Source organism: Vicugna pacos, chromosome 27, assembly GCF_048564905.1.
Source record: "Vicugna pacos chromosome 27, VicPac4, whole genome shotgun sequence".
Taxonomy (NCBI): Eukaryota; Metazoa; Chordata; class Mammalia; order Artiodactyla; family Camelidae; genus Vicugna; species Vicugna pacos.
The window spans coordinates 7,815,724-8,072,326 of record NC_133013.1 but is presented as its reverse complement, the minus strand read 5'-3'; the positions used below and the strand labels follow the sequence as shown (position 1 = coordinate 8,072,326).

The 256,603-nt window shown below is 47.7% G+C and overlaps 2 protein-coding genes and 1 pseudogene across 3 annotated transcripts; 2 read left to right on the top strand and 1 right to left on the bottom strand.

Annotated features, from left to right (window-relative positions):
• The first annotated feature begins 17,855 nt into the window (after nt 1-17,855).
• Nucleotides 17,856-59,255, top strand: ALDH1A3 (aldehyde dehydrogenase 1 family member A3). The gene is made up of 13 exons (XM_031691610.2): nt 17,856-18,086; nt 23,020-23,124; nt 25,108-25,248; nt 29,661-29,790; nt 30,115-30,176; nt 32,526-32,654; nt 34,367-34,480; nt 41,533-41,635; nt 44,191-44,375; nt 48,825-48,989; nt 50,391-50,548; nt 51,284-51,358; nt 57,359-59,255. The coding sequence occupies exons 1-13, from the start codon at nt 17,988-17,990 to the stop codon at nt 57,429-57,431; spliced, it is 1,539 nt and encodes a 512-aa protein (XP_031547470.2). The 5' UTR covers nt 17,856-17,987; the 3' UTR covers nt 57,432-59,255.
• Nucleotides 59,256-61,618: 2,363 nt separating this feature from the next.
• On the top strand, nt 61,619-180,944 carry LRRK1 (leucine rich repeat kinase 1). Of its 2 annotated transcripts, none has more exons than XM_072950682.1 (34): nt 61,619-61,745; nt 66,526-66,779; nt 102,686-102,849; nt 112,355-112,526; nt 114,887-115,066; nt 115,485-115,633; nt 132,264-132,490; nt 133,148-133,275; nt 133,382-133,545; nt 134,393-134,530; nt 136,164-136,276; nt 137,340-137,416; nt 143,315-143,444; nt 144,067-144,179; nt 144,596-144,810; nt 146,921-147,085; nt 147,764-147,936; nt 148,975-149,095; nt 149,363-149,522; nt 149,928-150,204; nt 153,386-153,557; nt 155,997-156,160; nt 157,125-157,264; nt 159,074-159,323; nt 161,846-162,012; nt 164,163-164,360; nt 165,499-165,776; nt 167,383-167,577; nt 168,325-168,476; nt 172,845-172,962; nt 174,069-174,185; nt 176,569-177,419; nt 177,795-177,896; nt 179,497-180,944. In XM_072950682.1, exons 2-34 carry the CDS (start codon nt 66,680-66,682, stop codon nt 179,672-179,674), a joined length of 6,048 nt encoding a protein of 2,015 aa, XP_072806783.1. In that variant the 5' UTR covers nt 61,619-61,745; nt 66,526-66,679; the 3' UTR covers nt 179,675-180,944. The 2 variants fall into 2 exon arrangements, with proteins under 2 accessions (XP_072806783.1, XP_072806782.1); XM_072950681.1 differs by lacking the exon at nt 61,619-61,745 and adding an exon at nt 61,889-62,062.
• Nucleotides 99,431-100,004, bottom strand: LOC116285853 (large ribosomal subunit protein uL11-like; annotated as a pseudogene).
• Nucleotides 180,945-256,603: the final 75,659 nt, after the last annotated feature.

Genomic DNA, 256,603 nt, shown 5'->3' with positions numbered 1-256,603 from the left:
GCAAGGATACACAGGGCTCCTCCGTCCCTCCAGCACCAGCTCATCCCACCCTTTGGGCAGGTGGAAGCCGACATCCCCACCAAGGTCAGCAGGATTGCACCCTTAACATGGGATCCCCAGCATCTACCCAAGGAGCAACACTTCCTCACGTCTGAGTCTGGTTCAGGAGGGGGTTGGGAGGCTGGGTACTGTCACCATGGCTCTTGTCATTTAGAACCCAGGGGATGGGAAATGCGTGCATGTGAGTTAGAGGCGTTGAAGGTGTTAACGGCCCGGGTGATCTGGTTCTGAAAGTCACAAAGTCAACACTGATTGATCCTTTGCTTTCTTTTCTGGAACCATAAAGAATTTGGGGGAAATGACTATCTGGCCACCCAGAAAACAAAGGCCTGCTAGGATTTGTTTTCTTTTCTGTTCTTCCCAGATCAATCCCCAGTTCCCCAAGGATCCGGTGTGGTTTTGAGCTTCCTCTGCGCCTGGTCTGCTCCTCTCCACACCCCCTGCCCGGCCCCTCCCAGCCCCTCAACGGTCCTCCTCTCCTTCCTTACAGCCCCCTCTCCTGCGCTTGTCTTCAGGCTCCAGCCTCCTCGTTAGGAAGTGTTAGAAAGTTGCTGGAGTGAGAAATGAGCCTGTGAAAGCTCGTTGTCCTAATTAAACCTCCACAAGGAGAGTGACAAGAGGCGACGGGGAGGAAACGGGTGCCACTGGGGTCTCAGCCTGGGCCCAGGTCGGGGAGGCCTTTGTCCTGGAGAACAAAAGCCGCTGTTTGCATGTGTTAAACCCCATCAAACTTCATCAGACCCAGGTGCAAAAACCCACATCCCCCATGCCATCCCGGCTTATGCCACCTTCCCGAGCGCTGACGGGGCCCCAGCCATCAGCCCTAATCAGGACAGGGCCCCACATCAAAGCCGCACTCCCTCCACAGACAGCTTCTGCTCTAAGATGCATTGTTGTTACGACTTCCTACGTTCGGCCCCTGCCTGACGAATTAGGGCACCCAGCCCTCCATGGCATGGCTGGTCCCCGCTGGCGTTGCTGTTAATGAGGTAGGAAAGGCGGGTTTGTCCTAGCCTGGGACTAACATAATCACATAAAGCTGCTGCTTTGGAACAGACTGAGCTGCCCCAGAGTCAATTTCCCTGAAAGCAATGCAGAGCAGAGCTTCCTGGGAGAAGACACAATGCTGCCCATTGTCTCTGTCACTTCCTCTCCACCCTCCCAGCACTGAAGCATCTCCTCCAGCCGAGCCACAGCCTTGTGCAAAAGCTGTTTGCCGAGGCCCCGCCGCGGTTTCCAAAACCCCCATGAGAAGCAGTTTCTCGCCACAGTCATTGTTTCCAGACTGGCCAAGCCGGCTGGGGAGGAGAAGCTGGGCCCGGGGAGACTGTCTTCCCGGTATGGGGGAGAGACTGGGCTTGCGACACTGGACCCTGGCATCTCAGGGGGAGCTAGACGCGCCCCCGTATGTGCTCAGAGGCCAGGGTGGTGCAAGGCCAGGGAAGAGGCTCGCAAGAGGCTGGGACCCTGGACGAGGACAGAGCCTGGATCACCCAGAAAGTCCTCCGAACCCTGCTGGGTCCCTGAGGATGAGCGTCCGCCAGGACTCGGGGCAGCCATCTGGCCTCTGCTGATCTCAGCATCTCTTCCGAACCATCGCCTGGTCCCAAGGGCCAAGGCCATTCCCCAGAAGTGGCCGAGACTGGGAGGAAGTTCCCTTCACACTCACCCGCTGTCCTGTGTTTACCTCTCCCACGGGCTGCTTTTTCTGAAGAAGCGGAGGGGAGAAGTGGGCCGGGAGCCCCGAGGTGGGTGGGCCTGAAACAAGAAGCAACCGAGACAGTGTCAGGGGGCCTGGGCCCCGTGTGCGCAGTGTGCTGAGCCCTGGGGTTGGGTGGTGGGGGAGGCTGGAGGTCACAACAGAAGCTACGGCTCCACACCTTTCTGGCTGTGTCTCTGGGAGGAGGTCCTGCTGCCTTCACTGGGTCACTAAAGGACTCTGGAAGGCCACCAAGATTCTAGAGTGGCCAAGACATAGCCTCTCTCTTACTAACCAGGGAGATCAACATGTGAACCATCAAATAAAACCCAGGGTGATGTTTACAGAGGGCTGTATCAAAGGTTCAAAAATTTTCCTGAAGGAGGAGGAAACAGGAAGGTTTGGAGCAGGAGGAAGGAAGCTCCTAGAGGGGCTGCCCTCCCTTGGCCAAGGTGTAGGAGTGGGAGTTTGCGGAGGGCATGGAGCAGGGCGAGGGGACAGCTTCACAAAAGCATTGCTTACAAATGGGGCAAAAGCACTTGCTCTCCTCTCAGCCCTGGGTTAGCATATCTCTCCAACCAAGTCCTTGGCATCCTTGGAAAACTGCATCTTTTAAAATCTGCAGCCGTCCCACCACGTGCTCCCACCTCCTGCTTTGCCGCCTGGGGCGCAGGGTGGGCACTGGAGGACATGCGCTGGACCTGACGAGATGAAGCCACAGAGCGGGGCCCCTGCAGACCCGGAGGGCCTGCTTACACAGATCACTCTTGGACGCTGGCAAGAGTGAAATCACTCCATAGGTATTTTGTCGTGTGTTTCTTTTTAACTATATAAGAAAAGGGTGGCGGTGCACAACCCAGCCCAAGAATACCTTGGCTCGGGCTCAGCTAGATGAAACTTTAAAAAATGATTTAATGTTATGCTAGACTGTTGCATATTAAAGCAATGTAATGCCTTCTAAGAGATGAGAATCAGATCTTGGTAGTGATGACTCGGGCACGTTTAAAGAATTACAGCTCACTTTTCAAAGGAGCAATGATAAACATTTCACCCAATGGGTGCAGCGGCATGGATCTCTCGTCAAAGTATGTAAATACCCTTTTATTCCCAGATGACGATGCTCCCACCTCCTCGGTCCCTTTTTGAGCTGCATATTTCCAAACGGCAACTATGTGGAGAAAAGGAGACTGCGTGAGGGTCTCTTTAAATGTAGAGGAAGTTCAAAAGAGAAACCTGTGTACATTTTGAGATTAAAAAATTCTTCCACTCTTGAAATAAGTTGATTTGCAGATAAGTCACAGATTCTTAAGCTAAATGTCAAATTTCATTTTTCTCCATCTCCATCTCCATCTCCATCTCTTCCTGATTTAATCCTGAGAGGGACGGGAAGCTCCCCAGAGAAGGGAATCTTTGGGGCTGTGTTGGCTGAGGAGCTGAGCTGTGTGATCACAAAATCAAATCGCTTCCCAGTGAACGCCAGTTTCCAGTGGCTCTCTGGCCAGAGTCGGCGGGGGGTTCTGTGCTGGGTACCGAGCATGGCGAGCTGTGCAGCTGTGGAAGCCTCTCCGTACCGAGGCCTTCATGGAAAATTGCTGGGCACTCATCCCACAGCAGATGTGATGGGAATTCAAGCCCAAGGAGCTGGGATGCCACCAGAGAGGGGACACAGAGGAACTGGGAATCCTCACAAGGTAACCACAGGCGGAAACCCCAGAAATGAAGACATTCCCACCAGCTCCAGAAAAGGGGGCTAACTTAAAATGCAGCTTCTTTCCTTGAAGTGGGCTTGGCAGGCCCAGTTGTTGAAAGGCAAAAAAAAAAAAAAAAAAAAAGAAAAAAGAAAAAAGAAAAAGAAAAAAAATCAACATGTTTTACATTTGTCTGGCCTGCGTATCTAGCTGCGTTCTCTCCAGACCCCCTCACATGCTGAACTGATGTGTGGGATCAGAACAAAAGAAATTTAGAGTAGCCCTTTGCTCTAGGGCCCAGAGCTCAGGAAGTTGTCATTTTAAAATATTGCTTCGTGCCTGCATGATACAAAATCAGCAAACAGGTAGCAGGGCGCCAAGTCCTCTCAGAAGTAACCGGAAGTCTTACGGCTATAACCTCTCCAGCTGCTGCTTTAGGGGGCCACCTGTGCCCCTCGTCCTCAGAGGCCACCACAGCCCAGAAGATGGAGGCAAAGGTCCACCCTCCCTAACTTGGAGCATTCCTCTCTCTGCATCACGTTCCAGGGCCCAAATTCCTCACATCCTCTCAGCCTGCAAGTCTGTTCTGCAGACTGGAAACTCGCTCACGGCCAAGTATGAAGGGCAGTGACCCCAGCTTTTTCCCAGGATGGAGGGGAAGGCTCAGGTGTTCACAGGTCTTCAGCTAAAGTAACGTCCTGCTAAACAGAGAGGGAGTTATATTTAAGGGCTCACGGTCTACGTTGGACTCCTGTAAGTTCCTGGGAGTCTCTGTGAGATTTCTTACCTCCCAGCTTTCTGCAAAGGTTGATTCTCTGCTTCTGCAAAGCTTTTTGCCTAATTGATGTATCCTTTCTCTCAGCTTAAAATGTCACTTCCCCAGGATGGTCTTCTGTGATCAGGAAACGGACCCTGTGGCAGAGGCTGCTAGTTGTTGACCAATACCTGTTCCTTTTTATTCTGGACTAGCAGACCCTTATATTGTTGGAGGCAGCACAGGGCCCAGGTAAAAAAGTTACATTTCTCAAGTTACAGACATCTGTGGCCAAAGAGCTGTAAAGATCTTTTGGAGAGGGGCAGTGCTTCAGAGAAAGGTCTTCAGAAGGGGGATAATTAAACCTGGAGGAGGCTGTCTTCTTTGCCATTTTCCTTGAAATGTAGCCGTGATGGTTGGAGCTTCAGCAGCCGTCTTGGGACCAGCTTAAGGATGGAACAGGCCAGCTAAAATGGCTGAGCAGAAGGAAAGACAGAAGATGTCTGGCTCTCCAGTGTTTGAGCGTAGAGCTGCCTCCTCAGCTCTCTTGACTTCGCATCTGTGCATTTCACTGGAAAGTAAACCTCTGTTCTTTTTAAGTCACCATGGTTTCCAGTCTCCATCCCCAGCAGCTGAACTAAACCTAACTAAGCCCTGCTCTTTCTGCACTTCTCCGTCCCACGAGTCTCACTTGCAGTTTGTCATTCTGAGTCTTCTCCCTGGTCTGTAAGAGCTATGAGATCAGCAGTGTATCTGTTCTTTTCACCTCTGGAACCTCCGTGCCTGGCTTGGAGTCTGGCACATTGTAGCAGCCCTATAAATATTTATTGAATGAAAGACCCCTGAAATATGCCTCTGCCTGTGGGTGGGCACACTTGGAACCCCTTTCCACAGAGTTAATCAAGCTCCCAGGATGTCAGGAGCCCATGAGAAGTCAGTGTTTAGACTAATTAGGGCTCAGAGAGGGAAAATCACCGATTTATATTTATTTATAACAATAAAATGGCTATTTCTGGGTACCTGCTATGTGCTAGGCACTGCATTGGCGTTTATCAGAAAATCTTCCCATCTTCATAGTGGATACTGTGCGGAGAGCTAGCATTTCTTACTTTACTGTATGCCTCAAGTCTTCTGATCTATTGCTACATAAGAAACTGCCCCAAAACTCAGTGACTTAAAATAATAGGCATTTTGTTATTTCTCATGATTCTAAGTGCTGTCAGGGGCTCAGCTAGAAGGTCCTTCTGCTGGTCTCTCGTGTAGCTACAGTCAGAAGATGGTTGGGGCTGGTCATCCAAGATGGCTCTGGGGTTAAATGTCCAAGATGACAATGGGGCTAAATGTCCCAGATGGCACTGGGGCTAAATGTCCAAGATGGCACTAGGGTTAAATGTCCCAGATGGCACTGGGGCTAAATGTCCAAGGTGGCACTGGGACTAAATGTCCAAGTTGGCACTGGGGCTAAATGTCCAAGATGACAATGGGGCTAAACATCCCAGATGGCACTGGGGCTAAATGTCCAAGATGGCACTAGGGTTAAATGTCCCAGATGGCACTGGGGCTAAATGTCCAAGGTGACACTGGGACTAAATGTCCAAGTTGGCACTGGGGCTAAATGTCCAAGATGACAATGGGGCTAAACATCCCAGATGGCACTGGGGCTAAATGTCCAAGATGACAATGGGGCTAAACATCCCAGATGGCACTGGGGCTAAATGTCCAAGATGGCACTAGGGTTAAATGTCCAAGATGGCTCTGGAGCTAAATGTCCAAGATGACAATGGGGCTAAATGTCCCAGATGGCACTGGGGCTGAATGTTAAAGATGGCAGCTGGGGCTGGTCATCCAAGATGGCACAGGGGGTGGTTGTCCAAGATGGCACAGGGGGTGGTTGTCCAAGATGGTGCCAGGACTGGATGTCCAAGATGGCTTCACTTACTTGCCTGGAGCCTTAGCAGGGGTATGTGGGAGGCAGTTGGGACATTAGGATGACTGGTCTTGTCTCTCTCTGGGGTCTCAGGGCCTCTCCTTCTCCCTACAGTCTCTCCACATGGTCTCTGTGATGGATCAATATCTGGACTTCTTACGTGGTAGCTCAGGCCCCCAAAAATACACAGGCAGAAGCTTCCAGACCTTAGTTAAGACCGAAGTTAAGGCAGAGGCGGGGCCGGCCCAGAGTTAGCATGGGAGGGACTGCACAAGGACGCGAACCCCAGGAGGCGCCATTCATGGGCACCATCTTTGGGACCGGCTGCCACTGCCGCACCCACACCGTGAGTAGGTGTGACGATCTGTAGGTCATGGTTGAGGTGGCCTAGGTTGAGTGGGGCAGGGTGGCTGACCCAGGTCCCCCACCACTGGGAGAGGGAATGGAACCCAGGGCAACCCGCCTCCACAGCCTGCCCTGTCTCCTCTTTGCTTGGCCTCTCACACGAAGGGGTGTTCCTGAGGTGCCTGCAAGGTCAGATCTCTGCCCAAAGCACACAGTGTCAAGGGTGGCATGCATGGGACGGAGGATGACACTCTCAGCCGTATTTCCTATCTGTCATTTACAGCAGTGAGAGGCCCTGGGGAAAGGTCACCAAGATGAAAGGTGACTTGATGGGAGGCTGGCACCCAGAGGATTAGGGTTCCCCACCCTCCCCTCCCCCACAGCCATTGGCTCCCTGCCTCTACTCCATCCCATTCTTTTCTAAAAAAAAATATATTTTATTTATTTACTAATGTATTATTTTATTTTAGTGGAGGGAGAGTTAATTAAGTTCGTTTATTTTTAGAGGAGACACTGGGGATTGAACCCAGGATCTCGTGCAGGGTAAGACACACTCTATCACTGAGCTATACCCTCCCCTCCTCCACTCCATTCTATTCTTCTAAGATTTCTGCCTGTGCATCATTATCGCAGATTAAAATCTATTTCCACATGCACCTTACCTACCACACCCTGTCCCTCCTCAGCCAGGAATGTCCCAGTGGGATCTCTGCAGGTGCAACAGGAACCGGGGCCTCGAGGGGGGAGGTGCTCAGGCAGGGGGTGATGGAAGCAGAACTCTAAGGACCGGAAGGAGCCCCTGAAGTAACGTCCCCATGGAGCTTGAGAGTTTCCTTTGTCCCGCCTGCATCAATTTCACACAAATGTGTTTTTTGACGCTCAGTTCCCAGGGAAGAGTCATCCAGGCCCCCTGGCCTCAGAGCTCAGCCCTCAGGGTAGGGCAGGAGAAAGAATGCAATCAGAGTTATGGCTTAAGGAAGTGAACCGTGATGACCATAAACAGACAGTTTGGGATTTGGTTTGTTATTTTGTACAAGGCAGTACCTTTCAACGGTGACTGGCGTTAGGGTCGACATTTTCACGTCACCAACAAAAAGACAGCAATGCCATTGTTACACCGCACTTTTCTGCCTGCAAATGGGATTGGCTTTGTGGGTTGGGAAAGCTACCAAAAATAAGTTCCTTCAGTCACAAAGGTTAACACAAAGGAAGTTGCTAGATCATTTGAAAGATGAGAGAGGACCATAGGTAAGAAAGAGTTGTTACAGACAGTGGGTTGCCAGACCACCTATGTTCCAGCTTTTGTTGTATGAATGCATATGTGAGACACTAAATTCAGCATGACTGGAGGAGGAAAAGGTTATCTGTTGGTCCTTATATATGGGGTAGAGCCGAAACAGCAATATATGACAGCTGCCTGCTATGTTTTAAGTAAAGCAGTTAACTAAGGAGGAGATACAGCTTAAGTGGTAGAGCGCATGCTTAGCACACACAAGGTCCTAGGATCAATTCCCAGTACCTCTTCTAAAAATAAATAAATAAATAAACTTAATTACTCTCCACCCACCAAAAAAGAAACCAAAAAATTTAAAAGATCTTAAAAAAATTTTTTTCAGAAAAATAAAGAAAAGCCATAACTGAAAAGTGATTTCCCTCTTGAGAACCAGCACCCCAAACACTGGGCCCAGCATGGGTGTGTGAAACAACCTGACCACGCAGCTTCCTGAGAGCCAGTTCCGGGTGGAGGAGACAGATTGGCAGTCTGGGGAGCTCTGTCTTTCTTTCCTTTGGAAGAGGGCTCTGCTCCAAGTTGGTGTCCACACATGTAGGCGAGACACCACCCAGTAATGCCCAAGTCATGCTTCTTTTCAGCCCTTCTGCGCTCTGCAGCCATTTGGGGGCCTCCATGAGGAGTTTGTTATTCTTAAAGCACACGCCAGAATGCCTTGTGAGGGAGAGTCTGGGGGCCAGGCAGAGACGGCAGGCCCAACAGGTGACAGTGCCAGGCAATACACTGGGTCAAGGCTCACCAGCCCCTTGGCCCCAGTGTAGTGCACACAAGATTCATATAAATGTGACATTGGGTCTCTCTGGTACCTTCAGCAGAGTTGAGCCAATGCTGCCTGCTCCTATTTTATCCCAGTGGGGTGACAACAGAAAGGTCCCAGTGTATGGCCTTTTGGAGATTTCTTGCCTTAAAAAAAAATCTTCCCTGTACCCAAGAGTACCATTGCTTGCCTCTCCAGGATGGCATACTGTCTTGAATTGATAAACCATTACTCTGCCTGGACATATTTCCCCAACTAAATCACAAACTTCTTGAGAGCAAAAACTATATCCTATTTTTCTGTAGTCATGAAGACCAGCTCATAAAATGCTTTAATAAAGTGTAAAGCCTTTTTGGCTCAGGACTGACCTGCTTACTTCTTATAAGCTACAAACCAAGAGGGTGCTTGGGCATACATCCCTGGGGGTCATGGATTTCCACATGGTATAGCAGCAAATATTCGACTGGGAATCAGCCAACTATGCCTGTGGACAAACATTGCCCCTCCAAGTCCAGAGTTTATTTGCCTGTGGGAAAAAAATAAAAAGTTTTGGAGATCTGTATGTTCTCCACCAGGTCTACAACATAGGCTAACCATAGGAAATGTTATGTCGTCAATTAGCATCCCAAAAATGGAAGGGAAGAGAAGTAAAATTTGTTCTTATTACTCCAACACAAGGCTTCATTTTAATTTGCTCTAGAAAAAGAATTAGTCCTGATGCATTCACTGCAGACCTACTAATAAACTACCCACCTCACAGCTGATGCCAAATACATAAATGGCCATTTGCATTTTCAGTATTTTGGGACCCCTGGTGCTAGCTGGTACCAAGCTGTCCTGGGTCAACAATGCCACCTGGTGGCTGGTGGGGGGAGCTCTATAGTTATGCACTTAGGTTCTCCAAGCAGGGCTCCCGGCAATAAACCAACAACGTGGAAAGGCATGAGAAGTGCGCTAGAGACAGTAGAACAGGATGCTGTAAGGGAAGGATGGGGACACTGTTTTAGGCGGGTTATTTGGGGGAAATCTTTCCTTCTTTATCTTGTACAGTTTTTCTTCCTAGCCCAGCCTTTGTTCAGGTATCTCCAAAAAACTTCTCGTCCCTTAATCAACCTTCCATTCCATCCCACTGGGAACAGAACAACCCTGGCCTTGACCGGTGAACGTCCTGTGGCGTTGGAGAACCCCTCCTTGAGGAGATGAAGGGTGACCACACACTCAGCCTGACCACCCACCCCCACCTGGAGAAGGCCCGTTTCCAGAACAGCCCAGCATCTTAGCACCAGGCCATCCATGCAGCCGTGTGCTATTAAACTGTCCCATTGCACAGAGTAGGAAGCTGAAGGTCAGAGCCCTGCCCCAGGTCACACAGCCAGCAACCGCCAGAGCCAGGACGCCCAAGAGTAGTTATTTCTCTTCACTAAGTCCCTAACAAAACCTGGAAGCAATGTGTCGACTCAACATACAGTGATACTTTTTGGCACCTCCACTGTGTTGGCCACTTGCCTAGGTGATAGCAGAGTTACTAGATGGTGTCTCTTCCTTCACAGAGCTCAGTTTAGTAAAGGAGACCAATATCAAATCAAGGACTACACAAATAGATGCTTAGTTAGAATTTTGTATACACAAAATCATATGTTTATCATAACATAGCTACCCCGAGTTGGAATATGTCCCATGCTTTGAACTGACGTTCTCACAAAGAAGCCCAAGGTTCAATGTCATCTCCCTACTGTGACCTCCCACTGCCCACTTCGACTGTCCACTGGCCACAATTGCCCCTTGGATGTTGCCACTTCAGCCATTCTGGGCAAACACCTTGTTGTGCCCCATTGCCCCCAGGGGAGGGGAGTCTCATGTCCCAATATGGGCCTCTTGGCTCATATCCAACCCAGCCCCTCCAACAGACACAGGACCTAACCCTCAAGGTGCCCCTAAAAGTCCCCCTACCTTCCCCAAGTCTGATTTCTTCCTGTTAAACCTGCCTTCCTCCAAGCCCTGAATTCAAGATGTGTATAAAGAGCAATTTGTACTCCATGTAGTGAAAATGCAATCTCTTCATAGTATTGCCCTGGTGCTTCTGGGCTTTGATCTTGTAAAACTGTATTGATTAAAATTCTGCAAAGCCATTCCCTTGGGGGCAGCTGTGGAAGCCTCTGAAGAGTGTGGGCAGATGGCTCTTGGCTGGGACGGGTATTGGAATTTCCTTGGGCTGATGATGAAATGTGAAGTCATCTCCAGAGAAAGAGAAAAAGAGAAAAGAGAAAGAGAACTAGAAAGAGAGGAAGGACTCATATCAGCCACCCTGAGAAAGTAAGCTTCAGGTTGGGGCCACGGGGTGGGGGCACTTTTCACAAGAGGCCACATATTGATCAACCAGAGACCAGAGCCTGGCAGCCCTTCTTCTGCCACCATGTGCACCTGAAACTCCTGGGGCTCTGGCTAACGTGCAGATTCTGTCTCTGTGGGTGCAGGGCGGGGCCTGAGAGTCTGCGTTTCTAAAAAGCTCCCAGGAGAATCTGATGCTGCCAGTCTAAAGAGGGCACTTCTGAGATACCTGTCGGCAGCTGTTAGTGGTGCAGGACCCCAAGCCCCACCCCGAACTCAGACCAGCCCTGCCATGTCAGGGACCTCAGTTCGGTTTCTGAAGCTGTGAGGGAGGTCCCACCATCCCCTTCTAACATATAAGGAAACAGGCCCAGAAGGTTTCCATAAGGAGGCTAGAAAACACCTTAGCAGGAATCCTACTGATTGCAAGGCCCATCTCCCAGGCTCATGCATATTTATCCTTTAACATTAAAAGAAAATCTATTTCCCGCAGTCTTTTGGCAAATTTCCATTAAAGGGTCCTTGGCTGTCTTGCCTGGGAGAGGGGCAGGAAGCAATGAGGACTAGGGGGCACCCAGATGGGCGTGATGGCTGGGAGCTGAGGGCAGGCAGCTCAGGGCTCTGACTGTCAGATCAGTGATGAGCTGGACGGCAGTGATGGCTTCCTGTCTGTTTCACTGCAAGTGTGCCTGGCATGTCACACTTGCTCTCTCCCATTACCCCTGCCACCCCCTTTCTGGGCAGGAATTGTGACTCCCATTTTCAGAAGAGGAAATGGATGCTTGAAAAGTTCAGGTGCCAGGTCCACGTGCTCCCTGGGCAGAAAGTCATACCCTCATGTGTCTGGTCTCAAAGCTTTTAAGCTCACAGAGAAGTGAACGGGCTTTTGTGGGCCAGTCTAGGCACTAATCTCAGTTCTAGCACTGTGTCTATGATACAGTTGAAGTTTGGGGCAGTCTAGCATCAATAAGCTTTTGCAACATCATTTCTTTGTAAGTTGGGGAATTCCTGTTTCTCACAGTGGGAAAAACTTTAGTGGCAACTTCCTACTTAACTTGGTCCCATCTAGTGGCCAATTGGAAGAGTGCAATGAAGTCACTGAATATTGCTAGCAGGTGCAAAGGCTGGCACTTTCTGGGGTAAAAGAGGGGCTGAAATTCATAATAATTGAAGTGCCCGTGGAATTTATAAGATGCACCCTGAAACCATGGAAAATCTACAATTCCAGATTTTTTTCCTAATATTTATGCTTTTTGACTGTTGCTGGTGGAAAGTATCTTACCCAATCCATCGTGCTTTAACTGATAAGCAGTATTTGAGGATAATATGATATGATATAAAATTTATACAAATGATATAACCAATATAAATAATATAATCAATACAATATAACGAATACATATAATATAATACAAGCTCAATGCTTGCACACATGCTTAATAATGAAAAGCATTATGAATTTGAAAATGCTACTAATTAATTAATCTAATCTCCTGGGCTGGGCTGGGTGGATGTTTTCTGATCACTGTAATGCCATATCAAAAAAAAAAGCTAGATAAAAATATATAAATAGGCTTCCCATCTGTTATACCTAAACATACACTAAGATACTATGTGCTTTCTAGAGGCTTTCTGTTTACAGGGGAACCTCAAGAGAATTGCGTGCTTGAGTGACTTTTGCACCCTAAACACAAATACAAGAGGATCGCTGGGCCATCTCATGACAACACAGATTTTAATGACCAACCTCTCCCACCATGTCTCCACCCCAAGATTCAAGTAATGGCAAAAATCCAAAGGAAGACTCTTGGGTTACTGATGCTCCTTTCCAGGGAGTCCCAGCTGAAAGATAGGAGGACAGTCTTGTCACTGTGGGGCTAGGATGGAGCAGCCCAGGAGTGATGCGCCAAACTAACACACTCAAACTCGTTTTCAAATGTTTTGGGTTTGGCAAACTGTAGCTTACTAAGCCCCCTTTCCCGACATTTTTATACCCATGTGGATTTCAAGGGAAATTTAATATGTGTGTTTCTGATTCAATTCAGCTTAACTCAGCACAATTGTTTAGTGAGAACCACTTTGTGTCCAAGAATCTTCCAGAACCCTTTTATAAGCCCCTTAAATGACTTTCTTTCTAACCAGGAAGTGTGTTTTGTCAGAGAAAATTGAACTCAAACCTCCAAATAATTCAAATTTGACTCAAAACTCAGAATCCCCAAATTCTAAAGCGAGTTGGAAAGTTTACAAACAAGGCTTTATGTCCCTGAGAAAGTCCAGTGGTGGTCTCAAGAAGTTAGAATGAGTTAGCAAGTGAGATGCAGTGATTTCAGGAAGTGCCACTTTGTGTACTTTAAAACCCAAAGTCTGACTACTTGCTCCCTGGATGCAGGGCTGGCCTGGCCAAGAAGCTTCCAGGTCTGGGTGGCCCAGGACCTGAGCAGTCCCATCAGCTTTCTGAGTGTTGGTACCTTCCTCAGCAGGCTAGAGGTTGAAGCCCCAACAGCTAACACCATAGAACCTCACCATCCAGTTTAGGCTAATGAAAGCTATAGCTGAAATCAATGGGCTGGCTTCGTTTATTTCCTCCCAGGATTAGTTTTGTCTTTTAAAAACTTTTTATGATAAACCTAAGCACAGACTGTTCAGAGCATTTGATTAAAGCCAAAAAAGTACAGATGGTGATAAGAAGATTTTTTAAAAATGTGCTACTCTTTCTATGCAAATATGACATAATTATTCCACTCAAGTTTAGAAATTTGTTTTTCTGATGGGGCATGGTTTAAATAGCCAGCTGTATCATTTAGTCAGTATGGGATTCAGCCACATGTAACAGAAAGCCCAAATAGCAGGCTTAAACAAGACGAGGTTTGCTCACATGAAAGAAATCCAAGAAAGGAAATCCAAGGCATAAAGCCTGGTACCAGGGTCATCAAGGAATTAGGTTCGTCCTGTGTGCCCGTTCCAACCTCCTTATCACACAGCTTCCATTCTCAGCATTGCTTTATGGTCACAAGATGGCTACTGGAGTCCCAGCCCTCGTGTCTTATGTTCCAGGCAGCAGGAAGAAAGAAGAGCCTCTCAGCTGATTCAGCCCCATGTAACAAGCTTCTTTGGAAGCCCAACCCAAGGGTTTTGGTCTATATCTCACTTCTATCTGCCAGAGAGGCTAGAAAAATAGATTTTACCAAAGCCCACTGTCCTCAATAATGTGAAGTCCCAGCAGCAAGAGAGAAGAGACGGACTCGGTGGTCAACCAGCTGTCTCTACCTCACCTGCCCTAGTCCCTCGTGCCTTGTCACAACTCTTAATCACAGCCCTCCCTGGTGGGAGATGGGCAGGGGAGAAGGTTCTGCCAGCCATGAACTGTCAGGTTGCGGGTGTGAGGACTCACCAAGGCCTGATCCATAAAGATTCTGAAGTGTCTTCTTTGCTTTTATGTACTTAATTCTCTGCCTCTGCCTGGTCTAAAACTGATTCACCCCAGACCGATATTGTGTTTGGAAGATCTTCTCTCAGGGCCAGAAAGGACTAGAAGGGCTGAAGGGACTGGGTGTCTGTTGGCTTACCCTCCTCAGGCCTGGACACTCTTGCCTCTGGTGTCATCACTGGACACCAGAACTGGCAGGAAAACAGATTTGTTTGTGTGTTCCTTGAGGACAGAATGATGTAGTGGCACGAGGCAGGCTTGACCGATCTTAAGTTACAGGGAGGCTGAAAGGCAAGTAGTTCCCTACTCAAGTCCAGTTTGGGCAACGCTGAACGACCCACATGAAATGTGGTGTCTACTTCATGGACACCATCAGGGAGGTGCTCGCCGTAAGGTCAGTCTTCCCTCACCTTAGGGGCACCTGTCACCCCATTTCACAGCCAAGAAAAACCAAGGTGAGGTCATCTGCCCTGAGTCACTGAAGAGCCACACTGCTTCCCTCCTTCAGAGAATTGCCTTTAGCCAAGGAGCGTGGCTATCTATGACAGACTTCCACACACCCAAGTCCTGGAACCTGATCTTGACTCCCTGGTACTGGATGAGGTAAGTGGCCTGTGGGAGACAGCTTTGCAGCTGGCCAGCAGTTTTGGGGGTGCTGGGGGCTTCCGAAGGTCTCTGGGAATCCCCAGTGAGGCTAAGGTACCAGACCTGAAATGAAAAAAGATTTCATTATTATCATTATCATTATTAACTACGTTTGCTACAGACCCCAACATCTCCCACAAGGTTTAGGCTTTTGAAAATGAAATTAGCTTGAGCTTTCAGAGGGGGTGGGATTTCTAACTTCAATTTTATCTTAGTCTTTTATTCAAGCTTATTTTTTCTGAATGTCCATCAAACAAACAAGCCCTCGGCATGAGCTGTCTTGCACTCAGATAATCCGAAATGCCAAGAAGCCAAGCAACAGACAAAAAGCAGCACCACAGAGCTGAATATGACATACAAATATTATTTTCACAATGAAATTAGCTGAGTGACTGTGGACCAGGGAAGTTTCCACAAGCCAGAGAGAAGCCAGGGGAACTTGCTAACTTCCCAACAGAAAAGCCTACAGAGAGGAATCAATCTTCAAGAAGAACAAAAAAATGAGGAACTGCCATGGACACCGCACTTTACAGTTTATAAAGGACCATTTTCCTGCCTAAGCTTCCCTAAACACTGTCAAATAAGAAGGAGATTATTTTACAGAAAAAAGAAACTGAAGCTCAGAGTGCAGTGTGCAGCCCAAGAGCACACAGCTGCAATCCAGGTCAGGGATGTGGTCAGAGGGACCGCGACGTTCAGGCAATCCCCCTGCCACCCAGATAGCCAGCGGCTGACTGGGAGAAAACGGTCCTTCTCCCTTCCCTAGCACCTGTGGCCCTTCTCCCTTCCCTAGCACCTGTGGTTACCACCTCTGAGGCCAGGGCCTCGGGGTTCAAGGCCTACGAAAGGCACAGCCTGGAGGAATGCTGCTCTTATTTTGCACCTGTTTCTTCACTGTGCTCTCTGCTGCCCTGGTGACATGGGCCCACAAGATACATGTGTTCCCCCTGTTGAAAGAAGGGTGCAGGGAACAATAAGAGAGATCCCTCCTCCACACCCTGCACCATCCACCCACACAGTCTGGCCTTGGTTCTTCCATTGCAGGTGATGTCTGGGGCAAGTATCTGCATGCCTCTGTTTACTCACCTGTAAAATGGGGAGAAGAGCATCTTGCCTTCATCCCTCCCACTGAGTGGCAAGACAGGCGAACAGGGGGAGCTTGCTGGTCTGGACAAGTCTGAAGCCAGGCCCATCTTTCTGACCTGCTCTCTAGGAGCCGCCTGCTACGGCTGAGGGCCCCACTCCCATCTCAGGCTCCCAGGATCATGTGGGGATGGGGTGGGGTTGTCAGCAGGAGGAGCTGCAGGTGAGGTGGTTGGTATCATTGCAAATGGCCCCCAAGGCAAAGTTGCTGCCAGTCAGGAGGGTCTGCCTCCAGACCCTGCAGGCCCTTTCTGGGCCCAGGCACCCAGACGCTGGGGCTCCGCATCCAGGCAGGGGCCCTGACCTGAGACCTCTGCCCACATGTTAACAAGAGACCTGAGTGGTGGCCGCAGGACCAGTCAGGCAGGCCAGGGAACCCAGGGACTGCAGGAGCAGCTAAGGAAAGAGGCAACATTGCTCTGGGCCTCATCAGTGTCAGAGAGCCTGGCATCAAGGACAGAGCTCACTGATGTCAGTCAGCCCTAACTCATTCAGGGGACCCACTAGCCCCTTTCCCTGCCTCACCTGTGCATTCTAAGCCACAACAGCATAGGACTCTTCCACCCCACGAAGGCAAGGGGTCTGATGAGGGGTTTGCAAAAGTTTAAAAGCTTATTCCACTATCTAGGGCACCCAGCAGCACTGCAGTGAGGAAGGAGAGAGGGGACAGAGATGGACACTGAGAGCCCCAAAACAAACAGAAGGAGCCTCAGGACAGTAAGGAGTGTCCCCATTGCTTGTCACTTGAGATCACTCACAGAAGTAAATGGACTGAGGGGCCGAGGCTTCTGGTGTTTAGACCACTGCTTTTGTCCTACAGTTCATCCCCCTGCATCATTGTTCCAGAAACCTGAGGGATGACACGCATGAGAAGCTGCTTCCATGTCTCAGGTGGGGCCTGGGGCAAGTCCCGGGGGGTTGGTGGAGCGTTTGCGAAGAGCTGAATGTGCCTCTTCGTCCCTGGGAGGATACGAATGACCTATGGGACCAATGCTTCAACTCTTAAAACTGCAAAGATCTCACGTGCTTTCTCTCTCTCTTTTATTTAAAAAAAATTAGGCATAATTTATCCATTTTAAAAATCAGAACAATTGTATCCCAGGGCCCCGAACTGGAGGCCCGCTGCGCGCCTAGTGAAGATCAGAGGCCCAGCCGTGCGGGCACCGCACAGCGCGGGGCAGGAAGGGCCGGGCGCTTTTGCTTCGCTTTCTGCCCTGGGCCTGTGACGCCCAGGGCCGGGGAGATTCCGCGCCCGCCTGCCCGTTGTCCCAGCTCGGACTGAGTGGGGCGCAGCGGGCGTCTGTCCTGCGAGCGGGGACCGTGCGGCCAGACCCCAGGCCGAGGCACGTGGGCAGCGTCGCGGGGCCGGCCCGCGGGGTCCCTGAGGCGGGACGCGGCGCAGGGCCGGCGGCAGGCAGGCGGGCGCACCTTCCCCGAGCGCGGCGCGCCGACCAAAGTTGGGCGAGTGCGCGGAGCTGCGGCGGGCAGGGGGCGGCAGGTGCGGCGGGCGGACTGGCCCGACCTCCTCCGGGAGAGAGCCGGCGCTGCGGCCCCGCGCCCCCGCTCCCTGCCCCGGCCGGCTGCCCGAGCCCTGGGACTTCCGGGGCCCGGCGGCGCTTCGGAGAGCTCCTCCAAGGGCAGCCTCCGGGGCGGGGGAGCGCGCGGCTTGGTGGCCGGGCCGGGGGTGGCCGGGCTCCCGCAGGGGCGGCGGGCGGGGTGGGGTGAGGCAGGCCGGCCCCCTCCCCTCCCGCCCGCCCTCCCTTCCTCCGGTCCTGCAGCCAATTAGACGGCCCCCTCGGGCGGGAGGCGTGGGGCGCTCCATAAAGCGGCGCGGAGCTGTCACCCCGCGAGCAGGCTGCGCAGCCCAGGCCTGAGCGGGCGCCGCAGACTCGGGCGCTTCGGGCCGGGAAGCGTGGAGGAGCCATGGCCACCACCAACGGGGCCTTGGAGAACGGGCAGCCGGACAGGAAGTCGCCCGCCCTACCGCGCCCGGTTCGCAACCTGGAGGTCAAGTTCACCAAGGTGAGGCAGTCGCCCGTCCCACCCACCCGACGGCCGCCTTGCTCCGCGCTGGGCTGCTCCTCCCGGGTGGCGGCGGGGACGAGAGGCCAGCAGGCCGGGAGCCCGGCTGCTCAGCTCGCAGGGTGCGGGGCACTGGGGGAGGCACGCCCTCAGCTGAGTTTGCCTCTCCGCCGGGCCGGGCCCTCCCGAAGCAGCGTCCAGGACAGGGCATCCCCGGCGGGAGACCGCCCAGTGCGCGTCCACCGCGGAGACTCCGGGACTCGCACCCCCAGACGGTCTCTCGGGTGCCAGGACTCAGCGCTTTAAGGCTCAAAGCCAGGCGAGGGATCCTCTGCAGCACCCGCGCGGTGCCAAGCTGCAGCCCTATGCGGCCCCGACGTGCCCCTGCAGGGCGCGCTGTGAAAGCGAGCGTGGTGCGCGGCCGCAGTGACTTGGGCGCGGTGGTCTCCCCGCAGACCCTCCAGCATGGTTTCCGGGGCTGAAGGGGTCGGGCTTCGGGAGTGTCAGAGGGGGACCGAGAACGCCAAGAGCCAGTCTGAGAGTTTGGGCTGCCCGGGTCTGCAACTGGAAGCCCCCGAAAACGTAATCCCGAGCAACCAGGGAAAAGTCGGGCACCTCCTGTGTTTAGCTGGTCCCCGCTCACCAGTAGAGCCAGGGCAAGTAGGAAGGTGCTCACTGACGAAACTGTCCTGGAGCCCAGAGGCCTGGGTCTTGGCAGGTCATGGTCTCAGATCTGGGCCTGGGAAACCGCGGGTGGCAGGGCCGCGGAGTCCCGAGGCTCTCGTCTTTTTTGCGCTGCGGCCTGGGAGGATGGAGCGTCGGCAAAGCGGTGAGATCACCTGCCTAGGGCAGGAAGGAAGATGGCGAGGCCTGGAGCCGGGGCTGAGCAGGGCTGGGAGCCCCGTGGCCGGCCAGGGGTGCGTGGGGTCCCGTCCCGTGGGAGGACACCGCAGGCCGTTTGGAGGCTGTTGGGCTGGTGCTGGGGGACAGTTTAGGGGCACAAGAGCCTCGGTAGGCTTCACTTCCCCCAATTTTGTCTCCTTTTATCTTTGCATCGTATCCATTGCCCCCAGCTGACACAGCACTTAGAAAATTCCATCAATTTTACTTTCAAAAGTAGCAATTACATCTCTCAAACAGTTTTAATCAACCAGAGAAATTTGCAGGCCACTATGTGTGGCCTTTAGATTTTAGTCTCTTGGCACTTACTGTCGGCTGGACTTCTGATCACATGACATTTAAATTAACTCTTTTCAGAGGGCTGTGTAATCAACAGAGACACTTCGATGCAGATTATTCTTAATGTAGTTTCCTAAGTAGTATCAGCTTCAGAGTGCAAATTCCAGCGCAAAATTCTGAAACAGTGAAAATAGCACCTAAATGTTTTTAGCGCCTGACACTGTTGGTGCTCACCTGTTATTGCTGGTGGTGGCTTTTTGTTTTATTTTTGCTTTATGAGGTTTGTTTGTTTTTTTTAACGCTGTAGAAATCAGAAATTACGCGTATTATTTTCCTTTTCCTTTTGTTCTGAGTGTCGTCAGAGCAATGCAGCCACATACGGAAAATCACCTCTTTCTCTGCAATTCTTTATGACCCTTTGCTAGTGTAAATGCAGCCCTTACTCTGAGAGGTAGATCTTAGCACATTCACAGAGTGGCTGGTGTCTGTTGTCTTGCTGGGTCTCCCCTCTCTTCTTCCTGGAACAGAACCTGGTGTGTAACTAAGGATAAGGGAAGGACATGAGATGGAGGAGCAAACATGGCTGTGATAGCCTGACACCAGGTCACACTGCATGCTCCTTTCTTCTGGAGGGCAAGGCCTCTGCCTCTCACTCCTTGCCCCAGGCTCACCTCAGCAAAGGCCTCCGCCCAGCACTTGAGGGGCCCAGACAGCTCGTATAGTTGTGGTTGAGGGTGGGCGACCCAGGCAAGCAATGCTGAGCAAGCCTCTGGCTGGAGAGGCAGCACAGAGGGCCGAGGAAAGAAGCTGGAGAAACAGAACGACAGGGCCGGGTGGTGGAGTGTGTGAACGGCAATGGTCTGTTATGTTTCAAACCTGACTCATGGTGCTTCTTGCTAATGGAGGACACACTGGAAATGGTGGATCTGAGCCCCGGCCTTGGGGCTGCCACTTCCCAGGGTAAGTCCAGCCTCCGGAAGGATGAAGCTCCTTTGTCTGTTCTCCTGTTTTTAACACTGGGCTCTACTCTGTGATTCCGGTGAGGGGAGGGTCCTTCCAAAACCTCCACATAGATCACAGAGAGCGCCTTCACTTCAGAGGGCCCCTTCCTTGCCTTCACATTTCGTCCAGTAGCAGAGATTATCTTTAAGATTTTCTGGTGCATTCGAACACTGGTTTTTATGATCTCTTTTATGAAAAATAAAATTCCCTCAAATCTCCTTTTCTGAAAACATGCTCCTTTTGAGTTTAGCGGAGGGCCAGCGGAAGTTACTCTAAATGGCGAAAGTAGAACCCACTTGGGTGCCCACCATCTTCACCTCTGTGGGCACCCAACACAACAGCTGTGGTTTTCCAGCTCAGACCCAGGATAACACGCCATTCTGTTCCTTCCATAAATTGCGAATTCCATCCACAGCTCAACGTGACATAATTCTATTCTGGTAGGAGTTTTGTTTCATACCAATTCACAAGTCAAGGGGAACACTTTTTTTCTAGACCCATTATCCTGATTTGAAGTTCAAAATAATACAGCCAGCATAATTAACCTCATTCTCTGACCCCTTCCTTATCTGTGTTTTTGTTTTGTTTTATTGGAGAGAAAATTCAACAGTAGAAACCAGTTACAAGATGACTCACTAATGTAGTATAAAGAGAAAAAAATTCTGCAAAATTAGAAACATGGTGATGGGAAAATATAGGTAGAGTTGGAAAGTCTGAATTTTTCTTTTAAGTTGCTGGACGATAGATCAGTGTCATAAATGACCAAGTAAATTTTTTTGAGCAGGAGGAACATGCTTGGGGATGAAGTATAACAGACATCTGATCGTTGCAATCTGTTTCCATCCCCTTATTTATATTCTCTTTTACCACCTTCTCATTTTCCCTCCCCCTTGGAATTGATACCAGGAAGGACCCAGAATCAGCAGTTTCACTGGTAGTCTCTATTACCTAACCCACGAAATTTCATCTTCCGCCAAATGGGCCCCTCTTCCAGGCTGCACTTTCCTCCCCACGCTAACTTAACTCCTCTTCTCTACTTATTAATTTCTCACTGTTACCGAGTGATTGCTTGCTGGATGGCAAAAGTGAACTCTTGGATTTGGTTTCAGCTGGAAGAATAAACCTGTAATTGTAGCCTGGCCTTTTCCGCGCGCTTCCCTGGGGGCCTGGCCTCACGTGGAAGGCGCTGAGCTTCCAGAAGTTGAATGGGCACAGCCCACGGGTGAGGGCTGCTCTTAGCTGGCCTTCTGTGCTTTGTCACCACTGCACTTACAAGCCCTGTTTTCCGTGGAGAGTTATCCAAACTGTGCACCAGCGGCTTCCCAGAGCAGGCTTCATTCCCAGTGAGTTTTTACAAGACAGCCCAGGACAGAGACACTGGATAAGTTGACTCCCCTCTCATCCATCCTCACTGGGGAGTCAAGTGTTCCAAATAAATAAATTCACGATCATTGAAATTAGCCCTTGCAGGGACACAATTCTTCCTTGAAATGATTTGAAGAAAAGCAAAAGCTATGCATGTAGATAGAGAGATGGAATCTGATGAGCTAGTCTGTACTTAGAAATTCTCAACTGCGTTTTATTTGATGGAAATGCATCTAACGCATCTTATCCATGTTCGAGACTGGGGTCTCTCTGACGCCATGATGGGCTGTGACGACGAGATTGTCGCATGCTGGTTTGGCAGGTGATTGTCTGTCCTCTGGGTGCCCGACTGGGTAGCCAGGACCTCCGTGCAGTCAGAGCATGGTTTGTGTATTATGTCACCTTGGTTCCTGGCTCTTTCCCCAAAGCCCTCTCTTTTAATGTGGTTCTTTTTGATACAGTTAGAACTTAGGGTAAATTAAGAGTAAATAGTACACATCTTTCAGTGCATGGACTTCATAAATTCTTTTTAGTTTGCTCATGATGTCTTTTTCTTCATAATATCTCTATTGTTGGCTATGTTCTAGATAACTGAGTCTCCAAACTAAGTGATTTTTTTGTGGGTTAATTCTTTGTTCTGGGTGTAAACGGTTGTTTGCTACATCTGTTAATATAACCAGAACATTTCCTAAGACAGAAATTTATCTCTGTATTCCAGCACTGGCTTTTATTCAACCCAACATGAAAATAAACGTTTTAAAGACAATGGGGGAGGGGATGCTAATGTGCATGAATGACGTCTAAAGGCTTAGAGTAAGATTCTTATATAAAACCGGTTTCTCGGTGGTCTAGCTGGAGATTGCAGCAGGAAGGAGGGAGACGAGGGGCCTCACTGCTGATAAATCCTTTAGGGTCAGACAGATTGCTTGGCATAAATATATAAAATATGTATATGTGTATATATGCATATATAAAACATATTTAATCTTCCCCCAAACTTGATAAGGGTGTAAAATTTAACTTACACCCTTTATTTAACTATCTAACTCAGCTATTCCTCTGTGAATCTATCTTGTTATTTTAAGAAAGAGACCATTTTAGAAAAAAATTTTTTAATTGCTTTAGTTTTATTATGACAAAATGTAATTCTCTGAAAATGTCTTAAAAGTCAAGAGACTTGGATTCTAATTCTGAGCATGCTCCTGGCTGGACATGTGACTCTGTCCCCTCTCCAGGCCCCATCTGTAAAAAAAAAAAAAAAAAAAAAAAAGGCAGGCGGGTGGGTTGGTGGGAGGGAAGGAAAAGACGTTACCTAAGGTTCTCAGCATGTTGGAATTATATGATTCTGATTTAAGCCTAATGCATTACAACTTCCTTTCCTGGTTAGATATTCATCAACAATGAATGGAACGAATCCAAGAGTGGAAAAAAGTTTGCCACATATAACCCTTCAACTCTAGAAAAAATATGTGAAGTGGAAGAAGGTGATAAGGTGGGTCCCCCCCTCCCCCAACCCCCACCGGCCGGTAATTCAATTACAGATAACTAAGGGATGAGGAAGCGCTTTGGCTGAGCTGTGAGACAGAACTGGCCCACACCGGGTCGGACCTGAGCGAGCTGCTTCTCAGACACACGGCCCAGAATGGGATCAATTAGGGACGATCCACTGCAGAGATCACTGTCCTTTGATAGATGTTTCTCTGTCCAGGAGGATGACTTCAGCTGTCATCATCAAGTAGCGAAAGGCAAGGTTTTTATCAATTATTTGAACCTGAAGGCATTAAAGGATCTCTCCAGAAAGCATTTCCGGCTGGTGTGTTTCACCAAATGGCAGGAGACACTTAAAAAGAAACAAAAAAACTTGAAGGAAAAAAACTTGCTGACTAAGTCATGCAGAGTTAATGATGCCAGGGAATTGCCAGATTTCTTTTCTACCAGAAACTTAAATGATTTAAAAAAATAAATAAAAGCTATAGCCTTTATAATGCTATTTGATGGCACAAGGTATATTTTATAAGCTCTATTATATATATATATATTATTATATATTATATGTTATTTTATTTCAGCTATGTTGCATAGAGATTCCTGGATGTGAACGTGATACATTTCAAAGCCATAAAGTATCTTTTGAATATAAATGTCACTGGGGGAAGAATTATAGGAACAGCTTTTGTAAGGGGGGAAAGACAACCTCTCCTCAACCTCTAGAGTACTCACCTGACATTCTTAAGTGTGTAGGTCATGTTGGACATGAACAGGGTGAAGGACACATGTATAAAATAGGCTTGACCTTGGTTCCACCAGCCATAGGTTTGGAAGGCAGCTATGCTCACCAGCTATAGTTTTGTGACGGGTGTGCACAGAGGTTCCTGCGATGCAGACCCTCTCGTGTGCAGCGTCCCATGTGAAGCTCTGTTTACAAAGACTCTAGCACTGAGGAGGGGCTCAGGAGGAGATGTGAGGCCGTGGGGAGGGGTGGTGTGATGCTGAGTAGGATTCATTCCCAAGAATCAGGGAGGAGAGCTAGGTCCCTGCCCTTGGCTCCGGCTTTTCCTGTGGTCTGGGTGACGGCTCCGAGCAGCAGAAGGCAGAGGCTGCCCTGTCCCTGCAGCTGGAGAGGTCATGGCCTCCACTTCAGAGCCTGGGACAAGGAGTTCAAAGTCCTAATATCTCCTTTGCAAAAGCTTTTACTCGCCTCCAAGCATGCTTCAGAAATGCAGAATCTTGGTAGGGTGTCCCTCTTGACTGGTTTCAGGTGTCCACTGCTGGCTGTACACCGCTAAGGAAGAGAGGCTCAGAGGAGCCTGGGGGGTGAGCTGCCGTCCATCAGCCACCAGAGCCTCAAACCCCATTTTCCTGCACATAAAAATGGGTGTCATCACTCTTAATGGCTCTCACTTCTTTCCTAGTACGAAGGTTTGATGGTAATTCTACCAGGGCACAGAAGATCCAGTTCCTTGTCTGTAAAAATGTGCCACAGTTCTGCCCCCAGTGGGGAGGGGAGGTGAAGCTGAAGGCACGAAAAAGTTCCTAATTTTCCCCATCTCTGAACTTTCCATTTATTTTTTATTTCTTTTTCTTTTTTTTCTTTCATTTGGGGTAAAGGTAATTAAGTTTATTTATTTTTTAATGGAGGTCCTGGGGGTCAAACCCAAGACTTCATTCATGTTAACCACCCACTGTCCCACTGAGCTATATACCCTGCCCGCCCCACCCCATGACTATTTTAAAATGCTTGTATAATCAGAAGGAAATGTAATCCTTGGCCATTGAGAAAACTTGAAAAAGACTTCAGATATAAAGAAAAAACTCACGTGAAAGCCCCCAGCCATTCAGGTGCGTTGAACCCTGCTGCCGCTCTCAGCCCACCCGCCACCCCTCCTTCCTCTGCGGCAGGACTCCGCTCTCTCTGTAACTGACAGCGAGCCCTTGGCAAAGGGTGATGCGCTCTCTGCTGTTTTTGGTGGTACAGCCCGACGTGGACAAGGCCGTGGAGGCCGCGCAGGCCGCCTTCCAGAGGGGCTCGGCCTGGCGCCGGCTGGATGCCCTGAGCCGGGGCCGGCTGCTGCACCAGCTGGCGGACCTCATGGAGCGGGACCGCGCCATCCTGGCCGTAAGTACATGCACTCGGGACAGGTGTGGGACCGGCTGGCCTCGCTGAGGGCCTGTTCCCCTCAGGATGTGGGTGAAAGGATCTAGGATGCTGGTTTTGGGTGGCGATGGGTCTGCCTGGTCCTTTGAGGTGTGGCTCTCTGGCGGTAGGCAGATGTCCACAGCCCTGGATTCATCCTTTTGATTTTGAAGTCAGACTTTTGCCACCTGCAACTCAGCTTCTTGGCCAGGAAGTTGCCTGGAGAAAATTCAGCTACATTAGTGGTTCCCAGACTTGAGACACTCCCAAATAACCGGGCTGGGCTAGGGTCCCACCTTCACAGTTACGAACTTAACTTTTTTTCATCCATGAACTCCCTTTAAATTTAAATTTAACCTCATCCTAAAGGACAGTATCTATGAAATCACAGGTTTAATATGCTGATGCCTTTTTAAGACTTATTAAAATAAATGTCACGACTTATCATAGAAAAAGTTTCCCCATATACCTTAAAAATCTCCTGTTTCACCCTTGAAATGCACAGTGATGATTGTGTGTGAAGTAATGGTGAGGGCGAGGTAACCCAGTTATAGGAAATCTCAAAGTATCAAAGACCTTGATTCAAATCCCAGCTTTGCCACTTAACTAGCTGTGTGACTTTGGAGAAGTTGCTTACCCTCTCTTAGCGTATGTTTCTTCATGGAATGTTACTAATAATGATATCTAAGTGTTGTAAGAATGATTCACTTAAAATCCTTAGCTGTCCCTGGCATGCAGTAAGCACTAAATCCATGATACTATTATTAGTAATAGCAGTCCTCATAATAATGCTATCTGAAGAGCCAGGTTCTAACATCAGCTACATGTTCTCCTGGCCGACAAATTTCAGGGTACCTTACTTAGTTCCTCAGCTGCAAAGTGAGGATTTTTATTGAGCCCACTGCGTGTGGTTGGGCTGCTCCCATGAGATGGGCTGTGAAGACATTTAGGAGTTGTACGTGCAGGATTTAAAGGAATCCTCAGACCTTCCTTTGGTCTTGCGGTGTGTGACTGAAGGAAACCTCGGGGCCCCCTTGTGCCTTGAGGTCCTTGGCAGCCTACACATGCAGCCCTCACATGGCCAGGCTCCCGAGTAAAACTTACCCCAGACCTTGAATCCCAGTTGGCAGGGGAGGAAATCTCCTTTTTGGCCTCCAATTTGGAAAATGGTTCTTTTCTTTCTTGATCTGATGTCTGGAATGAGTAGTCCAGGGGAGGGACACCCTTGTGGAGGACAGTGCCAGCCAGGACTCTGAAATTGCTCTGGTCTGTCTTGGGGTGGAGGGTGGAGAAACTCTGCATTTCAGGTGCTGCTTTCTGGTGCATTTCCCTGAAGGCGGGTCCGCGCAGAGAGACCTGCGCCCTCCCTCCTTCCTCTCCAGTTGGCCAGTCCGAAGCTGGCTGAGGGGGCACTCCCTCCCAGGGTCACTGTTTCTCTCCGTGGAGTCTCTGGATTCTTCCCGCAACGAAAGCCAGCCTCAACTCTCAAGCTGCCAAACTGGCTTCTTCAAAAACATTTCTGTTTTCACCCAGCATGAGCTCATCGGTCTGCAATGTCCATGTGGACTAATAGCAGGCGGGAGAGGATGTGCCCTGGGCACCCTCCCCACCCTGTCCTCCAGCGTCAGTACCATCCCGGGGAGCAGCGGCTGCGGGGCCACCTGCCCCTTCCGCCTGCTGGGCTGTCCTGGCGGGACTGTGTACCAAAGCGCACGAGCAAGTCGCCTCTGCCATCGGGACCTCGCTGCCCACAAGAAATAAGACCCAGCTCTTGGCCACATCGTGAAAGGGACGAGAGCATGTCTGGCCAATGCAGTGTTTAAAACCCAGACCACGCCAGAGGGAAGCACACCTCCCTCTCCAGCCTGATAGGCTTTTTCCTGCATTTTCACGCAGCCAAGTGCCTCTTTCCGTCACATTCTCCTCCCAGCGTGGTGGCTCTGATGGAACTGGACATTTACTTCGTGTTCAGTGTTTGGAGATGTGGGGGATCCAGCAGCCCCGGCTTTCTCTCCCTAAATCACCTGGATCAGACGCTGGATCTTTGGGTGCTCATCTGGGGAGCTCCCTGATAGGGGTTGTCCCTCTTTACTCTCTTCTCAAGCTGAGCCCCCACTTCTGGGTCCCGCATTTAAGCCTTGGCACTGGGTGTCCAAGATCACGAACCTACAGCACTTTCCCTTCATTCTTTAGTATCTGAGGGTTACCATGTGTTAATTTTTCGGAAAGCATATTTCCAAAAATGTTAAAGGAAGTAAACTTAGAAACAGCTGTGGTTCACTCATGGTCCAGCCATAGTAATGGTTTAAAAGTTCCAATAAGTGGCCACCATTTGATTTCTCACATTCAGGTCTTTGTCCTCACCTGCGAATCTTTTTTTATCTTTATTTTTTTTAAGAACTTCCTTTCTAAACCTATCGTGACCTGGTTTTGCTTGGCCAGATTCCATGAAACCGACCTGGTGACTTCCTGTTGTCATTCCGGTGAATAAACGGGCCTAAGTTAATAATTAAGATAGTTAGTGCTTGTTGAATGCTCACCAGGAATCAGCCTTGGTGTAGTTACTTGACCTGTAGAATTTATTATCCCATTTCTGTGGCCCAGAGAGGTTAGGTAATCTGTCCTAGGTTACCCAGCCAGAGAAGGTAAGCCAGGACTGGAGGTGGGCAGTGGCTCCAGTGGCTCCTGCACGTCCCCACAATGTCCTGCCCCAGTCCTCTGCCTTTCTCTCCCTGTCCCATCCCTGAAGAGGGTCAAGGATAAACTCCTGGTTCCACCAACAGACATGCAGATGCTTTGTGGAACAGCTGGGCCCTGAAGAATGGTGGCATTATTTGCAAATGCTGGGTTTCCCCTGAGAAACTAAAAGTTCCAATTTGGAAAGTAAGTCAGTAGGAGCCAAAGGTACAGTGTACTGAATGTCATGTTGGCCTGACTTGGCCCCTGAGTAGCACCTGCCGGGGTTGAGGCACACCCCAGACCCAGACCAACTCTATCGTGTTCAGCAACACACAGCCCTGTCTCCTCACTGTCCCCAGATGAGGATTGCCAAGCACCTGTCTGACCCCAAAAGGGAAAATGGTGACAATCATCAGAGCTGTTACTGTCATCATCTGAACAGCGGACGTGGCTCTTACCGTGGGTAGGCACTGCTTTATGTATGTAACTCCTCTAGCCCACACACTAGCCCGATGAGGTAGGCACCATTTATTATTACTATTTTTCACAGATGAGGAAACTGAGGCAGGGAGAGATTCAGGGACTTGCCAAGGCCACCCAGCTAGGAAAGTGATCGCCTCTTGTTCAGAGCATGCCTGGTTCATCCCCAAAGCAAAGATAAAGTAGCCTCAGCTTTTCTCATGGCCGTCCTACAATCCTTCCAGACGCAAACGTCCAGGGGCAGCAGCCTAAAGAGCTGTCCTTCTCTTTAATTCAGTGCCAGCTGTGCCACTGACCCTCTGGGTAACACAGACGAGCCCCTCGGCTCCATGAGCCTCTGCGTCTGCACCTTGAAGTGGGAACAGGGCCGGCCAGCTTGGAGACGAGGCACATGCGGGTGCCCATGGAGGGGCCTCTCTTCCTCTGTAAATTATCATCTCACTCCAGCAACTCTAAAATGAGAATCCTGCCCTGGGCGATGTGTCAGGGTGGCCACTTCCTGCAGAGATGGATGACAGGCGGTTTCAGCACTGGGCTCCACTGGAGCCGCTTGTCTGAGGGACAAAGGGGTTCTCTTAAGCCTGGCTGGAAACAGAAAAGAATCCCTGCCATTGAGCGGCTGCACACTCGCCCTGGGGAATCGCTCGCTGTCAAGGGCAAGCCTGCTCCCTTCCCACTGCGCATCCGGCCAGCAGCCCCTTGCAGGAGGAGCATGCCTTTGTGCTGGTGGCACGACCCTCTGGGGGCTCCGTCACTCTTACCACAGCCACACTGGTCAGTGGGGCCAAGAAGAAAGAACCCGAGTCCCCCTGTCTCTTTTGTTAGAGGAGCCTTCCCCAGCCACCCCAAAGCCAGCTAACCCTGAGACCTTCCCAGGAGCACAGAAACCTACGTGGCCAGGTCCCACAGCCCAGGCAACTGTGCTCCGGAGGATGGAAAACCAAACGCTAAGGCATATCCTTTCCAGCGAGGCTCCACATTAGCCTTGCACCCTCAGTCCCTCCTGGGGACACATGCGCATACTCTGGCAGACCCCCAGATTGAGGTGTTTTGGCCGAAAATCAGCCCTTGACAGGTCGGGGACAGGTCTTTAAATGCTTTCTGAAGAGACCCACGGCTGTGAGGTCCCGAGAGCAATGTCTGAAGGCTCTCTCCTTCTCCCTGCCCATGTCTTTAACAGCCTGATAGTTAAAAGGGAAACTGCGTTTAAAACAGATCTCATCTTGTTATTGCAGACCCTGGAAACAATGGACACGGGGAAGCCATTCCTTCATGCCTTTTTCATCGACCTGGAGGGCTGTATCAAAACCCTCCGATACTTTGCAGGGTGGGCGGACAAAATACAGGGCAGGACCATCCCCACAGGTGAGCCAATGCAGGACTCCCAGCCTTGTCCGGGGTCTCTGGGGGGCTCTGTCTTCTCACTGCTCCAGGTAGCCTCTTCAGAGCGTCCTGAAGCGGTCTTCCCCCCAGAGCATCTTTCCCCGCTCCCGGAAAGAAGCGGCACCGTGCTGATGCTTCCTCTAAAGACCTGTACTTGCAATCAAGTTAAAAATTGCTTCTTTTGGAACAGATAGGACTTAGGGCTGACACCTGGTGGGATTCTGGGTTTCTTTGTCTTTTTTACTACTTAAAATTCTTAACCTAGATCAATGCAAGTGTGTTCTCTCCTTGTAACCTCTCTTCCAGATGACAATGTTGTGTGTTTCACCAGGCATGAGCCCATAGGTGTATGTGGGGCCATCACTCCTGTAAGTATGGTGACTTTTCTAGCTAGAACAGTGTCGATCCCACCCCACTCCCCTGTGGACTTTTGAACCAGTTTCTAGTGTGTTTTGATTTGATGACACCAGCATTAATTGAACATTTGCTCTCTGGCATGGAGTTTGGTGCTTGAAGGTCACCAAGATGGGTTAGACCCCATTCCTGCTCTCAAGGGGCCGACTGCTCCAGGAGTGCAACAGACGACACTGTGGACTCCAACCAGAAGCGTCAGAAATGGCCAGCTCCCCTCGGGCAGTAGCCTCTCAGTTGGGTCTTGAAGGATAAGAAAGAGTTGCTCAACAGGAAAAAGGGTTTTCTGAGCAGTAGGAGTGGCCTGAGTGAGGGTGTGGAAGTGCCTGGGCTACTTGGAAGGACAGCTGGTGAGGTGGGACCTTAGGAGGGGACAAAGTCAGGAAGAGGATGGGCACACATCAGGCGTGCAGGCCCAGCGTCCAGTGCACCGTGGCCACCAAGGGCCCAGGACTTTATTCACTGGGTAGTGGAAGGCTGGCAGGAACATAAGGATGCTGCTGTCAGTTGGAGGACGCCCTGGGCCACTGCAGCAGCTGGGAAGGAGCTGGGGAGGCAGGCGGCAGCGTGGATGGAGGACTGGAAAAGTGCTCTGTGGGAGCATCCAGTTTTGAGAGCCCACTGTGTGCCAGGCGTGGTGCTAGGGTGCTAGGTACTGAAGATGTGAAATGAGAGGGTGGTATCGCCGATAGGTGAGATGGGGAGACTGGGGGAGAAGTAGGTGGGGGTGGAGGACCAAGAAAGGTGAAGGTCATTCCGGGCGGGCAAGGTGGAGGGGTCAACGGAACAGCCAAGCAGCTGGTCTTGTTAGACGCTTGTCTCTTTGAGCCTGGGGCTCAAGAGAGCGGTCAGGGCTAGAGCCACTCATGAGCAATGGTCAGGCCAGAGGAGCTCCTGACCACCAGGCTGGGAGGAGTCACCCAAAGACGGGTGTAGAGTGAGAAAAGAAGAGGGCCTGGGACCGGCCCCATAGACCACCAGGGGGTCCCACTGAGAAGTCTGGGCAGCAAGGGTCAGGGGCCTCCCAGAGACGCAATACGTTTCCAGAAAGAGACTGGTCAGTGGGGTCATCTCCTATCTAGAAATTCAAAAAGACAGAACTGCAGCTGTGAGATGAGCTCCCCAAGAGGAGTGCCAGGGGAATTTGGGTACAGCTGGGGCTGACGGAAGGGGAGCTGGGCACGCGGGCACGGCCCTGCTGGAAGCTGTGAGGGAGAAGAGGTGGAGGCCGGGAGAAGGCGTGGGCTTGTGGGGTAAGAGAGCTGATGGCATTGATGTGGTAAGGAGCGTGGGTCCGGAGGATGGGAGGACCCTCATCACTAGCTGGGGACCCAAAGACAATGCCTACTGTCATTAGCCAAGCACACAGGTCCCCGGGAATGGGGATCTTGTGTTTGTTGTCCAGGGGCAGGAATTCCAGACAGAGCTGGAAGTAGAAATCCAGCTGGCTGTTGGTCAGCCCAGCAGGGGTGGGGCGTCCTTGGAGTTTAAGGAGCCAAACAGACTCTTTGGGGGTGGGTGAGGGGCAGCTGGAATCAGGCTACCTGCACTCTTGGAGAAGCTCGGTGTCATCTCGTCTCATCAAAGATGACAACCGAAGCAGCAGTGTAGCAGAGGACACAAGTCTGGCTGTGAATCCTGGCCGTCGCCTGCTCGTTATGACCTTGGGCCAGTGACTGCACCCCTGTGTGCCTCAGTTCCCCCATTTGTAGATGGGAGGGGTAACCTGACTGCCCCACATGGGTGTGCGGGGATCACTGGAGTTCACTGTTTGGAACGGCGCCTGACACAGTGGACGCCTAGTGGGTGCTAGCGCTTGCTGGGTATAATGTCCCAGCGGTTTCAGTATCCCTGCCTCTGCAGTTGAAGGACCACAAGAAAGTACTTCCCAAGATGAAGGTTATCAAAAGCCATTTGGGGTGGGGTAGGGGGTGGGGGGTTAGTATGTGTCCTATAAGGAAAGAAAGAGACACTGTGGCATCTGAATTAAGGAGCGGTGAGCCTCGTTCCTGCAGAACTTTTCAGAGATGTTAACATGCTGATGGCATTGTGAACCTCCAAGATGAGAAGGTCGTGCATGTACAGCAAAATCCTCTTTGCAATGACCACCTAGTAGCATTGCCCAGAGTGCAGTTTAGGAAGCGCCAGGCAGGAATGCAGTTCTGATTGTTGCACACTCCTATGTTACCTGCTATACCCCACATTGAAATCGTGCAAAAGAAGCGCTTCACCGAGGCACTGCTGGGCCTCTGGGACAGCATAGTGGGTGGACCTGGGCCCCTCAACCCCTCTGTGTTCTGTTGCAGTGGAACTTCCCTCTGCTGATGCTGGTGTGGAAACTGGCACCGGCTCTCTGCTGTGGGAACACTGTGGTCGTGAAGCCAGCAGAGCAGACGCCCCTCACCGCCCTCTATCTGGGCTCTCTGATCAAAGAGGTGAGACGTCCAAACAGCAAATACTATGTGTTCTTGATAACATTCCCACTCCCAGGAGCCAGGCAAGATAAGCTATCACCATCAGCATCGCCATCACCACATAAGCTGCCAGGTCGAGCTGTGCTGTGCGTGACAGTGCCAGCTGGCTCCCGGCTGTGTGGGAGGGGAATGACTCCTGTGTTTCACTTGGCAGCTGCGCTCTCCCTCTCCTGCTTGTGGTCACTGAGCTAGAAGAGACTCCGTTCCTCCCTAATGAGAATACTGAACTCTTATTCTGGGCTCAGACCTGTGGCTTAGGACCAAATGTTTTGTGTAGAGAATTTGCAGGAGGGTCACTTGAGAGCAAGATCCCTGGGGTCCTGTGTGTGTGGTATGCGAAATGGTCCATTCGTCTCGTGGAGGGGGTATCCTGCCAGCCCCTGCTGGAGTGGCTGCCACCAAGCCCTGAGCCTCCTCGCTAATGCTCTGCTCTTGGGTGACTGCCCCACCCCTGGCAGCCACCACTTAGGGAAACAAGCAGCCCAAAGGGACACCTCCTTCCGGACGCACCTGGCAACATGCTTCAGTCTTCTTGTCCCCAACTTATATGTTGCAGAGTTTAACAAAGAAAGAGGAAGAGGGATGGGAGGAAAGATCCGTTCATTTCACTTCTCAGCGGGGCTAATACAACCGGGAAGAAGACCTTTGTTGCTTAGATGTAAAGCCGCAGCAGCCAGTCGGCCAGTTTCCCGCTGTCCTTGCCTTTGGTGGTGGCTGGTCTTTTCTTCTCTGTGATGGAGAGCCTGATGACGTCAGAGTAATGAGACCACCGATTCTAAAGTCACAACTGTTAAAACAGTGTCTAGAAAAACTAAAGACTCAAGCCTCATGGGCTAAAATCTTGCCTTTCTAAAATAATGTGTTTTAAGGAAGACACTGTCGTGTGGGGACCAGCATCGCCCATGTGGTTCATTTGAGGTGTTCTTGGTTAATAACAAAGACCCAGCTTATGCAGAGCACCGGGCGTGGGTGTGAAAGGAATGGCCATCCTGCCTTCGGGATGTGCTGGCTCTGTGCAGCAAGCAGGGAGTTTGAAGGAGTGAGACCGTGCTGCCTTTCGGAACATTAATGGGGCAGATTTAAAAAATGAAAGTTGAAGCTGGAGAAGGGTATTCTGCAGGTGTCTTTGAGCCTTGGAGGCTGTGACCAAGGTGGCCCTTCTCCCCCAATACACAGACAGACATACACTCACACACACACATACACGCACACACACACACAGACCCATACAGACAAATATGCATACACAGAGATACAGACACACAGACACAGATACATGCACACGGACACACACAGACACACAGAGACACACACACAGACACACACACAGACACACACACAGACACACACACAGACACACAGACACAGACACACAAAGACACACACACACACACACACACACACACACACAGGATGGCGCTCTGCTACGAAGGGCCACTGCCATCTGACTCAGAAGTCCCTTGGGGTGGAGGTGCCGTCTGGAAGGAGAGTACACACCTCACCCAATCTGCAACTGGCCACCTGAGTCTGGGTCCTGGGTGGATGGAGGACCCAGGCCCAGGCTTCCTGGGGCTCGGGGACATCACACAGCCACAGCACTCCTGGCCCAAGCCTGGGTCTGCCGTGGTCGCTGGTCCTTTCTTCTCTGAGATGCCATCTCGGCTTCCTCGTAGGTGGGATTCCCTCCGGGCGTGGTGAACATCGTGCCTGGATTTGGGCCCACGGTGGGAGCTGCAATTTCTTCTCACCCTCAGATCAACAAGATAGCCTTCACTGGGTCCACAGAGGTAACTCTCCTCACCAGCCATGGACAAAAGTGACCATCGCTGGGAACTTTCCCTTTGAAAGGCTAAACTGTGGTGTATTACCCATCTGAGTATGTAACAATCAGTTACAAAAAAAAGTCACTGGCCCAGTTTCCAAACTAAGTAAATACCGAATTTATTTATTCAGAAGCCTCAGAAGAAAAGATGGGTAGATGAGATAAAATTAAAATGTCAAACATCCGCAGGACAAATAATACAATCAAGGTTAAAGATAAACCTAAGGCAATGAGCTGTATTACAGAGCCGACCACAAATTCAAAGTGCAACACCTTCCATTCAGCAATTCCACTTTGAAGCAACTACTTAGAGAAATGTTCTCACAAGCGTTCTAGAACATATTTTCCAGTGTGTTATATTTGTCCTGTGTGATGTTTTACAGTCTATACAGTAAGGAAAGCAAGCCATAATCTTTTGGGGGTTTTTTGAGTGGTTTTCCTTTTATTTTGCATCTATGAGACCATTCAACTTGTGTTTCTAAGACTCATCATTTTCATTCTAAGATTCAATATGTTGCATAGATATTTCTGTTAGGACATCCTTCTCACCAATGGCTAGGTTATATTCCACTCCATACTGCTGTGAATGTAGCAGCAGTTACACCGATCAGCTTTTTCTCTAAAAACATTGTTTGTTTGTTTTGGGGGGGTATAAGTTCTTTTAATTTTTTTTATTTTTTACTGACGTATAGTTAATTTATTTATTTTTGTTGTTTTTTATTGACTTATAGTTAATGTTGTGTTAGTTACAGGTATACAGCAAAGGAAGTCCGTTATACACATAAATAGATATTCTTTTTCATATTCTTTCCCATTATAGGTTATTACAAGATATTGGATATAGTTCCCTGTGCTGTACAGTAGATCTTTATTGTTTATCTGTTTAATATATTGTAGTGTGAATATGTAAATCTCAGATTCCTAATTTATCTCCCCTGCCACTAGCCACTTTGGTAACCATAAGTTTGTTTTCTATGTCTGCGAATCTGTTTCTGTTTTGTAAATAAGCTCATTTGTATAATTCTTTTAGATTCTACATGGAAGTGATATCATATGATATTTGTCTTTCTCTGTCTGACTTACTTCACTCAGTATGATCATCTCTAGGTCCATCCATGTTGCTGCAAATGGCATTATTTCATTCTTTTTAAAGGTTGAGTAATATTCCTGTGTGTGTGTGTATGTGTGTGTACACACATACCACATCTTCTTTATCCATTCATCTGTTAATATTTAGGTTGCGTCCATGTCTCGGCTATTGTAAATAGTGCTACTATGAACATTGGGGTGCATGTGTCTTTTCAAATTAGAGTTTTCTCTGGACATATGCCCAGGAGTGGGATTGCTGGATCATATGGTATGTCTATTTTTCATTTTTTAAGGAGCCTCAGTATTGTTCACTATAGTGGCTGCACCAACTTACTGTTCCCACCCACAGTGTAGGAGCGTTCCTTTTTCTCCACACCTTCTCTAGCATTTATTATTTGTAGACTTTTTAATGATGGCTATTCTGACTGGTGTGATGTGATACCTCATTGTATTGTAGTTTTGGTTTGCATTTCTCTAATAATTAGCAGTACTGAGCATCTTTTCATGTGCCTGTTGGCCATCTGCATGTCTTCTTTGGAGAAATGTCTATTTAGGTCTTCTGCCCATTTTCTGATTGGTTGTTTGGGTATATGTATATGTATGAGATGTTTATATAGTTTGGAAATTAGTCCCTTGTCAGTCATATCATTTGCAAATATTTTCTCCCAGTCCATAGTTTGTCTTTTCATTTTGTTTATAGTTTCCTTTGCTATGCAAAAGCTTTTAAGCTTAACTAGATCCTATTTGTTTACTTTTGTTTTTATTCCCATTACTCTAGAAGATGGGTCAAAAAAAATATTGCTGTGATTTACATCAAAGAGTGTTCTGCCTATGTTTTCCTCTAGGAGTTTTAGAGTATCTGGTCTTACATTAGATCTTTAATCCATTTTGAGTTTATTTTTGTATATGGTGTTAGTGAATATTCTAATTTTATTCTTTTACATATAGCTCTCCAGTTTTCCCAGCACCACTTATTGAAGAGATTTTCTTTTCTCCATTGTGTATTCTTGCCTCCTTTGTCATAGACTAATTGACCATAAGTGTGTGGGTTTATTTCTGGGCTTTCTATCCTGTTCCATTGATCTATGTGTCTGTTTTTGTGCCAGTACCATACTGTTTGGACTACTGTAGCTTTGTAGTATAGTCCGAAGTCAGGGAGCATGATTCCTCTAGCTCTGTTCTTCTTTCTCAAGATTGCTTTGGCTATTCAGGGTCTTTCGTGTTTCCATACAAATTTAAAATTTTTTTGTTCTAGTTTTGTGAAAAATGTCATTGGTAATTTGATAGAGATTGCATCGAATCTGTAGATTGCCTTAGATAGTATGGCCATTTTAACAATATTGATTCTTCCAATCCAAGAACACAGTATATCTTTCCATCTGTGTCATCTTCAGTTTCTTTCATCAGTGTCATAGTTTTTGCAATACAAATCTTTTGCCTCCCTAGGTAGGCTTATTCTTAGATATTTTATTCTTTTTGATGTGACAGTAAATGGGATTGTTTCTGTAATTTCTCTTTCTGATATTTCTTTGTTAGTGAATAGAAATGCAGCAGATTTCTGTATGTTAATTTTGAATCCTGCAACTTTATAAAATTCATTGATGAGCTCTAGTCGTTCTCTGGTAGCGTCTTTGGATTTTCTATGTATAATATCATGTTGTCTGCAAATAGTGACAGTTTTACCTGTTTGTTTCCAATTTGGATTTTTAAAATTTGTTTTTCTTCTCTGATTGCTGTGGCTAGGACTTCCAAAACTATATTGAATAAAAGTGGTGAGAGTGGGCATCCTTGACTCGTTCTGATCTTAGAGGAAATACTTTCAGCTTTTCACCATCAAGTATGAGGTTAGCTGTGGGTTTGTCATATATGGCCTTTACTGTGTTGAGGTATGTTCCCTGTATGCCCACTTTTTGAAGATTTTTATCATAATGGATGTTGAATTTTATCAAAAGCTTTTTCTACATCTATGAGATGATCATATGACTGAAAGTGAGGGGATGGAGAAAGGTATTCCACGCAAACTGAAATTTTAAAAAGACAGAATAACAATACTTTATCAGACAAAATAGACATTAAAATAAAAACTGTTGTAAGAGACAAAGGACAGTACATAAGGATCAAAGGATTAATCCAAGAAGATAGAACAATTGTAAATATATATGCACCCAACATAGGAGCACCTCAACATATAAGGCAAATGGAAACAGACATAAAAAGAGAAATTGACAGTGACACAGTAATAGTGGGGGACTTTAACACCCCACTTACACGATGGGCAGATTATCCAGACAGAAAATCAATAAGGAAACACAGGCCTTAAATGACACATTAGACCAGATGGACTTAGTTGATATTTATAGAGCATTCCATCTGAAAGCTGGAGAATACATATTATTTTCAAATGCACATGGAATATTCTCCAGGATAGATCACATACAGGATCACAAAGCAAGCCTCAGTAACTTTAAGAAAACTTTTTTAAAAAAACATCTTTTCTGACCACAAGGCTATGAGGCTAGAAATCAACTACAAGAAGAAAAAAATTTTTTGAAAAAACCCACAAACACATGGAGGCTGAACAACCAATGGGTCATTGAGTAAATTAAGGAAATCAAAAAATACCTAGAAACAAATCAGAACAAGAACATGGCAGTCTAAAACCTATGGAATGCAGCGAAAACAGTTCTAAGAGGAAGTTTATAGCAATACAAGCCTACCTCAGGAAACAAGAGCAATCTCAAATAAACTACCAAACCTTATGCCTAAAGCATAAGTTCCTGGGGCCTAAAGCAACTAGAGAAAGAAGAACAGACAAAACCCAAAGTTAATATAAGGAAACCAGAAATAAATGAAATAGAGACTCAAAAAACAATAGAAAAAGTCAATGAAACTAAAAGCTGGTTCTCTGAAAAAATAAACAAAATTGACAAACCTTTCGCCAAATTCATCAAGCAAAAAAGGAAGAGGGCCCAAATCAATAAAATCAGAAATGAAAAAGGAGACATTACTACCAACACCACAGAAATACAAAGGATCATAAGAGACCACTACAAGGAACTATATGCCAATAAAATGGACAACCTGAAGAAATGAACAAATTCTTAGAAAGGTATAATATCCCAAGACTGAACCAGAATGAAATAGAAAACATGAACAGACCGATTACCAATACTGAAATTGTATCAGTTATTTAAAAACTCCCCCAAAACAAAAGTCTAGAACCAGATGGCTTCACAGGTGAATTCTACCAAATGTTTAGAGAACAGTTAACACTTATCCTTCTGAAACTATTCCAAAAAAATTGCAGAGGAAGAAACACTTCCAAATGCATTCTATGAGTCCACCATCACCCTGAAACCACAACCAAAGATATGACAAAAAGAAAAAGAAAAAAGAAAATCACATGATCTATTGTTGAAGCACAAAAAAGCAAACTATAGGAAGGCAACAAGAATATTGCCTCACAGCTTTGTAGTTAAAAGTTCACAGGAGAATTCAAACTGTTTAAAAAATAATCTATTTGTTAGTGGACAAATAGACTATACCTTTGAAGTTCCAAACTCCTACTTGGGTATCTTTGTAGCTTCAGAGTTTGAAGCAATAAGGGGAGGCAAGAGAGAGAAGAATAGTAAAATATGGTTACAGCAGTGGACCTCTCAAAGCTGGTGAGAAACATAATTTCCTCACTTTTCTTTTCCTTGCTGTTAAAAAAAACTTTTAAACATAACAATCTAAAAGATATTGACTGGATAAAGAAGTTGTGGTATATTTATACAATGGAATACAACTCAGCCATCAAAAATAATAAAACAATGCCATTTGCAGCAACATGGATGGCCCTGGAAATTGTCATTCTAAGTGAAGTAAGCCAGAAAGAGAAAGAAAAATATATGATATCACTCATAGGTGGAATCTAAAAAAAAAAGACAAATGAACTTATTTATAAAACAGAAACAGACTCACAGACATAGAAAACAAACTTATGGTTACCAGAGGGGAAGGGCGTGGGAAATTCAAATTGGGAGTTCAAGATTTGCAGATACTGACTGGTATATATAAAATAGATAAACAAGTTTATACTGTATAGCACAGGGAACTATATTTGGTATCTTGTGGTAGCTTACAGTGAAAAAGAATATGAAAACGAATATATGTATTCATGTGTGACTGAAGCACTGTGCTGTACACCAGAAATTGACATAACATTGTAAACTGACATTCCTAAATTTTAAAAAAAAAGTAAAAGATTTTTTTTTTAAAAAAGTATATACAATAAGATCCCATTGGTAAAAATGTGTGTTTAGAGAAATAGAAATTGCCTGGAAGGACTCACAAGAAATTCTTACTGTGGCCACCTCTGCGGCAGGTCCTGGGGCACAAATGGGGTGAGGGGAGGTGAAAACTTTCTTCTTTAATTTAAACATATCTGTGTATAATTATTTTAGAAATATTTCTATGAGACAGTATTTCTTCTGTACTTAAAAAAGAAATGAATCAGGCTCCCCTGGCAGTAAGTGTCCCCATCTCCTCCCTAGCTTAGTCCAGCTGGGAGCCTAAGCCCACCTGCGGCGGCTGCTGGACAGCATCACCACCACCCTCCTTTGCCCACCAGGATGAGCGTTGTCAGCGAAATGTAGTCAGAACCAGATTGGCTGGCAGTTCTCTGCTCACCGAATGGAGCAGCAGCAGCTCCACGCCTGGCTCGGTGGCCAGGAGACGAGGGATGGAGAGGCAGAGAGGCAGCAGGTGTGGCTCCTACCCTCCAGCGTCTCCCACATCTTCCCAGTCTTCTCACCCAACAGCAAAAGCATCCCTGCCCCTGCCCTGCCCGGCTTCCCTCTCTAGGCCAACATAGGGCTGCCCGGGGGTCCAGCTGGGTAGGGTTCCCACCGGGCAGCCAGCCTCCTGCACAAGAAGTGGCTTTTGTGACCCAGGGATTGCTCACCAGGCAGGCATCTCCATAACGGGTACTTCCCATTGAGGGCCTCCGGCTGTGCCGGCTGTCAGAGCCGCACCTCAAGCCCACCAGTGATGGCTGGCCCCTGGCAGGGCGGTCTGCCTCTGCTGCTCCCCCAGGGAAGGTTCTTGTCACAGGGGTCTACCCCACACCTCGTTCAGGCCATCCCCTAAGAGCTGGCTGTGTTTTCAAATGCACTTTCACCTTAGTTTTGGACAAACAGCTTCAGTCCTGGATGAGCCCAGCTCTGCCTCCTGCTGGCCGTCTGGCTCTAGGCCCCCTGTATGCACTGGGCTCTGAGAGTCTTCCAGCTCTAAACTGGTGGCGCCAGCCCAAGACAAGTGCCTGCCTTGTGCTGGGCCAAGCCCGCCTCTGGCTGTGTGGCGGATGACAGGACAGACCCTTCAGGTACATGCGGGAGGTGTGGTAAATGGTCCTTCGGTTGCTTTACAGCAAAGCTGTGGTCTCCCTACCCCCTGGGGGCCTCAGGCTTAGGGTGTGTTTCCCGAGAACTGGTTCCCTCCCACCCTGAAGGTCAGCTTCGCTATTTCCCTAATTCTCCGAGGTTCCCTCAGATTATATCAAAGGGTCACACAGAAACCACCTTCCCTTGGTCCCCTGAGCTGGACCAGCCTGCTGCTGGGAGGGACAGGTGAGGAGCCAGCTCCACCACTAGTCAGCTGTGTGGCCGTGGGCAAACTACTGGGCCTTCGAAGGCTCCATTCCACTCCTGTGTGAGGAGCGGCTCAGGCTAGGAATCCAGCTGTGTCAAGGTCTGATCTGAGAGGGGATGCTGGAGAGGCCAGGGGAGTGAGGAGGCGGCATCCAGGCACAGATGCCTGGGCAGAGAGGCAGGGGCCCAGGTCATGGCAGCACTCTTGCCGCCCCGGTTTGCCCAGAACATTTGGGCCACTTTGGAGCCACATCTTGCCACATCTGAGGTTTAATCTGGTCTGGTTTTTATCCTGAAGGTTGGAAAGCTGGTTAAAGAAGCCGCCTCCCGGAGCAACCTGAAGAGGGTGACACTGGAGCTTGGGGGTAAAAACCCCTGTATCGTGTGTGCTGATGCCGACCGTGAGTCTCTCCCCTTCTGGGCGTTCACTGGGGCTTTAGGTGATCCAAAAATCTTTCCTTACCCAGATCAGAACCAACTGAGAAAGACATACACACATATACGCAGATACACACATACACTCAGACACACACACACACACACACACACACACAATGGGGATGTTTTCCACCTTGGGTCATCCTGCCATAAATAACTGGCAGATAGAGACCCTCACTCCAGCATCATCTGCTGGCAGACAGCTGTGGTGGAAGAGGACATGTTTTACACGGGAGCCAGAGAGGCTGCCTGTTTCTGCCATTCAAGTTTAAGTTTACCTTCCCCGTCCTTGCACAGCTAGGGACATGACAAGCAGTCTGGAGTCTTCTCCAGGGCCCCCTATGCAGAGGGAAGGCCAAGAGAAGGAGGAGCAGGGCAGTGCCCCCGCTCATAGGCATTCAGCGCTCTCCCCTCTGAGTCAGTACTTCCTATGGGACTTGCAGAATTGAGGTGTTTCTTCCTTCTTCATCTCAGACCTGGTAAATCAGAGGCCAGCATTGGCTGACCCTTAAAAATATCCCACTGGCCTGAGTACTGTCTCTCGTTCCATCACCTCTTCCCTGGGAAAGCAACCATGCCCAGCAGCTTGTGGGTGGTCTGTGTCTTGCTAGAGCCTTAGGACACAATATTAAAATAGATGCTATTCTGTGTCCAGGAGAGAGAAGAAAGGGTCACACTGAGTATTCATTGGCCTGCTAACAGGTCAGCTGTCAAAAGGTATGGCTTCCCAAGTTCTCTGAAGCACCTGTGCCTTAAAGAACAGAACACCCCCACCTGCCCACTGGTGCCAGGAATCACTTTCATGGGGTACAAAGTCTTCCATTCTACACTCAGATAAGGTTGGAATTGCAAATATCCCTGGGAAAAACGACCCTTGCACAATTTCTCGCTAAGGTGTAAATGACTGATAGCAGTTCTTCTCCTTGAAGCTGGCATTCAATGGGAGAGAGGACTGGATGAGAAAACAAGTGCCAGGGAAGGAAAGGGAGGCTGGGTGGGAAAATGGACCGCTCATTTTTTGCTTAAGTTGGTGTTCCCTAATAGAAGCGTCATCAGTGTTGCTAATGGTCTCTGGAGCCACATGGAGCAGTTCTGGGTGTGGCCCCTCTGTCACCCACATCTGGAGTTCCAAACCCCAACCCCAAAGAGCCAGGATTCCGGTTTTGCATTCTTATGCCTCCGTATGTGGGTGCCCCTTCTACACCTCAGCTCTTTCCCTCCCAGCGAGGGAAACTGCAGCTAAAATACAGGACTCCTGTCCGAGGGTCAGTTTGACAAGGATCATAAACACCCTCTGTAGCCGTCTCCTACTCCTCAGCCGGGCAGGGCCAGCCCACAAAATTAAATCCTGACATAAACTGGCATCTCAGGCATGATATCAACAGTAACACGCCACCATCCCTCGACACCGCAGCTGCCACCCCGGGCTCCAGTCAGGGTGCAGGAAATGAATTAGTTACTTTGGAGGAGGGGCAGTTTGAAGTTGGCACAGAGAGGATGGGGGTTGCAGGGAAGGGCAAGTCGCTGTGTCATAGCGACTTACACAGAAGACCTTGCCGGGTAACAACGGCCTGGTTCGCAAAGCCAACGGCAGTGTTCCTCGGAGCCACCCGCGGAGCAGGGCTGGCTGTTGGTGGATCACCTGTGCACATGCAAAGGGCCCGTGCTCTTGTTCTTGGTGAAGGAAAGCTGCATTTCTTAAGCTAGCAGTGGCGTTAGGGGACAGGCGGGGCTGAGAAGCCCCTCAATGAATGCAAATGACACCCCACTTAGTGTTCGTATCCCTCAAGCACGTCCCCAACCATCTCTCTTCCTAAGCACCCTTCTAGTTCAGTTTGTGTAACTGGTTTTAACTCCGTGTCAGCTCTACAAGGCAGATTCAGCCTTTGTCAGGCAGAATCTGCATCTTTTTTTTAACCCTTATAAGTCATACATAGTGTTGCTACTTAATGAGATCCGATCTTCTTTCACTCAAGGTGGACAGTTTTGGCCCCTTTAAGAATTCTCGGTGGGGAGGGTATAGCTCAAGTGGTGGAGCGCCTGCTTAGCATGCATGAAGTCCTGCATTCAATCCCCAGTACCTCCTCTAAAAATAAATAAATCTAGTTACCTCTCCCCCACCAAAATAAAAATACTTAAATAATACAGTAATAAAAAAAATTTCTCACCAACTGGCCGCCATCAGTACTTATCAAAGGTTATTCTATAGAATATTAGTTTCCAGAAATGGGAGGGGAGGGATCCATGGACAAGTGAGGTGGGGAATGTGACAAGTCTCTGTGCTCGTTAATGCAGTAAGGACACTGAGAAGTCCTGCAGTCAGGGGACCCACTTAACCCCAGAGTCGGTGGACCCAAAAATCCGCTCTCTGTTTGGGAAATGCTGAGCGAAATTAATTTCTGAAATGCAGCCATCCCAGGGCCTGTTTTCTCGTGTGGGCAATTAGAGTTGCAGCTGTCGCCAGTCCGGCCCTAACGACTTAATCGCTTCCTCTCCCCCCACCGTCCCCTCCCTCCAGTGGACTTGGCAGTGGAGTGCGCCCATCAGGGAGTGTTCTTCAACCAAGGCCAGTGCTGCACGGCCGCCTCCAGGGTGTTCGTGGAGGAGCAGGTCTACGGCGAGTTTGTCAGGCGGAGTGTGGAGTACGCCAAGAAACGGCCCGTCGGAGACCCCTTCGACGTCAGGACCGAACAGGGGCCCCAGGTAACCTACTGAGGTGTCAGAACCACGGTGCACGTCGCAGGGCTGGACCTGGCAGGCCGCTGACCTGGCCCTGTACAGCTCTGGTGCTCTGTGATTCCAGGGTCCCGCTCGAAGCAAGGACCCCCTTGCTGACTTGCCTGGCCACTGGAGGCTTTTTTTCATACGCTGATCAACAGTCCAGTCCTATCAGGTCTTGACAGGGTTATGAAATGGCGATGGTCACACAGAGGCTCTGCTCCTTGCAGCAGATAATGCTGGGCCTTGGCAGAAAGGAGGCATTCCTTGTTCATAAGCCAATGTACCTGTCTGCATCCAGCCCGAGGACTGTCCCTCCTCTGAGCCACCAAGGTCCCCAGGAGAGCACCTCGGGCAGAGGCTGTCCTCTCTGGCCGGCCGCCCCGCAGAAGCGGGTTGTAACCCTGGTTGGAAGGTATCAGCATGTAGGTGGTCTCAACCTGGAGGCCCTCGAGCCCACATGTGTTATAGGACAAGGTGACAGTCAGAAACCAAATAATCTCCATGGAAAGGGCTCGGAGGATGGGGCAGTGGGAACACATCTCTGGAGGCCTGGTTTTCAAAGCTAACGTCAGGATGAAAATGCTCATAACCACGAGGTTTAATAACCTCTTTAAAAGGGCACATCCTGTATCACTTTCTTACTAATTATGCACTGCGGCAGATGGATAAATATTTAAAAGACGGCAGCCTGGCCATCCCATGCATTATTGAAATGGAGCTCGACAGCAACCCACTTTGCTTGTAGCCAAAGTCCTGTTCCAGCCAGGAAGTTTCAAATCACATGTCAGGACTCACCCACTGGTGTCTGTCCCAGGAGCTGGCGGCTTCCCCACTGAGTTGGCACCATGTGTTTACTCGGGAAACCATGGATTCTGAGAGCAGGTTTGGCTCTGTGATTTTGTGAAAGCCACAAGCTCCTTCCAAACCTCAGTTTCCTCATCTGGAAAAGAGTAACTGTGAATATTATGAAAATTGCACTGCACCTAATTTATTTAAGAGGGGGGAGCATGAAATGGCAGGCTCCCCGATCTGGATGGCCGCGTCGATTGGGTCTTACTTGACCATACTCTGGAAACACCCTGGCTGGGGAGGAGGGAGGACCACGTGGAAAAGGTGTGTTTCTGGCCACGGTGCCCACCCTTGCCTTGGCCCAGCCCACATGCTCTACGGCTCTGATGCCATGTGACCCTGGTGGAGAGAAACATTTCCGCTTGTGGCCAACACTCCCCATCCCGCCAGGACTCAGCTCCAAACCCAGCGGCCAGTGACAAAAAGTTGTCTAGTGGCCTTGGTTGGAGTTCAGGTTTGCATACAAACACGACCACAAGTCATTATCATATCTGCTGTGATTGTAAAACTAATCTGGAATCTGTGGGAAATATGTGAGCTGATCCCGTACGAAGGAATCTCTTCTGCTCCATCAGTCATTTGTAAGTCTCTTTCCAAGGCGTCAGGCTTGACTTCTGAGGCCAGATATAGGAATCTCTTCCAAGAGAGCAGATCCAGGCAGAATGGTGTTGATTTCATCAGTGCTTTTGATGCCGCTGCCGAACGTCCTTTTGAAAATTCACTTAAGCCTTCTAACCTCAGCATGTTATTCTAGGATTCTGTTGGGTTTTTTTTTCCCCCTCTCAAAGTGCTTTGTCATCTACGTTAATAAGATTCTACTCTGAGAGGATTTACAGCTGTCTAAATAGTCCTGTCTGTCTCATGCCTGTAAAACAGCGAGCTGACCTAGATCTGAGTCCACTACAGGCAGTTGATGATCAGAATGCCCCAAAATCATTCAGGTTTATTTGGCAACGGAGCAAAGAGGCGCTCAGACCTCGTGCAGGCCACCTGGCAGGGGGCCGAGTCCCGCATCCTCTTGGGCAGAGCCACGCGCAGCCTTTGGCCATCCTCGGGCTGTGTTTCTCTGGCTCTAGTGCCCCTCGGCCGTCACTTTCCAGCAGGTTCTTCTCTTGCACTGTGAGGCACCAGCTGACATTCATGGAGGATTATTAGATTTAAACAATGTGTTCACAGGGACTTGCCAGGGAGAGTTGAGTCTGGGCGGGTAGCGTTTCCATGGGGACCCAGCACGGCCTGCGGGGCAGAGCATGGTCAGCGGTCACTCAGAGCCTGTAGTTAGATAAAGCCTCACTAGCCTCACTAGAGGAGGAAAGAATAATCCTGGCACTTTTAACCCAGGACTTGGTTCACCCGGAGGGAAGTTGAGGGAACCCTGAGATATTACTGGATCAGTTGCAGTTGGAATTGCTTTTTTAGGTGGGAGCACGTACATATGGTCAAAACCCAAAACACATATAAAGGGTCAATAGTGAAAAATTCCCTTCCATTCATTCACAGGCATGGTTACCCATCCCTCTATGGGAACCTTAGGTTCTTAGTTCTTAGAAGAAATTTCTCCAGCATTTCTTTAAGTAGATACAAGCAAGAATGAAGATGTATTCTGATTTCCCTTGTTTTTACCCAAAATGTCTATACACAGAGCTGTTGTGCACCTTGATTTTTGTCCACTAACAAGAAACTTTTGAAGAGCTTTCCATAGCAAACCATAGGAACCTGCCTTGTTCTTTTTTTAATACGTACCTAGAATTCCACCGTATGAATCCACTAGAATCCCAGTAACACGTTCTGATGAGGGCGTGTGTGGTTGTGCACGGTGCCGCAGAGTATGTCATTCCACACACTTGCGAGGAAATCCATGGGTCAGACTCCCCAAGTGCGTTTGCTGAGTGGGAGCACCTTCGTAATTTCTGTAAGTGTTGCCAGATTACCTTCCAAGAGGATGAACCACGATATGTTCCTACAAGCCTCCAACCTTACTAATGGAATATGGAGTGTTGCCCATCTGATAGTTCAAAATGGTATCTCATTTGTTTTTAACATGTGTGTATCTCTTATAAGGCAAAACATCTTATCATATGTTTAAAGGCCATTTGTATTTCCTTTTCTATCAACTGTACAGGTACTTTGCATATTTTTCTCTTATATAACAGGTCATTTTTTTCAGTTTTCAATATTTTTAATAATTTATTGATCATTTTTAAAACCACTTCTAAGCACTTTTTACATACTAGAGATTAGCTCTATTTCTGTGGTATGACTTGTCAGTTTTTTCCCATTTGTTGTTTTGCCCTTTGCCTTTGCATATGATGTTTTTGCCTTTTTTTTTTTTACATACTCACATTTATCATTCTTTCCTTTTTGGCTTCGGGATTTTAAGCCATAAAAAGGCCCTCAGCGCTCTAAATTCATGGAGGGGTTCTCTCAGATGAGAGAATTTGGAAGCTTTTATGCTTTCATTTCTCATGGTTAAGTCTTTGATCTGTTTGGATTCTATCCTGATAAAAGATGTGAAGAATGGATCCAACAGTTATATTTTAACACTGGATCCACATTTTATGAGATGAAGGTCAAGGGGCGTACTTGGTTTGCGCCAGCTCTTCTGAGAAAGCCAGCCTGCTCCTCTGGGACAGTCATCCAAATGTGGCACTGAAGTTAAATCTGCTTTTAAAAAAGTTTTCCTGTCTGAAAATCTCAGCTACAGCAAACCTATCAAAGAATAGGCCTCCTATGGACTTGGGGAGAAGGACCATTTCAGGTGGAGAGAGCGCTTCCCGCCTAGAGCACAGTCTCCCAGAGAGGTGCCCTTTGACAGCTGGTTGAGTACCATGTCCACAAGCTGGGTGTTGGACTGGTGGCACCGGGCACAATCCAGCCCGGGAGACCCCTGGACAATGTGGCAGAAGGTGGAGCCCTTCTGATGAGCTGGCTCCCCACCAACCAGGGGACGGCCCCTCCACCCCACCTCGAGCCTCACTCTCTTCTGTTTCCAGAAGGGCTTCTCACTTCTCCTCTGCACCATGGACAGAGAATTCTAGTAACTGTCACCCTGGTGCCCTGTGAGCATGGTACAGTCTTGCCAGATAAAATACATGACACCTGGTTGGAGTTGAAGTTCAAATAAACATGAATATGTTTTTAGCATAAGTGTCTCCCAAGCATTGTTTGGGATGTGCTTATGCTTTGAAAAAAACCACTTTTTAAAAAAAATTTAAATTTAACTGGGCTTGCTGTAGTTTTATTTGCTAAATCTGGCAAGCCTAGCAGGATGCAAGAGTTAAGAGAGCAAAGAATGGGACTACTTCAGATCTCCCATGCATTTGCTTGACAGCTTGGAATGGGTCAGACGTGTGATTAAACCCCACACCTGGAGAGGGTGAGAAAAGCCCGTCTCTCCTGCTCCAAAGAGCCCAGATTTGTGCATCAGAGGAATGTTTGCATACAAGGCACATCTGTTCTGTGAATTATGTCTTGGCCAGAACATCGGGGGTAGGACAGCTGATCACACAGGTGGCCGTTGGACACAAAAGCTGATGGCCATGGCCCCGAAGGAAACCAGGCTTACCTCTCGCTGTTTTGCAGATTGACCAAAAGCAGTTCGACAAAATCCTGGATCTGATCGAGAGTGGGAAGAAGGAGGGAGCCAGGCTGGAATGCGGGGGCTCGGCCCTGGAAGACGGGGGGCTCTTCATCAAACCGACTGTCTTCTCAGAAGTGACCGACAGCATGCGGATTGCCAAAGAGGAGGTACTGGGGCTGCAGGAAAAATTATGTCCCGTGGGGCCTTGGACCAAGCTAGGAGCCCGAGGGCTGAGGGAAAGAATGGTGGGGTCTTTCAAACACGAATCTTCTCCAGCACCCGGGGACCCCAGAAGTCTCTGTGAGGGGAGCGTTTTCCTTTTTCCGGGGACTTTGCCCCTCTCCTGAGGGGTCCTTTGGGAAGCCGTCCTGCGCCTGGGTACCTCAAGCACCGTTAAACGGTGCAGAGTTTGTCCTAACCCCCATTTTCACACGTTACTCACCGCCTCCGGGGAGCAACAGTCTCTTTTCTGTCTTCTAACACTTCCTTGGGTTAGCCGAGGGTGGAGGGCTGTTGCCACTTGGGGCTTTTGCCAGGAATCAAGCCACAAATTCGGGGCCCAAAGCTACCTTCAGTCCCCCCAAGACTGAACTCAAATGACACGCGTTCATTCCAAAAACTTGTCAGGGCTAGAAGTCTCTCAGAGGTTTTCCATTATGGGCACCCTTGAAAATAGTGGAAATTAAGGAGACACCCCCCCCCTTAGGAGTGTAATTCTAACCGTGTCTTTCGGGGCCACTGGTAAGCTGGACGGTCCCAGGTGCTTGGACCCTAGGATATGGTCTTTTGGGGCACATGAAGAAGTGAATCACTGCCAAAGGCTTCCTGGTTCAGGCCTTTTACAGACTTTCTCCTTGAGATTTTTATGGGTTACTAACTGTTCCATGATGGCATGAGACTCAGCTCTTTAAACCTCCCTATGCAAGCTCTCTGGGAACCAGGGAAGGTGTTTCAGCAGACTGACACCATCTCCCTGGGTTACTGTGCCAAACATTGAATCATTTATCAGCTCCTCTCAAAATTACCTTTAAATGTTCAGCCTGTAGCTCTTTCTTTTCCTTTCCTTCCCTTTCTTTTCCTTTGCTGTGCTGTAGACTGGGAGGAACACTGTCTCATTATTAGGAAAACATTTTAGGTGACCTTCATTGATAGAAAATGCAGCACCAAGAGATCGGGGCACACAGCCCTACAGCTGCAAACATCCTTCGCAATAGCTTTTCAAGAAAAACTTCCAAGATTTTGTCTTCTGTGTGTCCCGGTGTGGAGGGAGCTCCTTTAAGGCTCACGGCTGGGGCTTCTCAGAAGCCCTGATGCCAGTGAGAGGGCTTAGACCCAACATATCTTTTGGTTGTTATTTTTAATTTTTGTTTAATTTAATCTTTCCCTTTGGATTTCAGCCATCACACAGCTCAAAAACCTCTGGACTTTCTCTCTCTTCCATCACCCTTTCCGTGTGTGTGAGCAATTTGGGTGTACAAAAAAGGCACAGCACAGAGGAAAATGCCTGCCCAGAGCACACATGTTTCATTTGAATAGCCTCTCACTGCCATTCTTGCCATCAATCATAGATTTTTGGACCCGTGCAGCCAATCCTGAAGTTCAAAAATATCGAAGAAGTGATAAAAAGAGCAAATAGCCTTGAATACGGACTCACAGCAGCTGTGTTCACGAAAAACCTCGACAAAGCACTGAAGCTGGCTTCCGCATTGGAGTCCGGAACCGTCTGGTGAGTAGAACGTGTGTGCTCGGCTCTCCCGAGAGCCTGTTTCCTTATCCTTCTGTTAACGGAGAGCTTTCAGTCGTGTATCACATGCCAAGCACTGTCTAAGCACTTTGTCCATTCTCGTGACCACCTTCTGATGTGGGGACTGTTGTCACCTCCATTGTACAGAGAAGGAACTCAAGACAGAGAGGCTGAGTGATTTGCCCGGGGTCACACAGCTAGCCCGCGGCAGAGCAGAGCCAGCCGTCCAGCCCTGCTGCCCGTGCTTCTGATCACCGTGTTGCGTGCGGCGCCTTCCCTCTGGCTTTATTTCTTATTCTGTTCTTGGGCAAAATATGGATGAAAGGTCCTGCTTCCCCAAGAATTCTGCCTATCGCATTTTAAAGACATTAGAAGATAAAGATGAGTTGGGCTCAGAGAGGCGGAGTAACAAGCCTGGAAGCGGAAGAACTTTGAGGCCAGGAGGGTCTCATTTCAGAGCTAATTCATATTCCCTTCACCGTAATTTTGCTCCTTTTTCTCCCCTTATCATTCCCTTCCTACCCCACTGAGAAACTTTATGCTGAAATATATTCAAATTTTAGTTTCTGATGGGAAGAATGAGACGGCAGAGTTAAAACCTCGACAAAAAGTCATGCGTTGGGCGACGCTCTGCACCAAGCGCCCAGTGGTTGGAACGCCCGAGGTCTACTGGGTCCTCTCCAGGTGACCCTGGGCTTCTCTTTATTCTCTCTCCAGGATCAACTGCTACAACGCCATCTATGCACAGGCTCCATTTGGTGGCTTTAAAATGTCGGGAAACGGCAGAGAACTGTAAGTGTTGCTGTCACTCCACACGGTCAGCGGGCAGATAAAAGATGCACAAGATGCGCATGCGCAGGGGGTGGCCTGGCTCCAGCCCCCTGAGCCCTCCCCTGCGCTCCTGTGTGTGGGCGGCCCTCTCCCTGTGGGCTGGCCTGCATCCCTCTCCTCCTGCTTTTCCCCACCTTCATCCTCCCACCACGCCCCTTCCGACCCCAGGACCAACCACGGGACCAACCCCTAGGCTCGCCTTACATGTCCTCCCCCGAACCCGTCCACGTGGATACTTGACATCTGCGTGCTCGCTGCATGAGGACAGGGCAGAGCTGGAAAGTGCACTTTCTGCCAGACAGGGGATGTCATCACTCAGCTCAAACCCTGGCCCTCAGCAAGGAAGATGGGCTCTTTCCCAGGTCGGGCTGTGTCCCTTCTGACCACCAGTGGAGGTCCCAGGGACAGACCGTGGTGACTTGGCTCCTTCTCGGTGCCTCTTTGGAGGCGTGTTTTAACACATGCTCCTTCCAACCCGCCACGGACTCCTTTATTGTGCCCTCTGGGAGGATGAGCTCTGTATGCCTAGACGAATGGGTGGGCCCTCTGTGTCTGGCCCAAGATAAAAGGTCCAGGCCCAGAGCTGGACGGAGTGTCCCAGGGGGTGGGCACGCTGTGGTTTCCAGCCGGATGCAGCCTTCTCTCCCACGTCCTTTTTGGTGGTGCCTGGGGTTTTATTAGCCTTTCTGGACAAACAGCTTATAGGATCCATCTTCCCAGGGGAACCATCTGTGACGAGACACAGGGTCGTTACTGGGACATCTCAAAGGACTCTGAACTCTTTCTTTTCTTTAAACAGTTTATGTTATTTATATACAAATGCATCCTCGTACTTATTTGTACATCTTCCAGTGGGAGCACTCAAGTGCTTCCCCTCGGCGTGGGCCTTCGTGGGGCCTTGGGCAGCTCCCCTTCCAGATTCTTAATAAAGATATTATGGAGGAGCCGGGCTGGCTTTCATCCATAAGCAAATGCCCTTGACTACTCCCCAGGGAACTGGGTCCCTCCCCCATTTTGGTCCTTCTTTCTGGTCCAGCCCTGGCTCATGGCAGATAGGCCAGAGCCACCTGGATGTCTGAGCAGAGTGTGTCCTCTGGTGTCCCCCAAATTCCAAAGACTGGTATCCCCCTCAAGGAACCTCAGTAAATTCTTGGCCATGAAGACCTTTTCCAGAAAACTCATTTCCTCTACCAAGTGGCTTGTTTGTGTTGTGTTCTATGAGCCTCTTCACACCCACCTGCCCTGCCGAGAGGGACATGAGACCCGGACTGGGTCACCTGGGTTGCCTCCAGGGCCTCCCAGTAGCACTGGCCACACCTGGCATTTGCTGAGCATGGACTCTGTCTGAGCGCCCTGCGCGTGTTAAGGCACATCCTCCTTGTAATAGTCCGTGAGATGGTCTGAGTCCCTTCAGGCTGCTGGTACAGGATACCATGGACTGAACTAGAGTCTGGAAGTCTGAGATCAAGGTATCTGGTGAGGACCCTTTTTCTGGTTCACAGGTGGCTGTGTTCTCTGTGTTCGCATGCAGTGGAAGGGACGTGGGTGCTCTCTGAGGTTTCCTTTATAAGGACACTAATCCCGGTCATGAGGGCTTCTTGCCCTGATCACCTCCTGGAGGCCCCATCTCCTGATTTCTTCACATAAAGGGTTAGGGCTTCAACATGTGAATTTCAGGGGGACACACGCGTTTGGTCCGTTGCCAGTGGGCACTGCTCCTTTATTCTTAGGCTCTGTCTAGCAAAAGCCAGAGCTGAAATTTGGATATTTGTATTATGCTTTTACTGTGTCAAATGAGTGCTTTGGTTTTAAAGTGATCTTTAAAAGAAAGTTGAGGACATTCTAGAGCCCTAACCACCAATGAAGAGTTAAGTTATCAAGCCTGTCTGTTATTTCTGTTTGTAAGGGAAAGAAAGAGGTAGATTGCAGATTAAGGCTAATTGAAGCTGATATTCTTAGCCTCAGATTAAAATGAGGATTTTCCCCCCTAGACTTTCTCATGTTATGTCTTACATTTATATATCTAACCATTTCATTCTAAGGACGAGTGTGTAAATAAAAGGAGCAAGAAAAAAAGCAAAAAACCCCTCTTTTCCTATGAGGAAACCCAGGGATACCCAGGGAGGTGCCGTGCTGTGCTTTCCCCAGGTCACCCCACCAGTAAGTGACAAAGCTGGGATTGAACCCTTGAACCCACCACGCCACAGGGCCTTGCTCAGCAAGGGTCACGTCTCTGAGCCACCTGGGATGAAGCCAGCCAGAACACGCATGGTCATTTGTCTCCTCTGTTCTGCTGCTTCAACCAGTCAGGTTGTGACAGCTGGGGGACCCAGAATTCTGCATGGCCCTCCTCCCAGAAGCCAGACACAGTCTTCTCCTGCAGCAAGAACTTCAGTTCCCAAAGCTGATGTCCTTGGACGTCGAAGCTGCAGGAAGGATGCGTGGGGCCCGCCTGACTTCTAGGCTACTGCCTCACACCCAGTATCCCTCACTGCTTTCCTTGCCTGCATTACCTCCGTCTCCCTCCCAACCTCCCCTACCACCCCAGTGCTTTGGCTCCATGGCACCCCCTGCCCGCAGCAGAACAGGACAGGGAATGTTTGCTGCACGCAGTCCAAGTATCATCCTGCTGGTGAGCCACCATCGGGACTTTTTTTGGATGTCTGTTTTTTTGACCCTTGGCACATATTTTCCAAAAGCTTTTGATAAAGTACTTAAACAGAATTCACAAGGAGCCTGGAAACTGGCTTGAAAACCCATTTCCGCTGTCAGTGGTCTCTAGTTAATGTCTTCATGTTGCAGTAAGTTCCCTTTTTTGATGCTGGAGCCCTGCGCGGTGGATTCCATGGTTATTCCCATCCCCGGCCTCCCAGGCCGGCTGGCTCTCTGCCGCCCACCCACGGGCCCCTCCGGGGATCTGTTCCTGTGCACATCTTGGGATGAAGCCTGCAATTTCTCTTCCTTCTAGGTGCTTTTCTTCATTCTTTGTTTCGCTTTGCAATAAAAGTAACACAGTCACAAAAAAATCCAGACGGTGGAGACACGTGGAAAGTCAAGGCCCTCCATCCCATTTGGTAGCGGTAACCAGTATTCTGTCATTGATTTTGTTCACTTGCTCATGCGCTCACTGGCATGTGTTTAGTGAGCACCTTTGATGCACCAGGCACGCGCTAGGCTCTGAGCACACAGCAGTGAACGCTATTATCAGCAGTGCCAACGCCCCGACATTCTGGTGAAGTCCAGTGGGAGAAAAGCTGAGCTCATGGATGGCCTTGAACACCAAGGCAGTCATGACTGGGTGGGAAAAAAAAATTAGGTTGAATAAGAGCGACAAGAACTTGAACTAGGGCAGTGACTGCAAGAATAGAGAGAATGAGGTGAGTCATGCACTTAATCTTACAGGAATGATTTAATACTGGACTTATTAGTTAGGTACTAATTCAGCATGATTTCATCACTTGGTTTGCTTTGCTTTGCTAAGTTGATAAATCATTAACCAGTTTGACTTTTTACAATGCAACACTATGTGCTCACTTTTCAAGGTTATTGGACATTTCCTATACATACAATGGATAGAAACGGGTATGGGGTTTGTTTTTTTTTTCCTGTTTTCAGATGAAATGGGAACAAAGTACTTTTTGCTCTTAAGAATGGGCTTTGGATATCCTATCCTTTTCATTGGTGGTTTCCTGTGATGGGATTTTGTTGTTTCTAAGGGGGTTTGCTATTACAAACCAAGCTGATGTGGGAGATTGTTTTCAGAAGAAATTCCCCACATTGAGTAATCCACCACATGAAAAGCGGGCTCCCCACTCTTTTGGTTTGCATTTCTTTAATTGTAAGGGATTGAGCATCTCTGTAACACTTACTGGTAGTCTTTTTTTTTTTTTTTCCTGCAAACTGACTATTCATTTCTTTTGTTGATTTTTCCATTTGGTGTTTGTGGGTTTTTTAATTGGTTTTTAAGAGCTCTTTGTATATATTAAGGAAGACAGCACACTGTTTCTCACACAAGGTTACAAATGCATTTTTTTTCTAATTTGTCATTTGTCTTCGAATTTTTTAAATTGGAGTTTCTGTTCACAAAAGCTGAATTTAGCATTCTGTGTATGGCTTTTATATTTCGTTATATTTAGAAAAGATTACAGAGTAATCACCCATTATCATGGGTTCTTGAACTTTATTTTAGAAAACTATCAAAGAATCTCAATGACATATTAATAATACAATAATAATATGACTTTCTACCATTCAGTTTTTATCTAGTGCATAGTAGATGCTCTATTGAATTAACTCTAATCATGATATCTATAAGGAGGTGATGATATTCCCATTTTACAGATGATTATATTAAGGCTCAGGGAAGGCAAAAATCTTGCCTAAGCTGCATTGATCTAAGCCGTGGTTCTCCAGTTTGAGCCACATCAGAATCCCCTGGCTTGTTAGTCCCCTGGCTGCTAAAACACAAATTTCTGAGCCCCACTCGTAGACTCAGTAGGTATATGAATTTTCTATTACTGCTATGATAAATTACCTCAGAATTACTGGCTTTAAAACATGAATTTATCATTTTAGAGTTCTGTAGGATAAATATCTGACATGGCCTCCCTGGGCTAAAGTCAAGGTGTCTGCCAGGCTGCATCCCTTTCTGGAGACTCTAAGGAGAGGCTCTGTTTCCTTGCCTTTTCCGGCTTCTAGAGCTTCACCCGCTCCCTGGCTGGTGGCCCCTTCCTCCATCTTCAAGGCCAACAGTGTTGCATCTCTCGGAACCTGTTTCTGTAGTTTCATTTCCCTCCGACTCTCTTCTCTGGCCTTCCTCTTCCACTTTTAAGGATCCTTGGGGTGACATTGGGCCCAACTAGATAAATTCAGGGTGATCTCTCTATTTTCAGGACAGCTTATTAGCAATTTTAATTCTACCTGCAACTATAATTCCCCTATGCTGAGTATCCATAGGTTCAGAAGATGAGAATGTGGACACCTTAAGGAGTGGAGGGCATTATTCTGCCTCCCACAGTAAGTCTGGGGGCTGAGAATCTGCATTTCCATCAAGTTGTGCAGTGAGGCTGCTGCCGCTGGTCTGAGAACCCTGCTTTGAGAAACACTGATCTAAAGGATGAGATGGGACTCTGTCTCAAGTCTTGCTAACCACAGAGCCTCGGCGGCCACCGCTGCTTCCACCTCTTTTCCTAAATTCATACACATTCTTATTCACATCAGTGTTGAGGAGGCATTTAAATCTATCCAAAGCTGCCTCTCAGTTCTGGGAAGGGCAGCTGCCCTGCAGATGACTCGCAAAGCCCGAGCAGGGTCCCTGGGCTCTGCAAGATGGAAAGAAAGGACATACACAGAGACACTAACGCAAACACTGTGGACCCCCTGCGTCCGCTCTGTGCTGCTCCACGCTGGCCTCACTCTTCTTACAGCTGATCTCCAGCTGTGCTCTCCCAGGTCAGCTTCAGGTCCTCCACGTCCCTGTCCCTCAGGGACCCTCTGGCCACATCCCCAGTCTATATAGCTTTGGGTCTCTGCCTCTTTTGTCTCTTCAAGTGGCTCCAAATGGCCAGCAAAACGTACAAACCCAGTGTTCTCTGTGCTCACCCCAGCTCACCCCACTCCTTCACCATGCAGCCCTCTCTATTCTCCACCACCCAGGGAATTCACCTCTTTTTTTTTTAATCACCTTCATTCTTTACAGGCAAACTCAGTCCTTCTGAATATTTCAAAAGCATCACACACACACAACTTGATATTTCGCCTTAAATTACATATCCATGTACTTAAACTTCCTAATGGTCTTAGAGTCCTGGTTATTACTCTATTAAGTCCTCGCTCTTTGGCCCTTTACACAGACCCCAAACTGCCCAGTGGAGTACTAGCCAATCAAGCATTAGAACTGAGTTCCCACAGCACGGCTAAGTGTCTACCCATCTTAAACCTCCCTCTTTTCTGTAATCACAGAGGTGAATATGCGCTGGCTGAATACACAGAAGTGAAAACTGTCACCATCAAACTTGATGACAAGAACCCCTGAAGGAAAGACAGGCTCCTTCCACAAGCATCTGACGGCTGAATGTGGCAGATCAAACTGCAGAGGAAAAACATACGTTTATGCCCTTCCCGGGATACTTTCTTCTGGAGACTTTAAATCTACTGGATCTGAGCAACTTTTATTTTCCTCTCACATTCCTGTTTTATTGACCAATATGTTGTGTGTGAAATTGCAGTCCTGCCTGAGGATGGGACTAGTGGCCATTTCCGTGTCCCTTGTCCACCAGATCCCAGGGGACAGTGAGGAGGCTCGGGACATCGCCAGCAGGACGTGATATTTGAAGTATCGCGCAGTCTCTTAAAAATGCTTTGCTGACTCTGACTCCAGTAAGAATTTGGGGGGAAAAATATCCCTGCATGTTCTGCAAACGGGGCCCTGTCCCTGTGAGTTCCCCAGGGTTACCTGTCCAGAGAACAAGCCCCTCCTACCATTCAGTGGGAAGGAATCGCACTAAGTTAAAAACAAAAAAACAGACAAAAGAACAAGATCAGGAGGATCTGACGTGGTGAGCTTTGGGGAAGCCAGTAAGTACCTCGGAGGGGTTTTGAAGGCCTTTGGGTGTGAACAGGTGTGGGTCTTCGAGGCCCACATCTTGACATTGACCACAGGACCAGCTTAAAATCAATACTGCCTTTGGAATGTGACTGAATCAATCTCCCAAAGAGCTTATCTAACACTATGTCATGTTCTACCTTAAACAAGGCACTTTCTTAGGCAGGAAATGTCACTAGCGTCACCATCGCTGTTAAAGACCCAGACACTTCCTAGGATCATTAAGTCCCACATTTTACAAATCAGAGCCATAATTTGCTTTGCCCAACTAGGCACGCCTACCATTTGCATTAATGGTTTTATGATAAACCTGTGTAGTTTTGCTTTTCTCCAGTTTGATTCTCAAAATTTTAGACGAGTAAAACATACGCAACTGGAAAGACTGTTGTTATTGATATAGCCCTGGTTTTTCAAAGTCCTATTTTGAACTTAAGTAGTGATTAATTAACAAAGAACATCTGGACTCCGTGGAGGAACTGGGTCCCCTGCTACAGTGGCCTGAGTATTGCACAAACGAGTTGTGAACTTTTCTTTTTCTCTTTGTGTAGCTGAAGGATGTGCAATTCCGAGTTGTGACTTGGAAAACTGAAAGCCTTCCCATATAGCTTTAAAAAACAAAACCAAACCAAACTTCAGTTGTGTTATTCAGATACTTTTACAGTTACTAACTGGTACTTTTCTCATGGTGCTTATGTCTGAGGATGAAGTCGAGGGGCAGCAAGAAAGCAGAGGTCTATGTTAAAACCAGTGTATGTATAAAGAAAGTCATATGTGAAAGGAGGTTCTCATTCTTGTTGGAAATATGCAATATGCAATCCACCTTCTTCTCTAAATCAGTTAACACTTAACACTTAGACAATCAGTAACTTGTTCAGTCAGGATTTGACTTCATACACTGAATTTTCAGGATTTTTTCTCAAGTAACTATAGACACTAACCTTGATAGTAATACATTAGAGGGTTCTTTATTCTTTCATTGTACAATAATGCCTTTAATATGAAATGCTACATTATTTATAATTGGTATAGTTAATGTATCTTTTTATAGCTGTAAGTAAACAGAGGTGGTGTATTTAACCTTCTGTAATATACTGTATTTAGAAATGGAAATCTATATAGTATTAGATTTCACTTCTTTTAAGGTTGACTCCTGTGGTATGGTTTAAAAATCTATTGGCCTGGGAATTCTGATCCTAACTGCAGATTGTGTTCAACAATGCAACAACCATAAAATAAAACTGGATATTTGAGAAACGTTATGTTTTTTTATTTAAAGACCAGACCCCTTTTAATTCTGTGGCTGAACTTCTTTTTCTTAGACCTTTGGTACAAAAGGCTTAGAATAAAGGAGTTATCAATCACTTAAGGATAAAATTACATTTGCTCCATTCATGACTTAGCCTGAGTGTGAAACTCCCTTCTGTGGTTTTGGGGGTGGACCAGGCAGCCAGCTCAGCCTCAGAGGCTGTGGTCTTGGTGAAGTTAAAGCTGTCATCTGAACTGAGTCTCTTCTCATCATAAAGTGATGAGGATGTGAGTGTGGAAAATGGTGGGGAGGATTTCCTGGGGGATTAGGGAAAACACTGCATCCTGTGACTATGTGCACAGCATCCATTTTTGTCACTTTTCTCCCTGAGGATCCCGGGGTTTGGGTTTAACTTACCTAAAGTTTCTAAGGCTTGAAACCAATAAGCCTCAATCACCAAGTCATACGCTGACACTGATGTTGGCTCCAGTACATTCCTGTCCACCAAGTTCAACCATGCATCTCATGTTGAGAAACCAGATCACTTTGGCCATGCAGAGGCAAAGCTCCACCATTTCAGAGAAAACTTAAGGGTGGCTTGGATCCTATCTTTTTTAATATACGCATTTTTGTATACGTTAATGCATTTAGAAAGCCATTTGCCTGACGAAATGTGAGCAGAAAATTCAAGGAAAATGACGTTTCCTTCATTTGGTTTACCATGAAGGGAACCATCCTGGGGACCTACACCAGCTGCGGTGTGTGTGTGCACATGTGCACTTGTGTGCCTGCCGGGGTAGGGTACAGTACGTGGGCACATTCTCTAAAAGTGGACCTTCTGGAATGCACTGGCTTCTCCTGATGGGGAACCAAGCCCTTTTAATATCCTTGCTTCTAGCATATAGCTGACTTGAGCTTAAAGGTGGATAATGAGGAACATTTTAAAAAAGTATCCAAGGAGAAATGTCGGAGGAAACTGAGTACCCAGCTTAAGGAAGGTGACTGGAAGAACCAAGGGAGCAATTACTATACCTTCCAGAGGTTAGAAAGGGTAGGTCAGGGAGGTGGTTTCGAGCTGACCTCACCTTAGGAGGGGTCATTTCAACATGAGATGATGAGAATCTGAATACAGGACAAAGCTAGGGAGTCCGCGGGGGTCAAGAAGAAGGAGAAAGAAATCTTAACTGACTGGTAACAGTCACCTCATGCCAACCTGTAATAACGCATGACTAGCAGAGGTAAATGCTGGGATCTAACCAGCCTGAGACTGGCCACCGTGTACCTAGTATCCGGGCTGTTTTTCTACAGTGGAGACATTTCCAAGTCCATTCCCAAGCTCATTTAAAAGGGAAATTTAATCTCCCCGTTCCTGGTTGGCCATATCCGCTCCCCTGTCAGCCCGGGAACTGGGCGTGCGCTTCCTCATGGTGCCGCTAGATGGCAGGGCCGCGCGCCCTGGAGGGGCCGCCCGAAGATCGCGGCGCTCACTCAGCACAGCGGACGCCACGCCCTGCAAATTATTAGGGACTTTTCGATAGCAACCATACTGCCGCTTTTTGCATACTGGAATTTTCTAATTCTGCAGTGGTAAGGGCAGGATCGCAAAACTGCAGCCAGCCTTTTGGAAGGGCGTCGGGTCCAGGAGAGCTAGAGGGGCAGCCTCTTGGGGGCAACGAAAAGCTGCCCTGTGGTTCCCTCGCCAACCAGGAGCCCAAGGAGCCGCTCCAAGTGGCCACTGCCTGGAGTGTCCGCGAGGTCGTGTGGGGACCCTGCGGCTGCCCAGCTTTTGTGAAATAGCAGAGATGGTGCTGGTGATTAGTTTCTGTGCTTTGGGGTAAATCCTGAGAATGTTCCACATACAACATTACATGAGAGGAGCCTAGGTTGAGGTTCCTGCCAGGTGCAGAACCATCCGCTTTCTCCAAGCGGGTTTCTCTTTCCCCGGTGGGCACGGGGAGCTGAATCTGATGCCTGTCTGCGGCATGGACGTGCATCTTTATGATCTGCGTTCGGATAATGGCCTCAGTGGCAGGAACATACTTACATTAGGTTGAAACGTAATAAACTGCTAACATTCTACCATGATTATCTACTCTCCCTTCCCCCCCCCCCCCAAAAGCCCAGACAGTTTAATGATTCACCAGTGACATCTTTGTATACATTCATACTTAAATTTAGCAAATTCATGTGGTGGAAGGGGTACAGTTTGCAAAATATTTTTAAAATTTTAAAATACATATTTGTAGTCCGCCCTATTAAGAGTTGTACACAAATGAATAGTCCCATCTTTTTCATATTTACTTCCAGAGTATACGGGATACGAGTCAGAAGTTCTTCGGCGGATTTTGCCGCTGAGCGGAACAGAGGGGCAGGGAAAGCTGAGAGAACCGACCATCTGAGGGCTACGTCTGCCCCGCGTGGAGAGCAGGGTACCCAATCCTGGAGGAGACCTCGCGCTAGAATGGCCCCGGGACCCTGTGGTCTCCCGGGCAGGCGCGGTGAGTGTGATCATCAGGGGTTTACGGCTGGAGAAACTGAGGCGGGCCGCCGCCCGGGCTCCGCGCGCGCGTTCCGGGGAGGCCCGCAGCCGCCGACCCCTCGCCCTGTGCGCTCTTCGCGCCGCCCGCCGCCCGCCCTCCTCAGGATTGAGGAAGTGCGTCTGGCCCGGCCTGGCCCCGGCGCGGGGCCCGAGGCGCAGGGGCGGAGGGCGGTGGGACCGCCCAGTCCCGATCCGCTGGTGGCCGCCGGGCCCGGCCCGCGCGCAGCCCCGCGACCCGAGCGCCCACGGCCGTAACTGCCGCCGCCGCCGCCGCAGGTAAGCGCTGCCCCGGCCCGCGCCCCGCCGGGGGCCCCGCCGCCTCCCACCGCGGCTCCGCGTGGAGCCCTGGGCCCCGCAGCCCAGGCCCCGGGCGCGAGGCCACCCCGGGCTCACTCCCCCGCTGCCTCCCGCCGCGCTCGCGGGGTGCGGGCTGTGGGGGCCCAGGCCGGGATCCCGAAACCCCGCGGGACGGTGCCGGGGCCGAGGGAGCAGACGCGAGCGGCAGAAGCAGGAAAACACACCAGGATGTCTACAGGTTTCCTCCGTCTTTGGAGAAAGAAAACCTCTGCCTTCAAGTTGCAGCGGGCCTCGCGCGCGCGCGCGTGTGCGTGAGCGTGAGTGTGAGCGCGCGAGTGTGAGTGCAAGGGCGTGAGTGTGAGTGCGTGCGCGGTGGGAAGGGACTGCCCAGGGCGGCCTGGTGACACGGGATGGCCGAGCGCGCCGTCGCTCTCCTCCAAGTCTCGGGCGTGCTTCTCGCCGGCCCCAGGGCTGTGTCTGTCGCCGCGTCCTGGTAAAACCCGCCATCCCCTGGGCGCAGAGCTTCCCTGCGGGGGCGCGGGACACAAGTGCTGCCCGGGTGGGGAAAGGGAGCCTGGGGAGGCAGGGGGTGGGAGGGAGATGTGAGGGAGAAGTGGGGGACCGCTGCGGCCGGCTCAGCCAGTCCTTTCAGTTTGAGGCCATGAAGTTTTTCTCCCACAAGCAAATCCCCCTGCAGGGGTCTGAGAAGTAGAGACAGGAGCATTGCACTTACGTTTTTTTAGCGGGCCTCTCACCAAATTACTATTTTTAGAGTTTGCCACTCACTCCCATTAGATCAAAATTCCCTGAGCATTAAACGGACACATAAATGGAAATATGCACAATTTTGGAAAATGTTCACATTCATTTCTTTTTGTAGTTTGACTTAGTTCTCTTTGTTCATGTCCTGGAGGAATAAAAAATTAAGCTAAAAATATACAAACTTCACACCTAGTTTGTCCCAACAGGAGGTTTGGGGGTCCACCAACCCTTACCCTCCCCCAGGTTTCCACATCTCAGGGAGTGGCCCCACAGTAGATATAATTGCTCAGATCTAAACCTGGGAGTTAGCCCCCATCTCATTCCCTCATCCCTTGAATTCAGTTGTTAGCAAGTCGTGTTGGGTCTACCTCTCTAATGCGTCTGGGTCCATTCCCATCTTTCTCACCCTAGTCCAAGGTCCCAGCATCTCTTTCCAGTACAGTTGCAGAACTCCCCCACCCCTATTCTCTATTTGGCAGCCACAGTGATCTTTAAAAAAAAAAAACAAACCCTAAATTAGAGAATATCATCCCTCTCCTTGGAAGCCTTCAGCAGCTTCTCCTTGTACTTGTCGTGAAGTCCGGGGGACTTCCTTCCTCCCACACCCTCCCAGCTGATCTGACCTCTGCCATCTCAGGCTGCCTGGCCATTGCCTCTCCACCCAGCCACCCTCTCCAAAGCCAGCCTCACTCTCACATCCCTTTCTCTGTGTCCCTCTTGCAGTCTCCACTGTCTGTGTGTTCCTACTTTATCTGTTTAATTACTCCTTTAACTAACCTGGAAGTCTCCACCAGAGCTCCCGCTGTCGAAGACCCTTCCTATGTGCCTGCCTTGCTCGCTGCCGCCTCTTCACCCCCAGAACAGTCCCGGAGGCACCAAACGCATACAGGTAGAGAGACTGCCTGGTGAATGGCCAGGCTTGACTTGTTTGTGGCTTTAGACCTCTGAAGAACTTCTGTTCTCATCTGAGATTGAAAACTATACATGTCTCCGGTTGGCAGCTCTCAAGCATTTTGATGTCCACAAATTCATTAAACACATTTTGTAAGCAAACTAGTTGGTCACAGGATGCTAAGAGTGCCAAAGGGATGTCCAGGACCATGAGCCAACCATCTCGTCCAGGCTTTCGATTCAAAAAAAGAGCTGGATGAGATGAGTATTTCTAACACGCTCCACTTGCAAGTGTCTTCCAGCTCTTTGGTACAGGCAGTCCTTTCCAAACCTCCTGAAAAGGCAGGTGAATAGGTTCAGGCTCTCCTGTTTCTTGCCTGTCAGAAGGTTTATAGCAAGTACTTAACTGTACTCTCCCCACCAGCTGTAAGTTTCATGATCTCATGAAGCTCATTCCCCATGGAAAGGGCCCAATAAAAATATTTGTAGAATGAATGTCCGGTTCCTTTTCTAATTTTTCATCATGCATTTGGGTTTATTCATTACTACAGTTATAAAGAGTTGGCAGAAGGAAATTGCTGAGGTTTTAGAAATTATTAAAGTAATTATTATTGCAGAACACTTCTTGAAGCCCTCTTTAGGGTACATAGACTATAATGAAAAGAAAACACGTGACTTGCAACCATGATTTGCTGCATTGGTCTGAACCCAAAAAAAGCAGGAAGAAGCAAAGATCCGTTTGAGGGCATAGATTGAGCAAAACTTGAGTTACTTCATCTTAAAACTTCTACGTTAGAATCTAAGCCAAAATACAGTGTTACATAAATGAAATGTTATAATTGAAAAACTGCTCCAGTGGCAAAGTCCTCCATTGGTAAAATGATTCTCAAAAGGAAACTGAAAATAAAAAGGGGAACAAAACATGCTGGGTGATTCTTAGGATTTTTTTTTAAGCTAAAAACATTGTATGGTAAGACACTTCTGTTTTCAGCAGGGACATCTACTAGCATTAGGGTTTTTGAAATATTGTAGGGTGTACTTGCTAGCCAATTGTGAGAGGCATTTGAAAGCAGAGAGCAACTGTGCGCCTTGGTTTCTGAATGTTACCCTGAGATTTGGAGCCTTTGTTTTGAAACAGAGATGCTGTTTTGTTGCTTCTTTCTGTCCCCTCTCAAGTTGATTTTCCTAATCAGGTTTTGCAATTTACAAAGCTTTGATCATCTCCTGAATTTTGTCCAGATTGATCATTTGTACTTTCCGGCTTGGACTTTTCAGGCTCCCAAACTTCAAACACGATTTTCCCTCACATGGTTTCTCTACATCTCTGGCTCTTTAGTTGGGAAGGTGCGGGCTCATAATGAGCAGGGTTTTCCCCGCCCCACCTCCCCCTGCCTGTAAGAGTGCAGTGCAGCCCACCTGGGCCAGGGGCCCGATGGCCAGGCTCTGAGATGAGAAAACTTCAGTGCACTCACAGCTTTGTTCCGCAGCTTGCTCAGTGCCCACCCTATTCAGGACACCTTCTGGAACCTGCTCACTGGGGAGACAGTGGGTCTGCCCTCCAGCATGGATATTCCGATCTTATTTATCAGAGGATGAGTGGGGAGACCCTGCTGGCTTCTCAGTCCTCCCATGACAATTTCAACTAATAACCACCTCTGGTGCCGTTGTAGAAAGTGACTGCAGAAACTGGTCCCTTACTGGAAATCTCACAGTAACCCTGCCAGGTGGCCTGGGCAGGAGGGCGTGCCTATTTTTATGATATTGTCTTGGGCATTATTTACATGACCTTGACTTTGTATTTTGGACTGCACTGTCACCCTCCATTTCAGAGTTGCCTGTCTCAGAGAACAGTTGCTAATTTTACCATACTGTATTCCTCAAGGTGCTTCTGGTCGTTTAATTAATCAGCATAGCCTGCTGGACCCCCATGTTGGGGACCTCCAAGCTCAGTGGGACCTCGGCATGGGAGACAGCAGCTCCTCACCTCATCCCAGCCTTTTTAGTCTTAGGAGATGAGATGCATCTTAATCCAACTCAAAATTTCTCTGGATAATTGGAGCTCTTTGAGCGAGGTAAATCTTGGCTGTGGGCAGCTGCCCTGAGCATTGTAGGATGTTCAACAGTGACCCTGGCTGATTAGGTGATTACAAGCACCTTCACCCCCAGTTGTGATGACCAAAAATGCCAAATGTACCCTGGGGTAGTAGGGGGCAGGCAGAATGTGGGGGGCTCCTTTCTGTCATTCCCCCAGGTCTCAAACTGACTTGACTTCATAACCAGTGCCCATGCCTTCCAGACCCTTCTGTTTGGGATTGTTGCCTGATTGCCTCTTTGTCATTACGTGCCCACCTCCAGGCTTCCAGAAGAGTCTGTCCTGGGCAAAAGGAAGCCTTGTTTTGTGTACGTGTGTCTGCCCCACCCCGACTGGAGCGGGTCTGGAGCCTCATTTCGCTGTCTTGGTGTCACTCTGACAATGACCATGATTGAACAGGGATGGAGCCCTTTACCTGTAGGCGTTCTGCAATTGTTTGGGATCTCTGAGCTCTTCTCAGGCAGACACTAGCGGAGCGCACCTGCGAGGTGGGGTGGAGGGAGCTCTGTCTTTTCACTGCCCCCACCTGACTGGGTGTGGCTGGATAGATGGAATGTGAAGAGAAATGTCGGGAAAAAAAAAAAAAGGAGGGGGGAATGCCAATGCACCAATGTAAATAGTAAGATGTGGAAGGATGCGGGAAGGGACGTGGCAGTTAAAACAGCTTTCTGACTCAGTGATGCTTTTTCACAACCAGGACCAGACAGCTTTCCACTCAGCCATGACCGCATGTCCGTGACTTGATCCACCATGGACTGTAAGCCATGACTTAGTCCGCCCCTCGGAAAGCGACAGCGGCCGTGACCACAGCTGGTTCTGACTTGGGAGAGCGGCAGCCCCAAGGAGGGTTGATGGCTGGCATGTCTCGGCGACCACCCAGCATGTATTGGTGTGTGGGGCCAGAAGGGTCAGCCGTGTGTCCAGGACGCGCCATGGAGACCCATAGCAACGGTAAGGGCAGGGCTGGCCAAGCCCGCTTTGAATATTGCATGTATGAGCAAGGGGTTTTCAACCAAAGGATATAAAATGCCAGTTATTTGGTGAATTGTGTGATTTTTTTCATTATAAAACACATCATGGGATTCTCACTTAAATTCAAACATTGAAGGGGCCATGGGACAAAATTTATGTGGATCTGAAGATCTTAAGAGTCAGGGCATTATTTCCTGTTGGTTAAAAAGATTTTTTTTTAATGGGGATTGAGTTCTGCTTTCTTATTAAAAAAATAATGCATGCTCATTAAAGAAAAACTGAAAAGAGAAAAAAAGAAGTAGGAAAAAAAATCACCCAGGGTCCCACTGCCCTCAACACAGTGAACATTTTGCACGTTGTCTTCTGGGTGGCCTCTCTGAGCGTCTGGACTTTGGTTTAACTTTATCTACTTATAACAGGGTATATGCTTTAGCATCCTAATTACCCCCTGCTTTTGTGTCAGCCACGAGCTCGGTGTGATCCCATGAAACAGCCTCTGACTTGGGAGAAGTGTGCAAAATGACGGACCTGGTCCTTACTCTCCTGCTGGATGTTTTGGGACATCTGGGTTGCCTCTAGTTGCTGACTCTGACCAAAAGCATTCCACGCCCATCTTTTTGTACACGATTCTGAGATTTTCCCCTTAAGATGCATTTGCAGAAGTGGGACTGTTGGGTTTGAACATTTTTAAGCCTCTTTCCACATAGTGCCGGGTTGTTCACCAGAGCTGCACCACCTTTATCCCTGTAGGGTCTCACTGATATTATTAACAATAAATATCTGTTCAGCCCTTAGAACTTACTGGGCACTGGGTTCGGTGCCTTAGGAAGTAGCCTCATTTAATCTTCACAACAACCTGAAAATGATACTTTCATCCCCATTTTACAGCTAGGGAACACGAGAATTAAGAGAGGTGTAGAAATCTGGTCAACATTAACAACGTGTAACGGGCAGAACTGCCTTTTGAACGCTGTCTTCACCGACTCTGCCCCTGACTGTCGTCCTCAAAGCCTGGGCCATCCTGTGGGGTTTGAGAGGACCCATGTGTCGGTACCTCCGTTAATTGAGTTAGTGATTCAGTGTTGTACCTGGCTTGGCGGGCCTTTTGTTCATTCCGTGAGTGTTTTCCCTCTTTCAAAAATGCCCAAAGGCTAACTCAAGTGCTGTTTCTGGAAGACTTCTTTGCACATAAATCAAATTATGAAATGAGAAAAGAATTTGCTTCTTAACATTGCCCAGTACTCAGTGTTCCCAGAGTGTAGGACTTGCATCTTTTGAAAAGTTATTTATTTATTTACTTTTTTGGATGTGTGTCTTTTTTCAGTTGCTTGTTAGAAAGGCCGTGCCTTATGAGCATGAGATCAAGATGATGTGTGTGGTGGAAATGCTCTTCCTGATTTCGGGTAGCACCACTGACTTTCCAGGGCACCCTCAGCTCCGCTGCCCCACCTGCCTGTCCTCAGCCATCCCCAGGAGTGAGAGTGGGGCAGGGACGTGGGGTCCTTTTGGGGCTCACTGAAGGGATGATTGTATCATCTGAGAAAACCCCAGAGGGGACTCTGCCTAGTCCTAGACCGACTGGAGCGGGATGCTGAGGGTGGGGTGCCCGGGCCCTGTTGAGCAGCATTGCTCAAATTACAATGGAAACTCGAGTCCCCTGGGGACCTGGCACAATGCAGGTTCTCCTTCTGTGAGTCTGGGGGCACCCAGAGTCTGAGGTTTTAATAGGACCCCAGGTCATGCTGCTGTTTTGCCAATGAAGTAACAAGGCTGAGATGAGGGCTTTCCAAGGTGCCCCGAGGGGATCCCCGTTGATTCTTACAGGTCTGAAGGACCTGGGCCAAAGGACCCTGGACAGGCCTGGACCAGCCGTGCCCCCGGGCCTGAGGTAGGACGGGTGAGCCAGAGGATGTTGGAGTGAGTGTACCGAAAGGCCAAAGCGTTGACACTCCCAGCCCCCGTTTTTTTTCCTTCACGGTCTGGCTCTGAACCTTACACTACTCCTGTTCTAGCAGGTTCCCTCCTCCCCGACAGCTGTGATCGCCCGGTTGGAGGGAGCAGGCTCAGAAAAGTCTTTCCTGCCTCAGGGGCCTCTTTCCCCAGTGGAATCCCAGGACTCCACAGCTCCCTGTCCGGAATGAACCTCAGGACAGGCATGAAGTTAGGGGAGCCCGTGCAAATCCCGCAGCCCCCACTGGTGCTGTTCTAGATGCTCCACAGACGGGGGTGTCGACAGGAGAAGTGATGTCTTGTGAACCCTGATGCTGAGGGAGGTGTTTGTGAGAAGGAAGACACATAAACCACTGAGCTGAGGGAGATGAGAGCAAAGTGACCGGAAGTACATTGGAAAATTCTGCCCTATGACTCAGCGTTACAAACATTATCTTCTCTACTAAGAAATTATCATTGTAATCAAATTCTCAGAAGGACTCCAATGAAGAAAGTAGAAATATATGCCCATAGGTGGGAGTCCAGGAGCTGAGGATGGGGGTCCCGGTCCTGGGACCCCCAGGGATGGACCCTTACAACCCTCCCTTCCTGCTGGCGATGGTCTGGTTCCTTGGCTTGGCAGTTGGCATCAGGCCCCTCCTGGCCTCCTCAGCTACCATTCCACCCTCCTGAGAACAGTGGAAGGATGAGGTGGGAGGAGGACCCTATCCAGGGGAGGACAGTGTCACCATGGGGACCTTCAGGGGTGCCAAATCCATTACGGTGGCTCTGAGCTAAGGAGCCACTCCTAACCGCATATGAGCTGGAGTGATGGGCACTTCTGTCACTGCCTTGTTTAGAACCCTGCAGATGGTTTCTGACTGTGTTTCCTCTCTCTGAGTGAGAAGGGGTGGGGAGATGCTTCTCAGACTCACACTGTATCGTCAGGGCTCAAGAGCCTGCCTGTGGGGTTGATCAGGCCTGCCTGCAATTCTTAGTTCTGAGCAACCTCAGCTGAGTGGCCCAACCTCTCTGAACCCTGATCCAGACAGACAGAGTTTCTCAGTGGGATGCTCTAATCTGCATTTATTTCTGGGAGCTGGGGGCTCCGCTGTAGTCTGCAGCCCTCTCCCCCTGAGACCAGCAGGCTGGCTGGGGGCCTTCTTCCTGGCAGAAGTGCCAGCGAGGAAAAGCAAAAACATGTCATGTCTCTTAAGACTAAGGCTTAGAGGGGCATGCGGTCACCTCCGCATCCATGCCCTTGGCTAAAGCTAGTCACGTGGAGGAGCCCACGTGAAGACTTCCTCCACGAGGAGGCCACGGCTGGGGTGTGGGCGCAGGCCGAGGGCAAGGATTGGTGCCTGTCATTCTATGTGCCATGATGGGAGTTGGTGGGCTTCAGTGCTTTTAAAAAAAAATGTATCTTATTTATGTATTGAAGCAGCTAGCAGAGCCCTTTTCTCCCAGATACCATCCAGCCCACGTAACAGCTAACAGTGGAGTTGCTTTGATGGGGTGGGGGATGTGGGGGGGGGTGAGTCCCACTGCTGATCTTCACCTTGATCCCAGAGCTCTGCAGGTCCAATTTTAAAAACGTCACATGTTGGATTTCATTTTCACTCGATAGAAATATATGCACCAAGACCACAGCTTGGGGGCGGGTGGCAGACTTGCTGTCACCGGGGATTGTAGCCACTGCTCTCGCTTATCTGTAGGGTGTATGTTTCCTACCAGGAGCAGGTGTTCCTTTTGGTGGTAGTTGCTGCTTTATATTACTTTTGCAGCCAGAAGAAGAATATTGCAATTTGTTTTATTTTATTTTGTTTGTTTGTTTTTGTTTGTTTGTTTTTTACTTTTTTAACTTTTTTTTATTGAGTTATAGTCATTTTACAATGTTGTGTCAAATTCCAGTGTAGAGCACAATTTTTCCGTTACACATGAACATACATACATTCATTGTCACGTCTCTCACTGTGAGCCACCACAAGATCCTGTATATATTTCCCTGTGCTACATAGTACAATCTTGTTTATCTATTCTACATTTTGAAATCGTAGCCTGTCCCTTCCCACCCCCCCGTCCCCCTGGCAACCACAAATTTGTATTCTATGTCTATGAGTCTGTTTCTGTTTTGTATTTATGTGTTTGTTTTTTTCTTCAAGATTCTGCATATGAGCGATCTCATATGGTATTTTTCTTTCTCTTTCTGGCTTACTTCACTTAGAATGACATTCTCCAGGAGCATCCATGTTGCTGTAAACGGCGTTATGTTGTCAGTTTTTAATGGCTGAATAGTATTCCATTGTATAAATATACCACATCTTCTTTATCCAGTCATCTGTTGATGGACATTTAGGCTGTTTCCATGTCTTGGCTACTGTAAATAGTGCTGCTATGAACATTGGGGTGCAGGTGTCATTTTGAAGTAGGGTTCCTTCTGGATATAAGCCCAGGAGTGGGAGTCCTGGGTCATACTGTAAGCCTATTCCTAGTCTTTTGACGAATCTCCATACTGTATTCCACAGTGGCTGCACCAAACTGCATTCCCACCAGGAGTGAAGGAGGGTTCCCTTTTCTCCACAGCCTCTCCAGCACTTGTCATTTGTGGATTTTTGAATGATGGCCATTCTGACTGGTGTGAGATGATACCTCATTGTAGTTTTGATTTGCATTTCTCTGATAATTAGTGATACTGAGCATTTTTTCATGTGCCTATTGATCATTTGTATTTCTTCCTTGGAGAATTGCTTGTTTAGCTCTTTTGCCCATTTTTGGATGGGGTTGTTTGTTTTTTTCTTATTAAGTCATATGAGCTGCTTATATATTCTGGAGATCAAGCCTTTGTCGGTTTCATTTGCAAAAATTTTCTCCCACTCCGTAGGTTGTCATTTTGTTTTACTTATGGTTTCCTTTGCTGTGTAGAAGCTTGTAAATTTAATTAGGTCCCATTTGTTTATTTTTGCTTTTATTTCTATTGCTTGGGTAGACTGCTCTAGGAGAACATTTTTGAGATGTATGTCAGATAATGTTTTGCCTATATTTTCCTCTAGGAGGTTTATTGCATCTTGTCTTATGTTTAAGTCTTTGATCCGTTTTGAGTTTATTTCTGTGTGTGGTGTGAGGGAGTGTTTTAAACATTGTTGTCTTGTTAAGTGAGGACGTTTTGGGATTAGTATCTAACCAGCACACCGCCCTTGGTGGGCGCTCATCTCCAAGGTCAAATTTGCCTCAACTGGCCTCTTTCCCCTTAATTTCTTTCTGGAATAATTGGGGGAATATTTGACTCCATGAACCTGCAGCTCTGTCTCCCACAGGGCCCACCCTCTGAGTTGTGTCACCATCAAATAAGATGGATTTTTTTCGGCCCCACTTCTCCCCAGGGGAGCCCCACCTCTCCTCTTCCTACCCCCAATCCACCAGCCTCACCCCAGGGAGGATCACTGCAGACCTAATTCCCAGCACTGACCGATGAAAGCTGACAGCCAGAAAGTGAAACAGTGATACTCAAATTGTGCTCAGTGCGAGAGCAGTTCACACTCACTTTTTAAAAAAAATCCTTGCAAGATAACCTGCTTTGGAAATAACATCACTCTTATCCGTCCAAATAGAGTTCGGAAAAAGATCCAGACTTTAATTAAAAATTAGCTTAAAAAAACCCAAATATTTTACTTTGGGGTTTGGGGTAATGGTCTTGTGTGTGTGTGTGTGTGTGTGTGTGTGTGCGCGCGCGCGCGCACTTGTGTGTGTGTGTATACTGGGCATGTTTGTTCATGCCTCTACCTGTCTTTGACATGCTCAGTTCACCTTGTCCTTATTTGGAGTGTTAACCCTTTCAGGGCCCAGGATCATGTGAGTGCCTCTCCGGCTGCCCTGTGGTACCCAGTGGACTGCGCACAGCTGTCCTGTGCTTGTGCAGCACAGCTGGGCCCCAGGAAGGCGTGTCTCAGCCTTGCTGACCCCATCTCCTTAGCACTGTCAGCATTCAGCTGGCCTGCGGGGCAGGCGGCACTTTGAGAAGGGAAGTTTAGAGAGTGCGTGAGGTGAAGCTAGGGTCAGTGAGATACTGGGCCAGGACATTCCAGTTTGAAAACATGTCATTAGACATTCTTCCACGACAATCTCACACAAGTCAGAGTGGGGAAACCTGTCCTGTCAGCCAGGATAAGGCTCCAAGAAAGGAGAAAAGTGAGGGAACTTCTAGGTAATTCAGGCCCAGAGCACTCGGCGAGCCTCTCCTGGATCCTGAGGGTGAGGGGCCCCGGGACAGACATCACCAGAGGGGGTCCGCATCCCCCAGGTCTCTGTAAGCGGTCCTGACTCCCGCTGCCTGCCCTGCAGAGCGCTGTTCTCCACAGGACCAGCATGGACCCAAGGAGGAAAAGGAACATTCTGGAGGCCCGTCAAGTCCCAGGTTACTTCCAATGTCCTTTTCGTCTTCCTTTGGCTTTTTCAAATCTGTCTTAAAAATAACTTCTTAATTTCAGAGCCAAGTGGATTTGCTCAAGGGGAGGGAGGGGTTCTTCCTGCCTTCTAGAAATAGAAATAGGAAACAGCATGAATGGTAAGTGCCCTGGGGTGGCAGAGTGCTTTCTCAGTGAGCTGCTGCGAGAGGTCCTACCGGGGACAGATCCGTGGTGATGAGGGCCTGTCAGAGCGGAGCCACCAGCCCACATCTTTCACCTGCTCCTGGAGTGGGTGTCCTGCTCATGACTGCTGGGCTGTGTTTACATCGCGAGAGGAGGAGGGGAAGACAGGGCTCTGTGAGGAATGAGACCATGGTCAGCCTGGCTACAGGAGCAGCACTGGGTCCCCAGGGACCGTAGCCAGTGTCCAGTACTGAATCCCTTATTGAATGAGGAGGGAGGCTGAGCGGTGGCCCGCGTGGTGGGAGAGTCAGCTGTGGGCATCCAGCCACGTGGGCAGCAGTTAACACAGCTGTGCTTCGTGCCTGCAAAGCCAGCCCAACTACACAAGCTCTGGTTGTGATGGGGCTTTTAGCATTAACCTGCATCTGAGGCTGAGATCTCCTGTTTATTTGTCCAGAATAGGCTTGCTTACTTCTAGCAACAGAGTGCTGAGTCCCTCTCCAGTACACCTGCCCTTCTGTGGACTGCTCTGTCAGGAAGGATGTGTGCAGGGACCAGTCCTGTCTCATTGCCTCCAGCTGCATCAGTCTAAGCTGGTCGGAATCCCTCAACCCTTTTCTTTAAATAACTAAAGCAGACACCTTGCCCTGCCTGTGGATTCCTTTCCAGGCTGAGCAAACCATCCCACTCCCTTCAAGGGCAGGCAGCCCGCAACATCACGCATTTCCCTCGGATCTCACCGAGCTTCTGGCTGCGGACTAAGCATTAGGCCATGGCTGCCTTGACCTATGGGGAGAGGGGCCTCCCACTCTGACCCTCCACCTTGCCATAGGCAAGCTCTTGGGAGCACCCCATCCCCCCACCCATTCTAGGTGGCCAGAGCCTGAATCTCACCCAGGGCTTCAGCCCTCCCTTCCCCACATTTGCCCAACTCCCTTTACCAAGGTGGGCAGGCCCTGTGTCTAATGGCCTTTGTGCCCACCTGGGAGCCATTCTATGGCCAAGAGAGATTTTCTTCCCAGCCCTGTGCCTTGGCCTCCATAAAGAGGTCAGTGGCCTGTGAGTAGGGAGGCACCTGCATGGACATCCCCAGGTCCTGGTGCAAGGGACAAAGACTTTTCTCCCACCTGCCTGGATTCCTGGTCCCTGTGAGCCAGACCTTGAAGAAACCATAATTGGAGATTTTTATGAAATTCTAATTTTCTGGGAATTGAGAGAACTAAATAACATTTAAGTTATCCCACTCAATGACATTTAAGTCCAAACTCTAGTGTGTGAATTTCATACACATTTTCAGGAACCCTGATGAATGAAAACAGGGGCTTCCAATATTCCTTAGGAATCCCAGTTCTGAGTCCCTTCACCATCCTGGCCGCCTCAGTGTTCAGTTCGTTCAGATTCTACCTAACCATCTTGTTCTTTACTGAGTGACATTTGTCATAAAGCAGAAAAGAGGAAAAAAACCCAAAAAACAGAAACATGTATCTCAAGCAGTAGAGGCCTTCCTGAGCCCTGATGCTACGGAAGAAATCACATGTTAGTTAGAAATGATGTTTCCAATTGTAAGTAACTTTTTAGGATGCACTACATCTTGCTAATACAGGATGGTGCCTCACACCTTTTACGTCCTCTCCTGTCATCAGCATCCAGTGGCCGAGCGTGTCTCCAGGTGCTGGTTTTAAAATGAATCGCCTCCCTGTTCATTTCAGGAGAACCAAAACCAAAAGTAACTTCATTTGGGCCCTTTGAATTTATCAGCGATTTAGAGAGAGTTAAAGGCATTGAAAACCTTAGTCCATTCTTTTGAGTATAGAACTATGGGCAAATTGGGGGTTAGGATATGAATACAAAAGGACAAGAGTGACACTCTTAAAGTTCCTTTCTGTAGTTCATTTTGGCCTTCAGGTGGCCCTGTGGGTTCTTAGACAGGCAGATGGTCACAGGTGGAGTTAGAGGTGAAGGAGGCCGGGGGAGGCCCATCTGGTGGTTCTCGCCCCTCCCCTCAGCTGTCAGCATCAAACATCTCCAATGGGTGGTTCCCCCACGCAAACATCACCAAGCCCTCTGGGCTCAAAAGCAAAAAGCAAGCAGAGAACCCCTGCCTGACAGTGGGCAGGGAGCTCCCCAAAGTTAAAAATTTACTTGTGTGTAATTACACACGTTCTAGTAGAACATAAAGTTATACTGATAAAGCCACAGTCCTCTTTGGCCCCTGCCCAGGGGACCACAGCTAGCTGAATTTGTTTCCTTCCATCCCCCTCCTGCACTCGTGTACACGCGCACACACACACACACACACACACACACACAATCATTTTTGTATATGTTTCTGGTTTTACACTCATGACATTCAATTCTGCATATATTGTGCAACTTGGTATGGAGTCTTTTTCATGTGCACCAAGTTCCATGCTGTGAATACAAGATTTATTTACTCAGTCCCCTATTAAAGTGTCTTTAGATTCTTTCTTCATTTTGCTTATTGCCATATGAGTTGAACATGCCCCCAGCAGACTTGCAGGATCGAAGAATAAACACATTAAAAATGATCAGGCTAATACCCGCCCCTGGTTAAGGAAGCAAGTGATACAGAGCTGACTTCAAGGCAGAGCCCCAGTGGCAGTTCCCCAAAGGATCTCTATTTCCTGTTTCTAGTTCTGGCTCAGAAACAAACTCATATGAGGCTGAGGCTTGGAACTGTCTCTTCATCGTTTCTGCTGTCCCCTGTTGTTCAAAAACGGGTTGCAGGGTCCATCCGGATTCCATGCAGGATGAGAAATAGATTCCAGCTCCCAAAGGAAGGAATGGCAAAACGTGTGTGGCTGTCTTTGAAACGCCATGCCACAGAGCTGGATAATGGATCAGATGTGAGGCGTAAGAGAAAAACGAATCAAGGATGTACCCACCATGCAGATTTAACTGGGGTTAATATTTTTCCATTGTCACTTCAATAATTTTAAGGAATAAAACCTGACAAATACAGTTAGAGCCCCCTTTAGACCTTTCCGTATTAACTGCTCTCCATCAACCCCTAAAGGTAGCCATTATTCAGATGTTAGTGTGGACCCTTTACCATGTTTTATACCATTGCTGAACATATGAGTGCCCATAAATACGTAGGATTGTTTCTGTCCTGCCAGGCAGTCCTCTCTGGGCTGCTCTCTGGTGCACAAGGGGTCAGCATAAATCACACAGCATTGCCTGCCAGGGTTAGGAAGAGGCTTAACTGAGGGAGAGGAAATCACAAAGCCTGGATCTGCAGGATGGGTCGCCTGTGGTCCCCAGTCTCTCGTCCTCTCGCAGGGAGGCTTGCTAGGGAACCTGCCACAAGGGAGTAGGTTCCAGTCCAGCAGAGGGTCCAGCATGGGCCTCCCCTCCCAGAAGGGTAGCCTGTCAATGATGTGCCAGTGTGGGTGCTGCTTGTATATCAGGGACCACTGGGGCTGGGGGATGTTACAGCCTGCAGCCACTAGACCCACGGAAACCGAGCTGGGGTGCCATCCCTTCCCCTAGGAGGAAGGGGCACCACTCAGCTGGCTCACTGGCCATGTTTGTGGAGTGGCAACCTGAATCACATTAGGGCAATCCTGCTCGTTTCAGAATAGTTTCCATATTTAAGATTTTTCTTTCTTTCTTTCTTTCTTTCTTTCTTGTTTTTATATTTTTTAGACAGAAACAATAAATTTGTGAGGAATTGACAGGACAAAGAAATTTAGGTTTTGGGTGGTTAATTAGTGAAGAGTCGACACAGAGTTTGGATGTGGGGTAATAAATTAAAAGAAATAACAAGGAAAAAAGGAGGGGGAAGGTATAGCTCAGTAGAAGCGTGTGTGCTTAGCATGCACATGGTCCTGGGTTCAATCCCCAGAACCTCCATTAAAATGAATAAACCTAATTACCTTCCCAAAACAAACAAAAAATTTGAAAAAACAAAAAAATTTTTAAAAACAACACAACTGGTTGCAAATATAAAAAACCTAATTACCTCCCCCTGCAAAAAAAAAAAAAAATTAACGAGGTTTGTTTATACGGGTTTCCTGGCTCTGAGTTCCCCATCTCTGGTGATAAAAGTGTTCTTCTACCTTCGGATGCAAAGACTGCACTTTTCATAGGAGACCCGTATTTAAGATTTTTAAATAAATATTTTCATATTGGGCCAATCTTTTTGTAATCTAATTTTTCAATCAGCATTAAGTTTGTATAGCATAAGAGCTTTATTTTCCAAGGGGCTTTATTTTCCTTTTACCTAAAGAATCTTCTAGGTCTTGGTGCTTTTTTATGGGTAGTTTTTTTTTTGGTTTTTTTTTTTTTTGCTGTTGATTCTATTTCGTTGAAGACTCCAGATTTATTTAAACTTTCCATTTCTTCTTTTTTAAACTGAGTTATAGTCAGTTTACAATGTCGTGTCAATTTCTGGCGTATAGCACAATTTTTCAGTCACACATGAACCTACATCCATCCATCCCATTTCTTCTTGAGTTAGTTTTGTCAATACATTTTTCTAGATCATCGTTCATTTAATCTAGATGTTCAGATGTATTAGTATAAAGTTCGTAGTGACTTCAGGATTTAAAATATGTTTTTAGATGATTTTATTTCTTTTTCCTAGATAAATTTTTATATTTAGGTAAGCATAAATATAAAATTAAAGCCTCAATACAAAATTCAAAACTACAAAGGGGAACACACTGAAAAGTATTCTCTCCTACCCTGGTCCCTGGTCTTCCTGTTCCCCTTTCTTCTTACAAAGAATCAGAGAAAATAGTTCCCACTCTCTTTTTGTTTTCTCAGAAGCCAGTTTCTTACGCCTAAATTCAAATGGCTTTTTTTCTTTTCATAAATCTTTAGCTTAGGCAGAATTTTGAAATGTTATGTTTTTATCTTAGTTCTTTTTCCTATGTTTTATATTATGGAAAAGTCTGAACTTGTCACAGAAGTAGAATACTGTAATGGACCTCTCTGTATCCATTGTCCCAGCTTCAGCATTACCACACAGAGCCAATCTTTTTTTAAATTCTATTTTTTAATTGAAGTATAGTCAATTTACAATGTTGCATTAGTTTCTGGTATACAGCATAGTGATTCAGTTATACACATATATATTCCTTTTCATATTCTTTTTCATTATAGGTTATTACGAGATACTGAATATAATTCCTTGTGCTATACAGTAAGACCTTGTTGTGTGCTACTTTATATATAGTAGTTGGTATCTGCAATTTCGAACTCCCAGTTTATCCCTCCCCATCCCCTTCCCCCTCACCCTGTAACCATAAGTTTGTATTCTGTCTGTGATTCTGTTTCTGTTTTGTAAGTAAGTTTATTTGTATATTTTTTTGTAAGATTCCACATATAAGTGATATCATATGGTATTTTTCTTCATCTTTCTGGCTTACTTCACTTAGCATGATAATCTCTAGGTTGATCCATGCTGCTGCAAATGCATTATTTCATTCTTTTTATGGCTGAGTAGTATTCCATTGTACATATAAACACAACTTCTTTATCCAGTCATCTTCAATGGACTTGTAGGTTGTTTCCATGTCTTGGCTGTTGTAAATAGTGCTGCTGTGAACATTGAGGTGTATGTATCTTTTCAAATTAGAGTTTCCTCTGGATATATGCCCAGGAGTGGGATTGCTGGATCATAGATAAACTCTTTTTAGTTTTTTAAGGACCCTCCATACTGTTCTCCATAATGGCTACACCAAGCTACATTCCCACCAATGGTGTAGGAGGGTTCCCTTTTCTCCACACCGTCTCCAGCATTTGTGAACTAGTTAGAGATGGTTATTCTAACTGGTGTGAGGTGATACCTCCTTGTAGTTTTGGTTTGCATTTCTCTAACAATTAGCAATGTTAAGCATTTTTTCATGTGCCTATTTGACCATCTGTATGTCTTCACTGGAGAAATGTCTGTAGGTTTTCTGCCCATTTTTGGATTGGGTTGTTTTTGTTATTGAGTCATACGAACATACATAGCCAGTCTTGATCTATTCATATCCCTTTCCCTCCTCTCTAGATTATTTAGAACCCAATTCCAGACTTCATTTGTTAAGAAGTGTTAAAAAAAATCTGACCACAATACGTTTTATTACTAATAAAAATATTTCCTTAATAAATCAGGTATGTAGTCAATATTCAAATGGCCTTGATTGTCTCATAATTTGTTTTCATCGATGTTTGCTTGAATCAGATTTGTTGAATCAAAGTCCCTGTATTCTGTTGAGTCAATGAGGTTTTGAAGTCTCTTAATTTCTATCTTTCTCCCTCCCTTCCTTTTTCCTTGCAATTTAATTGTTGGCATAAGCACATTGCTTGTCCTTTGCAGCTTCACACAGTCTGGATTCTGGTGATTGTGTCCGGTGTGGTGCTGTCCCTCTCTTCTCTGTGCTTCCGTGGATCCAGAGGCTTGATTTCCTTCAGTAAGACATTTGGCAGGAACACTAGATAGCCAGTGCTGTGCATTTCCCGTTGCTTCACTGCAGGAGTCAAACGACGTCTTTGCAATGTTTAAATTTTTCAATGATTTTGGATGTTGTCAGCGTGATATTTCATCTTAAAGACCCTAATGGTTTCTCAGCTGTTCACCTAGTGGTTTTATCAGTCATCAATCGTTGCTTTAGATCAGTTATTTCATTAGGGTTGTGAAGTGGTGCTATTTTAAGTCTACCATTTTTTCTTCTTCCAGCTGAAATCTATCTCAAAAGAAGGACTTTCTCCCATCAACTCTGTAGTACCTTGAGATACAGTCTGTATGGGAAAGTCAGAATAAATCGCTTATTTTAATTATTTCTCTTTATGAAAATGATAGGTTCCCTGCATCTTTCAAAGGTGACCAATGAAAGGTTTCTCTTAGTATTATTACTCACTCATGGATTTTAGCTTTTTAAACTTTTGATGCTAAAATGATTCATCTTTGGTCAGCAGAGGCCCCTTTGGGTTGGTTGCTTTATCTTTTGATGTGGCCCCACGATCTTTGATGGCATCCTTTCTTTCTGATGTGACAAGGTATCCCAGGCCCCTGTGGTCTGCTTCCTGTCCCAGACCTGCCATCTACCACTTCTCCTGATTTAATTCTCTACCGTGTATTTTTGTCTCTTTTCTCATTCCAGGTATTGTCTGCACTTTTGCTACCCACGCACCCCCATCTCTTATTTTTCTCATCAATCTTTCAATAAGATTGTTTCATGAATCCTTTGAAAAAAAGTAGCTTTGAGTTTTGCTGTTGCTCTTTTTAATTTCTTTGGTTTCTAATTATTTCTTCCAACAAAAGCTCTCACATACTTATTACGGAGCCAGTCTACTAGTGCAGAAACACTGAAACAAAAAGAATTATTTTCCCAATAAGACACATCCAGCTGTCCAGGGGATAATGGTTTTCAGAGTGATGCGGTAAGATGCACGTGACCTTGATAACAGCATAGAAACGTGTGCCATCTCACATGCCATTCCTTGTAGACCGAGATTGGTTCTTCTCCAATGTCTCCTCTTGGAGTTGTACCTGATTTCATTACTAGTTTTCATCGAACCCATTGGGGAATGGGACGATTCTGCTTTTTGTTTCTTGGCCAGGAATCGCTTGATCCTGAAAGTCTTGTGATGAGACATGGCGGGGAGGAGAGTCAGCCCATACTGCCAGGATGACGGAGGAAAACTCTCTGGTTTCTATGTAATTGATTTTTGCTTTTCTGCTTATTTTCTTCTTTTTTTCTAAATCCACTTCTCCCCTTTTCAGCTTCTTTATTTTTGAAGAGTAACTCTAACTCCTGAGAACTCATCTTTTTTCTATTTGAGAATTTTTTTTTAATTTAGGTGTATTGTTCTGGAATCCTGATTAGACACATTTTGAAAAAGCTTCAAGCATCATCTTCCATGTCTCTTAATTTTTTGTCTGCCCTTGAACCTCTTGGTGCTGCGCTCCCTGCTCAGTCTTCCAGATTGCTGATTTGTCCTCCAGCTGTATCCATCGTGCTCTGCCACCCACATACTGTGTTTTACAGCTCAACTCTTCCGTTTTAACTTCCGAAATTTTCAGTCAGTTCTTGCTCATGGATGCCCCGTCCTCCTGTCTCTCTCCAAGACGTCAGTCCTATTTATCCTGAGGTCTTGTTCTTGCTTTACTAACACTGTACTAGATGGAAATGGGCCCCTGAGATGCTGGAAAGCCAGAGCCCAAGGTTCTGCTCAGGAAACCTCAGACGCTGACTCAGTCTTCTCCTCCCAGATGAGGGTAGTGGTTGCTGATAGCAAGTTTAGTCATCAACCAAGAGTCCAGAGTTTGCCCGTACTCTGTTACCTCGGTGACTGGTTATCTGTGTAGGCTCCCCTCTGAGCAGTGCAGTAAGCGTACAGCAAGAAATGAGGCTCCCAGATCTGGCAAGACCCTGCCTGGCCCAAGCACTGTCACTGTCAGCTGCTCACTTCCTCCTGGGGACGCTGAGGCTCCAGGGCAAACCGTGGTGGGATGGTAGGCTGCGTCCTCTCCTGCCTTGGGTGGTCAGCATGGTTCCCAGGGCCCTGTGTCCTTGGCTGCATGAGCAGGGACTTAATTTGGCTTTACTTTGTGTCGGGGTGGGAGATGAGGAGGGATCCCCGGCCTGCCCGTCTGCAGCCTGCCCTGCTCACAGGCGTGCTTGGTAGAGGTGGGTGCTTCTCCTTTACGGCGCTCATCCTCCTCAGATGTTGGTGGGTACCTGCTTGGGTGTTGATCATGGTGTTTGGAATTCCCAGAGCTGCCTGTGAATGCAGCTTTGATCACCGCAGTCTGCAGAGAGGAGGGCAGGGAGCCTGCAGTGGGCTGCCCTGGGGGGTGCACTCAGAGCATGTCTTCTGGGTGGGGGGTGCTCCATGTGCTGCCTTGGTGTCACCCACTGCCTGAGATTCCATACTCCCTCTCTAGTGCACAAGGGGCAGAGCCCTCTGCCCTCTGCCCTCTACTGCCAGGCTGGAGAGGGGCTCACTGTGGATTTTCCCTTCCCGCAGTCCCTCTGCTGGTGGCTTTGGGGGCCCTCCTGCTTCCTCAATGCACTCCAGGCAGCCTCAGAGCACTCCTGAACCTTGCCACTTTGTGCCCTGTGGTTTCTGGCCCGATCAGGTCTCCTTCTTGTTTTCTCTGCTAATATGGATTTTTTTTAAATGCTTTTAATAGTTTCTAAGAATCTGGGGCAGGATGTGGTGGCTACATCCAGGGCTCAGTTTTCTGCCTGGATCCTGTCTCCCAGCAACTCCTGGGCATCCCTGAGTTGTGCCATTTGCAGGAGAAACTGAGAGACAGTGCCAAGAACGTGGACTCTTCAGTCCAAAGGAGCTGGGTTCACATCCCGGTTCCTTGGCACCTCAGTCATCATCTGTAACACAGGCATGGTCAGAATCTGTTTGCAGAAGGCTTAGCACCACGCCAAGGGTGTGTGCTCGGTAGCCCCTCAGTAAATGTTCATTTCTTTCTCTTTCCTTGTTGGACAAGATATGTAGCCTGTCCTGGACTCTATTTCTGTTAGTGAAAATGATAATAATGTCACACTGATAAAAATGGGCAGGCCCTTAAAAATGAGGGGGTCTTTGATTTTATTGAGTTTGAAGCCAATAAAAAGCACTGAATTTAAAACGTGGCCAGTTCTCATTTTCATATATGCATATAGCTGAAATGTGATGGCCCCATCATCAAAATTATTTTAATTAAAACGGCTTAATTAAAGTTCTAATTAAAAATATTCTCATTAAAGTCAAAATCTTCCTTTGCTGTATCTTTGAATTGCATTTTCTTTTTTCCAAGTTAGCAAAATCTGTGTGTCTCATGGAAGATAACTCTGTCAAGCTTGAAGTTCTAATATTCATGAGTAGCTTTCAAATGCTCAGCCGCAAGCTGTCCATAGGGAGTGCCTGGAACACGGGTCACAGAGACATAGTGTGGGCTGAGTCAGGTTTCAGTGGGCAAAGGGCCATGGCAGCAGGGCCCAGGCATTCTTGGGATGTTTGTGGTTACTGAGGAACCATGGAGTGTCTCGATTTAATAATCAGAATATCACTCATAAAAACAAAGAGCCGTACTGTTGTCTGGCCAGGGTTTGTATTAACTGAAGAAGTTTGTACTCAAGTGAGCATTTCCATAGAGGAATGTTTTCAGCTGTGACAGTGACACTCACAGAGCACTTTAGTCCAACTCTGCCACACACTCCAGACCCGGCCATAGAGGGTGCAGTGCCTAGGAATGTAAACTCTCACTCAGACTGAAGATCTCAGAGTTTCTGTCTCCCGGCAAAAGGGCGAGGCTGCGGGCTTCTGTTAAGCATTATCTTTTACACAGATGCATTTGGGGCGCTTGCTTTTACCCTTTGGGAGGCTACACTGTAATCACCCATCGCGTTCCCCACAAACCGACAGGTTCAAAACGTCAGCTTACGACCCTGGGAGCTACAAAGGACCCCTGATCCTGGCTTTTTTGCTTTTTGTGTGTGTGCCCGCTTTGGGATTTGGAAGGCAGCTGGCCGTCTCAGGATGGAGACGAATCAGCTGGAGTCAATTTTTGTTGTTTGAACTTGAGGTTGTGTGTCTGTGCCTGAAGATGTGCAGGCGAAAAGAAAGGACGATGACTTCATGTATTTTTCCTTGCTGAGACTTTTAAACTGTAGTTGTTTGAATATAGTCACACGGCTCAAACGCTACATGTATGAATTCACAAGTCTTTGATTTTTACATCCTTCCAGAATGTCTGGGTACCTATACGAGCAAAACAAATGTAGATTCTTATTTTTCCCTCTTTTACACAGTGTGTTGCTGATTACACACACTGTTCTGTAAATTGCCTGTTTCTTTCACACGTTCGTACGTAAAGGCTGTCATCATAACCATCATCATTCTTCTGACAATTGCATAGCATTTTATTGTTCAGATGTAGCTCAGTTTACTTAAGTGATCTCCTCTTAATGGGCATTTGGGCTGTTGCTCATTTTTTGTTATAACAAATAATGCTCTGATGTCTTTCCACATGTATACAAGCATGTCCACACAATAAATTCTCAAAATCAAGGGTCAAAGGACGCGTGCTTCTGGAAATCTACCAGGTATTGTCAAGTCAGGCTCCACAGGAGTTCTTCCTGCTCACCCCTATTTTCCACAAGGTGTGGGCTTCCTGTTTCCCCAGAGTCCTGACGGAAGTGGTTATCACATTTGGGGGTTTTCCTTATCTGATGTGTGAAAAATGGTGTCTCAGTATAGTTTTAATATGCATTTCTGTTATGATAAGTGAGGATTAGCATGTTTTAGTGTGGGCAAGAGCTGGTTATATTTACTTTTTTGGAGCCCTGTCCTCGTATCTTTTGCTTATCCGTCTCTCAGAGCTCTTTGATCTTTCCTTATTGATTTCAAGGAGGACTTCAAACTGACGTGTCTAATGGGTGTTAACACATAATTAGAAGCCCTAGCGGGGTCCACCTATGAGCCCAGAAGAACTGAAATGAGAACTTTGAACGAACAAGGGGCTATAAATAGAAATGTTCTGCTTTTTTCCCCTTAATTATTAAATTAATATAAATTAAATATACACTGTCTAGGGGAAATAATGAAAAATATACAAGGCCCATGTGAAGGGAAGTTTAAACCTTGGACATTAAGAATTTAAGTAAATCTGATAAAGGGTTAATATCCACATATTGATATCAAAATATATAAAGAACTCATAAAACTCAATATCAGAAAAAACCAAACAACCCAATTTAAGAATGGGCAGAAGACCTGAATAGATATTTTTTTCCCAAAGAAGACATACAGATGGCCAACAGACACTTGAATAGAAAAGGTGTTCAGCACCGCTAGTCATCAGGGAGATGCAAATCAAAGCCACACGGAGGTATCACCACACCTGGCAGAATCGCTAGCATCAGAAAGACAAAAAATAACAAGTGTTGGCAAGGATGTGAAGAAAAGGGAACCCTAGTGCACTGTTGGTGGCATTGTAAATCAGTGCAGCCATTGTGAAAAAGAGTGTGGAGGTTCCTCAAATAATTAAAAATAGCACTGCCATATGATCCAGCAATTCCACTCCTGGGTATATATCCAAAGAAAATGAAAACACGAATTCAAAAAACAGATGCACATTAGTGTCCATAGTACTATTATTTATAATAGCCAAAGATATAGAAGCAACTTAAGTGTCCATCAATAGTTGAATGGATAAAGATGTGATACACACACACACACACACACACACACACACACACACACACACACACTGGAATACTACTCGGCCATAAAAAAGAATGAAATTTTGCCATTTGCAACAACATGGATGGACCTGGAGGGTATTATGCTCAGTAAAATAAGTCAGACGGAAAAAGACAAATGCTGTATGTTTTCACTTATATGTGGAATCTAAAAATAAAACAAATGAATATAACAAAACAGAAAAAGATTGACAGAAATAGAGTACAAACTAGTGGTTACCAGAGGAGAGGCATGGGGGAGAAACCAGATCAGGTAAGGGGAATAAGAGGTACAAACTACCAAGTATAAAATAAATGAGATACAAGGATATAATGTACAGCACAGGGAATATAACCAATATTTTATAATCACTGTAAATAGAGCATAATCTATAAAAATATTGAGTCACTCTGTTGTACAGCTGAGACTAATATAATATTGTAAGTCAATTCTTCTTCAATTGAGAAAATGACATATTGTCCTCTTGTATCAGAAGACGACATTGTAAATATGTTAATTCTCCACATGTTGCACATGTTGATTCTATAATTCAGGGCAATAGCAACAAAAATACAAGCAGGATTTCTTTTTGGAAGATGAACAAAGAATAATCAATTCTACCTCAAAAAATAAACATAGGAGAATAGCCAGGAAAATTCAGATGAGGAAGAGGTCAGTTGAGAGAAGGAGGGGAGGTTAGTTCCATCATGTGTTAGGATTTATTACGACGCTGTGGTAATGAAATGTGTCAGATGCTGGGGAGGGAAAGGGCAGGGAAAGCGATGGAACAGAGTAGCAACTCGAAAACTGACCTGAAGTCATGCTGATTTTGCTTTACTACTTAGAATTTCAAATTAGTCCAGAAAAGAACATTGACTTGATAACAGGATAAAAATAACATTTTGCTTCCTTCCTTCCACACCGAAGTCCATTTCAGATGAGTCAGATATGTAAACATAAAAATGAACACCACTAAAAGTCAAGAAAAATGACAAAATAATTTGGGAGGGAGAAAGGACTTTTGCCTAAGTACAAGACCCAGATAACAAAGGATGAGATTAATAAACGTGATTACATAACAATTAGAACTATTCAGCAGGGAAGCCTCTCAGGTGACAACCAACAAACAGGTAAAAACTATTCTCAACATAAACCACAAAGAGCACTGGCACATGAATGATAAAAATAAAGAATATTGCAACCTTCAAATGCACCAGAAAATAGAATGAGAGAGTTTAGTTCATTGCAAAAGGTAGACATGATGGCTAAACATGCAAATATGCTGAATGGAATTCATATGGAAAGAAATGAAGAGCAAAAGCAATTGTGAGATGTCTCAGTTTGCTTTTCAGATTGAAAACAATCAGATAGCATAATGTTCTTGAATACAGCAAAGATAGAATTTTTTCCCTATTATTGATATTTTATCTTAAACTAATGTTGAGTTGATAGTTAAGTCAGAGTATAATTGGTGTAATTTTTGGAAAAGCAAATTGGCAATCTTTACAAAAAATCAAGGCTGAATATATCCTCTCCTTCTCCCAGTGCTAGGAACATCACCTGGAGCTACAGTTCCCAGGTGAGAAATGCACACACAGGGATGTCCAGGACAGCACTGAAGGGAAATACAAAGAACTAGAAATGCCCTGAATTTCCATCAACAAGGGCAAAGGATGTGCTGGATCTCCATGTGCCAAGCCAGAAGAAGTTTTAGGTGGGGAAAGCCAGTTGCAGCACATATCCTAGTATAAGTGGTTTGTCAAAAAGGAAGAGGAGGAAAAAGGAATCTTTATGTGAGATCCAGAGAAATCTGAACCACTTCATGGCCTCTGTCAGCACAGTGATGTATTCCAAGGAAACTCCAGCCCAGAATCTTAAAACAGAATCAAAAAGCAGGTGAAATCTTTACTAAAATTTCTTGACAAGGCATCCACGGGGAATTCCATTTAAAGCATACAGCCAAGCCTCTGAACTCCTTTGCCCAGATCTTCCCCAGAAGTTCACAAATGCAGTCTCTGTCCTCGGTCTCTAATCTCGGACTCTCAAGAGATTCCCAGATAATTCCCCCAAAGCCAGCCAGCCAGTCTTGGTGTCTGTCTGCCCTCCTCAGCACCCCTGCTTGGCCCACCTTGCACTGGGAAAGTGCACCCAGACTCTGCCTGGGAGGAAGGGGAGGTGGAGGCAGGATACCTCCTTGCAGGTTCCCCCTCCACCATCAGTACTTATGGTTGCATGGAGATTATGGATGGGCATGGGGGGAATCCTTGGCAGTGACCATGGGCACAGTGGCAGGGAGGAAGGGAGCCGACCTCTCCCTCTTCCATGAACCAGTGTCACTTTCTAGTCAGAGCCAAGCCAAGCACAGAGGCTGCAGTCCCTCCACTGTACTGCACCAGAGGTGCCACTTGGGGGCGGAGTTCAGGCTCCTCATTTGCCCTCAACTAAGCCTCTGTCTTCCGAGCTCTAGGATGGAGTGAGAAGACCCATCACACAGGGCCACTGGGGCCTGGGATGTTGTGTGCACCACCCTGGGGGGAGGTAATGGGAGCTGCCCTGAGAATCACAGAACAGTAGAGGATGATTCCCAAGTATATAGAATTCTTTCTCTTTCTATCTTACCACTGCCTAGGACTCTTTTGTATGGACATCTTATAGTTTAAGTTCTCTATAGATGGACATCTGAATCGTTTCCCCTGCAATAATGCTGCAGGGAGTAGTCTTGTGTAGATACCGTTTTGCATTTTTGCTGCTGTGTCTTTGGTGTAAATTTCTAAAAGACAGAGTGTTGGGCTAAGAGGGAAAATGCAGATGTAATTTTGCTAGGTCTTAATAAATTCCCGTCCATGGGGGTTGTGCCATTTTGCATTCACTCCAGCAGTGTAAGAGCACACCTGTTCCATCATATTAACTCCGTGATGTAAGCTGCAGTTTTCTTGTCTCATTTGTCAGTTATGTTTTTAATCTAGTTTGTGTGTGTTGGGACACATAGAGTTTTGTGAAGTTTTTTCCTTATGTGTTTAAATTTTATGTTTGGTAAATTTAAAATGATTGAAATAGAACAAAATATGTTCTCTGACCACAGTGGTCTAAAATTAGAAATCAATAATAGAAGGAGATTTGGGAAAGTCACAAATATGTGGAAACAAAACAACATGCTCTGAAATAACCAGCGAGTTCAAGAAGAAGTCACAAGGGAAATTAGAACACGCTCTGAGATGAACAAAAACAAAAACACAACACACTAAAACTTAGGGGATGCAGCTAAAGCAGTGCTTAGAAGGAGATTTATAGCTATACCCACCAATACTAAAAAGGGGAAAGATCTTAAATCAATAACCTAACCTTCCATCTTAGGAAACTAGAAAAAAAAAAAAAAGAACAAATTAAACCCAAAGCAAGCAGAGGAAAGAAAAAAGATTAGGACAGAAATAAATGAAATAGAGACTAGAAAAACAATAGAGGAAAATCAGAGAAACCAAAAGTTGGTTCTTTGAAAAAATTAACAATATTGACAAGAATGACCAAGAAAAATAAGAGATAAGACTCAAAGTACCAAGATCAGGAATAAAAGGGGGACATCACTATCAACTGTACAGAAATAAAAAGAATTATAAGAGAATACTATGAAAAATTGTACATCAACAAATTCAACACTTTAGATGAAGTGGATAAATTCTTAGAAAGAAAATTACCCACTGAGAATTACCTGTGCTGACTCAGGAAAGAATAAAAAATCTGAACAGAATTGTAATATAACAGAGAGACTGAATTAGTAATCAAAACATGCCCACAAAGAAAAGCCAGGCTCAGTTTATGACTGAATTGGTGAATTTTATCAAATGTTTAAAGCAAATTTAACCTTCACCACAAACTTTTCCAAAAAGTAGGAGATAATGGAACACTTCCTAACTCAATCTATGAGTCCAGTATCGGCCTGACTTAAACCAGTCAATGACAGCACAAGAGAACTGCAGACTAGTATCTCTTATGGATATATATGCAAAAATCCTCATCAAAATACTGGCAAACCAAATCCAGTAATGTATAAAAAGGATTATATACCACAGTCAAGTGGGATTTATCCCAGGACTGCAAGCTTGGTTTAACATCGATGAACATAATACATCATATTAACAGAATAAAGGAGAAAAAAATCACGTGATCATCTCAACAGGCACAGAAAAAGTGTCTGACAATATTCAACACCTTTTGATGATAAAAAAAAACTCAATAAACTAGTAATAGAAGAGAAGTTCCTCAACCTGATAAAGGACATCTCTTAAAAATCCACAACTAGCAGTGTATTTATTTATGAAAAACTGAATTCTATCTTCTTCACATCAGGAACAAATCAAGGATCTCCACTCTCACCACTTCTATTCAGCATTATACTGGAAGGTCTCACCAGGGTAATAAGACAAGAAAAAGAAATAAAAGGCATCCAGATTGTAAAGGAAAAAGTGAAAATTTCTCCATGTATAGATGACATAATATTGTGTATAGAATATCATAAGGAATCCACAAACCAAAAAATTAGAAATAGTAAAATCAGCTCAGCAACTTCAGCACACAAGATCAAAATGTAAAAATCAACTGTAGCTATATATATATTCTCAACAATCTGAAAATGAAATTAAGAAAATAATTACATTTATAATAGCATCAAAAAGAATAAAACAAATGAGAATAAATGTAATAAAAGAAGTGCAAGATTTATACATGGAAAACTACAAAACACTGTTCAAAAAAGTTAAAGAAGACCTACATAAATGGGAAAACAGCCCGTGTTCATGAGTTGGAAGACTTAGTAACGTTAATATGATAATAATCCCAAAATTGATCTGCAGATACAGTTCCTATCATAATCCCAACTGAAATTTTCAGATATTGACAAGCTGATCCTAAAATTCATATGGAAATTCTAGAGACCCAGAATAGCCAACACAATCTTGAAAAAAAGAACAAAGTTGGAGGATTCGCACTGCCCGATTTCAAAGTGTACTACAAGCTACAGTAATAAAGACAGTGTAATAGGGCATAAGCAAAGGGCATGTAGATCAATGGAACAGAATAATCTAGAAAGAAACCCATACAGTTATGGTCAGATGATTTTTAGAAGGATGCTAATACAATTCAATGGGAAAATAATAATCTTTTCAACAAATGGTGCTGGGACAACTGAAGAATGATGTTGGATCCCTACGTACACAATATACAAAAAATAACTCAAAATGGACCATAGACCTACGTGTAAGCTAAAATTCAAAAACTCTCAGAAGTAAACATAGGATTAAATCTCTGTGACCTTGGATCAGGCGATGGTTTCTTAGGTGTGACACCAAAAGCACAAGTGACAAAAGAAAAATTTTTTTTTAATTTTGTACTAGAAGGATATAATCAAGAAAGTGAAAAGACAATTGCAAAAAGACAAATAAATGAGTAGAGGATCTGGATAGACATCTATCAAAGAAGTTATAAAAATGGCCAATGGCCAGGAAAAGGTGCTCAACACCATTAGTCATGAGGGAAATGCAAATCAAAACCACAATGAGATACTACTTCACACCCACTAGAAAAGATAACTTAAAAAACATGGACGATAACAAGTGACGAGTCTGACTGTCTCTCTCCCCCGTGGCTGCCCAGTTATACACACTCCATTTATTGACATGCTCTTCTTTTGGGTGTGCTGTTGATGAGCCTGGCTCCTAACGAGAATGCTTTCTCCTCTGAGAGGAAGCAGTTAGCATTCGGTCCCAGCACCTTGGAGAAAGTACCAAGTTGCTTGTCAGGCTTTTGATTACAGCCATTTTTTTTATCACAGTAATCATTGCCACCAAGGATTTTATAGTGATTAACCAGACAATTCGTTCTGAACACTGCCCCGAGGATTTAAAACTACATTAATTATAAGCTTATCTCTTACTTGGGAACATTAGTGGGCATGTCCCATGATTTTAAGCAAGATCTTTGCCATGGTCTGAATGTTTGTATCCCATCAAAATTCATACGTTGAAACCTAATCCCTAAGGTGATGGCATTAGGAGGTAGAGCATTTAGTAGGTGATTAGGTCAAAAGGATGGAGCCTTCAGGAATAGGACTGTGCTCTTATAGAAAAGGTCCCACAGAGCTCTCTGGCCCCTTTATCACCCGAGGATATAATGAGAAGTCAACCATGTCCAGAAAACCATGCTGACATCCTGATCTCAGACTTCCAACCTCCAATCTGTGACATTTTGTTATAGCAGCCTTAATGGACTAAGACTGTTTCCAGAAGCTCTGTTAACCAAAATGAACTCTAAGGCCGCTCATTTGAAGCTTGGCTGATCTCACTCAGCAGCACCTTTAGATAAGGGCACTTCCTTTTGGCTGATAGTGTTCATACTAACTGTTTTTTGAGCTTCGGCTGTGTGCTGGGCAGTGTGCAGGGACCTAGCTATGTCTGGTGGCATATGCTGTCCTGTCTGGAGTTGATACCCGGGCATTTTGGGTGTGTCTGTACCTCTGCACCCCTGCGAGCCCAGTGAGGGTGCTAGAGGCAAGCCCTTTGTCTTCCACTATTTGGACTGCACTCACATCTGACACGGAGCTCAGTAAATAAAATTCAGAAAATCACCAACTTGTCACTTTGAACTGACCTGGGGAGTAAGATGAGAACCCTAGACTTGACAGTTTTTAGACACGGTCCCAATTTCTAACTGAATTTCAAATAGCAATAATAAGAGCTAGTGTTTATCCAGAGCCCACTGAGGGTCAGGTGGTGTTCTAATCACTTCCCTTACTTTGACTCGTTGAACAACCACCCCTCTCAGGTAGGCACTGCCATCATCTCTGTGCTGAAGGAATTAAGAGAGGCTATGGATAGAAATGCAGATTACTGTAAACAGGAACTAGTAACTATAAAGAGGAGCCAATTGAAATCAGAAAACTCAATCGCTGAGACGAAAGCCAAGCTAAAGGCAATAAATTGCAGACTAAATAATGCAGCAGAGTAAATAAGTGATCTAGAAGACAGAATAATGGGAATCATCCAATCAGAACAGCAGACAGAAAAACAAGTGAAAAAAAGTCAAAGCAATGTATTAGACCTATGGGATAATACAAAACGCGTGTTTGAACCTATATGATTACCAGCCAGTCTAAAGCAAGTAGATAAGGTAATGGATTCACATACTTGAAAAACAGGGTAACCACAAATCAGAAACATAGGACAGAGTCACAGAAACCAAAGCAGAACAGAACTCAAGTATAATGCAAAAGAAAATCATCACACCACAAAAGGAAAAACAGAAAGAAAAAGAAAGAAGCAAAGAAGAAATACAAAAATCAACTGAAAACCAAGGCTTCAAATAGCAGTAAACACGTATCTTTCAATAATTACCTTAAATGTCAGTGGACTAAATGCTCCAATCAAAAGACATAAGGTGGCAGATTGTTTCATAAAACAAGAGCCTGCAACATGCTGCCTACAAGAGACCCACTTTTGGGCGAAGGACACACATAGTTTGAAAGTGAGCAGTGGGAAAGGTATTTCATGCAAACGGAAATGACAAGAATGTAGGGGTAGCAATACTCGTATGAGACAAAATAGGCTTTAAAACAAAGGCCGTGAAGAAACAAAGAAGGACACCCTATAATGATAAAAGGAGCAATACAAGAAGAGGATCTTACACTCATTAACATATATGCACCCAGCATAGGAGCACATAGACACAGAAAACGCATACTAATGGGCATAAGGGAGAAATTGATGGGAAGACGGTAACAGTAGGAGATTTTAACACATTTTCTTATTCTCTGTCCTTTTTTCCCCCCAAAACAACGGAGTCAAGACTTGGTATGCCCAAGAGCAAAGAGTTGCTTTCATTTAAATAATACCATCGAAGAACTAGTTCATTAATTCAAGTTGAAAGTAGTCACCTTTGTGCTGGATACACTTCATCTTTTAAGTTTTCTTTTTCTTAATTGTGAAATTAATACAAACTTGATGAGAAAAAGAAAAAGATAGCTGAAAACCCAGAACACAAATAGAAAAAACCTCAGTCATTTCACCTGCTGCTGTGATTTTTCTTGGGCCCCTCAGGTCTTCTTTCTTAACAGGAAGTGAGAGAAAGAGACTAAATTTTTATAAACAAAAAATAATAGATTATACTCATTAGAAACCTTCTTTTTCCCCCCTCCAAATCATTTTAATCACACATCATCTACCAACCTGGAATAAAGTCTTTCTCTTTCTGTATTTTCAAATGATGTCAGCCATTGTTCTGTGTTACGTATTTTTTCCGTGTTTCACTGTGCCCCACATTTTACTCTTTCAGTTTAATATCATCTATTTTTCGTATTTCTTCTGCGTCTCCATTATTATTGGTTTTAATGGCTGCATAGCAGTTCCTCATTTTGAAGCATCCTGAGGTTCAGTGGTTGGCTCAGGCAGCTAGAAAAAAATCTGCCCAGACTAGGTGCCTTAAACAACAGGCGTTTATTTCTCACAGTCTGGAGGCTGGGACGTGCAGGAGGAAAGTGCTGGCAGGTTCTGTTCAGGGTGAGGCCCCACCTCCTCACTGCAGGCGGCATCCTCCCCTTGTGTCCTCACGGGACAGAGAGCAGAGAGAAGGAGGTTCTCTGTGTCTCTTCGGGAAGGTCGCTAATCCCACCATTGGGAAGGCTCCACCTTCATGACCCAGGCACCTCCCAGAGGCCCACGTCCTAGTATCACAGTGGGGATTAGGGTTAAATCGTGCATTTTGGTGCGAGGTGGGGACACAAACATGCAGTGTCTCACAAGGATCGAACTGGAAAGCAGAGCAGTGGAGTTTTCACAGCCTCTGGGGTCACAAAGGCCCACTGCTGTCACTCTTGCCCCGGCTACTTGCCAGCCTGTCCCCGTGAACAGCGTCCTCATCGTAACCTGCCTCATCTGTGAAGCGGCAGCCGTGACACTTGCTTCTGGTGTTGCTGTGAGCGTTATGTTAGCAATGCCGGCCACCCAGCCCTCCCCTCTGGTACCACCCACGTTCCCTGACATTGGCCGTTTACGTGGCTGGCGGGCTCTTCCTTCGACTGCTGTAGGTGACTCTGCAGGGCACAGTGTCCCAGCTCAGGAGGCTTTCTTTTCGTTTGTGCCATGTGTTTTTGCAGGTGAATTCCTAGGAGGGAAAAACATGAGTGAACGGCAGAAACTCCCCCTGGGTCTTATTATTACCATATCGCCCTGTCACTTTCTGAAACAGTCATACCATCCGCAAGGCTTCCGACAATGACAAATGTACCAATCTCACCACACTCGGGCCAGCAGTGAATATTAGAACTCATTAAATTTGTCACTGTGTCAGGTGGACATAACATGGCATCTCATGATTCATTGTATTTTTTATTTCTAAAGAAAATCTCACTAGAATGTGCGATTTCCCTCTGCCCAACCTGCTTGTATATCTAACCACCTATGCCCCGTTTATTAACAAAAACCCATCTCCAGGGATTTGGTGAGAATATCCACAGAGAAGTTTTGCATCTGCGCTGAGAGGCCTTGCTAGGAGAAGGCTCGGCCCCCGTGGCTGGAGCTCTGCTCCGCGTGAGCTGTCAGCCTGGCCCCTGGTGAATGCCCTGCTGTCTTTGCTTTCTTTTCTGATGCCGATGGGTCCAAATGGCCCAGCTTGATGGGGCTGAGCCACAGCCATCTGGAATCGGTGAGGAATTACCGCCGAGGGTCACCCTGGGGGTCATGTCACCCTCCACACCCCCCAACCTCTGCATCTCCTCCGAAGAAATAAAGGGTTGGATTTCACCGTAATGCGACCCACAGATGAAAACTGCTGCTGAGGCTAAAACCATAGAGTGACATCTGGCAAAGAAAGAAGCATCCTTCTTGCTGAAGGCCGGTAAACCCAGGGTGACAGTGGGTGAGCCCCTGCAGTGCCAGGAGGATGTCACCTCCGGGGAGGGACGGCCCCTGTCCCCAGGGTTTGGCCGCATGGGGACTCAATGGAGGATGGCACAGGAAAGTCGTTAAACAATTATGACCAGGTCAGTAGCATCCTAAAGTTTACTCTTGTTTATTCTGCAGTGAACTCTGGGTCGAGTGATAGATTTTTACTTTTTGCTACTCTGTTGGTGGAGGTGAATGTGATAAATAAAAATGTCATGGATGTTCACAAAAAATGTTAGTGTCTCTTCTAGGATGTACAGTGGATGCCACAGACACTGAATCAACAGAGAGCATTTGCCTTCTGTCACGCGTGTTTCTTTGATGGCGATGATAGAATTAAGTATACAAGATGTATACACGAGAGACCAAAATTTAGAACTGATACAAATAACGTCACTTTCATATTACCTCTCCATTGTCCTAGATTCATAGACAAAAGCAGTGGAGAGAGAATTTTATTCTGATTATTAGATCGGAAGGGATGATTTAACAAATACTGTTCTAGAAGAAAAGGTAAGAATGTCTCCTTAGGCTGTAAGGACAGAACAGACTCAGAACTGACAAAGAAGGACTGTCTTTAAGGTGGTGAAGGTCATGGTGAACTATTGGTATAAGCGACATGGCTTTTACAGCCAGACATCACTCTGTCATATTCATGAAACTGTTTCATTACTTTCCCAGAATAAAGGAGGAAAATAATCTCTGTTAGTTTTTCTGTAGTCAGAATAATCTGTTTTGCCAAAACCTGAATTACAGAAATAACATTTAGAGATGGAGTTGTTGGCAATAAAAACAGTTCTCCTACAAATGGCTGAATATGTGAAACAGTGTTCCTGAAAGTGTTTCTTTATAAATAGAATATTAAGTTGAAAGTGATTATCAAGGACTAAATGATGTTCTGGTTCTATGGGTTTTCAGATGTTTTTAAATTATATACTTCTTCATGTAATGAACTTTTCATTTCTTCATGTAACGTCCAGGTCCAGCATTTTAAAATACTAGGCTGTGTAGATATTAACATTAATCACCCACCAACCAGGAATATGTTCACTTACCATCTCACGGCTTATTGTCAATATTTCTTGGATTCTTGAGTAAGCCTACACATGCCGAATCTGCAAACCTCGCCATCCATTAATTACTAGTTCTAATTGACTCTCTTTTAAAAGCAAATAAGCAACACCAGCAAAACCTTAAAAAAAAAAAAAAAAGGAATTGGTTTCCCCTTGTCCTCTATTTAGTTACATTTTTTGTTACACATACTAACTTTGCATTAAAAGCAGGGAAGATGTCTGCTTGTTGTGTATATATATATATGGATTTTTCATTGCTATTTAGGAAAATAATGACATTGTAATAGAGAACAGATTATTTTTTATTTGACACTGACTCATTCTAATGTTCTATTATTTTCCTATTAGTACTAGTTACTTATTTGCCACATTAATATAACATTGAAATAGATCAAGTTTGGGGACTTATTTTTCAATGTGAATTTTTAATCTGTATGAGCAAAATATAGAACTGTGATGTTTTACTATATAAAAGAATATAATTATGGAGAATGATTGATTAATAGACAAAAATGACTGAAAAATCTCAAATAGTATAAATAAATTACCCCATTTTAAGTCAGAGATCACCAACTCTCAAATATAAAACTGTATTATTTTTTGCAAAAAAAAATTACTATAAAAGTAAATATTTACCTCTAAGAAAAGGTGTCTGATGGTGGAGAGAATGGGCCTTTTACATGATGTGTTTCTGTATTTAATTTTTTTCAGTGAAAATCTGTTCTTTTATTACTTGTGTAATTTAATTAAAGTTTTAAATAAAGCAGTCATGTAATTCCATTACAGGGAATTTAGGAAATAAAGGAGGAAAAAATCTTTTCAGATCCTATCACTTATTCTCCCAAGCCCATCCTTAATACTCACCATTAGCATTTTGGTCCTTTTTTTCCCTTCAATTTAAATACATGTTATTCATTCTCTTTATGATTTCAAGAAATTAAATGAAGTTGGCAGATCAAATTAAATGCATCTGCATTGATCGATGTTTTCCCCTAATGTCCTTCCAACAGCTTGATTGGGCCAGCACCCCTCAACTCTTGGGTCAGTGAGAGCGAATGTGTGTTGTCCATGCAACTTAAGAAAATCAGATTCAAAATGAAAACACCACAACATTAAAAATATATGTGTCTATAAATAGAACTGAGCAGAATCTTGTTTCTAGTTACATCATTTACTCCACGTACGTTCCATCATTTAAAAATCAAGTTAAAGAAAACCACCCGTGCGGTTTCACATGCCCCCTGTGTCCTAGGTTCCACCTTCTCAGTGCTGCTTAACTGGGGTGTAAAGCTGAACTGTTTTTATTTGTGTTATTAACGTGAACAGAAGCGGTTACCTTATGCCTCCTCGTGCGCACGCGTGCACACACACACATGCTTGTCTTTCACGGAGATAAGGGAGAGATTTATTTAACCCTGAAAGATGAGCAGTGACATAATTAAGTGTCCCTTCTGATGGATGACAGGGCCATTGTTTCACCTTCTTCTAGTCCCTGCCAGTGGCCTTTCTCCCTTCAGCCAGCTCTCAAATGTCTCAGGGTCTCTGACTGTAAATAATTCATGCGAACCGTTAGTGTGTGATGGGAAGTGAAGCTGCCTTATTCACATGTATAACCACTTACACACTGAGCTCTTTTTTGATTCCTCTTTCCAAAAATACATAGCCTAAAAATAAAAACCCAATAAACTCCATTCAGACACAGCGATGTCACACTGTTGTTTCCAAAAGGATGCAGATTGTGTGTGACTCTCATGAAATCCACTTAACGTGGATTTTCAGGATGTTTGCCTTTGAAACAGTCATGGCTTAGCGTGAGCTGCAAAGACCCTGGGTGGTGTCAAGGGCCTTGACTGTAAGTAACATGTCTTTCTCTTTCTCCGGAGCAGGATGTTTTCTGTGCTGCTGATGGAGCCCATTCTTTGTGCCGTGTGGTGGTCCCTGCATTTAGGGCATGACGCTCTGATTCACTTCTCCCAACATTTTGTTATGAAAAATTTCAAACGTACAGTAAATTTGAAAGAATTGAACCACTACACATCCATATACCCACTCCTCTTAACAGTTTCTAAAATTGCTCTCATTTCTGTCTGTCCATTCTTCTATCCATCCATCAATCCATTAATTTTAATGCATTTCAAAGTAAATTGGAAATACCTGTATTTTTCACCCTCAAATACTTTAACATTCATATTATTGACAGTAGTTCAATATTATTTATAATTTTTAGGTAAAATTTATATGAAATAAAATGCATATATCTTCACTGGAGTATTTGATACATTTTGACAGATACTAACACCTGTGTACTGAAAACACCATCCAGATATAGAACCATCCCCCAGGCAATTTCCCCCTGTCCCTCCTCTGGTAAACGTCATGCCTGTCCCCACCCCCAGGAACCAATGTTCTGATTTTTTTTTTCCTCCCACCATAGATTAGAACAGCATGTAAATGGGATGATTTCATGCAATCATTCTTTCACTCAGGATTATGTTCTGAGGTTCCCACCAGGCATCCCATGGATTAGCAGTTTATCCCTTTTGATCGCTGAGTGGTTACTAGACCACGTTTGTTTATTGTTGATGGACACCGTTGCTATTTAGTTTGGAAGCACCATGCATAAAGTTGCTGTGAACATTCTTGGATACATTTTTTTAGACATACTTCTCTTGGGTAGATATTGAAGAGTAGAATAAGTGAGTCGTGGGGCATGTGTGTGCTTAGTTTCATAAGAAACTCCCAGACTTGTTTCCAGAGTAGTTGTACCATTGTAGGTGCAACTGATAAGGTGTGAGTGTTCTGGTTGCTCCATATCCTCACCAAGTATTGTCATTCTTTTTTTTTCCCCTTTTTTTTTCTTTGTCTTTTTTTGGGGTCAAATAACCCTTTATTAAGTCATTTTTTCTTTGTAGTTCTTAACTCACTGGGAAGTCCACGGCACCACTGCTGATGTCCTCTGTGATGCTGTGAGGGTGGTGGCCGCCAGCATTGCAGCCTACAGGCTGGGCAGTCCCTGGGATCTCTGTCATGGTTCCAGAGAGCTCTCTAGCTAAAGATCGGTGCCGTATCTGTCGGGCGATGCTGACAATCTCTCATCAAAAGTGATGTTTCCACTGTGCTTGATGTTTTTCTGCTTCTTTCTGTCTCTTGGTGCTTCCTTGAGGGCTTTGATGATCAGGGCAGAGGCAGACGGTACCAGCTCAATCTGGGTCTGTTCTGAAAGGTCAGTTTCACTGTACTCTTCAGACCCTTCCAATCACCAGGTGCCTTAGCGATGTCATCACCAACCTTTTTTGGAGACAGACCCAAGGGACCGATCTTGGGGGCCAGGGCAGATGTGGCACCAGTTTCCTCACTGGTGCACATCAGGTACACGACTTTGATCTCGTTGGGGTCGAACTTAGGCAGCATGATGGAGGCGGCTGGTGTCGGATGAACACGGATTTGGGATGACCAAAGAAAGTTGCACCTTGGCCTCCTCCAAGCCAAAAGTCGAAAGTTATTGTCATTCTTTTTAAATTTTAGTGACACTGGTGGGAGTGTAGTGGTGTCTCCTTGTGGTTTTAATTTGCATTTCCCTGATGGCTAATGAAACTGACCTTTTTGAATATCTTCTACTGTCCAGATCTTTGCTCATTTTTAACTGGGTTATTTGTCCTTTATTCTTGAGTTATAGGAATTCTTTCTGTTTTCTGGATATCACTTCTTTTTTGGATATATGTTTTGCAAATAATTTCTTCCAGTATATGACTTGCCTCTTCATTTTTAAATGGTTTTTAAATGGTGGGTCAGTGTTCTGATAAGCAGAAGTTTTACATTTTGGTGAAAGTCTAATTTATTAATTTTTTTTCCTTTCATAGTTATTTCTTTCTGTGTCCCGTTTAAGAAAGCTTTGCCTACTCTCATCATGAAGATATTCTCCTGCGATTTTTTTTTCCTAAAAGCTCTACAGGTTTTTGTTTTGTTTGGTTTTGTTTTTCCTTTTTCAGTTTTATTAGGTAGAATTACTACAGTCCAACTGCACATTCACATATTGCATGTAAATACATATATACAGTATACTACACTTTTTTTAGTTTACATATATGTACTGTTCATTGTTTTAAGAACAGATTAAAGCTTTATCTTTTTAAACTTACATAGTTATCAAAGGAATAAAACCAACTGCAAAATAAGAATCAGCAGAATGTGGTAATCTAATCAAAAGGGGAAGTCAAATGTGCTTACACATATGCAAGAAATCAATCATCTAAGTTATAAATAATAAGTAGTTCATTTGTGTCTTTTTTTTTTTTAAGATACCACATGTAAGTGATCTCATATGGTATTTTTCTTTCTCTTTCTGGCCCACTTCACTTAGAATGACGATCTCCAGGTCCACCCATGTTGCTGCAAAGAAGCCCTACAGTTTTAACCTTTATGTTAAAATCCGTGATCCATCTCTATGTAGTTTTTGTGTGTGGTGGGAAGTAGGAGTCAGACTCTGTTTATTCAATGGATGTCCAGCAGTTCCAGCACCATTTATTATAGAGACTTTTGCTTTTCTCACTGCGTTGCTTTGGCATCCTTGTCAAAAATTAATTGAATTTAGAGGTGTGGGTCTGTTTCTCCACTCTGTTCTGTTCCATGGATCTGTCTGTATAAACTAGTACCATCCTGTCTTGATTGTTGTAGTTTTATAGTAAGACTTGAATTCAGGTAGTGTACACCCTCCAACTCCTCTTTTTTAAGATTGCTTGGGATATTGTATGTCCTTTGAATTCCCATACAAATTGAGGATCAGATTGTCAATTTCTACCCCCCAAAAAAGCTTATTGGAATTATGGTTGAGATTACATTGAATGTATGGATAAAACTGGAGAGAACTGACATCTTAACAATATTGATTATCCTAATCCATGAACATAAGATGTCTTTCCATTTGTGTAGGTAGATCTTGTTTAACTTATCTCAGGAGTGTTTGTAGTTTTCAGGGTATAGATCTTGTTCATCTTTTTAAAAATTTATTTCTAAGCATGTAATTTTTATGCTATTGTAAATAAATTAAAGGGTTCTTTTTTCAAATGTTAGCTGCAATAATGTGATTTGCTTTTATGATGTGACTGTTTGGAAGCCAACCTTCCTCAGAATTTATATTTTTATATGAAAAAAATATGTATGTTGCATCCCTTGAAAAAGTGTTTTTTGCCCTTGGAAGAGGCAGCAAAATATGGGTCTGTTTTGGGAGTGGGTTTAGCCCCAGCCTGAGAGCTGGGGGATCAAGCTTCAGTCCCAGTTTGCCTCTTACTGACTGTGTAAACTTGGCCAATGATGACAGAATCCTGTCCCTTTCTCTGCAGTCACTCCACATAATCAAAATTTAATTCCGCATTCATTGCCATCTTTTCTGTGATATCTGTAGGGATAGAACTTTTAACTCTGGTTCACCACCATGTGTGCAAACCTGCTAGAAGCCTTGAATTTTCTCCCCAGAAAAATGTACACACACACACACACACACTTCTGTTTGCAATTTTAGAATGTGCAGGAAGTCTCTGAAGCCTTTGGAACCCACAGACCTCCTAATTATGAACCCGTTCTAGACTGGGAGCTCCAGGGGATGACCATTTTCACTTCTGGATCTGCAGACCCAGCACAGTATGGAAAGAGGGCTGCCATTCTAATTTCCGTGCCCTTTGTGGGGTTTTCTAGGCAGAGAGGGTCTAGATTTCCACACCCACCAAGATCTGACCTGCCTTTCTTCCTCCACTAGACACCATATCTGTCTGAGGGAGACAGCAGTGGGACAGTTTGGCTGGGCCACCAGCTCTCCCACCAAAGCCCCTGCTTCTTCCTTGCTGGAGAAGGTCAGCCTGGCAGTCCCCCACCAGGCAGCTGGCCTGGGTGCCCTGGACCCGCTCCAGGCGACAGTCTTGCTGCAGAAACTTCCTGAGCTGTGTTCAGCTGCGCCGTGCCTTCCAGACAGCCACACACAGGAAGTCCCTCCAGCAGGGTGCAGGTCCCGGGGTCTGGTGTGTGTGGTGACATTGGCCACATTTCAGGGAAACCCTTTCCTCTTGCTAACGCCCCCAGATTTATGTCTCGGACAGCACATCTTGCTCTGTCTCTGGTGATTCCCATGAGCAGCACTGGCAGTGATGGTGACCTCGTATGTGCTTCTGTTCACCCAGGTGCCAGGGACATGGGCGGCAAACTGTCCATGCCAGGCGGTGCCCCGCCAGCACAGAGCCCCGGGACGGAAGGCATTCATGCTGCATACAAGCGGGGAGACCCCAGCAGGGCCCGGCACCTGCTCATAGAAGCTTGTGACGAGAGCACGTCCCAGCTGGAAAAGGTAGGGTCTGCGCCAGCATCTCTGGACAGAACTGGGGACCTGGGTTGGACAAAGGTTACCGCTCAGATAATTTTCTTGTTATCATTATAATCAGAATGGGGATTTTTTTTTACTGTGTTCTGAATACCTCGTTTTACATGTAAACTTTTGTGTGCCAGTCCTTTCGAATTGACACCTCAGCCTGTCTGCCGCCTAAGCACACGGCTCTCACCTTCCCAGGGGACAGGGAGGAGGTCACAGAAACGTAAAGGACAAAATGCCCATCTGAAGGTTTAACCTACTATATTCTTTCACACTTTTTTTCACTACAAAACTAGCCCATGCTCAAAAGAAAAAATTTAGAAAATATATAAAAGTAGAGGGAAAAAAGACCAAAAAAGTAATCATTTTCCTAAAACCTCCAAACAGTCCCCCTGAACAGTTTTGGTTTACTTTCTTGGCTGCTGATCTGAGCATACATTTTGTTGTTGTTTATTTCTAATGTAGGTACAGACATACTGTATGTAGGATTTTGCATACAGCTTTATCTCACATAATATTTTATCAACCATTTTCACAATGACTATCAACTCCTCTTGTGTTTCCCCTTCAACGGCTACGTGACATTCCATATGGTAGAGACAGAGTCACTTACCCGGCTATTTCTTTTGGTTAGATATTTGGATTGTTTCTAGTTTTTTTCCTACTGTAGATAAAGCTGTATTGAATATTTTTTGCCTAATCTTTTTCTTTCTTATTTTCTTAGCCTAGGTGCACAGGAATGGAGAATGTGGGTATGAAATTTTTAGTTTTGAAACACATGTCAGACTTTTCTGAAAAGCTCATATATATCAACCTTCTTACCCAGGAACTGTTTGAGGAGTCCATTGCTACATTCCAGTCCTTATGGGGCATTCTTATTGACCGTTACCATGGAGACACTTTATTGATGTTTTGTGTACAGTGCTTTGGTTAGCACAGATTTAACAGGTCTTCATTTGACTGATAGTTAGAAATAATTCAATTCCTGAACCTCCAGTTCATTCTCAATGTTGTAAGGGTTTTTTGGGGGGTAGGGGTGGGCAAATACAATGTGCTTATGAATTATTGAAGGAAGGACATTTTAGAGTCCTCTGATTATGAATTCTTAGCTGATATGGCCAAGGGCCACTCTTCCAAATGGGGAGAGATGGGCTGGACACACGAGCAGATCGGAGTCGTGGGCCCCTTGGCTTGGTACTGGGTGGCCTCCCACAGGGAGAGCCTGTGCTCAGCAGACAGAGCCTGGAGTCTGTGCCCTACTCTGCCTGTGTTGGTAGAGGCCGCCCTGGCCCTGATCTCATGCCTGGGCATTCAGGGGTTTGCCTACTCACAAACTCGTTAGCATGGCTAGGGTCCTTTTAACCATCACCTCCCTCAGTGCCTACTGTGAAGGAGATTAGGGAGAGTCGTAATGATCTCCATTCTATTATGAGGGAATTGGAGGACAGTGCTGTCCAGGCACTTGTCCAGAGACACAGGGTAGTAAGTGGCAGAGCCAGGACTCACAAAAACATCAGTGTCCTGTGGCTGACTCTTCTTTGGAGAGGCAGCCTGTCACTGGCCCTAGCAGCCCACAGTCTAGGAGAGGAGCCAGAAACACGGGGGTGGGAATGTACAAATACAAGATAGCTTTGGTGTTGATAGTGGTGCTTGTGATTGAGTTATACCTTGTTGAAACTCATCAAAGGGCACCTAAAAGGGGTGCCTTTACTGTATATAAATTATATCTTAAGAAACCTGACTTTAAAAAAATATAAGAATGCATGTGTTCAGGCCTAAATGTGTGGCAGGGTGAGGGTGTGTCCATTCACGGAGCCAGGACTGCAGCCTGGGTGAGAGAGCAGGGAAGGCTTTAGCTGCACAGAGAGGGTGACAGAGGCCTCCCCGTGCAGGGAAACACTGTGAGCGGGGAGGCAGGACACGTGCTGACCTTCGACTGGGAAAAAGACCAGGCCTCCTGGGAACTGCCCACCGTGTGGGCTCAGAGGCACGTGTCAGGCAAACCTAAGGCACCGGATGGCATCCCCGGCTTGCATGTTCAAATAACATGAAGAATTTTGATCCCTGCCTGAAACATCATTCATGAAGTCCCTCAGCTGACCTTTAAGAGAGGGTCAGCACTGTACTCGTTGCTGGGGAGACGATGCTGAAATCAGACAGCCCAAAACCTCTGTGTGGAGGCGGTGCCTGAACCCTGGAGCTCAGGGAGGCATTGGCCACCAGGTGGCTTGGGAAATGGTGAGGGGACAAGATGCCAGAGATGGAGGCTCATTTCAGGGCGGTGAGCTGCTCCATCTGGCCTGGAGCAAAGGATTCAGGCTTGTGGGTGGCAGTAGTGGAAGATGCTGGAAAGGGGAAGAGAGGTGGTCACCTGAAGAGCTTAGGGGCATCTGGAGGCCGGGAGAGCCATTTGAAGGAGTGAGATGACATTTTAAGAAAAGGAGTGAGATGACATTTTAAGAAACTGCGCATGTATTTAAATAACGGAGACCAGAGCCAAGTCTGTTCTGCCTGGCACTGTGGCCAGTGGCAGCTCAAAACTGGGAAGGCCTTTAGTAGACTGCTTCTCCCTCGGATCCAGGGCTGTTGAAATCCCAGCTGGCTGGACTTTCAGAAGATGTTGAAGAAAATGGTGGATAACTTGGTGTTTTCATAAAAATATAAAACTTTGGTTCCGAAAGTGATCAGCCATAAATAAAGAGTCAAGCAAGGATCAATGGCAAACGGAGAAGGAATAAGACAAAGAAATTGCACAAATCCGTATGAAATAACAGTGTGATGTTTTAAATGGACAACAGCAAAGTACACCTAAAGAGAACAGCAGGAATGGAATTACTTTAAAAAGGAACAGAAAAGGATGAGATAGAAAGCAAAACATGGAAGTAGAGCAGACAGACAAAATCAGTAGTTGGTTCTTTGAAAAGGCTAATAAAATTTTTAAAAATTTCTGGTGAGAATGACTAAGATAAAAAGAGAAGAAATAACTAAATCTATCAGAAATATAAAGGAAGCATTCAGTAATGATTATTCAGACATTAAAGAGATGATGTGAAAAAGTCTTACAACAACTCTATGCCAAAATACTTGAAAATTTAGATGAAATGGACAAATACAAGGGAAAAATCAACTTGTCAAAACTAAAAAAAAAAAAGGAAGCAGAAAGCAGGAGTAGTTTTATAACAATGAAGGAAATAAATCCATAAGTAAAAACTTTTGACAAAATAAGTCCTAGGTTCATATGGCTTCACTAATGTGTTGTTGTTCTACGAAATAACATACTTATTTGTCCAGAGAATGGAGAAAGAGTGTACACTCTCTGGTTCCTTTGATGAGGCTTGCACAACCTCAGTACCGAGAGTAGGTGAGAACAAAAATAAACAAATGGGACCTAATTAAACTTCAAAGCTTTTGCACAGCAAAGAAAACCATCAACAAAATGAAAAGCCAACCTACTGAATGGAAGAAAAGATTTGCAAATGATATGACCAATAAGGGGCTAATATCCAACATATATAAACAGCTCATACAACTCAATATCAAAATGTCAAACACCCCAATTTAAAAAATGGGCAGAAGACCTGAATAAACATTTCAGATGGCCAACAGACACATGAAAAGATACTCAAGATCACTAATCATCAGGGAGATGCAAATCAAAACCAAAATGAGACAGCAGCTCACACCTGTCAGAATGGCCATCATCAAAAAGACAACAAATAATAAATGCTGGCAAAGATGCAGAGAAAAGGGAGCCCTCCTACACTGTTGGTGGGAATGGAAATGGATGCAGCCACTGTGGAAAACAGTATGGAGGTTCCTCAAAAAACTAAAAGTAGAACTACCATAGGGTTCAGCAGTTCCACTTCTGGGTATATATCTGAAGAAAATGAAAACATTAATTCAAAAAGGTACATGCACCCCAGCATTCATAGCAGCATTACTTAGAATAGCCAAGATACAGAAGCAACCTAAGGGCCCATTAACAGATGAATGGATAAAGAAGATGTAGTATACGTATATACAATGGAATACTACTCAGCCCCAAAAAGAATGACATGTTACCATTTGTGACGACTTGGATATGGAGGATATTATGCTCAGTGAAATAAGTCAGACAGAGAAAGACAAATACTGATATAATCACTTGTAAGTGGAATCTAAAAAATAAAGCAAATGAAAATAACAAAACAGATACAGAAAACAAACTAGTGCCTACCAGAGGAGAAGGAAGGGGGCAGGGGCAAGATAGGAGTATGGGACTGAGAGATATGAGCTACTATGTATAACATAAATAAACTACAAGGTGCAATATATTCTTCAGCACAGGGAATAAAGCCAATATTTTATAACAACTTTAAATGAACTATAATCTATAAAAGAATTTTGAATCACTATGTTGCGCACCTGAAACTAATATAATACTGTAAATCAACTATACTTTAATAAAAAAATCTTAAAAATTTTAAAAATAACACAAAAAATATATTATGAATATAAAAAAGTAGGTGAGAACAGTACCAGAAATGACAAAGGATATGATTGGACAAAGGTGCACACGCACAAGGAAATACAAATAGACCATGAGAAACTATGAAACACTATTCAACTTTATCATAGAAAAGCAAAGCAAACAAAACAAAAATGAAACAGCACTGTTAGCTTATTCAATTGACATCTTAAAGTTCTATAATGAACTTTATTTAGCAGAGCTGTGGGAAATCACACATCCTTGTTCAGTACTGGTGGGAAGATGAATTTGTGCAGCTTTTTTGGAAGGCAGTCTGCCACTGTTTATCAGAATTTAAAACTCCATCATCTTTGATCCAGCAAAACTACTATTAGGGACTTACCCTTACAGATTTATTTGAAAAAAAAATTGCCAAGGTGTATGCACAAGCGTACTGACTGCATTTGTGTTTACAATAGCAGAACCCTGGAAACTGCCTGCTTGCCTGCCTGCCTGTTCGTCAGCAGGAGGACACCGCTATATAAACTGTCTGTCCAGGCCATGCAATACCATACAGCACTCCAAAAGAACAAAATAATCCCCAGGAGCTATTTTGGAAGGATTACAATGTAATTTAAATTAATATATGCAGAATTTCTGCCTCCAGTAAAATGGAGAGAAGATGCTATAGGTATGCTTTTTTCCTATTCCTCTTTACAAACCCTGGACATTACCTATAAAATAAGCATAAGATTCTTAAAGATGGAGAGAGATCTTGGGATTCAAGGAAAGCACAGTGGTGAGTTTGGGGGTTTTCTTTTTTGCCTCAAAAATCCCTGACTGGATGCTGAAGAAGCTGGCAACCCGAAATCACCAACTAATGCAGACAAAAAAGCCCCAAGACCATCCTACTCTCTCTAACCAGAGTACCAGCAACAGAGCAACCTAGCCAGATAACTTAGAGACAATAAGCAGTCTGCTTCAGCCATGCACCACGGAAACACCCGCAGCCCCAGCCCTACTCCTTGCCAGCAGAGGTCACATGGACAACTTAGATTCCATCCTTGCCGGGCTGTAGCAAAGTGCCCCAATCCCCTCTTGCCCCAACAGAGAAGGTCATGGCGAGCTGGGATGTAATCTCCAGTGGTGGTAATGAGCTTTCTCCTGCCCCCATCAGTGGAGACCATGTGAGAAGCCTGGGCTGCCAAACCGGCCTAGTGTACCTGTCCAGTAATGAGACACTGCTACCCCTCCCAGCCAGAGCTTCTGGAATCGACATGGACTGAATAAGAAAAAAATCACTTATATCAATTGATGCAGAAAAAGCATTTGACGAAATTTAATACTCATTCACAATAAAAAAATACTCTTGGAAAATTAGGAATAGAGGAGAAATTCCTCGACTTGATAAAGAACACCTACAAAATCTACAGCTAACGTCAGAGTTGACAGTGAAAAGACTGCTTTTCCCCCTAATATAAGGAACAAGGCAAGAATGTTCACTCTCTTTATAATACTGGAAGTTCAATTCAAGCATAATTATAATTATATTCAATATGTTACTGTTCAATATATTACTAGTTTTGAGACAATGCAATAAGGCAAAGAAATGAAATAAAAGGCATATAGATCTGTCTCTATTTGCAGGTGACATGGCAGCATACATAGAAAATCCTTAAAAGAAATGATCGATAAAAGAAAAAAAATTGATGAATTGGACCTCATCAATTTAAAAGCTTCGCTCTGAGAAAGACATTGTTAAGAGGATGAAATGACAAACTACGAACTTGGAGAAAATATTTGCAAACCACACATCTGACAAAGGACTCCCGTCTAGTTCACGTATACAGAGCTCTCAAAACGCAACATTAAAAAGCAAACAATCCAATTAGAAAATGTGTGAAATAGGTGAGGAAACATTTTGCTGAAACGTATATAAAAATAAGCCTATGAAGAAAGATGTCTGATTAAAAACACAATGAGATATCACTGCACAACTATTAGGACAGCTTAAATTAAAATATAGTGACAATACCAAATTCTATCTCTCATACATTACTAATGAGAATATAGAATGGTTCAGCCATTCTGGGAAACAGTTTGACAGTTTCTTAAATAACTAAAAATACATTATGTCCCAGCAATTGGACTCCTGAACATTCATCCTAGAGAAATGAAAATATATGTACACATAAAAATCTGTGCGTGATTGTTCATAGCAGTTTTATTTGTGATAGCCAGAAACTGGATACAACCAGGAACGCGGAGCAGGTGAATGTTTAAACATACCGTGGAACAACTAATAGGCAACATAAAGAAATGCTATTGAAATACGCAGTGGCTCAGGGCATTTTCCTGAATGGAAAATAAAAAGGCCAATCTCAAAATATGATTCCATTCATATAACATCTGCAAAATGACAGAACTATAGAGATGGAAGAGAAATGGGGTTGCCACAGGTTGGGATGTGGAAGGGAGAAGGGTGGGTGGGATGAGGAAACAGAGACTCAAGGAAGATGCTCATTCTCATTGTGATGTAAGGGTTCTGCATCTTGATACACAGATCTGCACATGTGACAAAATGACAGAACTGTCTGCACGTACTGTACTAACGGCAAATGACCGGTTTTGATCTTGAACTACAGTTGTGTAAAATGTTACCATTAGGGGGAACCAAGTCAAAGAAACATGGGTCCTCTCAATACTGTCTTTGCAACTTCTTGTGAACCTGTTATTTCAAAGCCAAGAGTTTTTAAAAGTTAAGTGAAGTATAATTCCGAGCTTATGATGTTTAGAAACTGGCAAAAACGAATATGTGGTGTCAGAAGTCAGGATGGTGGTTACTCCAGGTAGGACAGCGACTAGAAGGAGCAGTAGGGGACTTGTGGATATCAGTCATCTCCTGTCCCTTGGTCTCAGTGCCCCTTACACGGATCTGTTCACTTAGTGGCGGTTCATGAAACTGGACACATACATTTGTACTTTTCTGTAGGTGCCAGTACATAGTTACAATGAATAAAGTGAAAAGGCATTTGGTTTCATTTGGATTATCCGTGTGTATGGGTGGGTAGACATGTTTTGGAAGGGTGACAGCGGCTTCCTTTGCAAGAGCTGGCTGGGAGGTAGACGCATAGAAGGGGGCCTCCTTTTATTTCATGCTTGTCTAGGATGTTTGAATTAAAATAAACACATACTATAGAGCCTCCCGAGCTGTCCCTAGCCAGAGAACCAGCCCTGACCTTTCTGGCCCTCTGGTTCCCTCTTGGTGTTGGGCTGGTTCCTGTGACATCACTTACTACCTTGAAAGGATAGTGCTTAGAAACCTCTTACTAACTGGGATCTAGACGGCTGTGTGCGGTAAATCACTTAATCAATCCCTGTGGCTTTTCTCCCTAATGTAAGTGCTTTCCTGGAATGGCCGGGCTGGTGCGCCCCGCTCTGGGCAGAATATTGAACACGAGACTCTCTGCCAGTCCATTAGACTGTCCCTTACCTTACCCATCGGCACACCTCAAGTGTCAGCCCATTCTCTACTGGCAGAACCCAAGCTCCCCTCCCAAACCCCTGTTTCCCAGGACATCTTGGATGGAATGGAGAGAACTTGGGCTCTGAAGCCAGACAGACTCCAGTTCAAATCCTGGGTAGTTCTGCTGATCCTAAACTCCCTACGCACGGGCAAGGGAGTTTCCACACCCACGTGATGGAAATACAGATACATTCCTGTTATCAGAATTAAACGCAATCATGTAAATAAAATAGCCAGTACAGCTTCTGGCATCTGATGAGGCCGTGGTAAATATCAGTTTCCATCTCTGGGAGTCCGTTGACCCATCCCTGCCCATCCCACCCTAAAGTGATCTCCAGAGACACTTGTTTTCTAAACTACTCAGCAAGCAAAATATGGTCGTTGGTGGCTGTGTGTGTAAATTCCTGATTTAATTGTAAACTCGTGGAGGTCAGAAATCACCCTGGCATCCTCAGTGTTCTGTCCAGCTTCTTACACACAGCAGGTCCTCGGTAAATGTCGGCAGTGGTACCGGCTGCCTTATTCCAGCTTGGTTTCTGCATCTGCTTCCTTGAACAAGGCTGATGCCCGAGTCCATGGGAAGCAGCCAAGTTCCGGGAGGACTTCAAGTTTCAGTCATGCAGTCAAACCACCTCACACGCCAATCCAGCGTTCATCTGAGCACACTTTCAGCAGACTCATGGAGCTCGTGAAAAGACAGGGCCATTTTTACAATCAGTCTACAACAGCCACTTACCAGCTGTGTGATCTTGGACAAGTGATGAAACCTCTCTGAACCCTCCTGTCCTTGTCTATGGTTTTATATACTGCCCACCTCATAGAGCCCTTAAATGTCAGAATGGCTGGAATGTGCAAAACTCAGGCTTAGGTCCAATTCCCACCCTAAGCTTTTCCTCCGGGCTACCAAGTCGAGAATCCTGTGTCATGTTGCTTGAAGATCTTTACCTCTGGTTTCAGCTCTGTGGAATCTCCTCGCCTGTCACATCCATTTATGGATAACTTGTAGGGTGGTCCTTCAGAGAGCCTGGCTACCTTCTCTTCGTGAGGGTACTGGGCGCCAGCTGTGTGCCAGGTGGGGCTACGACACTGTCCCCATCCTCATGAAGCTTATGGCCGAGTGCAGTGTGGTTCCAAAGAAACAGAATGAGCCATTTACAATCTCAAATGTCCTAGTAGTCACACTAAAAAAGGAAACAGAAAGATGAAATTTTCATCTTCTGTTTTATTTCAACAGAATATATGAAAGATGATCATTTCCACATGTAACAAGTAGAAAAGTTACTGACAAGCTAGTAGACCCTTTTTGTACTAAAAGTCTTTGCAACCACGTGTGATTTTATGCAGCACCTCTCACCCTGCACGAGTTATGTTCCAAGACTCCACAGCCACGTGTGGACAGTACACCTGTGGTCTTGCCCCAGGACGTGGTGAAGCATTTAGAGTTGATTATGGGGGCAGTTCCCAGCAGTGCTCGACTTGCTGAAGTCCTGTCCCTGTTCTGTTTTGACCAGGGCCAGCTCCTGAGCATCTCAGCGGCCTATGGGGATCTGGAGACCGTCCGGTATCTTCTCACCCAGAGGCTGGTGGAGCTGCCGACGGAGCCCACGGACGACAACCCAGCCGTGGTGGCAGCACAGTTTGGGCACACGGACGTCGTGCATGAATTACTCGAGTCCTTGTCAGGTAAATCCCAGGGCACGGGCTCTTCACCACCTCTTGGGGACCCTCTTCGTAGAAACCAGACAGACATTTGAGGGGGCTGTACTTCAGAATGTTCATTTCTTTACACCATTACCAATCGTGGGATCCAGAAATCTGAGGATAAAGCAGTTTTAGGTTTACAGAAGAACTGATGGGAAAGTACCAAGAATTCTCACATGCCACGCCTCCCACAACAGTTTCCTTCTCATTATTTACATTTTTGTGTGCATGTAGTACAACTGTTACAATTGATGAACCAATATTGATGTGTTATTACTAACTGAAGTCTGTAGTTTACATTCGGGTTGTGTATTTATGGGTGTGGACAAATGTGTGACGACATAGAGCCACCATGACAGTGTCATGCAGAATCATTTCACTGCCCTAAAAATCCCGCGTTCTACCTTCTCCTCCCTCTCTCCTCCATTCCCTAGGAACCACTGATCTCTTTACTGTCTCTGTAGCTTTGCCTTTTCCAGAAGATCATATTGTTGGATTCATACAATGTGTAGCCTGTTTTTAGATTGACTTCTTTCACTTAGCAATATGCATTCAAGTTTCCTCTATGTCTTTTCATGGCTTGAGAGTTCATATATATATATGTGAATATATATATGTATATATATAAAATATATATATGTATATATATATAAAAATATATATATATATATTTTTTTTTTAATCACTGAGTAATGTGACATTGTCTGGTTGTACCAGACTATGTTGCTTTTTGAGTAGGAAGTAATTTTTTCTCTGGTAGACTCAGGGTGTCCTGGTCTCCTTTGATTTCCCACTGTAGCCTCAGATTGGTGACACTGTGCAAATCCAGGCTCGGTGAGTGTTGCTGGATTCAGGCCTCAGAGAATATGGTGAAGAGAGCACCCTTTGGTTTTAGACAAAGCAGGGTTGAAGGCTTGACTTTGCCGTTTACCAACTGTGGGACCTTTGGCAAGTTTCCAGATCTCTCTGAGATTCAGTTTCCTCCTTTGGAAATCATGACTGTGAAATATAGGGCCTGCTTCCTAAGCCTGCCACTCTTCCATCCTCAGCAAAAGTCACCAGCATGACGACTGGACTTCTCATACCCACATATCCTGGCAGTAACTGAGTTAGGGACCAATTTGTCTTCTGTTCATGCACCGCCCACTTCCTTTGAATTGTTCGTTTTAGTTATCAGTCGAAGGCGAAGAAGTGACACTTATTCAGCACCTGCTCCAGCCCAGGCAGGATGCCAGATGCTTTGTGTGTTGGGTTTTAATTGCTGCCATTCTGACCTCACCCCTATTTCCTGGTCAATTTCCTACCACAGAGGGGAGGGTCACTCTCTCCAGGCTTCGGAGCACTTTGGCTCCCGAGGACTTTCCGCTTCTGAAAATGAGACAGTGTGGTGATGCAATTGGGATGTGTCCATGTGGTGAATGAGGTCATTTTTCCATGGCAGCAAGATCCCAGAGACATCGCACTGCTTTGAACTTGAAGATATTGTCACAGTTCAGCCCACGCTAACCCTGTTCATTCAGTGGGTTAAATGTTATTTCATCCTGTAATTAAGTAGGCGGTTCTTTCAGGGAGTAATTCTCTAAGTTTTAGGCTAATCGTTTTCTTTCATCAAAGTTTTTTTTTTTACTTATGAAAGTAATATATGTATATCACAGACAATTCGGAAATGCAGAAAGGTGTTCTTACTCTAAGCACATAATGACATCACATAATGAGTTATGTCAGGCACTGGACAGACGTGATGACAGTTTATCAAGTCAGGCACTTGACGTGTACTTTGTCATGTAATCCTCACATTACACTTGGGAAGGACAGGTGTTATTATTCCCATTTCACTGGTGAGTAAACTGAGTCACAGAGAGGCTAAGAATTTGCCCAAGATGATGCAGCTGAAATATTCTACTCTAAGCTGCCTGTCTCCAAAGCCCGTACTTCTGTGTGTAACGCTGCTCTAGGATGAGGTCAGGGCTGAGGATGAAGAAGCCAGTAAGGGGATGTTCACTGCCAGACCACCCGGGGATAATTCTGCAATACTGTGTTGATTCTTTCTAGTCTTATTTCCACACATAGATTTTTTACTGGGCCGATCACACTGCACAGGCTGTTCTGAATGCGCCTTTTCCTCACTTGGCATTATTTGCCAAGCAGGTGGGCTTGTAATCATGTGGGGAACTGTCATATGCAATTCAGAGGGACTTTTCCAAAAACAGTGTCAACTGGACCAAAGTGACTGGCCACTGGAAACAGGACAGCATGATTTTGCTCAGGTCAAAGGGGATTTCAGAGCAGGAACAGCCTGTCCCTCCAGTGGCACTTTCCCTTCGTCCTGTCATCCCTGCCAGGTCCCTGCAGCCACCAGCGGCTGCTGAACTGGATGCTGGCCCTGGCCTGCCAGCGGGGGCACCTGGCGCTGGTGAAGCTCCTGGTCCTGACGCACGGGGCCGACCCAGAGAGCTACGCGGTCAGGAAGAACGAGTTCCCTGTCATCGTGCGCCTGCCGCTGTACGCGGCCATCAAGTCCGGTGGGTCCCCAGTCGGCCCCGCCCACAAGAACCACCACGCTTCAGAGATGCGGGACCTTCCATCCTTCACACTCACCTCCAGCTCTCAAATCGCCCATGGGGAGGTTTCTGCAACTCCTGTCCTTTGCCTCTTTTTTGAAATGTCTGCCTGCTTCCACCTTCCTCCTTCCCCCACCCACTCCTGCAAGGGGATTTCAGTGGCCAGGCCAGATATGGCAAGTGGGAGCATCCTAGGAGGCACTCTAAAGGGCAGAGTCCCTCGCTAACGGGAACCTCGCACGTCAAGGGAGGTAACAGAGAAGTTCAACCAGCACCAGTGCCCTTTTTGTTTCCAATTCCCCCATGGGCGTCTGCCGTTTTGGACCCCTGTGACGCGCCTGTGTCCAATGCCCTGAGCTGTCCGCTTTCTGTCCTGTAGGGAATGAGGACATTGCCATCTTCCTGCTTCGGCATGGGGCCTTTTTCTGTTCCTACATCTTGCTGGACAGCCCTGACCCCAGCAAGCATCTCCTTAGGAAGTATTTCATTGAAGCGAGTGCCTTGCCCAGCAGTTGTCCGGGGAAAATGGTGAGTAGTCATGTGGATGAACAGATAAAGAACAGGTGGTGTCTGTATACAGTGGGACATTTTTTTCAGCCACAAGAAAGAAGGACATCCTGCCATTTGCAAGACCATGGATGGACTTCAAGGGCATTGTGCTAAGTGAAAGAAATCAGACAGGGAAAGACTAATACTGTATGTTTTCACTTATTTGTAGAATCTAAAAAAGCTGAACCATAGAAACAGAGTGGATGGTTTTCCAAGACCTGAGTGGGTGGAGCAAATAGGGAGCTGCTGGTCATAGTGTACAAACTTCAGCTATAAGCTGAGTAAGTTCTGGAGATTTAATGTACAGCATGGTGATTATAGTTAATAATATTGTATTATATGCCTGAAAATTTCCAAGAGGATAAATCTTAAATGTTCTCACCACGAAATAGAAATGGTAATTAGGTGACACGGTGCAGGGATTAGCTAACACTCAGGTGGTAATCATTTTACAGTATATAAATGTTTGCAATCTGTAATTGCAATATGTAATTGACAGGTTGTACACCTTAAAGTACACAATGTTAATGTCAGTTATATCTCAGTAAAACTGGGGGGGGGTATAGGAATTAGTTCTAGTTAGTTTACATTTTAATAACAAAAATAGTATTGCATTATTGGCATTATTTTCAACTTGGCTTTTTAAATTTAGTCTTTTGTCACTGAGTCCCTCTAGATCAATGTGGCTACAACTCATTCTTTTAAATACAGGCCTTAAATCTATAGAGTGAATGTAGTTTAGTTGACTCAGCCCTTCTCCCGTCAGTGGACACATGGATTATTTCTGGGTTTTGCCCTTGTAACAGAGCGTGATTTTCTAGGGCACTGCTTATGTAGATCGGAGTTCTAAAAGTCAACTGCTTTGGAATCACTTCCCCAAAAAGCTGTGATGATTCACACCTTCACCAGAATTACAGGGGGATTTCTGTTCCCACACCTTGGCTGGCAGTAGCTACTCAGGAGCTTTTTAATTTTCATCAGTCTGATGGGTAAAAATGGTATCTCCTTGTTTTACTGTCCACATTTCTCTCTACTATTCAGCCATAAAAAATAATAATGCCATTCACAGCAACATGGCTGGACCTGGAGATTGTCATTCTAAGTAAAGTAAGCCAGAAAGAGAAAGAAAAATACCATATGAGATCGCTCATATGTGGAATCTAAAAAAAAAAAAAAAAGACAGACAAACTTATTTACAAAACAGAAACAGACTCACAGACATAGAAAACAAACTTATCATGACTGAAGGGGAAGGGGATTGGAAAGGATAAATTGGGGTTCTAAATTTACAGATACTAACTAATATATATAAAATAGATAAATAACAAGTTTCTACCGTAGAGCAAAGGGAACTATAGTCAATATCTTATAGTAACTTATGATGAAAAAGAATATGAAAATGAATATATGTAAAAAACACATTTCTGTCATTAATAATATTGAATATCTTTTCACAGTGTCATGAATTATTTGCATCAGCCCTTGTGTGAGTTGCTTGTTACCGTTTGTTGATTAGCTTTCTAAAGGATTACTCAGCTTTTCCTTCTTATTTTGGAGAGCCTTTCTGTACATTATAGACATTAAGCCTTTGTTTATCATATATGTTCCCAATACTTTCCCCAACCCACTATTTTTCTTTTTTCTGTTATCTTTTGCTGTAACAAAAATATCAGAATATATAATCAAAATATGTCTGTATTTTCCTTGATGACGCTTGGATTATACAAGAAGGTTATTTCCGTCTCAGTTTTATGTAAACTTTCTCCTAGAGTTTCTTACACTGTTTTTATTATTTCTTTTTACACTTTAAGCTTTCATTTTTCTGGTATTTATTTGATATGTAGCATGAGGGAGGGAGTCTAGCTTTAAGCCCTTCTAGATAGATGATCAGTTATTCCAGCACAATTTATAAAACAAAGCTTCCTTTTCCCTCTGAATTGAAATGCCTCTGTTGCCATTTACCCCTACTGTATACCTGTGTACATTTTGGGATTCTCTGCTCTGGTCCACTTGCCTACTCATCTGTTTCTGTTCCAATGCCATACTGCTTTGATTGTGGGCGTTTCGTGTCAACCTTACAGTCTGTGAATGCAAGTTTTCTACTCCTTATTTGCTTTTTTTCCAAAAACATCTCGACTGTTACTAGACGTCTGTTCCTCTGTGTTGTGCATTCCCCATGGCAACTCTATTTTGTTTGTACAGCATTTGTGTTCTTTGATGGGATCTTACCGTTTTCCTCCTAAAGGTTTCCTGGACCTATTTTGTTTCCCTGTGATTATTTTGCCCCTGCTTGGTTGGAATATATGTAGTTCTTTCCCGTTTCCAGCCTATTGTTACAGGTATGGAGGAAAGCTCTTCTGTTTAGGTGTTTATTCGGTCCCCTTACCAACTTCTGTTATTACTTCTAGTGGTTTTTAGAGGAGTTCCTTGAGACTCTTAGATATATTATCAAGTCCTTGGCAAATTCAAAGCACGTTTGTCTCCTCTTTTCTAATATTTATATAACTTGCTTTATTTCATGGGTTTTGTGTGTATCACCAGAAATGTCAAAAGTTGGATCATCAGCAAAAGGGCAGATGTATCTCTCTTGTTCCTGGTTTTCAAGGTCTTGGCATCAGCAGTTTATGGGCATTTGTTGTAGAATTTTGGTAGATAGACAGTTGTAATACTTAGGTGGTTTCCATGTATTTCTTTTTGCTTAGAGTTTTTATTAGGAAAGATTGCTGAATATTGTCCTATCCCTTTTTGGCAGCAATGGATATATTCACATAGTTGTTCTAATTTTATTTGTTGATAATAGATGTTGATCCAACTTTGAAGTCCTGTAGTAAATGCTAATTGGAGCTTTTACCACTGGATTTGATCTATTGATATTTTACCTTATAACTTTGCATCTATATTTATAGGTGAATTGATCTATAATTTCCTATTTTTATTGTCTTTATGAGATTTTGGTATAAACACTACATTAGCTTTTCAGAGTGACTTGGGGGAACTTTCCATCTTATTATGATCTGGAGAAGTTTCATAGGAATGATTCATTGTTAAAGGTTAATTAGATAAAGCAGGTCTTTATTTTTGGACTTCTTTTGGAGTCATTGGTCAATTCAGGTTGTCTGCTTTTGCTTATGTGCAGTTCAGGAGGTTATATTTGGTAGAAAATCATCCATTTCCTTTAGATTTTTGAATTTGCCATCATGGTGTATCATGTTTACATTTTTTGATAATTCTTTTTTCTATATCTGTAGTTATATTTCCATTTATGGTGCCGATTTATGAGGGTAAACAGTTTGACTTTTCTCTTCTGAATTTAATTAGACCTGTCGGGGATTTGTACCCATCAGGTCCTATCAATGGACCAGTAGATTTTATGTTTTTACAATTGATTGTGTTTGTTCCTTCACTTATTTTGGCTTTTATCTGCTCTAAAACGTTCGCGACATCTTCGCTAAGTGTTTTGCTGATATGATGTGGTTAAGGCAAAGCTCTGGCCTGAGACCTCCTGGCTCTCGTCCGGGCTCCAGGCCTCACTGCTGTAGGGCCTCCACCTGCTTATTGAACATCTCTGGGTCTTGGTTGCCCTATGTATTGATTTTTATCTCGTTCTTCATGTAGTTCTAGAAGTTTTTGCTTTGTGTACCTGGATCATTGCCTTGCGACCCATTTGGACCTATTTCATGATATCAAATATCCGCTTTAATCCTGCTGATGCTTCTGCCCTCCAGAGTTTGCTCTCCCCTTGTGGCACTGCTTTTTCTTTGCCTCAACCTCGTATGAGTTCTCCCAGCCTTTTAGTTTTTTTTTTTTTTTCTTTGTCTTGGGCGTATATCTTGTAAACAGCATTCAGTTTTCTTTCCCATCTGACAGCGTCTCTTTTGAGAGAGGACTCTACCCAATAATTCACATTTGTGTGAGACCTGCCGTGTCAGTTTACTGCCCCCATCTTTTTTTATTATATTTGCTGCTATTTCCTTTTTATTTTTTTCTTAGCTTTGCTGGTTTCCTAGTTTCTAGAGAACACTGATATTCTGTTTTCCTTATCATGTTACTTTTCTGAGCCTTGGCTGGTCTCAGTTATAAACAGGGGTAATTACAGTATCCACCTTGGAGGCCAGCTGTGCACTTAGCCTGGGGCCTGGCACGTAATAAGTGCTTGATAAACGTTAATCATTAAATCAGCCTCACATCGTGAGAGGAAATCATGATCACCTACTCCTTACGTGTAACAGTGTTTGGTGTCTGGTGTTTTCCCCCAGCACTTTCTTATCATATTTGATCTGTATAACATCTCAGAAAGAAATGGGAGGAATATAATCTGTTTAACAAAAGAAAATATTGAGGTTTCGAGACATTCTGTTACTTGTCCAAGAACAGAAGATACTCAGCAGTGACGCTCAGACCAGAACCTGAGTCTCTTTAACCTGGGGGATTTTCTCATTTCATGATTCCTAAGCTGTGCCTCCCCGATCTTTCATGTAGAGCAGTGGTTCTCACACTTTTGTGTAATTGGAATCCCTGGGGGCTTTTTAAAATCCCAAAGCCCAGGTCACACCGTATACTAGCTAAATCTGAATCTCTGGGATGGGGACCCAAATCAGTAGTTTTCAAAACTCCCCTGGTGATTCCAGTGCGCACCTGAGGTTGAAAGCCGGTGACTTTCGTTTTCTTGGCTTAAGGGTAAAAGCAGAAGTGGTTGACATCTGTGTCTGTGACCTTCTCCACGGGTAACTCCTGCTACCCTCACCAAGATAAGGAAGGAGCTTGGAAGTTACTATTGTGTTCCACGAATGAGAAGACAAAGAAAAGACAACGTTGCTTTTCTTCTCTGTGGCCCTTTTGGATAGAGAAAGTGAAATTACATATAGTGCAGCCTGAGTCATAAGGACTCCTTGAGCTTCCCCAAAGCAGATGGTATTTTTTTTATTATTATTATCCAAGTGAATTTCAAAGTCAAGGTTGCAGTGGGTGTGTCTAGCTCCCGTGATCTCTAACCTGCGACAGCACTGTCCTTCTGTGCTGCGGGCAGAAGAGAGAGGGTTAGCCCAGAGGGGTCCAGCAGTCAGGAACGATGACCCAGGAACCAGAGGTAAGTGCTCCTACCTTTCCAGATGTGCAGTGGGACCGAATTGGCATTTTTGATTCAGAATATCAGACAAAGGTAGATGTAAAAAGGGCGTGTTGCTGCCATGTGTACCCAGCCCGACAACTCCCTTGACTGCTGGCATCCGTGGCAGTGACCTTGCTGAAGTGGTCATCTTGTTTTTTTGGTGTTTTTTTGGCTCTGCTTCCCCCATCAGCTGGTTGGTATTTTTTAATGTAATTGCTGCTTCCGTGGGAGCCACGGCTGGTGCAGGTTCACCATGCCTCTGTGTCAGGCACCGCCTAGTTCCCAGGCTGCCAGAACCTGTCCATGCCTGCAGATAGGAAACCGCTGAGAAGCCCACGCTGATTTTCCACTGGCAGCGGCCAGCTGCTCAGTTAGGTTTTGCTGGCGTTTGGCAAGGAAGGTCTGAGAGCCCGCACCGTGTGGGCTGGACACACTTTGGAAAGAGCCGCAGGCGAAGCCAGATCAGACCTGGCCAAAGCCACTCCTGGCTCTGGCTCGTGGGTGCCCCTCTGGAAAGCCACCAAACCCTCGCCTGAATGTTCAGTGAGGCAGCCGGTGTGCGTGGTGACGGTGCTGTCAGTGTTTGCTCTGTTGCCGTGAGAAATAACACTTTGATGTTGGCACACCCAGGAAGGAGCAGGAAGACAGAAGTGGCAGGAGAAGCCTAAGCAGGTCCTGGACTAACTATGGTGTTCGTCCCCATCCAGCAGTGAGAGGGCTGTTTGCAGTGTGGGAGGAGACAAGAGCTGAAATTGATTTTGAAACAGCTCAATTGGGAAATCATTAATGTCCTTGTAAAAGTCCCTCATGATTTCAAATCTCGCAGCTAATGTAGAGAAGATCATTTATTTCTACTACTACTACTACTACTACTACTACTACTACTACTACTACTACTACTACTACTACTATTATTATTATTTTATTACTATCACTTTTGGGATCAGCTCTGACTTATGATATACCTTAAAAATTCCGGGAGGCCGGCCATTCAGGTGCCTTTGCCTGTGCCCAAGCACAGACTTCCTGGCTGCACATTTTGGGAGCTGAAGCAGCCCTTCTTCCCTGTGATCTGGTGGGTCTGATGATTTGCACATGTGGGATGCTCAGAAGGGGGAGGATGCAGCACGTACCACTCAGTCTTTGCCGGGGCCTTCGGGAGCCACTGAGGAGGGGCTGCGTGCTCCCCAGGACACCTGGTGCAGTGTGGGTCGACAGTCTTTCCCAAGGGGCCCTGAGACCTGTGGGAAGCATCCTGTCCCCGGTTAAGACCAACACTTAGCACAAGGGTCTAATTCAAGAATTTTACGCTTTCCAGAGCATTTCTACACACGCACCTTGCACCTTCTCGGTTCCTCTCTCCCCCTCCTCACTGCGGGGTGCTGTCTCATAGCAGATGGAGGAACTGGACTCCTCAGAATTAAGTCTCTGGGGCAGCAAGGCCCCGGCCGGTAAGAGGCAGCGCTAGAAGCAGACTGAATGCCCGTGGTCCAGCCTTTTCACCACTCACTTGTGTGACGGGAAGAGAAGGCTTCAGCTGCCCTCTGAGAGTCGTGAGACCAGACTCAGGACTGTCCCGGGCCTCTTCCATCAGCTCCACTCTTCCCGTGCCCACGAATGTAGCCGATTATTCTTCAGGTGTCTGTTTTCTCAAGTTCCCAAGTACCAAGTCTTTCCCCGCCCCCATGCCCTGTTCACATGCTTTCCCTGCGGAACAGAATCACCTCTGTGATGCTTCCCATACGGTCAGTGCTTCTTAGAACCTGAGAACGGTCAGGGAGGGTCCCAAGGTGGAGCAGGTGAGCGACTGCCCTGTATCATCTTTCAGGTCCGTGTTCACGGCCGACGGTCCCCCTGGACCACAGCAAAATGTAATAGGAAGGCACAATTCTGTAAACCAGTTGTATTTAGTTCAAAATGGAGAGAATGATTAATAGAGATGCAGAAATAACGAAACTATTATTTGAACTTGTGTGACAAACTAGAAAACACAAGAAAAAAACAAGAGGAGAAGAAACATCAGCATTTGTTGTTGGAACTGTTGGCTGTCAGCATGGACAAGAATATTCAGAGGGATGCAGATAAATTCCCGCCATGTAAAAGTTAATCCCTGGAAACTCATGAGAATATATTTTTAAAAAGCACATTCATGCCAGTTATAAAAGAAAGTGATGGCATTTCAAAATTTTAAAGATATGTAAAGACATATAAAGACACATAACCACAAATAAGACAAATATTAAAGTTATTTAGGGTAAAATATTGTAATGTAATAGAATACAGTTTTACTATCCTACACTAATACAGTAAAACACAATTTTAAAAAGAAATGTAAACAAGAAATAGTAGAAGAGACTTGAGGAGAAAAGAACTGACAGAGACTGAAATCCCAAAGAGATCACTGAGGCAATTATATGTCAGCTGATCATTGAATTGAACTCAGTCCGTGTTTATAGATTATGTTCAGATGCTCGGACTCAGCAGCGCCCAAGCCAGAGCCACAGGAGTAAGGAGTTAAGAGACATGAACAGTTAATTTACATATGAGAAAACACAGACAGTAAATCATGGCCTGGAAACATGTATGACCTTATTGGCAATTTACAGAAATACAAATTAAAATGACTTGAAAGTAGTGTCACATACCTGTTAAACTAGCAAAAATAAATATAAATGCTGAGTAAGACACTTGGCAGGGTCAAAGAGAGAGAGGCACCAAGGCCTTGCTGCTGGCACTATAAATTGGTTCCATATGTGTGGAAAGTAATTGGCATCATGTGACAAAAGCTGTAAAACTCTTTTCTCCCAGAGAACAGTTCTGAATCTGGTATTTCCTTCCTGAAAGATACCTCTAGGACATAATTCAAAAGAAGGGAAAAAAAAAGTAATTGCCACCATTGCACTGCTCAAAGCACTGCTATTTACAATAAGAAACTAGGGGCAAGAAACCCAAGTGTCCCTGCTGCCCATGTGGTCCCTGCAGGCTGGACATCCTGCGGCCAGAAGAGAGCATGCCTGTCTCCTCAGCCCTCAGGACATTGCTTCTCCTTGATGCCAGTGCTGCCTCTGCATCTCAGCCCCGCACAGCATCCTCGGGAAGGCCTGGTCAGACACCCCCGTCCATCTTTTAGAGGCTCCTGCCATTTTATTCATAGCACTTAACATTAAGTGTGGGGTTGTTGGTTTGGGGGACATTCTTGTTTAATGTCAATTCCCCCATTTAACTGGAAGCTTCTCCAGGGCAGGGATTTGTCCAAATTTGCTCATTTTGTGTTTGCCCCTCAGTCTAGAGCCTGGAACAGGAGGAGTAGATGGTTGCTTGGATGGATGGATGGATGGATAAAGTCTTAAATATGCAGTAAACTTCCGTTTACATAGAACTTCATGGCTAACAAAGTACTTTGCCAAACATTCCACTTTAATCTTCTATGCAATCCTGGGAGGCAGAAATTTTTGTTTTCATTTAACAGTTGAGGAAACAAAGTTCTCTCAGCATTAAGTTCAGTAGCTTAGTAACTGCAAAGACAGTATTTTTATTTCTTGCTTTTCTCTCCTTCTCTCAAATAGCTATTGGCACAATTCTTACGTTGGAACTAGTGAAGGGAGATTTCTTGTAAACTTCCTATTTTTAAAAGGAATGATGGGGGGGTGGGGGAAGACCAGTGTTGATTTTAAACCCCACGTACCTATTTTTAAGAATTTTAGTGAAGAAAAAGTGATACATTTTATTAATGTTTTGGCATCCAGATAATAAAAGGAAGGCCACTTTGCTTTAACAGAATGTGCTAATTGATGGTTTTCCATAAGCCACCACGGCGCTGTTTTCTTGGTATAGATCCTACTTGGTTGCAAAACTTGAATTTTTGAGTTTAGTTGTTGGTTTCTATTCAAGAAGATTTTGTTATGGTTTTTCACAGCCCTGTATATACATATAAGTGGCCTAGAATTTTCATGGCTCTTGCAAAGTAACTGGTTTTGACTCATAAAATGAAGTGAGTCCTCTGTTAAGGAATCATGTATGTAATACAGAAACTATTTTCCTTTGAAAATTTGGTTGAAAAAATTATATTGAATTAGGAGCCTTTGGGGAAGTGATTCTTATGTTATTTCCCTTGTTTGTTTGTCTTTTATACATTATTTTGGTTTTTCTCTTCTTGTGTGACTTGGAGACTTCTTTATTTTGGAAGTCGTTCTTTCATTTCCGCGTCATTGTTTGGCGGGTGAGCTCTGGCTGAGGACCTCTCCCACAACTTAAACGTTGTTTTGGAAGCAGCTGTTAGATTGTCATTTTCATTCTTAGGTTATTAAAGTACATTTTCTTTGATTTTTAATTCAGTCAACTGATGATCAATTTTATTATTTTCCCGAAGACTCTAGAATTGGTTTGATTCACCAGCCTCCTTGGTTTTTTTGCTTCCTTTTGGTTTTTCTATTTTTAGTCTAATTTTGTTTTCATTTTCTTGCTTTCTTTTAGGTTTCCATTCTAAGCAGGGTGTGGCTGCTTTATTATGCTTCATTTTTTTTTTCTTTTTGTCACTATGGTAAGAGTTGGGTGGGTTTTTTTCCCATTACTTGTGATGCTTTCGTTGTTCTAAAAATATATTCTGCTGCCGTGAACCGGTGTTTCTCTCCTACCCAAGCATTACTTGAAAGGGTATTTTTAATTCCAAATAATTGGACACCTTTTAATTCTGCTCCCATCATTGGTTTCTCCCTTCACTTTGCCTTAGTCCAGGGAGAAGATACGTAGGAGGCTTGCCTTTTTTTCCTTCTTGTTTTCCTTTCTCTTTTGCTTCTTACCCAGAATCTAATCAATCTATGTGCAAGTTCATACTGATTTGAAAACAAAACTCATTCTCCTGCCCCCTTCTATTTGGTGATCTCCCATGCTTATTGTACTCTGGAGCTTTTTCATTCCTTCATTCTTTTTTTTCTTTTTTTTTTTTTTTTTGTCTATCTGATCTGTCATATGGTGCTAATATTTTTCTTGAATTTTCATGAATTTGTTTATTACATATTTTTGTCCTGGGCTGGAACAACAAAGATGAACATGGTTGTATTGGGGGGTTATGGTTGTTTAAGTGTCTTTATCACTGTCGAGGTGGCTTGGTCATCTCTTGTCATGCCTTTGAAATCATGTCAGCTATTCCACGGCCATGTGAGCATGGTGCCGGGTAGGAAGGGACCAGACGGAGCATGAGGCTCCTGAATCATGAGCCTGATTCTGTAACCTTCAAACAGGTCATCTCGCTGAGGCTTTTCATGTGCAAATAGTGCCCAACCTTACACAGTTGCTGTGAGCGTCCATTGAAAAAGTTCTGTGCAAGCTTCACAGAGTCACCAGGAAGGTGTTATCGTGTGATCACAGCTCAACTTCCAGAAAGTTCTTCTGCAGAGCTCAGGCTTGAGTGTGCCCTGGAAGGCAGCAGGCTGTTCCGGGTTGACTGTTTAAAATACCATCGTGGGGAGGGAAGGGTATATAGCTCAAGTGGTAGAGCATATGCTCAGCATGCATGGGGTCCTGGGTTCAAGTCCCAGTACCTCCATTAAGAAAACTAATTAAGTAAATAAACTTAATTACCTCCCCCACTGAAAAAGAATTAAAATAAAATGCCGTCATGGGTTTGCTTGTAAGTTATTTCTGTACTTACATTCCTCATTGATCTGGTTTCCTTGGTAATAGCTTCCCTTTTCTGGGTGTGTTTAAGTTATACTGACAGCTAACTGCTACTAACGCTGGCATTTACAGTATTTTTAGCAGGCATGCGTTTGTCAGAGCTCGTTTCATTGTCTTCCTCTTGGTCATTTAGTTTAATAATTGAGTCATGTCATTAATCCCCCTTCTGAGTTCAGAAGGAAGCTGTCCTCCCCTTTCTCTTTTTCCTCTCTTCTCTTACTCCCTTAAGTATTCTCGGGTCTTTTCTGAAATTCTCCTTTTACACCATCGAGTCCTCCCAGGCTTTTCCCTAATTTAATGACTGGCTTTACTGCCCTTCTCCTTGCTTCTTTATTAGATTTCTAACCTACTTATCTCAAGAGACATCCTTCTGGCTTTCTTTCTTTTCCTTTCTTCATCCATGGGTTTCTTATTTTTTAATTTTTTTCAACTTTACTTTTTGATTTTGGGGAGGGGGTGATAATTGGGTTATTTATTCATTTATTTTAATAGAGGTGCTGGGGATTGAACCCAGGACCTCATGCATGCTAAGCCCGTGCTCTACCACTGAGCTCTACCCTCCCCCAATCTGTGGGTTTCTGTGATGCAATGTTCTCAGGTTTTGACTCTCCCTTCTTCACTTGACTTGTTACCATTTGTCTCAGTGCTACGGTAACAAAGTACCAAACACTGGTTGGCTTAAAATAACAGAAATGTATCGTCTGGAGTTCTGGAGGCTGGCAGCCTGACATCCGGGTGTTGGCAGGGCCACACTTCCTGTCACAGCTCCAGGGCAGGACCTTGTGGCCCCTTCCTAGCATGTGATGGTTGCTGGCAGTCCTCGTTGCTTCCCAGCTTGTACCTCTCTTTTGCAGGGACATGGTTCAGTCTGTCACACCATCCTGGTGGGCCGTTGCTCCATTGCCTTTGGCCTGGTCCACCCACCAGGCCACCTCACATCACAGGCAGATGGCCAGTCGAGGACCAGGCTCCTTCTCATCCTCTTTCAATGCCGCTTCCCTCCTTGAGAGCCAGTCCCTGCCGGGGTGCAGGGTCTCAAGCAGTAGGCATCTGGAAGCCTCGCATGGGGAATTTTTCCGAGTTGGGGATGTCGGGCATATCAGTTCTTACGTGCCGTAGCCCCCCCTGCACGAGGAGCTGGGCCAGAGGCTGCCTCCAGTGTGCTGATCCCCTGTCCAGCTGAATCCCCGTCCCCAAGAGTGTCCCTCTGGCAGTCCGGGCTCCTGCAGAATATTTGCAGGCTTGAAATCCACCCCCAACTTGTTGGCATCCATGCAAAGACCCCCTTCTGCAGTGACATCACTCAAGTGACCTGGGATGTGTCTTCAGATTCTGCGACTGGCTCAGCTGCTCCGAGCATCTTTGTTTTTAGGGTTTCTTAGGGCTTGCTCTTCAGACCTTTTAGTGAGTTGGTTTCTTTCAGATGAGCCCCGTTGGTTTTTCCCTCCTCCAGCTGCCTGGTGCCCGGACTGCTCCTTCACATCTCAGAAGGTGGCCCTTGTCTTCCTGGCTGGTTCAACAAGAAGACAACCCTCTGCCACCAAGCAGGAATCTTTGCTTACCCACAAAAAAAAAGGCTTGGGTTTTATGTGGGCCAAGGATTCGTGAATACACGTTAGAACATCCTATATGTTTCTCCCCCATTTTGACACATGTTCTCGACTGAAGAGACTAATCCTGTTGCACTGGTGGGCACTCCACGTCCAGCTGTCTTTGATTTCGCAGCTCAGTGTGCATGGATTTAATTCTACGATGGCTGGCTTCTCCCACTCAGAACCAGGTCTGTTGTGGTGCTGTCAGGACTACACACAAATAAACACTGAGGGCCCCAGGGCTTGCCCGGCCAAGTTTCAGTGTCAAGTGTGCTGTGCATACACCCTCCTTCCTTCTTCGCCACCGCTTTGGAAACACCTGGGCACCCTCTATGTTTGTGCACCAAAAGGAAAATGACTTTTGTAAATGAAAGTTTTCAAACTGACCCAAGGCCAAATAGAAATCTTCCCTGTTTTTCCAACCACCATCCAGCCCAGAAATCTTCTCACAAGCATGTCTCTATTCCGCGCGTATCCTCATGTTTGCAGACTTCTGCTTTTTACAACTTCTCCCAGGGCTTGACTTTCACAGACTTCAACTCTGTAGAAGCTCGGGTGGGTGTAAGACCTAGAAAGAGCTCGATTTTAGGAACTGGTGGGTGATATTTGCTTCCTCCTTGTCCTCATGTCTGGGGAACTCAGTGGCACACACAGCCACTCACTTCTCATTGATGATTTACTTCTGATCAACAGCGCCCCCCAAAGATGTCCAGGAGGCTTCCCTACACGTGTTCTTTCCTTGCTTTGTGGTCAACATCACATGCTCTTAGTCCATGCAAACCAAGAAACCCTTGAGGTTAGGAAGATCCGATGCATGTTCAATTCACACGGCTCTTCCTTCCAGCCATGAGCTCCCTGAACGTTGGTTCCCTCTGCAGCGTCCGCATCTTCCACCCGCCCCAGTGCCTGACAGGCTGGCCTGCACATGGCAGTGCTCAAGTCACCACTGCTGAACGTGCAGGCGCGGGTTAAGCAAGATGATGTCCCTGTTACGTAACTGGGGGCCGTAAGGCAGACCCTTGTTGGAGGTGAAGACGGTGGTCCTTGCACCAGGGCTTACAGGATTAGTAGGATTTCAACAGGAGGGAGGAGGGCCGTGGACTCCAGCGGGGAGAAAGCAGAGCAGGGAGCGCCCCTCCCCCTTTGTCGTGGTGGCAGGAGAGTGTGAAGGCAGAGGCCAGCCCGCCTGCAGAATCTGGGGTCCTTGACGGACCTCATGACACCCACCATCAAAAGGAGGCCGGCTCTCAGGCGTAAGATTTATAGAGCTCTCTGAGCTCCAGGCCCACCAACCTTGTGTCTCCCGCAGTCCCACAGCCCCCTGGCTGCCCTTCAGTACACTGGTCAGTCACTTACTGAAGGTGAGGCGACACCTCCTGATCCCCACGTCCTTCCTGTGAATTTCAGCATTGGGTCCACTTTCTGAGTCCTGTGCTTCATTTCTGAACAGGCAGTTTCTGTGCTTTAATTGGCAATTTCCCCTTGGTCTTGAATCCTCTGCTCTGGGAGTATGCCCATTCCCCAGTTTCTTCCGCCTCGAACAAATTATTAACCCCACAAGATATCCACCAACAGGAATGCAGTGGGCAGGCAGAGGTCACGGAAGAGACGGTGAGAAGTGAGACAGAAAGTTAAAAAGTACTGGGGGCAAGTGTTCATAGCAGCACTATTTACAACAGCCAAGACATGGGAATAGCCTAAATGTCCATCAACAGGTGACTGGACAAAAAAGCTGTGGTGTATACAACAGAATACTACTCAGCCATAAAAAAGAATAAACTAATGCCATTTGTAGCAACATCGATGGACCTAGAGATTGTCATTCTAAGTGAAGTAAGACAGAAAGAGAAAGAAAAATACCATATGAGATCACTTATATGTAGAATCTAAAAAGAAAGAAAAAAGAAAAAAGAGGACACTAATGAACTCATCTCCAAAACAGAAACAGACTTGCAGACCTAGTGAACAATCTTATTGGGGAAAGGGGGTGGGAAGGGATAAATTAGAGAGTTTGAGATTTGCAAATGTTAACCACTGTATATAAAAATAGATTAAAAAACAAATTTCTAAATCTAAAAAAAGAAAAAAAGAGGACACTAATGAACTCATCGAGAAAATAGAAGACAGCTAGAATGACTTGAAAACTTGCAGTGCCAGCGTTGAAAAAGACATGAAAAGGCATGAGGACACTCTTCCAGATTAAAGGAAAGTAGAAAACATGACAACTAAATACAACATGTGATTCTTGATGGGATCCTGGATCAGGACACAAAATAGTTATAAAAGACATTTCTAGCATATTTGGGAATTTTTGAACATAGACTGTGGATTTGATAATACTGTATTGATTTCATTTCTTGAAAATGATAAATATATGGTTCTCAAATATTTGGAATGGTAGGAAAATAATCTTGTTCTTTGGAGATACATGTTGAAATATTGGGGGAGTGAAGTGCCACCGATGGCTGTAATTTACTTTCAAATGACTCAGCAAAAAAAAATGAAAAGTGTGTACATGTTTGTATTTTGTGTCAAGCAAAAAGAGAGAAAGCAGATGTGGCAACGTATTAACAATTGGCAGATCTGGGTGAAGGGTGTATGAATGGGTATGCATTGTGCCCTAGTTCAACATTTCTGTAGTTTTGAAATTTTTCAAAATGAAAAATTGTTGAGGGGAAGTAATAATGTAAAAACAAGCCTACAGCAATAGCATGACTGGTCTAAGGGGAAAAAAATCAACTGAAACTAAAACTCCTTTCTCTTGACCCAAAATCCAGTATACCATCACCTGTCCATCTTAATCCAGGAGAATGGAGAGAGGGACAGACAGACAGAGACACAGTGCCTCATCTCCTTGGTTCAAAGATCAGAGCTTTGAGAAAGTGTCATAGACTCAGTCTGGTGCATCCCAGCCAAGTTAGTTGAGAAGATAAAGACCAGGCACACATCGCCATCTCGTGGCCAGATAAGGAAGTCAGCCTGTTGCTGCCAATTTTGAAAGCAGATTTACCCCCATGTTATTGGTGTCTTTCCCAGTCTGTCTGGTTGTTACAGTTTTTCATTAGTGAAGCATTTATTTTTGTTTCTCTAATTTTCTGACATGGATTTCCAGATGCTTCAGAGAAACAAGCCAAATAAGCCAGTTTCCTTTCCCCAGACACCTACTTGAGCCCCAGATTCTTCAATAATCAAGAAGAAAAGAGAAGAGCCCTGCTCTTGCACAGATCTCTTTTACCACCGTATGCCAGCAAACTGCTGGCTTTTCTGACCCAGTCAAATGAGAAAAGCAAAGGAGATTTTTTTTCCAGAACTTGCCGTAGCAAATGAGTCATCCACTGTCACTTGCATTTTGGCAGGAGAATGGGATAGCTTTACTGCCAAAGAGGGGGGCCCCCGACTGGAGGCTGTTGATGGCAAGGCTGGAGGTAGCTAACTAGAAGGGTTGGGGGTGTCCTCTGTGCTTGGTTGGGAGAGCACATTTGGCTTTCTTCTAGTTAGTCTAAGTTGGAAGCAGGGACAGAATTAGGGAAGCTGTCACTTATCAGCCAAGTACTGGCCATTTGTGGCCAGTTGTTATAGAAGTCATTGTTTAGCTTCCTGGGTTGGTACTAGATATTGCAGTACGGCTTCTGGTGAGGCTGGCTTCCTGGACTGTTTATTATAGATAAGGGGGTTAGATTCCTGGCAGGTCGCTGCAGATATAGATTAAAGTTCTCTTTTTGATATATGATCTGGCCATTGTCTGTAGATTGATCCTCTCACTCTGGGAGCAGCGGATGCACAAAGCACCCAGTGTGGTGGAAGCGGCTGCAGGTGGCAACTGCTCTAATCACAGGGAAGACAGCCCTGAAGGGAGGTGAGAAGGCCCACGTCAGGCTTCTTCTCCAGTCTCAGCCTTCTTCTCCAGTCTAAGGAGGCTCCTCCAAGCTTGGGTGGTCTCCTCTGTACAGAGCCGGGGCCATTCCTGATGTGTTGCCTACCTGACAGCGATCAGCCCTGCAAGAGGTGACATGAACCCACGTGCTCCCTCTAGAGGCTGGAGAGTGCGTAGCAGGAGCCCTGCAGAGATGACCTTCCCGGGTGCAGGCGCAGGAGGGAGTAGGTACCTCCTCCTGGGACTCCGCTGAGATGAGCGGGCAGACTAACACTTGAATAAACCATTGCTTCATTCCACGCCTGCACGGGCCCTGTGCTCACTGCCAGTGTGCGTTTTTCTCCTTTCTCCCACACCCAGGCTCTTCGAGTGAAATGGTCCCACCTCAAGCTGCCCTGGGTGGATCTGGACTGGCTCATAGACATCTCCTGCCAGATCACGGAGCTGGACCTGTCTGCCAACTGCCTGGCATCCCTCCCCTCGGTCATCCCCTGGGGACTCATCAACCTCCGGAAGCTGAACCTCTCGGACAACCACCTGGGGGAGCTGCCCGGCGTGCAGTCATCAGATGAAATCATCTGCTCCAGGTGGGCTCCTGCCCCTCGGCCCCCAGAACTGAACCCTGGCTGCCACCACCATCCCCTCCTGCACAGTCCTCCTCCTGTAGTTGTGCTCTCTGATTGTAGCTGGTGCTTTTGAAAACAGTTTTTTAGCTAAAATAAGAGAAGGAAGATGCACCTGCCCTTGTGCAAGCCCTTGGACATGAGATCTCTGCCTCCTTTCCAGGTGAATGCAGAGAGGTCTAGCGGGGTGGTTTGTCTGGCCCACGTTTCTGTGGCTCGCTGGCAGCCATACAGCCAAGATGCCCAGACTTGGTCCAGCACGCAGGCATCAGAGGTGGGGGCTGGTGGAAGCACTGGGGCCCCAGAGACACCAGCTTTAGGTCCCCCTGCCAGGGAAAGTGGGCAGGGCCTCAGAGAAAATTAACTCCTCAGGACCCTGGCCATGGGCAGATGGTGTAAGCAGTGAGACCAGGATCTATCAAAGAGAAACTTGATTTTCTTGGTCTACGCAGGACCTGGTGATGGTTAAGGCAAGGAGTAAAAATCATACTGCTGCATTTTCAGTGCACACTCTTTCTCCTTGTGCAAGGAGAAAAAGAAACACGTTTATGGGGAAATATGTAACCGTGATGCTTTACCTCTTTCTTCTGATGCCTTGGCTTCCTGCTTCCTCAACCACAGGCTCCTTGAAATTGACATTTCCAGCAACAAGTTGTCCCATCTGCCTCCGGGATTCCTGCACCTCTCAAAACTTCAAAAACTGACAGCTGCCAAAAATTATTTAGAAAAACTGTTCGAAGAAGAAAATGGTAGGTTTGCTCACCTCACCAGTAACCTGCCTTCCTTTGTCATTTCTTTCTTGATTCGGGGTTTTTTTTTTCTTTTTTAACCAATTCCTCCTCCTTTTTTCCCTAGCCACAAACTGGATTGGTTTGCGGAAGCTACAGGAGCTTGATATCTCTGACAATAAATTGACAGAGCTCCCCGCGATTTTCCTTCATTCTTTCAAGTCACTCAGCTGTCTGAATGTCTCCAGAAATAACCTGAAGGTGTTTCCAGATGCCTGGGCTTGCCCTTTGGTGAGTATCTTATCGGAAATCATGAAAGAAGTGTTCAGTTCCGCATCCGCGTTCACCTCATAAAGCTGCTGGCGCTCTGGCCACACGTCCTCCTATCGGCGGCCACGCTGGGGAGCAGAGTGGTCCCTGTGTTATGGACGAGCAGTGTCTCTCAGCATCCAGCAGCTGAGGGTCTCAGGTGGTAACTCACCTGAGAGCCCACCTGGCTCTGGGTCTGAGATTCGCACTGTGGTACCCACAGGGCTTCCCACAGCTGCGGCCGGCACATCTGGCACAGGATGGATTCTGTGCAGAAAGGCGAGTCAATTCCTTTAGGACAGATTTAAATAAGAATAAAGAAGAAAAGAAGATACAGTCTGCACCCATAGCACTGACAATTACATGGTGGTTTTACTTCTTGGGAAGTTGGCTTATTAAAATAGATGGAACAGCGTAAAGAGCATTTGTGTTTTGTTGCTGTTGGGTTTAACAACGAACATGGAAATTCTCCACCCCTCGCATTAACATTTCTAGTTTAACCTTATGTGTGTGGGGAACCAGCTCTTCTCCAGAGCCTGGTCCTGAATTGTCCTATTTTTTTCAAGGACAATGGGCCAAATGTACCTGAGCGAAGAGAAAGGACCGTGAGCCACCCTGGCAACCGTTCCTGTCCCTTCCTTAGAGCAGGGACAGGAAAACAGGACAAAGAGTTTGTAAACCCTTAATTAACTGAATTGTATTTATTACACAGAGCTTTGTTGGAATGGCTTTATTTTTGACATCAAACTTGGAAACAGTCTTTCTTGGAGACACACCCACATTTAAAAAGCTAATTCATGTCTCATTCTCTTTCTCATCAAACTCCTAGAAATGTTGCAAAGCATCCAAAAATGCCCTGGAGTCTCTACCGGACAAAATGGCTGTGTTTTGGAAGAACCACCTTAAGGACGTGGACTTCTCGGAAAATGCACTCAAAGAAGTTCCCCTGGGACTTTTTCAGCTGGATGTAAGTCTGACAGCACTCTCTTTCTCATTTTCAGCTTTTATAAGAAAATCACTCCACGTCCCAGGAAAAATCTGTTGTCCTTCTCCTGGGCTCCTGAGACAAAAAAAAAAAAAAGTTAAGAAAGCTAACTGTCAAAAACGGGCAGGGTGGGGCACAAAGATTGGGAGGAAATGTGGAGAATGGAAACTCTGGGATGATGACTTTTTTATTCTCCAGAACTTTCTTTTTTTTTTTTATTGTTCCAATTTCTTTGGTGGGGAGATAGTTGTACTTATTTATTTATTTTTAGAGGAGGCACTGGGGTTTCAACCCAGGACCTTGTGCATGCTAAGCATGTGCTCTGCCACTGAGCTATACCCTCCCCACCAAAACTTGCTTTAATGTTGACATTTATAAGCACAGCCCAGCAGCCCCTCAGCCTGACCTTCACGGGCCCTGTCCCTCCCCAGCTCTGAAGCCCTGGCAGCTCTGCAGGGCCGGACCTTCACATCCCTGCCGTCCTCCCCGGAGGTGGCAGAACTGGGCTTCCTGGGCGTGCATTCAAGAAAGTGCCTTTTTTCGAGAACCTTCTATGTGTGTGTCCCAGCCTGGGGCTGCCTTCTTGCTTTAGGTCGTTTGCAGGTCTGTCTGTTTTCCCCACTCCACTGGGAACCTTTGAAAGCACAGCATGGATCCTATTCACCACCTGGTGCCCAAGACCAGCCCCAGAATGGGCAGTTCTCACTCACCCCAAAGGCATCCGGGTAGCCCCCGGCAGAGAGCAGAGGCCTGGCCCCCCACTTCTGCCATGCCGGCCGCCAGCTCTCCTCCAAGGCCTGGTGCAATGTCCTGCCACGTTCAGGGATCCCTAAAAGGCAGTGGAGGCCCCTTCCACATGCACGTTCTCAGGAAGGAGGACCATCAAGTCCTGGGTGCCGGGACAGACACACAGGGATTTAAAGTGGGGCAGGCTGTTCGCCCTTCTGAGCCACCCCCAAGGTGGACAGGATAGTTGGTGTTCCTGGTGACACCCTCAAGAGAAGGTTATAATCGTCCCCCTGTACTCTTATTAAGGTAAAAAACACATTACAAGGTGAAGGGTAGAGACTGGTCCCCTCAGTGACTGGGTTTTCCCGCAGGGCCTGTGTGTGGGTGGCAGCCGTCGGGGCCAGGGGCCAAGGCGGTCAGCGAGGGCACCTCGGACACACACTGCTGGTCCCAGATGCCCGGCCGGCAGAGGACGCACGACTGGGGCCGATCACCCTGGGTGTCGCTGCTGCCACCTTGCCCCTGTTCAGGGAGCCACCTGGGCCGGCCCAGCGTCATCCTGTCCCCTCCTCCTGTGGTGACACCATGGCCCCCAGGTGCTCCCAGGACAGGCCCATCAGTAATTCTTACTCTTAATAAGCCTCAGTTCTGAGAAAGTACTTGCAGTCCTTTCATTCTGGAATAACTGCCTCCCATTGATCTAGAGGGAAAGATCTTCAGACTGTCCCATCTGCTCTGCTGGGTGTAAGTTCATGAATTTTAAGGCACTGGAATCTTGGTTATAATCGTTTGCCTGCCCTTTGCCAGGGAACTGGCCTTTCGCTTCAGCTCCTCCTCTGCTGTTGGACTTTGACATCGTCTGCCTCTCTCTCTCTCTCTGTCCTAGGCCCTCATGTTCTTGAAGTTACAAGGGAACCAGCTGGTGACACTGCCACCTCAAGAGAAGTGGACCTGCAGACAGCTCAAAACCCTGGATCTCTCCAGGAACCAATTAGGCAGGTAAGCAGGGGTCTCAGTCCCTGGCAGGTTCTAAAATGTGTGTGTGACCACCGGCGGCAGACCCGTGGCACAGTGCCTCTCTAAGCCCGCTGGGCGGCCGCTACCAAGGGCCCAGGCCGGGCGGCTTATAAACAGGCATTATTCCTCCGCCTTATGGAGGCTGGAATTCTGAGATGGAAGTGACGGCAGGGTTGGTTTCTCCTGTGGCCTCTCCCGTGGCTGGCAGATGGCCACCTTCTCCCTGTGTCCTCACCTGGTCGTCCCTGCGTGTGTCTGTGTCCTAATCGCCTCCTCTTATACGGACACCAGTCAGATTGGATCAGGGCCCACCCTCCGACCTCATTTTAACTTGATTACCTCTCTCTTTGGCCTGTCTCCAAATACAGTCCCATTCTGAGCTACTGGGGCTAGGATTTGAACATTTGAATCTAGAGGGCAGAGGACACAACTCAGCCCATGACAGTGTCCTCCAATTTCTAATTTTTAAGGGCTCCTAGAGAATCTGATGTTAGCCTAACCTGTCATTCTGTTTAAGGGTTTTTGCCAATCACTAACCAATATATATACAGATTGAATTAAAAGTACCCTCCAAGATATCGTCATAAAAGGTAAAAGTCCAGGGATGAGCCCAGCAGACCCTCGGGGCCCTGGAGACCCCTGGCTCACTTGCTGAAGGCCGTTTCTGCGGTATCTCAGCGGAACTGACACCCCTGCAAGAACTTCCCAGGAGCCTAACAGCCACGGGAATGGGCATTCTTCCCAGAAATGCTTGCACCTGCCTGAAATGGAAAAGCTGAGGAATGGAAACCACCAGTCATGCCAGGGTTTAGGACACCTTCTCTGCATGTTTCGTTCCCAAAAGACTCTGAGCCTAACTGGTGCAATTAGCAAGCAGTGGCTGTTCACACTTACACGTCCGCTGTGGGCTCCAGGGGTCCATGGGTCCAGATGCCCAGCTGAAGAGATGTTCTCCCTTCTCTCTGAGTGGTATTGTATAGTCACAGCCAAAATGGTCGTGTCTTTGCCATGCTTCCCTCAAATTTTGACTTTTTCCCCTCTACAGAAATGAAGATGGACTTAAAACAAAGCGTATTTCCTTTTTCACCACCAGAGGCCGCCAGCGCTCAGGGACAGAGACAGGTGTGTGTGGGTGGCGGCCCCTGTTCCTACTCCCCTGCAGGGAGGTGGCCTTCTTGTTGGGCTTTTCCCTGCCATGCCCCATGGGAATGCCAGAGATGTCCATGCTTGACTCAAAACCCTGGAAATAGTGAGCCCATGACCCGCGTCACACGTATGACCTGCAGGTGTCCTGAAAGCCCCTCTCCTGTTTGCAGTCCAGTAAGACTAGTAAGTAAGGTGGATAGATGTGTGCTGCCCTGGATAACTTAGGTATGTCAGTCTCCCCTTAACCATCACAGCGTGAGGTATAGACTGCGGTCCCCCATTTTGCAGATGAGGAAACTAAGTCTCCCAGAGGGTCTCCAGCTCAGGCTTCCATCACAAGTTACCACTGGCCAGACAAGACTACTGAAACAAAACTACACTTCTGTGCTTCTTACAGTATATTAACAGGCATAAAAATCAGTCAACGTTTCTAAATAATTTTCACTCACAACTTACACCATATTATTTTATGGGACTTTATAGTAAATCTTTTTACAACAATATAACATTTCTTTGTACAACAGGCCAGTAGTTCAACACCTTCCATCAAGGCATTTCAGAGCTTCTGGCGTTTAGAAATAAAGTCAAAAAGTCTCTTTCAAATGCAATCATTAGTTTGTATTAAACTCAAATGCCAGATGTCAAGTCTCAAGTTCCTAAAAAGAGTGTTCTAAAAAACAGATTTGCATCCAAATTAAGTCTTATAAACCTCAATGGTAGGTCCTATCATTTCTAAACACTAAAACTCTTTGTGGATAAAAATCTGCATTCAATTGTGTGATATTTTTTTCTAGATCTGAATTAGGTGGTTAAACAACAGAAATACACTTTATTGCTGTTCTATGGCTGGAAGTCTGAGATCAGGGTGCCGGCTTGGTCAGTTTCTGCAGGGGGCTGTCTTCCTGGCTTGCAGATGACTGTCTTCTTGCTGTGTTCTCATATGATGGGGCCCAGCAAGTGGGGTGGGGGGAAGGAGAGAGAGAGAGCTAGCTCTCTGGCGTCTCTTCTTATATGGTCACTAACCCCATCATGGGGGCCCCATCCTCATAACCTCATCTAAACATAGCACCTCCCAAAGACCCCATCTCTGAATACCATCACACTGGGGGTCAGGGTTTTGACATGTGGATTTGGGGAGACACAACTTAGTCTGCAGCACAGGGGTCGACTGATGTGGTCTCGGGCTGCTCAGAAGAGCCAGACTTATTTCAGCCACACTGTGGGATCCAGCACTGGAGCCCCGGGGGCAGTGTTCTCAAGTCCTTCCTGCCACACTATGGTACCTTGTGAGGTCCACGTGGAAACACAGCCACCCTTGGTCCTGCAGGCTGTCCCAGCTGGGCTGAGATTCCTCAGGGGCGTGGGGTCTTCCTCTAAACTCACTAGAAACAACCTTTTTTAGAGTCTTTGTACTGGTCACAAAACCAGGCCAGTTCAGCGGAGAACATTTCTAGAAAATAGTTCTGTTTGTTCATTATCTTCCGTAGGATCCAGGGGGAGGTGCCAAGCTGTCCCTCAAGTTCAACCGCCAGCCCTCCTTTTGAACCTGAAAGCCAGGAGTTCTAAAGTCAGTATCACTCACAGAGGTGTCCCCCAGGACACTGTCTCAGAGAACAGGGACCAATATTTGGGTCACTTGAAGTGTAATATGGCTTTTTTCTGCAGCTTGATTCATCTGTGTTGGCAAGTGCTCTTTCAGTCTAGATGGTGGGAGGTGAGAATAAGAAATGGCACAGAGGCCAAGACACGTTTGCAGGAAGTGAGCTTGATCGTCTGCTCACCTGTTGCCCTTTTCTGATGAGCTGGTGTGTTTACATAGAATATATTTTTATGTATTAGTCATATATGAATGTGTTTACATATGATTGAAAAAGCAACACACCATCAGTGGAACAGAGAAGTGTCCCAAAATAGACCTAAGGAAGTCAAGGAATTTAGCTTATGACAGAGGTGGCATTTCAACCTAGTGGGACAAGAACATTTTATTGTTTTAATAAATAGTGTTGGTATAACTGCTTGTCCAGCTGGAAGGGAAAAAAGGAACACCAGATGCTCTACCTTATATCAGTTACAAACGTTTCCATGTGGATGGCAGCTGGAAACGTAAAAGAAAAAGTAAAGAACATTTAAGAGAATAGATGTATAATTTGGGACCTTTAAAAGCTAGGTGAGAAATCCAGAAGTCATTAAAAAAAAAAAGATGAAACTCTTGGGGCTTTTTAAAAATGGAAAAGCTTTGTTCAGTAAAAGCATCACAGACAAAGTCATGGTGCAAACAGACCAAGAAGGAATATTTGCAACACAAATCATTACAACACAAATTGGCTTAAGTCCCTAATATACAAAGATGGCTTACAGATTGATTTTTTGTTTTAAAGTCAACCCAATAGGCAAAAAAGTGGACTATGGATACAAACAGTTCACAGGAAAGGCAGTCCAGATGGCCCAGAAAAAAACAGAAAGGCCCTGAATCTCGCTACGAGTGAAATGCAATTTGGAATTTCATAACTGATCCTTTTTGAAAACAAAGGGCCTTAAGACTTTGGAAATTGAGTCCAGACATAGGGATTTCACTTGGAAGGAAGGCGAAACAAACACTTCTTTCTCACTGATGCTCAAATGGGATGATGGGTGTGAAAAAGTTGCTTCTAGAGATCTGGCTGCACTGCCGTCACTGTGGGTTTGGGGACTAGAAAGGTGTCTCCAGTCTAGAAGGAGGTGAACCCAACACCCCACGGAACCAGCCACTTTCTTGTGAAACCACCGGAGTGCAAGGCCAAAGGCACACAGTGAAAAGCGTGATCAGAACACGTGTCCATGTTCTGCAAAATGGCTTTGCTGGTGGCCCACAGGCGCGTGTCTGGACCTAGTGGGAGCCGCGCCTCTGTGAGTTTCCCTGGCAGAGGTGGGGTGTGCTGTTGGCACTTGACAGAAGCCTCTTGATTTTTCAATTTCGTCTAGAAAGCTGAGGCCACACCCGGTGAAAAGGAGGAAGCCCGCTGTGAACGCTTTTTCTCAGTGGGGTTACTCTCTCAGGCTGTTGACCCTCGGGCAAAGGATTATCTATAAAAGATAACTTGTTTGCAGACGGGTAGTAAAATGCCAAGTGGATTTATGTACATTCAAGTAGTCGTGTTGGGGCAGTGGCCTTGTCCAAAAATAATTTGGACGGCCGTTTTTACGGTAAAATTCAGGCCAGCCCAGTCGTAAATAGCTTATGAATAAATAATTACAGCTCATAAATACTTCGAGCTGTGCTCTGCCCAGCCCAGTTTCCAGAGTTTCCATTCTGGGCCAGGAGGTCTGTGACAGGTGTCGCCTCTGTTTGCAGTGTGAGTGCCTTAGTCCACCCATCTGTTACTTAAGGAGCTTCATAAACACCGAGGTGAAATGCAAAAACTGGAAAGCACAGAGCCCACGTGTTCCGAACAGGTCCTCTGGGAAGAAAGCTGAAGGTGATCATTCATTCTTTTCCATTAAAAAAAAAAAAAAGAAACAGCCTTTCTGGTGCACAGCATCGCGCCCCAGTCATACATATAGAAACATATATTTGTTTTCATATTCTTTTTCATTAAAGGTTATTACAAGATATTGAATATAGTTCCCTGTGCTGTACAGAGGAAATTTGATTTTTATCTATTTCTATATATAATGGTTATCATTTGCAAATCCCAAGCTCCCAAATTTATCCCTTTTCACCCCCTTTCCCCCGGTAACCATAAGATTGTTTACTACATCTGGGTGTCTGTTTCTGTTTTGTAGATGAGTTCATTAGAGTCCTCTTTTTTCTCTTTCTTTTTTTTAGGTTCCACATATGAGTGATATCATATGGTATTTTTCTTTCTCTTTCTGGCTGACTTCCCTTAAAATGATGATCTCCAGGTCCATGACTGGGACGTTATGCTGTACACCAGAAATTGACACACTGTAACTGACTATACTTCAATTAAAATTTTTTAAAAATTAAAAATTAAAATTTTTTAAAAATAGGACACCCTGTTCAACCAAGTTATAATCAGAGTGGACAGATTTTTTTCTAATCATCCAATAATACATGAGAAATACATAAAGCAATCTTAGCTTTGGGAAAATTTCTTTGGTGTATTTCTGACGGGAATATTTGGGAGGAATTTTCCAAACTGGAATTAGCCTGTTTCAAATATCATATGGAGAAAACAAAATAAAAATCTCTCTAACTTATGCCTACAAAAAAAAAAAACCCTTTTTGAATAGTTTCTTACAGAACGAAGTCTAGTACAAAGCTGTCTGTAAAAATGTGTTGCCCGTTTACTTCCATAGAGGCCACTGTGTTGAGTCCCATTCACCTGGTGCTAGCTGGGCAGATTTTCCAGACGCTGATACTAGTATTCTGTTATCGTCTCTCCCAAAATGTTTTCTGATGCCAGGTTACCCCATTACCATTGAGACTCCGGCTACATGTGTGGAGAAAAGTCAGAGTTAAGAGGGGAGCTGTGATCAAGGGCAGCGGAACATTGTCTCAGCCCAACAGAGGAATCCTAGCCTCCCTGTCTCATGTGTCTGGCAGAGAACCAAACGAGAGGGCTTTGAGGCCAGTTTTATCTTGAATTCAAGCTAAAAGGGACCCTTGGGGATGTTCTGGCCCACCGCCTTCTCCCTGCCTTCAGAGGGAGGATAAGGCACTTCAGAGATTCTGCTGAAATCCAAACCTCTGATTCCCATCAGTGTGTGTGCGTTTCTGAGCCCACAGTCTTTCTCAACTCACACGCTCCAGTGCTATGGAAACAGCTGATGTGACGTGATTTTAATAGTAATCTCATAATTAGCCTCATGAATGAAATCACTTAGATACTAGAGAATTGGCTTGTTTTTCAGAGAATGCCATCTTAGGAGGCATAAAAATTGAGCCCATATTATTATTTTTCAGTTAACTAGCTTTTTTTTTTGATTGAAGAAGTATTACCTACATGTACATGGTAAACAAATTTTTGAACAGTACCAAAGGGTGTGGAGTGAATATTCAGTCTCCTAGTCACTCCCTTCTCCAGAGACATCTGTGGAATTTCATGTGCCTCTGGTAACAATTGTGCTTGTGTCTGACATACATTGCAACATAATACACATATATGTGCCTGTACAGTGTGTATACACATGCCTATAATAGCACGTGTGACATATACGTGCAGGTGTGCTTGTGTGGTATGTGTACGTGTGCTTGTAACATCACACACCACGTGTGCAGCCACAAAGCTTCATATAACATGCATGCATGTGTGCATGTGTGGCGTGTGCCCAGGCACGTAACTTGTAGCATAGGCACATGTACATATGTGTCCACGCACGTGACTTCATGTAATATACATGGGGTGCATGCATGGTGTGCACACATGACTAACATACATAAATGCATGGGGGGTGTTTGCTCACATGTCTGCACATGTTTTGTGATACACAAACTAAGCCTTCTAGATACTTGATTTCAGACCTTGCTTTTTTGATTCACCAACAGCTTTTTTTTTTTTTTTCACCAATGGCTCTTGAGAATCACTTCATACCCATACATGTAGACCTGCCCCAGGCTTTGTAATCCTTCCATTTTATCCCTCTGCTCATTTAACCAGCTCCCTGTGGGGGGACATATAAGCTGTCTTCTACCGTGGCTGCTACAGACAGCGTACCACTTGTTCTCACATCTTTGCCACACGTGCTAGGATGTCTGTAGGACCGTTTCCTAGAATTAGAATCCCTGGGTCGATGCAATGAGCATCTTATGCTGGTGGACTTGCCAGAATGCCCTCCAGAATTTGCACCGGTGTGTACGCTCTCCTGGCCTCCAGGCTGTGATGGTCCAGAATTATTTTCAAACGTACATTGTGCTTTGCCATTTCTTTGCAGCGTGTATGCTTGAATTTCCAGCCTTCCTGAGTGAGTCTTTAGAAGTCCTTTGTCTGAATGACAATCACCTGGACGCAGTCCCTCCCTCAGTTTGCCTGCTCAAGAGCTTGTCAGAACTCTACTTGGGGAAGTGAGTACACAGCCAGAGCACTCTCACTGTCCCTTCTGGCCCAGGGAGGGAGGGTGTCCTTGTGTAAACCATCTGAGGACACAGAAGCCAGGGAGAAAGAACCATCTGTGTCCCAAGAAGCAGCAGTTGGATTTTCAGAACCGAGCTAAGTCAAAGAGGTAGAGGAAGGGAAGGCGGGAGAAGTGGTGCGGTGATGCCTTCTTCACTATTTCCCTCACTTATAATGAGAACTGCTGAGTCACTCGTCCCTTCACTGACTGAGTGCCCACTGGCCGACACTGCCTGGGGGTCAAGACAGTATGCAAAACGTGATGAAAACCGAAAATAATTAGATCGCGTATCCTTTTCTGAGAAGAGATAGTGATCATCTTTATGGCAGTGTGTAAGTAACAGAAGAGTTGGGAAAGGTGGAGGAAGGGACCCAGTTCTAAGCCATGGGGGTGTGCAGCAGACGGAGTTGCTGTTTGTACCTCTGGCTTTCCAGGGAGAAAGGCTTTTGGAATTAGTATGTAAATGGAAATACTTGAAATCAGGGCCCAAGATGTTGGGCCTGGGGTGCGGGCTGTCGGGGCCCCCGCTGCCGGCCCCGGAGGCTGACGGGCCGCTGTGTGTGTGCCCTCAGCAATCCTGGCCTCCGAGAGCTCCCTCCTGAGCTGGGGCGGCTGAGCAACCTCTGGCAGTTGGACATTGAAGAGCTGAGCATCAGCAACGTGCCTGCGGAGATCAGAAAGGAAGGTAGGGCTTCCTAAGCGTCACCTCCTTGGAAAGACTCTTAAGGCCCATTGTTCAGGACCCGGGGTGGAAACAGCCGGGGGACCCGTGGAGCCCACCTCCGGCTGCCATGTCTGTGGAGACGCTAGGACGCAGTAGTTGCTGCGGATTGTTGCCCTGCAACTGACCACATGATAAAACTATCTATGACCCCACAGGCAGCAGAGACGCCCCTTTAGGTCTTTAACGTCTCGACTTCACTTTTTGGGTGAATCGTACCACAGTTTCCCTCCATCAGACCCAGTAGTCTCAACTCACCCCATCAGAATACACAGAAAATGTTCCTTCCAGATAGGACTCTGTTTCCCAAGAGATTTGAATGTGAGCCCACCTGCATGTCAGCAGCATCCTCTCCCCCCGCCCCCTGTGATTTTGCACAGGCCCCAAAGCAGTGCTGTCTTACCTGCGGGCTCAGCTGCGGAAAGCAGAGAAGTGTAAACTGATGAAGATGATCATCGTGGGTCCTCCGCGCCAGGGCAAGTCCACCCTCCTGGAGATCTTACAGACGGGGAGGGCCCCCCAGGTGGTGCACGGCGAGGCCACCATCAGGACCACCAAGTGGGAGCTCCAGAGGCCGGCTGGCTCGAGAGCCAAGGTCAAGGACGGTCGGCGTGCAGAGTCCCTGGGGGTGGGAGGGAGCTTCCGGGGGTCCCCTTCTCCCTCCTCTCCGGAAAGCGTGGGATTTTCGCAGCCCAGTATCTGAGAACCAGTATATTTGCAGGGGTCCCTGGGTGCTGTTTCAAACCAGGTCCTGGCAAGGGCAGTGAATAATTTCCTAACGTGTCCTTGTAGCTTTCCTGTTACAGCAAAGGTGAGGCTCCGAGCCAGTGGTTCTTAATGCTGGCTGGTGGTTAGATTTCTTGGATCAGCTTTTCAAGACAGCAATGCCCAGGCCTCCCCATCCCTGACCCTAAAGGACTGAGAATGAACTTCCACTGTAGGAGTGAGACAGCCAGCCCCTTCCCCTAACAGGGAGGCTGGAATGAACACACTGTGTCCTCCTCGACGCCTGCTCTCACCCCATGTTCTGACAAGTCTGGTCTTTAAGACCTATTTTAAATGAATCCTTCAGTGAACCTATAAAGCATCCTGTTTTTCCATTTGGCATGAGACAAATGAAGATGAAAATGGTCTTGCACTTGAATCAGAGAAAAGAGCCTGGTGGGATATAAGATAACATGGGGTCTTTGGCTGTTTCTCCAAGCACAGGGAATGAACACGGGCCAATGATGCCTCCCTTAATTAACTGTTGCCGTATTTGAGGGCACCCATAGCCACCCAAGGATGCCAGGAGACTGGTTTATGGAAAATCCAGGGGCCCTGAGGCCAGAGGCTACAAGATTTCCTGCATAGCCTCCAGCACAGGGCAGGATGGAGGCCAGCTCTGTTGCAGTCTTTCACACAAAATCACTTTCCAAGTCAGGGAGATCCAGCTCGAGTCATTAGGCATTTAAGCTAAATATATATTTTAACACAGACTCTTAAACTAGTTCCCTAAAGAATGGGGACCTGCCTGTTAGGGTGAGAACAGACAGATACTTAATACCAGCCCTGCCTCCCCGCCCAGAACACCCCGGAGGTGAATCTAGCTAAGGATTCTCAAAAGTAACCAGAATCTCTGGATTCTCTCCTTTTTTGGCTTGTTTTTAATTTTTTTGGAGGGGGTAATTTGGTTTGTTTGTTTGTTTGTTTTTAGAAGAGGTGCTAGGGATTGAACCCAGGATCCCGTGCCAGCGAAGCATGCGCTCTGCCGCTTGAGCAATATCCTCCCCGCTCTCCTGCTTTTTAAAGCAATTATTCAGTGTCGCTTTCTTCCAGCTGTTCTTTAGCAAATAGTTGTCCAAGGCCTGAGGGGTGAATTAGTATTTCCATTTTCCCTGACCTTCAGTCCCCTCCACTTCCTTTCTGCCATCATTCAAGTTTCCCCCACCCCTTTCATTGACTGACAACTGCCCAATCTTGTGAACTCTGAGCCCCATAACTCTCTCTGTGTGGCTGAGCCTTCAGCCAGTTTAGAACAGCTGTCCATTTTCATCTTTAGACCAAAAAAAGCAGGTCAGCATGCTGTGTCTTGGAGGCCAAACTGCAGCATCGTGGAAACGATTCTTTGCCACAGAAAACTGCAGCTCTGGCTGCTTGGGCCAGACTCTGACCTCACAGAACGATAGAGAAACCACCACTTACACAGCCTTTCCCGGCAGCCCAACAGCTGATCTTTTGTTAGATTCTCACGTCAGGGCCGTTTCCCATCATCCTTGGTGGGCACCGCCCTCTGACCTGCAGAGTTCCGAGGCCCGTCTCCTTGGCCTTGCCCTTGCATGGATGGAGGTTAAGCTCTGGTGTGAGCACTGACGTCAGCCCCGGGCTTCCTCCAGCAGGATGTCTCCTAACCGTCTGCAGCCTAGCTGGAGGCAGACAATGCCCGCCAATGTTCCGCAGACGCCTCCACCCACCGGAGCCAGCCATCAGGGCCCCCTGCCCCCTTAGCAGTAGATAGAAGCCCCTAGAAGCCCCCTCCAGGCTGCTGGACCCCCTCCCCTCCCTCAGATAGCTGAGGCGAACAGCCGGACCCTGTGCTGTCCCCACTGCTGTGCCTTTTCCAGGCCCCCACGTACAGTGCTCAGAGAGATCAGTTATCTCAATTTGATGGACAAAAACCCTGGTTGCTAAAATGTCTCCCTGTCTCTGCCTTGCTGCTCAAGTAGGTTGAGTCTGTGGAATTCAACGTGTGGGACATCGGCGGCCCCGCCAGCATGGCCACCGTCAACCAGTGCTTCTTCACGGACAAGGCCCTATACGTGGTGGTCTGGAACCTGGCGCTGGGGGAGGAGGCTGTGGCCAACCTCCAGTTCTGGCTTCTCAACATCGAGGTGAGGAGGTGCCAGCCCTTCAGTTCTCAGTTCTCAGGGCATCACAGGGGTCCGCACTTCTAGGGGGAAAAAGGAAAACAAGGAAATGGTTAGGGGGAAATGCTTTACACTTTGGCGGGCTGTTACAGAGGCCCCCAGAATCATAGGTCACCATGAAGCACTTCAGACCCTCCTCGGCCGCATGGTTGGTCACATGATCTTGTATTTTTCTTCTGCCTTAAATTTAATTAAATTTTTTTTCAGGAGGGGGAGGTAATTAGGTTTATTTATTTATTTTTAGAGGAGGTACTGGGGACTGAACCCAGAACCTTGTGTATGCTAAGCATGTGCTGTACCGCTGATCTATATCCTGCCCCCACTGTCTTAAATTTAAGTGCCCCCTATCTTGGACCCAAAAGAGGAACAGAGCTCCCCTCTCCAGTGTAAAGGGGACGTGGGCCAGGATGCAGGCTGCTGCCCTGGGAGCTGACACATTGTCTGAAGGGATCCAAGATCCAGCCTCGGGGAGAAGTCACAGGCCCTGACACCCGCCCCAGTGCACAGCGGGTCCTCCAGGTTTACAGGGAGGAGCCTCGGGCACAGCAGGGTGATGGCTGCGGGTCTGCCACCTGGGAAGCTGTCCCCATCCCGTGTCTGAGCAAGGGGAGCTAGTACTCAACCTGGGGCTCATTCTCGCAGGCCAAGGCCCCAAATGCCGTGGTGCTGGTGGTTGGAACACACCTGGACTTAATTGAAGCCAAATTCCGAGTGGAGAGAATCGCCACCCTGCGCGCCTACGTGCTGGCGCTCTGCCGCTCGCCCTCGGGGTCCAGGGCCACGGGCTTCCCGGACATCACCTTCAAACACTTACAGTGAGTGTCCTTTGGCTTTCTGCTGGCCCCTCACTTGTCCGTCTTCCTGGGGACGCCTGAGCTCTGCCTGCAGAAGGCTCCTGAGGCAGGGCTGGGCTCCTCTGGGGCCCGTCCAGGGTAAAGGGTGGCAGCTCAGCCCCCAGAGCTGACCCAGCCCTGGGGAGGATGAGAAGCTGCCAGAGGACTTCCTACTGGGTCTCCCCACCCCCAGGGCCAGTTCTGGGTGTCCACAGCCGCCATGGCACCAGGAGATAGAGATTCAAACACCACCCATCACATTTGTTGATCACTGATCAAGAATAGACCCCAGATGTAGTCCTAGTCCTTCCACTGGGTCTGAGTGGTCCCAAAGGGCTGGGATGCATGCAGAAGGATGCCGCAGGGTGGGGCCTGGGATAGGCCAGTGCTGCTAGAACCAGTGTCCTGGGTTGGTCAGTTCTCCCACCTCCTGTCCTTGGATTCTCATGACAGCCCTACAGGGTACGGGGATTGTTGTGCCCACTTTGCAGATGGTGAAACTGAGGCTCAGCTAATACGTGCTCTCTGATGGGAATCCAGTGCATTGCTGCTGCTACACTAGTGGCTCTGGGTGAGGTGCCATGGACATAGGGCATGGGTCAGCCTGGAGACATGCCACCTGAGTGTAGGCTGGGGCTTTCCGGAATTCCTCTAGTGCCCTTGAGAACGCCCCCTGGGGCCTTGTGATGCTAGGAATGTGCTGGTTCTGGGTCGGAAACTTGGGTCCAACCCAAGCCTGCTCCTTTCCAGCTTGTGTCCTTGGGGGTCACCTTGTGTATGCCTCACTTTCCTCCTCTGTAAAATGGGCATGTTTGGAGGACAGATTAAAGCAGCCCATTGTGGTGTCCCGAACACCATGCTTTGTACCAAGTATAAGCCTCAGTAAATTTTTACGTCCATCTCGTCAGTGTTCTCAACTTGCCAGTGTTTGGGAGAAAACACTGGGGTAAACAGACATTACAGTGCTCATCAGAGAGGGGAGGCGTGAGGAGTAAGCGCGGTTCTTTTTTGTACTCACAGCGAGCTTTCCTGCAAGAGCCTGGAAGGTCAGGAGGGGCTGCGGCAGCTCATTTTCCACGTCACGTGCAACATGAAGGATGTTGGCAGCACCATCGGCTGCCAGCGACTTGCAGGGAGGCTGGTGGGTACCTCACTCGGCCACTTGAACCCAGAGGGGCCTCTTCCCCATCTCGGGGCATCCACGCCTCCTCTACTGTAAAACACGTGGGCTGTGTGTGCTGTGTCCTCAGACTCTGTGGTCCCATGTGAGCAGTTTCTGGGGGAAGGGAGGGGTGGGGCAGTGATGGGAAACATTCCACCTGCTCAGGCCTCCAGAGGGCGGCAGGGGAGGCAGGGCTGGCGGGGCATCGCTGGGGACCAGAGGCCCAGCCCTGCCCACTTGTCCCAGATCCCCAGGAGCTACCTGAGCCTCCAGGAGGCCGTGCTGGCCGAGCAGCAGCGCCGCAGCCTGAGTGACGACGTGCAGTACCTGACGGACAGGCAGCTGGAGCAGCTGGTGGAGCAGATGTCCGGCAACGACATCAAGGACTACGAGGACCTGCAGTCTGGTGGGTGGGCCAGGAGGGCCCCCGGGGGCATCAGCAGGCACAGGCACAGGGCCCCCCAGGAAGGGGCACTCAGGTTTTTCACGTGTGTCTGCAGATGACTGCGAAACCACTGCAGGGATGGATTTGGGGGCCAACATTAATGAGTAAGCAAATTTGCAAAGACAGAATCCATGAATGATGGTGATCAATCAGGTATAATCCTCCATCCAGCTGTGGTCAGATCAGTACAAGATGCCACTTGAGAACCTGTGATGGGGCAGCTGACTGGTGTGAAGTGCCCCGTGTGGTGGGAGTGTTGGTTGCTTCTTAGGAAGAATTTGTGACCTGGCCTCCTTGGGAGGAAGTCACCCAGAGTCCCTTTTGCCCTTTGTCTGATGCTGCCCCCTCCTCCCCTTTCCTGGGCAGCCATCAGCTTCCTCATTGAAACCGGCACCCTGCTGCACTTCCCGGACACCAGCCACGGCCTGAGGAACCTCTACTTCCTCGACCCCATTTGGCTGTCCGAGTGTCTGCAGAGGATCTTCAACATCAAGGGCTCCAGGTCGGTGGCCAAGAACGGGGTGATCAGGGCGGAGGACCTCAGGATGCTACTGGTCGGGACCGGCTTCACGAAGCAGACAGAAGAGCAGTATTTTCAGTTTCTGGCCAAGTTTGAGATCGCCCTGCCCGTCGCCAATGACAGGTGAGGCCGCGGAGCAGGCTGGGTGGGTTGCTTCCTAGAGGAAGGCTTTGAGGCTGGGGGCGCTGGTGGCTTGAGCAAGATTTCCAGGGAGGGACGTGAAAATGACCTGCCAGTATGAGCTAGGGAACTGAAGGGTGGGCTCAGCCAGCCCCCAGCTGACTGCTTCTTCCTGTGCTGAGGGTGTCTCTTTTCAGGGGCTTCAAGGAAATCCACTTGTTAAAAAGGTGTAGAAAAACATGTAAGAATGGGGTTAAAAATAACTTTGGGGTGTTTACGTATTAGGAGGTTGATTGCTTGGGTATTTGATGAAAAAAAATGGAGTGACAAAGATGTGAGTGCAAATTACACAGCCCGGCAGGGAGGGCAGGGGCTGGAGGGGACATGGGTTCCATCTAGTGAGCTCTGACCCACACCAGCTTGGTGTTCAGGACCTCCATGGCCCTAATTTCAGTTTTAGCCACTTCCTAGGTCTACTGGTACTATTGGCCATGAGGCAGCAGCCAGAATCTCAAATCTGTAGATCTTTTCTGTGCACCTGCCATAGAACATGTCAGCACCCTGCCCCCCAGCCCCAGCGATCTGGGGGGATGCCCACTGGAGACTCCTGAAGAGTTGGCCTGGATCATGTGCAGCCAGCATAGACTGGGCCCCCTGGATGCCAGCCCTGGCCCACCTCTGCCTGGGGCCCCTCCCAGATTTCCACTTGGCCTTATAACTGTGGGAGGGGGGCCACAGTCCTTCCTGCTGCAGCTCCATGGGGGTCATGAGTGAGTCCTCAAAAGAGAAACCCCAAAGAGGAATTCAGAATCCACATGATTCCTCATTCCGTGGCCCAGGTGTGTCCTTGACTTTGGCCCATGGAAAAGGACAAGGAGAGGCAGCCTGTGAGTTTACCACATTGCCAGGATCTGACAATTTTCTGGTTATTTTATCAACAGGTTAGAGGAGTGGGGAGATATTAGCACTCAGGAAAAGCAAGCCAGTTATACACAGATGTACGTCAGGCTGGACAGTAAAATCAGCCAGATTATTGCCAAGTCCTCTTGGAGGCTTATAGTGTAACAGGTTAGCATGTGGAGCCAGAATGCCTGAGTGTGAATCCCAAGTTCCTTTCTTTCTCATGTGTAAAATGGGAATAACACTATTACCTACTAGTGTTATTGTGGGGGTTGAATTAGATAATGTATGGAAGATGTCTCCTGCGCCTGTAAGCAGGACATGCGGTGTTAGCAGTACCATTGTGTGCTAAGGACTCACAGCCAGTGGTGTCTGGGCCCATCCAAAGTCATGAGTGTGCCAGTATTTTTCATCTTAGCACAGGTATAAGGGTGCCCTTGTGCCCCAGGCAAGTTCCAGCTCCTTGCACCATAAGCTTTTATATGGTCAACAGCACTATCAATGCAAACAGAGGCATTTGCTTCTCCTTTTAGAGCACAGTTTTCAACCTGGAGTCAGCCAATGCCTCGAGTCCCTGGGGAACCCTTCAGGGCATTTCTGAACCTCCCAAAAGCATACGTACTCTTCCAGGCATTTGTCCATCTTCCAGGTGGAACCTCCCTGGCTCTCACTGCTCAGGGAGGGCTCCTGCCTGACCGCTGAGACAACCTCGGGGATGTAGCGGGAACCGGCTTCACCTGGGTCTTCAGGGCTTTCTGTTCAACAGGCACATGAAGGGCTCACCTCTTAATTCCCCAAAGTCACCCCCGGGGAAGCCCCCCTACTGGTGATGGCTCTCAAACAGGTGCTGGTGGTCTCTCCTGGGGCTCTGATCACCTTGAGAAAAGCTTCCACTACCAGTCACTCTGAAGCTCTTTATTTGCAATGCTGGCTCCTAAGTCATCTCTGTCTGCAAAAATATTGAGCACCCGCTGTGCAGGCTGCGGGCAGGGTCACCTGGGTGCACAGCGTGCTCCCTCCCCACGAGTAGGGCACACCTGTAAGATAGAAAGAAGCTACAGGGCACAGCCCCTGTAAGGGAGTCCCAGGAGCTCCCAGCTGAGCGAGATGTGGGCAGAAGCAGCAGAATAAATCACACTGGGCACCGACAAGGGCCTCCTGTCTCAGGAGGTCAGAGACACAAAGAAGGACTTTTCAAGAACGTGAAGGATTAAATCAGGGCGTCTGCTGAAGAGCGCCCGGCTGTAGAGAGAGGCACTCTAGCTGGGGTGGTTGAGAAGGTCCTTTCACTCAAGACCTGAAATGGCTGGAAAGGACCTAAAACTTCACATCTGCTCCCCAGCTCCCGGGCCTCACCTGCACCTTGTCCAACCCTGCAAGGTCGGTGTCCCTTCTCTCCCCAGGTCAGGGAAGCAGAATCCCAACAAAGTTAAGTTGTGTGATGAAGACACAGAGCAAGGACTGACCCCTGGGAGCTCCGTCCACCGGGCTGTCAATGAGTTTTCCTTCTACGGTATTTTCGAGGCTCTCTTCCAGAAAGTTCCAAAGACATTTTATTGGACCTAAACTGATGCATTTTTTAAAGGATTAGGAGGGCTGAAGGCAAAGCCTTTAAGAAAAAGGGTCCACCCAGGGCTCTGCACGTGGCTGCCTTAGCTCCAGGGCACACAGAATTCTTGGAGGGACCTCCCCTGTGTCAGCTGTTTTCAAATGACCACAGTCATGAACAGCTCACTGACATGATGGTTCAGCGTTTTTATGATGAGCACGAGCGCTCCCCTCAAACACAGCTCCTTGGCACCAACAGCCTCACGCCAACTTCTAAGGCAATTGTGTTGTCTCAACTGGCCAAGGACAATAAAGAGCTTCGAAGGCCAGAAACGTTACTCTGACCCCAGCATCTACATTGTCCTTGGAACTGTGCAGCTGTATTTGTTTTTCCTTCATCCAAAGTTAATTTTAAGTGATTTCCCCAGTCACAACCCAGTTTACAGAGAATCGGCTGCGACGTGCCGTGTCTGCGTTTACGCGCACAGACGTTTTCATGAGGTTGTGGGTTCAATCCCCAGTGCCTCCTCTAAAAATAAATAAGTAAACCTAATTACCTCCCCCCACCAAAAAAAAAATAAGTCAAAATAAGATTCCAAAGAGCCCAGGAGGAAGATATGCAGGCAACCTGAGCTGTTTCAGCAGAGCCTGTCCCAGGCCAAGCCATCTGCTGGGGTCAGGGCCCTGCAGTAGAGCTCAGGTCCACAGTTCACAAGCTCCGTTTGATGTGTTTCAGCTATCTCCTGCCACATCTCCTGCCGTCCAAACCTGGCCTGGATACCCACGGCATGCGACACCCCGCAGCCAACACCATTCAGAGGGTGTTTAAGATGAGCTTCGTTCCCGTTGGCTTCTGGCAAAGGTTTATAGCACGGATGCTGATCAGCTTGGCCGAGATGGACCTCCAGGTAGCCGCTGTTTTGGAATGGGGCCGTTGGTGCATGCTCGCGAGGCACCTGCAGGTGCACCCTCTGGGGAGGGAGGGAGACGCCCTTTGCTGGAGGGACCTGGCTGACGGCCCTTTTCCTGCCGACATCAGGCCCAGAGTCCCGCGCAGCACAGCTGCCCTCTCCCCTCTGGGCCACGGACCCACTTGAATCATTCTGTGAATATCAAATTAGCGCCTAGCTGGCTCGGACAGAATAGCCCATCAGGAGCACAGATTCTAATCTAACCCACATCAGCATCCCCAGGAGGGCTCGTTAGAATACAGAAGGCGAGGCCCCTCTCAGGATCTGACTCAGTGGCTGCAGACTGGGACTTAAGAGTCTACTTCTCTAGCCCCTGCCCCAGATGATACAGCTGGTCGGGCGCACACCTGGGAGGACCACGGCTTCAGAACCAGGGCTTTGCCATTCAGGCTGTGACTGGACTCCCCTGGGGAGCTCCTAACAGACACAGACCAGACCCCAGACCCAGACTGCTGAATCACAGTCCATGGGTGTGACACCCACGTATCCATATTTTTAAAAGTTCCCCAGCTGATCCCACTGTCCATTCAAGCTTGAGAACCATGGACATAGAACTTTAACTTGGTCTGGGAGCAGTGAGAACCTCACCCAAGGAGTTCTTTTCTGTGGGTTCACCTGGGGTTGTTGAAAGGAGTCCCGGCTGTCAGTCAACATCCATTTCATGCAAGACAGGACTATGGACATAGTCATTGTCCAGAGTGGTGGTTCTCAATGTGGGGTTCCTGGACCAGCAGAATCAGCCTCATCTGGGAACTTGTTAGAAGTGCAAATTCTCCAGCCTGCCCCAGACCCAGTGCATCAGAAACTCCAGGACTCTGTTTTTTCACAAGCCTTCCAGAGGATTCGGACCCACTTGACAGAGTGAGAACCCCTGACATAAGCCAGGACTGTTGAATAATTGACATAAACTCAGTGTGAGTTTGCTTTTGCCACATTCTAATTAAAATGCCCTCGTGGAATTACAACTTGGTGGCTAAATAAAGATACACTTTGATCTTCCGATTTTACTGAAATGTTCAAAAATCTATGCAGCAGCCTGAAAACCATAACTCACAGCTCGTGTTAGTGGGAGGGAGACTTGTTAGTGACACATGAGGGTGCGCTGAGGGATGGAAGGAGTGGGCGCAGGGGCTGGCTCTCCTAATGTTCCCGTTTGGCCACTCTGCCCTCCCTCTGAACTCTTCCTCCTGCCACGTTCCAAGTGGGAGGTCACCGAGCACCAGCATCGTGTGAGGCCTGAGCTCCCAAGCGAGCTCAGTGGCTGGCGGGGTGGGGACCCAGCTGGCTGTGGCGGCAGGCACCCTTCCCAGCAGCATCCCTCACTCAGAATTAGGGAAGACGTCCTATTGAAATTCAGAGGAAGAAAAGGAATTCATTCTCAAAAGTAATCAATGGCATGCAAATTAAAGCATTGGTAAGATAGTACTTTTCACCTGTCAAATCAGCAAAGAGCTGGCTGCCCAGCCCCAGAATCAGTGGGGATGCACCCTGATCGCCTCCAAAGCGATTTCTCACTAAGAATCCAGAGCCTGAAAATGTTCAGACCCTTTGACCCAATAATCCTTCTGCTGTAAATCTCAACTAAGGCAATTGTTTGAAATCAGAGAAAGCTTTGTGCTTTTTCTTCTTCATCTGGCTTATCAGAAGCAGCAAAAATTGGAACCAACGTAAAAGTCCAAAGAAAAGAATGATTCAGGAAATTACTATACTTTAAAAATATGTTGAGCTTTCACAGCAAAAAAAAAAAAAGTGACGATGAAAAATATGTTGAGCTTTTAAAAAAAATGAATTTTATGAGTTTTTAATGGCACAGGAAAAACAAAGTTTTTTAAAGTATATACAACTAGAAATTTAGAAAATTAGAAATACAAAATTATAAAACATGACTTCAATTGTTTTATAAACATCTAGATAGGGAAAAAATAGAAATGTGAAATTACAAAATATGGCCTCAGCTGTTTCATAAACATCTAGTTAGAGGGGGAAAAAACCCTGGAATGAAGTATACCAAAATCTTTGTGATCTTTCTGCGTATGTTAACTTGGTATCTTTTTTCTCTCTCATATTTTTTTGTATTTGCCACATTTTCTAAGGTAACTTTTTGCTTGTGAAATCAAGGAGGGAAAATATTTGCAAAAAAAAAAAAAAGCCAATTTTCAATCTTCTGGGGGAAATGCGTTCCCAGAGTATCCGGGAGACCCCTTCAGATAAAGCAGCATTTCGTTTGGCAGCGGGATGAGCGGTGCAGGAGGAGGGGGTGGGAAGACAGACGGTGGTCATTTATCACAAGGGGGCCAGTCTGGCCTCTTCAGAGCTCTGCCCAGGGCCAGCGAGGAGCCAGGAATACTTAAGCAGGGCCTTTTCTCTGTCTTTCAGCTTTTTGAAAACAAGAAGAATACTAAAAGCAGACACAGGAAAGTCGCCATTTATAGTTTTACGGGAAACCAGAGAAATCGCTGCAGCACGTTCAGGGTGAAAAGAAATCAGACCATCTACTGGCAGGAAGGGCTCCTGGTAACCTTTGACGGGGGCTACCTCAGGTAGGAACGTTTGAGGGCTCATCTGGGTCACCACAGTGCCGTCTTAGAGACTGCCCACGTGGTGCCCAGAGTTCTGCTCCCGAGAGCAGCTCATCATGGACGCTTGCTAGAAATCAGAAACTGCCTTGCAAATGTCCCAGAGGTTCCCCATCTCCCCACCCCTCCTGCTCTGCCCTTGCAGGACAGGAAAGTCAAGGGAGGATGTGGTGACCACAGCCCAGGACTAGAGGGAAGGAGGTAGCCACTAAGCTCAGGGGTGAGAGCAACCAGCTCCCCCCTGGTCACTTAGGCGGGACCTGCAGGGCCCCTGCATCCATCCAGCCCCACCCGCTTTGTTCTAAGAGATGATGTCCTGGCAATGGCACTGGTTCCCTAGCCCGCATCCCGCGATGCCTACCTTAGATCCCTTTTCCTGTCCTCTTTGTTTATTTTTTGAGATAGATAAAATCAGCTCAACAGTTTAGTAACTGATTTTTATCAGGTTTAGCACACACGAGATTATTTCATACTTACAGCGAATTTTTCAGGTATTCTTCAGCTCTGTGAGAAGAGAGGGTAAAAGGAGAAAGTAACTTTTTTGAGGGCCCGATTTGGGCCATCTGGGCACCTGGTGCTTTCATAGCGATGTTTCCACTTAAAGCTCACAGCCCCCGACTTGGTAGATGAGAATCCTGTGGTTCAGAAAGGGGCAAAACCTTCCCCAGTGTCACACCTAAGGCTCAGATCCCAGCCTGAGCATCCCTCACTGCAAAGTCCTCGGTATGTCCCCATCCCCATCCTGGGGGTGGCAGGGTGACAAGGCAGGGCTGTGCACACAAGGACACCAATGCAGGAGACCCCTGATAGTCCTGCCCGGGCCCCTGGGGGCCCCTGGGGGTTGCAGCCTCACCCTGGAGATAAGGAGATTCTCCCAGGGCCCTTCGTGGCCGATCACAATGGACCTCTTTTTGTTTCTGGGTTGCAGTGTGGAATCCTCAGATGTGAACTGGAAAAAGAAAAAAAGTGGAGGAATAAAAATTATCTGCCAATCGGAAATGAGGGACTTCTCGGCAATGGCTTTTATCACAGACCACGTCAACTCCTTGATTGATCAGTGGTTTCCCGGTAAGAAAACGTTCTTGAACCAAATCTTTGCTCATGTTAATATTTCTTTATAAATCAGGGTAGGGTTTCTTACTTGGAGAACAGAAATCCCACTGGGATTCAGCTCAAGGAGACCAGAGGAATCCTAACAGCCCTTTGGCAGAGTCCTGAGCCCCGGGGGAGTCAAGCTGTGGGCATGAGTGGGGGCGCTGCGGGGGAGACACGGGCCCAGACCCTCAGGTCCTGTGCAGACATGGCCCCCTGGCTGCCCATAGTCTGTGGGAAGAGAGATGCTTCCTGTTACCACGCATAGTCCAGGAAGACCCTCGTGTGAGCCTCACACAGTCTTGTTTACACAGTGAGGACAAGGCTGCTGAAATCCGGGGGGGGAGCCCACAGCTGGTGCAGGGGTGAGATGGAAGGCACCACACCTGCCAAGGGTCCCCATTCTCCTGCCCTGCCTGCCCTTGACCCCTGAATCCCAGCGGCGATCGGCCACCCACGTGGCCCTTTCCAGCCCCTTTGATCAGTTTCTTCATAGACAGTCCACTTAAAGAAAATACTTTTTGAAGTGAAGCTGTTGAGGTCCCCTGTTTGTTTTGCTACCGGAGTGGAGACAAACCCACAGGGCGTCCCACTGAGAGGAGGCTGTCCGGGCAAAACTCCTTCCCCATGAGCCCTCAGCCCTGGAAGGCTGGCGGCTGAGAGAGCAGAGGGTGGGTTTGGGATCTGCTAGTCCAGTCCTCCAGCCTCCTGTGCTGGCTTCCTCACCCACATGCCATCCTGGCTTCCCAGCAGAGCATCTAAGGAAATGCTTAAGAAACGGGCCTGGTGTGCTCCGGATCAACGCTCTGGACACCAGGGTCTGGGGTTCTTCAGGTGTTGATGGGAAGGGTGACCTACAAGGAAAAAATGCATTTTAGAAAGGGGCCTAAGAGAAGGCAGTTTGGTGCATGGGTTGTGGCAGTTGAAGGGTGCCTGGCCACCCAAGGGGGACCTCTAGGCCATGCGAACCCTCCAGACCCTTTGTGGCTCCCCATCAACCAGTGGTCCTCCCACAGCAGGTGCTGCTGGAGATTTGACTGGGGGTCCATTAGACAGGAAAGACGGGGCTGAGGGACCGAGATGGGGCTGCCCAGATTCAGCACTACCAGCCAGATGGCGGGATGCGTTACACATGGGCCTGCAGGTAGCAGATGTGCCCAGAAAGGGCCAGGAGTCCACCCTGCACAAAGCAGCCATCAACTTGCTGGAAGGGCATCTCCATGGGCCGCGTAGAGGAATTGCTCTGTGCCTCCTCTCAGAGGTGTGCAGAAGAGCTATGTCTCCTGCCCAGGGGAGCTCATGTCAAATGACTAGGTTTTGTCTTATTATAATTTGTACTCATTCCTCCTCCAGCATTGCTCTTCTAGGAAGGATCATAGTAGTTGCAAGCTCTATGATTCTAATTTTAAGAACGGCTCCTTACTTGTGGTTTCTGTCACTGGAGACTGGCATAGCTCAGAACCAGCCCGCAGAGTCCTGTCAGGGCCCAGCTGTGCAGAAGGGATTCCCAAACTCTCAGCCCCTCCTTGGCCAGCCTGGACCACCCAACGGCTGTCCAGTGCATCCCTGGCCTCTCCCTGCATGAGTCTTTCAAGACACAGGATGGTGCTTTCCAGAAAGGAACCTGAGTGCAGCAGTCACGTTTCAGCCACTCCTGGGGGCCCAGGCCAGGGCAGACAGACCCCGTCCTGTGAAAAGCCCACCCAACCTGGGGGTGCAAGTGCTGCCCAGGGACCCACCTGCAGCCACCTTTGGGTGAGCGGACTCCCACTCTGCCCCATGTAGCTCTGACGGCCACAGAAAGCGACGGGACCCCACTCATGGAGCAATACGTGCCCTGCCCAGTCTGCGAGACCTCCTGGGCCCAGCACACCGGCCCGAGTGAGAGACCGGAGCACGTGCAATACTTCGACATGGAAGACTGCGTGCTGACGGCCATCGAGCGGGACTTCATCTCCTGCCCCAGGCACCTCGACCTCCCCGTGCCTCTCCAGGAGCTGGTCCCCGAGCTGTTCATGACCGACTTCCCGGCCAGGTATATCATAGCACCCCTGCCTGGGACCCTCTGCTTTTCACCTCACCCTGGGTGACTTTTAGCTTCTGGGCCTAGGCTGCCTGAAGAGAACCAGGCTGTTGGGTCTCTGTCTTTGAGGCCACAACAGGCCCAGCCAGGCAGAGCACTTGGAGGGTGAAGTCATTCCGGCATCCCACACCATCTCTCCCTCACGTTAGCTGGCACTCCTTCCCTCCTAACTCCTTCTTTGCTACCAGATCAAGGCATAGAAGACAGACACCACTTGGCATCCAAGAATAGGGTGCTTCAGACCCTACTGCCTCATTTTCCTTTCTTGCCAAATGCCAACTCCTCGCTGCTGCCCTGCAACTTAGCATTTAGGTCCCCTGAATCTATCTGTACTTCGAGTTGTCTATCTGTATTAATCTTAGATAATAACGAGGGAGAGAATGCTGGAGAAAAGAGAAGACGTTTTGTGGTCCCATCTGACAGGAAAGAATCACAAAACCCAAGTGCTGGGTAAAAGATGGACTCTTCTGTAGTCATGGAAACCAGAAGCCATGGCTGGTCTCCATGGAGACAGTCTGACATTGGTGGTTACCAGCGTTTTTGGAGTGGTGAAGTCCTGTTGTCTTCTTATTCAAAGGATTGCTATTATTTGGTTTCTTCAAAGAAAAGTAAACTTTTGGAGGGGTAAAAATATTTGCCTCCTCATTTTTCCAAATTGCTCCCCATCCCAAGAAAAGAGATGTGGAGTTCTCGGAGATGTTGTAGGATTGGGGTTCCAAAGCATGCTTCTGGAAGAGTCTGTTAAATTAAGATTCACTGCCTACATTGGAAAATTTCCCCCCATAGTTCTTTCCAATATCCCCAGTTACCTTGTTGGTGAAATGACAATTAAATGCCACTGGTCTGCAAAATGACTTCCCTTTGTTCCTAAGTCTTTAACATGAGGGTTATCACTTTTTGGAGACTACATGCAGAGTTTTGTATATGTATGAGTCAGATTTCATGGTCGGGTGCCCGATTAAGGCAGCCCCAGATTTTAGAACTTTTATTTATTTGCTGAACTTTGTTATGTTTTATGCCCCCTCTGAATCTGGATATGGAATCTACTGTCCGGAATCTGGAAAGCCAGATTATTTGTCCCTGTTGGGTCTAGTCACAGGCTGTAGCATGGCTCTTAGACTAAAGTACTTGGCTGGGAGTTGAAAAGCCCAAAAATCTGAACAGGATTCTTAATTCAGCAGAGACTCTCTGGAAACTTCCGCTGTGGCCCAACCAATGGTCCCAAAGCATCACACTCCCCCAATGGGAGTTTGTGCAGGCGGGGGTGGGGACAATCTGGCATCCACGGAGCCCTGCCCAGTGGTCCCAAGTTTACAGGAGTCTTAACAGAAAGCCCTGAGGGACCCCCAGCATTCCCGCTGGTCCCCGTGCCTGTCCTAGGAGGCTCCCAAGTGCCCACCCTTCCTAAACAGGCAGCTTTGGATTTGGCACTTGGAGAACTGCCTAGTTCATCTTCAGCTGCATCACCAAGGGCTACAGTAGGTGCAGTTGCATCTGCCCGGAGGGTAATGCAGTTAAGCTGTGCAAAGTCTGAGCAGCTGCAGAATCCATTCCTAGAAGGCATGGGAAACAGCTGCATGGTGGGGGAGGGGGCTGAGGCGTTGCTCTGTGGGGCCAGGAGAGCTCCAGAGGTGGCACCTGGCAGAGGCCACTGATCAGAAACCCAGGTGGACCTCAGCAGAGCTGGGAGATGCCCTGAAGTGGGAGAGCATCTGGCTACCTGCCTTCCCTCCCTCCGTCTCTCCCTCCCTTCATCCCTTGCCCTTTCCCTCCCTTCCAGGAGTGACTTGCGGTGTTTCCAAAAGCCTAACAGAAACCTCCCTTTTACCTAGGATTAGAACACGAAGAGGGGTGAGAAGGTCTGAACTCCCTGCCCTTGGGTGAAATAAATCCTAGCCATTGACTGTGGGAACACACTGCATGGCTGGTTTATATACTTCTTTGCTTAATAAAAAGAAATGAGGATGGAAACTTTATGCTGGACACCAGAAACTGACACATTGTAAACTGACTCTACTTCAATCAAAGAATTTTTTTCTAAATAATGAAATGAGACTTCATTTTCCAGCCACTCAAAAAAAAAAAAAATGAGGGAACCACTGACGTAGCAGTAAGTAAATAAGGTTTGTCTGATGGAAACTAGCTCTCAAAGCACAGAACGTTTGGGAGGAAAACATCCAAGGGAATTCTTCTTCCGTGTCCACCACTTTCAGAGGCTTCACCACATGCAGGTCACCAGCCACACCGCTGACACAGTTCCTGTTATGAGCCCAAGGCTTGTGGAGGCTGCGTGATCCGCCCAGGGTGGGGTGTGTCCCAGCTCTGGCTGACCCCACAGGGGGCTTCGAACCCTGACCCTCCACAGCGGGAACCAGTGGCCCAGCCTGTCCTTGCACCTGCCTAGCCCAGGACCTGCCCTGCCCCAGTGGCCTCTCTGGGGGTCTGTTCTGACCCCGGCACTGTGTTTCCCGCAGGCTCTTCCTGGAGAACAGCAAACTGGAGCACAGCGAGGATGAGAGCGCCATCCTGGGCCAAGGTGGGAGCGGCACTGTCATCTACCGGGCCCGGTACCAGGGCCAGCCCGTGGCTGTGAAGCGATTCCAGATCAAGAAACTCAAGAACTTTGCTAATGCCCCGGCAGGTAAACCTAAACGGGACCCTGTACCATTTTTTTTCAGATGTGCATTCCCTTGGGCCAGACTTGCATTGTCTTGGGGATGCCTGAGGCCTCGTGGGCAGGGGAGAAGGGTGGGCCCGGCCAGTGAGCCCCAGGGGCAGCCCTGCTTTGCTGCAGCAGGATGGGGGACAAGCTCGAGAATCAGACTGAGCCAGGCCTAGAAATTGCTTTTGGAGATGACTTTCTGATCCGGACCCGAGCCCCCAAGAGCACGGGCCATCTTTCCAGTTTCCATCCACTCTGTGCCCAGCCCAGGCTTGGCATGTGGTGGGCACACAGGCAGACCTCAGGTGGACCCCTCACCCTGGGCCATCTCCACTAGAAGAAGGCCTGTGGGAGCGCCAGATGAATGGATTGGAAAGCCAGTGTGGTTGGCTTCTCCCCCCACCTCCAACCCCCCAAAGGAGGGGACACCCTCTTACCTTGGCACGCTCAGGTGCACACATCCTGTGCGGCGCAGTGACGTTCTGGAGCGACTCGTCACCACCTAAAGCTCAGCCGGTGCAAGCACCAGAAGGCCTGCTCACTCCCAGCAGGGTGGATGTCACATCCCCTCACTGCCCCTGGCTTAGCCTGGTCATCTTTATCCTCACAAAAGGAATTTACACTCTGGGTAGAAAAATTAGAATTATAGGACAATGGAAGATAAAGTTGCTAGGCGTGAGCTCAGCATCAAATTCATCAGCAGTGTGACCCACTAGAAAATGCCTTTCATGGCAGCCGTTAAACCATAAGGAATTGCGGAATAATTAATATGTATCATTCAGTGTAGTTCTCATCTAAATGCCAGCAGGGTGTGCGTGTGTGTGTGTGTGTGTGTGTGTGTGTGTGTGTGTGTGTGTGTGTATGAGAGAGAGAGAGAAAGAGAACCCTGATTCTAAAATGCATATGAAATGACAAAAACCCAAGAACAGCCAAGAAAATTCCACAGTGGAAGACAAAAGAAAGAGGCCTGCCCAGCAAGCGTTCTGACTTACACACACCTACAGGCATTAAGGCAGTTTTCTCCCAGGGCGCGGATAGGCCTGTCAGGGGACGAGCCTGCATGGGAGGCCAGCACGTGACAGAGGTGACGTCGCAAGTCAGCGGGAAAGGCTGACTGTTCACTCACTGGGGCGGACCCTCGGGCCAGACTTCACAGCATAGTCAGAAATAAATTCTTCACCAGTTAGAGACCAAATGTGAAAAAACAAAACTTTTACACTTAGAAAACAAACGTGGCTGGCACACGGAGAGCTCTGGCACAGTTGATGCATTTCATTTGCCAAGATTTTCTTCATGTTGTTTAAACTTCCATGTCCAATGAACTTTAAAATCTGAACTTTGGCAAGGGAAAGATCAGGACACTGCTCAGTGACCTCAGGACGGGCTGCAGCCTCATGAGTGGCATCCTGGCCCTCCAGTTGGTGGGTAGGGCCCCTGGGGGGTGCCCAGGCAGACGCCTTCCATGGGGGATGCATTTTGAGGGCGTCGGGAGAAGATTGCAGCACAGCCCACCTGCAGCCCATAGACTTTTCTCCTCTGGCCTGCAATGATGGGTCCCAGGCCCACGGCTGCCCCACAGTTTTCTCTCTGGGATGGTCCTTTCTGCCTTCCACGGTCCTGGCTTCTGGCAGGGAGTAAAGTGAACATCAGGGACCAAGCCCTCAGCATTCCTGCAGGTGAGCAATAGGGGCCTGGTTCCATGCCAGATGGTAGCCTGAGCCAGGCTCTGGGTGACTCAGGGATGGAGAATTAGAATAAGATCAAACTGTGACTCTCAGGTGGCCAAAGGCAGGGTGGGGCCAGGACTACGAGAGCGACGTCTCAGTGATGAGGATGGGGGTGTGCGCATCCCTCTAAGGAGGAGCAGGAATGTCGGGACAACTGTGGCACCTGATCGGGGCACACTTGATACCAGCCTGGAATGCCTCAGGAATGTGACCATTTGGGGCCAGATTCTGGGTGACGATATTGCAACCCTGGATAGGGTAAGTTTGCCCTAAAATGTAAATCCTGGCCACGCCCGGCCCCTCGAGTCCCTGCGAGGCAGCTCTGAGAGTGACGGGGCCCCCACCCCAAGTGGCCCTGGACAGGCTCCCCGGGCAGCGCTGACGGCCGTGCTCTCCCCGCAGACACCATGCTCAGGCACCTGCGGGCCACGGACGCCATGAGGAACTTCTCGGAGTTCCGGCAGGAGGCCAGCATGCTGCATGCCCTGCAGCACCCCTGCATCGTGTCCCTCATCGGCATCAGCATCCACCCACTCTGCTTCGCCCTGGAGCTCGCCCCGCTGGGCAGCCTCAACACCGTGCTGTCCGAGAATGCCAAAGGTACCACCATGCCCAGAAATTTCCACAGGGGGCTGCCAGCCCAGTCTAGCCCCTGGGAGGCCCAAGACCCATAGGGAGCAGCGCAGGTCCCTGGGGAAGCTATCTGGGGCCAGGCACACCTGCCTACGGCTCACTTGGCCAACTCCCTGCGGGTGATAAAGGACCCCACCAGGTCTAAATGCCGGTATTGGCAAGCCTGGAGGAGCTCCCAGTCTGGAGTCAGAACCGTGTTCCAAGACTGGGTTCTTTGCCATAATCCAGGAAGTTGCTGAATTTACTCATCTGTAAAGGAGAGTGATTATAGCCCCGCTGGGAGGGCAAACAAGAGCATCAAAAGAAGCAGCCCAAAAGCCCACCAGTCACATAAATCTCTTTGTCCAAAACACATACACGTGGCCACTGCTGTTAAAACTCTGAGATCCTGAGGTCAGTTTTATCCTATCTTATTTTTTAACCACATTTTAAAATAATTTACCTTGAGAAATGGGTAACTAAAGAGCAGCCAGAGGGAGAGAGGTAGCTGTCTTTTGACTCAGGAAGAAAAATTAAAATGCAGTTAAAATCAATCATGCCTCCCTTAGTGGAAGAGAACTTTTTAAATGGAGTTCTTTTTTTTTTTTAAACTGAAGTACAGTCAGTTACAGTGTGTCCATTTCCAGTGTCCAGCACGATGTCCCAGTCATGCATATACATAGATGTATTCGTTTTCATATTCTTTTTCATTAAAGGTTATGACAAGATACTGAATGTAGTTCCCTGTGCTACACAGAAGAAATTGGTTTTTTTAATCTATTTTTGTGTATAGTGGTTAACACTTGCAAATCTCAAACTCCCAATTGTTATGGAGTTCTTACACTGGCAACTCACCTCTTGACCACTGGCAACCTTGACCTGAGATGAACTCTAGGAATTTTGAAGCCTCGCTCTGTTAGGAAAAAACACCAACCACTGCAGGCGTGAGATACTGTGAACGAAGCTGTGACGACAAGCATTTCTAACCTAAATCACATTTACTTAAGAAGGCTGTTCTGTGTCTCTTCTGGTATCTGGCCCATAGAATGTAAAGCATCTGGGGAGACAGAGGTAAGAAAAGAAGACAGTTGTTACAATCATACTTTGATGTTCTTGTCTTTGCAAGATTCCTCCTTTATGCCCCTGGGACACATGCTCACCCAAAAAATAGCCTACCAGATAGCCTCCGGCCTGGCCTACCTGCACAAGAAGAACATCATCTTCTGCGACTTGAAGTCGGACAACATCCTGGTCTGGTCCCTGGACGTCAAGGATCACATCAACATCAAGCTGTCCGACTACGGGATCTCCCGGCAGTCGTTTCACGAGGGCGCCCTAGGCGTGGAGGGCACTCCCGGCTACCAGGCCCCGGAGATCAGGCCTCGTATCGTGTATGATGAGAAGGTACACACCCCCACCCAGCCGGGCCCCCTGCGAGGCCAGCCAGGGGCACCTTCAGCTTCTGAGCTCCGAGCCCCGCCCCGCCCTGCCCCTTGCCCTGCACCCTCCACCTCCTCACCCCCAACCCCTGGCAAGCACACTTTCTTCCCTCTCCCGTGATCCACCAGGAGGCGCTGACTTGAGCCAGAAGGGCACAGAGGCCCGTGTCCTCCTAGTAATGGAACGAGTGACTTCTTAACTTCAGGACAGTGACCTAGCCTCAGAATTCTCCAACCTTGATTGGGAAACACAGTTGGAAGCCGTGCACAGTGAACAAGAAGTCCAAGACAAAGATGGGTCCCGATTTGGGTCCCAACCCTGTCATTTAGACGTGCACAATGGGGGCAGAGGCCCAGCCTCACAGGGGCTTGGGAGGAACAGACAGATAAGGATTTTACCAGGTTCCCGGTCACACCAAACCGCAGCATCACCGAAGCCAGGAGAGGAGAGTGACTTCGGCAGGACGGGCATGGCCTCCTGGGCAGCCATGTGGCCAGGCTTGGCTGAGATGTTGGCTAAATGTTTGCCTTCTGCCCCGAGAACTGCTTGGTAGATCCAGGCACGCACACAACTTCAAACCATCTTACAAGGCTCCTCTTGCCCCCAGTGTTAGCCCTGGTTAGCCCAGCAGTGAAACTCCCCTGGCCTGTAATTTCTCACTATTTGGTGATTGGCTGGTGGGTCATTGACTAATTGCTTTAAGAACCACCCAAGCATGTGTGGCTTAACTTGGCACCTGTGGCTATTAACCGAGATAGAAAAGGCAAATCAGAGTGACAAAAATAAGCTTCTTAGTAGCAGGCGACGACAGACAAGTTATCTCAAAACTAAATTTATAACAGGAACCTTCGCACTGAAAACTCTCAGATCTGTCTCAGCCATTCTCCTGCTAAAAAGTTGTTTCTTGACCCTCACAGAGGCCCATGTAACTCTCTCCTGTCTGGGTCTTTTCATGACATTTAGAGGAGTCAAGATACTGTGATCTGGGAGACTTTCCCCTTTTTATGATTTGCATGTACTGCTCTCCCACTGCCAAGCATGTTAAAGCCGAGGGTCTGCATTCTCCTGCCTTGTCCTGATACCCAAGGTAAAGGACCATGGCATTCTTAGGGCCCTTAATTAGTGCCTAATAGCAAGTTCTCAGTATGTATTGAGTGGATGGATGGAAGGAAGGAAGGAAGGAAGTATGGGAGGATGGATGGTTAAATGGACAGAAAGACATTCAGATGGATGCTCGTATAGGAAACAAGAAGATAGATAAATATGCAAAAGGACAGGTGATTCAGGTGGATGGAGGGATGGATGGGAGGGAGGGAGGTAGAAAGGGAAAAAGAAGGACTGGAAGATGATTGTCTAACGGGACAGAAGGATGGATGATCAGATGCTTGGTGGGATGTTTGGACAGGTGCGAGAGATGGATGGATTGGTGAAACTGATTTTCATCCCCCTTTGGGCAGGGCCCACATTTTCCTTATCTAAAGTGTCTCGCAGCTCCCTCCAGCTCAGGGCCAGCTTGCAAAGTCGGCTGAGCCCAGGCAGGGGACCTGACTTGACTTGCCCTTCTGCCCAGGTAGACATGTTTTCCTACGGGATGGTGCTTTACGAGTTGCTGTCGGGACAGCGGCCCGCACTGGGCCACCACCAGCTTCAGATTGCCAAGAAGCTGTCCAAGGGCGTCCGCCCGGTGCTGGGGCAGCCGGAGGAAGTGCAATTCCACCGACTCCAGGCCCTCATGATGGAGTGCTGGGACACGAAGCCGGAGAAGGTACCTGGGGGCTCAGAGCCTGGGGGCCTGGCACCTCCTGCCAGGTGGGTACGCCCTTCAGCAAGGGTCTACAACAAAAGGGGCAACCCATTTCTCTCTGCTGGTTTCTTCTACAAAGAGATATTTCCTGCTTCTGATACACCCAGTTCATTTGCTTTGTGTGGGTGTCACTCTCAGGAGAAATGAAGTTTCTTTTCCTCCTCCACTTTTGTGTGACATCATCATGCAAATAAAGCACAACCCTTTAGAGAGATCCAGTCCCCGTGCAAGAGCAGAGAGAGTGTCCGCATCTCTTTTTAAAATAATGGAAAGAAGATCTGCTCATGAGAAGCAGGACCCACATTACCATTTTGAAGCTAGTTGTTTTTGGAAGAGGCCAGTGGTTTCAAGGTTAAAACTCATTTATCAGATGAGATGGTGCTAGTTTAATATATTGGGAGTAAATGAGGTCTGAGAAAAATTCTTTACAAGATCCTATGCCTCTGGGCATGGGGATTGGAATATCAGAGTTTAGGCTGACCTGACCACCTGATTTTGAGTGGCCATGGACAACAGTGACCCAGATGCCAGGAAGGCCATGTATCTGGTGTCTGAAGTTGTTTTGGCCTCTTTTTGTGATTGGGTCCTGAATAAGCAGATTCCACTTCTTCCTCCCTGGTTCAAGGCTGTTAGTTTTGTGGACAGAATGGGCATCGATGTGGTTGTAAGTGACCCTTGCTCACCACCCCGTTGGCCTCTCTCCCTCAGCGACCGCTGGCCCTGGCGGTGGTGAGCCAGATGAAGGACCCAACCTTCGCAACCTTCATGTACCAGCTCCCCTGTGGGAAGCAGACGGCCTTCTTCTCATCCCAGGGCCAGGAGTACATGGTGATCTTCTGGGACGGGAAAGAGGAGTCCAGGTAATGTCTGAGGCTTACCGTGCCCCGTTGGTTCAGGGTGGAGGGAGACCATGGACTTGGGGGGCAGTCAGGGATGACTATGGTGGAAGATGTTTAGTGGACAGTGGGTTTAAATCTTGATTGAGTCCGCTCCAGGGACAAAACAGTCCACCTGCACACAGACATGCACGGGTGGGTTTGTGGATAAGAGAAGCAGAGAAAAGCTGGTGTCTGCTGGGGGCACAGGGCTGCAGGGGGCACAGGGCTGCGGGGGACACAGGGCTGCGGGGGGTCAAGGGAGGGTTTTGTTTTACGATGGGAGTTACTTGCAGCTTGATGGTAGGGTAGGTCAATGATGCTGGGGGTCAGGGAAAGAGAATGGATATTGGAGTGGACTTGCTGAATAGAGAGGAGGGAAGGGGACCTGGGCCAAGCAGGAGGGGTGCCCTTAAATAAGGATTCACGGACCTCCCCTTCTAGGTGCATTTCTTTTTCTCAGTGAAGTGGCAGGAAGGACAAGGACATTGGGGAAAGGTTTTGCATATTCGAGGAGAATGATAGAAAGGCCAGGAAATTGGAAAGAGAGCATAGAGAACTTTTCAGTCTCCAGAAAAGCACCACCCTGTATGAGACCCTTCAGTTCTGGCCAGAAATGTGGCTTCTCCCACCTACCTAGTGTGACACCTTCAGAAGCAAGAGGGCACTTCATGGCATGAATAGTCTTCTAGCACAAACACTTGCAGGTGCTAAAATCTGATAAGGCTTAAATCAAGCAAAGCTGCAGATACCGTGAGATAAACGGAAGGGACTTTGCCATGTTCCTTAGGTGGTCAGTGTTGGTGAGGTTTACACAAGGTTTTAAACCACTGGGACTGAGTCTTCTGACATGAGACGTCATAAGATGGCTCTGAGAAGCCATGACCTAAATAAATAAAAATAAATAAATATATGTAAAAATAGATATATATGTATGTGCATATGTGTGTATACATATATGTGTGTATATGTGTATATATGCAGTCAGTAATTATAACGTTGGTGGCAGTGTTGTTATTTTAAGGCACTGCTTATAATTGTAGGGTAAACTTAAAGGGCAACTGTATTGGTTGCCATGCATTGTACCTTGTGATATTCAGCATGCAGGATATAAAAGATAGGTTGAATCCTATAGTGCTGAATTTAAATTTGATGGACTTTTGAGTATTTTATCTTTAAGGAAAAATGAACTCATTTCCTACCTCGGTTGAAGAGACCTAGAAACAATGACTAGCCAAATACCAGTGAGCACCCCTGGGAGGCAGATGGTGGAGTTTAAGTGCCAAAGGGAACCAAGGCTTGTGTAATGGAGAAGTGGCTGAGTCCAGGTCTGGGGCAGGAAGTGGGCCAAGAACATCCAACACATCAGAAACAAGGATGTCATCAGAGACTGCTGAGGGTGGACAGTAGGGACTCGGTTGCCAACCTGAAGAGGTTCCCATTGGCCGAAGATAGGGCAGCCAAGATCAGTAAGAATAACATGTCAGCAATGGACTGAGATACAGCAAATCGTTTAAATGCATGAGTTTCTAATGCTACTTAATAAAAATAATAATTTTTTAAAAAACTGTTTTCAATTCAGAAAGCACCTCATTGATCATTGCTGGAGGCTCCCAAGAAGCAGACACATTATTTTGAAAACTAGGCTATACAGAAAGAATTAAGGTTTTATTCTGCCTTTCCTATGTGAACTGTGCCCCAAGGTAGTTAGCAAAAGAAGTGATCAGAGAAAGTTTCTCTTTTTAACATAAATGAAACTAGTTAAGGAAGAAGAAATGCTGAATTAGAATGTCACATTGTGCCGCCTCTATGGAAATAATGTATGTAGGCAGTGATCGGTAATGGTCCCCAAAGGAGTGAGAACCAGGTGTTTTGTGCCTCCCAACAGAAATACACAGGAAGTATTCTTGCCTAAAAAAATCAAACGGAATCTCAAGATCAGGGGCCAGGGAGGGAGGTGGATGACATCCTGGTGCGGGAAGTCCACCGGACACCCCTGGTGTCGGCAGCACGTGACCTGGTGGGGGAGAAGGAGAAAGTGGGAAGGAGGACCTATCCAAAGAGACCTAGAGACATAAAAACCAGTGGACATGTGGCCGTTCTTTCACCACTGATTAAAGCAAACAGAAAATAGTGGCAGGGGAGCCGGAGAAGTTTGAAGACTGGGTATTCATGAGCTACAGGAATTATTTTCTCTTTTCTTAGTTGGGGTTGTGCATCGTGGGTGGGTTTCTAACCATCTGTCACAGATAAGTGCAGAGACATTATAGATGAAAAGATGATTTGGGGGATTTGCTTCTTAAGAATCTGGGGAGAGGAAAAGGTGGACGTGGATAGAGATGAACCAACGCAGCCATACAGCAATAATTACTTAATTACCATGTGATGGGCACCCAGGCTGTGAAATGCACTGTCCAGAAAAGCGAGAAGGTGGGAAGGGTTGATAACTGGGGCGTGGACCCTCCAGTGTGAATGACGACACGTGGTTTTCAAACTCCTTCAAGAGCGCAGCGTTCCAAAATAGCATTGCTTTTGGTGGAATGTCACAGTTTCAGAAGACTGGGAAATAGAGGCACATTTTCTATCATGAAACAAAAGCCCTCTTACTAATGAAGAGTGTAAATGTACACAGAAAATAAAATTGAAATGCTCGCCAGTGCGTTCAAGAACAAAACTTGAGTATCATCTCCCAATTTTCCTATCAATGCTTATTTCTTCAACAGACTCTGGAAAATCTTTCAAACAAGTAGAGAAAATTTAAAAATTATTATCTTTTGATTTCAAGGACTTTTACAAATCCATAGGAAAAATACAAAACTCTCAATAATAAAATCGGCAAGGAACATAAATAAGCTTTGAAAAATGTCAACAGGGGACAATCAGCATATTTTGTAGCATTTGAACCTGTAGTAATCGAAGAGTTGTAAATTCCATGTACGAGATTCCTTTTTATTTTTTTGCTTAACATATTGACAAAGTTTTTTTTTTTCAAAGATAATAATGAACGTTGCTGAGGGTGGGTCATACCTTACTGGTGAGCGTGTACATTTGCACATTGGTCCAAAAAACAATTTGGCAGTATTTCTCAAATGGCTTAGAGATACTGATACCCTTTGACCCAGTAATTACATGTCTAGGAACCTTTCCCAAGGATGCAGGGATGTTGGGGTGCTCACGGATGCTTCTGGGATAAACCCTGCTCCACCCGCCGAGAACACTCCTTGACCTTCTCAGTCTTACAGACTCACCCAAGGTGTCCGGGGACAATACTCAGGGACCTGAAATCTCATCTCCAGTGGGAAGGGCGAAGCCTCTCTCTGTGCTGTGTGAGACTATCCGTGGATTCAGGAAGGGAAGGGGGCGAGAAAGCAGGGCGGATGTGCAGAAAACAGGACACCTATAACAAAATTCTTGTTGAAGGGAATAGGGGTATGCTATCCTTTAAATTTCTCTAAATTTTTAATTTTTTTCAAAGTGAAATGTAAAGCTATTTATAATATCCTAGTTTGATTTTTTTTCCAACATGTAGGAAAAAGCCTGGAAAAAAGGGGGAGGAAATATAAATTCGAAGGAAGTTTTCAGATGTTGATTTTTCACTCATCTCCCTCATCTGCAAATACATGTGATCAGGCAGCACTGGCAAGGGGTTTCCCAAATTGATGGCAGGCGTTTTCCATTGAGAACTGCTGTCCACTCACTTGACTTATTCTGCTGGACTGGGGAAGAGAGCTGTGTGGCCTGGGTAAATAACAGACCCCCACCCCAGCGTCAGTCTCGTCTCCAGGCAGTGAGCTGGCTGGGCGCCCCCCGAGGACGGTGGGAGACAGCGGTGCTTTGGGGTGAGGGTGGTGGGTGTGGTGGTGAGTGTGCGGCTGCTCCTGTAAACAGCAGCTTGTTAGTTCTCAGAGCACTCATGCTGGGGGATCCGCTTTGAGGCCCCCAGTCTACTTAGAAATCCCCCCACCTTGTCTCTGGTTGACCTGGTGTACTTTCCTATGGGGGGCAGCTATGGCCAGTGGGGGGGCCGGGAGTGGCCTTGATGCAGGTAAAGCCTCCTGGTGTCTGTCCCTTCATGCTGTGGGCCCTCAGAGTTCACAGAAAGAGGTGGCTCTTTCTTCCCTTTGGGAAGGTCCTTCTCTGCTTGAATGTTCAAGTGTCACCAAGCAGGTAGGACCAGGCTCTGCCCCAGCTGTGAACAGTCCTTGAGTCAGAACATGAGAATCGGACCCTGGGCTCGAAGGATAGATAAGGCCCACGGCTGATGTCCTCCTCCAAGGCCACCCGCAGGCCAGGCCGGGGAGAGGGAGGTGGCCCCTGGCCATTGGGAGCTGACTGCACAGTTGCTGACTGCAGGAACTACACGGTGGTGAACACGGAGAAGGGCCTTCTGGAAGTGCAACGCATGAGCTGTGCGGGAATGAAGCTGAGCTGCCAGCTTAAGATTCAGAGCTCTCTGTGGACGGCCACCGAGGTAACCACCCCCCTGCAGGGCTCTCATCGAGGTGGGTGACACCAGTGCACAGCACCCGGGGGGCCAGATTTAGCAACCAAACATGCAGGACACCCAGGTACCTCCGAATTCCAGATAGAACCCCAGTCTACACCTGTGAGACCCCCCAATGCAATGCCAGCCTCGTGTGAACAAGTAGCGTCTCACCAGGGACACCTGCCTGGTCCTTGGTTGGCAGCTGGGATTCAGCTGTGCAAAGTGTCAAGTGCAGAATCCCAGCAAGAGGAGAACCCCAGGAGGCTGGTGCAGTGACTGGTTTTCTTCTAACACTGCCAAGTGCTCACGGTAAATCCACTCCACTCTGAGGCTTTCGTGCAAAGAGCAGAAGGCACGAGGAACTGCCTTCTGAGAAGTCCAGAGAGGAAGGTCCGAACACAAATGCTCTGAAGCTCCTGGGCGGGTGGTATACATTGGCGCAGCCTTTCCAGATGGCAGTTGGGAAGTATGGTTCAACTCTGCATCACCAATTGCAGAAATATCCTTCACGCACATAAGCCTCAGTGATTTCAGTTTTAAGAATTCGTTCTAAGGGAATAACCAAGACATACCCACACACTCAGACAGGCAGGTGGATAAGAATGCTCACTCCAGTCTAATTCATAGTCATGAAAACTGGAACAGACCAAACATCTAACAACAGATGAGACACATTCTGGTTCACCCGAGTGACACACACATCACTCCCTCACGGACCGGACAGGACAGGGCCCTGCCTGCAGTGACCATCACGGGAGAAGAGGAGCGTGGAAACAGCAGAGGAGCGTGGTCCTGCTATTGGGGGGAGCGCAGACACACACGTACCCACAGAAAACTCGAAGTCTGTGCCCCGAGTCCCAGAGGTGATTTGCTCTGGTTAATGGATTATGGGCAATTTTATTTTTCTTCTTTAGACCATTCTGTAGTTTGCAAACTTTCTGCAAAGAACAGAAATAGGAAAACAACCAACCAGAAAGCCTCAATACATGTTGCTTTCCAAGGTGTAGAGGGACTCCCGAGATCGAGTGGGCCCCTGGGAAGTGGCGGGCCTGCTCCGGCCCGGCTCTCACCTTGGCTGTCTGCCCCTGCAGGACCAGAAGATCTATATCTACAGCCTCAAGGGCATGTGTCCCTTGAACACACCCCAACGGGCTTTGGACACCCCGGCCATCGTCACCTGCTTCTTGGCAGTGCCTGTTATAAAAAAGGTGAGGTTGAAAAGGGGGGTGCACAGCTGTCTGGTTCTCCCTTCCCTGTTCCACTGAGCAGGTGGGGAGGGGAGCGAGGCCACACCCTCTTGGACCACCAAGCCCAGATAACAGTCACCCTTAGAGAGCCAGGAGACCTGGGCCATCATGAGTGCCTTTGGGGTTTCCGAGAACCTGGTGACCAGTCAGACTAAGGGCTTAGAGGGAAAGCTTGCATTCTGCATGCAGATACCATAGCCCTGGTGCAGGGGGGGTGCTTCTTTGGTGTAAATGGTGTCAGGGAGCAGTTGCGTGTGTGTCCTTCCCCTTCTGAGGGTCTCCCTCGGTCACTCAGTCACCAGGCCCTGGCAGCCCTCACCTTGCGTTGGGTGGCCAGCTCCCCTCCTGCTCCGGCTTTGCCTCCTCTGGAGTGCTGTCAGTCCCAGACCTCAGTCCCTCTTTGTCCATCATGGCCCCAAAGACCCATGTCCTCAGCTTCCAGCCCCTGCCTTTCTCAAGTGAATCCCCCCTGCCCAGGGCCCAGGCAGTGCTGCAGCCCCTCCGGATGAGACCCAGACCTGCAGGGCCAGCCAGGGCTCCCCCCTGCTGCCCCCTCACAGCCCTCCCTACCCAAGCACCACACTCTGAGCCGGCCCTTCCCTCCAGGAATGACCCCACCACTCACACCTCTTCCTATTCAGTTCTCAAGATCAAAGGTCATGACCCCCACTCTGAGAAGCTGGCCCTCCCTTGCCCCAGCAGCTCGGGGGCATCCCCTCCCCACTCCTTTGGCCTCCGGAACCCCTTTGTGGGCCCTGAGGCTCCTGTTTGTGTAGTAGGCAAGCTCCCTGCTGAGGGGTCATTGTTGGTGTGGCTTTGTTGAAACAATGTTGGCTGTCATCATCCAATCCCAGTTTTCCCATCTGCAAAATGGACACAGAAGGGATCAGGAGAAGGATCACTGGGTTTAACAAACCCAAAGCTCTGGGCCAGCGCACTGGGTAAATGCGAGCGTTATTCTACTTCCTGACAATCGTGAAATACGTGCGCTCTCCTCTCCACCCCTCCACAGTTTCATTTCTTTAGGGAAGGGAAAAAAAAGTCTTAAATCAACCTTAGAGTCATTTATGACTGTGGCCCCACGGGCGAGGCTGGGCAGCTCGGGACCTGGTCTGCACTGGAGGGCAGGAGAACGTGACACAAAGCGTTATTTAAGGCCACCGCTGGCCACAGCCCCAAGCCAGGGCAGGACCGCCTGCATGACCAGGGGGAATAAAGCCTGCTCTGTGCGGAGCCTCCCTGCCAGGGTGCCTGCCTCTCGGAGGCCGTGCCGCCCCGTGGCCACGGATGGCAGCCCCTGCATTCTTGCACGCGCACGTCCACGCCCAGCCGCGACGCGGGGCTCACCTCCTGCCTGGAGCCCGGAGCCAGGACTCAGATAGAGAGAGACCTTGCTCCTGTTTGCTTTGGCTGCTTTCTTTCCTCGAATCCCAAAGATGGATTTGGATAAACGTTCTTAGGGCTTATTGACCTTGCTGTTCAACTGGAGGCTGGTTCGCCTGTCACCCTGGACAGACCAACTCCCCAGCTGCCAACACGAGGCTTTCTGACACCCACCCTCACTGGGACAAGCCCTGGGTCCCACTCTGTCCTGGCTCCGGCTTTGTTCCCTTGAACTCTCCCTGACCCACCGCAGCCTTGCTGATCTAGGCTGCAAACTCTCCTCCCTTCCCAGCTCTACGCAGACGCCCTGGGGAGGCCTGGACTGGGCCCAGCCTTCAGCGGTCTCTGCAGCTTTGGCCTCTGCCTGGTGACCTCTGGTGGCTGTAAAGGAGCACGTGCTTCATTGTGGGGGGCGGGGGAGGGATCGGCGTGGGAGGGGGGACCCTAAGGACCCCACCTATGTCAGCTGGACCACAGGCGCTTCAGAGTAGATGTGGTAAGCGAGGCATGTGGCACAGGGGCCAACAAGTGCCTCCAAGAGAGGGTTGAGTTGGAAGCAATTTCTTCCAGAATCAGCTCAGCAGGCACATCTTACCCACTTGAGCAGAAAACCAGAGGAGTCACAGAGGTGAATGGGATGTCACCCTTCCTGGTGGCAGGCCAGCACCCTGGGGGCAGTAGTGGGCACGCAGACCCAGGCCTGCTCTCCTGGAGCACCCACCTAGTGGAGGTGGCAGGCAGGAAGCCGAGAGCAGACCCACAGACCCACAGGGTGCCCACAACTCCTGTCACCTTAATGAGCAGAGTTCAGGGGAGGGAGGGAACCACGTCCCACCTCCGAAGGAGATCCTGGTCACCTGAAGACAGCTCCCTTCTGCTTCCCACTCGGGAGTCTTGCGCCCACTGTTTCCTGGAATTTGGGAGACGCAGGGCATCACCTGTCTCTGTCCTCTCCCTGCAGAATTCCTACCTGGTGCTGGCGGGCCTGGCTGATGGGCTTGTGGCCGTGTTTCCTGTGGTGCGGGGAGCCCCGGACAACAGCTGCTCCTACCTGTGCTCACACACAGCCAACAGGTCCAAGTTCAGCATCCCAGATGAAGACGCGCGGCAGAACCCCTACCCCGTGAAGGCCATGGAGGTGGTCAACAGTGGGTCCGAGGTCTGGTACAGCAACGGGCCGGGCCTGCTGGTCATCGACTGTGCAGCCCTGGAGATCAGCAGGCGGCTGGAGCCCTACTCGGCCCCTTCGGTGGTCACGTCGGTCGTGTGCAGCTCCGAGTGCCGGGGGGAGGAGGTCGTCTGGTGCCTGGACGACAGGGCCAACTGCTTGGTGATGTACCACTCAGCCACCTACCAGCTGTGTGCCCGGTACTTCTGCGGGGACCCCAGCCCCCTGAGGGACGTGTTTCCCGTGTTCCTGACGGGCTCGGAGCCCCTGGACAGCCCTGTGATCTGCCTGCCGGAGCCTGAGAAGGACTGTATCGCGGATGTGAGCATCATGTACAGCGAGGAGCTGGGCACACAGATCCTGACCCACCAGGACTCGCTGACCGACTACTGCTCCATGTCCTCCTACTCCTCGTCCCCACCCCGCCAGGCACCCCCGTCCCTCTCAAGCCTGCCCTGCTCCCCGGCAAGCTCTTCCAGCGTGCCTTTCTCCACCGACTGCGAGGACTCGGGCAGGCTGATTGAGCCCACTGCGGGCTCTGACAGGTCTGAGCACGACCTAAGCCCTGTGGACGGCGAGGCGTTCAGCCAGCACCTGCAGGCCGTGAAGATCCTTGCTGTGAAAGATGTCATCTGGGTCCCCAGGTGGGTTTCCCGGCAGGGGGCTCCGTCGTGTTCTTGCTTTGGGGGCAGAGTGAGGGGAACCTTAAGATACTGTTGAGACCCATCGGGAGCTGTTCCCTCTCTTCCAGAACCAGAGGGATCTCTTTAGTAAATCTAAGAAGGGCTGCACGAAAGCCCGTCTGCCCTCCAGAGAGCTCAGGGCTCCACGGCGGTGAGCCGCGGTCAGGTTTCCTACTGGGAAAGGGCTTCTCAGCCCCGCGGCAGGGCCCCCTTGGTAACGCAATCCATTTGCAGAAACTGCATTTGTGGCTGTGCCTTTCTGCACACCGGCTCCATTTCCCCCCAAGAGCACAGCCCTGGACAAAACGCTTCCCCTTCTGGGTTTTGGTTTCTCAGGCGCGGTGGAGATGTTATCGTCATCGGCCTGGAGAAGGATGCGGGCGCCCAGCGGGGCCGCGTCATCGCCGTCTTAAAAGCCCGCGAACTGACTCCGCGTGGGTAAGACTGAGGGCAGCTCCTTGAGGTCCTGGGGTGTGGCATGGGGAACCGAAGCCCCACTGCCAGCTCCCTGCACGATGGCCACTGACCTTCTGTCCTCCACAAGTAGACATGGCAGCCACCACCGTGGCCATGGGTGGGGGAGGAACAAGATGGGGCCCTGTAGGCAGCTGCTGGGGGATCAGCAAATAGCAGCTGAACCAGGCATCACCCGCGGGTCTCGGCTGCCTGTTTCTGGGATGCCCAGTGCACCTGTGGATCACGTGCAGGTGTGGAGATGGGAGGCTGGTGCCGGCCCGTGTTCCTGGAGTTGTCAGGCAGCCAGCAACATCCGCACCCCTCACTTTGTCTACTGAGCCCCATGCAGTTAATCCCCCTTGTGGAGAAATCCCATTCGGCCTGCTCTCCCTAGAGCAGGAGGATGACAGTGGAAATGTCTGTGGCACTGGAGCCAGTAACCTTGCCCCGCCAGTGATTCTGGAGACAAGATCTGAGTTTGCTGCTGAGTTTGTGGGTGGCAGGAGTTCCCAGATCTCAGGGCAGGCTTCCGGGGGAGTAGGCTGGTCTGTAGACCTCGGAGTGCCCACCATTCGTGTCCCTGAATGTTCCCTTCGTGTCGTTTTTCCTGTTTGCACCCCGTAAGCAGATTTGCCAAGATCCAGGCACACTCACCACAGGGAGAGAGCAGCCCGGCAGCCAGCAAAAGGGAGGCTGTGCCTGGCCTGAGCCTGCTGGTTTTTTGAAATGCATCTGAGATGCTCCCTCCGCAAATAGCTACCAAGTGCTCAAGACATGCAGGGCCCCGAGGAAGCCGAGGCCCCTGTGCATCCCAGTTGACATGCCGGGCTCGGTGCCAGGCAGTGGGCACTGGGGACCGAGGGAGAAGGTTCAAGCAGTGCGTGCTCAAAGATGGGCCGCACAGCCCTGCAGAGGCCTGAGGGAAGCTTGGGGTGCACGCCCAGATCATGCAAAACAATCCACAGCCTCAAAACAGTGTCTGTAGTTAGGATCTGTTGGTGCAGGTTTTCTACTAACACACTGCCTGTGTTTCCTATGCCTGTGGAAACGGAGAAACGGAGAAGAATCACACCAGGGCTGGGCGGCAAGGGGCTGAGCTAAAGCTCAAAATCTGTCATGGACCATCGATGCCCATGACTTAGAGTTGATCACACTGTCATCTTCCAGCGTCTGCAGGGGATTGGTTCCAGGACCCCTGCAGATTCCAAAATCTGAGGATGCTCAAGTCCCTTGCGTATAAGATGACACAGTACATACAGTTGGCCCTCCATAGTCACAGATGCCAAACCTGTGGACATGGGGGACTGGCCATTTTTTCTGGACACTTTGGGGTCTGAGTCACATTACAGAGGATTCCTGCTCTGTTGTGAACCTGAAACGATGCCCTTGGCCCCTCTAGGAAGACCTCTGCCCACGGGCTGGACCACCAGAGAGAAGCAGGGCATCCCAGCATGTCAGCAGTGCCAGGCTGGGGTACACAGATGCCCCCGAGCCAGGCTTTGTTCTCAGAGACAGTGCAGGGTGAGGGTCCCTGACCAAGTGGGGACCTCTGTGGGTTTTCTCAGACCCTCTCTTTCTCCAGGGTGCTCGTGGATGCGGCTGTGGTGGCAAAGGACACAGTTGTGTGCGGCTTTGAGAATGAGAACATGGAGTGGTGCCTGGCTGTCTGGAGGGGCTGGGGCACCCGGGAGTTTGACGTTTTCTACCAGTCCTACGAGGAGCTGGGCCGGCTGGAGGCCTGCACGCGGAAGAGAAGGTAATTCCTGTGGAATGAGCGCTTCTCAGACCCGGCCAGCCTGGGCCAGTGGCCTGGTCCCTCCACCTGCCACCTGCCACCTGCAGCCCGCAGCCCTCTGAGGACCCAGAAGGTGGACTGAGTTCTCCGCTGAACCAGTTGCTGCTAAGAAGTGCTGAGAAGTTCCCACCCTGGCGGTGGTTAGTGAGTGCTCTGTTTCTAGGGCCGAGTTCCCTGAATACTCACATCCCCCGGTGCTGGTTTTACAGCCCAAGGGAGGACAGTGGGATCCGATGGGGAGGAACTCCTGCCTCCTCTCTCCACTTTCAGGATGGCATGTGGTGCGGCAGGGACCCCATGCTGGGCTAGATCACACAAAGCAGGGCTGGGCCTTCCCAGTGTAATAGGCCTGACCATCTTCATCCCCAGGTCTGGGGTGGAATTACACTAGAGGCTCTCAGTTGGGAAGCAGTTTGAGGCAGGGAGGGAGGAGGGCCGTGACCCCTGCCCCTTCCACCCGGTGGCCCCCAGGCTCTCAGCGCATTTCACAAGCTCCAGAATCCCTGGGGCCTGGGGCCCTACTCTGGCAGGCTGAGATCAGGTGTCTCCTGCTCTGGAAAGTCTCTGTGTGAAAAGCCCCAGAAAGACCCCAGCCAGGAGCACGGCCCAATCTGGGGAATGAATGAGTTCCTTTAAGTGACAGGCCCAGGAAGCCAAGAGCCAGCACGGGGCTGAGAGCACCGACCAGCCTTTATATTCTTTTGCTGACAAAAGGCAGGAGAGGCTCCATCAGCAGAACTTGAGAAGGGGCCTGTGTGTACAGCTTTGTGAAATAAACTTGGACGCAGCTGGAGCACAAGCCCTGTTTATTTGCACATAATCATCTTGTTTATCACTTTAACAAATTAAGTCCTATCTCAATGGTTCGGCCTCTGATAGGGAAAGCACATCATATGGGGCTTATATCAAATTATGTATTTGCTAAACGTTTACTGCACACGGCAGAGTAAAAAAGTAACATTGTTAACGGGGGATGTCTGGGTACCACGGCAAGAACTTTTATAAATTATGCACACCCACGTGTGAACACAGGCGAGCACGCGTATTCACATTGTCACCGAGAGTAAATGTTTGAGGCTGCTTAAACTGAGAATGGGAGTTGGAATATGAGACCAGTTCAAGCCTTTGATCTTTTTCTAAAATTAAATGATAACAATCAAACTTAAGATTTTGCTGAGGTATGTGGGCAAATGTGGGTCCTTTTGTCTGAAAATAAACACTCTCTCAAGAACGCAGTCATGGCTTCCGTCTGTGGAGTGTGTGTAGTAACAGCACGGGCTTCACCCGACCCGGGCCCTCTCCCTGCCCGGGGGGCAGTGGCGGCCCCTTTTCGGCTGCTCTGGAGCAGCTCCCGTGGGCAGAGACGGCCTCTGTCAGTCTCCCACTTCCTTTTGGTGGCCTGGGCACCGAGTCCGAGGGGTCTGAGGGTCTGTGCCTCCTGCCCACGTGACTGCCGTTGGTCACCTTCACCTGCAGCCAGGCTACCATGCGACACTCAGGACCCCCACAACCCAGTCCCAGCGCGCCTTTCCGACCTCACCCAGCCCCTGGAGCAGGACCAAGCTGCGGCGAGGAGAGGCAGGGGCTCAGCTCATGGCTTGGCAGAGCCAGCTCAAGAAGTTAAAAACCTGACGGGAAATGTTTAATGAACTTGACTACCTAAACATTAGCAATTTAAATGGAAAATTTACCACAAAGTCAAACAATGGACAGTCAGGCAGGAAAAAATATTTGTAACCCAAATGAGAGACAAAGAATTCATTTATCTTTTACACAGAGTTTGTATCTACCAATGAGAAAGAGAAAGCCTGGCAGGACAACAGGTAGGGGACTTAAATAGAATGCAAACTCACCCAATAGTACAGAGATTATCATTAAGACAACAGTAAAACACTGTTAACCAATCCTCATGTTGGCATCCACCTGGAGCTCTGAGGGCATCAGGAGACAGGACCAGCATGTGCAAAGGCCCTGTGGTGGGAATGAGCGTCTGTGCTGGAGGGACAGGTGAAAAGCTGGTGTGGCTGGAGCGTTCGGAAGGAGGGGAACTCAGGACCGGCCGGGCATAGCATTAGAGGTGTGGGTATCCATTGATGCTACTGGCAGTTTTAATCAGTGGTAGTGAACGATCTCATTTTCTTTAAAAGCCACTTCGACTGCTGAGCAGAGGACAGACTAAAGGGGAGGTCATCTCCAAGGAGGCCTCTCCTCTCTGAGGGCATTTGGGCCCTATCCACCAAAATTTTAAACATGCATACCCTCTGAGCTAGCAGTCCCACTAAGTATTTGATCCTTAAATTCTGTGAAAGCTGCAAAGATACAGGACAAGGATGTCATTGTAGCATCGTTTATAATGGCCCCCAAAAGGAGACAACCTAAACCTCTATCAGGAAGTCACATGATGCCTGTACCTCCAACCGTGCCATACTCCGCAACCTTTCAGAGACTGATGGTGCCAGCCCTGCGTGTTCTCTGAATTATAATAAATTGTTTTTCTAAAAAGCGACTTGTAGCGTGGTGTCTGCAGAGTTACTCTCTGCAGTTTTTAAATGTACAGCTACGCCTGAGTGCACAAGGGAAACGGCCTTAAGCATGCCCAGGAATCTGGTAGACATTGGTGGCCGCCCGGGAGGAGAGTTGAGGAGTAGACCCTTCGGTTTTAGTTTATACCTTCCTCTGCACTATTTGAATTGTAAACTAGCCTTCTTACGAAGGCAAGCCAGGCTGGACCCAGGAAGGACACACCTCGGCCTTGGTGTCAAGAGGTAATAAGACGCCCCACCATGTACCCTGTCTTCTGTGGAGGCACATGACCCCATGGAGGGTGTCCGGTCTCGGGGCCGGGCCGACAATCTGTCATGTCCTGCTGACCCTGGAGCCCCTGCTGAACCAGGACTCACCCTGGCTGTGGTGGGGATGCAGGCAGAGTCCCGGGCTGAGGCCCAAGCAGAGGGACAGGTGTGAAGGGCTGGAGGACACTCGACGAAAGTCAGTGGGCTCAGGCCCTGGTCCACCCTTGCCCTGGGGTTGAGAGCATGTGCAGCCCAATTGCACATCAGACCCTTCCCCTCGCAGAGGGCATGCAGCCTCCTCCCGCCCACCACCGTGCACCTGGGAGGCAGGAGCCTTTCTGATGACAGGTCACTGCCATCACCTGCCAGGGTCACTAATTGCTCACAGCTGCCAAGACCCTGCCAGGGCGGCAGGGGGCAGGGGGTGGGATGTGCATCAGACCCTACCTCCTGCGCAATGCCTCCGAGGCTGGGAGTGCGTCCTGCAGAAAGCATTTAGGGAGCCCTAGAGGGGGCCAGGTGACACAGAAACTCCCCTGAGGCTTGGGAAAACCAGCAAACATGGAGACCCTGTCCTGGAAGGATCTACATCTTCCGGCATGTCCAGGCCTGGGGTCTCAAGCTCTCTGTACTCTAACTGCCTGACTCTGTTTCCCACCCTGGGCAGAGCGAAGCAATCGAAGGGAGATGGGGTTGGGGGTTTATTCGTAATAACAGCACTTGGAGGATCATTGCTTACTGCACCCTCTTCTGCTCAGAAACAGACCCTGCTTCTGATGGTGCATCAGCTCCCAGCCTCCCTTACAGGGAGGAGGTCCTGGGCCTGAGCCCACGGGGCACAGCATGGAGATGCCTGAGTAGGACTTGGGGAGGATCCATCAAAGGGCTGACTCAGCGGGAGTCTCTTTGGCCTTGCCTCTGCCCCCCTGGTCCTCACTGGGGGTACAGGGAGGACCCTCGGACTGTAATGGGGAGGCAGCCCTGGATCCTCCCTCCATCCTCCTTGTCACCTCATAGTTGAGGAAAAGACTTTCTTGTTTAAGCCAGTATTTTTTCAGCTTTCCATTACTAGGAGCCAAGTGCGATTCCTAAATGTTCAGGCCCTTTTTCCACTAGCCCAAGCAGAACCCTGACAGCTAACAGGTGATGCTCTAAAGCTGGCCCTAACAAACATCCGTTCAAATTCAGGCAGAGAGACCTGAGCAACAAGAGACCGGAACAGACTGTGGCCGGATGTGCCCAAGAGTTACTCCTGCATCCTGAGAGCTGGGTGTGGCACTGTCATACAGATCAGGTCCCTGCAGCAGCCAGTTACAGAGGGTCTTATCCCATCATGAGTGGTCACCCGGCCATCCTCATTGATACAGGACATCGACACCTCACCATCTTCCATGCCCGCCCCCCCAACCCCGAACACTCACACGAAGGTGCCCTTGGCACCAGGCACCACGGTGCTGCCCACTCTGCCCTGAGAAGAGGAAATGGCCCCAGCTCAGTCTCCCCCTAGACCAACACTTCTTGAGGAAAGGGACAGGGAAGAGAAGTCTAAACAGGTAAAAAAGGCTCATCCTAAAAGAAACATAAGGCTTGAGGGTACAGCACCATACCCTGTGATACTGGAAATATCCACGTGATCTCACAAACTTAAAGTATAAAGGGAGACCGAGAGATGGGACCCTTGCATGTCCTGAGAGGTGAACCCAGGTGGCTAGGATGGCCTTTTTTTTTAAATTTTTGGCTGGGGGAAGTAATTAGGTTTATTTATTTTTAGAGGAGGTACTGGGGATTGAACCCAGGACCTCATGCATGCTAAGCATGCACTCTACTGCTTGAGCAATACCGTCCCCCAGGGATGGACTATTTTATCATGAGTGTTACTTATTAAAAAAGTAAATCAAAATTACAGTATATAAAATCATCAAAACATTTTCAAGCTCTGTGGTTAAAAGTGGCCCATAGAGTAGCTCTTTCATACATCACCATGTTCATTATGCCTTTAGCTCTTTGATCTGGAACCTACTACCCTTCTCCACCAAAGTGAAGTAGGGGGGCAGCTGATGCCACGTCTACACACGCACTCACACGCACTCACACACACACAGACATACGCCCATACAAACACACACATACAATTGCACCCACACACACACTATTTAGAATGGGCATGGGGCAGACTGAGAATCCAAGGACCTCAGAGACAGTGTTCAAAGGACACAGGCTTCCGCCTTAAAGGGACTCATTCTGGCCGAGTTGTGATGATCTGTTAACTGGTTAAGTAAAATAATACAAGTTGTACAAAATTAGAATGATACCAATAGGAAGAAAAGTTGTTTAGAGCATGTAAATTGTAGTTGTAATTTAAAAGATATGTAGAATTTGTAATCATTTTTAATGACTAGAGGAGTGTTATATAAGCCAGTATTGGCTCCTTCCAGTAAGTATATGTTACCTTTACATTATAAGGTAAGTGTTACTTAATAAAACTTTTTTTTAATCTGTGTAAAAGGAAAACATAAATATTGGGGAACTCACCTTGGAGGGAGATGACCGTTACCCTCAACGACCAGCTAGAAAGAGGATCTACCGTGGGGAGAGATGCACACTTCCTTCTACCTAGAAAGGAAACTTTCATTTTATTTCATTTCTTATTTGTTTTTATTGACGTATAGTCAGTTACAGTGTGTCAGTTTCTGGTGTGCAGCACAATGTCCCTGTCATGCATATACATACATATGTTCATTTTCATATTCTTTTTCATTAAAGGTTGTTACAAGATACTGAATGTAGTTCCCTGTGCTGTACAGAAGAAATTTAGTTTTTTATCTATTTTTATACATAGTGGTTAACATTTGCAAATCTCAGACTCCCAAATTTATCCCTTCCCACTCCCTTTCCCCCAGTAACCATAAGATTGTTTACTATGTCTGTGAGTCTTTTTCTGTTTCATAAAAGAGTTCACTAGGGGCCTCTTTTCTAGAAAAGAACCTCAAGTTGGCCTCTCTGGAAGATGTGACCAAGATGTATTTCACGTGATGCTAGCAGAGCAGGTCAACATAGCCTGAGGGTGGGTCAAAGGGGAGTTAAAGAAAACCTCACTTTGGGAGGCAGACTGCAAAAAAACACAGAGCTTCATGAAAAGCTTGAGTTTGAAAGGTCTTATGGGTACAGTGGGCAAGAACGTGCAGCTTGACGCCAGAGGCTCGGGCGTGGTCGGCTCCACCTGGACAGGGGAGTGGTGGGGGGTTGCTGCCAGGAGCCCTGCTCCAAGGAACTGTCCCCACCCCAGGCGCTGCATCCTCAGCCCTTTTCCCATCTGCGTCTGAGACTGTTTCTCCCTGAGGTCTGGAAATATCATTGTGTGATGTGATTTATTATAAGAAATATGTATTTGGTCTTCATCCCAGTTTCTGGCACAGAGATCCTAAAACCCCTGTAATTTCCTAAGTGATAAGAGGGATCAAGGTGTCTTTTGTTATGATAATGAGTGACTTTTGGATGCACCTAAGGACCGAGGCTGGTTGCCAGGAGAACCAACAGGAGATCTTTTTGATTAGAAGGTTGGAATTTTCAGTCCCACCTCCTGACCGCCAAGGAAGGGAGGAGGGGCTGGAGTTTGAATTGGTCAGGAATGGCCAATGATTTAATCAATCATGCCTTTGGAATGAAGTCTCCATAAAAACCCAAAAGGACGGGGTTGGAGAGCTTCTGGGGTCACCGACCCAATGGAGATTCAGGGAGGGTGGTGCACCCAGAGAGGGCAGGGAAGCTCCACACTTCTCCCCCGTACCTTGCCCTGTACATCTCGTCCTCCTGGCTGTTCCTGAGTTATACCCTTTCACAGCAAATTGCTAATCTATTAAGTAAAATGTTTCTATGAGTTTTGTGAATCACTCTAGCAAATCAGTCAAACCCAAGGTGGGGCTCCTTGGAAGCTCCCATCTATAGCCAGTCAGTCAGAAGCACAGGTGAGAACCTAGACTTGCAATCGACATTGGAAGTGTGTGTCGGGGGCAGGGGGTAAGCAGTCCTGTAAGACTGAGCCCTTAACATATGGAATCTGACGCTATCTCTGGGTAGGCAGTGTCAGAATTGAGTTGACTTGTAAGACCTCCAGCTGCTGTTAGAGAATTACTTGGTGGTACAGACAAGTCCCTTTCCCCCATATTGGAGCTGAGTGCAGAACGCATACATTGCAACCCTAGGAAGGCTCAGAAACCGTAGGAAGAACTATGAATATGACTAAGAAGGAGGTTAGTGCAGAACAAGGGAGGAAAACATGAATCTCAGGCAGCAGGTAACATTTGGATCTCAGTTTTATAGTCAGAGCACTTGATTGTATAACCTTCATAGCATTTTATATGTTTTGCCTCTTCGCATGTTCAAAGCACTGAAGGTAGTCTAATATTATAGACTTTGATTTTAATTAAATGCTTACAAGAGGAATTCAATAGAATTGTAAATCAGTGTTTAACTGGGGAAAATTGTCAACACTCAGGTGTTATGTGTTGGATATGCAAGGAGTGTATTAATACTTAGAGATGGGTTCATTGGTTCATGTTTAATAGATTCATAAGCCAGACAAATCGAGCATCAGCAATGTATGGGCAGTAACAGGTGAGCCCAGCAGCATGTCACAGTCTGACTCCTAGCCCTGTACCCAGGAAACGCTCACAAATCCCAGAGTTAATTGAAGGCAGAGGGAGATGGCCATGGAGATGTTTTGGGTTTGCTGTCTTAAGGTACCGGCAAGTCCCCCATCTTTCTGGCCTGAAAGATCCAGAGGACAGCATCCTATTCCCATCTTTTCCAAAGGTCACAACCACCCCCTCTCCAGGTTAGACGTTCCTCCCCCTCCCCTGCACCCACAGAGGAACCAGAAGAGGTCTGAATGGTGGGAAGAAAGGTCAGCACAGCTGCCTTGCTAGGCACACCTGTGTGATTCTGCAGAGGCAAACCTTTGAGGAGTGGACATAGCCACACTTTGGGAGGCCAGGTGATGGCCTGACACCATCCCATTGTCCATGCAGCTCTAGGACTTCCCTTCCCGACCCCAGGGACTACAAAATGGAGACCCAGATGGGAAGCCCACAGTCCGTACCATGGCCCACTGCAGGTAGAGTTTTTATATGTGATCAAAGTTAAGTTCTTATCAGCTTAAGACAGATTGTTATAAGATGTTTTCTGTAAGCCTCATGGCAACTACAAAGCAAAAACCTATCATAGATACACAAAGACGAAGAGAAAGGAGTCCAAACATAATATCGCAGAAAATCATCAGGTCACAAAGGAAGACAGCGAGAAAGGAAGAAAGGGATGAAAGAACTACCAAAGAGGCAGAAAACAACTAACAAGATGGCAATAGTCCTTACCCGTCAATAATCGCTGTGAATGTAAATACAATATTTTATAATAACTACAGAAGAAGTATAACCTTTTAAAATTGCAAATCACTATATTGTGCACCTGTAACATATAATATTGTATATCAACTATATGTCAATAAAAATAAATAAATAAACAAACTTCCCCAGTCAAAATACAATGAGTGGCTGAATAAATAAAAAACAAGACCCAATTATATACTCGTACAAGAAACTCATTTCAACTTTAAAGACACATGTACACTGAAAGTGAATGGACAGAAAAGATATTCTATGCAATGGAAAACAAAAGATAACAGGGGTGGCTATACTTACTTATATCAGACAAAACAGACTTTAAGATGACTGTAACAAGAGATGAAGAAGGTCATATACAATGATAAAGGGGTGAATTTTTTAAGAGGATATAGCAATTATAAATATATACACATTCAACACCGGAGCACCAAAATACATAAAGTAAATATTAACAGATCTGAAAAGGGAAGTAGACAGCAATACAATAATAGTAGGGGATTCCAATACCTCATTTTCAGTAGTGGACAGAACACCCAGGCAGAAAATCAAGTCATAAAACAAAGTTATAACAAATTTAAAAGATTGAAATCATATCAAGTATTTTTTTAACCACAATAGTAAGAAACTAGACATCAGTAAGAGAAGGAAAACTGGAAAACTCACAAATATGTGGAAATTAAACAACACATGCTTGAACAACCATCGGTCAAATTAAAAATCAAAGCGGAAATTAAAAAAAATCTTGAAACAAACAAGACTGGAAACACAACGTATCAAAACTTAGGGATGTAACAAAAGCAGTTTTAAGGGGGAAGTTTATAGTGATAAATGCCTACATTAAGAAAAAGAAATAACTCAAATAAACAACCTAACTTTATACCTCAAGGAACTAGAAAAAGACAAATAAACAGACCAAAGTTGGCATAAAGAAAGAAATAACAAAGATCAGAGCAGAAATAAATAAAAGACTAAAAAAACAGAAAACATCAACAAAAGTGAGCTTGCTTTTTGAAAAAATAAACAATATTGACAAATATTTAGCTAGACTAAGAAAAAAAGAGAACACTTAAATAAACAAAATCGGAAATGAAAGCAGAGACATTACAACTGATACCACAGAAACACAAAGGATCATGAGAATACTATGAACAACAGTACCCCCAACAATTGGATAATCTGGAAGAAGTAGATAAATTCCTAGACACATACAACCTATGAAGACTGAATCATGAAGAAATAGAGAATCTGAACAGACCAATAGCCTGTAAAGGGATTGAATCAGTAATCAAAAATCTCCCAACAAAGAGAAGTCCAGGACAAAACAGTTTCTCTGGTGATCTCTCCTGAACAGTTAAAGAATTAAAACCAAACTTTCCCAAACTTTCCCAAAAAACGGAAGAGAAGCAAACACTTCCAAATTCATTTTACCAGGCCAGCATTACCCTGATACCAAAGGTAGATGAGGACACTAAAGGAAAAGAAAATTACAGGCCAATATCTCTGATGAACACAGATGTAAAAATCCTTGACAAAACACTGGCAAACCAAAATCAGTAGCACATTAAAAGGATCACATACCATGATTAAATGGGATTTATCCTTGGGGTGCAAGGATGGTCCAACTTATGCAAATCAACACGATACATATACCACATTAACAGAATAAAGATAAATGTCATATTGTCATCTCAACAGATGCAGGAAAAGCATTTGACAAAATTGAACATCCTTTCATGATTAAAAAAAAAAAACTCAACAAAGTAGTATAGAAGGAACCACAACATAACAAAGGTTATATATGACAAGCCCACATCATATTAGCTTTAATAATACTCAGATCAATCAAATTCAGTAAAGTTTCAGGATACAAAATCAATATATAAAAGTCAGCTGTTTCTGTACACTAAAAACAAACTATCCCCAAAAAGGGATTAATAACCCCATATACAATAGCATTTAAAAGAATAAAATACTTAAGAATAAATTTAACCAAAGAGGTGAAAGATCTGTGCACTGAAAACTATAAAACATTGATGAAAGAAACTGAAAAAGACATGAACAAATGGAAAGATAGTCAATGTTCATGGATCGGAGGAATTAATATTGCTAAAACACCCATATTACCCAAAGCAATCTACAGATTCAATGCAACCTTTATCAAAATTCCAATGGCGTTTTCCACAGAGATAGAAAAACAGTCCTAATTTCAAATGGAACCACAAAGATCCCCAGTAGCTAAAGCAATCTTAAGCAAGAAGAACGAAGCTGGAGGCATCACACTTCCTAATATCAAACTATATAATGAAGATATAGAAATCAAAATACTCTACGGCCATACCACCCTGAACGCACCCGATCTCGTCTGATCTCAGAAGCTAAGCAGGGTCGGGCCTGGTTAGTACTTGGATGGGAGAAATCAAAATAGTGTGATTCTGGCATAAAATCAGACCAATGGGACAGAAGTGAGAGCCGAGAAGTAAACCCACTCATACGTGGTCAGCTGATCTTTGACAAAGTCACCAAGAATACACAACGGGGAAGGAATCATCTCTTCAGTAAATTGTGTTGGGAAGACTGAGTATCCACACGCAAAAGAATAAAATTGCCACCTTGTCTTACACTGCACACAAAAATCAACTCAAAATAGATCTAGGACTTAAACGTTAGACCTGAAATAGTAAAACTCCTAGAGGAAAACGTAAGGGAAAATCTCTTTGACAGTGGTCTTGGCAATGAATTTTTGAATTTGACAAGAAAAGCACAGGCAACGAAAGCAAAAATAAACAACAACTACTACTACAGGCAATACGCATGGCCATCAGGTGTATGAGAGGATGCACAGCCTCACCGATCACTAGGAAATGCAAATCAAAACCACAATAAGACTTCACCTCACACCTCTTAGGATGGCTGTTATAAAAAGTCAAAAGATAGCAAGTGTCGGCCTGAATGTGGAGAAAAGAACATTTTATAAACTATTGGTGGGAATATAAATTGGTACAGTCATCATGAAAAACAGTATCGTGTTTCCTCAGAAACCTGTAAACTAGAGCTACCGTATGATCCAGCAATTCCACTCCTGAGTATTTATTCAAAGAAAAGATAATCAATGTCTTGAAGAGGTGTCTGCACCCCCAGGTTCATTGCAGCATTTTTTCCTAGTAGCCTAGACATGGAAGCAACCTAAGTGTCTACCAACAGATGAACGGATAAAGAAAATGTTGTATATGTACAATGGAATATTACTTAGCTTTAAAAAGAAAAAAGGACATTCTGCATTTGCAACAGTAGGGATGGTAAACACTGGAGGACATTCGCTAAAGGAAATAAGCCAGAAGCAGAAAGACAAATACTGCGTGATCTCACTTACAGACTCTAAAAGGGCCAAACTCACAGCAACAGAGAATAGAACGGTAGTTACCGGGTGCTGGGGGGTGATGAGGGAAATGGGGAGATGTTGGTCACAGGATACACATTTGTAGTTATAAGATGAATAAGTTCTGGAGACCTAATGCCCAGCATAGCGAAGATAACTATTAAAAATGTACTGTGTCCTTGAAATTTGCTAAGAGAGTAAATCTTTAAGTGTTCTCACCACACGGAAAAAAGTGGTGGCTATGTGAGGTGATGGCTATGTTCATTAGCTTCATTGTGGTAATCATTTCATAAAGTGCACGTGTATTAAAACATCATATTGTAGACTCACAGACATAGAGAACAAGCTTACGGTCCTATGGGGGAAAGGGGTGGGAAGAGATAAATTAGGAATTTGAAATTCACAGATACTACTATATATAAAATAGATAAACAGGTTTCTACTATATAGCCCAGGGAACTATATTCAATCTTTGTAGTAACTTATAATGAAAAAGAATATGAAAACAAACATGTCTGTATATGTATGATTGAAACATTATGCTGTACACCGGAAATTGACACAATATTGAAAACTGACTAGACTTCAATCAAAAAAGAATGCAAGAAAAAAACACATTGTACACCTAGATATATACAAATTTCATTTGTCAATTGTTCTTCAATAAAGCTGGGAAGAAAAACGATGTGGGTGTGGCGGGGCAAACATGTTTGGAGTCTCCAGGAGGGGCTTCTCCAGGAGGGGCTTCTCCAGGAGGGGCTTCTCCAGGAGAGCCATGGTCTTGCCTCTGGCCTCCAAGAACACACGGGTCCCTTATGAGGACCTTAATCGGCTCTGCATGGAGGCCTGGCTCCTGCAGCACAGGGACCCAGGGACGAGGAGCCAGCTTCTCACTTCCTCTGCAGCCAGCCCTGTGTGCTGTGCAAAAGAGACACCTTTCCTGCCCTCCTCGAACAAATCCTCCGTCTTCAAGTCCAGCCATGGCCGGCTGTCAAGTCTACTCTCTGTGCTGCGCAACCTCCCCCCCGGGGCTGCGGTGGGTGGCAAGGGAAGGAGGGGGCCGGGAGCGGGGGTAAGGGGAGGGTGGAAGCTTCAGCCAAAGATGGAGCTGAAGGAACTGGAAAACACCACCACCTCTGAAATGGCTGGGCACTGAAGCCTTAAACCAAGTGCAGCTGGAGAAGCGAAAATAAATGAACATTTTGTCTGGATTTTATTTATAACAATGGCTTAAATTAAATCCAGCGTACACCGAGTGTCAGTGGCCTTCAGTGAAGCCCATGGAGGGGAGAATGGGCTGGAACCCAACTACTCCTCAGTGAGCGAGACGTCCCTCCCCGGGAGGCCTGCGGGGTGGGGCCCCAGGGCCTTGGTGATCCCAAGAGCCAAAGACTGGGACCCCTTCCAGCCGCCAGCGCGCCCATCCCCCGACCTTTAAACTTCCCCTCGTGGTTTTCTTTTCATGCACTTTCATTTTCAGGGATCAGAACTGAGAGAACACTGAGCTAGTGCGATGTGCTGGGCGGTAGCTGGGGCGAGAGTAGGAAAACCGGGCCTTCCCTCCATCCCCCACCTCCTGGCAGCCCCTCCACCCAGCCCACCTCGGAGCTGGCAAAGAACCCACGTAAATCACTGAGCCCAGCAGAGGAGGCTGGAGGAGCCCTCAGGCCATGAGGACCACACCCTGAGCACAGGGCGGGGTGGCTGGGAACAGGGTCCTGCGTGGCCCTGTGGTCAGCCTCACTAAACCCCAAAAGCCGATGCCCAGGGCTTTTGCCCCAAACCTCCTTCTCAGGGTTGCTGGGGACTAAGCGAGTTGCTGTTCCCCAATGTGGTGGCGAGGGTGGGATCTGGAGATAGAGTCCCACGTTCAAATCCCACCTCTGCAATTGCCCTGAATTCCCAGGGCAAGTTTCTCCAGCTCTTTGGTCCCATTTCCTCATTCACAGAAGGAAGTGATTTAGTGACAGCTCCAGGCACACAACAGGGGTATGTTAAAGAGAAGGTCTCTGTGTCCAGCTGTGTGTGTGAGTGCATGTGTGTGTGTGTCTGGGGCGATGCCCACAGAGGCCTGGAAGAGTAGATTGTAAGGATGTGTTTATGGACTGACCTTCTGCTGAGGAGAGGACTGCGTGGGTGTCAAACTCCCTCGGGGAACAGCTCTCCTCGAGGATCAGGCATTGGGGAGGTGCGGCAGGCCCCACCCTGGCCCAAGTATGCGGGCCAGGTGCTGGCCAGAGGCCTCTGAGCCTTTTCTGTTGAGGCTTCTCGGGTGACATCCACAGACCAGAGCTGAAGACCCCTGTCACACCCTACACACACAGACATGCGCTCACACACCTGTTTTCACGTCGACAACATCAGGGGCTGAGGGTGGTGTCAGCCCCTGGTGGGAGAGCCCATCTGTCCTCCTGTCCACTCTGCTCAAGCCAGGAAGGAGACCGACCCAGAGGCACGGCATGGGCTTACCCCTCTTCAGTCCTGCACGCAGCTGTCCCCATCACTGGTCACAGAACTGAGGGGCCCAGGTCCGCAGGCAACAAGGTCTTCAAGAGGAATTCCAGTTGCTCAAAGCAGGGCTGGCTGTGTGAAAAGTCATGATAGGATGTCCCCTTCTTGTCCCCTCCTGATCCTCGGAAGTCAGTGGCCTGACCTGGAGGACCTCCACGTTAAGGGGAGACAGGCAGGTGGACCTGAGCCTGCAGCTTGTGGAGGTTGGTGCGCAGAGGCCTCTCTCTGATAGCCAGTCTGTCACAGCCATCATTAGCCCCCAGACGGACGTGGTGGCGCCCTTGGGTAAAGGCCCAGGGCTGGGCCCTGACTCTCTCACAGCGAAGAAAGAACTCTGCCAACTGTGGTAGCCGGCAGCTGTGAGCTTGGCCAAATTTGGGAGTTTCCCAAATTAAAGACTCTTCTCTTTCCCTGAGCCCAGGCAAAGAGAAGAGTTGATGGGGACCTCCCCACCCCTGTTCCTTACAGCCACCACCCTCCTCCAATTTCACCCGGCTCGCAGGAGCAGTTCCCTCACCTGCGGCCAGAGGGCGCCCCGCTCCAGGAGGCCCAGCCCCTGCCCTCCTGCCTGCCTGCCTGCCTGCCTGCCTGCCTGCCTGCCTGGCTGGCCCAGCTGCCACCCGGCCGGCAGAGAAATAGATGGCCTTGGGCTCCTGGCCCTCTGAGAAGAGTTTGTGGGCTTGATGAGTTTACTTTACCAAGTAGTCCCAAGTATGATCCCATCTGGGGAAGAAGGAACCCTTGTGGCTGTGTGCGAACGTATGTAAATACAGGCACCCAAGCTGCCGGGGCTGGCAGAGGCCCAGGGGAGCCCTGACGTGCCTGGGGGGCCAGCTGGAGGGGAGGCGGGACAGACTCTTCTCTGGGCTTCTTGAAACTTTCCAATCGACATTTTCCCTGCGCACTAGAAATTTTTAAAATGCAACTGGGCTTTTTTGCATATGCCACAGGCTTGTGGATAGTCTTTACTGTGTGCGTGCCTGTGTGTGTGTGAGAGTGGAGATGGTTGTGATGTGCATGCGTGTGTGGGATGTGGGTCTGCATGCGTGTGTGCATGCACAAGCTTTCATCTTTGGCAGGTGGCCCCGTGGCCAGGTGCAGGCCCAAGCAGGGCCCCATGTCCTCTCCGGGGGGCTGTGCGAGGTGAGGGTCAGCCACACATGGGGAGTCGGCAAGAGCAGAAATCTGTAAATCCAAAAGCTCCTCCTGAGAGAGTCTCTCAAACAAGCAGCTTCTGGAACTACGACGTCCGCGCAGCCCACACAGCTGGGACCTGCGAATCCTTGCACGGCTCTCAGCTAAACGCCTCCGAGCTTCTCGGCCACCAAAGGCAGCGGAGCGTGTCTGCAGTTCAGCTCCACAGGCCCCGTTCCACAAAGCACAGCCTGCCCCTTACGCCGCGGCCTCTGAGGAGCCTCTGGGCCACTGGAGGCTCCTAGCACCCCAGGTTCTGCCTGGCTCCCCTCATTCCAGAGCTGCAGGTCGAGAGCCGAGAAACACAGGACCTAAAGCCACAGGAAGGGCCATGGGTCCTGACAGAGGCGGGTTAGCCAGGCAGCCAGGCAGGGATCTTCCACTGAACTAAGTGGCCCTCTGAGTTCCTCTTAACCCTGAACGTGCCTCTTCAGCTCAGACCTAGTGAGAAAGGCAGAGGTGTGGGGGCCTCCCCTGCCATGTGGACCGGCACACTGGCGGGCCTGTGAGGACCTGTCCCATGGTGGTCAGGAAGCGAAGAAGGCACTGAAGAGGCCTGGCCAAGGCTGTCTGTACCTGTAGACTGTGTCTGGGCACAGTGGGAAGGAAAGCTGATGAGGGTGTGTCCCATTGTGTTTTCCCAAGACGTCCAGAGCAGTGTCCCCCATCTGGGTGCTTGACTGCAATTGGCTTTGACGTTCCTCCCATCAAGGTAGGGGAGGCTCTGCCCACTCCCTTCCATCTGGGGAGGCTCATGACTTGCTTGTAGCCTGTGGAGCGATGCTGTGCGACCTCGCAAGCTCAGCTGGAAAAGGAAGAGAAGCTGGGTGATCACATCTGAATCCACCAGGTAAGAAGTCGGATGATGTGAGGAAGCCCAAGCCACGTGGAGATGCCACGTGCAGGCGCTCTGGCCGACAGCCCCAGCTGAGGTGCCCGCCAACGGGCAGCATAAGATGGGGTAAACATGAGGGAAGTTGCCTTCAGATGATTCCACCTGAGGCCTCAGACATCACGGGGTGGAGGCAAGCCAGCCTGCAGTGCCCTGTCCAAATTCTGGACCCGCAGAACTCCAAGTACAGGGAGTGGTTTTATGCTACTAAATTTGGGGATGGCTTGTTATATGGCAAGAGAAACTGAAGCAGGTGGCCAAGGAAGGCGTTCTGAACACTGGGTCAGGCAACCCTCCTCTCCATGCCCGTTCACGGACACTGCCAGGACATAAGAGGCCACCAGTCTTTCGGAGAGCTGCAGATAATGACCCAGGCTGGGGGCCATGGGAACTGCCCCCTGCAGGGCAGTTTCACCGTGAACCCCCGTGGCCCGGGCCCAGGGAACCAAAGTCAGCAGGCACTGCCAGGCGGAGCTGGCCTGCGTCTTCCCAGGCCCGAGGAAGGCACCCGTGGCCAAGAGCTGGCCGTTCACACTGGCTGGGCTCCAGGACGGGATTTGCCTGCCTGCGCTCGGCCTTTCTGAGCCTGGTGGCTGAATGGAGCTTGTGGGATGGAGTGATGGGTTACTGCAGCAACAGGGTCCTCACCAGGGGCCGGAAGCAAAGCCCTGCCACTGGGGAAAGGTGAACTGGGAAGGGGAGCAGGCCTTCCTTTTGCCCCTCGCTCCTGGCCAGGGCTCAGCCTTCCTCTCCATTGGCTACGCAGACTGCTTGGGAGTGGATGGGCCAAGGTTTCCCAAGAAACAGCAGGGCAGCAGGTGCCTGTGGCTGCAGAGGAGGGGCTGGGCAGGGTGTTGGGCAGCCTGACAAGTGCTCCCAGCTCCAGGGGCCGAGTGGTCTGCAGCATTCAGGGCCCGGGATGGTCAGCAGCCACCTTCCAGGGCCACCAGATGATTTGTTCCCAGGCCAGAGGCCCTGGGAAACCCGCAACACAGATGGTGGGGTTCTCTCTGCAGTGATGCCCGCCAGGGGGCTAAGGGCAGGAGAGAGGCCCCGAGGTATGGGTTTGGCCTCCCACACAGTGCAGCCGGAAGCGACCTTGACCTTCTCCGACCCCACAGTGCACGCGGGGAAACAAAGGCTCCAAGGAGCAGCCAACCCCAAATGTGTCGTCACCAAGGGCAACCAGGCCCGAGTGCTCCCAAGGCTGAGAAAAGGTTGTTGTTCTTCGCAGCGGGGGTGGGTGTTTGTTTTGTTTTGATTTTTTTTAAAGCCCAAACCCAATCAGCTTTTTAAAATGTGGCTCCAGGCCACGGCGCTGCTTGGAGACAGCCCGAAGGGGCAGATCCAGGCAGAGTTACCCGCATCCCAGCAGAAGCCCTCGGGGAGGCCCAGCCACCTGAGCGCAGCGCCGAGACCAGCACGACCTGCCGTGTTTGTCCACTTTGTCCAATGAGCCATGAAATGAAAAGATCGGGGCTTTGTAGGGGTTTTGCCCATAGTGTGATGCCACTGCCATATTTTCTCTTCTCTGAGAAGTTAGAAATCTCAGGGTGGAGGGGTCACTTGTCAGGATTTCATGTGGTCACACTCATTCCATTAATTGTCACAGCAGACCAAAAAGCAGCATTAATCCAGCTATGCGGGACACGACTCCAGGCGTCTTTGTGAGGAACCGAGATCATTATGGCAGAATTCCAACCTCCCTTGTTACAAGGAACCAAGTCAGCAGAGGTCTGGCTGGTGGCTCTCTCCTCCCATCAGTCCTGAGCACCCACCGTGGCCCCCAGGCATAGGCAGCTCTCTCTCCAGATCCCCCACCTGGGACCTGAGATGCCCCCAAGGATGGGATCTCGAAAATCTAGTCATTAAAGGCACAAATGATTGTAAAAATTTTGAAAGGTCCATGATATCCAATGTTAGTGAGGCTGTGAGGAAATCCCACCCTTCACAGACAGCCAGTGGAAAGGAACAGCTACCTTGCCGAACGATTTGACAGTAGCCATTAAGCCTTTAAATCCACATACCCTTGGACCTGACTCTTCCATTTCTTCATGTTTTTTTCTAAAGACTATGTCACGGCACTGCATGTATAATAAAAAAATAATGATAAATCAGGTAAAATAGGACCAATAAAATTTTGTAAATTGGGTTTTAAAAGGTTGGGAGACACAAAACCACACCCTTGAGGGTGGCTGTTGTTTAAAAGAAAAACTGAAGTTAGCAAGGGCTGATTAAGATGTGGGGACATTGGAACCCTTGGGCACTGTTGGTGGGAATGTAATAAAAGAGCTGCTGTGAAAAATAGTGTAGTGGTTCTTCAAAAATTAAACAGAAAATTTCCAGATGATCCAGCAGCTCCTCTCCTAGAAGAAGTGAATGTAGGGACTTGAACAGATATTTGTACACACCGTGTTCACAGCAGCATTTCTCACAATAGTTGAAAGATGGTAACAATTCAAGCCTCCATCGCCCATTGGCAGATGCAGATGAATAGATACACAAAATGTGATATATACATACAATGGAGTAATATTCTGCCTTGAAAAAGAAAAATTCTGACCCCTGCTACAATGTGAATGAAACTTGAGGACACTGTGCTACGTGAAATAAGCCAATCACAAAAGGACAAATACTGTCTGACTGCGCTTAGAGGAGGTTCCTGGAGGAGTCAAAGCCATGGAGGAAGAAAATGGACTGGCGCATACCAGGGCCTGGCAGAGGGAGGCGTGGGGAGTTAGAGTTTAACAGGTACAGAGTTCCAGGTGGGGCGTTCTGGAAACAGACGGTCGTGCTGGCCGTGTAACATGGGGAGTTCGTGCATTGTGAGTTCACACCATGGAATTGGGCACTTTTTTAAGTTCAGTGGTTAAAATGGCAAATTCTGTGTTATGTATAGTTTACCATCAATGTTTCTTCAATGTTTTTGAAGTTGCAAGACAATGTTACTTCTGTAAATAAGCTTTCTGGGAACCCAAGAGGAAGTCAGAAAAAATGAGTGTGGTTTTGCAATGCAATATCCACAGGGCCCACAGGCTAGTGGGCAGCAGACCCCGTCCCAGCATCCCCTCCTTGGGCCTGAGGTCAGGGCCAAGGCGGTCTAGGTGGAGGGGTCTCCAGGCTGCAGCTTGGGTTCAGGTCCTTCATCCCCAGAGCCTGTGGGAGCCGCAGGCCTTCTGCTCAGACGCAGGTCAGGAGTTCATTACCGCCCTCCCCTCCCCTCCGCCCCGACTAGATCAGGTCTAACAGATGTCTTTCTGTTGGCAGCCCAGTGGAAAGCAAAGAGCACGGTCTGAGGGGGGTCACACTCTGATTCAAATCCTGCCCCTCCCTCCGATGGGTTGACTGATCTTGACAAGGCCCGAGCTTCCTCAATTTCCCCACCTGTAAAATGAGGAAGATCAAATGAGAAAACGTATGCAAATCACCTGGACATAGTAGGTGGTTGGTAAAATGCTATTTATTTTCCCTTGTGGATTCCTGAGTTTGTGAACATTTAATTTCATGTGTCAAAGCCAGAAGTTAGCTCCCTCCCACTTAGCAGCCATCCAGGCAACCTGTAGTCACCAGTCAACACAGGTCTGTGCCCCATGACTGGAAGGAGCAATCTCTGCAGTTGAGGGACTTGGGCTCCAGCAGAATAAAGAGGAGAAGTCACCCACAGGGCCAGCCAAACCACTGCAGGTGTTATCACCACCTGTGTGGCAGCCACAGAGCTCATGAGCAACACCAGACATGGGAGAGTTCCTGACGGTTGCAGCGCCTGGCGTCTAGGAAGTGCTCACTGCACATTTGTTTCCTGTTGCCTACCATGCAGAGTGGAAAACTGAAGCCCAGAGATGTTGAGCGGCTTGTCTGTGATCACACAGGAGTGGAAGGCTCCACGTCTAGGCCGCTCTCCTAATTCCACTGGAAGAGAAGCCACATGAGAACAGAACTCCTACACTCAGGGCTGAAGGCAAAGGGTCGTTCTCTTGGGATTTGGTGAAGTTCTTCAGCAATCCTGATCTGGCTGGAACTTCCAAGAAGAAAATTGGGCTTCCTCCCCGTTGTGCAGGTCTCTGACTGTGCAAAGACCCTTTCTAAGAGGATGGCATCAGAAACTGCAGACTCTCCTGCATCTGGGACTTGGCACGACTTCCCTGCTGGGCAGCTGGGCAGCTGGAAAACTTAGCCACTCTTGGGTCAGGATGCCACTGTCCCCCGAGACTAAATGGTCACACTTATCAAGAGGATGGCCAGGTTCCATTCAACTTGCACTAAGGCTGACACAGGCTCCAAGGGGGCTGGTGGCTGTCACAGCTTCTCCTCACAAGGAGAAGCCCTCTGGCAGGGGACTCTGGCCCCTGGCTTGGCTGGGTCCCACCACCAAGACTGTCTCTGGAGCTCTGCTCCATCCTGACAGCCATGGGCCTCGGTAGCCAGGGAAGTGAGACGGATGCAAACCCTCTGGTCCTTGGGAACAGGGCCAGACCGGCAGCTGCCCTGAGATGAGGATTTAGTAGGGGATGGGAGCTCATTCTTTCCACGGCAGGGTGTCCCTGAGGGGCAAGGGCAGAAAGTGGGGACAGGAAGGGTTCTGCAGGCCCCCCTTCTGCCCAGAGCTGACCTGCTCAGGCTGGACCAGCCTGTGGTTGAAGTGCTGAGAGCCCGGGGCATCTGAACAGTGTACAGGTTTCCTCTGAAGCACCAAGACAGTAGATTCCACTTTCCAGCTGAAATGCTGAGGGGCTAAAACGTCAGGGATAGTCAGGAACACAGAGCAGAATTTTAGAAAGAGCCATTGGTGTTCTTTGGGTTCCCCTCTCTACCCCCAAAAGGGGAAGAAGAGTAGAGGGTGCTTCCTCCTTCAAATCTCATCCTCGAGAGGACCCCCGGCACACAGCGGGTCAGTACCACTCTGTGGGCCAGCACACTGCTTTGATGGCAGAGTCGGGGCGCGGGCGGACTGCACCCCAAAGCTGGTCCAAAGGTTAAGTGTTATGGGCCAACATGCTAGAGAGAAGCTGGGGGCGCCAGCCCCCTGGAAATGTGCTCACCTAAGTCAAGGGCACTCAGCAGAGCCCAGCGAGTGAGGGGTAGGGTCCCTGAAGAACTCAGTGCCCAGAAAAGAGAGTCCTTTAGAAAATGCAGCTGGTCTAGGGAGCCTGTGAGGTCTTAATGACAGTCCCAGCCAAGTAATGAATAGCCTCCCGGATGCCCCGCGCTCTTCTCCTTCCCCGCTCCAGGACCAGGGGGGCACCAGCGCCGGAGCTAGGAGGGGGCAGGGAGAAGAGGACACACCAGTGACTCCCTTCCCCGGCTCCCAGCTTCCTGAGAACCCAACCAGAAACTGGTGAATGCATTGCCCACCACTGGGAGGGAGGCGCCCTCGGGGCGACCAAGGGCGTCTACGCAGCGGCTGTGGAAGGGCTCATGCCAGGACTTGGGGCATCAAAGGAAGCAGGACTCTGCTCGAGATGGGGTTTGCCAGGAAGCAGGGACGGTTCTGTGATTGTGTGTCTGATAAATGATAAATGCTGTGTGCAGGAGGCAGGCTAGCCAAGGGAGGGAAGCAGCAGTCACTGGTTTGAACCCAGGGAGAAGGACATGAGCCATTTTGTGGTTCACACTTTGGCTTTGCTTATGTCTGTGCTTAGACGGGACTGTCACGTGGCCTCGGTCTATTACTGCATTTCATCACGGCCCTGGGGTCATCTCGCTGGTGTTGATGCCCCACGAGGTTGTATGAGTCCGCAGGACCCCGGGGCTGGGCTGGGAGTGCCAGGCCAGCTCCCACCAACCCCAAGGCCCAGCTCCTAGATGCCAGGAGCTGCGTTCCCCTTCCCCGGTGAAGGCAGCAGTCCTCAGCACGGCCCGCTCTGTCCTCGCCCACCTCTGCTCCAGCCGCACCAGACTTCCTGTGCCTTGGACACGACTTCCTCCTCCAGCTACGGGGCATGCCACCCCCTCTCCCCACTTACCTGTCTTCCAGAACTCGGTTGTCACTCCTCCAGGACTCCAGGATGAGCTGCCCTAGCATTATCCTCTCTCCTACCACCGGTGCATTTATTCCCGTGGGCCTCTCACCATACCATTCCCCTCTTAGCCGAAACTCCACCGGAGCCAGGACTCTCTCTCTTTTGCTTTCACCATTGTACTCCCAGCACCAACTTTGGTGCCTGGCACTTAACAGCTATTGACTAATGTGCCCTGAGAGGCAAGCAGGCGAAGAGCCTCACTGAGAGTCCTGCCCGAAGTGTGGTGTCTGAAAGGGGATGCAAGTCAGGGAGAGACTGTGACTGACTGGCGATGCCGGCCACAGGCATGGAGCTGGAGGAGATGGGACTGGTGCCTGCCCTTGGAGTCCTCCTGGAGCCATCATCTTCGAACTGTAAAGCCCAGTGGGACCCAGAGGAGCTGGACTCAGAGTGACAGTCTCCATCCCTGCAAATTACATTTGAACGTTTGAAAGATCCTCTGATCAAGTTAAAACAGTCGTTGCCATTACTCTGCAGAAGAGGTTGGAAATTTAAAAACTCCAGACCGATTACACCAGAACAGGAGGTTTTGCTTGGAAATGACTGTCTCCTTTGAACACTAATTAGGATGTTGATTTCTTGCCAGCGTTGGGAAATTGTTTAAGCTCTTTTCAAAGCCCCACAAGCTAATAGGAACTGAGGAGGCATGTTCAATCAATTCCAAGTTAAAGGCAGATCCCTTCACTTTCAGATCCCTTTTGGAGTTGCCAACAAATGTCAAAGCCCAGCGAGCAAGTGGCAACAAGGCAGCCCTCCGCCCCTCGGCCCGCTGAGTACTCGCAGGGGTGGCTCCCTTTCAAGGTCTGAGGCAACCAACGCTGCAGTTGTCATAAAAGTAGATGAGAATGTGCAGATATCCCAACCTTTTAAAACCACGTTTTTTTCCAGTTATAATCCAGAAGGCCAGGGTCATCCGTCCACACTCTGGCTTCATTTCCAGTGTCTGTGCCTGCAGAGTCATTCAGGACTCACTCCCTTGACAGCTAGAACCAAGGAGCACCTGGTGGCAGCAAACATCCTGGGAGGAAATCTGTGACATTCCGGCTCGGGTGATGACGGACATTTTCCCCAAGGCAGAGTCCCTCCTGGAGAGTGCCCAGTACCACCACACCCCTAAAGTGTCTGACGCCACCCTCACTGGTCCTTACAAGGCGGGGCCCCTCCCTCGAGGGCGAGCTGAGACCCACCTGCCAGGTGGTGTTTGGCTCATAGCCAGGTGGCTATTGCGCACAAGTGTCCCATCCTGACCAACTAAAGCTGACGCTTATGTCCTTCATCATCTGATCCCACGCTGATGGAAGTCAGCAAGGGGTGGTCACGATGGCGCCCCAGGAAGCCCTGGGGTAGCTTCCCCTGGGCTGTGCTGTGATTCTTGGCTGGCCTGGCGTCGTGTTCGTGTGTCACAGCTGGACGACTTGGGGTAGCCGACTCATGTGACTACACTCAGAACTGCCACATGATTCATTCACACGGAGGGGGGCTCTCTTCAAGGAGCTGAAACGAACTGAATCCCCAGAAGGATTTCTGGCTGGAATTTCCAGAAAGCCAAGAAATACAGTTGGTGCCGAGTGCGCATGTGTGCTCAGAGCACAGGGCTGGGGAGGTGTGGGGAATCCCTCCTCCAGATCCAGGTGGGACCCAACCCAGCATCGTCCCCTTGGGCCTGATGGATAAATCCAGACAAGCACTCCCTCCCCCTGCTTCCCGCTTCCTCGTCTGTGTTTAGTAGTGACCGCCCCCCTTAAATAAAAATAGGATCTATAACAACAATATATACAACAGACAAAGCAGGAGTTTGCAGGCATAAATGTATTTTATGTATTTTGACGTATAACCATGGTGAGACAGGATGAAAATAATTAACTCGGGGTTGCACAGCCTTCATGCTCCCTGACTCTCACACAAGGGACCAAAGTCAAGAAGGAGCTTCCAAAAAGGAGGAAAAGAAAGTAGCGAGGGTGGGAAGACGTGCTCTGGGGAGGATGCCACTCGCCCGGGGACCTCGACGTGGCGGGGGCTCACAGTGAGAGGAGAGCTGTGCACGGGACGGGGACTGGGGGGAAGGCAGGCGTTCCCCTGGGATCTCAGAGTGTTAACAAGTCAGCGGGCTCGTGGAGATGTGAGCCAAAATCACTGCGGACCAAATACTTCGATGTTTTGGAAAGATGTAAATACAGTTGGAAATTACCACACGCACTGTGTCTCTTGAAGTGTGACACAGCTTTGGGCCTGGATGCAATTTGGCAAGTTACGGTTGATGGGGTTTCATATCAGCCTTTTTTTCCAATTTGTTGCTGTTGATTTTTTCTGGTTAGAGAATATCAAGGAAATTCTGATTCACAGAGACAATTGGTTGCAAACAGTGATTGCCATTAGCAGGTTTGTCACAGAGAGGGGGAAGTTGTCTCCTAAGGTTTACACTAAGCCAAGTTAGCCTGGCAGCACGAGCCAGCATGTGGACACGTATGTGTTAATAGTTGGTCACTTTGAATGAGTGTGTGTGAGTATGAGAAAAAGGTGGGGGGAGAGGAGGGCTCATGGGTAGTGTGCTTAGCATGCACGAGGTCCTGGGTTCAATCCCCAGTACCGCCATTAGAAACAAATAAATAAACCTGATTACCTCCTCTCCCCCCACAAAAAAAAAACCTCCTAAAAGTAAAATAAATAAACCTTTTTTTAGAAACCTTAAAGAAAAGTCATTGATATTACATGTCCTCACCCTTCCCCCGCCCCTCCCCCGCCCCACCCCCACTACTTCATTCTCTCTCCTTCATACCTTCACATGGACCAAAATGTATTCAAGAAATCAATCATTTTCTGTTTGGCTGAATACACTTTAGCAAAGGACTGTTTTTCAAAACCAATCCCATCACTTACTGTCAATTGCCAGCTGGCTAATTTGCTAAACGCCAGATTCAGCCAAATGACATTGTCACTCTCCATTTGCAGACACTCAGTGTGACATCTCAACGCTGGAACTCCCTTCCCCTCAACACACACCGGACTTGTGCCAGGACAGACTCTTGAGCCGTGAGGCCGTTGTGCTGTCTTTTCTGTCTGTCCCCTTTGGAAATGCTGGATCCCTGCCGATGCAGCGTGACAGGTGACAGCTCGGAGGCTGGACACAGAAGCCCCCGCCCCCGGCCTCCTCACGACTTCTCTCCCTCTGCTTCCTGAGCCCTACTCTGGTCAGACCCCAGTAAGGAGAATGTTCATGACACAATTTTTTAAAAGGGAGCAGCACACCGATGTTCATGGCAGCGCTATTCGCGAGAGCCAAACACTGGGAAAAAGCCAAGTGTCCTTTGACAAATGAAAGGATACAAAAAAGTGATACATCCCTACAATGGACTGTTTTATTAGCCAGTCTTTAAAAAGGAAATTCTGACACACGTTACAATGTGGGTAAACTCCATCCCCCTCTCCTTCTTTCATCCACAGGCCCACCCTGGAAGCTCAACACACAGACAGACGCAGCCCCTCAGGTCTGACCCATGTGGGAGAAAGGAGCAGGGATGAAGCTGGGATCCCAGAACCCCGGTCCCAACCTCCTGGCCAGCTCTAGCCTCCCCTCCTCTCCCGATTCCCATCCTGGCCGCCCCTCCCATCAGCGCACCCACCCTTACCAGATGCTGCCGCCACCATCCCCACCCCCACAGGTGTAGGTGCTGCACCTGGGCTCTGACGTCCCCATCTGGGAGCTGAAGAAGCACCCTCGTGTCCCCCAGAGCAGGAGGCCTGTGAGGAAGCAACACCACACCCCAAGGGACATGGGTGCCCTGTCTCTGTGGGTTCCAGGGAAAGCTCCCACAAGGCTTTGCAACAAGCTGCCCCCCACCCACTCCCCCCCATCCCCGATGGGGACCCCAGAACCTCACCTTCCTGCCTGTGTCCAGTTGGGAAGCATCGATCTGGACTCAGGGCATCAGATCCACCCTCCCTTCCTTCCACCACTACCTCTCCAGCTCTGGAAAGGTCAGTGACAGATTGTGTTGTCTTCAAGATTCCCTGGCCAGGCCTCCTGAGAAGAGGCAACAGGGAGCCTGGGTTGACACCTGCTTCAGGCCCAAGCTGACGCCCCATAGCTATCTGCAGAATTCTGAACAAGATCCCTGGGAAGCTGTGGGTTGCCCAATCTAATGTGTTTTACAAGTAGGTGCTTCTGGCCCTCAGGGTCCTTGCTCAGCAGCTGTGGGTACCACAGATGAAGCAATTCCTACCTTGGATGAACTCCCTGGGGCGTGCTCTCTGCTAAGCAGTGAATCCTGCCAGGGCAGCAGCAGGGCATCGGGCCTGGTGTTGGGTCCCAGAAGAATGGACGGAGACCCAGGGAGAAAAGGGGTGTGCACCCCACCTCCACCCCAGGAACCTCCCCGTTCCCAAGCCCACCCTCTCCCTGGCTGCCTTTGTGGGGTTCACCCACCTCCCTGAGACCCACCCTCTAATTCTGAAGACAAGAGGATTTCAGCCTGTCCAGGCTGTGAGGGCTGGGGGTAAGGTTCCCCCAAACTTTCAAATATCCTGTGCCTTCCTTGCAGTATTTCCAGTTTTTGTTCCTGTCATGTTATTCTTTTGAGTGGTTTCATTGATGGAAGAACAAACCACACTAATCTGGTGCTTTTGTGAGACTTTTCATATTTCTACATAAAGTCACAAATCAGAAAAAAAAATTTTGTCAGATAAGGGTGGTATTTATTCTCTCTATACACGTATATACTTAATGTCTATAGCACACATACACACGTATACACACACACACACACACACATTTGTACATGATGCACGTGGTAAGTTATCCTGACTCCCTTGTCCGTTCTGGTGTGGGGTTTCTCTGCTACCCACAGTGCTCCTCTCCTACCCATTCCCCCAGGAGAGTCTGGCTCCAGCCGGTGAGGGCTGAGAGCACAGACCCATGTCATCACAGCCAGCCAGGCCTGACAAAGGACAGGGCCCTGGAGGGTGATGACTCTCCCTGGGGTGGAGTTAGTGAGGTGGACAGAGGGAGGGGCTTGGCAAGGGCACCTCCTTGGCCAGGAAAGTCACAGAGGTGTGGCTGACCCTGCACAAGCATGTGTGTGTGTGTGTGTGCGTGTGAATTACATGCTCTTTGGTGTTACTGGAAAGTAAACATAAGAAGTAACTAGCAGAAAATGAGTGAGTAGCCACTAGAAGTCAGGCCACGGCAGGACACGTGGACATCCTCTCGTAGGGCTGTTGGCACCCTCAGGAGACACACAGGTCACCTGGGGAGCCAGGCAGAGGTGTCCCCAGGCCCAGCTCTCGGACCTGGCAGGACGCAGGAGTGTGCCTGTTTCACAAGCACCCGGATGACTCTGAAGCAGCCATCTGGCTGCAGGCAGGAGGCCAGGAAAGAGGACCTGGAGGCTTTCAGATCAGGGTCTGAACTAAACTACTGATAGGAGTTGAACGGAGGGATGGATTCCAGGGAATCTGGTCTTTTTAATTATCTTTTTTTTAATTGAGGTAAAACATGCATATAGGGAAACAGAAGACACATTTGAGGGGGAGGGCATAGCTCAAGAGGTAGGGCGCAGGCTTAGCAAGCAGGAGGTCCTAGCTTCAATCCTTAGCACCTCCTCTAAAAATCAATAAATAAACCTACCCCTGCAAAAAAAAAAAGTTTAAAAATTAAAAATAAATTTAAAAATTTTTAAATAATTTATATAATTTAAATTTTAAGATAATTTTTAAAAATTTAAAAAAAGAAAAAGAAAAAAGATGATGCATTTGAAAGGGCTTGGTGAGGGATTTGGGGTGCATTTATGTTGGGGAGTTGCTGGGGTGAGTGAAACACCACCTTCCAGGTTGAATGCTGGCACTGTTGGAATCTGAGCAGGCCCTGGGTGAGGAGATGGTGCGCTCTGGTTGGGGCGGGTTGAGTTTGAGATGCCTGGGAGTCATTGGAGTGAAGAGAGCCAGCCCTTCCCACCCACCCAGGGAGGCGCGCGCTACAGTGGGGCTGTGCCCATCCCGAGCCTGCTGGAGCCCCAGAGTACCTCGCCAGCACGTCTGTGCCCAGAGCTGTGCAGGGCCTGCCTGCTGGTGGCAATCTAGTTTGGGATGCAATTCTTTTTTTTTTTTTTAAGAAACTTAAAAAAATTTTTTTTCTTGTTGGGGAGGTAATAAGGTTTATTTATTGTATGTATTTATTTCCTAGTGGGGGTACTGGGGATTGAACCCAGGACCTCAAGCATGCTAAGCAGGTACTCTACCACTGAGTTATACACCCCCCAAGTAATTCTTAAATAAAGACATAAAGATAGTCTTCAGGGCTGTATGCTGGGTAGAGGCCACTAGGCATTGTGCTTAAAAAGCCCCCAAAATGCCTCTTCTACTTGACCCAACAATTCCAGTCTAAGAAGTTTTAGGAAATGTTCCCATTTACGTTAAATTCACAGGTCTGGAGATGTTCACTGCTGTGTTATCTAGGCTGGGCTCAACTGGAAACCGTGTAAATGTCTAGCAAGAGGAGCTAGTAAAGTCAACATGATGTATCTGCTTGAGATCACAGTGAAGGCAACCTAGAAAAAGGAAACAGCTTGCGAATACGGTACTGTGGCTGCCTTGCTTCTCATGATACCGACTGCACAAATGGCCTGATGACCACAACGCCAACAATGTGGGAGTCATTTACTGTCTTCCCGACAAATTGTGACACTGTTTGCGCAATTTTTAGAAATCCTTGCAATGCTCTCAGCCTGAGGAATTCAAAGATCAAGGCAGTAGTTACTGTAGCCCCAGAAAAATAGTCTTGGTGGGAACAACACAGGACCTATTGCTTCACAGAAGAAGAGCCCAATCATGTGCTGAAAATGAAAAGCACGTCAGAAATCTTAGTGCTAACACACCAGTATCGCGGAGGCTCCGAGAGAGTTTTAAGCTTGCTTTCTGTCTTTCCTCCTCCCTTCCATTCTCCATCCCCCGCCCCACCTCCCTCCTTTCCTTCCTTCCTCCCATCTTTCTTTCTAACCAACATTCCTCTCACAAAAATAATCCACCCCATCACTAAACAGTATTAAAAGTTAAACCCTGGTATTCAGGGGGCTTATCTCCACCAAGTGGTACCTAGGGAGTTCTTCACTCTAAATTGCCTTGTGCACAATTCATAAAGCAGCCTTTCAGCACAGCCTTTGAGGAGCTGGTTCCTCCTCAGCCAGGTGCCGGGTCCCTGGACCAAAGCCCGAGATGAATTGCCGTGTGGATCAGGCTGGCCAGGTGCTGTGGCTCTTGGTGGCTGCTTTTCTTTGGTTCTGGCTGAGATCTCTGAATAATATGTTCCCGCAAGAACAGCTTGGGAATATCCGGAGCTGTGAGGGGAGGCTGGAGGCTCGAGGCTCGCCAGCAGCTACTCTGAGGCCCCTTGTAGCACCCCTGGGTGCTGTGGAGGGCAGCCAGCCCTGGGCCCAAATCGCCCCACTGGATGCTGAAGCAGATGCCCCAGTTATAAAACCCAGCCAGCCATAAGCATCTTCTAAGTCTTGGGTTGCACCTGGGTCCTAAGCACATAAGGATGGAATTTCCACTGTGATTCTTTACCTGCAGCCTAAAATCCCAGCTTTGTAATGTGGCATCCGAGGCCTCCCGCTGTTGCCGGTAGATGCAACTGGTGTCCGGGTTCTTGTCCCATCCCAGAAAGAATTCAGAGACAAGACGCAGAGGTTACGAGGTTAAGAAGGTAAAGTGAGGATTTATTAAAGGATAGAGTGTACACTCTAAGAGCAGGCAGACTCAGGTGAGGGCTGCCCTGAATTTGTTTTGTTTTGTTTTGTTTTGTTTTGTTTTGTTTTGTTGCAAGTTGGTTACATACAGTGAAAAAATGAATGGGCAGAATATTCATTGGGGAGGGAAGGGTTTGGGGCCCTATTCCCTGATTTCCATCCCAGCTCCACCTTCCTGAAGGGAGGAGGGATTTCTGTCCTTACTTTGTCTGGATCGGAAGTGTCACGGCATCGGTGCGTGACGGGTACTTCTAATCTGCAAGGCTAATTTTATTGTAATGAGAATATAATGAGCAAAAGGTTACATTCAGACCCTGGAGATTCCTGCCTTTTCCCACCTTTCTTTGTCGGCCTCCAGGCCGCTCAGGACCCCAAAAGTTGTGACAGCTTATCAGCCCAGAGGTTCCTGCTTTTCTTTCTTTGCCCAGGGACCCCTGGTGCTTACATGATGTAGGGTTTCCTGCATTTGGCCCCGTGTCCCTCCTTTCTGCCCCATTCCTGCCATTTGGCCTGTGTCCCTCTTTCTCTGCTTATATCTAGCTGTCTGCCCGCTCTGACACCTCAACACGTCCTGCCTCTCCTGGGAATTCTTCTAGGACACACCGTCTGCCTCAGGCTTCTGCACTTTCAGGATTCTTATGCACCTCCCTGAATGCAGCCTACTCCTTTCCAGAACATGCTTACCTTTCACCTGGGTTCACTCCCCATCCTCCGATCCTGACCGCCCTGAACCCATCTCAGTCATCGCTGGGGTCCCTCCTCACTCTCGGCATTTACGTTTATCAGGGGACCACCAGATACCCTAAGTCTCTGCAGATGATCCTGATTTCCAAAGCTCCACCCTAGTGTCCCCATGGATCATCAAGATGTCCTAGAAATTTTGCACAGCTTGCTAACCACTAGCAGAAGGGATCATGCCCATAGTGATTAGAATGAAGACGCATCTCTGAGACAGGAAGGAAGAGGGCAGGGCACAACCATTAAAAAAAGGACACAGCAATTAGCAAAAAGATGGTGGAACATTCATCTACCAGTAGAACTCGAGCTTCAGTATACACTCACTGAAACACAACAGCTGCTAACTGACACTCCCATAGGTGCCAGGACTGTTTCAGGGCTGATCATAAAAGGTCAAAGAGTGAGTGATGGCCCATTTCCTGGGAATTCCAGCCCCTTCCCCAAAGTAGTTGAAATAATCCTCCCACTTGTTAGCATACGAAATTCCCAAGCCCATAAAAACTAACAACCCCACACTTAGCGGCTGCTCTCCCTTCTGAGTGAGACGCCCCTTCTCCGTCTATGGAGGGCATATCTCTCTGAATAAATCTACCTTTGCTCAACTGTGGCTCGCTCTTGAATTCTTTCCTGCAAGAAGCCAAGGACCCACACTTGGTGGGGTGTGTCCCAGGGATTCAGCCGAGACCTGGGACACAGCCATCCTCTCATCCCACACTTTTTCCTATATCACCTGCAGCCAAAGAGGCAGAGCAAGAGCAACTCAGTTACTCAGGGAAAACCTAATTCCTGCGCAGCCCCCGAAGCGAGGTCCACCTGCAGGACCGAACTGGTGGAGACGTGGGCGCTGGGCCCTGAAGCGCCCACAGAGGCTCTAACTCATGGGTTAGGGAGCAGGAGCGCCGGTGACTGAGGGCCGGAGACAGCCTCTTTCCGGCCAGCTCTGCACCTGCCAGAGAGCGAGGGGGCAAGCGGAGTTAGTTTAGGCCTAGGTGAGCCCATCTGACCAAGGCCATAGTCAAGAGAGCCCTGGTTCCCAAGGGCTGACACAGAGCTCCCAGTCTGGGGGCCTGGGCTGCCCACTCTGGAGGGAGCTGAGTGCGGCCCAGCCATGACCACGCTGGGAACTAGGGCGCCTTGAGTGCCCTCGTGCCCAGGTGCAGGGGCACAAGTTGAAGAGCAAAGCATCCGATGCTCAGTTGGGCTGTTTTAACTTCACCAATGAATGTGCCCCACAGACCCCTTGCCCAGGCCCTCAGGGAAGCAGCCTGGGCACTAGTTTGGGATCTGCCAGCCCCTCCCCACCTGCGCAGGGCCCCAGGCTCTCGGAGGACCTCCCCCTTTGGCTTGGCTGGTTCCAGTGTCAACAGAGAGAGGGAACAGGGAGAGGGCCCGTGGGGGTGGGGGGGAGGCAGCATACACCCCTCTCCTCCAGGAGGGCTTGTTTTCCAGCATTTTCCAGTTCAGCCCACTGGGCTGAGAGTTTCCTAGGACAAGCTCAGTTCCTGGAGTCTTGACTTTTCAGCCTCCAATCAGACAGGACATCCACACCCTGATGAGTGGGTCCCTCTTCTCTCATTCATTCATTTGCTCCTCACACTTAGGTCAGGTGCCTTCCATGGGCCAGGTTCTGGATCAGGCTCAGGACACCACGATGGATGTGACAGCCGAGGCCCCATCCCCCTGAGGAGACTGACATTAACAAGCAATAAGCATCAATAATAAGAAGAAATAAATGAGAAAGACTGCGTGGGGCATGACATGTGGTGGGAAGAGCGTCGGGCCAGCAGGACACAGAGAGGCCTGGAGCAAAGCATCTGATGTTGGCTGGGTGGACAGGAGGCTGGAGGAGAAGGTCTAAACTCAGCATGCTTACTGAAAAAATTGGGAGCAGACACCCCAGCTCCAAGAGGGGAATATCCAAGGAGGCCAAGACGTAGCCAGGCCAGACTCCCTTCCTTCAGGGTGTATAGGGCTGGGACCTAAGCCCAGCTCCCCAGCTGCTCTCCTGGGCAGGTCGGGGCTGCTCATGGAAGGCCCAGGGGATAAGTAGGAACAGCCAAAGAAAGCTTTAGGGGAGGCAGCGCATGAAGGCAGCAGAGCCCTGCAGGAATGGAGTGGATGAGGCCTTTGGGGTCAAATGAGCCTGTCATCCTAGCTCCTTTGGCACAAGGTAACTTAAACTCTCTGACCCTCGGTCTCTTCTCTGTAAAACAGATCGCTGCCCATCCTCCAGACTTGGCTCAAGGATCAAATGGGGTAACACAGGGAAAGCATCTGCTCCCTGTGCTGCAGTGTGAGATGTGTATCATACAGTGCAGGCAGCCTGGGATTGGAGCCAGTGGACCCCCGCATGACCGGGAGCCCTGCTTCTCACCTCTCCTGTCTGTACAATAGGGGGATTCATGATCCAAACCCTGTGGTGGATCAGAGCATCTCCCAGGGCGGGTCTGTCCGAGCATCCTGCCTCCCACAGTGCGTAGTGTCTGGCGTGAACAGGGACCCATGATTGCAGGGAAAGCCTGCAACGCCACTGGTGCTCTTTCCATCGACAAGGAAGCCGTTGCTGCAGAAATAGCATGTTCCTGCACAAAGGCATGAGTAGAGAGGCCATCCCGAGATGTGGTTTTAGCAGAGTGCCTCTAACCTGAATTTCTCCAGGGCCGCAATGTCTCAACTCCCAGAGCCAACGTTTATCAGTGAACTCAACGGCCAGCAGCAGCGTGACCCTGAGGCGACTGAGGGCAGCCACAGGAAGTGCCGGTTCTGAAAAGCCCTCAGGCCTGGTGGGGGCTTCTGCCCATGTCAGCCTCCAATGGGGCCTGGCCTCTGTTCTGCCTGCAGTGCCCTGAGATCAGTGTTTCTGGGGAGACCTGGGGTCCTCGAGCCAGATGGAGAGACTCTCCGTCTCCTTCTGGTTTCCAGGAGGAAACTACAGGAGCCCTCTCCTCCCCTCCATTTGCGCTTCCTGCTCCCAGAGCATCTCACAGGAAGAGCCTCATCTCTCAGGAGGCAGAGAGAAGGTGGTAAGTTAGGTTTTCCTAAAGCCCCGCCCCATGCCCCATGCCCTGCCCAGTGCCCCGCCCAATGCCCCGGCCCGCCCCAGTGGCTCTAGAGCTGCATGAATGCATCTCGGGCTTCCCATGTGAGCCCCTGGCTCCTGCAAACAGGAAGGCAAGTGTCCCTCCTTCCCACTCCAACTGTCCCCTCCCCAGTGTAAGAAGAGCCCCATGGCAGGGAAGGTGGCTGGGACATTGCTTCCTCGACCCCACTCCCATATTCCTAGGCTGTCTCATTGCTGGAATGAAAGCAGAAAGCTTGTGGTGCTGGGATCTGGTGGCCAGACCTCCAGGGCTCCACTAGGGGAGACAGAAGGGATCAGGGACTAGGGAGTGGGTCTGGGGAGCAGCTGAGGCCAGGGCCATCGCCTTGAGGACTCCCAACCAGGCGTGAGACCTGGAACAGCTTTGTGGCCAAGGAAGCTGGGCCATCCTCCCCAAGACCCCTGCGACCTGCTGTGTCCTGGGCCCCCAACTAGGCCAGCATCCAAGGTCCCTGGGTTGTCCCCTACCCAGGCCTCCATGGTGAGGGGAGGCCCGGCTAAGCCAAAGTTCTAGGGGTGCTGCCTGCTCGGTGTTTCCTCTGGGACCCTGGGAACGCGTCTCCCATCGCAGGGCGCTCTGAGCTGGAGTGTCCCGCTATGAGTGAGAGCCAGAGTCGCAGCCCAGGGCTGAGCTGCCCGCTGCTGAGCCCCAAGGGGTTCGAGCACTGCGGGCCAACTTTCCAGCCTGTGCAAGGCCGGCCTGCCCAGCAGTAGGCCCCCTGGCAGGGCCACCAGGGAGCCCTGTCCCCCTCCGAACACTGTGGTCCCCCAGCCCTGTGCTCAGGGCCTCTCAGGCAGGTGTCCACCACCTTCCAGAAGAACATATGAGGCCCACAAAGGCTCAAAGCTGCCCAGGATCCCAGACCCTGAGCCTCCAACCCCACAAGCTCCTCGCACCCAGCATCTCCCAGGCCTTCAAGGTCAGCCGGGTAGGACCTTTGCAAACTTTCATTGAAAAAAACTTTTTTCTTAAGCAAAATCTGACCTGGACATTGGTTCCATCAGTGAAAACCTCAGAAGGGCAGGAGTTGGCGTGGTGCCCCGAGCCTTGCTCACCCTGTTTGGAGACCCTCGGCAGAGCCCCAGAGCTCAGAAGAATGGGATGAAACCCTCTGAATATAGTTTTAGTCCAGAGCACGGGTGCCCCACTCTACGGATGAGAGAACAGGTCGTGGAGGCAGAGTGTGTGGCGAGGCTGCTCAGAAGAGAGGCAGACGCGGGCTGCCCTGCCCCGCACTGTCCCCCTGCCACCTCCTCCACCTCAGCTCACACACTGGAAATCCATTCACACCAGCTTCGGCAGCCTGCCGGAACCCTGATGCATCCCATATTTCTGGTCTGACAGCCAGTAAAACTCAGCCTCCTCCTTGTAATCGCCCATTCGTTTCTCGTTGGAGGAGCTGACTTTGAACTTGCAGAGAACAAAGACCTTTTTGTGAGTCGCTTTTGGGAAGGGAGATGGGAGAGAATTGCCTAAACAGTATGAGAAGCAGCAATCCCAGTGATATTTTGTAACCTCTCTGGTGAATATGAAATAAAAACCACTTTATGTGGAAAGCTGCAGCGGAGCCAAGTTTCTGCAGCCTGGACACGGAGGCCGGGGGCCCGGGGCCAGCCAGCGGGACAGTCGCTGTGCTATCAAGGGCAGCCTGGCCAGCTGTGAGCACCCCGGGCTGCTCCCCCGCCCTGCTCAGGTAAAGAAATGACTTTCCTCCTGGACCCCCGGGCAGGGCCTCAAAAAACATGGCATTAATATATTTTCTTCCAGCTGCAGGAAGTCCAGGAGGAAAGTCATTTCTTTACCATTCGGAGCTGGAAGGAAAATGACTGTACCCCTCCTTTCCCCGCTGCTCTCAGCCACGCGTGTCTTCCCAATTTTCCCTCTGGTCTCTTCCTGCCAACACTCCGGGCAGGGACAGAGGGAGAAGGGCTGGGCCTGGGGCCCCTGCAGGGGCCGGGGTGGGGGCTGCAGCTGTCCCCCCACCCCGGCTCCCGTCCTCCCCCCGCACAGGGGAGGCCGGGCTGCCAGCTCCCCGCTTGCGGTTTCTTCACACGCTCCGTGTTCTGTCAGCTGCTTGGCCTGTGCCCACATGCTCTCTTCTCCCTGGAACAAAACCCCGTCCTACCCTGAAGTTCAAGGCGCATGTCACCTTCTCTGGGAAGCCCTCCCTGAGTCAGTCGCTTCCCTAATCAAACTTCCCCTAATAGTACCAGGCAGCATGGACTGGTCTCAGGTCTGCCCGCTCAGTGGCCTGAGGCCCTAACGGAGGATGTGATTTATCCGTGTGCGCCCAGCTCCCAGCCCCGGGCCTGACACAGTGGCAGCCTGTGAACGGATGCACGGCCAGGTCCACGTGCTTCTTACCACATAATGGTGGAAAGGGGGTTATGCCTGTTTTCATGTCTTTGTGTATTTAAGTAACATTATAATGAAAATAATTTAGGTCAATACTATGGAATCAAGGCAATTTTTCTCTCTAAAAAGGGGTTTTATTGTGGTAAAAATCATCCATCCCCTTTGAGTTATTAATAGCCAATAAGTGATTTAAGGAGAAGCTAGCCCTGAAGAGGGTCAAAAGCTCAGGGACAGCTCTGGGCTTGAACACACACCCCTTTATGAACTCTGACTGGGGAAAGGGATTTGGTGCCTCTGAGCCAGTTTTCACATCTGAAAAGCAAAAGACTGGGGACAAGAGGTCGCTTTCCTCCAAGGGTCATCCTTCCGCAGGAGATCTTGCTGCACCCAGACTCCCCTGGAGAAGCACCTTCAGCCAAGAAAAGCCCTCCTCCGGGGGGAATGCTAGGCCCCTGACGCTGAAGAAGACTTTTTCCTTAAGCAAAATCTGATCTGGACATTGGTTCTATCAGTCAAAACTTCAGGAGAGCAGGAGTGGGCGTGGTGTCCTGAACCCTGCCCACAGGACAGGAGAGGGTTTGGCTGGGGGCTGGGGCGCACTGGCCCCCCAAGACCCAACAGGATCAGCTGCCCTTTCCCCTGTGGGGCAAGGATCCCACCGCCCAGCTCTCTCAAATCCAAACCAAACGGTGAACTCAGCCTCACTGGCGGCCTCTCCTAGCAGGAGGAGGCGCCACCCCTCCCCTCACCCCCAGCACCAGTTTAGCTTGGAACAAGCAGGAAGGCCCAGCGAGTGTGCCTCTCGGAGCTGCCAGGAACTCCTGACCTGGGCTGAGGGCGGGGAGGTCGAGTTTCCCCAGGAGACCCAGGCCCCTAGTCCCGGCTGACGGCCTGCCAGCCTCTGAGGGGCCCAGCACGAGGCAGGTGACCTGGGCCGGGCCCTGGAAGCCAGGGGAGATGGGCTGCAGTCCTCTCAGCCGGGGGCTGTGGTTACCCAGCGGCCTGGCGCCCCGCGGGGCCCTCCAATCCCTGGCCTTGCTGCTCGCCCTGGACGATTGGGGCCCTGCATCCAGGGTCCACCCAACAGGGGCTGGTAAACTTGACTGACAAGGCAATGATCTGAATATTTTTACTTTTCAGGGCTGCCCCCACCAAAATGAAGGCCGCTATTGAACCAGTGGCCACTAAAAATAAATATTTAAACACCACATTTGTGCAGCTGAGCCAGGCCACGCCTCAGAGGCACGCCATCTCCCTCAGCCGCCAGGGACAATGACACCCCCGGGCCTCCAGCCCTAGAAGGACCGGGCCTGGCCCAGGAGGAGGACAAACACTGTGATGTCCATATTTCCCAGTGTCTGGGGGAGCAGTGACTGGTTAGAGAAGGTCAGAAGGTGACCAAGAAAGGGAACGCCTGTCCAGAGCGCTGTCCCCGCACTGGGGTGTGAGCGGCCCCCGAGAAACGCCCTGACCGTCCTCCGTGTCCTGGGTTTGCTCCAGCTGCGCAGGCCCCACCTGGACACCAGACATCACTGCCCTGCTGCAGGATGGGCTTCTCTGCCCCTGCCCACTGGGAACGGGGCTCCTCGAGACCAAGGCCCTGCCTCCTGGGGGGCTGATCCTGCTCAGGAGAGCTTGCTGGGCAACCTTCTCTCCAAATGAAGTTGGACCGAGAGCCACAGGCAAGATGGAAAAAGCAGCAGCTTGCCAGGTACCTGTAGTCCTGGGCTGCAGCGTGAAATAAGGTTTTCAGTAAGTCCGTGTTGTGAATAGCACAAATGATTTCCACTGTATTCTTGTGGGTTCAAATGCTGTCACTTTGTGAATACATTGAAAATAGACCTCAGTGCTTGCAGTCCTGTTTTGTCTGTCTCCTATTTCTTTTTTCTCCCCCTATATTGAAAAATTCAAAAAATAAAAGAGACCACAAGTTGCCTCCACCTGAGGTCATGTGATGGGCCAGTGTGGCTCTGTGAGGTCCCCAGTTCAGAGCACAGCAGGGCTCCTGTGGGCCTGGCACAAGCTCCAGGACCTGGAGCAGCTCCTTGGGGCGATGACTGCCCCCTCTCAATGCTCAGATCCTCAAACCCTCTTTCCCCTTAGGAATCACTGCAACGAGGGGCCCTGAAAGCCAAGTTGCCCTGGGCGAGCCTGCTGGCTGTGGCACTAGCTAGGGCTGAGCAGCCAGGAAGAAAGGGGCTCCCAGCCAGGTGCTCCACCCACATGGGAGGACTAGCCCAGGCTCCTGAGGCAGTGCCAGTTTTGGGTAACAGGAGTTAGTAGCAATGAGGCTCAGCAGAGATGTGGCATCCTTGAGGCTTGTCCCTGCCTCTGACTTAGCTGGGTGTCATTCCCGAAAGTGTTTCCTCTTCTGTCTTCTCCAACCCTCTTGAAAGAATCACAGTGATGAAAAATAATATTTCACCTTGTTTTCATCCCACAACATATTTTGTCCCATTTGATGTTCACAAAAGCCCCACCTTCTCTCCTGCCACACTGTTCTGTGCTCTTTCTCAAACACACCAAACACTTTCCTGCCCCAGGACCTTTGCACATCCTCTTCCTCGTGCTTTAAATACTCTTCCCCATGCCACATTTCCTCACTTCATTCAGAGCTCTATCAAATCTCACCTCCTCTGAAAAAAACTCACTTTACAATCATGCATAATCCATGTGCAATCCAGGAGAATTTTCTTATTCTTAGGAGACACACGCTGATGTGTTTAGATATTGTTATGAATTAAAAATGGCCACAGATTTTTGAAGATTCATTGCAGCTTCTTCCATCAAAAGTCACAGTCTATTTCCTCACCCTTCTAATCTGAACCAACTTGTGACTTGCTTTGACCAATAGAGTGTGGTACAAGTGATGCCAACTGACTCCAAGCAAGAGACCAGGAGAACTTGCAGCTTCCACTCTCATTCCTTTGGAACCCAGGTGCCTCTGAGGAAGCCCAAGCCAGCCAAGCCAGTGGAGAGGCATGTGGAGAAGAACCATGGTGCCAGGCCAACAGCCCAACCACAGGTGGTGAGTGGGACCACCTGGTGGCTTGTTGGAAATATCTAACTGAAACAAGAGGGTAGCGTCAAGGTCTGCAACTTACATTTTTCAAAATTAGAAGTTGCTTTTAAATTTTTCAAAATGAGAAAGGAAGGACAAACAGAAATAAAACATCGAATAGCTACATCTCTGGTCAATTGAGTTTCACCAAGGATGCCAAGACCAGTCAATAGAAGAAAGAATGGTATTTTCAAAAAATGATGTTGGGACAACTGAATATGCACCAACAAAAGACAGAAACTCACAGCATGTAAAAAATTAACTCAAAGTGGATCAAAGGCCCAAATGTGAGAGCTGTAACTGAAATATTCTTAGAAATACACATAGACATAAATCTCTTTCATAAAATTTTTTCTAATTTTTATATTTGTAATTAAAAATATATAATATACCTAAACATACATAGTGGAAGACAGTCTTGATATTATCTTGAACAAACTGTTACCTGTTAGATCAACTAAAAATCAGAAAAATAGAAGTTTTTACTTTACCTGCACTTACACCTTCTTTAGTGTTCTTCCTGGCTTTATGTAGATCTGAGCTTCTGGCCTACATAATTTTCCTTCTCTCTAAAGAAATTATTTTAACACTTCTTATAAGACCCGTCTAATGGCAATAAATTTCTTCAATTTTTGTTTGTCTAAGAAAGTCAGACATCCTCCCTCACTCCTTATTTCTCCCTCACTTTTGAAAGATAATTTTGCAGAGTACAAAATTCTAGTACAAAATTGCAGAGTACAGAATTTTTTTCCCCACAAAGTTTGAAATATTTCAGTCTACTATCTTGCTTGCATCGTTTCTGAGGAGAAGTTGAATGTTCTTATCTTTATTCCTTTATTAAGTATGGTGGGTTTTGTCTTCTCCTCTGAATTCTTTTAGAATTCTTCTCTTTATCTTTGATATTCTGTAGTTGAAAATGATAGGCAATTGGTATCGATTTATTCATTCATTCATTCATTCATTTGCATTTATCTTGCTTGGTGTCCTCTGAACTTCCTGATCTGTGGCTCGGTGTCTGATATGCATTTGGGGACATTCTCAGTCATTATTGTCTCAAATATTTCTTCTGCCTTTTTCTCTCTTGCTTCTCCTTGGTGGTATCATTACACGTATATTACACTTTGTATAGTTCTGGGTTTGTTTTCTTTGTTTTTCGGTTTTCAGGGTTTCTACCGATATATTCTTGAGCTCAGAGATTCCTTCCTCAGCCATGTAGTCTACTAGTAAGTCCATCAAAAGCATTCTTTATCTCTGTTATAGTGTTTTTGATCACTCGCATTTCCTTTCTGTCTTTTCTTAGAATTTCCATCCCTCTGCTTCCATTGCCCATTTGTTTTTGCATGCTGTCTCTTTGTTAGAGCTCTTAGCATATTAATCATACTTGTTTTAAATTCCCTGTCTGATAATTCTACCATCCCTGCCATGATTCTCATTCTGATGTCTGATGGTTCTCTGTTTCTTCAAAGTGTATGTTTTGCCTTTTAGTATGCCTTGTAATTTTTCTTGATAGCCAGGCATAATGTCCCAACCAAAAAAAAAAAAAACTGCTATAAATAAGCCTTAGTAATGTGGTGAGGGGCGATGGGAGGAAGTGTTCTCTAGCCATGTGATCAGGTCATAAATAAGCATTAGTAATGTGGTGAGGGGCGATGGGAGGAAGTGTTCTCTAGCCATGTGATCAGGTCTCAGTCTTCCAGTGAGCCTGTGACTCTGACTGTGAACTTCACACATGTTTCTCAGGGTTGGTTTTTTTTTTTTTTTTTTCCTCCCTCCAGAAAGGCTGGAGTAGTCTGGAGTGAGTATTTCCTTTGCCCCAAGTCAGTTAGGCTCTGATAATACCCCAGCAGTTTAGGCTCTAGGTTAACTAGTTTCCCCTGAGGGCAGGTTTTGTTAAGAACAGAATGTTCTGGGTATATTTCAAAATGGTTCTTTTCCCCCTCTCCCACCAGATGCATGAAAAAATTTTTTTCTTCTGATACTTACTATGGGAACCTGGTCAACTCCTGGAAGTCAGTGTCACCATGGGGGCCCCTCTACCACTGGTCCCTGGAGTTTTTAATTCTCCGACTTGCCCACGCTGGGTCTCCAGCAGTTCATCAATTACATTCAGATGTCCTGCCCTGGCACTGGTTCCCGTGGTGGTTTCTGCCTGTGAGTCTCTGCCCTGGGAAGCTAGACAGTGTGTTCATCTCTGTCTCTCCAATCTTGTGGGCAGGGGTTGACCTTCTGTCCTCTCCTCCCTAATGAATACAAGAAGAGAGGTTGATTTTTCAGTTTGTTCAACTTTTTCCTTGTTAGGGCAGAGTGGCAACTTCCAAACTCCTAACATGTGGAACCCTGCCTATTAGTTTTCAATTCATACTTTTTAAAGAACATGTTTCAGTTTTAAATTTAATTTATTTGAACTTAGTAAAATATTTCATATATGAAAAATTTGCACTCACCTTCCAGTTCAGACTGGGTTATACTGTTTTAAATTTTAAACACAAATAAAAACTTCAGGGGTCACAAAGAATGGCAGAATGGAAGTAACTCAAATTCTGTATCTTCCTCTTTCTAATCACTGTACTATTGTCATTTTTTCATAAGCGCAGTTTAAATGGAGGAATTCATAGTTCTCCAGGGTTAGAGACAGGAGTTATGCCCCAAATGGCTTCCAATTTCTGACAACTTACTTTGGACAACACGTTTTTGGGTCAACTGTACAGCTGGGAGTTCTCCAAATTAACTTTCATGTAGAATACAAAGTCTGTTCAAGGATGAGAAATAAAACCATGCTAATCTGTAGCATATATATATATGTATATATATACTCACAGTAACCCTAGCAATTGCTTAGAATTTAAACCAACAAAATACTGTCTCTAGGAGGAGTATTTTATCACACCAAGTGATTAAAAATAATAGCTGTCTGACTTGGCGGATTTCATTAGTTTTCATCTCTCTACAGACGGCACCCCTTTACCGCTCAAACCCAGGCAGATGGCTCCCAACACCCTGCCCATGATTCACCACCTCTAATTTCTGTTCCCCTAATGCCTTGTAGTTTTTATTTTAGTTAGTCCTCAGGAGAAATTTATGAGGTTATTCTACAAATGAGGAAAGACAGGCCCAGAGAGGTCAGTGGCTTGTCCAAGGACTAGTTGGAGAGGACAGAGCCTGGCAGTCGGGTCTACCAGACCCCAGGTCTCAGCCACTCCGTTTCGGGGCTCAGCTCCCCACCCATGGGACCCCATCCAGACTGGCCTCTCTTAATGCTGCCATTGGTGGATCCACCAACCACCTTTCTGCTGTCAGCCTCGCCCCAGCCATACTCCTGGGAAGCTGTGCTCAGCCTAGTATCTACTGTCTGCCTAGAAAGAACCCAGAAATTCATTCTCACTAAGGTGTCCAGAACTGATAACGGGCATCTTTCTCAGGAGGTATTGCCTTGAACAAAGAGGGTACTTCTTAATTAGCAAAAGATGCTTCCAAGGACAAGCCTCACTAGGCTTCCAGGATCATCTGTACGTAAATCCCTCTTCTTCCACATCACCTCAGGGCCCGGGAGAAGATGCTGTGAGAGAACAGAATCTCACAAACACTGGAAGCATATCCTGCCCTTCCCAGTGCGCCAAGATGCTCCCCTCCAGAGTCTCTGGATGTCCCAAGCTTCTATGTGCCAGTTTTCTCATTCTTGTCCCCCAAGACCTCACAACTGACTAAAAATCCTTCTGCACAGGTTGATGAGGGAACAGGCCTGAGAAAAATGTATACCTGCTTTTGGGGGAAGAAAAAAAATGGTTTCAGATTCCACTGTATATCAGTCAGGGTTTAGTTTCAGGAAACAGAAACCAAGCTAACAATTTTCAGCAAAAAGGGGTTTAGACAGGAAATTAGGAGCTTACAATTTTATTGAAAGGGCTGGAGAGGCAGACGTGGGCCAGGCCTGCTGGAGGGATGCCCAGGACAATGCCTGGGGACCGGCTGGTCAAGGGCTGCTACCTCAGCCCTGCCAGCCAGGTGGTGGTCAGGAGGTCACCACTGCTGCCTCTGCACCTGCCTCTTGACCACACGAAGGGGCTGCATGGACCCCAGAATACCTCTGCAGGAGAAACAGCCACCACAACTTTGCCAGACTGCAGGCACAGCCCAGAGCAGCAGGGGGACGCTGTTGGCCTCAAATCGTAGTGACACGCAACTAACTGGCAGAACTGAGCATGTTGGAGCCAGCTCATTCCCGTGAGTGTGGACTGTGCACAGCAATTCTGGCTCCACATTCAGTGACATCATGTAAGTAGCCTGATTGAAGTTGACCCTGGTGGGAGTATTTATATCCGGGAAATCAGCAGGCACTACAAGCCAGGGTGCACTTTTTAATTTTTTTCCTCCCGGAGAGCTAGTTGTTCACTAATGACCAGCACACCACCAGGCTGAACACCGTTCACATCTAGAACTCTAGCTGCAAGGGAAGCAGGAAACGCCATTGTTCCCCTTCCAGCCTTTGAAGGACACCAAAGGATGCTAGCTGCCAAACCACAGCCATTACACACGCTTCTGGGAATGTATCCTACAGTAAATTTGCACATGTGTGAAACGATGTATGACTGATGGTGTTGCAGGATTATTAATAATTGTGTCCAAGCAAAATTTCTTAACACTTATTGCTCTGGAGCTTATGTCAAAGTTATTAACCCTCCAGCATGGGAACTGGCAAGGTGACAAAAAAGTGGGTTGGTTCAAAGAGGGTTTGGAAGTTGTTGATGTGTATCTGCAGGCGGAAAAGGATGTTTGCATAAGCAGCTCATTAAGAAAAGAGTTAGCTAATAAGGTCAAGATTACAGTTTCATTTACCACAATCATTAAAACATCATTTCTGTGTCTGCTGCAACAAATGAGACTCGAGGCACAACAATCCGAGAGATGACCTCTGGAGAGGCCAACTGTTCGTCAGAAATAACAAGCTACACATCCAAGCCGTGCAGCATCTGGGGCTATTAATTAGACAGACAGAGTTACACTGTTCCCTGCCCCAGCCCAGCTGGACCCGGGCCAGGCAGCCCGGAGGCAGCAAACGTGTCAAGAAGAGGTCAGGCCGGAGCACCGAGCCACCAGTTCCTGCTTTGTCTCCACGGCCAGCAGGAGCTAGCTTCCGGTTCAAAGGTGCCGAGCCCTTGGTCACCTAATCCTCGGTTTTGTTTTTTATTTGACAAGAGCCAAATGTGGAAACAAGGTCTTACGAACTGCACTGTGTTCCCCCCACCACCGAAAATTTGGATGTTAAAGTCTTAACCCCTGCTGTGACTGTATGAGGAAATAGGGCCTTTAAGGACATAATTAAGGTGAAATGAGGTTGTATGTATGGGTGAGGCCCTCATCCAATAGGACTGGTGTCCTTTTAAGGAGAGAAAGAGAGAGCTTACTTTCTTGGTCGTGTGAAAAAGACCCAGCAAGAGGGCAGCTGTCTGCCAGCCAGGAATTGAACACAAGAAACCAACCCTGAGGGCAACTTGATCTCGGGCTGTTAGCCTCCGGAACTGTGAGAAAATAAGCATCTGTTGTTCAAGCCACCCCGTCTGTGGCATTTTGTTGTTGGCAGCTTGAGCTGACTCCACAAAGCTAAATATCCATTAATAGGGAACTGGGTAAATAAATGATCGTGTATCTATCTCTCCAGGGCCACATCATATACCATGTGAAGGGGATCCCCTGTTGTTGTGCCAACAGCAGTGCTGACTCCTACAACAAAACGCAATGCAAACATTAAAATACAAGCGCAGGGAATAATCTCATTAGTTGTAATAAATGAAAAAAAGGCAGGTACAAATTGTTATGTATCATATGCTGCTATTCAGGTGAAAAGTGGTCAAAGGAATCCATACATGTGTTTGCTCAGCTAAGTAAAACCAGCTCTAGAAAGACACCAGGAGAGTGAGTCCACCACCTGCTTCCAGGGAAGAGTCCCTGGAAGCAGAGCGTTTCACCATATGCCTTTTTGTACGTTCTGAATTTGGTACCAATGTGAAACCGGTGCCAATTCAAAAATATTTAATTTTCTAAAAAATGCATTTGCAGGAAGAATAACAGACTGGTCATTGGAATGTGGTACTTGGCCCTGGAAGGGCAGGGGCTGGGCTGGAAGAAGCAGAGCATCGCCTTAGGCGCCTGCTTTCCTGCGGGAATTAACCCTGGACTTCAGGGCACACGGGGGCCTAGAGCCCCGGACTATCATTGGACGGGCCACTCACCCCTGTGGCCTCAGTGTCATCAAATAGACTGCCCTTCCTGGGGGACAGACAATACCTATGTTTGTCTGCACAAACCCAGTGTGAGGTGAGCTCTCTTCCTATGCGAGGCAGGGGTTCATTCAGGGATTCATTGTTCCAGAGGCCAGATCAGACCCCAGACCGGACACAGCTATCAAACCCTGACCCTGGCACCGACAAGAAGGCCACCTCCCCGCTCCATGTGCAGGAGGACAATTGAGCCCGTGGTACCACTGGTCAGTAAGAGTGGTGCTTCTGGCCCCCGCCTGGCCCACGTCCTGGCCGTCCTTCACCACCCTTGCCCATGTCTAACCTTGGCCCGAGGGACAAGCCTGGAGCACTCTGAGTGGCGCTTTGGGGACGGAGGAGACACAGTCCAGGGAGTGGGTGGCATGGGCATGCAGAGAGGCTTGTAAATGCTGCCCAGGGCTATTCCCTCAGGTCCAGCTCCAGCTGGGAGAGGCCATCACAGCTGCTTCATGCATCCCTGTGGCTAAAACATACAAATCTCAAGGCCTGCTCAAAGGAACAGATGGCTTAGCAATGAGGGGTGGACAGGCTCCCTTTGAAGCATGAATGTAGATGCCCTTGGCTGGCCCTGCTGGGCCCAGTTAGGGAGGCGGGCCAGGCCAGCCACAGGGTGCTGTGTGAGAATGCAGCCAGGCCAGCCCCTCGGGCCAGCACCAGTGAAGCCCTGGCTGGCCAGCTGCATTATTCATTCATTCATGAAATGTTCTTCATTTGCCCTGTGCTCACTTGCCTTTCCCCTCAGCCCCCTGACCTCTGACCCTCCTCTCCCCCAGCCCTATATCCCTGCGTTAGGTTCCAAGGGTTGGCAGGACGCTAGCAGGCCAGGTCCTTGGTCTGGCTAAGCCCCAGCTGCCAGGCACCTCCCCCATCTGTCAGGGTCCCTCAGCCATTTGCTTCTAATTCCTTGAGGTCAGACTCCCAGGGCCTTGCCCACCACCCTTGAGAAAAGCCCCTTTGTGCAGAGGAAGGCATCTCTTAGGGGTCTGGTCCCCAACAACATGGATTGCTGCTGATCCCTGGGCCACATGGGTGATCAGACTCACCGCCCTCCACTCCTGAGAACCAAGAGAGGGGCTCAGAGACTGCTAGTTCCCTCCCCAAAGGGCTTCTTTACTTTTGCAATTGCCAAGTTATCAACAGGGTGAGGCTTCATGCCCTGTGAATATCCCAGTCCCTAGAAACCTCTCGCTAAGTGGTTTTAGCCTCCACAATGGTCCTGGGCTGAATGAGTCCCTCACTGAAGGCTAAGATCAGTGGCCTCAAAGTCTCTCCTTTCCATATTGACACTGTTCTGAGAAGAAGCACTTCCCTCATCCCCTGGGGTGAACAAGTACTTCTAAAAAGGTGTCGTGCTCACCTCCCATGGTGAGCAATGGGCTTCTCTTTCTCCTCTTGCTTTCTCCCTTCCTTTCTTTCCTCTTCTCTTTCATTCTTTGCCACTGTCTTTTCTGTTTTTGATGATCACAGTTGGCCGGGGATTTGTATGTATCACTCATTGTGTTCAGTTATAGTCATTATGCTCTTTGATGGTCCAGCTGCCCTAGAAATCTTTGAGCACTTCCTTCTTTCTGACAGACGATGTCCCGGGCCCACCTCATGCTGTCCCTGCCCCAGACCTAGGACCAGCTGGGGTCCTTAGTGTGAAAACAGGATTTAGAACCCAGGATCTGGCTCTCGGAGTGCTCACTGCTGTGGGGGTGACCCACTTCCTCGTGCAGAGGAAAGATCTGACATCAGAGAGTGGCTAGGGACTAGCCAGAACCCACAGGCAGCTGGAGCAGAGTGGGGCCTGAACTCCGAGACCCCAGCTCTCCACTCAGTCTCTTTGGGGTGGGAGAGGTTTCCTGGTAGATCAGTTCTAGACGTATATCCTACAGCCTATGGTTTGCCCAAGGAAGGCCTCGTCAGTGCCCTTTTCATATTTTTGGTCTCACCCCTGTGGTCAGGGCCTTAACCCCAGACGATGAGTAAGTTCAAGGGCACTGGAAAGCCCACACACAGAAATAGAGCTGCCCACCCACTAGTGGTGCCTTAAATTCCACCATTCACTCCTAAATGTCAAGATTTAGATCTCTATTTAGGAACAAGCTCCCTGAGGCGTTCACTTTAAACATTCAGGTGTTACCAAGGGCAGATGCCACTGATGAGACAGGTATAACCCCGAGGTCCCTGAGCCCTAAGGTTGGAGGGACGGGCCACCTTGCATGGGGGAGGGGCCTGGGGACTTACACAGACTTTGGAGACTGTCTAAGTTCAGGCACTACCTCACAAGTGTGTGTCACAGTCTGGTAGCTCCAGCCCCTTGCCCACCCGCTGCTCTAGGGGCAAAAAATACATCACCCCTGGCACCTCCAAGACCTCCGGGGGGGGGCCCTGGGGCTAGAAGCAGAAGCCCTAGCTTCTGCTGGGGCACCGAGGGCCTTTATGGCTGCAATACATTGAACCCATGATGATCCATGAATAAATCCATGTGTTTCCTTTTCCCTTGTAACCCCCACCATCTCCAGGGACCAACAAGGGACAAATGGAAATGTTATTCTTTTACAGAGTCGAGAGGCAGGGAGTGAAAGCATCAGGCCAGCTAAGAATGGTGGTAGGTGGAGTGTGTGTGCGGGTGGGTGTGCGCACGTGCCAGGAGACCTGGCTCAAGGTGGCATTGTTTTCAGGAGTAGGCTAAAAGACTTGAAAGAGGCTACCACCTGTGAGCTGGGTTCACCCCACCACTCCGCTCTGCCCTTCCCACCTGTCCCTCTGGGATCCAAATACCTTTCAGTCAAGAAGCTTCTACCCCATTAACAGAATAAAGAAAAGGGTTGTTCTCAGTTCATAGGGAGCTATTTCTGTTTGCAGCAGGATAATACTTCAACATATTAACCAAAGGGTTGGGTTGGGTTTTTTTGTTTGTTTGTTTGTTTGTTTTTGTACCTTTCGCTACCCCATCACTTAGCCCATTCAGACAGAGGGTAATTTTAGACAGGCTGTCCTCAAGGTGGGGCCAGAGTGGAGCACAGAGCACGGACAAGCAGGCTTCTGACGTCCACTGCTGGCGCCTAAGACTCCGAGAAGGATGGTAGGAGTCAAGGCTTCACATTGCAAGAGCCAGTTTTCGAAAGAGTTTTGGTTGTGTGTTTTGGTGTTGGACCTCAAAGGCTCCGAGGGCAAGGGTTCACACCATAGCCAGCAGGGTAAGAAAGGATGCAGGCAGTCAGTCCGCCACTGGAGGAGACGGAGTGTGTCCAGGGGGAGGGTAGGAGCACACAGCGGGTGGCAGGAAGCGCGAACCCAGCCCATCCCTGCCCATCAGCCCCGGCCGAGGCTGCGCATGCGCAGGAGAAGACCATGACAACGCCGCGGAGCTCAGGAGAGGACCGCGAGTCAGGGGAGCCTCTCCCGCCAGCATTTCACATCGCGGCAGGTGAGCTAGTCGTGCTTAAACGTGGGGCCCAGGCCACCAACAGCTTTTCCCTCCGCTGTCCCTGGAGTGTCCCTGGTCCTCAGGACTGGAGATGGGACTCTAGCCATCACATCCGTGCTCCAAACATCAAGATGGAGGAAGGGGGAGGGAGGGCAAAGTCTGTACGGCAGACGTGTCTTCAAGCTGTTAACCAGTCGCTGCCTCACAGCCCTTCTGCCTTTGGTGAGTAAAAGGTCACTCGGCCCCATTCAGGTGCCAGGAGGGCTGGGCACACATGTGGTCTTATTTCAAGCGGCCACGAGCCAGCTCAGTCAGAAGACCTGGGAGGTAGTGACCCGCAGTCTCGGCCACTGTGTGTGCAGGCAGGAGATGCTCCCAGCCGGCCCTGCAGGATTACTGTCCTGGCAAGACAGTGGAGGTCACAGGAGTCCCCAGGGCTGTGTCTGCCAACGTCTCTGCTGTAGTAGCATCCCTCCCCCCTCTCCCTCTGGGTTCTCAGGTTTAGGGGGTCAAGGGCTTCCCTGTCCTGGACCTTCCTTGGACAAAGCTATTTTACAAATGACGGCTGGCTCAGCCCCCCGGAGCTATGCTGCCCCAAACAGCCGCTACTCATCTGTGGCTGCTGAAATATAAATTTAAATTAATTAAAATAAAGTAAATTTTGGTACTTAACATCACTAATCATCAGGGAAATGCAAATCAAAACCCCAGTGAGGTGTCTTCTCACACCTGTTAGAATAGCCGTCATCAAAAAAAGGAAGTAACAGATGATGCTGGTGTGGAGAAAAGGGAACACTTGTGCACTATCAGGAGTGTAAATTGGTGCAACCACTATGGAAAACAGTATGGAGTTTCCTTTAAAAATTAAAACTCAAACTACCGTATGATCCAGCAATTCCACTTCTGGATTTCTAGCTGAAGGACTAAAAACACTACCTTGAAAAAATATCTTCACCCACCATGTTCACTGCAGCGTTATTTGCAATGGCCAAGACACAGAGGCGACCGAAGTGTCCATTGATAGATGAATGGGTGAAAATTGTGGTGTATATATACAACTGAATATTATTCAGGAGAAAAGAAGGGAATCCCGCCATTTGCAACAACATGCATAGAACTTGAGGGCATTATGCTAAGTGAAATAAGTCAGACAAAGACAAGCCATGTGAATTCTTTATTCACTCACAATCTGTTCTCTGATAGCCAGGTCTCACTCTGTGTGTATTTCTTCTTCTTCCTGTCTTGACATCACATGCTGTACAGACACCACTGTTAAAACATTTTTATAGTAAAAAAAAAAAGACAAATACTGTACAATCTTACTTATATGTGGAATCTAAAAAACAAAATATAACACTCAACTCACAGATACTGAGAACTGATTGCTGCTTGCTGGAAGGGAGGGAATGGGGGTTGGGCAAAAAGGGTGAAGGAGGTCAAAAGGTACAAACCCTGAGCTGTAAAATAAATAAGCCTGGGGGTGTAATGTACATCATGGTGGCCACAGGTGATAAGACAGTGTTGTATATTTGAAAGTCGCTAAGAGAATAGACCTTCAAAGTTCTCATCACAAGAAAACAAAATTTCTAACTAGACGTGGCGATGGATGGTCACTAGCCTTGTGATCATTTCACAGTAATACAAATACCAGATCATTGTGTTGTGCACCTAAAACTAATATAATGTTCTATGTCAATTACATCTCAAAGAAAATATAAGAAACAAAAAAATTAAATAAATTTTAAAGTCGGCTCCTCTGTCACACTAGCATTTCAGCATTTTAAGTGTTCAGTAGCCACCTGGAGCTCATGCCTACCGTACTGGACAGCACAGACCTAGAACATTTTATCATCGAAGAAAGTTCTGTTGACAGCACTGCCCCAGAGAGATGAGGGACCAGAGTCCACAAGCTTCTGTTTGGGGAACTACGGTGGTGGCTCCATTCAAAGCTCCTGATTCTTCCGTCACCACGGTCCCTACTTTGGTGGTTAGTGCCACATCCCTGTCCCATCACACCAACAAATGGGATGGACACTGTCTGATGCCAGAGCCCAAAGGCCAGCCAAGTTACAATGCCCCTAGTATGGGAGGGGAGACCAGCAGGGACAAGGGGGAAGACAGGGAACTGAGGGTAAGGACCGCTGGGGTGCTGCCAACCTCTGTGGTAGCTGACTGGGCACATGCAGGCAAAGCTCCACCCTCAGCTTCCTTATCCACCCACCCGCCCATTCATCTGTCCACTCGTCCACCCACCCATTCATCCACCCGCCCGTCCATCTGTTCCACACTCCTGCTTTCCAGGCACTGTAGGTACAAAACAAACGAGCCCCAGTCTCCCACCCCACTGTGAAAACAACTAGAAGAGTAACAGCAACAACAGGGACACCAGTCGGCCTAGTGCTGTGACAGGCACGCTGACAGAGGTGAAGGGAAAGTCTGCTGGAGACACAGTTCACGGTAAACACCGGCTAAATGGGGAGGAGACCTCCCAGATCCCCCCTCCTCTAAGGAGCCCATGCCTCCCGAGGTGGGCTGAGGCTGTCAATCCACATGCTGGGGACCTCCCCAGACACCCTGAGGGAGGTTTGTGGGGGCTGAGTGACCCCCCAGGACTAGTTCTGGCCTGGTCACTCAGCCAAGGTGGCCTGCCCTGTGGCCCCATGTTTCCAGGCTGCCAAGTCTTTCCTCCCACAAGAGGAACAAACCCAGGAACTCCCAAGGTGCGGCCTCACCTGCGAAGGAGCCTGGCCAAGGCTCCCTTTGACTTTGGCTTCCCTTCTGAGGAGTTGGAAAAGGCACTCTCAGGGGCTGGCCGCGGTCCCAGCTCCTTTGCTGTCTCTCTGAGGGCTTCGCTCAGAGCTTCGGAGGCCCCAGCTCTGACACGCAGACTCATTCATCTGGCAGAGCTGTGTGAGGATTGCAGCTGATGTGAATAAAGGCCTAGCTGGGGGTTGGCATACAGCTGGTGCCGACTAAATGCTGTACATGGTTACAACATGTGGAGGGTTTCCCTTCCACTCTCACACACTCTGATGCTATGAACTAGAGATGTGAGGCGCTAGGATTATTCCTGTAACTTCACAAGCCCGGACAAAGCCATCCTGTGCGTGGGCTCTGGCCTGTACTCAGCAGGAAAGGACAACAGACCATAAATCACAACCCCGTGGCGTGCCTGGGGGGTCTGCCCCGCCACACACTTCACTGAGTCTTTGGAGAATTTTCGTCGCACATGTCAACGTGCCAGACAGCCAGGAAGTCTGAGGCCTCCAGAGAACTGCCTTTTACAAGCACGCGAACAACCACAGAGGCTCGATTCGTGGCGGGTGGTAGACAGAGCCCGTGCACACCTGAGGGCGGGCTGGTTGGCTGCATTTCACTGCTGGTGATGAAAAAAGTTCAAAATCGGTTCAATTAGTTGTAAATGCAGCCGGAGAGCTGAAGGGGCCATAGGTTTGCAAAACATTTCTCCCCGACAAGAGCATATCCCAGAGGCGATATTTGCCCAAGTGTTCAATTCGGATGAGGCAATAAAGATCTCTGGAGTGCCGGGTGCTGGGTTATGTTTGAGGGGTAGATAATAACATCATTCAAACCACATTTATTTATGGAGTGCCTACTCTTCAAGGTACTCTGCTAGTCAATGAATACGGCAAGAGTGGTCCCTGCCCCGGTATTCATGTTGAGGAACAGATAAGGAAACAGTCAAAGAAAATGATTGCAAGTGTTCAAGTGTTGTGAAGAAAGTTTAAAAAAGACTGAGATGATAATAGCACTGGATCATCAGAGGCTTCTTTGATGGCGTGACATTTACACTGAGATCAGAAGGATGGAGAATGAGCCAGTTATGAGGAGAGTGCAAGGAAAAACATTACACACAGGGAGCAGCATGTGCAAATGCCCCGGGGCAGGAAGGAGCTTGCCATGCTCAGCTCCCTGAAAAACAAGCACAGTAAGGGAGGTGGGAATAGATGGCCTGGGCCATGGAAACCAATGTAGAGAGAATGAGTTTTATTCTTAATTATTATTATTGTAGTATAATTAGTTTACAATGTGTGTCAATTTCTGGTGTACAGCATGATGTTTCAGTCATACATATATATGTATTCATTTTCATATTCTCTTTCATGCTAGATTACTACAAGGTATTAAATAGAGTTCCCTGTGATATACAAAATATGCTCAGTTAAATAAGAAGCTATTGGAAGGCTTAACCCAGAGGAGCCATGTGCTCACATTTATGCTTGAGAAATACTACTCTTTGGTTGCTGTGTGGAGAATGAACTAGAAGAAACTCAAGTGGGGGCAGATCTGTTAGGAGGCCTTGGAGCAATCCAGGTGAAAACTGATGATTTGAGATGCCCATGGAACAACCAAATACAAGTGATCTACGGGCGTCATGAACTCAGAGGAGAGATCTGACCTAGAGATAGAAGTGTGAGGTCATCACTTCATAGATGAAATTGTCCTGGGGGAGCAGGACATCTCAGACCGTGAAGTCAGGAGGAGGAGGGAGGGCAAGCTGAGAAGACAGAGTGGCCAGAGGAGGAGGAAACTCAGGCAGAAGTGAGGCCAGAGAAGGCTAGAGAGAAGCACTTTCAGAAGGAGGAAGTCAACACGGTACCTTCTGCTGAGAAGTTAGATGAGCCCCGAGATCTACCTGGAAAGTCCATGGGGAGGTCATGGGAGACTGGCCAGAGCAGTTCTATTGGGGCTGTGGACAGCAGGCAGGGTGGGGAATGAAGAGTGAAGGACAGATGAGAAAATGCAAACAGCAGATGGGGTGACACCGGTCATGTTTGCTGGCTGCCCTACAGCTTGAGAACACTGCAGCTCTGTTTGGGGACCCTTCGTACCTTAGGGGTCCTGTGTTCCTGAGTAGAATGGAAAAAAGTCTTCCTGGTCGCCTTTGAACCCAGGGTGCAGGTGTGTGACCTGGGATCCTTCAGTTGGATTCAACCTAATGAGACATCACGATCTCTTCCCAGCTTTGTCCTAGATGTCCATTGACAGATGACTGGATAAAGAAGCTATGGTATATTTATACAATGGACTACTACTCAGCTATAAAAAATATAATAATGCCATTTGCAGCAACATGGATGGACCTAGAGATCATCATTCTAAGTTAAGTAAGCCAGACAGAGAAAGAAAAATACCATATGGTATCACTCATGTGTGAAATCTGAAAAAGGAAAAAGGAAGACACTAATGAACTCATCTACAAAACAGAAACAGACTCACAGACATAGTAAACAATCGTATGGTTACTAGGGAAAAGGAGGTGGGAAGGGATAAATTTGTGAGTTCAGGATTTGCAAATATTAACTACTACATATGAAAATAGATAAAAATCAAATTTCTTCTGTATAGCACAGGGAACTATATTCAATATCTTGTAATAACCTTTAATGAAAAAGAATATGAAGGTGAATATATGTATGTATATGCATGACTGGGACGTTGTGCTGTAAGCCAGAAATCAACACGTTGTAACTGATTATACTTCAGTTTAAAAAAAATGGAGCTAAATGGTCAGCCACACAACCTAGTAATAATGACCAACGAAAAAAGTAGTTATTTGGGAAAAACACAATGTGTAAACGTCTTAGAATGATGCATAATGCTTCCAGACACAGAAAATACATAAATATAAAATAGCTGTGTTAAGGTAAAACAAGATATAGAGAATTACATTTTAGTTTTCAATCTATGACAACTTTTATTTTTCCTTCTAAAGTTGGGTAGTCAAGAGGCCAGGTAAGAGCCACTTCCTTTTATTTAATTGGCATCAAAGCAAATTAGTGAGGTGTTCTTTCTTAAATATCTGTTACAAAAGTTTTCCAATTCGTTTTATAAAGCTAGCAAAATGGTTATACCAAAAAAACACACAGCAAAACAAATCAAAATAAAACAAATCATCCCCTAATATTTTTATAAATGAAAGTTTGAAACCAAATAACTTACAATATTAAGAGAACAAAAGCTTGCAGACACATCCCAAAACTATATACATTTAAGAGTCACTAAAATAGGCACCCTCCCTCCTCCTCCCCTTAACCCCCACACACCTTGGACCCTTCCCCCAGGAGTTCCTCTAAGTCAGTCTCAGCATATGACCTGATGCCACCAATCAGATTCAACCTCACAAGACATCCATCCAGAAGGAGGCTCCAGAGGGTAGCAGCAGTTGGGCTTCAAGCACCAAAGGACACTGGTGGTGGCAGCAGTGCAATTGCAGTGAGGTCACGCTCCAGGTAACAGAAGCGCTGTAGTATCTGGTGTTCTGTGGGACAACGGCAGTGGCTTCCTCTCTGGCCAGTCCTGTGACTTTATAGTGTGGGGAGTTGATCCTTGGGGCTTAGCTTCTAGCCTGCTACTTCAGCCTTTCCTACAATTCCTCTTCATAAACTCCTCTTTTGTTTAATCATCTTGACTCAGCTTCTGGTGCACAAACTAAGAAACCTGCTTGCTTTAGAAAGATAGGAGGGAAAAAAATAGCAGAACAGAAAGCAAGGAAGAACCCGAGTGCCCTGACACCCTGGATGTTGGGTCAGCCCTGGACTGCTCCAGGCTTCCTGTTGTATGAAAGCAATAAATCCCTCCCTTTTATGCAGTTTTCCTTGCAGCCAGGTGCACTCCTGAGCCCAAATCTAGGAGCTAGCAGTGAAGTGCTGCAGGAAGGGGCTAAGGGAGGACGGGGGGGCAGATCATGAGAACCGCCAGCTCTGCAGGAAGGGCTGTTGGTGACCTCTGTCACACAGTGGCAAAACATTTGGCCAAATGGTCACTTGCTGCATGGTGGGTCATAGAGTGCCAACCGAGGCTGTAGAGTTGGGAAGATGTTAGGAAAAAATCCAGAAGGGGGCTCTTAGTGTCACTTTGGTCAATGTTCCACAAGAGAGGGGTGTATTAAGAGCTGAGACAGCCACATTCTGGGTAAAGTAAGTCAGAAAGAGAAATACCATATGTTATCACTTATATGTGGAATCTAAAACAAAAAGGACACAAATGAACTTATCTACAAAACAGAAACAGAATCACAGACATAGGAAACAAACTGTTACCAGTGGGGAAAGGGAGTGGGAAGGGATAAATTGGAAATTCAAAATTTGCACCACTTGGGGAGTGATGGATAGCTATCTTGATTGTGGTGGTGGTTTCATTGGTGTATATACATCTATCAAAATGTATCCAATTGTACATCTGAAGTACGTGTGGTTTACTGTACAGGAATCATACCACAGTAAAAGTGTTTTTAAAAAAAAGAGCAGAGACAGTCAGATGTCAGGCAGTGATAGAAAGGAATGTCACCGTGCTGAGAAGTGACACTCCCAGTGGCCTGCAAGCTGAATCGGGTGAAAGTCCAAGAATTTAGAATCTTGCAGGTTTAAACACACACAGACACAGAATTTCTTTACCACAGACTGAAGTTCTTGCTTGCAAATGATAGCCATCACAGGAGACAAAATTGAGACAGACACAGGGTCTTTCGCCAGAAACTTCTCTTAAGAACCTTTCTCCAGAACCATCTAACAGAGGGGTCCCCAGAAAAGAGCATGTGAAGGGGGTATTGTTGCAGCAAAGTGTGTTACAGCTCATTGTTACAGCTCAGTTCTCAGCAACCTGGATCTGGGCAAGAGACCAAGCAGCACTCGGAGGGTTGGAGAATTCAGGTTTATTATGCCAGTGGGCCCAGAGGAGTTAACACTCCAAGCTCTGGTTCCTATCTATAGGTTTACACAGGCTTTCATAGGCTGCCAGTCTACATCACATGTAAATAAGTTGTAACAAAGTTGACTAATTCGGAACGAGCTTTGTAGAAATGGACCAATCGGGAGTGATAGAAACAGACCAATCAGGAATGATAGAAATGTACCAATCGGAGTGATAGAAATGGGCCAATCAGGAGTGAGCTCCATGCAAATGAAGTTCTACAAACGGACCAATCAGGAATTAGCGCAGGGAAACACTAGACTCTTAGGGGTAAGTTCCACTTTCCTAGAAGCTGTTTCAGAGGCAAAAAGCAAGATAATGCGGCAGGGCCAGGGAACCGGATGGTGCTGGCAGGAGAGTAGTGGCCCTGCCTGGGGTTCCTGCCAGTCTTTTTCATGGGACTTCCCACGTCAGAATCTCCCATGAAGCTATTGTTTTGGATCACCCCAATACAGTAACCATTCAGTTAGGGTGAGGGTAAAACACAGACGGCAGCCCAGTGACATAAATGGCCTTGCCAAGCATTTTCTAATAACCGTCCATTTTCCAAAACAGGAATGATGCCAGCAGTGATGTTCATGGTCCAGTGAGCTCTACACTTGCAATTCTCCCAACCTAGTTAAGTGGAGTCAAAAAATAAAACAGATCTAAATCAGCGTTAAATTTTCATGATCTCAGTAAATATTTTCCTCTTGCTTTTGCTGACTTTCCCATAGAATAGGGTGGTTAAGATATGGAAGTTCCCAGACGGGCCTTTTGGGGATTCAGAGGTGAATCTGGAGGGAGCATCTGATGACTGAATAGAGGCACGTTCCCCAGACAGTCTGGCTCCTCCCCAAGGGCCATTGGATGGAACGACAGAGCTGAGAGCAGGCAATCAGGTAGTTAAACCACAGAAATTCCTCCCATAGGCAGGAAAGCGTCGGGAAAAAATAATTTCCCCTCATAGTTTCAGAGCTCCCGCAGAGCATGGCCTTTGCAGTGGAGTCTTACATTGTGTGCCTTTGCCTCTTCTTAGAGCCTCATCCTAGACTCATCACTGTTTTGGAGATGCTGCCCTTCCACCCAGAACAGAGAACCCTTGAAGGACATATAAAAAGGAAGAGGACAAGGGTCAGGAGCCCACATTTCCTAGGTGTCCTCCCAGGCCAGAGGGCCACGGTGCTGTGCACATTCAGGGGTGTGATCTCACTTAATTCTCACAGCCCCCCTGTGAAGTAGAGATGACACCTCCATTTTACAAATAAAATAACTGAGATTAAAAGAAAAGGTAAATATGAAAACGAATATATGTATGTATATGCATGACTGGGACATTGTGCTGCACGTCAGAAATCGACACATTGTAACTGACTATACTTCAATCGAAAAAAAAGAAGAGAGAAAGGGGGTAATTAGCCAAAGTTGCCTGTATCCCCACAGTGCTGGGATACAGCCCAGGTGCATGCTTGAAGCTACAGCTCTGTCTCCAGACCCAGCGGCTGGAGTTTCTTTAGGCAAGTAGGTGTGTGAGCATTTGTCCTTTTACGTCACTGAAGAACTGCAGAGGGCAGTGAGTAAACTCACAGACTCCAGAGCCAGACAGCCTAAGGGCGATTCCCAGTTCCCCTACTCACTGGCTGTGTGACCTGGGACAAGTTTCTTAACCTCTCTGTGCTTCAGGTTCGGCATCTGTAAAATGGGGATGATGAGAGTAGCACCTACCGCGTGGTTAGACTGTGTCAGCCCTGAGGACAGCGGCTGGCAAGTGAGAAGCCCTGAGTAAGTATGAGCTGTCGCTCGTTTATTATCTTTATTGTTGCTTTTATGACCATATGACGCCAGCCTGGGTGGAGGAGCCTGTGAAACTGTGTGGCTGAGGCAGTAGTGGGGGAAAGAGTCCTGAACTCCGCCCACCCCAGAAGTCCAGCTCGGCAGTGGCAGGCACGGAAGGCGGCAAGCCCCGCTCCTCCTCAGCGGGCCCAGGCACTGGCCCCCCAGGAAGCGGTTTTGGTTTTGTTTGACATTTGTTCTGAGTGTTCAGATGCAGGCCTTCTCCAGTTCCTGTCCCCGCAGAGCCTGGCACCCAGCTCCCCGAGTAAACATGCCCACCGTCATGTCCTGGGCAGGCCCTGGCTCAGGCCTCGGCCTTCCTCAGGGGTGGCCAGAAGCGTGGGCCTTGACAGGCACCGTTGGAAAAGTTAGCCACCTCTGCTGAGGGGCACATGTGGGTCTGTGGCCCAGAAAGTGTGGCCCTCATCCTTGAGCCATGGGTCCTTGCCTGTCCCTAGGAAGGCCCAGTCACCAGGAGGAAAGGCTCTGGCTGGGGGGCAGGGGCTCCACCGCACTGCTTGTCTGCTCTGTGGGCTTTAGTGCCACCTGGACCCTCCTGTTGTTTTTCTGGGGGCCCTGCTCTGCCTGAGTTGGGTCCTGCATAGCTCCAGCCCCTGTAGCTGGGACGCTAGCCTGAAGTCTCAGACCCTCTCAGGGCACCCTTGGGCCTGGCCCAAATCACCCGGGCCTGCACCCCGAGAGGGCAACGCAAGGGCTTTTGATATGCAAGGCTGCCCAACCATGGTTGGCAGTCCCCTCAGATGCTTCACTCCCCACCTCAAGTGCAAGTTCCCAGAGGGTGGGGACAGAGTCCCTTCAAATAGACCCTGTCACCCTTCACCAGATTCCCAGACTGGAGCCCTGCTCAGCAGGCACTTGGCCAGAAAGTCCCCAAAATAACTTTATCCGTCCAGATAGCCACGAAGCCTTCCTGTCTGCTGCAGCCTGGTCCCACAAAAATAGAGCTGCTGATTAGAACCTTCCAGAAACACTAAGGCCAGAGCCCTCCAAGGTACTGGAGAGATGTTCTGGTGAGCTTTCCCTGCCCCACTCTCTATCTTTGAAAAACTGCAAGAAATTTATTTTGGGTTTTACAAATTAGCACAGCAGAGTGAGTCAGTTTTCCTGGATATCGCCCATGAACACATGTTATTAAACTTCGATTTTGTCCTGTTTTGAAAACAAAAAACAAATTAGCACAGCATCTTTGAAAAGCAATTTACCACTGTCTTTAAAAAGCCATAAAAATATCCATCCCCTTTTACCTAGAAATCTCATTTCTGAGAAAGTAGCTTAAGGAAATAGTTGAAGGGGAGAGAAAAATAATGGCTAAGGCTGCCCACGCAGGTGTGACCAGGGCATTTAAGCTGACTCTGGAAATGGCCTCCTCGTCTGTCTAGCAGCAGAAGGACGCTGTATTCCTGCATGGCTGTCAACTCGATGGCGTCCTGTCTGGCTGTTGAAAATTATGTCTGTTTCACAAGGAAAAACATGTAAGTGTCAAAGAATACAAAATGGCAAGTACACCAACCAATGTGTACTTGCACTTGGCCCAGAAGGAGGTGTGTGTGGGGACAAGGGGATGGCGCGGCAGCCACCCTCCCTCCTTCCTTCCTTCCTTCCTTTCATTCTCTCTTCCTTCCTTTATCTGGAACATGGTGTTTACTCCTCAAGAGGCAGGGATGAGAGCCTCCAGGAAAGAGGAGGAAGTGCCTTCACACTGCTTCCCAGATTTGCTTGTCGCATCCAAATCCTTGCTCGCCTTTTCAGACCCTGCAGAATCCAAACAGCAATAAAGTAGCAGCAGCCTCACCATTGCCTCTGTCGTTGAAGCGGGAGGCACCTTAAACACCCTCCCTGATGAATCCACATTCTCCCTGAGGCCCTGCCCTGAGACTTCAGCTCCAGAGACACCGCCCTGGAAGGCACCACGTGGCAGTCACATCACAGATGCATCCCGGAGCCCTGATGTCCCAAGGACCAGTCACATTCAGTCATTCCAGCCAGTCCTGCAATGGCGAAGCACATTAGATGGAAAAATGAATCCAGGCCCGAAAAAGGAGCTAATGATGGTGTATGACAGTAGTTAACGGAGTGGGCCTGGGGGATCTAGGCTGCTCCTGGAAGGTTTGGGGAGAGGGGGGCATCTCCTGAGCTCACTCTGGCCCTGGGAGACCGGACTTGCGCAGACCAGTCCTCAGGAGGAGCAGGCTGGGTTAGAGCCTGGGCACCAGTCCTTGGCCTTGAGCCCATGGCCCAAACATCTGAACCACTGTCTGCGCCCGTGTAAAGCGGGGATCCAGACTCTGGCCCAGGAAGGCTTCTTGGGCAGGAAAAAAGTAGCGCCAACTGTAAGGGGAGGATTGACTCATTTGACCACATTGAATTATGAACCGTTATCAAAATGTTGCCAGAGAATAGGTCCTTGCCTTGCACAGGAAAGAATTCAGGAGCAAGGCATAGTAAAGTGAAAGCAAGTTCCTTCAGAGAGAGACACGCTCCGTAGACAGAGCGCGGGCCATCAGAAGGCAAGAGAGAGCGCGACCACCGAGGTGCAGCGTTGTCAGTTTTCATGGGTTCAAGAATTTCATATGCTAACAAGTGGGAGGATTATTCCAGCTCCTTTGGGGAAGGGGTGGGTCTTCCCAGGAACTGGGCCCCCGCCCACTTTTTGACTTTTTATGGTGAGCGTAGGAGCTGTCATGGCGCCTGTGGGTGTGCCAGGAGGCTCAGGGTCCACTGGAAGCCAGCTCTCTTGCCATCTTGGTTGTAACCAGAGTGCCCTGTCCTCACCTGCTGTGTCATTCCTTCAGTGGTTGTGCCCTGCCTCCTCCCCTCCTGTCTCAAAAAGACATCATGAAGAGAGTAAAGACAAGTCACCCTCTGAGAGTATTCACAACCATTGTAACCAGTTAGTATTCGAAGCATGAAAGAACGCCTCCAATCTGACGGAAAAGATAAGCAGGCCAGTGGGAAAATGAGAAAAAGACGCACAGAAGCATTTATTTGTAAATAAGCAAACTCAAATTACAAAGAAAGGAAATGTTGTTTAACCTCAAATGCACAAGAAAGTGAAGCTAAGAATGTGAAGTGCCTGGAATCCTCTGCTTGTGGGACTGTGATTCAGCACAGCCGGTCTGGAAGCATCTAATGAGAAAATACCTACCTGCCCTGCGAAGGAGCAAATCCACTGTTGGGGGAACGTTGTAGAGGAAACTCGTGCGCAGGTGCAGTAAGGACCTGGGAATATTCATACCCCATTCTCCAAAACACAGAACACTGGCAAGGGTGCAAATAACCCTAAAAGATAGACTGCTACTTTTTAAATGTGGTCCATTCATTCACCAGATAAATCTCAAAAAAAGTCATTTTGTGCAAAAAATGGGGAGAGAGTCACAGAATTTAAAAAGAATGACTTTATTCTCATCTTATTTATATAAGGCACAAAAATAAGGAAAACTGTCCCATGCATTCATTTGAGACGCACACAAATGGGGATGCTAAGAGCCTAGAGTTTATTTTACAACCACTATCTCAGATGTACTTGAAATGACATTTGCGTAGTATGGTTCATTGCACCATAGTTTGCAATAGCAAAAGATTAAAACAGCTCATGCCCATCAGTGTAGGGACTACCGGTTCAATAGACTGCTTCTCCATGTGTCATGGTGCAAGAGTCAAAAAACAACCCCCCAAAGCAGGCTGGCTGTGTGACCAGTTTTCCAGATGTATGGCTAAATGGGAGACATAAAACCAAGGTATAATACAGGCTGTGGGAAACACCTTCCTTTCCTGTAGAAAATGAAGAAAATAAGAAAACATTTTCGTTTGTTTGTCTTCGCCGGGGTGACCGTCTGTCCCCATCCAGGTTTGTGCATCCAAGATTTTGCAAGTTCCTGCATGTCCCGGCATAATTGAATCATACCTTTCCCTGTTGGTAGGGTCTTGGTTGGAGCAATAAATTACATGGATCACCCGAATCCGAATCCATTTCTTCTCTGTCTTGAGAACAAAGCGAGACAGCATTTCTCAGTCGCTCCACAATTAGGCTTGGCCTTGCGAGCGAGTGAGTTCTAGGCAGTGGAATGTAAGTGGAAGTTGAGTCATGGCGCTCAGGCCTGGCCTGTTAAACTCTACCATGTGAGATCCTTTCCCTTCCAGCTGCCTGGGTGTCAAGGCCAAGGGCAACCTCAGGAACCCTGAGCTGAAGCTAGCGCAGCCTCTGGCAGCTTGGATCCCTGAGTGGCCATGTGGAGAACAGCTGCCCACCCTCCACTCCCTGCCTCTGCTGCCCTGCTTTGATGAGCAGAAGGAAACTTCTTTGTGTTTTAGCCATTAGGCATTTGGGGCTTATTTGTGACTTTGGTCACCTTAATTAAGGTGATTAATTTCTTATTAAAAAATAAAATCAATGTGCAAAGATCTGTTACATGCTTCTTTATTTGTAGGATATATTTTACAGGGAAAAGTATTTAAAACAGAGATCCCTAACCCACAGGATTACTGTGCAGATTTAGAAAATAAGGTCTATAAAGTCACCCTTCCTCAGTGACTGGAGCAGAGTTGGTGGTCTAGAATTTGTAGTAACTATTAATTTATCTATTTATCTAAGTGTCGAGTTGCAGGTCATTGTCAAAGCTGAACATTGGACTGTTCCATCCCCAAAGCTATTCCCTCACTCTCTTGTGGATGAAGGAGCCCCACCCTCCCAGTGGCACCACCGGCGGGTGCCAGGGCTTAGCTCTGCAGGAGGCCCTGGCAAACCTCCCATCGAGATCAGGACTGGAGAGGCGGTGAGGGCCTTTCTGGTTCCTCAGACGGCAAGCATCCCTCACCTGCACCCACCTGGCCACAGTAGGAGGAGGCGGATTCTGGGCAATTAACTTCCTATTCCCTCACTTTTAATTTTCTTTTAAATTCTTAAAGTGTCCTTCTCTCCCCACGTCCAATTATGAAAGTAGTAAGTTCTCTTTTAGGGAATTGGGAAAACATATTCAGGCTCCAGGAAGAACACTAGGAAGTCCACAGTCCCCAGAAATGACCTTGGGGCTTCCTGGTGAGTGGGGTGTGTGTGTGTGTGTGTGTGCACGTGCATGTGTGTGCTAAACTATATATATACAAAATTTACCATCTTAGCCATTTTTAAGTGAAATAAGTACCTTCACACTGCTGCACAACCATCACCACCCATCATCGCCAAAACGTTTTCATCTTCCCAAACTGAAACTCTAAGCCTTTTAAACAATAACTACCCATTCTCCCCTCCCCTAGCTCCTGAAAACCACCATTCTACCTTCTGTCTCCATGAATTTGTCTCCTCTGGGGATCTCATATAAGTAGGATCATACAGGATTTGTTGTTTTTGTGACTCACTTATTTCACTCAGCATAATGTCCTCAAGGTTCATCCTGTTGTAGCAGGTGTCAGAACCGACTTCCTTTTTAAGGCTGAATAATATTTCATCGTAGGAATAGACCACACTTGTTTATCCATTCATCCAAACACCATTTTAATTTGAGTGTTTTCTGTGAGCTTTCCTCCCCTCTAACACTTACTGGGACCCTGAGGGCCATTTTCCTCTCTCAATTCACAACAAAGTCTCATAGAAGGTACAAGAGAAGGAAACACAACAATTTGGATATGCACCTGCAGGGCCAGGGGGTGCGGAGGCTAAGAGATGGGGAAGAGGGGGAGGCGAAGTTCAGCTTATAACTGAGCAGGACCCTACTGTCATCAGTGACCATCTGATATCTGTAATGGTGTCTGTAACTTCTTAACTGTATGGTGGTTTAAAGGGTTTCTCTCATGCTCTTGCTGGTCAGGGTGGGGCTGGAGAGGAGCGAGGCTTGGGTGGCCTGCCCAACCCCCTTACGGTGCTGTGTGCAGGGAGCATGCTCAGTGCCCTGCTTTTGACCCCAGTGCCCTCCTCTTGACTCCTTGTGGTTTCCTTGGATCCTGTTGTTTGAGCTGCAGCCCTCAGCCTGCAGTAGGAGGTCCGAAGCTTCAGCCTGCTTAAAAGGCTAAAAGCATTTATCAACCTGACTTTAAACTGCACACATTTTTCTCTAGAGCTCTTTTCCGTGGGCCCCCTTCCTATGTATCCTTTGTTCTAGGTGCAAGAATATTGAGTCCCAAAGCCAGAGGTGAACTTGCATCTGCAAAAACAAGGACAACTTTGCAACAGTTTGTTACCGAGTATGTGATTTTGATGGAAACTAGCTCTGCCCCTTGAACTCTTGAACTTTTACTATAAAAACCCCATGCCTTCTCTCCCCAGCAGGCTCACAGTCTCAGAAGCATTAGCCCACTGTGACCTCCTTTGCCTGGCAAAGAAATAAAGCTGCCTTTTCTACTTCATCCAAAATTCTGTCCTCAGGTCTCAATTTGGTAAGCAGGGTACAAAGGCCGTGTTTCAGCAACAAGCTGGAGTGGTCGGTGGGTAGGATGGAGGTGGACAGGGAACTCTCCCATGACCTGGGCCTCCAGGTGACCTGTGCCTGACATTCCTGGACACCTGGGGGGCTGGAGGTCAAGGAAAGACCCTGCTTCTGACAAGGGGACAGGAACTGAACTAGGGAATGTCTTGGAAATTATCCTAAGAAAGACTGGTAGACACGTGACCTCTCTTCACCTTGCACAGATCCACGGCCAAAACCCTCTGACCAGCGGGTGGGTTAATTGAAAGAGATGGTTAATGTGGAGAATGATGAAGGAAAACCACTCTTACAATTTTGTTTGTTTGGGGTTTTGGGAGGTGAGGTAATTCATTTAATTTCAAGGTTCATTTATTCATTTTTTTTAAGGGAGGTCTGAGGATTGAACCCAGGACCTTGTGCATGCTAGGCACCCACTCTACCCCTGAGTTACACCCTCCCGCCTCAAGCTTCTAACTGAAAACAGACTCAGCAGCGACACTTTGACGTAGGTTCCAGGCCCTCTATTTGAGAATAAGCTACTCAGTGGAATTCCACATCAGCTTTTCTTCCCCCATAAATCATTTTCATGACGTAGGTCTTTAATTTCCACCTTGGTTGCCTTTAAAGTGGGGCCAGAACTGGGAGAAGCGTGGGAAGCAGGTAACTTGAGGGCAGGGTCCCCGCAGAGGGGGTTTCCTGATCTGTGCCGCTGCCTGCCCACATCTGGTTTGACAGCAATGTTTGTTAAAATGACTCACCTTTATCAAGCGTTTCCAGAGCAGTCAACTTACACATCCCAAAAACAACAATTCCTTCTTGTTACCCTCACATGTCATTGGTTTGCACCATATTTCATTAGATTGCATCCTTATTATAACAAGTGCAACTGGCATAAACAAGATTGGGAATAGATGTGCAGAATTTTGGGGGTGGCTCAGCATGCTTTTGGAGGGAATGGGGAGCCCTGGTTACAGACCTCCAGACACCTGCATAGGTCACAACATTGGGGTCTTGCTCAATATCAATGGTCAATGAAATAAGACTTGCAAAGTGCTAAAACTACCGGCTGCCTTGGTACCTGTTAGCTGTTATAATTACTATTATGATTGGTTTCACACCTTTTGAGCATCTCACACAGGCTGGGCTCTAGAGGATGTGAGCAACTCACGCCCCAGAAGCAGGGTTCTAGGAGAATGGCTGGGAAGTGGCCTTAACAGCATAGGCACAGAACGAGTCCCCCAGGCAGCACTAGCAAGAGGAAAGTCCACGTGACTTGTGGACATAAGGATGCGTAGCGCAGAAGACCCTGCTTCACCAAGAAACACTTCTTTATTTTTCAAATAAAACTTTCTGAACCTCCTCTAAAACAAATAATTGCTCGAGCAAGTTGTCCTGGAATACATCCCCGCAGTGGAAGCCCAGCACCTGGAACCACCCTCCACGCTGTTCCCTCCAAGGTCCAGCTCTGCCCGCCCAGGACTGAAACCCGAAGACCCATGACTCCCCACGGGACTGGCCCAGCCCCTTCCACCACCCGGGGGCAGCTTCCCCTTCCTGGGCTGGGGGTGGGAAACCCTCTAGGGAGAGCACAGCTGCAAAAAGAAAAAGCCACACACCCACAACCTACAACAAGGAGACACCAGGTCATGTTTTCACCAATGACTCACCTTTCACACCCTCCCCCTCTGAGTCCTTGCAGACCCTGTGCTCCTCCTTCCTGTGCTGGGGCTGAGCCTCTGCCCAAGGCTGTGCCGAGGTGTGGGTGGGGCAGGTGGGGATGCCAGATTGTAAAGAAAAGAACAAATCTGACTCCATATTAGATCTGTTCCTTTGGCTCTAACCCTGTGCTGTTTCCTGGGCTGAGTCCTGCTGGCTCTGCACCTTTTGTAAAAGAATGTTGCCTGGAGCCTGAAACATACAGGAGAGCCCGTTCTCAAGGCTCTGACCTGTAAGAGTATAACAGCTTTCCATTCAGACAGAGATAAAAAGTTGCAGACCAGAGGACAACATTTGTCTTGTTGGAGGTTTGCAGGGACACCATGATCTGACCCAGGTGGACAGCTACAGGAACAGAGGATTCCAAGAACAAAGAATTCCTACACCAAGAAGTTGCAACAAGTAACAATACCCCCTCCCCTTTTTAGTATAAAAGGAACCTGAATTCTGACTTGGGTAAGATGGTTTTCCAGGACATTAGTGTGCCATCTTCTCAGTCTGCTGGCTTTGCAAATAAAGTCGCTACTCCTTGCCCCAACACCTCATCTCCTGATTTATTGGCCTGTCATGCAGCGAACAGAACGAGTTTGGACTTGGTAACAAGATGTCTCCCTCGCAAGTCCACACCAGCCACCGCAAGGATGATTTTTCTCATACTCATCTTGTTACACAAGGTACAGACAATGAACGTATAACACAGAGGCTCTTAAGGGACAGGGCAGGCAGGGGGTTGGAAATCAGAGCACTTGGAAAGCTGTCTCCCCATTCCCTGACTACTGGAGGTCCCTAGAGGGACCAGCCAGACATAAAAGAAAACAGCGCAGATCTGAGCTGGGTGGGATGAAAGGTAGAACCAGGGAGGTTGGGGAAGGGGGGAACGCATGGAGGGACCGATGAAGGACCTGGGAAGGGGGACTTGCATTAGTTTTCTGTTACAATGACAGAAACTGAATTTTGGCCAGCTTAGGCAAGGGAGAATCTATCGGCTTATGCACCTGACATATCCAGTGGGGGATCTAGTTTCAGGTATGGCTGGATCCAGGGACTCAAACAATAATATCATTCTCTCTCTTACCTGCATTCTCTCTTCATTTCCTCGTCTTGACTCACCTTACATTGGTATGTTGACCTTTTGTTTCTCCCCGCAGGTGGGCTACGCTGTCAAGGAAGAAGCCAGTAGCCCAGGCTTATATCATCCCAGCTTGGCAGGCCAACCAGAGGGTGACATTTCTCTCAGAGCCACATAGATTGGCTTGGATCACATGTCCACCCCGTGAGCCAACCCCTGATACTGCGGTGATGGAAGCAGTAAGACTGGGCAAGCCTGGGCCAGGAAGGGGAGGGACACTGTGACCCACAGCCCTGCTAGAACTATTTCAATAGAAGATGGAAAAGGGTGCTGCAGATAAGAAAGAGTCTTTCTGCTACAGCTGTCCAAGTTGTTGGAATGGCATAAACAAAGCCGAGAAGATGGAAACATACAGCTGGAGCAAAACCTTCTTGCTGCGAAAAGCAAGTGCACTGTTGGTAGGACTACAAAATGGCATAGCCACTGTGGAAAACAATATGGCAGCTCCTGAAAAAAATTAAAAATAGAATTACCCTATGATCCAGCAATTATATTTCTGGGTATATACAGAAAAGAATTGCAAGCAGGGTCTCAGAGAGATATTTGTAAGTCTAAATTCACTGTAGCCTCATTCATGATAGCCGAAAGGTGGAAGCAGCCCAAGTGTCCACTGACAGGTGAATGATAAATGGATAAACAAAATGTGTCCTTTATATAGAGAGAGGCCACATTTTATTTATCCATACACAAACACACACACGACTATTATTCAACCTTAAAAAGGAAGGGGATTCTGACATATGTTACAACATGGATGAACCTTAAAGACATTATATTAAGTGAAAATAAACCAGACACAAAAGGACAAATAGTATATGATTGCATTTACATGAGGTTCCCTAGAATTGTCCAATTCATAGGGACAGAAGGTAGAATGATGTTTTCCAGGGGCTGGGGGCAGGGCACGGGGAGTTGGTGTGTCATGGATACAGAGTTTGAATTTAGAGAGGTGAAGGGCTCCATGGATGGGTGCTGGTGACGGCTGCACGACGATGTGCGGGTACCTGTCTTAGTCAGCTCAGGATGCTACAATAAAAGACCACAGACTAGGAGGCTTAAACAACAGACACAGACTTTCTCACGGTTCTGGAGGCTGGGAGCCCACGATCAGGGTGTCAGCATGGTCAGGTTCTAGTGGAAGCCCTCTTCCTTCCTGTGCACTTGTGGCCTTTCCTTAGAGAATGCTCATGGAGCGAGAGAGAGAAGGAGAGAGAGCTCTCCTCTGCTTCCTGTAAGGGCACAAATCCCACCACCAGATCCCCACCCTCATGACCTCATCTAAATTTGATCAGTTCCCACAGACACCACTTCTGTCTCCCACTGCAATAGAGATTGTGCATATGGATTTGGGAGGAGGGGGCTGGACACAAACATTCAGTCCACGGTAGTAATTAGTGCCACTGAATTGTATACTTAAGAATAGTTTAAATGGTACAATTTTATGTTCTATATATTTTACTAGAATGTTAAAAAAAATTACACAAGTGAAAAAAACCCCAAAGATCTCCTGTGGAGTGAGTTAAAAACTGCAGTCCTTGGGCACCACCACAGGTGATCCAATCGCTGGGGCTGTGACGGGACCCGGGAGGCTCTGATCTTTGATCAGCTACAGGCAAATGAGGCACACACACCAGTCTGAGAAGCATCACTGTAGGCAACAGGGAGCCATAGACGTTTTCAGGGCAGGGCTATGCAGGATGCAAATAGAAGGTTGGATGTCAGAAAGAAGTTTCAGAGCCAGCCAGCCATCCACGTGGCTTAGGGCAAGAGGAAGAGATGGGAGAGAGAGGAGCGAGTCAGGAGGGGACAGGGTTGAGGGGTCTCCAGAACAGGGTGAATGATCCCCAGAGAAGTACTGAACAGAAACCACTGACTGCAGGACCATTTCCAGCTGGGCCAGCAGCCCCGCTCAATGGAAGGGGAACTTGAGCTCCTTGCAGCCCGCTCTCCTAGAACCCCCCCGACGGAGGTGGCTTGCAACAGGACCATCTGCAGACACAAAAAGAACAGCTTCTTCCGCTGGAGGAAACCAGCCTGCATCTCTGGTGCCTTGCCAGGGACAGAATCCAAGCTCGGGAGCAACCAGCAGGGACAAAGGCATCTGTGCTGTCCCGGCCAACAGCCGCCAGGAGGGAAAGACGAAACCCTCGCTGGGAGCCCAGAGGCTCGGCTCTGACACTCTGGCCACAGATGACCGCTTATCATTTGAGGGGACAGTCCTGGCGGGGAGACATCCTGAGGGCTGCCTCACACTGGCGATTTCCGCTGTCGCTGGAGCAGAGAGGCCATTCTTGTTTGGAGACCCTGCAGCGACTGGGGGAGGCAGGCCTAGGTCCTGCTCTGAGACGGGGTCTTGGCCAGGCGAGATCAGAGGTTCGTTTCTCATGGGGCCTCTCTCTGCCCTCCCATTGCTTTCCAAGGCTCAAACCCAGCTCTGCTCAGAATAACAAAGAGGCTGTGGGAGCCCTGAGCCCGGGCACTGGTCTTTCCTTCCCCTCCAAGGAGAGTCCAGCTAGGTGGCAGCTGGATTTCCCTAGAGAAAGGTCAAATGGGAGGGGGCCAGAGCCAGGGGTCCTTCTTTGCCCACAAAAGAAGACCTCTGGTGGTGCAGGGAACAGATGAGTTTTGTGTTAGTTCTTGGACTCTGCTGGCAAGGAGGTGATCGCTTGGAAGAGTATTTTCAGATCGACATCCCTGCACTTGGTGCTGAACTTTGGCCTTGGACGTGCTCCCCTGGCACCACGAGGCTCTTCCCAGCACAGGACATTGTCAAAGTCCCCATGACTTATCAGCGGAGAATCTTAGGTTTCCTCCCCCCCGACATTATACGTGCTTTTTGTGAAAGCCTGAACAATACCGTACAGGTGGAAGGGCAACTCCCCGGCCCTTAAAATTCATTTGATGGAGTCCTAACCCCTGGTACCTCAGAAAGTGCCCATGTTTGGAAATGGGCCATTTCAGGTGTAATTCATCAAGTTGGGGAGCGTTCATACTGGAGTAAGGTGGCCATTAGCCCAGAAAGACCATGTTCTTATAAAAGGGGAAATTTGGACACAGAGATACACACATAGAGGGAAGACCACTTGAAGACATAGGAAGAAAGCCTACAAACCAAGGAGAGAGGTCTGGAAAAGAGCCTTCCTTCCCAGTCCTCGGGGAAGTGGCGCTTCCGATGCCTCCGGAATTGTGAAACAATGCCTTTCTGTCGCTTAAACCACCGGCTTACAGTATTGCGCTCCAGCAGGCCTAGCCTTAAACACAGAAGGGTATAAAGTACGAAGGGAAAGCTGGCTCCCTCAGCCCCCTCCCCTCCGATCCCCCTCCGAGGTGGCGACAGAAATAAAATGCACTGCGTAGAAGTTGAGAGTTATGCCACAACATTGTAAAATGACTATAACGCAATAAAAAATGTTTATATATATTTTAAAAAGTTGAGAGTTATGTTTTATTCAGCAGACATTTTTGAGGACTTAAGCCTGGGATGACAGCCTCTCAGAGCTCTCTGAGGGACTGCTCCAAAGTGGCAAGGTAGAAAGAAGCCAGGATATATGAGTTTTTGCAACAAAGACCAGTACTTGGAAATCAAATCACTGTTAATTAAAGAAAACCAGGTATCTCAAGCTAAGGAATTGAGCACTTTTCTGTGTATGGGAAAGTGCAAAGGTCTGGGCTCACTGAAATCATTCCTTTGAGACGCACCTGGCTGTCTAGGGCCAGTGTCCTTCCTGTTCTTCCACCTCCTGAGGCCCCTGAGGGGGCACAGTTGGGGGTGGCAGCAGAGGCCAGGCTGCCTGCTTGTCTGCACCCTGAGTTCCCTCTGCTCCCTGTCACGGGAGGCAGTAGCAGCTGATGACTTGATCGCCACAGCACCCTTTGCTTATTGAAATGGCTGGCAATGTTTTTCGTTCACAGAAGTAACCCCCATGGGTGGTGTGCTGGGGCCACGATGCTCTAAATGCCATTCACCAGACTTCCGTACACCTGGGTTCTGCCCATGAGTTAGGTTCACCAAGGAGGGGCATTCGTGTGCGATTTGAAAGGTAAGACTGAGGTACAGGCAAGCCTGTGGCTGCTCCTCCTGCTGGCAGACACAAGGCTGCGGCTGTCCATGCCCCACATCAACATACTGCGGCATCTGGAGATGCTTCGTGGGTGTGAGAGGGTGTGTGTGGCAGCGACAGCTGGGACAGCAATGACCTCTGAACTAAAGCCACATGGTGCACCCTCCCACAGATCAGTCCAGTGTTAGCCTCTGGCCGCCTCTCATCTTCCAATGGCACAGCAGGCACCTAATCTCCTCTATTAAATTCCTTTCCTGGAAATGCCTTGAGAGGCTCCCATTTCCCACCATGGAGCCCGACTGATTGATAGAAATAATTTGGTAAGTCTTATTTCAGACTTTTCTGCAGAGAATTTCCTAACATGTATTGATTTCCTATTTAAAAGTAGAAAATCAACACCTGTTCATTAAAATTTGGGAATTACTTAAGAGTATACAAAAGAAAATAATCGTTTTTAACATTTTTCAAGTTTTTCCATTCAATCTTTTCTCTGTGAACATGTACGTTCCCCTCTGAGCTGGACTCATAGTGTGCAGACGGTTTTGTAATTTGCTTCTTATTCTCATTAACATGTGAACAATTTCCATGTTGTACAATTGTCTTTAGGAAGATAAGTTTTAATGGATATGAAATACAGGGCCATAGTTCATTTTTTGTTTTTACTCATTTCTCTTGTGAGATAACTAATAAATAGAAAAGAGACCATTAATATATATACAGTTTAAATAATTATAACATGAATATTCAGGTAAAGAAACAGAACATTTACTGCACCCCAGAAATCCTTCCTGGATTTAACCACTATCCTGACTTTATAATATTCTTCCCCTGCTTTTCTTAGTAGTATTTTTACTATCTTTGGAGTCATCTCTAAACAATATTTTTAGTTTGATTTTTTTTAAGTTTTTGTGAATGGAAACATACAGTAATGTCTTTCTGTTGGCTTCTTTCCTTAGTTTGTGGATTTATCTTTTGTTGCCTGTAACAATCGTTTGGTAGTTTTTGTTGCTATATAGTATTTCTTGTATAAATATATGCTTACCCTTTTTTATACATCCACTTATATTGTCTGTGGACCTTTGGGTTGTCTCCAAGTGTTTGGCTACCATGAACAATGTTACTATGAACATATGTGTATATGAATTCTAGGGCACATGCCATGCACTTCTGCTGGGTAAGCACTTCGAGTGGAATTACTCCCTAGACAAAGTATGTGTATCATCAAATTGATTAGATAATCTCAAACTTGTTTCCAACATGTCTACACCAATACACACGTCTGTCAACAGTGGAGGAGTTCTCATGTCTCTCCATCTTCACCAACACTAGGGACCATCTGAGGTCAACATTTTCACTAGTCTAGTGGCATGTGAGAGCATCTCATTTTGGTTTTAATTTTCATGCTCCTGATGGCTACTAAAACTGAGTTTCTTTTCCTATCGATCGGCCACTTGGATTTCCTTCACTGTGGAGTTCTTGTTGAGATTTTTTTGCTCATTTCCTATGGGTTGTCTGTCTTGTTCTTATTGGCTTATGAGAGTGCTTTACATATTCTAAATATAAGTCCTTTGTCAGCTATACGTGTTGCAAAATCTTCCAGCCCATGGCTTGTCTTTTGGTATCCTTTACGATGCCTTTTGATGTGCATGAGTTTATTAGTCTTTGCCTTGATAGCACATTTTTGGAGTCTTGTTTAAAAAAACTCTTCCTAACCCCAAGATCAAGAAAATATTCTACTGTGTTCCTTTCTAAATGTTGTATTGTCTTGTCTTTCACATCCAGGTATTTAATCCACCTATATATAAATATATATATATATATTTTTGCATATAGTATAAGGTAGGGTTCCAATTCTCCCCATTTGTCCCAGCACCATTATTGAAAAGTCAATCCTCTCCCACAGATCCATGCGGGGGTCTGTAACCTCTATAACATTTGGCATCCACGTATGCACAGACCTGTTTCTGAGCTCTCTAGGCCTCTTGCCCAGGGATCTGTTTCTCTGTCTGCCCCCAGGCTTTATTTAAGAGTCCCCTCTTACAGAACAGTGTGGCAGAATCACCTTTTGAAAACAAATGTTCCCTCCACCCCACACCTTCCATGCTGTTCCCTCATCCCAGCAGCTGGCCTATGAGACATCCATTTCCTCAAGGGATGGTTGATGAAGCAGAACACAGATGAGGAATAGCCACATTCTTGACTTCTGAATTTCAAAAGGATACAGATAAGTCAGAGCGAGCATCTCATACCCACAAGATGAGGCAACGATCCCCTGGAGAGGAGGGGGAGGAGAAGCGAGGGGCGGAGGGGGCTGAGGGCAGGCTTCCTGTCTCTGGGCCATCTCTCTTGACTGCTTACGTTATTGGGGCTCTAAAAGCAGAAGGAACTGATGCCCCAACCTGAGTAGGATTGGGGATACTGGTAAAACCTCAGATTTAGCTCTGTGCCTGGCATTGTTGGAGCCGTGAAGCAGCAGAGGCCCAGAAGAGGCCTGAACAAATACTTCCTGAACGTGTGAAGCAGCACCACTGAAACTGAGAAAGGGCGCCCCTGCAGAGAGGCTTTGCAGTGGAGTAAGAGGGCACGAGAGTGATTTTGGGGACCACAGCCAGAGTCCTGTGCCCAGGACACTTCAGCAAACACTCCCCTCTGCATACCAAGCCTCCAGCACAATGTTGAAGAGAAGCAGTGAGAACAGACATCTTCACCTTATTTCCAATGATGTGGTAATGTGTTCAATACGTCCCCATTAATGTCATAATGGTGACATTATGAAACCATAATGACAGCACTCAGGGTATTTTGCGACTACCCTTTATCAGACTGAAGAAGTTCCCTCTATTCCTGCTTCACGGAGTTGGTATCATGGATGAGTGCTGAATGTTACCAAATGTTTTTTCCTGACTATATGAGATGATTATATGATTTTCTAGTTTATTCTATTAATCTGATCCATTCTATTGACTGATCTTTGAATGTTGTAACAACCCTACATTTCTGACACAACCACCATGTGGCTAGACTCAGTTTACTAATAAATATTTTATAAGGGATTTTTGTGTCTATGTTCATAAGAGACATTGATCTTTTCCTGTGATACCTTTGTCAAGTTTTTTGTTGGGGTTTATGCTGGCCTCAAAAATGAAATTGAGATGTGTTTCCTCCTCCTCTATTTCATAACAGAGTTTCTGTGAAATTGGTATCAGTTCTTCATTTATTATTGATATAATTAACCAGTGAAGCCACCTGGACCTGGAGTTTTTTCTCTGGCCAGGTTGTTTTTTTTATTACAAATTTAATTTCTTAGTGTATGTAGGGCTATTCAGAGTCTATTTCACCTGGAGTCAATTTTGGTAAGTTACATTTTTAACTATGTCCATTTCATCTTTGTTATTGAATTCATTGACATAAAGTTATCTCTTATTACTCTTTTACTGTAGGATCTGTAGTAATACCCTCTTTTTCATTTCCAATATTGATAACTTGTGTTTTGTCCTTTATTTTCCCCCTGGTGCAAACTGTTAGGATTTTACTAATTTCTTTCATCTTAAAAAAAAAGACTTTTGCAATTTTCAATATGCCTTTAAGTCCATCTAGTGAATTCTTCATTTCGGATATTTTATTTTTCAGAATATCCAAGAAGTTCTTTTTTATGTTTTCTATTTCTCCTTAAGATTCTCCAGAGAATCACTTCTTGTCTATTTTTCTAACAGCTATTTCAAAGACCTTGTCTGATCATTTGAAATCCTGGCTCATCTCAAGATTTGTTTCTATTGCTTGAATTTTCTCTTGACTATACGTTCACATTTCCCTGTTTCTTCACATGTCTACTAATCACAGGTTACTAGTCAGGTGTGGCAGCCAGATACAGATCTTGGCCAAAGCCCTCATGTAAGTGCTAGAATTTAACAAGGCACGGTGCAAAGAGGGTTCAGGATCAGAATGGGAGCCATGATTAAAATTCTTTCCAAGGTGCCAAGAAAGATTTAACTGAGAGGGAAATTCTGTATCTCATAGATGATCTGTTGTACAATGTCTGGATTTTGTTATCTTCCTCTAAAGAGTGTTGATTTTTGTAAAATTCCTGACTGTTAAATTCCTGGCTGATCATTTCGATTTTGTGGAAACTTGTTTTTCACACTTGTTAGGGGAAGTCTGTTTTGATTTTGCCATTTAGTTTTACAATAAATCTGAGACATAAGCTTTGCTCCTAATATGTAGCCCATTTGGAGTTTCAGTGGACATCCCAAGGTGTTTGTGAAACTCCTCTAACTTAGTGAAATTCTAACTCCAAACTCTGACTTCCCTGCAATGGGAAGCAGCTGAAATTTCTGATTTGCTTTCCCAGCTGTTGTTTGCTGTTGTGTTCCTTGGAGTCACAAGGACAGCAGCAAGCACAGTGCAGGAGGAGCTGAGGTCAGATGGGAGTTGATTTGTCAATCTGGGGGGTCCCTGCTCCATGACTCCCTGCTTCCTGAAATCTCCTTCTTCTACTTCCCGCTGTTCTGTCAGCTCTAAACTCCATCCTCTGATGCCTCAAATCAATAATGATGAACCGTTCTCAGTCCTAATCCCCCAGTGCTCTGTGGCCTGGAGCGTGCCCTCCAGGAAAGAGCTGGACAAATAATATGCATCATCATAACAATAAGCAATTCTCTTCTTTCAAAGGTCAAATCTCCTCCAGTGTCTGCCTGATTTGGGTCACTCTCCAGTGCTTCAAATAGTTTTTTCCTTGTTTTTTTGTTTGTGTTTGTGTTTATTTTTTGCTACTTGGTCCATCACTGCTATCTATGAGAGGGTTAGTCTGATATATGATACACCACTGTTACTGGAACTAAAACTCTTCTACATACTGTGTATTTTGAAAAAAAAAAGTTTTTACTGCATCTATATATTAAATTGCATGTATTGGAATCTCAAAAAAAAATTCAGCCTTTTAAAAAGGCAGAGAAAAATCTGAAAAACAAAGTATGAGTTCTGACATTCTCCTATGGTTCTGAAAACATCCCTGTTCAGTGGGCTTCCATTTCCTGGTAATCTGTGAGCGCTTTAAATTGAGTGCCTTAAATCTCCCTGACAAGTAGACACGCTGCTTTTTTTCCTCCCAGACATGGATTTTGGAAAAAAGGCTGGTCTGGTGTGAATTTTGGATCTGCCATTTATTAGCTCTGTGACCTTG

What these genes read in the sequence shown, in the direction of transcription:
- ALDH1A3 (XM_031691610.2), top strand. Translation starts at nt 17,988, where the DNA reads ATGGCCACCACCAACGGGGCCTTGGAGAACGGGCAGCCGGACAGGAAG. An exon ending in AAGTGGAAGAAGGTGATAAG is followed by an intron (nt 23,125 to 25,107) that starts GTGGGTCCCCCC and finishes TTGGTGGTACAG; the next exon opens with CCCGACGTGGACAAGGCCGT. An exon ending in CCTTCACTGGGTCCACAGAG is followed by an intron (nt 34,481 to 41,532) that starts GTAACTCTCCTC and finishes TTTATCCTGAAG; the next exon opens with GTTGGAAAGCTGGTTAAAGA.
- LRRK1 (XM_072950682.1), top strand. Translation starts at nt 66,680, where the DNA reads ATGGCTGGCATGTCTCGGCGACCACCCAGCATGTATTGGTGTGTGGGG. An exon ending in GATGAAATCATCTGCTCCAG is followed by an intron (nt 132,491 to 133,147) that starts GTGGGCTCCTGC and finishes CCTCAACCACAG; the next exon opens with GCTCCTTGAAATTGACATTT. An exon ending in CTGCCCGTCGCCAATGACAG is followed by an intron (nt 150,205 to 153,385) that starts GTGAGGCCGCGG and finishes GATGTGTTTCAG; the next exon opens with CTATCTCCTGCCACATCTCC.